This window comes from Platichthys flesus, chromosome 22 (assembly GCF_949316205.1).
Source record: "Platichthys flesus chromosome 22, fPlaFle2.1, whole genome shotgun sequence".
Lineage (NCBI taxonomy): Eukaryota > Metazoa > Chordata > Actinopteri > Pleuronectiformes > Pleuronectidae > Platichthys > Platichthys flesus.
This window is the reverse complement of record NC_084966.1, coordinates 3,985,817-4,268,225: the sequence shown is the minus strand read 5'-3', so window position 1 is coordinate 4,268,225 and position 282,409 is coordinate 3,985,817. Positions and strand designations below refer to the sequence as shown.

Genomic DNA, 282,409 nt, shown 5'->3' with positions numbered 1-282,409 from the left:
GGAATGTTCTTACTTCTCTGGTTGATTCTCTCTCACTGTCTCAACTTAGATCAAAATAACTTGATGGTGGCTTTCTTGTGACAGTGCCAAGTTTGGGGATTAACAACTTTATTGTGCAACCTTTTATCTTTAGAGAGGAAGTGGAGCGCCAGTTTCACCCTCATGCCCCTGATATGATAACGCTCTCTTTAACTGTAAAGTTGGTGCTAAAGGAGAGAGAGAGAGAGAGAGTGTCCATCTTGCAGTTGTAGTGACCCTCCCTCCACACCCTCACCCATCTCCCCTCTTTCCTCCTCCCTCCTCTCTGCTTGTGTACAGTATTAACTCGCCCGTGGCAGAGAAAGCCAGGCGTGCTATTGTCTGATTGGGGGGCGCCGCTGGGGCTCGGACAACAGACGACCAATGAGAGGACCCCCCTGCTGAGACCCGGTGGTCTGTGGGGCGTTCCTGCTCATTAGGAGGCTTTGTTGTTCACGTTGTGTGCGTGTGTGTGTGTGTGTGTGTGTGTGTGTGTGTGTGTGTGTGTGTGTGTGTGTGTGTGTGTGAGCTGTGTGATGAATTGACAGTGGCAGGTAGAATATGAGGGAGAAGATAAATATGCATGAGTGTGAGGACGTCTTTGTGGCTGGGGACAAGTCGTGGATTTGATCACAGCAGGTGCAGCGAGCACCGAGGCCCCTTTCACTGTCTGAACTGGGGCTGCCATGAGGCTCCACCTGGGGTCAGAGGTCGTCTGCTGCTTGTCATCACGTGGGCGTCAGACAGGAGCCTGTCTTTCCCTGATGAGACGCACACACCTACGAGGTCCTCTCTGTCGCTCTTGCCTCATTTCTCCTTCCTCGCCGTGTGCCAGCATGCTCCCATATTTGGACAAGAGTGAACAAAGTCTTGTTTTCTGTGCAGGAATTCTCTCCGTTTGGCCTCTTATCTCTGGCGGCCGCAGCTAATGACTGGTTTGGCTGAGGAGAGCATCTTCCAGGGAAGAGAAAGAATGTGAGGAATAAGTTGCTCCACATTTCAACCCTAGAATTAGGAAGTTGAAACCCTCATGACGATTTCAAGCTGGAAAAATCGTGGTTTTATTCATTTTGAATGCGTCAGCCCGCGTTGGGATTCACGTTCCCACTTTTGGGTTATTTAGAGCAGGGAAAACAGTTCTCAAGCATGAGGTCAGCTCGATGGAATGTGGGCCGTCCCTTCCTCTGTTACACTGAAAGCAGCCTGATAACCTGCACATTACAAGGACAATACGTTACCACATCCAGTGGAGCGGCTCTCTCTCCCCTCCATCGTTCGGCCCTGAGCTGCACAACCTCTGTTTTTGGTGGAGAGAGCAGCCATTGTGTCAGGAATGTGGGAGGGGCCGTGTTTATTATGGCGAGGACATTAACTCTGGCCTGAAAAGTCATTGAATTTTGTGGAAAACTGTCCTGAGTGCTGTTCTACACAGAAACACGTGAGCCTACGTGTCACTGCGCATTAACACGCTGCAGTTGTCTTGTTTTAATTGGTTCAATCATCTGGGAGTGAGCCGAGTGTCCTGAGGGACGAACACCAGAACCAAACACCTTCTAGTTACTGTGTAGCTGAGGCGTGTGGGTCTGTTATTCATTCAGGAGGTTACCAGAAAGGTGCAGCTTGGCACTTTCAAAGATGTTTCCACTGTCTTTAACATTGTGGTGTAGGGTTTGTTGTTTTTTAAATTTCTGCCAGTTTCCTGAGTGTGTGAAATTTGGTGCAGATCCATATGCAAATCAAGATCTAGAAGATTAGAATGTGATTTCTCAAGGGGACTCAACTGAGTGCCACTCTAGTGTATTTTATGTGTTGTGATGCGTTCCCCAAAACAACAACAAACAAAGACATCAAGTTGCATCATGTCACAAGTGACCTCATGTCAGGGATGAGAGCTGAAGGTCGGCTCATGCTAAAAAAAGAACTGATGTGTGGTCCGACCATGTATGACGACAGACATTAGATTAGAGAGAGGCCTGGGATGTGATAAAGAAAAACACATCAGCATTATATTCAGTTTTCTTTGTTTTCTTTCATTTTGCTGCTATTTCACTGCATCTCTAACAGCTCTACCTCCTCTGATGACAGATTTCTTTGTTCCACTGACGAAGCTCCAAATGCTCCAGCACATGTTTTCTATTACAGTTTGTGATGAAAATCAATTGAGACAGTGGATCGAACAAGAGAGTGTGTTGTTTTACTTTTTAATAAAAAAAGGCTCATGCAGGAATAGCCCTCAATTGGTGAACGCTGATGAAAGTGATGAGGAGGAGGAGGACGAAGAGGCTCAGAGAGAGAACTGAGAGCCGCCTCACTCCGGCCTGAACCACCTCCACTTCTGCATTCGCCCTTACGAGAAGGAAGTGGGAGCGTGTGGATGTTTCAGCCGAGCGACTTCTCTCTGCGCTCGATAACACTCGCTGAGAAATCTATCTCTGATAATGGACGGATGCATCATCCTTAATGAATTCATATCTGTGCACTGTCTCTGTGGGGATATTGATGTCGAGTCATTTAGTCTAACTTCCAGCCAATGGTCTTCAAGATCTCAGCTCAACCCATTCAACTCATATGAAGCCTCTAAAACTTTGCTTTAACATCACCCTTATATATATATATATATATATATTTATTATAGTTCCAGGCTTATCAAGTACAGGAAAAAGCACAGGAAGTGTGACCCAGGCCTGATAACGGCGGGGCGTCTATTTCTGAAAACGCAGCAGCAGACAATGAGGTGTCTGTTCTGTTTCCTGTCAGTTGTTTGGTCCCAACGTGTCTGAATGTGTCAAAATGAACAGTTTTGCTCGGAGGACTCGGTGACGGACAAAGAAACCTTTACACTCATGATTCCTGGATACTAAAGAGAACGCAGCTCAGTATCAAACAAGTCAGAGGCCAGAACCTTCAGGAGTCAAGAAGCTGACTGGATAAATCTCCAGCTATCGTCATTCACCTTTCATAGCCGAGGCTCTGAGTTTGACCGGCTGCTGCTCCACATCAGTCTTGGTTTGATGAAAACCTGATGAGGAATTTTGGCCTCTGAAAACTCACTTCCTTCCTTTTTGTTTTCATCCACATGAAGCCAAATAAGGCCAGTTTGCCACATCTGCTGAAACCCGAGGATTCTGGGTAGCTCCTGCTCAGCGTTTCACTCGGACTCAAACAGAAAAGAAGGTGTGATGCTTGTGTGTTGCTCCGACCTCATGTGCGTCTCTTACGGTGAAACATGTGACATCATCTGGTCTCTTTCACATCTCCTTCCCTGGGAACCTTTGCCCTTTCCACTCCTGACCACAGCTGCTGTGTTTCAACAACTGTGACTACCCACAATTAACTATCGTGCAAAGTCACACCTGCAAAAAGTCACACAGATCTTTCCTGTTCAGTTCATGATGTTGTCTCACTTCTTGCGTCATATTTTGTGCGAGTTGATTCATTTTCAGTAAAATAAGCTGTTGAGACTTGAGGTGAGACTCTGGCTCTGCTCGTCATCTTCCTGTTTAGTGCCACTTCCTCTTCAGCTGGAAACAAGTGTCTGAAAAGGCAGTGAGACACTTTGGTTAACCTCAGACCAGCAGAGCAGCAAAGGTTCAAAGCTGAGGGGACTGAAGAGAGTGTGACCTTCAGATGTCTCCACTTAGAGTTGCGTGTGTGTGCTGGTCTCATCTGTGCAAACCCCATTCAAACTAGCATTCGTTCCTTTAGTAGTTTCTTTCTGCAGACAAGATCCAGCAGCTTCTCCCTGTTCTGTTTCGCTCCACAGATTCCACACGATCAGCAGGTCAGAGGTCAAATATGTGACGAGTTGAGACAGCACGGGGTTGGACCAGAGATGGTTTTTGGGTGTTTGTTCCCACCGAGCATGTTTGGAGAGTTTTGCTTTTCCTGTGCAAATCAACCCTAAACTCCTCTATTTTACTTTAATTCCACTAAATTATCTTCAAATCAATTGTTCCCCTCAAAGTAAACACTACTGGTATGAAAACCACAAGAAAATGAAAGTTACTGAACCCGAGAAAAACTACTTCTCTGTCCTGGAAGCCGAGGCTACGTGACTTCTGCTGCCTGCCAGCAATCGTGGCCTGAAGTGGTATTTACAAGATCGTGGTTTATTGAATTTGCCGCAGTTTCCCCTCGAGAGTCCATCGAGTCAGCAGCTGTAAAGACGTCCTCATTGTCTGTGCCGTGTCGAAATGCAGTGGAGCGGCAGGACAAGTGGAGAAATTCAATCTGTGTTGGACAATTTAGGCTGTAGCTGTGTGTGTGTTTATGTACTTGGGAACGCAACTTTGTTATTTCCTCTTTCCAAAAGCATTATAAAGCAAATGGAAGTGAAAGTGGTTTTATTCTTGTTCAGTGCAGATAACTGAAGGTTCAAATGAAACTCTCTCTGTGTGTGTGTGTGTGTGTGTGTGGGTGTGTGTGTGTGTGTGTGTTCCTGTATTGGTTACTCAAAGCCATAAACAGTGAGGCAGAGACTCTTGTTCTCAGTTGGCTGTTGATGTCTTTGGTGCATGACCACACAGGAATTTGTGTGTGTGTGTGTGTGTGTGTATAGATTTTCATTTGGCTTGTGTCCAATCACAGTTCTCTAAACACACCTCATCCGACGGCTGCTTTCACACTGTCTTCTGTCTTCAGATCCACGTTTCACACACAGTCGGATTCTCCAACCTCCCGATTGTGCGTCCATCAGGCGGCTGAATTGGAGGACAGGCGCCGATGAGAGAAATGAAGGATGTGGGTGGGGAGGAATGTGTGAGCCGGGGGAGCAGTGACGAGGAGGAGGAAATTAAGGAGAAGGAGGCAAAGGGTAGAAAAGAGGAATGAAAGGTGAGAGGAGTAAAGACTATGAGGGTCCTGTCCGCAAACCCTGCAGGTCCATGACTCCAAACTGTGGGATCTGTGGAATTCAATCACTTAGTGGGAACTTCCAGGGAAGTGGATGAGAAGAGAAGAGGAGGAGGAGGAGGAGGAGGTCGCTGGCAAAAAATGTGAAAAGGACAGTACATGCTGTCTCTTTCCATTTTGGGGGGAAAAGAAAAACGTTGTACATATTGAAAGACGCGTTGCACAAGGAGGAGACATGTTCTTTGTGTTAACTCTCACAACAAAACAGAAAAAACTCAAATTAAAAGATGAATTCTCTCATGTGAGGAAACTTTCAGCAAAACCTTGATGTTATGTCACAGCTGTAAACTACACTCAGTTATCACCTGCAGCACATTCAGCTCTTATCTTTCATGAGCTGGATCACACCTGTTTAAACTGCGTCATGCAAGCAGATATTTAACTGTGCACACACACACACACACACAAAAGCACACACACACTCACACACACACACACACACAGGAGGAACAGGAACAAAGGAAGTTCTGTGTGACTGTACACGTCCTGTAACATAACTGTGGAGGCCATCATGGCTGTGATTGATCTGTGGTTGATAGAGATTAGTTAAAGGTTGCTGCAGAGGTTGACATTTTACATATTTGATTCATGTATTTAAAGTTGCTGTATGTAACTTTTTGTTTATTTACTCATTTAAACGTAAAAAACTTTTATAAACCTTTAATAAGACCCTGCCTTTATTTGCCAAGAGCTCCATGAAGCTATTGTGAGGACGGAAACGCTCATCTGGTGCCACGTTGAGTTGATCCCATACACAGCTGAACCAAACTGAACACCCCCCCAACCACACACACACACACACACCTGTGCACCAGTTTGCACTTTGAGCCTCACCGCCTCCATTGTGATCCCACTGGAAACGTTCAGCCCCAGTAGATGCTGCACAACTGGGACCAACACGGGAGGATGTGGTTTATTTGTGACCCACAGTCCAGCTGCTGGAGGGTTTCCCATGAGGCCATGCATGTGTGTGGGAGAGAGAGAGAGAGAGAGAGAGAGAGAGAGGAGGGGTTCATGGGAAAACAAATGGGCGAATCAATGTGGATAAATGTTAGTGCGCTCGGAGGAAACACATGGTCACAAGCACAGAGGAGAGAAGTCATGTGTGTGAGGGAGATTATTCAAATCAATACTTTGACTTTAATACTTCAGGTCACTGCCTCTGGTTTAATGGATTAACGGAGATTCTTTTAACAACATGAACTGTATCGTCTGATTCTGTCTCAACCTGATACACGTTTTACTTCTTTACAAAGATTTGTCAGGAAAGGACAATATTACGATCAGCCAGAGCGGACACACAAAAACAGTCGTGGTGGTAGTTTCTGTTGTTGCCTCATTTCCTGCACGAGGACGAAGCCACGACACTTCAGTGCAAAGTCCTCAGTCCAAAATAGAAACTTGAGAAACACAGAGAAGACATTCAGTCCATTCCAGTCATCTGGGATCACCCTCAAGGTCATGAGTGGGTTAGTGGGTGGGTGGGGGGGCAGCCGAGAACCCCCCCCTCACACACACACTGTCAAGAGCATTAGGCACAGACACAAAATAGAGTTGGGTTTTTCAGCTCCGTGAACTCCGGCGTGTTTTAAGGGGACGAAGCAAACAGACAATAAATCTGTCGTCGTCATCGTGGCTGAAAAACAATGGAATAGAAATCTGTTCAGGGACTGTATGAAAATGATTGGGTTGTAATGTGCAAGAAAATCGTCTTTTGTCACGAGTAAAAATCATGTTGTTCTTAATGTATTCTTCTAATAGTAAAAACAACTTGAAACTGTCACCATTTTAAAAAAAAGCTAAATTATAAAGTGATTATATAATAAAGCTTTTTTTAAACTTTGCTCCGATGCAGGATAAAGTTAAAAGTACAAATACTGGCCACTCGATCAAATCAGTAAACAAAGCCCCTTTGTTTGAGTAGGTCCTGCAGCAGAGGGCATCATGGGAGTTGTAGTCTTCAACACCATCGCTGATGAAAACATACCTGATGCAACTCAAGTGAAAATCATGTTCGACGGACTCACTAGCTAACACAATGTGTGTTTCCTTCATTTAAGGAAATGTGAATATGAGGTTTTGAACATTATTAACATTTTGGATAATGTGAATCCAGAAGTCATCAAAATGTAAAACATTGTTCTAGTCGTATTAAGACATTTAAAGAGGAATGTTTAAACGTTATATCTTTAAGGATGAAATGTGTAAGATTCAAAGAGATGAGAAAATCTAGTCCCTGAAACTAGAGACAGGATTTCTATGACCAGAATAGAACAAAGGCTGTTTAGACCTGTCATGCATTCTATAGAAAAAACCCTCAGAATACATCTGCACTCTCTTAATAGGTGGAATATTCACAGAACTCGCTAATGTGGGTATTTTCCTTCTTAATCCATGATAGAACTCATTATTAATACCTTTGTTCTGTTGTGTGTTGTGTCTCGGGCACACACACGTTCGTGCAGTGCGACACACACTTGTGCTAGATGTGTGTGGAGTGGGGGGGGGGACTTGCAGGGACTTACCATGTTGTCATGAATGTCTGCCCATGAAGAAACTGATCAGTTTAACAAGAAGGCCTCCCACCTCCTCAAGCTCAGGGCGGGGCTCTGTGTGTGTGGATGCGTGCTTTGTGTGCGTGTGTGTGTGCGCGTGTAAGTGCGTGCATGTGTGTGTGTGTGTAAACGGTTATGTGTACATGCCATCAAGTGTGGGGTGGTCTGCAAAGGAGGCGGAGACAAACAAAAGCAGGATGTGATACAGCAGGACTCCACTTCCTCACAGAGCTCCATTCAGCAGCAGCAGCAGTGCAGGGAGCGCCACCTATTGGCGAGAACCCACCACAGCTGCTGCGTGCTGGTAAAATTCCATTCCATTATTTGATAAGATCCGAGGAGCCTTGTGAGTGTTGTCGGGAATTCCAGTCATGTGAGGCTGGAGAAACAAAAGGCAGGGGGCCGGCGGTGTGCCGGCTGCTGGAAGAGGGTCTTTTCTTTTCTGTTGTGTCTGTTGTGTATGTTCCCTGAAGGCTGAGCTGGACCCCACCCATCTCAACACACACACACACACACACACACACACACACTGCAGAGGCAACACACAGCTCGAGGTGTGAGACCCTCTTGTGACTGAGAGGTCACAGGTTCAATCCACTTAACTTCAACCTGATTGGCAGAAAAACAAACATCTTCTTTTACACGTAGGCAGCAGGAGAACTCTGAGAAGACAAGTTGGACGCTGCTCAGACGTCTCCTATAGAAGCTCTAATTTCCATTTGGGGTTTTAAGAGCTGCTGCTTGAAGACTCGAGAGCCAGAAGCCATTACACTAGGAGACAGTGCATCAGTTTTCCCACAGGGCCTCCTCCCTTCACCGCTATCGGCCCTGGCTGCATGAATCCTGAAAGCAAATGTTTAATATATGTCTGAGAGGATGATGTCATAGCGTCGGTTACATAATGACACCCTGCTCGCATGCATCACAAGGAGCTGTCTGTCTGGATGATGATATATCATTTGTCAGGGCAGTACTTTCCTGGACTTAACTGGCTCTCTGGTTGGGTTTGTGTCTGGTTTCAGGAAACTAACTGGGCCAGGTTTTTTTCAGTGGAGTGTTTTACAAATGGACGTTTGTACAGATTACAAACCGGATGTCTCATTGTGTGTTTTCACGACTCTTGGCACAACCATCAATAACATCCTGACAGATGTGATTTCCCTCAAGGCGCTGTACTGAAATGATAGAGGTGGCAGGTTTTTTTTTCGCCCTAACTTCGCAGATGTATTTTAACAAATTCGACAGGTGAATGTTTTAAAGCCCGAAATCAATCATTACTATTGAATTAGTTGATTTTTGCTGCGGAAACAAATCAAATCTGTGTGAATAGTTTGACGCTGTAGACCTTCGACGAAGCTGGAATGTCTAAGATCCAGAAAGCTGTGGTAGATTATTCACTGTGTCACAACACTCACTGTTATTCAACTTCTGCTAGAGACTAGAAGACATGTGACTGGAGGTGATGGTGCAACGATGTGTTTTGAATAAGTTGTGTGACTTTATTGTCTATCTGCCAACACGTCTGTCCACTGTATTGGTCCTGACGCTCGATAACTTTTCTGAAGTTACACAACTGTACAACATCTGCAGGACAGGCTGAGGGGCTTGTCTCAGCCTGTTGTGAACTCTGATAAAAACAGAAATGTCCTTTAAAAGGAGGAGTGTTCTGAGTGTCAGCTTCAGGTACATTCAGTTCCAGAGCTAGAAACTCATCCAGACCCCATCGTGGTCACACTGGGCCTCTGGTTCTCTGAGGCTGCAGCACCATCTAGAGGCCAAGGTGGGCAACGTCACTGTTTGGACGGCTTAATACTATTCAACATGGCCGCTCCCATGCGGACGTGTTGTTGTTGGTTCCTGTTTGTGTGAAGAAGCAGAAAAACCATGAGGGAATTCAGGTAAACAAACACAGAGAAATGAATCCATTTCAATAAGTTCAAACTGCATAATGGAGCAAATTGCTTTTGCATCTGTGGTAAAGGCCTCCACATTAAATTTAAGCATCTTAATCTTTTGCATTCAGGATCTTAACTGTTTAATCTCCCCAGACGCCATGGAAGTCAAAGGAGTGGTTCACTGTGCGCTGCAGATCGAGAAACTGACCTCGGACAGAAGCTACGGGAACATCTGGATCCTCCTCGGTGACCTCGAGGAGTCGCAGGTCACCGCCGAGCAGCTGGAGGTCACAGACATCGTCAGGGTTCTCTACAGGCTGCTGAGGACCTGCTCGGACAACCGCGTGAGGAGGAAGGTCAAGAGCCTGTTGTCCAAGTGGAAGAGGCAATACAGCAAAGTGAAATGTGGAGGGGAGAGCGAGGAGGATGGAGGGGGGTCCAGGGAGGAGGAGGATGGAGGGGGGTCCAGGCAGGAGGAGGAACCCCCCTGTGGACCAGCACAGGCAGGTGACGGTGGAGGGAGTGTGAAGGCTGAGGAAGAGCAAGAAGAGTCAACCACAGTGGAACAACACAACCTCCAGACTCCCACTTCCTCTTCATCATCATCAGTGAGAGAGAAATGTGCTCAGCTGCTCCTCGCCGCCCTCCACCCCGAGCCTCCGGATCAGGACCAGGCCTCACGGCTGGCCGGAGACATCGAGCGTCACGTCCACGAGCTCCACAGACACAGCGAGGTCAAATACAAAACCTGCGTGAGGAGCAAGGTAGCCAACCTGAGGAATCCTAAGAACAGCCACCTACGCCGGGGCCTCCTGAGCGGCTCCCTGACGCCCGAGGCCTTCGCCCGCATGTCGGCGAAGGAGATGGCGAGCGAGGAGCTGCGGCAGCTCAGGGAGGAGTACTCGTCTCGGGGTGTGAGCGAGAGGCAGCTGCCTCAGGGGGTGGAGGGGACGCAGACGCAGAAGATCCGCTGCAAACGGTGCGGGGGGTCGGCCTGCAGTGTGACGCAGGTGTCCAGGGGCGCCCTGTTCCTGCCTGCGTGGGTGAGGCGTGGCGGCGCCGACGAGGATGCGATGACCTTTGTGACCTGCAGTGCGTGTGGGCAGCAGTGGTACCACAGCGGCTGGGTCTGTCTCTGAATCCAAGTCACGATGTTTGGATCCACGAAGGAGGCTGAGTTTCATCTCCTGATGTTTGTTAGGATGATTACACAAATACTACTGAACTGATAAATCATCATCTTGCTTAAAACAAGTATTTTCTTTTTCACTTTGAAACACAAGTTGTGAAGCATCCTTGCGTGATGCAGCATATAGAAAAAAATTTTTTTGTATTTCTTTGCACGGCAGAAACGGTGAAAACCTTCAACTGGAGGTGTAAGAGCCAAGTCGGTGTTTATTGGAGCCGCAGATTTGAAACCACAACTTTTCACAAGGCAGATCTCGTCCTCTTCTTCTTCTTCTTCTTCTTCTTCTACTTCTTCTTCTTTTTCTTCTTCTTCTTCTTCTTCTTCTTCTTCTCGCTGAATCATTTCCTGTTTCCTCCACTCGCTCTATTTGTCCGTCAGCGTGTCTCATTTACTTCTCCTGTCTTCCACATGTCACCTTTCTCCCTCGCTAATGCCAGCGTTCATTGATCTGTGGGAGAAAGAACAGGATCCTGTTGCACTGATGTGTAAGCCACTCTAGCTGTGCATGCTGGGTAAATTCTTCTGCCGACAATATCCTATTCATTTGGAGAAAACTGGATTGTGCGGATGAGCCATGTGACCGTAGAGAAGGAGCATGTGAGTCAGTAATCTGCCCCTCTGAGCCACGGCCTCGGGGGTTTGATACCCGTGGTCCTGCTGTGTGTGGAGGCAGTCGACGTGGCGCTGAGCCTCGCTGACACGTCAGTGTGACATCACAGCGATGGGCCCTGTGAGGCCGAGGCCCTGGAGTTTCAGAAAATGTCTCTTTTTGTTAACAGTAGTGAACCTTCCCCCCCCCCCTTCCCCCCCCCCCCCCCCCGCTCTCCTGATTAGTTGCATGTGTTCTGATATGGGTGATGCAGCCCCCTCGTCACTGAGATACAGTAGGAATGTGTGTGTCTGTGTGTGTGTGGTATCTGCAGCGTTGTGGCGTTTCTCTGTGTTGTGTCTCCTCTCAGATCCTCCCTATCTTTCTTCTGGTTGTTGTGTTGTGTGAAGGATTTCACCCCTTCAGTCACAGCGGTGTGTCAGTGCTGCTGCCTCCACCCTCCTCCACCTCACACTGACAGAGAGAGAGAGAGAGATAACGTAGGTGGAGGTAAGAAGATGGAGCTGCTAATGACTCAAGTAGATGTTCATGCAGTTTGACACATGGTAAGAGGTTTTAAATATAAACCATTTTGAGTTCTAAACCCTAAGATGTATCACAGTAGATTCCATAGACGTGAAATGTCACCCGCCCTCAACAATCGTTTTACAAATGAGTTTCTAAATGTAAAATGACTGGATTCATATATTTATTCTCTTATCTTCCGCTCAAAGTTCACATTGGCATCACTTTCATTATTCACTTATAAATGCTGCAGAGACATTTAGGTTTGTAGCGTCTTGCCCAAGGACACTGAGGTGTGGGAACCAGGGACATGGTGGATGTAGTACTTTGTTACTCTTATCAACCCAGTAAATAGTCTTTGTTGCTTTATTTAGAAATCATAGTATGCTGAGTAATTTCATTTCTTCACTGTGCAGTCGTCTGTTGACCCCTGAAATTCATTTAGAGCCTTTTAGTTCAACCCACTGATCCTCGTCCAGATTTAAACTCGATATAAAGGTTTGTTTCCTTGATGAGCAGCAGAATAAAGGACAAAGAGTCAACTCTCTTTTTTTCTAAACGGATGACAGAAGCACGATGCATCGCGGACACATGCAGGAGAGCGCATGATGAGAGGAGGCGGGACACTCCCGGGTCATATGAGCGTCACCGGCGGCTGCGCGGGGCCACAGAGCAGCGGGGGCCACCACCGCAGCTCCGCGTCCCCGGCTGACAGCTGCACCCGGCCGGCATGGAAGAGGAGGCTCCACCGTGCTCACAGGTTGGTTCCTCAAGTAGCTGAAACTTTCATCCTATATTGGAGGGGGGAATGCGTAGTGAGTGTGTAACTGTTAAGCGCGCCCTTTATCGGACAAGCAACTCGCCGCGTCGTGTCTTTACGCATTCCGTTACGCACAAACTTTGATACGCACAGGATCCACCGCAGGAGCATGTAAGTGACAACGCGTGCTACTTTTTTTCTGATAAACAATTAGATGATGTATTTCCGCCATCTTGCTCCCTGCTGCTCTTTCCTCAAACTAACTTAAATTGTGATCAGAACATGATCTGCGCACTGGTTTGGCTGCTCGTCCGGAAATGGATCTCGAAATAAGAAAAACATTTCTGTCACAAATACCAAAGCTACTCGGATCTGTGTCTTTATGTGGAAGTAAACTTCAGTTTGAGTTGTAGTTCCTTTGAGTTGTTGGAGTTATGAATAGACTCCATTGATGATAAATGAGCCTCACACTCAATCTGAGTCTCCTGAAATCATCATCTTCGTTTAGAAGATATAAAGTTATAGTATTTTTCAGTTTAGTGTAATCGTGTGTTGAGTTGTAAACTTTTTACAGTCTCCTCCTCCTCCTCTGTTGAATGAAGCATATGACTCGTGTGTGTGGTGTGTGTGTGTGTGTGTGTGTGTGTGGTGGGGGGGGTTCTCAGCTCATGCTTCAACTCTGCTTCTTAGATTTTCTCTTTTAAATGTTAAAGTGACCGCTCCACAGTCATTGTTTCCCAGGCCAAAGTGGACATTTATCCAGATCCTACATTTAAATAGATTCCCTTGAGTCCACAGCAGAGTTCAACTCCTCACTTAAACCTAACTTCATCTAACAAGCTGCAGATTTGCTCAGTTTAGGCCTAATTGGCTGCGGACTGCACCAAACCTCCTGTTGTGTAATGTACAGATGGATGAAGACAGGAAGTGATGGAACTGTGTGTGTAACGTTCTGTCCAACGTCTTTTTCATAATAGCTGTACAGTTCCCAGCTTGAAGTGAAATAATAAATTAACAATGTAAAGCTTAGATGGAGTTTGCAGAATTCATGTAACGTGACAGTGCTTCTGCAGGACTTGAGGTACTTTATAGAATTGGTTGGGTGCTGGAATTCAAAATACTTGTTTTACCTAGTACACCTCAAAAAACAAAAGATAATTATAGTTTACTTTTTCTCCGAGCCCAGTGTGACATCTTTAACTGGTGGTTTGGTCCAACCATTAGTTTAAAAGCTAGACCCAGCATATATTAATCTATGTTATAGTATTTGTGCTTAAAAAATTTCAGAAACCATTTATTAATCAATAATGCTTGTTAATTGTCACAACAACCGATAGACGCACTCAGCCAATCACAAGTGAGTGTCAGCTGTCAATCATGACGTTTAATTTGTATAGCATCAAATAACTAAACACAACCAAACTTGTCAGAAAAGTGAACAAACAATTGACTTGGTCCTTGTCCCATCCACTAACATGGAGATAGCATCTTAGACTCTTTTGCCTCACATTGTGTCTCTGGCTGGTCCCAGTGTATCTCAGACTGATACCAGTACAGCAAGTGATGGACGGGTGCTCCGTCATATTATCTCAACTGTGGCGGAGGCTCTGATCCTGTGTCCCCCCCCCCCCCCCTCCCCTCAAAGCTCCTCCTTCCCCTCATTTAAACCTGCTCCCTAAGATTCCCCACCGACCTCTCCGAGCTTTATTGTGGGGCGGAGGTGGAGTGATCGCAGCGAGTCTCCGTGTGTGTCACAGGATTATATTCACACTTTAAATCCTCATCAGTCACTTGCTGGGAGCTGAGCCTGTGAGTGGGAGCAAACTTTAATGCTCTCTCTGGTTGTCTCTCCACAGATTGTCTGACAGGATGAGCCACGTGCGGACATAACGGTGAGGAATCTTCCTTCTGGTGCTGATGACTCACTGGGTCCTGTGATCTGGCTCCATGTGATGTGCTGCTCTCCACAGATCGTTTCACGCACGACACGTTACGCAGCGTAGGAAGCTCATTTGTTGCGTAGTGTAATTAGGGGGCAGTGGCTGTTTAATAGGATTAGCTCAGTGCACTGACTTTGGTCTGATCTGCAGTTCTCATGTGAGGAAACATGTAAGCTCTCACAGGAAGTGGAATGTTGATCGAGTCTGCGTATTGAATAGTTCTTACGTGTATTTATATCATAAAATAATCCGTCTGGGTTTCTTCTGATTATTCCCTCTATTCTGTAAAAGGTCAGAAAACTCACAGCGCTTGTTTAATTCTATCAAATGTCCAAAACCCAAATATAGTCAGTTAATTATCATTGAATTCATTGTAGTTTAGTTAAATATCTTATGACAAAAGAAGTTCAAAATGATAATTTATGAGGAACCAGTTAGTTTTTTTTGAAAATGACAATTCTGTGGTACATCTGCTTTTTTCTGGTTATGTCCACCAGATGGCACTACAGAGAAGACTTTCATACCCTCCTTAGTGAAGCTTACATACTATAGAGTGTAAATAAAAGTGGAAGACATGATCCAAAAGTGAAGCCAAAGCGTCTGACTCGCCCCCTGGTGGCCTGCTGCAGTGTAGTTAATAGATCCCGCCTCCTCCATGTTAGTGGATAGGAGATGGAGCAGCTTGAATGTTCTAAATTGACCTTGCTGTTTTGCTCTTTGGTATTAAAACGTTTTCCTGCTCCTCAGGTGAAACCCCGTCCTCCACTGTTGGCTTCCTCAAACTTTCGTGGAGACTCAAACTGCTCTGACCACGACCATGACGTCCAAGTCAACTTTCCTGAAGGTGATCCTTCTGGGTGACGGCGGCGTGGGGAAGTCGTCCCTCATGAACCGCTACGTCACCAACAAGTTCGACTCGCACCTCTTCCACACCATCGGCGTGGAGTTCCTCAACAAGGAGCTGGAGGTGGACGGGCACAGCGTCACGCTGCAGATCTGGGACACGGCGGGTCAGGAGCGCTTCCGCAGCCTCCGCACGCCGTTCTACCGCGGCTCCGACTGCTGCCTGCTCACCTTCAGCATCGACGACCGACAGAGCTTCCGCAACCTGGCCAACTGGAAGAAGGAGTTCACGTATTACGCCGACGTCAAGGACCCGGACAACTTCCCCTTCGTGGTTCTGGGCAACAAAGTGGACGTGCTGGAGCGCCAGGTGTCGGGGGAGGACGCGAGACGGTGGTGCGGAGAGAATGGCGGACACCCGTACTTTGAGACATGCGCCAAGGATGCTACGAACGTGGCGCCGGCCTTCGAGGAGGCGATTCGCGGTATCCTGGCGTTGGATGACAGAGCGGACGACCTCATCCACTCCAACACGGTGGACTTACAGAGAAAGAGTCGCCCGAACCCCAGCTGCTGCTGAGCCGAGAGGAACGCCCCGGCTCACGAGACGCTTGGTGCAGTTTGTGGTTCGGCCAAAAGAGGAACTGGTGTTTGCCCGGCTGCGTCTGAACATTCTGCGGTGTTCTTCTCACTTCAGCCTTTTTAAGACGGATGATTACATTTCAAAGAACGGACGACATTCGGTGCCAACTTTCAACTTTTCCTTTTTTTACCATCAAGGGACCGGAAACTTCGTGGACCAGCTCGAAGTTCGGAGACGCGGTTATTACTCGATGAAAAGCAATAAAGAACGTCAAATGAAATAAAAGCTCTAATATATCTTTGCAGGTTTCATAGATTTATTTGTGGTTAGTAACAAACTTACTGAAGAATACTTGCTTGATATACCTCAGTAATAATCACTATTCATATGTTGTACTTGCCACATTACACCAACCAGCTAGAAGCCAAAGAAGCTTCAGGAAAGTCGGGGTGAAAAAGTGATTTATTATTTTGTCCTTGCTGCAAATTATGTTTTATAAGAGATAATATTTTCCTCCAGTATAACAGTTATTTAATTAAACTAGATTATAACCAGCTAATGCTGCCAAATAATTATAATGACTTCCAGCACAACACAATTAAATAGTAGGCCAAAAATGAAATAGAGGGAAAATACGTGATATCTTTATTTTGAAAACCCTCTTTGTCCCATTTATCAAAAGTCAGAGATATTCCCCCGTTTGTGGTTTCAGAGTAAACACACTGCTTCAGACGATTTCTCCAGTTCCAATTTGAATGTGTGTACTAAATGAAGATGATTTGGTTCATTACGTGAACTCACAAGTGTTGCATCTATTGAGTGAGCTCTGCGACGTGTGAGGGAAGACACCTGCAGGACTGCGGTTGTTCAGTAGTTTCACAAACGTAATGTTCTCGAACCCACATCCTGATTCCACATCAGAGCTGTGAAGAAACCAACTGACTCTGGTCTCTGGACGGTTTCCACTGAGGTCTGAGGAGTCAGACACCTCTAGTTTGAGGTGAGATGTGGTTTTGTTTTGTTGAGGCAGCGCTCGGTAGCTCAGATATTCAACAAGCAGAGGGGTTCAGGTTACTACAGGTGTAAATACACATCTATTATTTCTTTATTGTTGTGGTTAAATTATCTTTATGGGTTACATGAATTAATTGGCTCAGATTTTATGGTTCAAGCATAAAAATGTAAGAAGCTGCTGCTTTTCTATTTATAATTATAATAATGTAATACCTTGAGTTGTGGAATGTTGCTTGAATATAAAAATCCATTTTCAGAGGTCATCCTGGGTTTTATGGGTATTTTTACTCCCCAAAGGAGTTTTCATCTGTGTTTGTTTTCCTCTTAGTTTAAGCAGGATTACGCAAAAAACTACTTAACGGATTAGCATGAAACTTGGTGGGAGGAGGAAATATGGGTCAGGAGAGAATGGCTGGAATTATTTTTTCACTTTAACATTGCGAGAGTCTTTTTTTCCACATTCTTCTGGGAATTTTCTGAAGAATTAGGACAGAAATTTTTATTAAGAAACAAGAATATGTAGAGTGGAGGAGTTTTGAATCAAATAAAGTATTTTTGGGGGTTCTTTACCCAGTTACTGTATGGTAATACATATAAATATTCCTTTCAACTGCATTTGAAGTTGATTTTAGATTCTTAGATCACTTCAGAGACCCGAACTCAAGAAAGAGGCAGGAGACGACGGTGTCACGATAATAAAAAATATCGGTTTTACTAGAGAAGGTTACAAAAATCATCACTATATAGGAGTCATATAACTATTTCCAACTTAAAAAATAAAACCAATAATGAAAACACCTACAGGGGACTACGATGCCATCAAAGTACAATGGAGTTTTTCTTTAGAAAAGAGTGGGTGGAGAGGGGGGCGGGGGAGGAGGAGGAGGAGGAGGAGGAGGAGGAGGGGGTCAAACACCGCCTACCATAGTTGTCAGAACAATTGACTACACATCACCTGAAAAACTGCAAAGACACAGTCATGTCTCCTTCATGCAAACAACAAGGAAACAACAACACCCTGACACGCATCGTCTTATAGGAAATTGAAGTTTGCCTTTACATCAACCTGGCGGCAAAGCACGTATATTTATCAAACATAACACACATGGCAATATAGTCCTTTTTTATACAGAGTAGACAGCTGCACACATGGACGATACCGACATGCTTCATCCCATCAAAGTTCAAATATGTGTCTTCTTCAGTGTTTTTTTTTACGGGTGAACTAACCGGTGACATTCCGTTTGGAATATCGTTTGTGATTATCAAACCATATTTGATTATAAAATCAATGTATGAAAATTCCTGACTTGTTTTATGCAGAGTGTAAACATCCGAACCCGCCTCTGTGGCTCACGTGAGAAGCATGACATCGAAAAGCAAAAAGGAAACAATACAAAAAAAAGTGACGTGTTTTTCCAACTTTGAAATTAAAATCAATGTTACAGAATCACAAGCTGCCTAAAACTGATCAAACCATAAAAAAATCAATTCCCATTTTTTTTTCTAAAATCATTTTTAAATGTACACGTCACGAGCACCTCAATCCATCATCTCATGACTGCACGGTTTCCCTCTCACGACGTATCATTGAAGATGTTACGTTACAATTATTATATCAAATGCAGAACTAGTATTTGAGTGCTAAACACATATCTCAAAGGGTACATATACATATATTTGTGGGAAAATAATAATAATAATAATAGAAGAGCATGGCAAAATCACTGATTGTGTTCTCCTCCTTCTGGGAGACGTGTAAATCCGTATTTTTTTGTGAGATTAAGATATTTACAGGTGAACTTCAATCACAAAAGGAGAAGTTTTACAAAATGAGGGAATCATATCGAATGTATAATTCACACAGGACAGCGAATCAATCCATTAAGGATAAGGGTTTGGAAAAAAACGCAACGGGCTAAGATCTGATTTGGTTTGATACCTGAGGTGTGTGTGTGTGTGTGTGTGTGTGTGTGTGTGTGTGTGTGTGTGTTTGTACGGAAAAACAAGTCGGAAAAGAGTTGTTTCATTTTTGCTGCCGCTGGTGATAAGTGTAGCAAAAAAATTTAAAGAAGTTTTAAAAAAAATGGGGAAACAATGATTTCTTGCAAAGATTTAGATGAGAAGATTGATATTACATCAAAGATCATGATGAAAACATCAAAGAACATCAATTACTAATTTAATAATATTAGTAATAAAGTATATTTTGCTCTTTTTTAATTCAAGTGGTTGCATGTAAGTTTATAGCATAGCCTTTAGCTAGTTTGTTGCACGTGCCAAGATCTACCCTGGCCTCCGTAAACACTAGCTTGTTGTTTTTACACTTACGCTTTTGTGTAAAATAAACAAATAATATTTAATGTGTTCATTTGTAAGTTTAGAAATGGTTGGACCCTCGCACCTTCAGCTAGTTGTCTCGTGTTTGAATCTTAACGTCATACACACACGAGAGAGATGTCTCAATGTTCTTATCTAAAAACTTTCACAAAACTTATCCTTCTAAACTAAAAGTGAGCTACACCTCTGGTCTCCGGTTGATTGATGTAAATGTTCATGATCAGAGATTTTTAGGTATTTCTATGAGCCGGGGAAGGGGGGGGGGGGGGGGGGGGGCTGGGGGTGCTTTGTGTTTTAAGGGGATTTTTCACTCTCCTCATTTTTTTTGTCTCTTAAATAGTGCAACACGTATCAAGCATTAGAAATAGAAAGTTAAAGATGGAGAAGAAAAGTAAAGGAGAGAAAAACCTATGAGCGCCAAAACGTAAAAAGAAGAAAAGAAAGGTTGTTAGAGTACCTGGCATACTTTTCAGAGTATTAAAAAAAACAACATTCATACACATTCGCACAATATATTCATATTCATATATATATGCATATAAAACACCAAAATAAAATGGAGGAAGTTGGTCGCTGCCCGGCTTCTCTGTGGCCGAAGCAGACAGTGAACAATGTTTTTTTTTAGGCTGTGTGGAGAGGCTGTGCTGGCTCAGGGCGCGAGGCCGTCACAGCCGGGCCATGTTCACGAGCCGCCGCCGCCCTGCAGCACGGGGGGGGGGGGGGGGGACGCTTCTGAACCGATGTACTGTAGCTGAGCAAGGACCCCGGTGGGCGAGCGCCCCTGTTCGGGAACCTCTGCCTCCATCGGGGGGCCGGCCGCTTCTCCAGATCCTCCATCCTCTTCCCCTCCGGTGCATGTACGCTCCCACAGCGCTCAATAAACATGGTGGAGGAGGGGAGGAGGATGGAGCATCATCGGGCCGGGGGACTATCAAACACGACCGAGGTGGTTTGTTTCAACAGACGGGGGGGTGGGGGGGGTGGCGGGTGTGGTGGGGTGAGGGTTGGAGGTGTGGAGGGGAGGTGGGTGGCGGCGGGAGAGCGGCCTCTCATCCTTATGAGTAGGAGGAGGAGTTCTGGCCCTCCTTGGAGCGCGCCTCGGCCTCCAGGTCCGCGTCGTCCTTGGTCTTGATGTCCTGGTACTCGTGCGTGGACACGGCGCTCTTCAGGTAGGCCCAGTTGGCCGCCAAGATCATCAGGTAGTGGACCTGAGGAGAAACAAGAGGAACTTGGATGCTGCTGATGATGATGATGATGATGGCACCAGATCTTTTCAGTGATATATAGATGACGCCTTCACCAATACAGGACCAACCAGAGCAGTTCATTGTCCTCCTCTCGTGGATACTGATGCTCTGTGGATCAGACGCTTCTCTCTCTCTCTCCCTCTCTCTCTCTCTAATCTATCTCCATCCACCGCCCACTGTTAGTTGGCTGTAAAAACACTGTTCAGGACTTTGACCCAACACAACATCTGGAGAGGTGCTTCTCGCTTGTTTTTAGTATCTCCCATTTATCCGAGCGTGTAAAACAAAAAGTCCTCCTCCTCCACAGCCGAGTGAACCACTGACCCTGTGTGAGCGCTCACGGCTGCAGGGATGGATCTCAACCCGCCGGGCGACACACTGGCAAACGTGGGAGGCGGAGTTGCTATGGCTACAGATGAACGCGCCATGGCAACTTGCATATGCGGATCAAGGGGGGGGGGGGGGGGGGGGGCTGCTTACCAGTGCGATGACGGTGGCTCCGGCGCCGGCCAGAGCGACGATGTAGAGGTGGTAAGACAGGTAGAACTGTGGATAGAGAGAGAAACCAGTGAGGGACGGAACGGAGAGATGGATTAAAAAGAGGAGAGGAAGACGGTCAGTGTCCTCTCACCTCACTCGTGTTACAGATGTCTCCGAGCGTCGCTCCACAAGCTTTTCCCGGAGAGGCGTTCCAGGGAATAATACCTGCGGGATCAGGAAGATGAAACGTTAAAACACACACGGAGACAAGAGGCTTTTATTATTTTGTTCTCCCCCCCCGAGTCCGACTGTATGATTGAAGGCATTATGAATCAGGCATTATGAATCAGGCTTGGATAAAGATTAAAGGAAACTGTCCAAGCCGCTGAGCCCATCCCACAGGGGGGGGGGGGGGGGGCTGTGGGTCGTGAGTTTCAATCACTTCTTTACACAGGCAGGGATTTGTTTTATCAATTATTCTCATCAAAATCTACTTTTTTGCAGAATTCTTTCCCCAAAATTAGTGATTAAAAATGTCTCCAGCGATGAATCGGCTTGATGCAGAGGAGAATTTGTCGTCTGCCGGGTAATTGGGGTTAATATTTCATGCAGAGCAGCAGCTCGACTGCCAATGAAGCATATGTGACCCTCGTCCTGCTCTGCACGGGCCAGCTGTCTTTCAAATGTGGGTCACATGCTGTACATTAGGCCATCGAACACATGAGCAGATATGCAATCATAGGAGACTGTGCCATAATTCTGAGGGAAGGTGGATTTTCATAGAGGCCCAATGGCTGGAATTGATCGTGTTTCATTTACGTGGAGACAAAGCAGAGCACGTCCCTTTGGATCTTTTGTGAAACACTTGGTTTAATAGTCTTTGATCCTGCAGGTGAGTCTGGGCTGCACGTTTTCTCATGTGCAAATGTTTCTGAGCTCACTTTGCTTGATCAGAGGAATTTCTCCTAAACTTTACAGGCGAGTTGCACAGCGGGGGGGGGGGGGGGGGGGGTCCGAGCCCATCTACTCAGGCTGCCAATCAGAATGCAGCAGGGAGATGCAACGTGTTAAATGAATTTATTACTTTTCACAGAATGTTCCAGATTGTGTTTCTGGAACACAGTTAACCCATTAGTCCAATAATCATGTTAAAAACAGCTTAGTTAGCACCACAGCAGTCTGGTCAGTGTGCAATAGACTCGGTTTGTTCACCATATGTTTCTAGATTCTATCTGGAGGGTCCTGTTTTCTAGGGTTTGATAATGACATCTTAGAAACATATATATCCACCAGTATATCAGAGTCAGATCTTAGCAGTGGTTTCAGTTGTGGTAAAACCATGTTCCATTGCTAAGGGGTGAGATGGTTGTGTGTGGGCTACTGACCATACTGCCTGACGTCCACACAGATGGAGTCGGGCACGGTGATGTTGGCGTCAGGAGACCTCATGGCAGCGCAGGTGCTCCACATGTTGAAGAAGAGGAAGACCGGGATCGCCGTGAAGCCGAAGATGGCGAGGAAGGCCAGGAACAGGATGTAGGTCAGGAACAGGAACTGGAGGAAGGAGAATGTTTCAGCCGTGAGTTAATATTTATTCTTTCCACATTCACAGTCCATGTTGAATGGAATGTTACTGGACATCTGCAGCAGTTGGAGTTATCAGGCTGGAAACTGTGTCAGGGGTCCCCTCAAGGCTTCTTGAGTGTTTGCTTCTTACTTATGTGTTTGTGTGTGTTTGTGTGTGTGTGTGTGGGCATAAACATGTGGAGGTGTGCGGTTGTGCCTCCAACATGACCCTTGTCCCGGCTTGTTACGCACAATGACTCACTGTTTCCATTCTTCTGAGCCTGTAAACACTAATTTAAGAAAATAAATAAATAAACATTGAAGTAATTAAATGTCATTTGGAGGCTTTAATTTGCAGAGAGCGGGGTCAGTGTGTGTGTTGATGTGCAGCAGCTGCTCGTGTGTGTGTGTGTGTGTGTGTGGGACCTACGAAGGCGGTGATGCAGCGTCCGCAGGCGGAGGTCTTGAAGTCGCTCTGCAGCTCCTTCTTGATGGCGCTGGTGGTGTAGAAGCCCTCGGCCAGCAGCAGGATGGCGTAGACGAAGAAGAAGGAGGCGACGCCGTAGATGATGTACTGAAAGATTTGGATCCTGGATCCGAGGGAAAGAGACGAGAACTTTAACACCAGAAAGCCGTGAGACACATTTTTAGATGTTGGATGCTGGCTGGGGACTTACACCAGGGCGAGGGTGGCGTGGTCGGTGGTCACGGTGGAGAAGTGGTTCTCCAGCATGGTCAGGGTGCCGGTCAGCGCCACGTGGCCGCAGCCGCAGAACAGGGCCACGCCTGAGAAGCACAGGATGGTGGCCACGAGGGAGGCGTAGGGCACCCCGCCGAGACACTTGATGCAGCACTCGAAGCATCCTGCAGGGGGAGACAGAGAGGGGAGGATTACTTCACAAAGAGGAGACGTTCCTGTTGCGTTTCAAAAAAAGAGGTTTGGACCCTACAGCGAAAAAAGCTTTAAGGAGCATCCAAGAAGAAACAATCCAGGTCAGATGCGAAAGAGAACAAATGGCTGAAGGCCTGAGTCAAAGAGAATGTGAGTGCAGAGCAACGTGACTCCTCACAGCCTCGCTCTGCTGACGACACCGGGCGCAACACGGCACACTGTGGTCCGCTGCTGTTTGATTATCACTCGTGTGCAGCAGTCTGCAAGATTCATGATCAGCCTGTGGAGGCATGCTTGTCCCGCTCGTCTCCCCGAGTCCAAAGAGGAGGAACAACAGTCCTCCCTGTCGAGCGGCTCATCGCAGCTTCGTTCACAGTGGGTGCTCGTCGGCTTCGAGCTCAGCTGGGAGCTCTGAATATTACATGGGAGCTTGTGCAGCGTGCACGCTTAAAAACTGTTTGTCCTTTAAGAAAAAACTTCTAAAAGTTTTCTCTTCCTTACGACCAGGCTGCATAAATAAGTCACGATCTCGTCCTAAATAAATCATGTCAGAATAAATGACTGTAGCTATTTTCTAGGGGGGCAGGAGGGATGATGTGAAAGTGGCACTCGGAGTTGTTCCCCTAAAACATGACGCTTGTTTCCTGTTGGAATAAGATTCATTTACCTGTGTGTTTTAAAAAGTCTCATAATTCCCATCTCCCGAATGAAGACAAGCGATAGGTGATTCCTCGTGCTGGAGCGCTCCCTGCACAGCCATGATGATGAATTAGTAAATTTGTTTTCCATTAACGGAGGCCCCCCCCCCCCCCATGTGAGTAATGGGCCTCAGATATGCAGGTACAGAACACACTCATCACAGAGGAGCGAGGAGAGCTAACACATTGAATCCAGCACAAGATTCTCGTCTTATATAACGCCGATTAAAAATAGCTCCTCTGGCAAAGCAGGAAGTTCGTCCGGGAAAAAAAAAAAAAAAATGAAAGAATGAACTTCACGTCTTGTGTGTGCCACTTTGCTGTTTCCATGACAACCCGCTCCAATTGGCTTCATCATTATTTCATGTTCAGAACTTTGTTGAATCGAGAAGCTTCTATTTGTAAAAGCCCCGAAAACACGATTGACCACTTTGGAATCGCGCCGGGACATCGAGCGCACGCGCAGCAGCAGCAGCTCTACACGGATGACGTAACGTTGAACACACAACTCTGTGCCGGTGATTGTCGTGTGTGATGTGCACCGTATATGACAGGTGCTCCGGTGAGAACATGAGATTTAGTAACGCTCACACAGGCTGGAGTGAAGTCAGATGGTGTCAACGTCAAACGGGAGCTGAGGCCTTCCATGAAAAGCAGCTAAACCACACACACACACACACACAGACACACACATTCATTCAATTGTGTTGCAGGAGAACATCCTCACCAAAATACTGCAAAACTCATTTTATTTTTGAAATTGAAACCCTCTTCTCCTCTACGTTATTGAATCTACTTGTCAGGTAGTGTAACAACCCCTGTGGACACTTGTTATTGAACCCCCCCCCCCCCCCCCGCGCACTCCACGTCCGAGCGAAATCAAAGCCACAAATCTGCGAAGCGACCGCTCCCCCTCCAAAGTGTTTGGCCGCTGATGAGTTCTCTCCGGTTGCGTAACGCAGCGGAGCCTCGTTGCATAATAGATCCAAATCCTATTAATGTTAATGAAGGAAGCGGGCGGATGGAGAGAGGTGGAGCTGATGAGGCTGGACGGCTCTGGGAACAAATCCTGAGCTGAGGACCAGGCCTCTGGAGGAAAGGGGAAGGAAGGAATGGACTCACAGGTCGATACGATGATGACAAGGGAAGCTGTTTAAAAGCCGCTCGACACTGACACCCCCCTCTGCTGTTAAAGGTCAATCCCAGCAGGTGATTCAGGAGGTTTGTCTCCCTGTCGACTTTTATTTAAAGAGTTTGAACAAAACCTGCCGCTGAGAATCACAGCGTTTGACGGTGCCTCATGTCACGAAGCCTTGAGGCCGAGAGGCAGGTGGTACTCTAACTCCCCCCCCCCCCCCCCCCCCCCCCCCGGCCCTGTGCAGCTTCAGGGATGAATTCATAGATTCCTTTTAAAACAAAGAGCGGGGCCCTCGTCCGGTTCGCCTGGAGCTGTGATGGCTGTTTATCAGCCTCAGGTTTTTAAAGCGTGCTAATGGGAACCAGCCGGAGTGGTCAGCCTCTGCCGGCCCTAATGGAAATCAATGGGCTATTCATTGGAGTAGAATTTAGGTGACACACCGAGGCCGACCCATTGCTCTGGTGTTACACCTCGCTGCGTCTCGCTTCCTGCCTCCTCTTCTTCTCTGCTCTTAGTTTGAGATATGGCAGCGTGCCCCGCTGCAGTCACAGCGAGTCGGCTGGAGTTAATCACTGAGACAATACGTTAAGCCCCTGTTGGAATTCTCCGTCGTGTATCATCTCTACGATCGACTGAGTGAGGACGATGCATCAGGTTTTTTTTCTGGGGACGTTTCATGAAACTGTCTCTTAAAGAGGAAAGGCTGCTGCTGCCTGCGGGGATGGAACTCACAATTAGGATTTCAATTTGAGGCCGTGGGCGACAGTTGAGCAAGAAAAGAGGGATAATAGATTATTTCTCCAACTGCGAAGACAAAAGGACGGAGTGAGAGTGGGAGAAAAGGCAAAGAGCGAGGAGAGAGAGAGAGATGGAGAAAGAAAAGCAGGGCTGAACGGAGAGGAAGGCCGGGCGGAGGCGAGCATAGGAACAAAGGGAAGAGGAAAAAAGACGAGATGGAGGTGAAGAAAGAGGCACGGCGAGCGGGCGAGCGAGGAAGAAAGAGGAGAGAAAAAGAACGAGAGCGAGCGAGCGAGCGATGAGAGAAAGTGAGAGAGAAAATCAGCTCCTGGCCCCGGGGCCGGCAAATAGCAGTTGCCATAGCAACATGTTACCAACGACCCAGTTCAGCGGTAGCGTCGTCCTCACACACACACACACACACACACACACACACACACACACACACACACACACAGACACACACCGATGAAGCAGCCTCAATCAGAACCCAAGCAGATAAAACAAACAGAAACTCATCGTGGATGTAAAAGCAGATAAAGGGTGGAAGGAGAAAATGGAGGGATGGAGATGTAGAGCTCCTCCATCCACGTTGATGCTCTGGATTTCCAGGATGTGGGTCAAACTGGGATTGTGTTATTTTGAAGTCAACAGGAGACAGCTGCAGGAGAAGAGGAGGTTTTCTCTCATGGTATGAAGCATTGTTATCACACGTTCAGATCCTGAATTCACTTTTCTTTAAGCTTCAGGTTTGGTCTCCACCCTGAGGGGAAATAAACATGGCTGCCAAATGCTCCACTTTGCTTATAGTCAAGCTAATTCTAGACGTTTTGGGTTTACATCAAGTTGTCATTGTGCAGCATTTACACAAGATTACACAACTGCCCGGAAGGAGATAATCCCCACAATACAAAACCGTCATCTGTCATTTTTTTGTTGTTGTCTTTCATCGCATTCATGATTCGCGTCGTTTGATTGGCCGAGACAGTGGTTGGGGCTCTTTGATTGGACGAAGGAAGGCGTGGCACAGCGTAGACACAGGACCTGTCACCGGTGGCTGACATCTTTTTGTCCATCGCCGCTCTGCTTCCTGTCAATCACCCGACACCCACGGCTCTAATTGAGGGGCGTCGGCCGCGGAATAATAATCCCCCCCCCCGATGCCTGTCGCCTCACACTCGTCACATTGAACTCGTCGCATTTAAAACAATCACAGACCAGTGAGGTTAATCTCATCTGCAGCGTTCACCTGTCATCTCCACATTAACCTGAATCCATGCGTTTCTCCAGCAGAACTGATTTCTCTCTCTCTGCCCATAAAGCAGAGATTTAAATCTAAATCACGAGCCGAGCGCAGAGAGAGATTACATGGTGACTGTCCTGGTAGTTGATGATTTGCTATAAACTGTACAACTCAGTGGCCCGGCGTGATTATCACCAACTGTGAGGACGCGCGCTGCAGCTGCCAGGAATAACAGCATTAAAGCTTTGTGAATATTTCAGCGGCCGGTCTGGTGCCTGCCTGCGGCTGTACTCCAATTTGGAAGTGCTGTATTCATTATGGGGCATTTTCCCCCCTCACAGTGCATTATGGGTAGATTGCTCAAGAGCTGAGGAGTGCTTCAAAGAGAGAGAGGGAGAGTGGGGGGAGGAAAGGTGAGGTAGAGTAAAGGAGGAAGAGATGGGAGGATGGATCTCTCCTCTGGTAGAGATGAAAAAGAGAGTCCCATCTGTTTGATGGCAGCAGACGTCACACACACGCACACGCACACGCACACGCACACGCACACACACACACACACACGCACACACAAAACGACTCGTAGCCTCATAACTTCAGCTCGGGTGAGTTCCATCTTTTCACTCGAGCCGAAGGATGAACAAACTCCTCGGAGCTTTGATGAAAGCTTTTGATGAAACACTGAAGCTGCACCGTCAAAGAGAGAAAAGCAAGACGGAGCACCATTAAAGAATCATTCTGGTTTGTCAAAACCTTATTGTGTAATTTTGTCGACCACCAGGGGGCTGAATAAAAGATACAGAAAGGAACTCGAGCCCTTTAGTGATCAGAAAAATCAAGAAAGAAGTCTAGTCCTGTTATCTTAATGAATCTTGACTCAGAATTTGATCACTCGCTGCAAAGTTGTCAAAACAACTCATGATTTCTATGATGAGGTAATTTGCCGACTACTTCCTCAGCTAATCAATCAGTTGAAATGTTAGATGTCAGATAAAAGGGGAAAAAGAAGGAGGCGAGGGACTGAGCATCTTCCACCAGCTTTGACAAATCGTCTTCATCGCCCCCTGGTGGCCTGCAGCAGTATAGGTCATTACCAGGCCTCCTCCATGTCAGTGGATGGGACATGGATGAAACCAAAAAATCAAAGTAGTCCGATTTTTGGGGATTTATGTTAAAACAACCAGTCATGATTGACAGCTGCTCATGCATCGGAGGGACCCATGTAAAAAGCACAAGATGGCGGCTACCTAATCCAAAGTTGTTCTTCCCATTCAGAAAGCTCTTTAGAGCATCCAGTTAGTTCAATTTCCCGTTAGAGAAAATCACCTTAACCCCTGTGGCCCCGAGCTTAACCCTGAAGCACATTCATCCAACACGAGGCAAACGTGAGTCATCTGCTAGAACAAGAGGAGGCAATGTGCTCGGCGCCAGGTAAGAGGATGATGCCAGCGGCCGTCACCGTCCCCGACCAGAACCTTTGTTCCCCCCCCCCCTATTTTTCCCACGGTGCATAACTGACCCTAATCTTCTGTTAGTGAGAAGCCCCTGGCTGGGTGTGCAGCAGTACGACTGCCACAAGGTCAGCATCTGGCTCAGTGTAATTGAGCGTGATGGACCGCACGGCTGTTAAATCCCGTTATCAGCGCTCCGCCGGGCGATCAATACTTTTATCCCACTGATCTGACGGATGCTGGTTCACTCTATATTTGTTTGTGTGTCTGTGGTCAAACTGGGCCAAACTCTGGCAGCTGGGCGAGGGACAGCCAGCGCACCCAGCCATGTTGGTTGCACAAAAAACAAGTAAACAAACACAAACAAATACGCAGATTGGCCGAGGAGCACAGGCTGAAACCTCTGCACGCCAGGAAACAACAGCTCCCTTATGAAACACATTCAGATTCACCAGATCCAGGGTTCGGACATGCACCAAATAGCACAAGCTCATAAAAACAAGTCACCTGAACATGTGTCTACTTTCAATATCAAGATTATTCTCTGAGAAATTAACGAACATTTTACAAAACGCCCCCAAAACATAACTAACTCAATATATGTATGTATTTCCTCTTTGCTTCTACTTGTTTCCTTTAATTAAAAATCCTCTGCAGGTTCCAGTGAGAGTAAAAACTGACTCAGCGGTGTCCTCTTCTCTCAGGTCGTCTCAGAGGAAGAAGTGGGACCACCTGTCCTGAGATGCTCAGCCGAGCGTAGTGAGCGCTATTAGTTTGAGTCTGGTTCAACCAAAATGGAAAATGGCCCCGGTGGCCAGGCGTGCCGTGCCGTGCAGCTGTATGGCTCAGCTGTTACGCAACTCACTTGGCTAATGTCACTTTCCCTGAGATGTCAAAGAAGTCAGCCGCCCTCCCCTGGCCCCTTCGCCTCCGCTCCAACCCCCCTGCCCCTGATGTGATTATTAAGATTCACTTTCCAGCAACCTCAGGGGGTCGATTAACATTGTGTGTGTTTGTGTGTGTGTGCGCGTGTGTGTGTGTTGTTGGCACAAGGTTCCCAACTGAGCATGGGCTCTCAAAGATGAGATCCTGCAGAGAGTCTCTTTCTCTCGGGGCTGATTTCAGTTACCTCCAACGAGGAGGGAACATTTTCATCTACGTTTGTTTGTTAGTTCGCAGGAAGACTTTAAAACAATGTGATGCATTTTCTGTAAACTGTGGAGAAACTCACCACAAGTGTTTTAAAAAGTGGGGCTTGAAACAGACCCCACCCTAAACGGAGAGACACCGGACGGGGCGGAGGATGTTCGGGGGCGCCGCGGTCGTTTGTCAATGTCAGCCGTGTCCGTGATGAGCGCTAATCGGCATCAGGCTCTTCGTGGGCCGTGGATGAGAGGAGCAGATTGGGCATCAGTGGGCGATGGAACAAGGCCAGAGGAGGTTGGCATCAGTCAGGAACAAGACACGCTGCGCCAACCTGCCGCTGCTATTCATATACCCGCCGCAGAGCGGGGTTCAAACACAGAAGGAGGGCGATGAGATCAGGATTTCTGATTGGTTTCTAAACTGTTTAGAGCTGAAATAATCATTTTATTTATAGATAATCTCAATAAATAGTCTAATAAACTTCTACTCATTTTGTTTGTCCTTATCGCCACCATTTTGCATCATCGTTCTAAGTTACAGTCGCATAAAACCAGTTTTCTTATCGACAACATTGCTGTAAATTGTGTGTGCTTTTTCGTCAGCGTAGCAGAGACCGAGGCTCATGGGTATTGTAGTCTTTCAATCTGGACTCTCAGGTTACAACCACTCTATGGAGTAAATCAATACATTCAATCAATTATCAGAGTAGCAGAGGATTGAGTAATACTCAAGTATCGTTTGTCTTGAGATCATAGAAGCGGAAAGAAAGTGTATTTAAATGTGACCACATTGTGGTGACTGAGTGGGCTGAAGATGCAGCGGCAGACCACACACACAAGATAAAGCACTGACACACACATTCCCCTCAACCACCCCTGGTCACTGACACGTAAACAACACACACACAAACACACACACACATCCAGATGGACACATGCTCCCACAACCTCACACACCTCCGGGCCGAAGGGTGTGTGAGGGAGTGTGTCTGTGTGTGTGTGTGTGTGTGTGGGGGGGGGGGGGGTTTGGGAAAATCTATAAGTAGGGGAACCTAAAAAAAAAGGGAGAGGGATACATCCAAGAGGATTGTGGGAGTTTAATAAAAATAATTCAGGGCATTTGGACATGAGAAGATGTCGGAACACTCACGGACAGAATCATGAGCGTAATTGATTTTAATGAGGAGTCTCTCGTCTTAGGGGATTTTTTATTTTTATCTCTTGCATGAGAATGAAAGCAAAGAAAACCGCAGTTAAGGTTCAGTTCAGATCAATCATGTGACTGTAACAGGCAGAAAACAACCAGCAGCTTTTCTGTGGGCGCCTTTATTTCCCAATATTGTCAGTCAAGCTCTGATTAGAGTGTCATATTCTTCCGCGTTGTGTGGTTTTGGTCACCTGCCTGTGAAGATTAAAGCCAAACTCAACCAGGGGAGGAAAACATCACAGGCTGCAGTGCACACAAGCAGTTCTCAGAAAAATCCCCCGAAGCAGTTGACACAACAGAATCCTCAGTGACGCATCCCACCTGCTTCACACCCTCTTTCCTGGGTTGATGCCGTCAGGACGTGTCAGGTTCACAGCCCCTGTGCAGGAAAGAGCTGCTATGAAAACATCTCTTATCCCTGTTATGCGTAAAAGATTAACTTTCTGAATAGAGAGTTTGATTTTGATCAGCCATAATATTTTAACCATCCGAGGAAGATTATTGTATCTTGTCTGTTATATGTTTACCAAACACCAATGAATCATATTTTAAGCCTGTTCAGCTCTTTAAACATGCTAGAGAAAAACTTTGACTAACTTTGGGCGGCTTCAGATTCCTCAAAACCACTTTTTATAATGAGACAACACATCACATGAGTCAACAAGCACTTTATACTGACATTGTGTAAAGTGTGTGTCCTCTAAGTGATGAATTACCCACTTTCCGCCCTACATTTTTATTCTGGACCCAAACGAACCTTATAATCACTTTACTTTACTTTTGGAGTTTGGAGTAGACGCTTCTGAGGATTTGTGTCTGTGCGCTTTGCAGGTTATTATACTTGAGGTCAAATGAGGGATTCAGTGTCTCTCTCACCTTCTCTGCAGCAGCTATGATCCATGAAGAATAATAATGTTTTACACAATATGAAACATGTCATGGTTAATTTACTGTAAAGGGAGCAGAGGTATTTATAGGAAACAAAAAGCAAATGTCAGCACGAGCAGAGACACCTGCTCCTCCTCAGTCGCCGCGGGTTGACCTTTAGATTCAAACCGCTGGTTTCTGATTTACTCAAATGAACCCCCCACACCTGTGTACCTTTCATCCTTATGTAACTTTAGGGATGCAACAAATATTCACTTCTTACTTTCAATATCAGCTGATTATTTGCTCCACTTTTAATTCGGCTTCTGTATAAATGTCATATAAGCATTTTACTTCAAACAGCGATTCATCTAATTAATTATCAACTCATTCCCTAATGCAGTAGCTCCCACTCTTGGAAATAACAAATAAATCTACTTGCAACCTTTTGGCGAGAGGACGTCCCTTCGTGAGGACGCTTGCTCGGTGCAGTTTAAAAGTAAAATCTCATTTCCTTTTCAGTTGGTGTGGTTGGTGCAGATCTATTTATTCAACAATTACGTTGTTTTCCCAGAGAAATTCGAAATTCACTATATGAGAGTGTTTCTTTAAATGTTCGTTTCCGGCTCTGCCTCCTTTAATCTGCTCCTGAAAACCTCTCTCCTGCAAAATCCTTGGCTAGGGTCAAACGTCACCGATTTTAACTGGAGGGTGGTGGTGGTGGTGGTGGTGGTGGAGGGGGGCTTCACAGTTGAAACACTGATTAAGAGGAAACTCTCTTTGTGCTTCAGACGCTGCAGCAGCTCTGCCCTGCCATGCAGAGAACTCAACAAAACCTGCACCCCTCCAGACGGTGATGTAATCTCCTCCGGTTCTGAACTGAGCATCATCGCAGCTGAGGACGGAGGAGTGTTATGTAAGAGCTTCACACACACACACACACACACACACACACATAGAAGAGGAGGAAGGTGTGTGTGAGCATTTAAAACAAAGGGGACGACAGACAGACGCCGACGGTCCACTCCAAAGCCGATTCAGGGAGTTCAAATAGAAGCGTCTCCTGGGAGCCTCTCTTTCTCTAATCAAACCGTCTCGTCCTAATGGAATCAGATTTAATTGTCCCTGAGAGAGAGTCGTTGATGTCTCGTTATCCGCGTCCTGAGCACGGCGTTCCACCTCGACAGAGATGCAGATGAAAGATTATAGGAAGCAATCAAGCAAAAAAGATCAATCCATTCCATATACCCACCAACAGCAGCAGCAGCATCAGCAGCAGCCTCTCCCCCGGATTATAAACATGCCCGTGTTCTGTGTTGATTTTTTCCAGTTTGTAATTACTCTCGGCTCAGTGTCATGCAGAGACGTCGCAGAAAGACACGAGGGCGGTGCAATCAACAACACGGACTGTTTACCATAATTAAGGCGGCTAATGCAGCCAATCAGGGAGCTGTTCACCCCAAAGACTGTGGACGAGACAAATGGTCAAATAAAAGACTCACATGGTCTGAAGTCAGACGTGTGGAGCTAATTCTTATTCATTTAAAGACAAAATTCATTTTAAAATAGAAGCATCTTCTGATTAATGTTTTTTAAAGAAGCAAGATGCAACATGTTCACTATTCCTGTTTAGGGCTTTACGGATAATATTTAATGTTTAAGACGATGAAGAAACTGTTTTCATTGTTTGTATGAATTAGAATTTTCTCATTATATGATATTGGCTCCAAAGGATGAGCATAGATGATGGATGGATGGAATTATGATATATCCTGATGATTTCCTGTCGGATCATTTTACACAAAGAACAAATCATGTATCCTGAAATATTTGGTGGAACAGGTACTCGGTTATAGATGTAACCTGAGTATTAAAAGTAATGTGTCAGTGTTATATGATTAAACATTGGATTACTGTTACATCCTGTGTTTAATACTATCTATTAGACTGTAGAACGTAGTTGTCTGTGAGTGATGTTACACACTGTGCACTGGCATTGACTTGAACTGAATCCCATCAATAACTGATGGTGTATGAAAATGCAAACTCCACCGCTCTTAAATTAAGATGTACAGACGGTTCTTAAGTGAGTTCACAACTTCCTGAATCCGGAACATGTGGCGATGGGGCTGAAGAGGCAGCGCTGGCCTGAACACTCCGGCACAAGCTCCTTACACGACAGCCCTCGCCTCCTTGCCCCCATCACCGTAAATCTCCAGCGTCTTGATGGATGCTATAAGCTTATGGTCACAATCCAGATGTCAAATACACACACACACAAGCACACACACAAGTGATTACACTGACAAACAGGCCGTCCTCCAATCCAGTCTAAATCAGTCCAGTAAACGCTGGTGTGGGCGGAAACTGGTTGTGCAACATCACACCTGGAGCACAGGGAGGTTGAACTGGGTGAGTGGGATACATTTGTCCGCTGCCATGTAAAATGGCGATTAAGGAAATCAGAGGGTTGATTGTTAAGTATAAATATGGCCGCCCTGCTGCTCCACTGTCCAGGTCCACTCACTGGCAGCTAAAGTTGCATGTGGGCTCTCATTGGGCAGTGGCCTGTGCGTGTAGCAGCACGCCTCAACAGAGGATGATGTAATGTCTTTTCTCTTTTCAGCGTTGAGGGACTATTGTGATTCCGCACCTCAGTGACCCACAACTTCGGCTGCACGGACGACAAGTGGCGACGTGACGCACAAATGTTGAGAAAGTCACAAAGACCTGACTGGAGAATAAAACGTGTAGAAGTTTCAAACACAGCCGCCTTTCATCCACCGGCTGCAAAGATATGAGTGGAACTGAAATCTGCTGCCAGAGTCGCACTGAAGGTGGAAATCAGATTGTTTGTCTCCAGATGTTTTACATTTGAAGATGTCCGACCCAACCCACTTCATTTTAACACACTGGCACTCATGAAACGGAAGGGTGGTGGTGCAACTGCGTGGTGAGGTGTGTGTGTATGTGTGTGTGTGTGTTTGTGTAAATCCCCCCGGGTCCATGCACTCTTACTCGGTGTCATGCGCTCCAACAGCCAAGAGGCCAAAGAGGCATCATGCCAGATCAGCTGCAACCCTCCTCCTCACGGACATAGTTCTAAATAAGAGATAAGACCTCTTGAATTATCATTATGCTTAGTTTTTTCCCCCATTTTTCATTATTTCCATCACACCCATGCAACATCTGCTCCATTGAATGTGAACTGTGCGACTATATCTAATTTGTTTAATAAACAACATGGAGGTGCCATCCAGGAGCTCCTCTTGAGGGATGCACTGACCACAACCCACAGTCCCTTCCACTCTGTATGGAGGCAGGGTCCTCCAACGCACAAAGACACGCCCACACGCGCACACACACACACACACACACACACACACACACACACACTGAGGATGAGCAACAGCAACAGTTTGGTGCAGATTTGGACTAAATCCGCAAATTTGAGGTTGATCCGTGGTGCGCACCTAAAAAAAACATTGCTTATTTCGCGTGCACATTTCAAAAGACACCAGCATCTGTGCGTGTTTTCGTGCATTCGATCACCTCGGTGAGCATAAAGAGATGATAACGCTGGAGTGCGTGCACACAGGCTCGGAGCGTGTGTGTGAGTGATGGACACATCCATCCCTCTGCGTCAGGAACGCGCCTCATCGTCTCGTTTGCAGCCTCCTTCGTGTCTAATGAACCTCGTGCCCGCGGTTACACACATACACACACTCGGCTTCGTGCGTTGCAGCCTTCGATCCATCGCGCTCCTGACGGATCTGACGCCCAAGACGTCTGCGGCCGATAGCGATCGAAGCGCGGCGGCGGCTCCACACCTGACGGACAACAATGGCACCGCGCACGGAGCGAGGCGCAGCGCGCACACGCTTTATTTACCAGCCGTGGTAATACAATCCCGATCGTGCAGCGATGCGATGAAAGCAAATTGTGCGTTATTACGCTTCATAAACCCAGCACCGTGCACCATGCACCCCCCACCACCCGCCCACCCTCTCCTTCTCAAAACGACAAATTGCGCTCGGATTTGCGCAGAGAAAACACGCGCGTCGGTGCGTTCCACACGTCGGTACAAGGACGAGATGACACGCTACCGCTATTGTGTCGCGCACGAGCGGGGAGCCATCGCAAGTAGGTTAAACCGCTCAGGCTGGCGCACACGCAAATGTCTCCAAATGGGGGAGCAACACAAAGCTGCGCGTACCTTTGCTCTCCTGTCCCTCCTCCGGAGTCTCGTCCGCGTTGGACTCCATGGCCGGCTTTGTCCCATCCATGATTTTAGAGGAATATAGTCTCCTTGTGTCTCTCGTACGTTCAGTGTGATGATGGTGGAGCTTCTACTGGTGACTTGATGCTCTCCCTCCCTCTCTCTCTCTCTCTCTCTATCTCTCTCTCTCTCTCTCTCTCTCTCTCCCTCCCTCCCTCTCTCTCTCTCTCATGCACACCCTCCCTCTCCCTCCCCCCTTCTCTCTCTCTCCCTGCTGAAGCTTAGCACTGCCTCTCTCTGTATATTAACAATCCAGTTTCAAGATGCACTGGTCCTGTCAGATTGGATTTATTGCCCACATGCGGATTAGCCGCCCCCCAAATGATGCCTGATAACACTTCCCAGTCCCTGAAACCACTCTGAACTGGGCAGGGGGAACAAGGTGCTCATGGTGAAACACACTGTGATTGTCTCCACAGACCATCCTTCCATTACTCGCTTCAAATCCCACTCTTTCCTGTGTGTGCGCTGCTTTTTTCTGTGCTGTGCCTCGGTGAAGCAGAGGAGGATATAAGGACTGAATGTGCAAGGGATGTAAATATGCAAACTCATGGGTAACCATGTATGCATGAACACACACATACAACCGCCCCCTCTCCATCTGGTGAGCTGAGAGAGAAACAGAAAGAGGAGGGAGAGCAAGAGAGGGGAAAGAAGAAGAAGAAGAAGTTGTGGTGTGTGTGGTATCAGAGAGTGGAAGTGTGTAGTGGGAAAGTGACGCCAGGAACTGACTGAGGTTTCATTTCAATCTGATGAGGACAAACAAGTCAAAGGTCTGGTCTAGTTGATTTAACACTTAAAGTGTGGTAGTGGTGATGTTTGACGATGAGGTGGTCCCACTGGGAAAATGATCACGTCCCTATTTGTTGGTTGTGTGGTTTCCTTGGTTGTGGTTCTTTTGATCATTGAGTGAGAGGTGTTGGACCAACCAGAGCATCTCAAAACCCAAACAGCCACGTGCCAGGCTTTATCTCAGAGGCCACCCTTTGTTTGCCTCCGAGGATGCTGATTGGCCCCAGCCCAGGATCCTGTAATCCAATGACAAGTCAACTGAGGTCACAGCCTGAGGCCCTGAAAGAAGGTTCAAAGGGTGTGGTGTGTTTATCCATTGACGGGTGGTGAGTGTGTGTATGTGTGTGGTGGCGGTGGCCTGTGTGTGGTGGTGGTGGTGGTGGGGGGGTTCCATAATTCACCCCGTTTTCTAATAATAAACACATCCTCAAACAATGGGACACCATCTGCCCTGAATCCTCTTAAATAAGGTTTTAAATCAGGCCCACGTGGCCTTGATTCAGACAAAGCTCCACCGCAGAAGGACAGGGACCCCCCCCACCCCCCCGCCCAAACCACACAGATACACACACTAAAGACAAAGGGGACCCCCCCCCCCCCGCAACCCCTGATGTTTCATCCGACAACAACAACACATCAGACACCAGAGCAGCCAACCTGACATATATGACATTTAGTGGATTCATTCTCTCCCCCCCCCCCCGAGGGCTGAAATTAACACCCGCTCCACACCATATGCTGCTGAAGTAACGAGAGGTCGTCCATCACTCTGACTCGAGTGCCTCATTTATTCGGAGACCCGTGAAGAAACCTGAGCATTAATTAATGACCCAAGTTTTGAACCCAGCGCAAAACCTAATTCCTGCGTAGAAACATGATCTCACAGCTTTATAGTGTAGAGTTAAAACAGCATTTGAAGGAAACTGGGCTGTGGAGTAAGTGTTTCTATTTGTCACATGATTGTTGGATGCTTCCATTAGCTTCTACTTGGAGGGTCACGGGGGGGCAAGGGTGTCTAACAGTAAAAAAAACAAAGATTTGGTTGAATCCGTTATTTATTAATGCACACACACATTCTGGAATTGATAAAGCCAATGGACACACAAAATATCCAACAAGAAACAAGAACATATTGCATCTACTGTGTAGTGTTTGTGTTACTATAATATAAACTATGTTTTGCTCCTGTGTATAAAGAAAGTCCCATTACCTATTTCAGAACTTAAAATCCATGTGTAGTAACAACGAAGTGCACTCACACACAACCTGTTTAGATTGTCAGTTATCAAGCTTTGGGGGTGAGTTTCAACCATTTTTCTCCCAGAAGGCCCATAATCCTCTGCTGGGTCACACAGATTAAGGACGCTTCCAGAAGATGAGATACACTGCTCCCTGGCACTCCTCACCCTCACCCCTGGCACAAAGACTCTCACACACACACACACCATCACATACTGCTGGGTCTCTGGCCCAAACTAATGCTGCATCTCAGGGGGCGTCGGAAAGTCCCTTCAGAGATCAACGCAACAAAATGTGTGTGTGTGTTTGTACAATTATGAGCATGTGTTTGAATATGCTCATAATTCCAGCAGTGCAAAGACATCATACTGAAAGGTTTTGGATGGAGTTCAGGAGAAACGTCACACCATACAGTTTGGCTAATGGGGGCTGTGAGGTGAAGAAAGGGGAAGTGCAGCAGGTGAGTGGTCAGAGCAGGTCAGCACTTATTCAAATCCATAGTTCTGATAAATTGACAGAGGAACAGCGATCAGCTCATCCTAGAATTCTTGAGATAAAGGACGATACAAACAGTACAATGGAAGCTCCATTGACTGTGTTAGAAGTGAGGAGGGCAACAGAAAGATCTGGGCTAACAACTCCAGGGAAGGAATCAGTTATGCAATGCTAAAGCAGTTAGGTATGGCAGCATCACTGAAGCTGATAGGTTTGTATAATAATCTTTGGGGAAGTGGGGAAGTTCTCAGTTGGTTGGAAAGAGGCAGTGATTGTTTTTCCGATCAGGAAACCAGGGAAGGATCCATCAAGTCCAATGAACTACTTAACATGATAGCGAGAGCACGTAGGACATATACTTGGATCAGAGACTTTATGTTTGATAGGTTAATTCAAGTTACAGTTGGGACAGCTCTATCAGGAAGCTTTATGGTGGAAAATGGTGCACCTCAGGGCAGTGTCATTAGTCCAATATTGTTTTCTGTTACGATTTAATGGCTTAACTTATATAAATTCACATATCCAAGGGGTGTTTATCTCTTCCAAAAATCCATCTAATATATGGTCCCCAGGTGGGGGATACAAAAATATAACTATATCAATTCAAAAAGCAGGGTTGAATGCATGGGGTGAGAGGAAATCAAAGTAATAACGATGGAAGTTCTATAGATCATATACAAACTTACCGTAGACTTATCACAAAATACTTTATATACAGTCTCTGGTAATAACAGTGACTTCAAATGGTTTGAAATACAAATGGAATGTATAGGAGCTCCTTTGATCTAAGGAAAATAAAACCAAGGTCCCATAAACAGGTCCCAAACTATCCTCCTTAGATGTCCACGTATACGCCTATAAACTTCACTATGAAGTTGTTGAGTAGGCGTTAACACATTGGGAGCCACAGCTGTGAATTGGAAAACACAAGTAGAAGTGAATATCTTCATATTATGGTGAGTGTTTCTGTTGAACACAAGCTGATGTGTGATCTGTGTCAGTGAGTTCACCAAGCCCCCCCCCCCCCCCCCCCCCCCAATTTAAAACTAAGTTGTCTAACATGGATTAAACTGTTGACTGACCTATGATCCCTTTTCCTATCTCTAAAGCGGGAATGTATCTCTATTCATGTCGGCCAGGCCGGATGCCAAATTGGAAATTCATGTTGGGAGCTCTACTGCTTGGAGCACGGCATCCAGCCGGACGGGCAGATGCCCGCAAGCGGACTCGGTGGAGGGAGAGACAACTCCTTCAACACCTTCTTCAATGAAACCGGATGTGGAAAACATGTTCCCAGAACTATTTTTGTTGACCTGGAGCCAACAGTCATCGGTAAACAACTTTAATAAAGAAAGGGGGACTTCTTAAATTTAAGCGTGACAAAGACGAGCATTAAACCAGATGCTTTTTCAAACATTGTTGAAATCATGAAAAATGCTGTTAATCAACTAATTAAAATGTTTAATCTGAATTTCTCTAAGAGATGACTGTTTACTTAAGTCTGAAGTAGCTTTTCTCGTTGCTCATCAGATGAAGTGCGAACTGGAATCTACCGGCAGCTCTACCACCCTGACCAGCTGATCACAGGTAAGGAGGATGCAGCCAACAACTATGCTCGTGGTCGCTACACAACTGGACAGGATATCATAGAACTGGTTATCGATAGGACTCGTAAACTGGTAAGCTCATCTTCTCATGTGTTGGATGTGCAGATTTTCCAGTGTGATCCCAGCGACATCACAACGTGTTAACATCCCTGTTTCCCTGCAGGCTGACCAGTGCACGGGGCTCCAGGGTTTCTTCGTCTTCCGTTCCTTTGGAGGAGGAACTGGCTCAGGCTTCACCTCTCTGCTGATGGAGCGTCTCTCTGAAGAGTACGGCAGAAAGTCCAAGCTGGAGTTTGCCGTCTATCCATCTCCCCACTTGTCCACAGCTGTTGTGGAGCCCTACAACGCCATCCTGACCACTCACTCCACCCTGGAGCACTCCAGTTGCACCTTTCTGGTGGACAACGAGGCCATCTATGACATCTGCTGCAAGAACCTGGATGTCGAGCGGCCCTACTACTCAACCCTCAACAGACTGATAGGACAGGTTGCCTCCTCCATCACCGCCTCCCTGCGCTTCGACGGTGCCCTGAACGTAGACCTGATCGAGTTCCAGACCAACCTGGTGCCCTACCCTCGGATCCACTTCCCTCTGGCCACCTATGCTCCAGTTATCTCTGCAGAGAAGGCTTTTCACGAGCAGCTCTCTGTGGCTGACATCACAAACGCCTGCTTCGAGCCAGGCAATCAGATGGTGAAATGCGACCCCCGTCACGGCAAGTACATGTCCTGCTGCCTCTTGTACCGTGGAGACGTGATGCCTAAAGATGTCAACGCCGCCATCAACGCCATCAAGACAAAGCGCAATGTCAGGTTTGTGGACTGGTGTCCCACTGGCTTCAAGGTGGGCATCAACTACCAGCCCCCCACTGTGGTTCCTGGTGGAGACCTGGCCAACGTGCAGAGGGCCGTGTGCATGCTGAGCAACACCACCGCCATCGCTGAGGCCTGGGCTCGGCTGGACAAGAAGTTCGACCTCATGTACGCCAAGAGAGCCTTCGTCCACTGGTACGTGGGAGAGGGAATGGAGGAGGGAGAGTTCTCTGAGGCCAGGGAGGACATGGCCGCCCTGGAGAAGGATTACGAAGAGGTCGGAGCCGACACCGTTGATGACGAAAATGATGAAGAGGAGTAGTAGATGACTTCCTGTTACTTGTTCTGTTTTTATGCCTACTCCAAGATTAACTGATTGATTAGAGTTCAGAGGTCAGAGGTCACTTGTCATTATTCGTCTTGTGGACCTGGAGTTCAGAGATCAGCAGGTGAATGGATCAGAGGGTTTTCATTCATCAGCACCGATGTTGCATTGAGGCTGTTTAAGATTTGTTATGTTCTCTTATTGGGGAAAATTGAGTTTTATTGATGTAAAAGTAAATTGTTAGACTGTGAACTCTGTGGGCCTGCAGCCACAATCATTGTCTCTCACTTCTCCTGACAAAAAATACAATAAAGAATATTGTCAGTTGTTGATAACTCACATTGATACTTATATTTAAATATCCCACTGACTCATAATGCTAGTTGACACAATGATGTGTGTGGACCTTTGATGGAGTGATAAGTTGCAGTCTCTCCTCTAAATGTCAATACATCCTCCATTTGGTTGCTTTTAAAGTTAAAGTTTAATGTCCAATTAGTCTAAACAGCTGTTTTTAACCCTGCTCGCAGCAAGCCTCAGGAAAGTGTTCATGGTCCCAAGAGGATGACATGCCCATTAGCCTCAGCTGATTGCTGTATGTATTGACTATTAGCAAATATTGAACATGGGAAACACACTTAGTAAACCATTAGCACTCTTAGTCTAATTAACCTCGTAGTTTCCTTTGAATCAAAGCTTAAAATGCATTCTTTAATCTGTTTTTATTCATTTTTATGAATTTTATTATTATTATTATTAGTAGTAGTATTAAGATTGTATAGATAGTGATTATTGTTTCCTTGCCCTGCCCCTGGTGTCTCTTGTGATGCTCAGCAGAACCACAGGGATTGTCGTGACCTTATAACTGCCGCCCTGACTCGCTGATCGAGTCCCATGATGAAACTCTCTTGTCAGACGCTGACACCGACACTGAGGCGCTGAGCTCTGATCCCAGAGGTTGACCTCAGCGTGACCTCCAGTGGGTCCCACGCCTGAGGAGGTCCCTCAGAGCTCTGAGCTATCTGTGGTGTCTCCGTCTTGTAAAGGACTCTGGGTCCTGGAGAATGAAATGACCGCCTCACAATCATGGGCGTCCAGTCAGATCAGTCCAGTGAGAATTTGAGGATTTTTTTTGGGGTCACCATTTTCCCGGCTTAGCATGTGTGCTGTTTGCTGTTTGGTTGAAACATGACAAATTTGTTGTTTAATCCTGGGATGCCCTGACTCCAAGGCACGGGGGGGAGGGGGGGGGGGCGACGTATTTATAGGAGGCGATAAATGGGACAGCCTAGTCGCGCCACTGTGATGCAACCGTCTTCAAATTCAGCCTCCGGAGGACACACGTCTTGCGTACTATTTCAATATAAGGAGAAATCCAATGTTTTTAAACTACACACTCAAGTGAGGCTGCACTAGACACCGTGCACCTCATACACAGAAGTCAGTCGCGTCTGATCCATCATCCGCAGTGTGTGTTCAGGTTGAAGAGGAAAAACCTCCTCTAAGGCTCTTTCAGGTGCGCAAACTAAAAGCATGAAGAACATGCAGCCTTGAAAGTGAAAAGCAGGAAATCCTTTCACAATGTGACAAGTAACGACTCAAACCTTCTCTCCAGTTTGAGCAGTTGTCTGATCAGATGCTCTCCTGTGTCTCACCCTGTGTGTTGCTGCCTGTTTGGGTGTTGATGTATTGGCCTCCATTAGTCAAATAGGAGCGTTTTATCATAAACGCTGGAAAGAATCCATCACTTTGTTTCACATAAACACACAAAGACGTCAGCGTACACACTCACGCACACACGGAAACAAGCGGCGTGTCTCCGCGGCGGCTTTACGAGCCTCCCGCTGTCGCTTAGTCTAATCCTGACCTTTTTAATGGGCTTCTGGCTTCCTCTAAAAGGGAAACCTTTGGCAGAGGGCAACATGGAAGCACCGGCCTCTGCATTGCCTTCACCTGAGAGGTTCCTCTGATTCCTCTGCAGAGGCAGCATGTGTTTGTTGTGTGCTTGCTTGTCTACGTTTGTGCGTTTGTGTGTGTCCAGATCCGGGCCCTTAATCTGTGGTGGTGATGATGACCCAGTTTCGCCACCACCCCCTCCCCCCCCCCCGCCACCCCGCCAAAGGAGACGCTTCCCTCTCATCCCCGTGCAGAACCATCAGATTCCGACAAAGGTTAATCCATCTCCAACACACAAACACAAACACACACACACACACACACACACAAACACACACACACACACACACAAACACACACAAACAAACACTTCCACTGAATAGGTCTTGCAGAACAGGAGTTTCTATCTCTCCCTATTTCTCTGAGTGACGATTGAAACAGGGAGCAGGCACATGGGCACAGCTTTGATGGAAATTCATGCAAACGAATTCCTCTTGCACTTCTGTGTGCACAGGCACAGACACACAAACACACACACACACACACACACACACACACAAACACACACCTGACTGAATGCCCACCCTCTACGACCAAGATCAAATCACAGCGAGAGAATCATTGATATATCTCGTTTCTTTTTCAATATCTGACTGCGCTCAGTACGGATGGCTTAACCTTCAAACACACACTCCTACACCCCCCCCCCCCCCCCCGCCCCCTTCAGTCCAGCAATCTATCCGACGAGCTGCTAATCCCGTTGGCCCAGATTTGGCCCACAGTCCGCTCCACATGATGTTACGTTGTCCTCGTCATCCCAACAACTGCACACACACCCCAACGCCAAACCCACACACACGCACACACACATTAATACACTGCATCGCCCCCCTCCAAAGCTGCATCACGTGACTTCTGCGAGAGTCATGTGACTCAGGAGCGGCAGCACCTGTGACCTACTGTACTGGAACACAGCACACGCCAGCAGCGAGGTGGGATAAGCGAGGCTTTTGGTGTGCGAGCAAACCATGAGTCATTGTGTGTGTGTGGGGGGGGGGCTCATCATCTCCATTATCATCGTCCTCACTGCAGGGGTGGTCGAGCGGCAGGAAGACGAACTCCCGTCTCCCTGTGGGTCATGTGTGTATATTTATCTAAAGTCTATTTCTTGTCTGTGTAGGCTTGTGTGACCAGACTGTTATCATGTGCCCAGATTCGATATGACGCCGCCCCTCCCCCCCCCCCCCCGCCCCCCCCCCCACAGCTCTGTGCATCGCCTCTTCACCATGGCAACAGGTCCTCTCAACGATGACTGGCTGCGACACATCAGAGTCGCCGTCGGGCCGAAGCTTTAAACGCTGAGACGAGCGGATCGCAGCCGAAATACGAGGTGGGTGTATAGAATAGCATGAATGCAGACTGGAGATAATGCAGGAGATGAATTTTTCTGTCTCTTTCACAAGTTCTAGTTGGAGCAAAGTCAACAGCACAACAGTTCAACTCATGTATGTGCAACCAACACGAAAACAAACCATCACTTCACCTTTCATTTCCAAAGCTACTGCAGTTTACACCAAGCTTCACAGCCCATGTTCTCCAGAGGAGCTTCTCTGAGCCACTTCCTGGTTGGACCAGACTTTCAAACCTCTGGGGTTTTCTCGCCGTTTGCTCGCTTGTTTCCCTTCGGTCACTTCTCTCACTGCAGCTAAAGGGAAAAACCAATAGTTCTGCCAGTGTTTCTGAAGGGCCGCAACCTCCAGAGTCAATTAAACACATTTAACACGTTTAGTGTGAGTGAGCGAGCAAACAACTCTCGTACCAACACACTCCTGGTAATTAACACTGAAAACTCTGCACTTGTTAATGCTGGAACCTGTAGGAGCCACTTATTTGTGAGATTTTTCAGTATATCATTTGCTTGTGCCTCATCTTGTGTGTATGTAACACACCTAACAAACACTAATTTAAGCATTGAAGGCGAATAATTGAGCTTTTCTTCCTGTTTGCACCAAATTTTTACTCCTGTCCTGAAATACAAGCTTTCTAAAAACGTATAAATATATTAAAAAGGTATTCATGTTTTGTAATCAGCGATCCTCAGACTATTAATATGACCGTATGGCCCCAGCTCAACAGTTGGTCGACTGTAAATGTAATCAGGTCAGTGGATCGCTCCACTTTCTCCGTCTTCTCCCAGCTGAGAGAGAGAGAGAGAGAGAGAGAGAGAGAGAGAGTGATCATTTATTGTGTCAGAACGAAACAATCCTTGAAAAAGAAAAGGCTCTTGAAGTCTGCGCGCTCGACGGCCTCCACACATTCGACTTCCACTCGGCTGATCGGAGCGAGGCAAACCCACGGGAGAGGACGAGAGAGGATGTGAAATTTCCACATTCAGCCGAGCCAAGAGATGAACTGCAGCAAAAAAAGAGAGAAAAATAGCACAAAGAGCGAATTCATGAAGGAGGACGCGTGGGGGGGGGGGGAGCAGAAGGAAAATGGAAAGAATAATGATGGAGACAATGAGTGAGGGGGAGGGGGGGGTGATGAGAGAAGCAGATGCAGATGAAAGAGGGGATGATGATGAGACCAAAGTAGCAGTTATTTCGGGGGAAAGGAGGTGAAGAGCGGCGCTGAAGTAAGAGAGTTTTTTTTTTTACGACGGCTCCCTGCAAAAAAAAAAATGGCTCCGGTTCCCCCATCGCTCTAAATCATGTCACTTGGCTACATCCTGTCTGTTCTCCACTTCTCACTGGGCCTGAAGGCGATAAACAGGCCGGCTGCCTCATTGGAAACAGATGTTGTGAATTGGGAAAGAGACGGCAGCCCACGAAAGAAAGAAAGAGAGGTGTTCAGAGGCTAATGAGATCTTAATGAATGGAGCTAAAGCTGTAATCTTCATCAATAGCAACATGAAAAAGTCCAATATATGGATGTATTAGTTGTGTGTTGTGTAAACACAGTGAGGAGGAATAACAAGTGATGATTTGTGTTTGTTAACCAACAGTCAATCAGGGGCAAACATCCGCTTAAACATGAATAATGTGATATTTATCATGATGATTATTACGGTTTTATCACATCCACCTGGTTTCAAGTCAATCTGGGCTGAAGCCTGACCCCAGATCAGCCTCTGGGGGCAGCAGCCATTACCTCTGACAGGTGTGATATGGTGTTTACAATAAAATAGAGTCAAGTCACCTTCAAGAGTTTTACTACAAGATGTTGACTTTTCATGCACGATCAACTGGTGTGATTTATATCAACATCTACCTCTGTGCACCCCCATGATTGAATATGTGTACTACAGACAGACTGCCTGAGCATAACCTTGGGTCTTCACTGTGGCCTCGGCCATGTTTCTAAATGTTATCCAGTCCTGACCAGGGTCAAGCAGTGTTCATCTTATTCCTCCCTTTTAAATCTTGGTGACACTACCTGTTAGAATAGAGCTTAGAATTATTTATTTTTCCCTTCACTTCCTGCCACATGCATCCTCCTCCTCCTCCTCCTCCTCCTCAACAACAGCAGCGATTGTCTCCCGCGTTTCAAGCTCGTCCAGTCGATTTAGAGCGGATCACTCCCCCTTAAGCCAATCAACTTCAACTCTCACATGAGGAGCTGTCCTGGCGAGTGCTTATGTAGGACGACAGTGAAGGCGGGCTCACACGTTCAAATCCCCAAATGTTCGAAATAGTGTATAAATAGATAAATATGTATAACACTTAAGTGGTATGTTGGAATTGTCAGCTCCTCATCGCTTGTCTCTTGTCTTTAATCAAACCGTAAAACATTTCTTCACCTCAGATTTCAGTGATTTACATTTTGGGGTCTTGCTCTTTGTCCCCATAAGGAAGACAAGTCCTTACAAAGTGACTGTTTAATCAGATGTCCCCACAAAAATAGTTTTACTTGGACCACACACACACACACACAGACACACTAAGCAGCTGCACTGCACAGACCTACATGCATTTTCTTTTCCTTGCACACAGACATGGAATTTACTAATGATTTAAACAAATGTTTCTGCTCCCTCTCAGTTTTCCTTCTCGTGATGATGGTCATTGGCAAAATGATGAGAGAACTCCAGGGTGACACTCAGGACTGAGTCTGAGGCTTGAGACTGATCAGCAGCAGACATGTAAGTTGGGACTCGAACCCCGACACAGTAACCCAAACCAGAGCAGATACAGATAACCGGAGAGTCCCTGTCCAGCTGCTGAAACAAGAAGTGAGACGGAGAGGGAGGAAAAGGTCAGAGGAAACGTTCACCTGCCCATTGTTCAGCTGCTGTGGTGGAAACTGAACCCGGGAGAAGAAGTGGTAAGAAGTACCAGATGATATCCACCGGTTGCTGGAGGGGGTGGGCCCTGTTCTCCAAAGGGGGGTGGGAGCATTAGTCCCAACAGCCCTCAAATACACAGAGTATCTATTACACTGTAATAACACGCTTTATTCACTTATTTCTTCATTCATTCTATTAATTAACTGAGCCTTAATACCAAATATACTTTGTGCCAGTAGGAAACTTACTGAGGTTGTTACCAAACGGATCAGTCAAACTGAAACTGCCCTGGCATGATGTGAATGTGAACAGAGATAAAAGAGAGATGATAACAAATCCACTACAACACCCTGCGGCTCCGTCGGGCGGTTTCTATCAAGGATGCAGATTGTGAAAGCTTCTGTTTTGTCTTTGCATAAAAGATAAAGCCCGTGGATCTGTGAGCACATCTTTCAGCTCGGCCCATTTTCACATTCACACGCAGCGAAGAGGTCAGAAGGGCGGTGACCTCGGAGGAAAACGTGCGTCACAGGCGCCTCGTCCTGTTCGCCACAGTGTGTCCTCTGTGTGCGCTCGGACAGACGCACACTAGCAAGACACGGCGGCAAAGAAAAGCTTAAACATGTAGGACGCCTGCGAGAAATAATACTTCTGCAAAGGATAAAGCTGGATGAGGTGTTTATGGCAGTGATGTAATCAGGAGTCCACAGAGGTAACGGAGAAATCAGGACAGACAAAGCTGCTTTTATCCGGACAAATACCACTTTATTATAAACAGAATTCATTCTACAAAAATGTGTGCAGGGCGGAGGCTGGTGATAAACCACACAACACCGCTTTTAACCCGATGAAATGTCAGAGTCTGAGCCGCCCAGTTTAGAGGAAACAAACAAAATCAGAGGCAGCGATGCAGGAGCGCTGCTGGATGTGAGGGGGGGGGGGGGGGGGGGGGGGGGGGGGGGGGCAGGAGGTACTGCAGCGTGAAGCATCACCGAGCTGGAGGGGGAACAGAAACAGATTAGAAAGAAACTGGAATGTATTCAAGTAACCTGCGGGGGGAGGGAGGGGCAGCTACACTGTACGTCTGACACTCAGCCAATGACAAGGCGGCTTCTGCCCTTTAAAAAAAACCAACACAAGGTCCCGCGTCAGGCGTGCGATCACAGCCGTGTGCTTCCATCGGGGGGCAGCAGCTGACAGGTCAGTGACGCTCGTGTCCCGTGAAGCAGAAGCTTCACTAATTCATGCAACTTTCAAGTGCTTAAAATAACTTCCATCCCTCAGCTGCCCCAAACAGCTGCTTCCTCTTCATCCGTGGCTTCGTCAGCCAACAATCCGTTTTTCACCAGAAAGCTGCAGCGTCACTGACACAACAACCCGCCGGATCTCCTCGGCTGCCCCGCGGGCCGTCACAGCTTCAGCGGGATGACGGGCCAGTACTTGGGCTGCTTGAGGTCACAGCTCCGGTCGAACGAGAGCTGCATCGCTGCCTCCATGGCCAGGATCTTGGCCGCGTCCTCGCCGTACAGCTTCTTCATCTCGGCGCCGCGTCTCTCGCCGGGTCGCTCACAGGGGGGGGCCGCCGTGCTTCTCCAGGAGGGGGCGCGCAGGTCCCGGTCGGCCGGCACGTAGCTGTCCTGCTCCTCGGCCTCCATCTGCTGCTGCTTCTCTGGAAGAGCACGAGTGTTTTTATGTCACACGTCTCAGACTTATATTTAGGATTACAAATGTGCGTCCACAAGCAAAGTCTGTCAACACCCCCCCCCCCTGCCCCCCCCATGTCCTCTTACTCAGCTCCTCCCGGTGTCTCTCCGTCTGGGCGAAGTACTCCCGCAGCTCCTCGCTGATCTCCATGTTGCTGACGTCACACTCGATCTCGCTGTCCGAGCTGCTCTCCTCCTCCCTGGTGCTCTCCTTGCCGCGCCAGTCCACGTAGCGCTGGTGGCGCTGGTGGTGGCGCCGGCGGCTGCTGGGAGCCGGCTCCTGGACGTAGCCGGGGCCGTAGCCGGCCTCCAAGGCCCGGCTGTAGGCTCGCCTGTGCTTCTGGTGCCAGGCCATGGCCTGCTGGTAGTGCTGCCAGTAGCGGCTGTAGACGGGGCTGGAGAACCAGGACCTCACGGTGCTTATGTCCTCCTGGAAAAGACAAAGATCAGAGGGTATGATTCAGTTTCTCATGTAGTACCTTATTGATCTGTGTACCTCTATACACTTATATGGCTCTTATGCTATTTCTTATTTACTTATTGGATTTATTTAATCTTTTAAAGCACATTGAGCTGCCTTTAAATAAATGCTATTCCTTAGAGGGAGGCTACATAACTATTAAACTATAAAACTATATAAACACGCCCTGTGCAGCTTTATTGTATGATTCGTTATCACCAAGCTGAAGACTCCATTTCCCAGAATTCAACTCACCATGTCTGGAGCCTCTCCTGCTAACGCGCTGCTAACGATTAGCCACCGGTAGCCTGCAATGAAAGGACAGAAGAGCTAGCACGAACAAGCACGAACTAGGAGGCGCTAGCTAGCATAGAGCTAACTCCGCGCTTCAGCTACGTGAAGGCGACACAACGCTGCGTGAAAAACAGTGAGTATAAATACTTAACGCGTGTTATTTACACACGTTTACCTCAGTGACGTCTCCTTTGCTCGCGCTGCTTCCGCACACACTGCCTCCCAGCATCCTTTGAGCCCCAGCGACAGCAATACTGGCTGTGTGGCGCCCCCTGGTGAGCACAGAGCGAACATGCAGTTTTTTCATGTTCAATGTTCCATTTCAAGCTTCGGGATTTATGTGAAAGGATTAAAATGTGGAAATTAAATATCAAGTAATCCGAGTGATGTTTGTTTTACCCTAAAATGGGCCGTTTATATTTATATACTTTTTGTTTATATCCGGAACAGCGCCTCTCTGCAACCTCACCACTAGATGTCGCTAGATTCTACACACAATTATCAAACGACAGAATGTGTCATGAAAAGAATGATCATCTTCTCAAAAGATTTTACATTTACAATATATACTTGTATACTATTTTTTCAAATGTAATAAATTCACAGCTGCAAACAATGTATTTGTTAGAATAAAAGCATTGGCATTAGCAATAAACTGATATTAATGACACAAGACAAACAACAACATAAAGGGAAAAAGAACGTCCTTTTATCATAAACAAGTAAGTGCTCTACAAATAGGGCTTATTTTTATTATTATTGTGGAAAATAAAGTGAATAAAGCAGCAGAAATGATCTGAAAACTAAAGTTGATGTTTATCGACGTCTTCTCTCATTTTCTGAGACAGAAATTATGTATTTATATGTTAGGGCCAGACCTTTGCCTGTATATGTAGATGTTTGCACCAGTCGACACACACACTGAAACCTAATATGAGCAAGTGAGCAGATATCAGCCCCCTGCATCACACTGACTCTGCTGACCCCCTCACCCCCCACCCACCCGCGCACATAATTTATAACTCTATATTACTGGCACTATCACCAATCTCTGCACCTTAAAACGGAACGTAACTCTTTTACCGTATATATTGTTGTTTTTTATATTGTTCTATATTGTCGTTTTTATATTGTTGTTTGTAAAGTGCACCAACCACACCAAGGCAATTTCCTGTATGTGCAAATATACATGGCAATACAAATAATTCTGATTCTGATTCTGATATTTTGGGAAGCAGGTGTGAAGCGGAACAATGGGCCAGAGAGCGTTTGAGTGCGCTGACACATGTTCGACTCCATATCTGGGTCACGCTTCAGCTCCAGGCTTCAGAGCTTTCAGAGGAAAAGACAGATGTGCCTTTTCAAAGTGTGGTTGTTTGGACGTAGATTTTACTGGATATATTCTTTCTAAATTTGTTCTGCTTTATTATATATATATATATATATATATATATATATATATATATATATATATATATATATATATATTATATCAAGCCTCCAACACCTTATATTCATATTTGGTCATGAATGATTAAGTTAATCAATAAAATCAATTGTAAGGATCCTGCTCTGCTCTCATCATCAAACACCTGAAACACTTTCTAAAGCCTTGTTCTCACACAACCTTGTGAACGCAACATCTCAGGAACACCTCCAGGGGATTTCTGAAAATTTGGTGCAAATGTTTTCTTGGACATTAAGATGAACTGATTAGATTTAGGTGATCAAAGGTCAAAGTTCATGAAGGCTTCATACAACCAGTTTTTTACCTCCTGAGCACGAGATCTCACTTCGGTGTTTTGGCATTCAACCACAAGGCAGTAATTCTTCTTCTAATGCTGTCCTTCACATGAAGGTATAAATGAAGACGGTATGTATATTTATATATATATATATATATTGTTTTCATCACTTTCTCATGCGGTCTGTGTTCATTCTTTATATACAGTCTTTATATACAGTCTATGATGGTAACACAAGCCCACTTCCTGTTTGGATGCCCTAACTCACTCCTCTGTGTGGGAGGTTGAGGTCTGGTGCTGCAGAGCCATGCACGAGGCGGCACTCTGCTGCATAAGTGTCTTGACCAGTAAGATGCATGGACCGAAGCTGTGGTTTGCTCTGCTTCTGTCACTGATCTTCTGTGTTGAGAGCAAAGGTATCGTACAGAAACTACTTCTTACAGCGTATAACTTACAGGAGACTGTTCCGTACGTCCCTCCAGTGTGCACAAGTACAACTGAGGTTATCATTATATTTGTCATATCATTATAACGTGCACCATCATAACAGAGAGAAACAGGGGATCAGAATGTGAACTGGTGTATCAACATGGAGAGGACTTTGAGACCAGTTGTGACTCCAGGTTCAGATCAATGATGGACAATCAGACTTTGTTCCTTCATCTGAGCAGCTTGACCCCAGAGGACGAGGTGAACGTCACCTGTGAGTGTACAGATCTGGATGGAATATTTCACCTGCGTCTCAATGTCACTGTGGAAGGTGAGTGAATGCTTAATGTGTGCCGACCTGTTTACATCCGTAAAGTTAAAAACCACAAAACACAATCCAGAAATCTTGATGTTGTCATGTTTTAATTACAGATTATTAGCACCTTAAGAACATAACAAGGTTTAAAAGATCTGTCTCAATGGGAATTAAATAATAATAATAATATATTTATATACATACATATGATGCTTATCTGACGATGTTTGTTCTATGCAGAGGAGGCAATCGCCAGCAGCTCGTCTGAAGAGCTTATTCCTTATGTTGTAATCGTTGTGATTCTCTTCATGGTTACATCTGGAGCGATCCTGGGACTTATCTGCAGAAATACTTGCAACAGGTAAGAGACTAATATGGTGCTGATGGAGAATAAAGTGTAATTTTTTTTAATAATCACATGATTTTATTATAATATTATCAGAACCTAATGAGATGTTTGTCGTTCACTACACAGAGGACAACAGGAAGCCACCACCGGTCATCCAGATGTGGTACTGAGCACCAGTACGTTTGTTTCTTATCAATTAATCCAATAACAAAAATGAAAACCTGTTTCTAAACGTGTGTTGCTCCACAAGCACCAGGAGACATTGAGCCATACAGCACCTTCATGCAGAGAGAGAGTGGACTTTATTCTGTTTTTAATATTCCCAGATTGAATTCATATTACATAACATTTCCTTTAGCTGACACTTTTATCCACAGCAACTTACAATAGGTGCATTCAACCATGAGGGTACAAACCAGAGCAACAAGAATCAAGAAAGTACAATTTCCTTAAAGAAAGAATTCTCGAGTGTCTCCATGTGATGCTTGTTTTCATGTTGATGTAACAAACTTAACTTTGAGTTTTAATCATTCTAATCAAACTTGATTGTTTCGCTTATGTTTTATTCACCTTGAGTTTCATGTTTTTGTTTTTAAAATAGTAAAACTGTGAATAAATGAGTGATCTAATAAACTCTTGTTCTCTGGTTGTCTTGTTCTCGCTCTCCCTCTCTCTTTCTCTCTCTCTCTCTCTCTCTCTCTCTCTCTCTCTCTCTCTCTCTCTCTCTCTATATATATATATATACATCATTTAGGAGCCTGCATAGATTCAAGAGACTGACACACAGGACAGTTGAGTCAATTACACAATTAGAATCTTTAGCTCATTACGATTTTCCTCGACTGGAAGAATCTTGATGAATCCACCGTTTCTATTAATAACTCATTAATTGACTTTAATCATGTGACTGTTTGGGTTGAATCGTGGAACCTGACCTCAGAAAGAGAAACAGTGTTGTTGATGGATTTTGCAACAAATCCTTATCATGCTTGTATCTCATGACTCTGATGCTCCAACATCCTTTATTTACATGAACGTGTTTTGCAGTTAGTGTGGAAGGTGAGTTTGTCTGTGCATGTTTCACTTCCTTTGAATCAGAAGAGATATAAATAACACACTAGCCCACCACAGCACTGAGCTGTTAAAGTGCTTACATCCCCTTCAGTGTCAGTAGAACAGAAGAAATGGTTTCATGCAGCCCGTAGCTCCAGGATCCTGCTCTGCTCTGATCATCAAACACCTGAAACACTTTCTAAAGCCTTGTTCTCACCAGTGTTAATTTTGGCAGCTATTTTTGATTTAGTCTTAGTCTTTTGACGAAAATGTATATTAGTTTTAGTCACATTTAGTCATTTTTATCCTTCTTAGTTTTAGTCTAGTTTTCGTCGACGAAAACTCAGAACATTTTAGTCTAGTTTTAGTCACATTTAATAGCCACATTAAACTCCTTTTCTATAAAAACACATAGCTGCAGCCTAATAGCTTAAAAATATATATTTAATTTTAAATGTAAAAACAAAAAGTGAGAGCAGGTCAGACTGGAGGCGAACACAGATACTGCAGCTCGGTAGAAACCAATTTGATATTCTAACATTTAACAATACAGTACAAAATGGTTTTATGTATGTGGGTCTAGATACAGCATTAAAGTCATAAAGTTATTTTGAGAAGTGATGGCCTATTTATATGTCAAGATAAAAAAAAAGAATCAACAGAAGAATGCGGAAGCATATTGCATTCACTTTATTTTTTTATTTTTTGGGGCATTTGTCCCGGAATTTCTGAGATAATTATCACAGAAAAACAGAAAAAAAAAAATTGTGAAGTGAATGTAATACGCGACTGTAGAAGAAAGCTTATTTAAAGTTCTAAACATATTTAGGTTGTTTTTTTCTCACTTTCTGTATGTCATATAGTGACCATTACATTATGCAAATTAGGCGATGACGTCATTTAGCGACATCTAGCGACTTTTAGGACAGCCAATATTTACATTCCTTACTGAGGAGTTGGCAACACTGGTTCTCACACAACCTTGTGAACGCAACATCTCAGGAACACCTCCAGGGGATTTCTGCCACTTTGGTACAAACGTTCACTTGGACATTTAGATGAACTGCTTAGATTTAGGTAGTCAAAGGTCAAAAGGTCATGACGACTTCATACAACATGTGTTTTACCTCCTGAGAACGAGATCTCACTTCTGTGTTTCAGCTTTCAACCACAAGGCAGTAATTCTACTTCTAATGCTGTCCTTCACATGAAGGTATAAATGAAGACGGTATGTATATATATATATATATATATATATATATATATATATATATTTTCATTACTTTCTCATGCGGTCTGTGTTCATTCTTTATATACAGTCTTTATATACAGTCTATGATGGTAACACAAGCCCACTTCCTGTTTGGATGCCCTAACTCACTCCTCTGTGTGGGAGGTTGAGGTCTGGTGCTGCAGAGCCATGTACGAGGCGGCGCTCTGCTGCATAAGTGTCTTGACCAGAAAGATGCATGGACTGAAACTGTGGTTTGCTCTGCTTCTATCGCTGATCTTCTGTGTTGAGAGCAAAGGTATCGTACAGAAACTACTTCTTACAGCGTATAACTTACAGGAGACTGTTCTCTGTTTATCCCTCTTTCCTTGATAAGTGGAATATGTGGAATGTGTTTATTTAATTCATTTATGCATCTTTTAATCTTTCAGTTTCTAGCTCACTGGCTTGGCAACATGTGAAAACCACCTGGAAAGAACCGTACGTCGCTCCAGTGTGCACAAGTACAACTGAGGTTATCATTATATTTGTAACGTGCACCATCATAACAGAGAGAAACAGGGGATCAGAATGTGAACTGGTGTATCATCATGGAGAGGACTTTGAGACCAGTTGTGACTCCAGGTTCAGATCAATGATGGACAATCAGACTTTGTTCCTTCATCTGAGCAGCTTGACCCCAGAGGACGAGGTGATCGTCACCTGTGAGTGTACGAGTCTGGATGGAATATTTCACCTGCGTCTCATTGTCACTGTGGAAGGTTAGTGAATACTTAATGTGTGATGACCTGTTTACATCCGTAAAGTTAAAAACCACAAAACACAATCCAGAAATCTTGATGTTGTCATGTTTTAATTACAGTTTATTTGCACCTTAAGAACATAACAAGGTTTAAAAGATCTGTCTGGGATTTGAATTAATAATAATAATAATATATATTTATATGATGTTTATCTGACGATGTTTGTTCTATGCAGAGGAGGCAATCGCCAGCAGCTCGTCTGAAGAGCTTATTCCTTATGTTGTAATCGGTGTGATTCTCTTCATAGTTACATCTGGAGCGATCCTGGGACTTATCTGCAGAAACACTTGCAACAGGTAAGAGACTAATATGATGCTGATGGAGAATAATAGTCATAATAGCTTCAAGTGCAAAGGCTGGTTTGAATTGATTTTATTATAATATGATCAGAACCTAATGAGATGTTTGTCGTTCACTCCACAGACGACAACAGGAAGCCACCACCGGTCATCCAGACGTGGTACTGAGCACCAAAACCTTTGTTTCTTATCAATTAATCCAATAACAAAATGAAAACCTCTTTCTAACTGTGTTGCTCCACAGGAACAAGGAGACATTGAGCCATACAGCACCTTCATGCAGAGAGAGAGTGGACTTTATTCTGTTGTTAACATATCCAGATTGAATTCATGTGTTTCTGAAGGAGATGAAACGAATTCAGGGACAATTTTGTAGCATCTGCCTCCACGTGATGCTGGTTTTTATGTTGATGTAACAAACTTAACGCTGAGTTTGAACCGTTTTACTCATACTTGATTGTTTTTGTTTTTAAAATAGTAAAACTGTGAATAAATTAGTGATCTAATAAACTCTTGATCTACATTCAGGCAGAATCAAACCTGAGACGTTGTTTTGTTGTCTCCTCTCAGATGCAGTTTATGTTTCCTATTCTTTCCCCAATATGGGATTAATAAAGGATTATGTTATCTTTTCTGTTATTATCTTCTATCATCTTTCTCTTTTTCTTTCACCCTCTATACTTTCTCTCTCTCTTTCACTCTCTCTCTCCCTCATCACTTTCTTTTTTACGAATCACTTGGCAATAATTCAGATTCGCATTGTCCACAAGGTGGCGCTGTTAAGCTATCTTAACTGTTTTTTGATCAGGGCAATAATCCTTATATTTGTCAGTTTTTTCTGGGCACATTAGCAAATTATAATATCTGACAGAAACATAATGGTGATCATGACCAGCCTTTTACTTTAAATCACTAAATATACTTGATATGTAAATAAAATAAATAATACCTTTTATTAAAATACCTGTTTTAGTTTAGCCTGACGCCCTTCGACATCTGTTATTTATAACAAAGTCTTGATGCATAAGATTCATGTCAAATTCATCCCCGTATGTTTAAGCGTGAGAATAATTTTCTTTCATTCTCATTTCCCCTTTAAACCTTCCCCTTTATTTCCAGAGGAACTCTGAGGTCACGAGTTGTGGCTGATGAAACTAAGTTTAGTCAGAAGTGAGGCAGCAGAACAGGAAAAACCAGCTGGGAAATCCAGATATACATAATTTCCATGCATAAATATTCAGTGCTAGAAATTCAATGTCTTTTTTGTTTCAAATCCCGATGACACAGATTTACTTCCATATATTTGTATGATCAAAAAGTAGAAAGAAAGGTACACTTGAGTAAGAAATAAAATAGTACTACATTCAATTTTACATTTTCTACTGGGGGGGGGAGGGGGTAAGTTGCTTTAAATATACTTAAAGTAACATTGTAAGTACTTGTTAAAAGTCAAAGTAACTTAGTTTTATAGTGAAGCTGCAGATGATGATTCTAAAAAAACGAATTGTAATTGTTTGAATGTTTCTTCATCTGGCTGCTGCTGCTCCTGCAGGAGGCTGGGCCTGCTCTGATTGGATCACTGAACTAAAAAAATGCAGTTGAGAAGCAAGTACAGATATATTTGCTGATAACTGTGGACGGGGAAATCTGAAAAGTACCTGAAAATAAATCTACTTATAATTGTGCCTGTAAACTAAATCCACCTAAAACTAATAATTACTGCTCATGTATTGTATAATGCAGTTAATCTGTACCACACCTTATTTATTCACTGGATATGATCTCATGAGTTCATGTAATATGGAAAATGAAACCTTATTTGTTATATATACACTCACATCCTGCTCTCTGCTTCACCCTGCATTGATGAGATGTTTCCTGTACAGTCGCTGTACAAACTCCACTCCTGACAATGTGTCAAACTTGAATGCTTATATTTTTTGTCGTCTTTTGTATTCTGTATTTAGCCTTTTCTTTGCTCTTTGTGAAATTGCCCATGTCATGCTTTTGTAATACATTCATTTTTCCTTAATTGGCATCAATAAAGTACAATCAATCTCTTTGGTAACCTGGTAACCCCCCCTCACAGTTTACTTTCTCTTTCTTTTACGCCTGTTAAAGCACCCAGGCAGAAGTGAAAGCACACAGTCCACTCTACAGCACTGAGAGAAGATGTTGCACATTCTCATCCTTGGATGTTTGCAGTTTTCAGGTAAGTTACACTATTTACATCCTGTGTAGTATTACAGGACAGATGTGCTCTTTGTTTTATGTCCTCATTTTTACTTTTCCTAATGTGACCATTCACTGGAAATGAAAGCTTGTCATGTATTACTGAACTGTATGATGAACTAAGAGCCTATTTACATATACGTGTGTTTCTGTGTGTGTGTGAATATAAATGTTTATATATGTATATATATTTATGTATACATATATCAAGTCTGTTCTTATAGACTCATTTATTTTCCAGCCTCAGCCTCCCTAATTAATGGATATGGTAATACAATAGCTGAGTATGGTGGGGAGGCACATTACAGCTGCTCAGTGGCCAACCCAACAGGTGAGGATCATCTTTTAAATGCTATTGTTTTATTGTGGTAACATCTCAGGCTGGTTTCAGTGATCTCTCTGAACAGCTGCTGTCCTTCACTCATCAGACCTGCCGTGTGTTCACTGTAAATATTGATATAGAGATTTGTGTTTCGTTTCCCAGCGGGTGTGCTGCAGATCACATGGCAGAGGCTTTTCAAAGATGGGCCGATAGAGAACCTGGCAACCTTCAGCAAGCGGTTTGGTCAGCAAGTCAACGAGCCTTACCTTGGAAAAGTCACATTAACAGAAGCGTCCCTGAACTCGACCTCCATCAGTCTGAGCAACGTCTCGTGGCAGGACGAGAGCTGCTACATCTGCTCATTCAACGCGTATCCCGATGGCTCCAAACAACAGCAGACTTGTCTCAGCGTGCAAGGTAACGTACATAGAGACAGATGGACATAAAATGGACAGAATAGATTTTTGGGGGTGGAAACTTAAAGGAGAACAATCCCAGCAGCTGTTAGTCTTGTTTCTGTTGTCCTCAATTAGTTGAAGCCAAAAATATTTATTTTTTTTATTGACTTTTACTTTAAAACCTTGAATCTGTGAGGTGCAATCATAAATAAATATGGACGACCCGTCTTCCTCCCACTATCCAGAAATGAAGCCCAAATATCCCGGATACAAACGCCGCCATCTTGCGGATTTGGAGCCTGCATCTTTAGTTTGGTCATCCACTAACATGGAGGAGGCGGGGTATGTGATACTGCAGTCAGCCACCAGATGGCAATTGAGATGCTTTGGCTTCACTTTTGGGGGAATGTCATGTCGTCCATCTTTATCTGTCATACTCTAGGTGTAGCCAATGAATTTAAGTGGTTAAATTGTAAAGTTTAACATTCAGTGATTGTGTAATCTTTGTCGCTAAACCTCTAAATTCTCACAATGAAAAGTTTGACTTCTTCTCACAGGAATATCCTCGGTGGAGACAGCGTATGATCCCAGAGCTGCACGTGGGGGAGACGGCATGGAGGTGGAGTTTAGCTGCTCAGCCACAGGGAAACCAGTACCGACCATTGACTGGGACGTTTCACCAGGTGCTGCCCGTCTTTACCAATCACAGACTACGACAGAAACTAACGGTGACCACACGTTCACCAGCAGCAACAACATCACGCTGCAAGTACCTGCAGGCTGGAGTGGACACGTGGACTGTCTGCTGAACAGGGGAGCGAGAGGACAGAGGAGGGAGAGGATCCCCTTCTCTGTAGGTCTTCAGCATCCGAAGAAGGAGGATGGTAATAATAATAATAACAATACATCATTTCTTTATATATACCACGTTTCCTTTTGAGGGTCAGGGGGGAGCTGAAGCTATAATGTATGTATGTAAAGAAAAACCTATTCAGCTAAGAGGTTTATTATGGGTACATGAATTGTGGTGAACCAGACTATTGCTAGTTCCCTTTTAAGCCCCAAAAAATCAAACCTATAGACTAAAAATGTTAACGTCTTTCACTATAGATTTCACATACATGATTATAATGAGCAGACTAGTCGTTGATTATTAATGTCTCATTGTTCAGTGAACAGGGAAGTAAAGGAAATCCCTGAAACCCATCTTCATGTGCTGTGACCTTAAGAACAATGAGCCTTGTTGTTATTTGCAACCAACAGTCTGACTCAGAGTCATGGGAATTGAAACCTCACCTAGCTCTTAATTGGGGTCATTCCCTCCCTGTGACGTGTAGCGAACCCCCTGTGGATGCTTTAGTCTAATAGACTTCAAATGAATATGCAGGATTGATGGAAACAGAAGCTGATCCATCCACTGACAGGCAGGTCCCCCAACGTATCGAGCTTATGGCCCCCAGAGTTTTACAGAGTCAGCTGTGCAGTGGCTCATTTAATCAGGGAAGTCTCATTTTCACATCTGACTTTAGCTTTCATTATTGAGAAATAAAAACCCATGGTACAATAACCTCTGTTGACACATATGAGTCCTCAGGGATTTTAAGCTTTAAAAAGAAAGCTGACTGGGAGAAATTCCCTACGACCTCATTTGAGGAAACATATCTTCTCCCTGAAGAACCTGAGTAACCTCCTGTTTGTTCTTCTCTCTCTAGAGAAGAGAAAGCCTCACCTGTTGCTCTCAGTTATAATCCCCTCTCTTTGTATTATTACCTTCATCGCGGCTGCTGTTGTTGTCCTCACTAAGAGAAAAAGGTGAGATACAAAACTGTGTGTTGTTTCCTTTATGGCAAAAATGTGATTTGTGTAATCTTGTCGAGCATCAACCTAGTGCCATAATATCCTGTATCTTATGCGTGAGTAATGTTCTGCACACAGTATGATAAAGTCTGTTCTCTGCTTTGCAGTTTGATGCAAAGAATAAACCATCATTCAAAGAGAAAGAAGCCTGACACAGATGTAGACTTTGGGACATTCTTGCATTTAACCCATGGAGACGTCAACGCAGCAAACAAAGAGAAGACTTCCTGTTGAATTTCCATTTGTTTTTCACTTCAGATCTCAGCACTTTATTCACATTATTCACTTTATTCGTGGCGCATGAGGCAGAAAGCGTGTTGAGGATGTGTAGGATGTAAAAATATAAGAAAAAGGACTGATGTTAGGAGAAGGAGCCTGAGGATGAGAATCCTGAGACAAAAGCTAGATTCCTCTTCAACTTTACTCTCATTGATGTGTGTGCACAATTATCACTTTGCTTATGATTTTGATCCATCGGAAGTTTGGAATGTTGGTTCAGGATCATCTACTTTTTTGGGCGTTTGCCTGTTGCACCCAAAGTCCATCGTAACGCTCCTGAGCAGAATTAAAACCTCAATTAAAAATACTGTTTATTTAACTTAAGTGCAATATAAATTTACTTCATGCTAATCTAACCTCAGCGACCTACTGATAGAAGTCAAATGAGAACTCACAAATGTCCTGAATCATCTTTATGAATATATTGAAGGTTTGAATCAGACATAATATTTAATACCATATTCAGACATAATATATAATATTTAATACCACATTAACCATATTTTTGTTCTGCATATTTATTTTGATTGTTAACTGTATTTTTCTTGTGATATTGCATATATCTCAATTATTTTTTACTCACATATCTAGAAGGCACATTTACTGTGTGGGTGTGGCTGTGTGTGTGTGTGTGTCCGCGTCTATGTTCTTACATAATCTCAATCATTGTATCATACTGCCCATCATTGTCAATTAAAATATTCTGCTTTAATGTCTGAACGTGATTTCATTACTCTTCAAAATAAATGAGGATCCTCACATGATGGCATTTATGGACAAATATATATTTTCCAAACAACAAATACGCATAAGGAAAAGAACTGGAGATATGGTAGTACATTATAGCAAGGCTGAGATCCAAAGTTTAATCATCAGGACTGATAAGAGAGATGGCAGGAAGAAAAGGACAGAGAAAAAGAAAGTAGGTGAAATGAGACGAAGCTCCAGAGAAACAGAGGAAGAGGTGATAGTATCAAGAATGAGTCACATGAAGAGGATGAACAGGCAGATGTGACATTGCCAGGAAAAGGTGGAGCATTTATTTATAGTCTGTCCACAATAAACGAGACAGAATCTTAAAAACTCACACTCCAGACCAGCAGGTGGCGGTAATGCACCGATCAGTTTAGGTGGGCGGGGGCAACGGCTTGATTCCTCTGAGCGCGCATATTTGATTTTAGTTTTTTCATGGACACTAAGCGACAGAGATGACTCCTGCACATCCACTCGTCCTCTTTGTGTTAGGACTCTTCCAGACAGGTAAGAAAAATATAATATTATTAATTTAATGTGTAAATAAATACTTAATGAAACTGGCTGAACAGATCGATTTATTGACTGAAACGCGAGTCCACCTGTCCCCTGTCTCACCCCTTCAAACTAATGGTTTATTCCTTGCCGCGGTGAGAAGTGATATGTGAGGAAATACCAAAAAGTAAAGTCTGTGGGTAAGAAAAGAGAAAGAGAGAGAAAGCAAACACCTGTTGACAGTTAGTTTCCACAGAAAGGTGAATCCATGAATCACAGTTTATCACACCGGGTCACACTGCTGCTGTTTGTGTGTCGCAGGTTCTCAGTTGTCTGGTGATCATGTAGCCGAGGGTTAAATTCACCTTCACTGAGAAGTCACAGGGAAATAAGACCTTGAACTAGGAGACATGTTGTTTCTTTCCCCGCGCAAAAAACGATCACTTTCGTTTAGTGACCTTTCAAAATAAAGGTCCCACATAGACACACTGCTTATGAAGACAGAAAACTGATTAAATGACCAAGCTTTCACAATAAGGTGTCTCGACACAATGTTCAGGGTTTATTTTGAAAATGGTCATAATTGTGTGTGAGAGAGAGATAGCAAGAATCAGGTTGTATTGCCGAGCAGGCTTACACATACTAGGGATTTGCTGTGTTGTATTTGTGCAAGTTTAAATATAGAAATTAGGAAATAAAAATTAAGAAAGAAATACTCAAGCTAAAATAAATGTAAAGCTCAGTCTTCTGCATTCAGACTCACATCCTTTGTTCCTGCACACACTGGCTCTGTTGAAACCAAACATCTGGATGTACAACTGTCCTCTCCTGTAGGTCTAACATCTGTTATCCAGTCTGTGGAGACTGTGGAGGAGGCAGTGGGAGAAGATGCTCTCCTCAGCTGTCAGATCCTAAAGTCTGAAAAGGTGGTGCAGGTCACATGGCAGAAACAGACGATGGATGACGTGACCAATCTCGCCACCTCCAACACTATCTTTGGCTCCAGGGTGATGTCAGACTTCAGAGACAGAGTGGAGGTGAAAGATGATGGACTGCACAGCCGCTCCATAGTGATCAAGAATGTGACGGAGGAGGATGAAGGCTGCTACCTTTGCCACTTCATCACCAAGCCTGCTGGAGCACTCCCTGGCAGAACCTGCCTCAGGGTCTATGGTGAGAACCTGACTGAATAAACCTGTTGAACTCAACCTTTACTTTGTACTTTCTAGTATGAAATGGTTATAAGACTGTGACTTTACATTACATGGGTTGAATCAAGTAAAGAACACTAAAGTCATTTTACAGTTTGACACATTTCTTTTCTCTCCAGAGCTGCATGAACCCGTTCTACACGTGAGAGAATCAGATTCAACTGATGAGTTCCTGGTTTCCTGCTCCGCCACAGGACGACCTGCTCCAACCGTAACTCTCAACGTCACACAGCAAGACTTCTACCTCTCACAGAACCAAACTGTGTTGATCAACACAAACGGTACATTCACTGTCACTGCCACAGCCGTGTTGGCAGGTTTCCATGATGCTGGCAGACTGGTTGGATGTGCTGTGCAGGTGCTCTCCTGTCGTAAAGAGGCGTTTGAGGAGATTCCTGAAGTGAAACTGATGCCTACTAGTGGTGAGAAACACTTCTAAAGCCACACATTCATAGAATGATCATTACTGAAGGATTCTGACGTTTTTTCTTTGACCCAGGTTTGGATGAGGGATCTGGATCTGCTGCATTCAGTAAGTTAATGTTCACAAGTCTCTAATTTGACCCGTTGACCGGTCGTTGAGTGTAAGATATGAACAATTCTTCCATTTTGTCTCACAGTTGTGATGTGGATTGGGTTAGTGACCTGCCTTTGCACTGCTTCAGCTTTAGCTGTCCTGATAACACGAAAACTAAGGAGCAGGTACGTCTTTCAACCAGAATCTTTTATAACCATAGACTGTAAATAAAGATGGATGACGGTCTCCACTTCCTCCCACTATCCAGATATTAAGAAAAAATATCTGGGATACGAACGCTGCCATGCTGCGTGTGGAGTCTGATATGTGCTTTCACTATGTTTGGTCCATGTCCCATCCACTAACATGGAGGAGGTGGGGTTTATAACTTATACTGTAGCCACCAGATGGCACATGAGACAGTCTGGCTCACTTTTGGATTGCCCTCAAGTCGTCCATCTTTATATATGTCTATTTCCTCTATGTTAGAGTCTATGAGCGTTAATATTCAGATTTAACTGTTCTTAGATCCTTCAGTCTGTCACCCAGAGACCAGGAGAAGACTGAGGTTCCTCAAGCTGCAGACGCTGATACGTGAGTCACTCTTCATATACTGGTCTTCAAACTTTATTTAAAACTTCCTGACCTTCACCAGTGTTGATGATTTGTTTGTGCAATAGAAGCTGAGTAATCAAATATTTTGTTTTTATTTTTAGGGTCAAAGTACCTTTGTTCTCACCAGAGAAGAGTTCGGTCAGAGAACGGACACCTCATTCGAAATCGCAGCAGAGAAAAGAGACAGACCCTGAGTCGTCTTCAACAGCCAGAAGTACTCAATCTGACCAGTAGGTGGACCTCGGACATTATATATTATAAACTATATTTTTGTTGTGCATATTTATTTTGATTGTTAACTGGGTTTTTCTTGTTAAGTTGAACATATCAGCGGTGTTTATTACTCGCGTCGAGGAAGGCAAATTGACTGTATGGGTGTGTGTGTGTGTCTGTTTAAGTGCGCAAATATATTCTGACATAATATCAATCATTGTATTATTTAAACCTGCCTCACCCTCACCAGTGTGGATGATTTGTTTGTGTATTGGAGGGTGAAATATATTGTTTTTATTTTTAGGTACCAAGTAAATTTGTTCACACCAGAGAAGAGTTCGGTCACAAAACGGACACATGATTCGAAATTGATGAAAAATAAAGAGACAGACCGCCAGTCCTCTTTAACAGCCAGAAGACTTCCCTTTGACCAGTAGTTGAACCTCAGGTCTCTACTGAAAGTCCAATGTACGGGTGTATCCAGCACTTCTACATCAGTCTTCAGACATGTCCTGTGGTGAATCTCTAGAGAATTGGATCCAGACTTTTTGTCCACAGTTTTCCTTTCACACATGCACGATGCAGTGGAGGGTTTTCTATATCGACGGGTTCACAACAACAACAGATCCACCGGTTTGGAATCCAGAGACATGGACCCAGATCTATTATTACGTTTTCATGGAGCATTTCTGATTTAACCTGCGCATCTTTTTCCGTCTTTACGGTAGTAAATCCTTGCAGCACATGGTAAAGTTTACTTCTCTCACTGAACAAGAGAAAGTTGGAACAGAGAGAAAAGTTAAAGCTGTTTAGTTGTTAATGTTTGTTGAGATTGTTCATCTGGGAAATGTAGTGAAGAGAAGTGAAGAAAAGGAGAAACTCAAACTACATATTTGTCTATCTTCTAAAATGTATATCTGTATGAATCTGTAAAATGTCAATCAGACATTATATATAAAAACCTTTTTTCATACATATTTGTTTGGATTGACTGTATTTCATATTGCACATATTAGCATTTGTTTATTGTTCACCTAACTAGAATGCACATTTAGTGTTTGTGCTTGTATGTTTACTCAATCATTGTAACATCCACCTACGTTGTGCTTTGTGCTAATTCTAGTTTTTGATTATTTCATTTATTTTCCATTTATCCCCATAATGTGAAAAGTCAATTTAAATATTCTGCTGTAATATGAGAACGTGACTTCATTGATCTTTATAATAAATAAGGATCCTCACATGATGCAACTGACCAGCAGAAATCTCACTACAACAAAATCACACTTATGATCAAAACTGGCGTTTGGACAAATATATATTTTCCAAATGAGAAAGAAAACACAGTGAGCTAGTCATTCACGAATACAGTCACAAATCATGACAAGAACACTGGGATTTAAATGACACAGGAAGACATTTGTATAGAATTCATGATTAAATGAATCACTTCATAAACTGGACTCTAGGAACACGTTAAACAACCAGATACTGTCACTCACGTATTGATAGAATGAAACAAATATAATGAGCAAAGAACAGAATTACTATTGGGATTAAAAGATGAAAAGCAAAATTTCACATAAAAACACCTGAAAGGAAGAAAGACATCAAAGAATAAACATCATCTTCTCATGAACTATTTAAAAGAAACAGGACTTAAGGAAATTATTACATTTTAGTTTATAGTGTTTGCTGCCAATCTACTGCTCCACTCTCCGGTCCGTAAAGTGTCCGTCATGCACCGATAAGTTGTTTTGCCAACCACCATTTAACACCAGAAGAAGAAGAAGGTGGGCGGAGTCAAACGCTTGTTTCCTCTGAGGGTGCAATTTTGGACTTTGATCTTTCATGGACACTAAGTGACAGAAATGATTCGTGCACTTACACTCGTCCTCTTTGCGTTAGGACTCTTCCAGGAAGGTAAGAAAAGTTTGATATTAATTTTATGTTTAAATACTTAATGAAACTGGCTTAATAGATCGATTGATTGACTGCAGCATGAATCCACCTGTCACCTGTCTAAGAAAAGAGAAAGAGAGAGAAAGCAAACACCTGTTGACAGTTAGTTTCCACAGAAAGGTGAATCCATGAATCACAGTTTATTACACAGGGTCACACTGCTGCTGTTTGTGTGTCGCAGGTTCTCAGTTGTGTGGTGTTCATGTAGCCGAGTGTTTAATTCACCTTCACTGAGAAGTCACAGGGAAATAAGATCTGGAACCAGGAGACATGTTGTTTCTTTTCCCCCACAAAAAAAAATTCACATTCGTTTTGTGACCTTTCACAATAAAGGTCCCACGTAGACACACTGTTTATGATGACAGGAAACTGATTCACTGCTCAACCTTTCAGAATAAGGCAACTAAATATAATAGCTGACATTCACACTGGGTGATATTCAGGGTTTATTTTGAAAATGGTCATAATTGTGTGTGAGAGAGAGAGATAGCAAGAATCAGGTTTTACTGCCAAGCAGGTTTACACATACTAGGAATTTGCTGTTGTTTTTTTGCAAGTTTAAATATAGAAAATATAAAAAGGAAACAATTGAGAAAGAAATACATCAAGCTGAAATAAATGTAGAGCTCAGACTTCAGACTTCAAAAACTCACATCCTGGCAAACCCTTTTGTTCCTGCTCTGTTGAAACCAAACATCTGGATGTGCAACTGTCCTCTCCTATAAGTCTAACATCTGTAATCCAGTCTGTGGAGACTGTGGAGGAGGCAGTGGGAGAAGATGCTCTCCTCAGCTGTCAGATCCTAAAGTCTGAAAAGGTGGTGCAGGTCACATGGCAGAAACAGACGCTGGATGGGGTGACCAATCTCGCCATCTCCAACACTATCTCTGGCTCCAGGGTGATGTCAGACTTCAGAGGTAAAGTGGAGGTGAAAGATGGTGGACTGCACAACAGCTCCATAGTGATCAAGAATGTGACGGAGGAGGATGAAGGCTGCTACCTCTGCCTCTTCACCACCAACCCTGCTGGAGCACTCCCTGGCAGAACCTGCCTCAGGGTCTATGGTAAGAACCTGACTGAATAAACCTGTTGAATTCAACCTTGACTTTGTACTTTCTAGTATTAAATGGTAATAAGACTGTGACTTTATATTACATGGGTTGAATCGAGTAACGAACACTAAAGTCATTTTACAGTGTGACACATTTATTTTCTCCCCAGAGCTGCATGAACCCGTTCTACACGTGAGAGAATCAAATTCAACTGATGAGTTCCTGGTTTCCTGCTCTGCCACAGGACGACCTGCTCCAACCGTAACTCTCAACGTCACACAGCAAGACTTCTACCTCTCACAGAACCAAACTGTGTTGATCAACACAAACGGTACATTCACTGTCACTGCCACAGCCGTGTTGCCAGGTTTCCATGATGCTGGCAGACTGGTTGGATGTGCCGTGCAGGTGCTCTCCTGTCGTAAAGAGGCGTTTGTGGAGATTCCTGACGTGAAACTGACGCCTCCTAGTGGTGAGAAACACTTCTACAGCCACACATTCATAGAATGATCATTATTGAATGATTCTGATGTTTTTTCTTCACAAGTCTCTCATTTGACCTTTTGACCAGTTGTTGAGTGTAAGATATGAACAATTCTTCCATTTTGTCTCACAGTCGTGATGTGGATTGGGGTAGTGATCTGCCTTTGCACTGCTTCAGCTTTAGCTGTCCTGATAACACGAAAACTAAGGAGCAGGTACGTCTTTCAACCAGAATCTTTTATAACCGTAGACTGTAAATAAAGATGGATGACTGTCTCCACTGTCTCCCACTATCCAGACATCAAGCAAAAATATCTGGGATACGAACGCTGCCATGCTGTGCACGTGGAGTCTTTTATATGCTTTCACTATGTTTGGTCCATGTCCCATCCACTAACATGGAGGAGGAGGGATTATAACTTATACTATAGCCAGCCACCAGAGGGCGATTGAGACACTTGGCTTCACTTTTGGATTGCCCTCATGTCGTCCATCTTTATATATGTCTATATCCTCTATGTTAGAGTCTATGAGCGTTAATATTCAGCTTAAACTGTTCTTAGATCCTTCAGTCTGTCACACAGAGACCAGGAGATGACTGAGGTTCCTCAAACTGCAGACGCTGATACGTGAGTCACTCTTCATATACTGGTCTTCAAACTTTATTTAAACCTGCCTGACCTTCACCATTGTAGATGATTTGTTTGTGCAATTAGAAGCTGAGTAATTAAATTTTTTTTTTTTTAGGGTCAAAGTACCTTTGTTCACACCAAAGAAGACTCCGGTCAGAGAACGGACACCTCATTTGAAATCACAGCAGAGAAAAGAGACAGACCCTGAGTCGTCTTCAACAGCCAGAAGACTTCAATCTGACCAGTAGGTGGACCTCGGACATTATATATTATAAACTATATTTTTGATGTGCATATTTATTTTGATTGTTAACTGGGTTTTTCTTGTTTAGTTGAACATATCAGTGGTATTTTTTACTCGCATCGAGAAGGCACATTGACTGTATGTGTGTGTCTGTTTAAGTGCGCAAATATGTTTTGACATAATATCAATCATTGTATTATTTAAACCTGCCTCACCCTCACCAGTGTGGATGATTTATTTGTTTATTGGAAGGTGATTAATTCAATATTTTGTTTTTATTTTTAGGGTCAGAGTAGCTTTGTTCACACCAGAGAAGAGTTCGGTCACAAAACCGACACCTCATCGTAAATTGATGAAAAATAAAGAGATAGACCGCCAGTCGTCTTCAACAGCCAGAAGACTTCACTTTGACCAGTAGGTGGACCTCAGGTCTCTACTGAAAGTCCAATGTATGGGGTATCCAGCACTTCTACATCAGTCTTCAGACATGTCCTGTGGTGAATCTCTAGAGAATTGGATCCAGACTTTTTCTCCACAGTTTTCCTTTCACACATGCACGATGCAGTGGAGGGTTTTCTATACCGACGGGTTCACAACAACAACAAATCCTCCGGTTTGGAATCCAGAGACATGGACCCACAACTATTATTACGTTTTCATCGAGCATTTCTGTTTTGACCTGTGCAGCTTTTTCCGTCTTTACGGTAGTAAATCCTGAAGAGATGTAGTGAAGAGAAGTGAAGAAAAGGAGAAACTCAAAGTACATCTTTTTATTTTATTCTAAAATTAAGCACGTTATTTCAAGATGCCTTTTTCTGAAGCTCCTCACGCAGTCAAGTGAGAACTTAAATGTCATGAATCAATGTTTATCTGTATGAATCTGTAAAGTTTAAATTTGACATTATATTTTAAAAACTATATTTTCTTCATATATTTTTTCGATCAATTGTATTTTTCTTGTGATACTTCACATATCAGCTGCTCAAGAATCACAAGCCTAAATAACTTTCTATGAGACTGGAAGTGGGAGGAGAGAATTAACTGTCACAGGGGAGGAGACTAGAGAAGGGGGGGCTGTGGGTGTGTCCTCTTCAAGCCCTTTGTTTGAGACCATGCTGACGCACCAGTAAGTTTGTCTGTTGTCTTCTATGATTAGAGGATGTTTAAACACAGTGCAGCCTAATTTAGCATATTTCTGACTCAACAGACCAAGCTGTATTGTTACCAAGCAGACAGCACCACAAAGGAGAACCAGCAAAGTGGTTTATTGTTCTGTATTTAATTATATTTTTCATGAACGGGACCAAAGGAAGGCCTGAAGCATTACTTCTTAACGTCGCATTAAGTTGTACGCAGCAGTTAGCACTTTTGTTGTTGTATTTATTGTTTTGGTATGGAAAGATGTTGTGTTGTGTTTTGTTCATTGAACAGAAATCATCCCTTCCTCTATCCTTCATCAACCTTAGCACTATAAATGGTTAAATGGCTCTTGGATCCTTGTGTGTGAATGTGCAAACCAGCTAGAGGTTCTATGGTCCAGAAATACAGCAAAACTGAATAAAATATAATTTATAGTCTTTTTTTTTCATCAGCATTTGTGTTAATTATTGCTCACAAAGACACAGTGCACATTTTGTGTGTGCGTGTGTAGTGTTTCTATTGCTCTCTAAAAGAAACAAGGATCCTCACATGACACAACTAAACAGCAGACATCTCACTACAACAAACAACAGATCACTGGAGAAACAAAACAGCTGCTCTCTATGAACAAACTAAAACAAGTGTAACCCACTGACCACAGAAAGTCTTCAAAGTTTTAAAGTTGTCAAATAAACTTTATTCATTCATAAATTAGCCAATCAACACAAAGCACAGAAAGACTTACATCGCAAAGAAATAAACACCAGGGGTTAGAAATAAAATTTCACATACAAACTGATTCAGATAAAGTAAACAGAGAATATGTAACTTTATAATGATATAAGGAGTATGAACCGATGGTGTATAATACAGATCATATAAATAGAGGTAATATAAACGGACAATGTATAATATAGACAAAATAAACAGTGTATAATATCAACCCGGTGATCTGAGGCTGCTCCTTGATTGGTTGTTACAGATTTTCCTCGACAGACACTTTCACTTACAGCCAATAGGTATTTATTTACCTTTTTGTAAATCTAATGTGATTGGTCGAGGCCCGACACCGTGTTAGGTACTTCGGACTTCACAGATTCTCTTTCAACATCCGAAGGATTCAGATGGAACTGAGGTCAAATCTGGTGATTTATTTAAGAGATACTTTAATGGTGTTTCCTGAAGCGTCCTCAGATCCCTGTTTCAACACATTGTTCGTGAAAATACAAATACTTGTATTATTATTATAATTCGCCAGAGATGTCCAAGTTACACAGAGTACTTCATTTATTGCCGTGACAGTCACGTGGTCCTCTGACAGAGGAGAAGAGGGTAAATCCCAACTGGTTAATCCAGGTGAAAACCCGCTTCACTTGTTTTGGCGGCTCTGTGGCTTAATGGGATGAATAAATGTTTGTTTTTTTTCACTCGTATGATTCATATCATCGTCTCACTGCACTTAACACACAGGCGCTTTGTGAAAATAACCTGCGACCGTGTCTGCAACTAACAAGTAAGACATGGATCCAGCTGTTCCAGTTATGGCAGTTGGTGATAAGCCACTATGAACTGAGCACCTGGACATAGTGTGAGACAGAGATGATTCAACCTGCACTCACACGTTTCCTCTTTGTGTTCGGACTCTTCCAGAAAGGTGACAACACTGCTTATTACTTTAATTCAGCTGAATGTAATCTATTTGTCTTAATCTAAAAAGACTTGTGATCGCTCGCTGTGTCTTTTATTTCATTGTGAAGATAATCTGGCACCGATGTGTGTTTCAACCATAGACTGTAAATAAAACGGTTTCAACCCAAAGTTCATATTACATCGAATTCATAATTATCAAGCTCAGACTTCCTGCCTCAGACTAACAGCTTTTGTTCCAAACACACATGTGGAGGGTTAATAAAACATGAGCAGTACTCAAGTAAAAGTACTATTACTTTATGATTATAATGACTCAATTTGAAGTAAAAGTATTCATCAAAGAAAGTACTTGTATAAGAATAAAGATAAAGGTTTAAAAAAACGAATCATGTATTGAGTTACTTTATATGAATTGTGTTCAAACAGGATATTAAGAGGTAACATTGTAAAGTGCATATTAATTTATTTAATAACGTAAGATATTAAAAACCAGGCCAGAATACACACTGCTGAGCACAGTTTGCTTTCAAACTCCAAGAAACAACCTTCACTGAATCCTGAAGAGTTGGAAGCAGTCTGAGTGCACTCAGTTTCCAAATTAAACTGAATTCTAACCTCAAAATGTTAACCTGATTAACACAAGATAGGAAGATGCAGACATTCAAAAATACAAATAATATTAAAATGAATTAAACAAAATAATTCTTTGCCATATGATCTACATCTTTAGAACTAGGTGGTAAGATAAGCAAGTGAAGAGCACACGTACATGCACATGGTGAGGTTTGAGTACCTCATACAGAACAAGACAAAAGACCATTTACATAGAATAAAAACTATCAATCCCTGCAGCAGTGGCTGAGATGCAGTCATTCAAAAACATAATCTACTAAATAGAGTAAATCTTTACAATTAAAAATACGTAACAACTGAGTAGGAGTAAATAGTATTACGCAAAATAACTACTCTCAGAAGTACAATTTATTGAGAAAACTACTCTACTACATGTAATGTGTTACTACCCACGTGCTCTGTTGAAACCAACGTCTGCTCCCCGAGTGCCGTACATGGTCGCTCACTGCTCTGTGTGTCCTGCACCAGATGGGTTAAATGCAGAGGTTGAATTTGCCTGCCATTGCATGGGTGTGTTTTGCATGTCTGTGCATGTGTTTGGTATGAATAAACATATCTTGATCTTAAAGATAAGAGAAAAAAACGACTCATGTATTGAGTGACTTCATTAGAAGGACTTGTGCTCAGACAGGATATTACGAGCTAACATTGTAAAGTACACATTGATTGAATTACTAAAGTGAGATATTAAAAACCAGGCCAGAATACACGCTGCTGAGCACGGTTTGCTTCCATCTCCAAGAAACAACCTTCTAATCTTAAAATGTTCACCTGATTAACACAAGATAGGAAGATGCAGACATTCAAAAACACAAATTTTTCAATAAATTAAACAAAACAATTATATTCCATATGATAGATTAAATCTTTCCAATTTTAAGTATGTAACAACTGAGTAGAAGTAAAAAGTATTGTACAAGATAACTACTCTGAAAAGTACAATTTATTGAGATAGCTACTCAAGTACAAGTAACGTGTTACTACCCACGTGCTCTGTTGAAACCAAACATCTGGATGTGCAACTGTCCTCTCCTGTAGGTCTAACATCTGTAATCCAGTCTGTGGAGACTGTGGAGGAAGCAGTGGGAGAAGATGCTCTCCTCAGCTGTCAGATCCTAAAGTCTGAAAATGTGGTGCAGGTCACATGGCAGAAACAGACGATGGATGACGTGACCAATCTCGCCACCTCCAACACTATCTTTGGCTCCAGGGTGATGTCAGACTTCAGAGACAGAGTGGAGGTGAAAGATGGTGGACTGCACAGCCGCTCCATAGTGATCAAGAACGTGACGGAGGAGGATGAAGGCTGCTACCTCTGCCACTTCATCACCAAGCCTGCTGGAGCGTTCACTGGCAGAACCTGCCTCAGGGTCTATGGTAAGAACCTGACTGAATAAACCTGTTGGACTCAACCTTGACTTTGTACTTTCTAGTATGAAATGGTTATAAGACTGTGACTTTACATTACATGGGTTGAATCAAGTAAAGAACCCTAAAGTCATTTTACAGTGTGACACATTTCTTTTCTCTCCAGAGCTGCATGAACCCGTTCTACACGTGAGAGAATCAGATTCAACTGATGAGTTCCTGGTTTCCTGCTCCGCCACAGGACGACCTGCTCCAACCGTAACTCTCAACGTCACACAGCAAGACTTCTACCTCTCACAGAACCAAACTCTGTTGATCAACACAAACGGTACATTCACTGTCACTGCCACAGCCGTGTTGGCAGGTTTCAATGATGCTGGCAGACTGGTTGGATGTGCCGTGCAGGTGCTCTCCTGTCGTAAAGAGGCGTTTGTGGAGATTCCTGATGTGAAACTGACGCCTCCCAGTGGTGAGAAACACTTCTACAGTCACACATTCATAGACTGTAGGGGACCGGTACATGTGTGAAGACGCTCACTCATCATTTCAGTCTATTGTGTGGAAAAACTTCAGTTTCACAGAAACGAGGTTAGTGTAAGCACAGCATCAAACCCTCTGCAAACAAGTTTTACAGTTTGTACAGTTAATTTTCTACATGCTGCAATTTAATCGATATTTATTTTACTATTTTTATAGTGTTTATTTTTGTTATTTTCCTTTTGTAAAAATTACTGATGTAGGAAGACACAGCCATAGTTAACCAGGGTTGAAATAAAAATAAATAAAAGATCAGTTAAATGCCCATTTGACCACAGTTGATATGGCTCCTTGGGGTTTTAATGAAATGTCTGTTACATATTTTGGTCAAAATACCACAAGGATCATTTAAAACAGCACCTTTTTACCCTGTCTGAAACAGCTCTCCTCAGATTGACCTGTTGACCTTAGCTCACGAGCTAACGCTAGCAGGGGAGCCGGAGGAGCGCGTTAGCTCGCGCTACCTCGCAAGCTAATGGGAGAAGGACCGTCTCTCCCCGGAGCCGGTGAGATGATGGTGGGGGGTGGTCCAAGGCCATGTAGCGAGACTCCCTACATGGGTATGGTGTGTCTATTACGTATTTTTCGCTCGTAATCCCATTCAACGCACTCTAGCGTATTGCTTCTGACATAGAGGAACCACAACAAATTGCGGGAGTTGGTTTTTTCAAGAGTGTTTGGGACGGCAGCACATGCCAGATGCCCAAATTAACCTGTAGAAGCACTACAAAAGTGGGATTTTCGAAACCGAGGTACGTACAGAAACCGTTGTGGAGCGTCACTCCCTTCATTGACTGATAATTACTGAAGGATTCTGATGTTTTTCTTTGTCCCAGGTGTGGATGAGGGATCTGGATCTGCTGGCAGAAGCTTCAGTAAGTTAACGTTCAAAAGTCTCTCATTTGACCTGTTGACCAGTCGTTGACTTTAAGATATGAACAATTCCTCCATTTTGTCTCACAGTCAGGACGTGGATTGTGGTAGTGACCTGCCTTTGTGCTGCTTCAGTCTTAGCTGTCCTGATAATACGAAAACTAAGCAGCAGGTACGTCTTTCAACATGAATCTGTTATAACTGAAGAGACGATAGAGACGCTTTGGCTTTGGCTTCACTTTTGGATTGTCGTCATGTCGTCATATCGTCCATCTTTATATTCGTCTCTATCCTTTCTGTTAGAGTCTATGAGCGTTAATATTCAGCTTTAACTGTTCTTAGATCCTTCAGTCCGTCACCCAGAGGCCAGGAGATGATTGAGGTTCCTCAAACTGCAGACGCTGATACGTGAGTCACTCTTCATATACTGGTCTTCACACTTTATTTAAACCTGCCTGACCTTCACCAGTGTGGATGATTTGTTAGTGCAATAGAAGCTGAGTAATGAAATATTTTGTTTTATTTTTAGGGCCCAAGAAGCTTTGTCCCCACCAGTGGAGAGTTCGGTCAGAAAACGGACACCTCCTTCAGAAGATAGACAGAACATAGCAAGAACCTGAGTCGCCTTCAAATGTCAGAATTCTTCAATCTGACCAGTAGGTGAAGCTCAGGTCTCCACTGAAAGTTCAATGTTGTCTACTGTAGACGGAGTTTCTTCATCCAGAGATATTTCAATTTCCTTTTTTATTTTCATGTTCCATCTGTTGCGTGTTAGTGTGTTCGACCCTCTACTCTAAAGTCCGTTTTGACTCCAGACTTTCTGCAGAAGTTAGGGGGCAAAAAAATGTGTCTGCTTTCAGACGTGCACTGAACTTCAAAGATCCTCCAGACGATTCAACAACTACAATGAGTCATATGATGAGGTTGACTAGATGTGTGTCACTTTGTGTGTTTCTGTTGTGAAGAGCAGTAGTGTAGTGATTAGGTTCTCAGCATTTTGATTGTGTTGTTTTGGTGGTGTAAGGGTTTACGTGTGTTTTTTTATTGACTGATATCTAGATAGTTTCTGTTCCTTTTTTACATTTGTCATTGTGCATTTATTTTTTAATATTCAAGGTTCTTAGTAGAGCTATAGTGCTATACAAGAAGAGAGAGTGGAGTCAGCCGAGGTCTTACTTGATACTTGATACGTGTCAATTTCATATTGTTCTTGGAAGTTTGTGGATGCTCATTTTATATTGTTAAAACGAGTCATTCTTTTTTTTTAAAGACATAATGTTGAACTGCGCCTTGTTCACTTACAGTAGTTCTAAATACAGAGGGGAGAGGGATATTTATATATTGTGGCTGATGTTTTTCTGGTTATTTTGTTTAAGTTGATGTTTCCCCACTTTTGTTTGCACTATTGTGTTTTTTCTACATTTGATACAAAATAAATATCAACATTATAAGAACTTGTGTTGTTTCAATTGATATAAGACCCAGATAATGGAATAATGGTTTCTTCCTTATTTATTAATGTGTGTGTTCCAAACAAGGCCAGTAGAGATCACTGTCTCCTCAGGCTTCATGTCTGAGGGGAGTTGAGGCGGTGTCAGAGACTCTACAGTAAAATCCTTCAGCCGGACCACGATGTCGCTCAGTCGTTTAAAAGTAGGAAACATGGATTGTTCTGCACCACTTTGACAGAACCTGCAGAAGAGGCAGCTTCTCCAGTCTCTCAGCCAGTCCTCTGTCAGCGGGTTACAAATGTCTCAGGAGTGGTTTCTTACATATGTAAGATGACAATAGGTGGAAAAAGAGAGATAAAATAACTTATTTTTAACTAGAACAGAATAATTTCCCTAGTTGGGATCAATAAAGTGCATCTCTCTCTCTCTCTCTCTCTCTCTCTCTCTCTCTCTCTCTCTCTCTCTCTCTCTCTCTCTCTCTCTCTCTCTCTCTCTGGTAACATCCCCTCTCACAGTTTACTTTCTCTTTCAAACTCGCAGGCAGAAGTAGAGCACACAGTCCAGTCTACAGCACTGATAGAAGATGTTGCACATTCTCATCTTTGGATGTGTGCAGTTTACAGGTAAGTGACACCATCTACCAGAGGTGTGGACTCGAGTCACATGACTTGGACTCGAGTCAGATTCGAGTCATGAATTTGATGACTTTAAACTCGACTTGACAAAATGTAAAGAGACTTGCAACTCGACTTGGACTTCAACATCAATGACTCGTGCCTTCACTTGGACTTGAGCCGTTTGACTTGATAAGACTTGCTCTTTTCCCCAAAACACAAAGATTCAAAAGTATGTTATTAAGGAGCGTTCTGTATCTTTCATCGTGTTTGTGTGCGTCTGTGTGTATGTGCAGCGCCGCCGCTCCCAAAACGCGCACTACGCGCTGTGCGTCGGGCACCAAGTCCTGAGGGGGCACCAAAAAAAAAGCAACTGAAAAATCATCATAGTTATAATAATTATGTAGCCGAGCGTTTGGTTGTATCATAGGTCCGGCTTCAGCCGACAAAGGACATGAGAGCAGGTCATGTGCTCGTGACAGCACACCCGTTTATTCTCCGTTCATTTTACAACTTCACTCATCACAGCACCCACTTCCTTTAAAACCCCCTTTCAAAATAAGAGTCACTACCAACAACCCACTTAAAACCGGAAATACAAATCAACCCTCAACAATAACGTCATTAAATAAATTAGCTTACAATTATAATGCCGATATTATTTCAGTATAGAAATATTAGGTACCTTTTAGACATGTATATCACAAAAAAGGCAGAACAAGAGATATATTTAAATTGCTCAAAAAAAGTTAAAGAAGATTGACTATTCTTGTTTGTACTTATTGATGATTATTTAATGTAATCATAGAGGAGTTATGCTTAGGGCACCAAAATGGCTCGCAGCGGCAATTGGTGGAATGATACTACGTCCCCATCGTGCACAAATGACTGACAGACTTTTGGCCAATGTGGTCTTTTGCAAATGCAATGCAGCATAGGGCCCTGACATATAAAAAGCACAACCCTGTTCATTGTTATGTTCAAGTATTTGTTATGTTTCTCACATGTACACACACACACAGACAATATGACGTGAGATAAACACAGGACAGGACAATGTTGTTAGCACTTTTGTACAAATAATTACAGTTGCACTTGTTTTTTCAAATGTGTTCATTCTGTAGGAGTGGTTAAAATGAAGAATATTCTTGCAAAATATGAGTTAAATGTTAAAAATGACTGGTTAATAGTGCAATAGGGAAGTGCAATGTTGGCACAATTTTTTTTCTGTAATTTCAATTGCACTTGTTTTAATAAATAAATACAGATTTTAAAAGCATACATGATCTGTGTAAATATATTATTACTCAGTGATCAAAAGGACTCGAAAAGACTCTAAACTCAAACTGCAGGACTTGGACTTGACTTGAGACTTGTCAGTCTTGACTTTGGACTTGACTCTGGACTTGCCTGTCTTGACTTGGGACTTGACTCGGGACTTGAGGGCAAAGACTTGAGACTTACTTGGGACTTGCAAAAAAATTACTTGGTCCCACCTCTGCCATCTACATCCTCTGTAGTATTACAGGACAGATGTGCTCTTTGTTTAACGTCATTTTTTTTTCTTCTAATGTGACTACTGCACTGGAAATCAAAGCTAATGTATTACTGAACTGTATGATGAATGAAAAGCCTATTTACATATACACAACTTTTATTTGGTAGAAGAGAGGGCAAAATGGCTCTTTTGACAGTAAAGGTTTCCGACCCCTGGGCTCGTGGTAAGAAACGCCGATCCGACTGCCTTCACCATAGGTCGTAATTTTACTGAAACTAGCTAGAGCTTTTACTTCCTGGAAAGCTAACGCCCCTGGAGCCTGCAGTCACCACACCTCCTGCCACCGGAGCTAAATAACAAACATTATAATTAAAGTTATCGTGAAGGAACAAATATTTGATAGCAGTTGCAGAGGGGATCATTGTTAGAGACGCACTGTACTCTGCAGGTAGAGCCATAAGAGCACCTACCAGCTGAAAGAGAGAAGCTTTGAAGTTGAGCTGCTCCCTTTGAGTTAATGCGGCCAATGTGAGAATGCTTGTGTTGTGGACGAATCATTTTGTGTTTTTGTATCTACTTTATTTAGTTCTCACGGCATACTTAACAGCAAATAAACCCCAGTAAAGGAACAGAACGCCTAGTGTTCATCTGTAAACTTGAGGGAGTCACAAGTGTACCCCCCCCCTTTTTTTTATAAACTTTATTCATTCATAAATTAGCCAAACAACACAAAGCACAGATGGACATACATCACAAAGAAATCTAAATAAACAGATTTACAATGTGTGTGTGTGTGTGTGTGTGTGTCGGCGTGTATAGTGTCGAGTGTTTTCAGTTACCCTAACACCTTTTTATTTACTCGTATGATTTATATTGTCGATCACTGCACTTCACACACAGGCACTTTGTGGAAATAACCAGTCTGCAACCGAGTTTGCAACCGACCAGTAACACATGGATCCAGCTGTTTCAGTTGTGGCAGGTGGGGAATTAGCCATGATGAACTGTAAAATCCAGACCTAGTGTGAAACAGAGATGATTCAACCTGAAGTCACACGTGTCCTCTTTGTGTTTGGACTCTTCCAGAAAGGTGAGAACACTGATTATAACTTTAATTTACCTGAATGTAATTTATTTTTCTTAATCTGAAAAGACATAGGTGCGCCAGAATACCTTTGCCCTAGTTTTTAATATGTACAAACCTTCACTGAATCCTGAAGACTTGGAAGCAGTCTGTGAGCACGTGCACTCAGTTTCCAAATCAAGTTGAAATCTAACCTCAAAATGTTCACCTGATTAACACAAGACAGGAAGATGCAGACAATAAAAAATTCAAATAATATTCCAATATATTAAACAAAACAATTCTATGCCATATGATCTACATCATTAGAACCAGGTGGTAGGATAAGCAGGTGAAGAGCACACATACATGCACATGGTGTTGTTTCAGTGCCTCATACAGAACAAGACAAAAGACCATTTACATAGAATAAAAACTATCAATCCATGCAGCAGTGGCTGAGATGCAGTCATTCAAAAACAACGTATTCTACTAAATAGAGTAAATCTTTACAATTTAAAATATGTAACCACTGAGTAGAAGTTAAAAGTATTATGCAAAATAACTACTCTGAGAAGTACCATTTATTGAGAAAACTGCTTGAGTACATGTAACGTGTTTCTACCCACATGCTCTGTTGAAACTAAACATCTGGATGTGCAACTGTCCTCTCCTGTAGGTCTAACATCTGTAATCCATTCTGTGGAGACTGTGGAGGAGGCAGTGGGAGAAGATGCTCTCCTCAGCTGTCAGATCCTACAGTCTGAAAATGTGGAACATGTCACATGGCAGAAACAGACGCTAGATGGGGTGACCAATCTCGCCAGCTTCAACAATTTCTTTGGCTCCAGGGTGATGTCAGACTTCAGAGGTAAAGTGGAGGTGAAAGATGGTGGACTGCACAGCCGCTCCATAGTGATCAAGAATGTGACGGAGGAGGATGAAGGCTGCTACCTCTGCCTCTTCATCACCAAGCCTGCTGGAGCGCTCACTGGCAGAACCTGCCTCAGGGTCTTTGGTGAGAACCTGACTGAATAAACCTGTTGGACTCAACATTGACTTTGTACTTTCTAGTATGAAATGGTAATAAGACTGTGACTTTATATTACATGGGTTGAATCAAGTTTATAACACTAAAGTCATTTTACAGTGTGACACATTTCTTTTCTCCCCAGAGCTGCATGAACCCGTTCTACACGTGAGAGAATCAGATTCAACTGATGAGTTCCTGGTTTCCTGCTCCGCCACAGGACGACCTGCTCCAACCGTAACTCTCAACGTCACACAGCAAGACTTCTACCTCTCACAGAACCAAACTGTGTTGATCAACACAAACGGTACATTCACTGTCACTGCCACAGCCGTGTTGGCAGGTTTCCATGATGCTGGTAGACTGGTTGGATGTGCCGTGCAGGTGCTCTCCTGTCGTAAAGAAGCGTTTGTGGAGATTCCTGACGTGAAACTGACGCCTCCCAGTGGTGAGAAACACTTCTACAGTCACACATTCATAGACTGTAGGTGAACAGTACATGTGTGAAGACGCTCACTCATCATTTCAGTCTCTTGTTTGGAAACACTTCAGTTTCACAGAAACGAGTTTAGTGCAAGCACAGAATCAAACCCTCTGCAAACAAGTTTTACAGTTTGTACAGTTAATTTTCTACATGCTGCAATAATTTTTACACTGTTTATTTTTGTTATTTTCCTTTTGTAAAAATGACTTATGTAGGAAGAAACAGCCATAGTTAACCAGGGTTGAAATAAAAATAAATAAAAGATCAGTTAAATGCCCATTTTACCACATTTGATATGGTTCCTTGGAGTTTTAATGAAATGTCTGTAACATATTTTGGTCAAAATACCTAAAGGATCATTTGAAACAGCACCTTTTTACCCTGTCTGAAACAGCTCTCCTCATATTGACCTGTTGACCTTAGCTCACGAGCTAACGCTAGCCGGGGAGCCGGAGGAGCGCGTTAGCTCGCGTTACCTCGCAAGCTAATGGGAGAAGGACCGCCTCTCCCCGGAGCCGGTGAGATGATGATTGGGGTTGGTCCAAGGCCATGTAGCGAGACTCCCTACCTGGGCATGGTGTGTCTATTATGTATTTTTCGCTCGTAATCCCATTCCACGCACTCTAGCGTATTGCTTCTGACATAGAGGAAAGGTTTTTTCAAGAGTTTTTGGGACGGCAGCACATGCCAGATACCCAAATTAACGTGTAGAAGCACTACAAAAGTGGGATTTTCGAAACCGAGGTACGTACAGAAACCGTTGTGGAGCGTCACTCCCTTCATTGACTGATAATTACTGAAGGATTCTGATGTTTTTCTTTGTCCCAGGTGTGGATGAGGGATCTGGATCTGCTGGCAGAAGCTTCAGTAAGTTAACGTTCACAAGTCTCTCATTTGACCTGTTGACCAGTCGTTGAGTGTAAGATATGAACGATTCCTCCATTTTGTCTCACAGTCAGGATGTGGATTGTGGTAGTGACCTGCCTTTGCACTGCTTCATTCTTCGCTGTCTTGATAATACGAAAACTAAGCAGCAGGTACGTCTTTCAACATGAATCTGTTATAACTGAAGAGACGATAGAGACGCTTTGGCTTTGGCTTCACTTTTGGATTGTCGTCATGTCGTCCATCTTTATATTCGTCTCTATCCTTTCTGTTAGAGTCTATGAGCGTTAATTTTCAGCTTTAACTGTTCTTAGATCCTTCAGTCTGTCACACAGAGACCAGGAGATGATTGAGGTTCCTCAAACTGCAGACGCTGATACGTGAGTCACTCTTCATATACTGGTCTTCACACTTTATTTAAACCTGCCTGACCTTCACCAGTGTGAATGATTTGTTAGTGCAATAGAAGCTGAGTAATGAAATATTTTGTTTTATTTTTAGGGCCCAAGAAGCTTTGTCCCCACCAGTGGAGAGTTCGGTTAGAAAACGGACACCTCCTTCAGAAGATAGACAGAACGTAGATAGGACCTGAGTCGCCTTCAAAAGTCAGAAGTCTTCAATCTGACCAGTAGGTGAAACTCAGGTCTCCACTGAAAGTTCAATGTTGTCAACTGTAGACGGAGTTTCTTCATCCACAGAAATTTCAATTTCCTGTTATATTTTCATGTTCCATCTGTTGCCTGTTAGAAGTGTGTTCGACCCTCTACCCGTTCGTTTTGATGCCAGAATTTCTTCAGACTTTAGGGGGCAAAAAAATGTGTCTGCTTTCAGACGTGCACTGAACTTCAAAGATCCTCCAGACGGATTCAACAACTACAATTAGTCACATGATAAGGTCGACTAGATGTGTGTCACTTTGTGTGTTTCTGTTGTGAAGAGCAGTAGTGTAGTGATTAGATTCTCAGCATTTTTATTGTGTTGTTTTGGTGGTGTAAGGGTTTACGTGTGTTTTTTTATTGACTAAAATCTAGATAGTTTCTGTTCCTTTTTTACATTTGTCATTGTGCATTTATTTTTTAATATTCAAGGTTCTTAGTAGAGCTATAGTGCTATACAAGAAGAGAGAGTGGAGTCAGCCGAGGTCTTACTTGATACTTGATACGTGTCAATTTCATATTGTTCTTGGAAGTTTGTGGATGCTCATTTTATATTGTTAAAACGAGTCATTCTTTTTTTTTAAAGACATAATGTTGAACTGCGCCTTGTTCACTTACAGTAGTTCTAAATACAGAGGGGAGAGGGATATTTATATATTGTGGCTGATGTTTTTCTGGTTATTTTGTTTAAGTTGATGTTTCCCCACTTTTGTTTGCACTATTGTGTTTTTTCTACATTTGATACAAAATAAATATCAACATTATACGAACTTGTGTTGTTTCAATTGATATAAGACCCAGATAATGGAATAATGGTTTCTTCCTTATTTATTAATGAGTGTGTTCCAAACAAGGCCAGTAGAGGTCACTGTCTCCTCAGGCTTCATGTCTGAGGGGAGTTGAGGCGGTGTCAGAGACTCTACAGTAAAATCCTTCAGCCGGACCACGATGTCGCTCAGTCGTTTAAAAGTAGGAAACATGGATTGTTCTGCACCACTTTGACAGAACCTGCAGAAGAGGCAGCTTCTCCAGTCTCTCAGCCAGTCCTCTGTCAGCGGGTTACAAATGTCTCAGGAGTGGTTTCTTACATATGTAAGATGACAATAGGTGGAAAAAGAGAGATAAAAATAACTTATTTTTAACTAGAACAGAATAATTTCCCTAGTTGGGATCAATAAAGTGCATCTCTCTCTCTCTCTCTCTCTCTCTCTCTCTCTCTCTCTCTCTCTCTCTCTCTCTCTCTCTCTCTCTCTCTCTCTCTCTCTGGTAACATCCCCTCTCACAGTTTACTTTCTCTTTCAAACTCGCAGGCAGAAGTAGAGCACACAGTCCAGTCTACAGCACTGATAGAAGATGTTGCACATTCTCATCTTTGGATGTGTGCAGTTTACAGGTAAGTGACACCATCTACCAGAGGTGTGGACTCGAGTCACATGACTTGGACTCGAGTCAGATTCGAGTCATGAATTTGATGACTTTAAACTCGACTTGACAAAATGTAAAGAGACTTGCAACTCGACTTGGACTTCAACATCAATGACTCGTGCCTTCACTTGGACTTGAGCCGTTTGACTTGATAAGACTTGCTCTTTTCCCCAAAACACAAAGATTCAAAAGTATGTTATTAAGGAGCGTTCTGTATCTTTCATCGTGTTTGTGTGCGTCTGTGTGTATGTGCAGCGCCGCCGCTCCCAAAACGCGCACTACGCGCTGTGCGTCGGGCACCAAGTCCTGAGGGGGCACCAAAAAAAAAGCAACTGAAAAATCATCATAGTTATAATAATTATGTAGCCGAGCGTTTGGTTGTATCATAGGTCCGGCTTCAGCCGACAAAGGACATGAGAGCAGGTCATGTGCTCGTGACAGCACACCCGTTTATTCTCCGTTCATTTTACAACTTCACTCATCACAGCACCCACTTCCTTTAAAACCCCCTTTCAAAATAAGAGTCACTACCAACAACCCACTTAAAACCGGAAATACAAATCAACCCTCAACAATAACGTCATTAAATAAATTAGCTTACAATTATAATGCCGATATTATTTCAGTATAGAAATATTAGGTACCTTTTAGACATGTATATCACAAAAAAGGCAGAACAAGAGATATATTTAAATTGCTCAAAAAAAGTTAAAGAAGATTGACTATTCTTGTTTGTACTTATTGATGATTATTTAACGTAATCATAGAGGAGTTATGCTTAGGGCACCAAAATGGCTCGCAGCGGCAATTGGTGGAATGATACTACGTCCCCATCGTGCACAAATGACTGACAGACTTTTGGCCAATGTGGTCTTTTGCAAATGCAATGCAGCATAGGGCCCTGACATATAAAAAGCACAACCCTGTTCATTGTTATGTTCAAGTATTTGTTATGTTTCTCACATGTACACACACACACAGACAATATGACGTGAGATAAACACAGGACAGGACAATGTTGTTAGCACTTTTGTACAAATAATTACAGTTGCACTTGTTTTTCAAATGTGTTCATTCTGTAGGAGTGGTTAAAATGAAGAATATTCTTGCAAAATATGAGTTAAATGTTAAAAATGACTGGTTAATAGTGCAATAGGGAAGTGCAATGTTGGCACAATTTTTTTTCTGTAATTTCAATTGCACTTGTTTTAATAAATAAATACAGATTTTAAAAGCATACATGATCTGTGTAAATATATTATTACTCAGTGATCAAAAGGACTCGAAAAGACTCTAAACTCAAACTGCAGGACTTGGACTTGACTTGAGACTTGTCAGTCTTGACTTTGGACTTGACTCTGGACTTGCCTGTCTTGACTTGGGACTTGACTCGGGACTTGAGGGCAAAGACTTGAGACTTACTTGGGACTTGCAAAAAAATTACTTGGTCCCACCTCTGCCATCTACATCCTCTGTAGTATTACAGGACAGATGTGCTCTTTGTTTAACGTCATTTTTTTTTCTTCTAATGTGACTACTGCACTGGAAATCAAAGCTAATGTATTACTGAACTGTATGATGAATGAAAAGCCTATTTACATATACACAACTTTTATTTGGTAGAAGAGAGGGCAAAATGGCTCTTTTGACAGTAAAGGTTTCCGACCCCTGGGCTCGTGGTAAGAAACGCCGATCCGACTGCCTTCACCATAGGTCGTAATTTTACTGAAACTAGCTAGAGCTTTTACTTCCTGGAAAGCTAACGCCCCTGGAGCCTGCAGTCACCACACCTCCTGCCACCGGAGCTAAATAACAAACATTATAATTAAAGTTATCGTGAAGGAACAAATATTTGATAGCAGTTGCAGAGGGGATCATTGTTAGAGACGCACTGTACTCTGCAGGTAGAGCCATAAGAGCACCTACCAGCTGAAAGAGAGAAGCTTTGAAGTTGAGCTGCTCCCTTTGAGTTAATGCGGCCAATGTGAGAATGCTTGTGTTGTGGACGAATCATTTTGTGTTTTTGTATCTACTTTATTTAGTTCTCACGGCATACTTAACAGCAAATAAACCCCAGTAAAGGAACAGAACGCCTAGTGTTCATCTGTAAACTTGAGGGAGTCACAAGTGTACCCCCCCCCTTTTTTTTATAAACTTTATTCATTCATAAATTAGCCAAACAACACAAAGCACAGATGGACATACATCACAAAGAAATCTAAATAAACAGATTTACAATGTGTGTGTGTGTGTGTGTGTGTGTCGGCGTGTATAGTGTCGAGTGTTTTCAGTTACCCTAACACCTTTTTATTTACTCGTATGATTTATATTGTCGATCACTGCACTTCACACACAGGCACTTTGTGGAAATAACCAGTCTGCAACCGAGTTTGCAACCGACCAGTAACACATGGATCCAGCTGTTTCAGTTGTGGCAGGTGGGGAATTAGCCATGATGAACTGTAAAATCCAGACCTAGTGTGAAACAGAGATGATTCAACCTGAAGTCACACGTGTCCTCTTTGTGTTTGGACTCTTCCAGAAAGGTGAGAACACTGATTATAACTTTAATTTACCTGAATGTAATTTATTTTTCTTAATCTGAAAAGACATAGGTGCGCCAGAATACCTTTGCCCTAGTTTTTAATATGTACAAACCTTCACTGAATCCTGAAGACTTGGAAGCAGTCTGTGAGCACGTGCACTCAGTTTCCAAATCAAGTTGAAATCTAACCTCAAAATGTTCACCTGATTAACACAAGACAGGAAGATGCAGACAATAAAAAATTCAAATAATATTCCAATATATTAAACAAAACAATTCTATGCCATATGATCTACATCATTAGAACCAGGTGGTATGATAAGCAGGTGAAGAGCACACATACATGCACATGGTGTTGTTTCAGTGCCTCATACAGAACAAGACAAAAGACCATTTACATAGAATAAAAACTATCAATCCATGCAGCAGTGGCTGAGATGCAGTCATTCAAAAACAACGTATTCTACTAAATAGAGTAAATCTTTACAATTTAAAATATGTAACCACTGAGTAGAAGTTAAAAGTATTATGCAAAATAACTACTCTGAGAAGTACCATTAATTGAGAAAACTGCTTGAGTACATGTAACGTGTTTCTACCCACATGCTCTGTTGAAACCAAACATCTGGATGTGCAACTGTCCTCTCCTGTAGGTCTAACATCTGTAATCCATTCTGTGGAGACTGTGGAGGAGGCAGTGGGAGAAGATGCTCTCCTCAGCTGTCAGATCCTACAGTCTGAAAATGTGGAACATGTCACATGGCAGAAACAGACGCTAGATGGGGTGACCAATCTCGCCAGCTTCAACAATTTCTTTGGCTCCAGGGTGATGTCAGACTTCAGAGGTAAAGTGGAGGTGAAAGATGGTGGACTGCACAGCCGCTCCATAGTGATCAAGAACGTGACGGAGGAGGATGAAGGCTGCTACCTCTGCCTCTTCATCACCAAGCCTGCTGGAGCGCTCCCTGGCAGAACCTGCCTCAGGGTCTATGGTAAGAACCTGACTGAATAAACCTGTTGAACTCAACTTTGACTTTGTACTTTCTAGTATGAAATGGTAATAAGACTGTGACTTTACATTACATGGGTTGAATCAAGTAAAGAACACTAAAGTCATTTTACAGTCTGACACATTTCTTTTCTCTCCAGAGCTGCATGAACCCGTTCTACACGTCAGAGAATCAGATTCAACTGATGAGTTCCTGGTTTCCTGCTCCGCCACAGGACGACCTGCTCCAACCGTAACTCTCAGCGTCACACAGCAAGACTTCTACCTCTCACAGAACCAAACTGTGTTGATCAACACAAACGGTACATTCACTGTCACTGCCACAGCCGTGTTGGCAGGTTTCCATGACGCTGGCAGACTGGTTGGATGTGCCGTGCAGGTGCTCTCCTGTCGTAAAGAGGCGTTTGTGGAGATTCCTGACGTGAAAGTGACGCCTCCCAGTGGTGAGAAACACTTCTACAGTCACACATTCATAGACTGTAGGTGAACAGTACATGTGTGAAGACGCTCACTCATCATTTCAGTCTGTTGTGTAGAAACACTTCAGTTTCACAGAAACGAGTTTAATGCAAGCACAGCATCAAACCCTCTGCAAACAAGTTTTACAGTTTGTACAGTTAATTTTCTACATGCTGCAATAATTTTATAGTGTTTATTTTGTTTTTTTCCTTTTGTAAAAATTACTTATGTAGGAAGACACAGCCATAGTTAACCAGGGTTGGAATAAAAATAAATAAAAGATCAGTTAAATGCCCATTTGACCACAGTTGATATGGTTCCTTGGGGTTTTAATGAAATGTCTGTTACATATTTTGGTCAAAATACCACAAGGATCATTTAAAACAGCACCTTTTTACCCTGTCTGAAACAGCTCTCCTCAGATTGACCTGTTGACCTTAGCTCACGAGCTAACGCTAGCCGGGGAGCCGGAGGAGCGCGTTAGCTCGCGTTACCTCGCAAGCTAATGGGAGCTAGGCTGTCTCTCCCCGGAGCCGGTGAGATGATGGTTGGGGTTGGTCCAAGGCCATGTAGCGAGACTCCCTACATGGGCATGGTGTGACTATTATGTATTTTTCGCTCGTAATCCCATTCGACGCACTCTAGTGTATTGTTTTGGACATAGAGGAACCACAACAAATCGCGGGAGTTGGTTTTGAGTGTTTGGGACGGTAGACATGCCAGATACCCAAATTAACCTGTAGAAGCACTACAAAAGTGGGATTTTCATAATATGTCCCCTTTAACGGTTTTCTGCGCCTTCTTCGAACCGTGACCTCGAAACCGAGGTACGTACAGAAACCGTTGTGGAGCGTCACTCCCTTCATTGACTGATAATTACTGAAGGATTCTGATGTTTTTCTTTGTCCCAGGTTTGGATGAGGGATCTGGATCTGCTGGCAGAAGCTTCAGTAAGTTAACGTTCACAAGTCTCTCATTTGACCTGTTGACCAGTCGTTGAGTGTAAGATATGAACAATTCTTCCATTTTGTCTCACAGTCAGGACGTGGATTGTGGTAGTGACCTGCCTTTGTGCTGCTTCAGTCTTAGCTGTCCTGATAATACGAAAACTAAGCAGCAGGTACGTCTTTCAACATGAATCTGTTATAACTGAAGAGACGATAGAGACGCTTTGGCTTTGGCTTCACTTTTGGATTGTCGTCATGTCGTCATATCGTCCATCTTTATATTCGTCTCTATCCTTTCTGTTAGAGTCTATGAGCGTTAATATTCAGCTTTAACTGTTCTTACATCCTTCAGTCCGTCACACAGAGGCCAGGAGATGATTGAGGTTCCTTAAACTGCAGACGCTGATACGTGAGTCACTCTTCATATACTGGTCTTCACACTTTATTTAAACCTGCCTGACCTTCACCAGTGTGGATGATTTGTTAATGCAATAGAAGCTGAGTAATGAAATATTTTGTTTTATTTTTAGGGCCCAAGAAGCTTTGTCCCCACCAGTGGAGAGTTCGGTCAGAAAACGGACACCTCCTTCAGAAGATAGACAGAACGTAGATAGGACCTGAGTCGCCTTCAAAAGTCAGAAGTCTTCAATCTGACCAGTAGGTGAAACTCAGGTCTCCACTGAAAGTTCAATGTTGTCAACTGTAGACGGAGTTTCTTCATCCAGAGATATTTCAATTTCCTTTTATATTTTCATGTTCCATCTATTGCCTGTTAGAAGTTTGTTCGACCCTCTACTCTAAAGTCTGTTTTGACTCCAGACTTTCTTCAGACTTTAGGGGGCAAAAAAATGTGTCTGTTTCAGAGGCGCACTGAACTTCAAAGATCCTCCAAACGTGTTCAACAACTACAATGAGTCACATGACGAGGTTGACTAAACGTGTTTGACTTTGTGTGTTACTGTTGTAAAGAGCAGTAGTGTAGTGATTAGGTTCTCATCATTTTTAGTGTGTTGTTCTGGTGGTGTAAGGGTTTAGATATGTTTTTTATTTACTGATATCTAGATTGACGTGATTTTATTTTGCAATATTCTTGGTTTTTCGTATGGATAGGGTGCGATACAAGAAAAGAGAGTGGAGTGAGCCGAGGAAGTTTTTGGCTGTTTATTTTAAATTGTTAAAACGAGTCATTCTTATTTGAGAGTGACAAATAAGAATGACTAAGAACATGCCTTGTTTATTTACAGTAGTTTTAAATACAGAGGGGAGAGGGATATTTATATATTGTGGCTGGTGTTTTTCTGGTTATTTTGTTTAAGTTGATGTTTCCCCACTTTTGTTTGCACTATTGTGTTGTTTTCTGAAAGAGTGTCTGTATTTTTTCTACATTTGATAAAAAATAAATATCAACATTATAAGAACTTGTGTTGTTTCAATTGATATAAGACCCAGATAATGGAATAATGGTTTCTTCCTTATTTATTAATGAGTGTGTTCCAAACAAGGCCAGTAGGGGTCACTGTCTCCTCAGGCTTCATGTGTGAGGGGAGTTGAGGCGGTGTCAGAGACTCTTCAGTACAATCCTTCAGCCGGACCACGATGTCGCTCAGTTGTTTAAAAGTAGGAAACATGGATTGTTCTGCTCCACTTTGACAGAAGCTGCAGCACAGGCAGCTTCTCCAGTCTCTCAGCCAGTCCTCTGTCAGCGGGTGAGTTTCATTTCACGACAGGAAAGTTTACTTTCTCTCAATGTTTTGAGTTTTCAGCCTCTAATGTATGAATTTATACTTGATCCATGAGTGTCAACGCTTTTATGGTGACTACAATCTATGAGAGGAGGTTGTTTAAATATATATATATGGCTTCTGAGCTGGAAATATCATTTAACTGTTTCATAATATGTTTTGTTTCCTCTAAAATGAATTAAACTTCCTTTAAATTACCAAATATTTCACTGAACTGAACTGAACTTATATAACATAAATAAAATTGCCACAACCTATTTTTCTTGTGGCAGCTGTTTGGTAAATTAATGTTTCATATTGATTTTGTATTTATTTTGTGCCTAATTATGATTATTTTCTATGTTAGATCTGACAAGACGATTTACAATGCATGAAATTGTTCTTGAAAATATGTAAAAATAAGTTTTGGCCCTTCTGTTAAATAAGGGAAAGCTTTTCATCTCCATCTACATCTTGGCTTTTTGCTGTGGTGTAAACGTGGTGGTGCACATGTGTATTTCGAGCAGATGTTTAGCAGTGAAGCTGTCAGGTGATTGATGAATGGATCAGATTTCTTGAAGCCAGTGTAGCAGCCCTCTGTCTGACATCTGTGGTATTATAGTGGAAAAGCCTTTTAAGTGCTGCCCAACAGAAGAAGGCTTCCACGATTGAAGCCAGATGCTTGGTGCTGTAAAAAGAGCAGAGTAACACCCAGAAACCCTGGACCTGGTCTGGACCTGGTCTTGATCTGGTCCTGTTGTGGTCTCGGTGGGTCCAGTCCCCTTCACGGTCTGGTTTTAGCGCGAAACCTGCAGTTTCCATGTTGTCCTGGTCAGAGCTGATCGGATCCCAGTGTTTTTTTGCAGTAGCATCTTTCTTGATGTTTATAGCCACAGGCTTCAGCTTGTGTTTGCTCTCATTACACCCACACACACTCACTCAAGCTGTGATCCACCTTAATGACTAACATCCCGTCTCCTGGCCGTTCTACTGGGTCTCAGGTACCTGTGAGGAAATCACTGGTTGTTTTGGAATCTAGACTTCCCAGCAGCAGCTTGTTTTGCTGCCGGATGATTATGGGTTTATTACACAGGCTGTGGATCAAACTCTTAAAATCTCCCGTGATGCCCCAGGTAATGTTTCCTGAATCAGCAGCTGCCGTTGCTCATGCGCTTACACGTTGTATTTCCAAGGACACACAACATTTAAAAAGGAAGATAAAAAATATGAAGTTTTCTTGCATTGAATCATATTTGAGCGACTTTTCAAAATCCTTTTCCAGAGGATTCCTCAGTGTCATCAGATATTGATGTCAAAGTCTATGTAGATTATCAGGTAGCAGTCTTTTTCTGGCTGTTCAGATACTTTAGAATAACAGACAGATATCAGTATCAGAAATAAACCTTTTACTTATTCACATGTTTGTGTTTTAAAGAGTGGGATGTTGTGGTGCTGGTGTGATTCTCTGGCTTCTTGTTTCCGCTTGCAGCAGATCCAACGAGATGCAGCGACAACTGTGGTGACCAGCAAACGCTCAACAGGTCCCAGCACTCGACAGTTGACCCATCTCGGCCTCCTGTGTCACAGCTCCGCCGGTTCACCGTCCAAACGTGGCCTCGGGCTGTTTCATGTTGAGGTTTCACACCGAGGTTTGAAGCTGTGGAAGCTCCCGGACGGGGTTTCAGCCTGGATGTGAGATCCGGCCTCGGTGTGCGATGAGAGGACCGGCGCTCCCTGTGTGTCTGCTGCTCTGCCTCGTAGGAACAGCTGTTCTCGGGACTCGTGGTGCGTCCCTTTGACGATTTGTCTCCAAAGAGTTGAAGATGGATGGGTGGGAAAGAAAGGAATGGAAGGATAAGATGGATGGAGAGATAGCTGATGGTTGGATAGATAAGCTGGCTGGATAGAAGGATAGGATAAGATTGATGGTTGGATGGATGGATAGATTGTTATACACTATTGTTCACAAACTTTGGTTCCTCATGTTCCTCAGGTGATGTCACAGCCCCCTCCACCCTGACTGCAGGGGCCGGCCTCCCCCTCCTGCTCAGCTGCAACATCACCACGGCGGCCGGCAACACCGTCAAGCAGGTCCGATGGCTCAACGAGCACGGCAAGAGCCTCCTGGCCTACCAGCCACTTGTGCCAGTGGTCATCAGCCACCGGGATCCCAGGGTGCAGCTCACCGGGCACCCCGACCACGGCAGCTCCATCACCATCACGAGGGTGAGGTCCGATGACGACGGATGCTACCGCTGCATCTTTGACGTTTACCCCAAAGGTTCGGAAGAGGCCCGGACATGCGTCACCGTCACTGGTGAGTTTCGGAGGCCTTTGAGTGATTACTCTCTTGAACTGGCCACAGAATGGGATTCAGGCTTTGGCTCAGATTCATATTTGAAGATGATAAATTGGTTTCTACGCCGGGATTTTTAGTAAATGATCTTATCTTCGAGGCCGCAGCTCCCAAATGACCCCTGAACTTTTGTTCTTCTCATCCATGAAGACACATCCTTTTGGAAATCTGTTTATTTGTAGAAGTCACATGACCTTTGTGCAGCTCACAGAAGTTCACATGGAGGACGCCCCACCCCCAATCTGCTGACCTCCCTGTTGTTACCATTAATTACATTTTATTGCTCCCTGGCTCTTTCTTGTTAAAACCCTGTCAGGATTTCATACTCCTGGATTCCCTCTGCCCCAGGTAAAGTGCAGCTGGAGGGCAACAAGACGGCCACGAGCGGAACCGCCGTCACCCTCTCCTGCCGGTACAGCCTCTCCGAGAGGGTGCACCAGGTGCTGTGGAGGAAGACGGCCGAGCAGGGCGACACCACCTCCGTGGCCGCCTATAGCAAGCAGGGCCACCACAGCGTGGAGGAGCAGTTCAAGGGTCGGGTCAGCCTGAGCCGAACTCTGAATGGCACCCGGCTGACCATCCAGCCGGTCAGGACGGAGGACGAGGCCTGCTACACCTGCGAGTTCCACACGTTCCCCGACAGCAGCAGAAGCGCCACGGCCTGCCTCTCTGTTTATGGTGAGTGTGGTGACGGGGGAGTGTAACTGTTGTGAGTTGCAATAATTATTTTGGCATGAAAGGCTTAAACATAGAAATTATGAAAAAACATGTTATTGTGCACAAATGTAAAGGTTTGGTGTAGATGTGGGGTCACACCTTGGTTTATTCCGGGTACAATGGTGGAATCAAAAAACATGATGTTTTGATTATATCCTTTAAAAACCACAAACAGTAGCTCAAGAAAACCAGAGCTATAATTAAGTCTCGTAATCATTGGGAATCATTTCTATGTGCACGTTCTGGAACATCACACCATGACTGAATCACACGTTTTAGTTTCCGGCACCAGGATCGGCCCTCATCATTAAAAGCTCATTAAAGAGCTGACATCTTTAATTATGTTGAATGGCTCTGACCTTTCACCCTGAGATGCTTGACAGATCAATAGGCCATTGATTTTGAATAAGCTATTGCTGAATTCCCGATGTTTAAGGCACTGGGTTCTCAGTTGGGTTTGTTACAAATCAGTATCCTGTTGGCTGAGAGGAAATCTGTGTGTTTGTGGATGTGTGTTTGTGTGTGTGTGTGTGTGTGTGTGTGTTTGTGTGTGTGTGTGTGTGTGCACGCGCTCACATGCATCCAAGATATAGCTCAGGAAAGGGAAGTGTGTGTATAAACAAACCAAAAGCCGCCCTGAGGTGAGAGTTGCTGCAGCCGGCCTTTAAACTACTGTGCTGACCTGCTATGGCGACGGCGCCCCACCCCCCCCCCCCCCGCGTCCTCTCTTGCCTGTCACCGTGCCAGAGAGACCAGAGGTGTGACTTTAGGAGCTAACATTCCAGAAGTGTGTGTAGTTGTTGAACTTTCTCTATATGTGTGATAGTGTCGACAGAGGGAGGGGTGTCACTGAGGGGAATGGGGTGATTTAATTTGGGTGTAAGCCCAGGGGATGAGTGGTTCACTGTTTCGCTAGACACAATGCCTCAGTGTGTGTTTGTCTGTGTGTGTGTGGATGTGTGTGTGTGTCCTTTCTCTGCTGGACCAGCTTTTCATTTGTCTAAACTGAGGCAGCCAAAGATCCGGGCACACAGACACACAGTCGGTTAAAGCTGCTCCGCTGCTCTTCTGTCTGGGTTTTGTTTCTAGGACGACTTGTGCCATTGTGTCCTCGGGGAGGGAGAGAGTGACAGACTGTGTCTCTCCATCACCATCACGACAGCAGAGGGACAAATCTCTCTCTGTCGTCTGAGTCTGTCAATCAAAGCCCCTCGTTTCACTTATCATATAAACATAGTCAAGTATCAATTCTCTTCCTCTCCAGTTTTACCCAAACCAGAGGTGACCAAGGTGACCTCGTCATCAGGGGTCACAGAGGCCAACTGCACCGCCCAGTCCCGCCCACCAGCAGATATTAAGTGGGACATCGGAGGGGACAACCGGACACTTGGACCGCCCGTTCTGTCCGTCTTCGACCAGGGCGACGGCACGACGATAGTGACGAGCACGCTTCTCTTCCAGTCAGGGCTGATCAGTGAGCGCTCGGTCCAGTGCACCGTGCACCACCCGGGTCTGAAGACGCCCCTGACGGTGCCTCTCACCACAAAGGGTGAGGAAGTCATCATGAATCATGGGAGTATCTTAGATATCCATTAGCCACACTGATAAAGGGTTTGGGGGGGTTTTCCTTGAGAAGGAGGGCACACACCAAATGCCCATGAATCCAATCTGCTCCAAACGTTAATGGGTTCTTCCTCCCACTAGGTTTCGAGGTAAAAAACACAATTCCCAGGGTTTTGGTTTAAAATCTAAATATGTATCACCGACATGTGTAGTCTAAACATTTTGTAATGTTTAGTTATTGCACAAGAAAAAGACCAGCTGCAAAAAATACATCGTTACCAAAATACTTTTACTACGGCTCGGCGTAAACACAGCCTTTGTTTTCTCCATGTGCATAATTGCAGCTATTTTCGTTGTGGGGTAATTATGGCGGCTTTGATGGGCTCCTCACTCCTGTAATGTTGTCGTGTACGGGAAGGATTATTCTCTTAGAGAAGTGTTCTTTTTCGACCATGTTTGTCCCAGATGTGACACGTGTTCTCTGGAGCCTGATGGTGTGTGTTTGTGCGTTGTAGTGAGTCCGGTCGTGGTGATCCTCCTCTCGGTGTGCGGCGTGGCGGCCGTCCTCCTCCTCTGCCTGTGTGTGTGTCTCTGCAAGTGCTTGATCTGCACAGACGGTGAGTACGAACACATCGACTCCACCACCATTCACAACATGGATCTTCTGTTCCTGGCCACATATGTTAACATGTAACAACAATAGAAAACCCAGGTCATGCCTCTCTGGTGGTTTTCCAGAGGTGTTTGGTCAGGGAGATAACTCCTGTTATGATGTAAGTGAAGGCGGATTTCCCACTATTGGAATGGAGCAAAAACATGGAGTATATTTTTAAGATTAAACTCTTTTCTTCACTACAGGGACACAAAGCATTCCCCTGTTATTCAGTGGTTTCTTTCTTGCAGCCTGTTGTGGAGGCCAAGTTTTAAGTGGCTCTTGTCATCGCAGTGATTATGATGAAGTGTTTTCTCATGGCTTCATGAACAGAAAGCATCCTGGGACTTTTAAACATGTTTCCTGCTCAAAGCTGCCGCTATTATTCATATTTTTAGATTAACAATGGTTCACGTGACAGAGGAAATAGCTCACGCAGAATTATCCGTCGACGCTGCAGCTCCCTTCGTCTCTACAGAGATTTTCAGCTCATTGTTTTACGGCCTTCAACTTTACTGTGTTCTGGTCGGTCTTGGTCTCAATGGGAAAGAAAAATCGTGTTTAAAAAACCTTCGGACAGCTGCAAAGTTTGGTGTGGAAGAGTTCAAAGTTAGCGACTAGGTGGTGAACAAAGTTGAGCATTAAGGAGCCAGATACTTTCCACTAGGAGGTGTAAGAATGTTCCTGTGGCTTTAATGAAAAAATCAATAAGATAAGAATTTTCTGAAAGAATAATAATCGTATGAGAAAACAAATAATGTGAAGATGCTCAAAGTGAGAGCGGACAAATCCCAGGATGTGAAATGCCTCCAGTTGTAACACACTGATAAGGTCAAGTCGCAGCCGCTCTCCACACAGAGGTGGATGCTCACTCATGTGACATCAAAGCTCCCAGACGCCTTTCCTCACAATCTTCTCAAGGTGTCACGGAAATAGCGATGGCGGCCAGTGGAATAACGTGGCGCGTGGACCTCTGCCCACTTCCCCCTTATCATAAATTTTCCAGTCCACCGACGAGAAGCAGGGAAAAGCCAGAGTTATCGGGGCGGTGACGGAAAGTTTGGCCGAGCGCTCTGCCAACGCTGGGCCGTAAAGGAAGAAAAACAAAGGTGGGCGCTGATGTGTCAAGGTTAGGACGGTCCCACGGCTGCTCTGGATTCGACAACGTAGAGTCAAGCCTTCATTTGTAGGAACTGTTGTCCCAGCGATAACGTCTATATTTTATATTTCATCCCTCTAGGACCTTTTTCCTTTATAGACTCAAATGCCTCAAATCCTGATTAACGAGTTTCCTTTTTCCCTTCGGCTCCTCCGCGCCCTTGTTTTCTTGAGCGATAAGAAAGCCAACGGTCACAGACTCACATTTTTCCCGATGACATCCCTCGTCCCTGTTTTCCTGATCGCGTCAAAGCTCCAAAAACAGCTTTCTCCCACATGGGCTGCACACAACAAAGGCCTCAATCATGCTTGTGTCCCCCCCCCCCTCCCCCCGCACATCTCTTACTCATGAGACTGTCGCGGGCAGTCTTGACCAGTTTTGCACGTGATTGATGGTGTTGTGTGGGACCAGAGCTTGCTCAAGTATCTGTGGTCAGAGGAGACAGACGCATCGCTGCGAAAATAGATTTTTCTCTCAGGAAATAAGGCTCCGGTTTTCTTGAGACTTTCCTCGTCGTCTGAAAGTCTTTGCTCAAGTTCTTTCTGTTTCCATCTCGCCGAGTCCTGAGCTGAATAACAAGTGGTTGTGCCGATTGTCTGGAGTTAGCAGCCGGAAGAAAAGACCTTCTCTCTCGGGCTAATCCTCCGCATTACGGGATCTGGGAGATGGGAGCAGTGACGAGGAGGAGCCGGGGTTCAAAGTTGAATGCAACACCCCCCCCCCCCCCACACACACACACAAACTCACACTTTACTGTAAAGACACACACATACTTCCCATATTTCCACAAAGGCTTCTACTGTGATGTGATTCAGATTGAGGGGAAAGAGAGACGCAGCTGTGATGCCTCCTTTGGGTTATTTGACCTCATTCATTCTGTAGTTTCTTTTAAAGGAATAAAGTGCAATAACTTTTTATTATAATGTCCATACTGGCATTATCCTAAACGCTTCCAACAATGATCCAACACAGAGAAATCCCCAATTTTATTCAAAATGACAGGACGTTTAATTTTTCCCTTTTATTTGCTTCACCCGTGGCGTTTTACTCATATATCCTGAAATCGATTTAATATTAATAAAACAATATGTGTGTGTGGGGGTGTGTGTGATCAGATACTATAAGATGTATCTGGTGTGTTTCTGTTAAACACTCTTGCTCAGACTAAGATTGTGAAAATCTGAAATCCTCAAACTGAGAGTAAGAAAGTAAAACCAAAGCATGTCTGAGACGCTCAGCTCCAGAGAAGCCCACAGCCAGTGGCCCGACCAGTTGTGATGTCTGCGGCCAGAAGTCAAACCAGTAGCCGCCCACAAAATAGCTTTGGTGGTTTTCCTCTGAGCAGGTGGGGGCGTAATTCAGCCTCCGCCTGCCTCACTCCCAGTTTGGGAAGCAGCGCCCAAAGGCCTGAGGTTCTTCCAGTAAAATACCACTGGAGTATTTGTGTCTATGATCTTTGGCGTGGCCGGATGGAGATGTCCAGACTGCAAGGTGCTGCGTTGGCACAGCTATAGGGGCTGAGGGTGGGGTGGGTGGGGGGAGCTGACATCAGATGAAAACCTTTTAATCATGAAAGCAAATGTTTTGCATGGCACCTTTCAACCCGTCGCTCCACAGGAAGTGCTGAGGGAGGCCAAGCATCCGGTCCGGCACACACACACACACGGTGGATAACACTGACTGCTCCGTGGAGATTAGAGGGAGGAGAACCGAGGAGAAGGTGACACCTGCTGGTCACTGATCTCCAGGCTCTGCTCACAGGTCTCTCCTGCTCTAATTGGCTTGTAGGCTGCATGTGTCCACTCAGCAATAACTCGTCAGACCACCTCTGAATAACTCCCACTGCTCCCACATGTGCATGGAGGTGTGACAGACTCTTAATCCCAGCCGCAGAATTCCTTCTTTACGATGGTGTACATGTGGTGTATTCAGATCTGAGCAGGGCGTTGTGGGTTCCTGTGTCTTTAAACTATTCTAAAAACCTTAGTTACTCTTGAATAAAAGTTTGATTGATGATCGTATCGTAAAAGACACACATGTATCAGCTCAAGAGAAGAATTGATTTGCTACACGTACCCAAACAGGATCAGAGGCTTTCATCACCTAATGAGCGATTTACACAAAGTGCTTGTTCTTTTACTGATGAAATCTCAGCTGTGAAAGCATTCCAGACCGAACAGTTCCCGGTGGAACTGTTCGGTCTGGTTCGGCCCGGTTTGTCCCCTGGGACAAACCGGGCCTGGCTGACCAACTATCTCCCCACCCCCCCCTCTTTCTGTCCAGACTGATTTGGACCGCTCCTTTGATGAGGGTCCAGCCGAGCTCGGAGTCTGATCTATCTGCTCAGCACCGTGCCACAGGACGGGAGCAGAGCGTTCCACGGAGCCGGGGCCGACGCTGCTGACTCACTGGTAGACTCAAAGTAAACAGAACTAAAACCACCTTATTTAACAATATAGATTTTACACTTACAGCCTTAACTATCGATGTAATCACTGTGATCAGAGAAGAGTTTGTGGATGTGTCTTCTGCCATCACATTGGGGTCAGATCAATTCTCCTGTGTTGAATAGAGTGATATGTTATATATTTTTTTACATATAGATTGTGTATAAATAGCTTTTTGATTTGCTTCTGCTCTGCTGTTTGAAGTATTCTGACTGAAATAGGGATATATTCTAAATACTCTCCTACAACAGCTGCCTCATGTCTCCTTCAATATAAAAGTTTATTAAACTGCAAAAGACTTCAGCACAGTAAAAAAATAAGCAAGTAACTGATTTTAATATTTTTCAGGACAGGTTAAGCTGTTTAAATAGTCAAGTTTATTTATATAGCAAGTTTAAAAACAACAATTCAAAATAAAACAATAATGTAAAAACAGAATATATAGAAACTGCATTAAAACATAACACATCTTGTGAGTTACAGGAAGTACAAAACAAACCAGTATAGCTGCAGTTAAAGTGTGTGTGTGTGTGAGACTGACTCACTACTGTGCGGACTAGCTGTGAATCACTGTTTGCACGTGTGTGAGAAAGTAACACATGGCGAGTGTTTGTGTGTGTTTTAAAAGTTTGTGTGTGTGTTTCTTTGCATCATTGTACAGTTCTTCCTGACTGAGTCGAACCATACACTGAAAAAATACTTCTCCAGATACGTTTTTCCAAAATTAAAGTCAGAAATTGTGTTGATGTAACTTTGTCGCACAAACTTGAAGAATTGGTTTGTTACCAATGGATGTCGTTTTTTAAGTTGGTCAACAACAGTTTTTTTCTGTGTAACAAGAACAAGTTTTGGTTTTGCAGGAAATGTTAATGTACCGGAACTTTGTGGACACTCGTATTCTTCTAATAATCAAACAGCTCTTGGATGTTTACACATAATCTACTTTCACACTGAAGTCAATGATCTGTAAAGTTCATTAAGGGTTAAATCTGATAAATAGGGTTGTTACAAAAAGAATAAAGCTGCTGTAAATATGATTTTTTCCCACGTTTCCTTTGGTTTATATTTCTGTCTTCGTTGTCGTTATAGTTTTTTGGCAGTATTCACTTTCTCTGTACCTGTAAGAATCGATTAAAGAGCAGATTAGAACGATTTGGAACAAATAAAATAAAAAAACTGAGACTTCATCCGCTTCTGTTTCTGCTGGTTATTGTTTTTCATCATCTGTGTTCATGAGATTAGATCAGAATTATGAGTTAGTTAGTTTCTCATCATTATGACTTAGAGAACTTCTTAAAACCAAGTGGCAGATCCGAGCCATAATAATAATATCAGATGTTTCTTGTAGACCTCACGACTAGGTGAAGGTGTGTATTGAGGGTGTTGGTTGTGAAGAATAACCTCAACACAAAATAACACAACAGGAAACTCATTTCCTCCGCAGCCCACGCAAGTGACTTTACTCTCAAACCCTCGAGGGGCTTCACAGTTTCCTCGTGTCGTTTTGTGATCATCTCCCTTGAAATAAACCTTAAATTAACCAATTTCAGCTGTTGCTTCAAAAAGATGGTTAAAGTGTTTTTAATGATCCGGGCTATAATTTAAAAATCACAATTTGACGCCACTATTTGAACTCGACTCAGAGGTTAAAAACTCAATAAGTTGTCCAAAGTAATCACAGTATTTTGATACTGATTTTGATTTGATATTTTCAACATCTCTTTCCAAGTGTTAAGGATGAGATCTGTCACCTCATTCTTTTTGTCTTTTCTTCTTCTTTCCCCTCAAATGTGTTTAATCGTGTTTTGGAAAAGAACTCCTCAGTCTGACGTGGACGGTTCTGAAGTTCCTCCAAACGCCTCTCGTGTTCATTCTTGCTCACTTTGTTTGCACAGACCTCACAAAGGCAGGAAAAGGGCTCGTCGTTGCTTTGCTTTGGCGTCTGACTGACTTATATCGATTGTCATCTTCTTAAAGCAAATAATTTCACCATTAATAATAAAACAGAGGCTTATCTGGAGGCAACTCGGTGCCAACATTGACTTAACGAACAATAAAATCAGTCATGTTTATCGAGTCACCCCTCAAGGAATTTATTTATTCACCCTTTTAAGATTGTTAAAGGTTTTGCTCTTAAAACGGTTGAATCACCAAGATACGGAATCACCTGACCTGTCTAAAGTTCAGCATGCTGGCCTGTTTTTTCAACACTAGATGGCAGCCTTGTGTGAGTTTTTCCACTTGTCCAATTCGGCCTCAGTTCCAATATTTGTTCAATACTTGTTTACCTCCATTGCCTGAAATACAACAAAAATACAAATGTGTTAATAACTGTCGCCCCCCTGATGGAAAATAAAAGTTCTTGAGCTTCCTTGATAACAGCTCTGAAGGGGCGATGTGTCTCTACCTGCATGTGTCACATTGTGGTTGGTGGGCGATGCATGCATGGTTTGTGTTTTAAACGTGTGTGTGTGTGTGTGTGTGTGTGTGTGGCTGTGTTTGCCAGATTGTGCAAGCATTGCAGCTTTAGCACTGTTACAACCACAGAGGTATCACATCCCACAGGCCACACTCAGCCACTTACACATGCTGCAGCTCGCTTGTAGTCGTTTACACAGTCCGCAATCAAAGATATATAAATACATAACCAAGGTCACTGTGGTTGTTCTGCAGCAGAATCACACTCTGAAAGTAAAGGGGTCAACTATCATCATCATCATCATCATCATCATCATCATCATCCTCTTCATTGAGGAGGTTCCTGGTTTTCAAGGTGCTGAGGTTTTTCTGTCTCAACTAGAAAGTGTCGTTTCCTGGATTCAAGGTGGAAGGGGGATGATCATGTGACGCCTTCCCTTCCACCTGTGTCTCTGCTCTAAACTCCTGCAGGTAAAAGGTGAGGTCATTTTTACCACCTCATCAATGTTTTTGTAATGTTAAGCATGTGTGTGTTTTGTATATTTTTTGATAGCCCTCAATTTGCCCTGCCAAGATTTAAGTTGATATTTTAAATCAATATATGCTACAATGATACATTTTATTGTTGCCATTTGCTTATAAAATTATGTAGAGTTGAGAAAAAAAATTGAGACACACAATATCTTTAACAGCCGGAGGATGTCAGAGGTCGAGTCTGATTCTTTTTTCTAATTATACATCTTCAACTGTAACGTAACCTCCATCCCTTCCCTTCACAGGTTTGTGCATGTGGTTACGTGACTTGTGGTTTTATTTCTGCTTCCTGTTCGTCAGACGACCGGCTGTCTGCTCCCGAAAGCACCAAACACCGTGTCCAGAGAAGAAGAGCGGTAAAAACACACACGCACACACACACACACACACACACACACACACAAACACACACACGCACACAAACACACACACAAGCAATCATCTTTATAAGAGGAATTGGTACCTGATGTGTGAACATAAATTACATTCCTGAACAGGAAAGAAAACTATGAACCAGTAAATGTGTTGCATGCAAACACACAAACACGCACACACACACACACATCAAACAATAGCACTTTCTCATGTGATCAATTGCACACTTTGATTTACAGGAAGCCAAGTGTCAGATTCACCATCATTCATGACAGTGACCAGGCCTTTATGAAGAAGCTTAAATGAACACAGGACAAAGTACAATCCTTCAGGAGGCTATTGACTTATTTGACATATCAGAAAGAATGTGACATATCAGTGTTATGTTCCAGTCTTTGATAAATTCATAGTGTGTGTTGCAGTTCACTTTGTCAGGATCCTCACCTGCAAACGGAAAATGATCAAATATGATAACAGATCACAGAAGAAGTTGCATAGGGTTTTAACACTGTGGTCATCAAACTGAAGATGCTCTGTGCTGTAAAAACAAAAAAAGGAGCAGTTGTATTCTAGCTGGACTTTTAAAAAGGGAGGAAGGAAAAGCTGTTTTACTGTTTATGCACAGACACTGCACAGGCACACACAAACAGACACACACACACACACACTCACGCACACATCTTTTTCAACCTTGATAGATGTGAAACTTTTCGGTGAATTTTGAGTTCTGCTTCCTGTGAACAGTTTCAAAGAAAACTTCACATAAAAACAGCCGTGGACACACATTATATTATATGATTGCACAAAAACTTCAAATTATTATTACATTCTCTTATTTTGAAGTTACAGACAATCAACAAGTTTTTCCTGAAGGATTACAAAAGCTCATGTTTACATTCATACAGTCGACTTGACCCAGGATGAAAACTCATGGAAGCAAAACTGTTATCTCAGGTTGTGAAAGTGAAGTTTAAACAAACATCGCAAAGCAGGATCGCACACAAAACCACACCAGTTGTAGACAGTTTGCAACAGTGTGTAACAATCCGTTTAGGACTTCTCATCGTGTCTGTGACATTCAGCTCTCGGCCTCCGGCTCCGACTGAAGATTTTTAGGAAATGTTCTTTTTTATGGAATGTAAATATCTCAGAAAAGTGGCCTCTGTAGGTTCTGGGCAAAAGTAAGATGTTTCATCTGGAGGTTTAAGTCACAGGTTCAGTTCCTACTCGACCAGTTGCTGTTTCTCTTCTCCATTCTCTATTCTGTCAATAAAGGTAAAAATGCAACAAAGGGGAATAATAATAATTGCCACTCTAAAATGTATTATTTCTTTCCTCCACACTCGTTTAGTGAATCACAGAATCACTAATCATCAAACTTACATCAGTAAAATGCTCACAGGGAAATTCCACAACCTCTATTCTCAAGTTCCTCTGACTTTGAGTGATACTGAGATGTGAGATGTGGTCGGCAGGAAGAGAAACAACCAAATGCACTCGCTGACAGTTCCCTCAGTTCTGCTCTTGTGTTGTTCGCATTAGTTCATGATGAACAGACAACGATCCCAGAATAACAAACCTCATCTTGAGCAGAGAGAAGACCTGTGTATGTGCAGAGGAGGATACACAACATCCTGGACATGGAACAACATCCTTGTGTCCTTGCTGTCGTTGAAGCTCCAGTTTGAAACGTTCTGCTATCTTCTGCCAAATTCACTCTAGCACACATCAGGACTGACATCACGTCACCGGTGGTTGATGCGTGTTGACGCCACTCGAATAGCTGCGTATTCCGAACACTCCTCCGACCTCCGGGGCCGAGCGGCGGCCCCTGGTGGCAGCTGATGGTTGAGTGCTGCGTACACGACGCCACTCCCGTCCTCCGCCGCTCCCCTCGTTCTCTTGTTGTCTCCCTTCACCTGGCTGTAAACGAGAGGTCCTGGTGACGTCAACTCGTTGGGCGCAGATAAACGCGATGGGGGGGCAGAGGGGCTCGCTCTCGGCCCGGGCGGGGGGCCGCCACATGAGAGGGGCCTCTCGGCCATGTGGATCGTCGCGTACTGCACACACCCAAGAGAGAATATCACATTGCATAGTTTGAAGAACTTAAAATGGGATGAGGTGGATTTAAGTTTAAAATGAACTCCTCTTACCTGACATTCACCTTGTGTCCCTTTCTTTGATTTCCCTGCAGGGTTTTGACGAATGGTTATTTTTTTCCGACTCATTGATTTGTATAACATGGTGCCATTATTAAGCTTACCTTTGCAACATTGCATTGATCCGACAGTTATAACTATCACTACGGTGACGAATCCCACGATCCCAGCAGCACAGGACATGTACATCCACAAAGGTTCTAAGGCCTCTGGGTCAGAAGTTTTGGGAACTTTAAGTAACAGGAAGGAATTCATATCAACTACAGTGTTTCAGTGTTTGAACTGTTTCATGATTCAGAGAAAGTTCAGCCTTACTTGTGTTATTCTTCGTTGTATTTTGATCACCACCTACAAAACAACACAGCGCTATTGTGTTTATTATTATATGAATTTCATCAAAAAATTACATATTTTACATTCTGGGTCCAAACCTAGTAGTGCTCATGTTCTTTTATTATACAATAGCGGTTATTAGAAAAATAAGCTTCACGATATGTATAACTGAACATGTTTATAAATGTATTTATTTAATCTCCATTTACAAAATGCACAAATCACAATACTCAAATACCTTTCTCTCCAAATATATAACAGTAAAAAGTCTATATTATGAACCTTGATTTCATTTTATGTGGTGTGATCAAGAGAATTTCCCTTGCGTGGGATCAATAAAGTTCATCTTATCTTATCGTATCGTATTCTTATCTTTTTGTGTGGAGTTGTGTCCTAACTTATCTTTCCTTGTTTTTATCTTATCTTAAATTAAACACAGGTTTCTTAAGTCACACTCACCGTGGACAGAGACTCTGATGCCGTGACTCACATCATATTTCATTTGACACTGATACAGACCTGAGTCGTTGCTGAGTATTTTTTGGAAAATCAAAAGCGATGCCCACTCATGGTTCACCTCTTTCCACTCTGTTCTAATGTGACTGCTACTTCCGATACTGATTGGTTTATAAGTTCCATTCAGCTGCTTGAACCAGATCACTGTTGGTACTGACTTATTGCAGAGCTCTACTGGGCAGTTAATGATAAGTTCTCGTCCATGTGAGGTCTCGTAGGTTGTGTGCCGGCGTACTTTGAGATAAGGGATACACTCTGAGTCTTCACCTGCAGAAGAAAATAACAATACGAGCAGATTACAAATAAATAAATTATAGATTCTTACAGAACACATTTTATAACCAAGGGTCAATGACAGCTGCTATGTTTGTTATGTCCCTTGACAATGACATTTGAATTTCTGAAGAAAATTTGCTTTGGTTGAAGGAACTGAAAGTGAACATTATGTTTCATGAGGAACTTTATACCCACATAGATCAGTTTCACCCATAGACTGAGCAATTTGTATTTTATTTTATGCTGATATATTTTGTCAATTTCCGATATGAATAAACATATGAGAAGAAGAAATAATCACTTGCCCACAGTGGGTCACCATCAAATAATACACATCCTGCCCACAGACCACGATAAGAATCTTTATGCCCATCGACTGTGTATAAATACATGAATAAAACTCAATTAATTCACAAAGTCATCACTGGTTTTAAAAGAGGAAAATCATGCAGGTAGTACACGTTGCAAGAGGATAAAACTCTAAAAGTATTACTTCCCTTGTAATCAACACTTTGAACATGATGAGTTCCATTTGAAAATAACCTTATGGGCCTTGGTTTTGGAAATTTCTTTTCCTTTCTTAAAGTTGGAGAGAAAATCTCTAATTGTTTCCATCAAGCGCCCACACATGTAAAAACAACCTCCTGTTGAGACTGAAATGGAGGTTTTTTTGCCCCTGAAACTGTTTTTTGGGGATTTTTACATTTCTCAGTTCAACATACGATCGTTATAGAATTCCCCTATTTAAAAACAAAAGTTGTGCCTTTGATGCTTGAGGCAGAATCATGCTCCAAATTGTATCATAAACAAATCTACTCTGATTACTGATATCAGTTTGGACATTAACTCCAAAGATGGAGTTTGGCAAATAGATCAAACTTTGTTTTTCTAAGTTCACGACATTAAGAGAAATCTGGTCTCCGACCCTTTTGGAAAGGATTTGGATTACAAAGCTCTCCAGAGAGAATAAAACAAGCGGACTGTTTATAATCGAGAAGGAAGGAAAAGCAGCGCCAAAGAAATCCTGAGACAGCACGAGAAACACAAAAAATCACTTACTGTCAGTGGTTAAGGTGAGAACCAGCGCTGCCCAGAGGGACACGTGCAGGACGGTGCACCAGGGGTGAGGCCTCATGCTGGGAACTCTGGTGAAGCCGGCTGTCAGCTTCCAAATAAGCATCATTATAGAGAACTACATGCTATAACTCAAAATGCTGCTTCCTCTTTCTCTCTTGTGTCTTGTCCCTTGAAATGAGGGGCGGTGAACTACTGGAGGTGAGTCAAGGTCAGTGGGGGGGGTCTTGGTTCTGCATTTGACGCAGGTCCAACACGGTTCCCACGGATTCAGGCGCACTCTCCCCTTCTCATTTCTGACTATTGTTTCAGTCCTCGCAACTTTACGTCTTCGTCATTGTGGGAAGCGTTTTCAAGCTGACTCCCCCCCCTCTCCCTTCCTCTTACCTCCGTCGTGTGCATCTGCAAATGTGCCCGGCCCTGTGCACGGCTGTGTGGTTGCAGCAGAGGATGTACAGTGCACGGAGGAGGAGAGGGGGGATGCTGTGGCTTGATAGCTTTGATAGCTACTCTGTTGATGTTTGTGTGAATGGGTGTATTTGTGTGTGTATTTGTGTGTGTGGTTAATATCAGGCAACACCATCAGCCTGTGGACTACTTATCAACCAATGAATCTTTCAGGTTTCAAAAGACCGCTTCTGAAAAAAGGTTTGTGAATCTAAAATTGAATTCTAATGATGTCAGGGTTGAAGAGATGAAAACATATGTGACAAAAAGTCAGGACATCTGAACCTCTGCTGCTTTCACTACTCTGTTGAACTAAATAAATAAATACAGACAAGTTGAAGCACTGAACTCTGGGTAAACACTTGAATAACAGCACTGCATTCAAAATTGTTGAAAAATAAAAGCACATCAGCATCCGTCCATTTCAGTGTCCAACCTAAAACATTCATCCACATTCATCCCAATTCCTTATGTGCAATATGTATTGTTTTTACTACGTGTGCAATATCTATTTATTCTATTAGCGTTAGAATAATACTCCCTTCATATGCAATAATAATTTATTCTGTGTATTAATTGGCATCTGCAGGCTTGCTTCAACAAAATTATCTTGAACCTTGACAGGGGGTGACAATAATTTAAACTAACCCTAACATTTTATACACTTTTATTTCTATAATATTAATCATTTATCATAAATCATAAATCATTATACATATTGATGTGGAAAGCTAAATATTAAACGTATATCATTTGATACCACTTTGTATACGGTCTATATAGGAAAGATTTTTATATATTTTTCCTGAACAACAGCGCACTCATGTGGCCCTCAAGGGAAGTGCAATCCGAGTGTGCCATGCGGCGTCCTGTTTACGTCATGACGTACATCAGTATGTCAGCGACGAGAAAGACACAGAGAAAGACAAGTAAGTTTCATTGAGCGTTTAACGCACCAGTCTCCTTCGCAGTGAGTTTACCGTGACGTGAGTTAGCAGCGGCTTCTTCCGGTTCACTCATGGGCTCCGGTTGTTACCGCAGCGCCTCACACGAGCTAACATTAGCAGCAGGAGGCTAATGCCGAGCTAACGCTTTGACTGAAGCTCATGAACAAACCTCAGCTCACGTGCGGCCACTAGGTGGTGCTGGTTTTCCAGACAGATGTTTAACAACACCTCTGTTTACCCACTTGTCCAGTTCAAAATGACTCCCATGGAAAATGTGTATTACAATAAGCACCAGCTCCTCCTTCCTCCTCCGCTGTGTAGATGCCGTGTGTCAGACTCTAACCTCAGGAGCAGCAACCACAGATTATGGAATTATGCTTCTCCAGTGTCTGCTGTGAACATCGAGTCCAGTGTAGTAGAGCTGAAGCAGAACTCGTTGTAGACGTACTGTAGGTGTGTAATGGAGTGAGAGGGTTTCCTGTTTAATGTAGGGATCGCCTGGATTCTGCTCCTGATAAAAGTGTTTTATTTGACTCAGTGATGTAATAATGAATTAACTGCCATCTGTTTTCAACTGAAAGGAAAGTTCCATCTTAAAATCTTTTGTTATTATAATTTTACCCCTTCACGATTTTCATTGTTAATATAAGTCTTCAAATAGAGCGTTCACTTCTATTCAGCTTTAAATTACTCTTCAACCAGCTTTGATCATTCACCACTAAGTCTGAACGAAATTGTTATATCGTACATGATTTAAAAAACTTCTGTAACTATCTGAGTCTGACCAGAACTTGACAGGCATCGTTTTTTGTCTGTCCTTATCCAGAAGCAGTTAATGTAAGCTGCACTGAGTTTATGTCACATGTTCCTGACACGCGTGGTTACTGCTTGTTTCCCCCGATTACAGACATGAGTAGTGTAAAAAAAAAAAAGAGATCTGCCCAGACAACTGATCTGAATCATCATCTGTTAGATATTTTTTTGTTTTTCATCTACTTAATAAAACCTTTGGTCAACTGTTGCTGTTGAAAACACTCAAACAAGCATGTTTGGCCAGTAGGTGCTGATAAAGTCAATATCAACAATCTCTCAAATCCCAGAGGAGAACATTGCGAGGATGCTCAGTGGACTTATTATCCTGTTGAACAGTGTGTAGCCGCTATTGATGTTTCTGGTGCTTAGTCATAACATAAAGCAACAGTAGGCATAAGATTAGATAATCCTCTGTCATCCCCTCAACGGGGAAAGATGCTTCATGCAAAGTAACTTGTGGCACCTTTGTTTCCCAAAAGCTGTGTTTACATGTAAACAATGACCTGTGTGCGGGAAAATCTTAGTTCTATCCACTTAAAATACAGTTTTCATGTGGACAAGATCCTCAATTTAACGAAATATCCGCTTGAGTGTGGACATGGGTTGAGAGGGGTCAGTTGTAGGTTTGCTTTGGTGAAGTAGCTCAAGTTAACACAAGAGAGAGAGAGAGACATGCATCCAGTAATATGCAGAATTACCTCTTGATAAATGTGACCTGGAAACATGGCTCAGAGTGTAACTACAGTAGCACGAACGTTCATGCTATGTTGTTACAGTTTTTTTTAATACTTTATTTACAATTTTCAGATACATAACAAAGTGTTGACAAGACATAAAACAAATTCACAAACAAAAACAAAACATAGGGTAAAAACAAACACCAAAAACAAACAACAAAATAAAAACAAGCTGCCAGACAGATTACTCAATTACATATATGGTCTTTCGGGAATGTTCTCACAATAGCCCTATCTAAAAGATAGGACCAGGTAAAACGAATAAGTGAACAGAGCAATATACTATATCGTAGCCAGGTAGGTCAGAGTTGTTGTGGAGTTAAAGATATATTGCACTTGGCCAAAGCAGGTCCCCATGTTCTCTCAAACCTTTTCTGTGTGCTGCCTTTGTGGTGTCGCAGTTTTCCCATTTGAATAACAGAGAACATCTCGTTAAGCCAGTGTGTGAAGCAGGGTGGAGAAGTAGACTTCCAAGTCAGAAGAATAAGTTTCTTAGCGACCACCATCCCGAGATGAAGAGCAGTTTGTGTGTCACAAGGAAGCGATCTGGCCAAGGATGGCCAGATCGCAGCTTGGCTGATGACTCTTGAATATGCTGTTGAGAGCCACTGGAAAATTTTACTCCAAAAATTATACAGGTTAGGGCAAAACCAAAAAAGGTGCGCCAGTGAACCTTCTGTTGTTACAGTTTTGTCGTTTTCTGGATTCAAGGTGGAAGGGGGATGATCTTGGACGACTTCCTTTCCACCTGTGTCTCTGCTCCAAAGTCATTTTTACCACCTCATCAATGTTTTTGTCATATTAAGCGTGTTTGAGATGTGTAAATCCAGGATGAGCATGTTTTTCAATATTAAAATGCTAAATCTAGCGTCATATTCAATAAAAAAATAAATTGCTAAACTAGCTTCTTAGTACCAGAGCTTATTTTATCATTGCTGCTTGTTTGTTGATACCGCTCAATTTGCACTGTAAACATTAAAGGTGATATTTTAAATCAATAATTGCTACATTAATAGATTTTGTTGTTTCCATTTGCTTATTAAATTATGTAGAGTTGAGACAATTTTTTGTAAAACACAATTTCTTAAACAGCTGGGTGATGTCTGAGCTTGAGCTTGATTATATTTTCTATTTTAACATCATCAACTGGAAAATAACCTCCATCCCCATGTACATCCCCTCATCGGTTTGTAAATGTGGTTACCTGTCGTGTGGTTTTATTTCTGCTTCCTGTTCATCAGTCGACCGGCTGTTCAAACACCGTGTCCAGAGAAGAAGAGCTTCAGCTCATTGTTTTGGAAATTTATCATGAGATTTGAAATAATGAGTTTCTTAGACCGGAGTTTTCTTTGCATTTTAATTATTAGCCCTGCAGAGGATTACACAGCCAGCAACATGGCTCAGAGTGCAACCACGAGTAGTTAAAAAGGAAGGTTTTTTATACAACGTGATGAACAGGAAAGAAGACAGAAGGCAGACAGGAAATTCTACTTTGAGGTTGCTTCTGGTAAGTTCACAGAAACCACTGTGGTCATCAAACTGAAGATGCTTTGTGCTGTTAGATCAAAAAAAGGTGCAGTTGTATTTAAGCTGGACTTTTAAAAAGGGAGGAAGAAAAAGCTGTTTTACTGTTTATGCACAGACACACTCACTCACACCTTTTTTCAACGTTGATAGATGTGAAACTTTCCGGTGAATTTTGAGTTCTGCTTCCTTTGAACAGTTTCAAAGAAAACTTCACATAAAAATAGTCGTGGACACTCATTATGTTATCTGATTGCACAAAAACATCAAATTATTATTACATTCTCTTATTTTGAAGTTACAGACAAATTAGTTTTTCCTGAAGGATTACAAAAGCTCATGTTTACATTCATACAGTCGACTTGACACAGGATGAAAACTCATGGAAGCAAAACTCTTATCAGGTGTGATGGTTCAGTGCCGCGTACACAACGCCGCTCCCCTCCTCCGCCGCGCTCCTCTTTCTATTGCTCCACTTTGGTGACGTCAACTCGTCGGGTCGCAGGTCTTTAGGCGCAGTTAAAAGCGATGGGGGGGCAGAGGGGCTCGCCCTCGGCCCGGGGTGGGGGGGGCTCAATGTGTGAAGGGTCCCTCGACCATTTCGATTGTCGCATCCTGCACACACCAAAGAGAGAATATCACATTCCATAGTTTGAAGAACTTAAAATGGGATGAGGTGGATTTAAGTTTAAAATGAACTTGTCTTACCTGACATTCACCTTGTGTCCCTTTCTTGGATTTCCCTGCAAGGTTTTGACGAATTGGTTATTTTTCCAACTCATTGATTTGTAAAACATGGTGCTGTTATTATTAATTTTTTTTAAACAGCTTACCTTTGCACCATCGGATTGATCCGACAGTTATTACTATCGATACGGTGACGAATCCCAAAGTCCTAGCAGCAGAGGACATGTACATCCACAAAGGTTCTAAGGCCTCTGGGTCAGAAGTTTTGGGAACTTTAAAGAATAGGAAGGAATTCATATCAACTACAGTGTTTCAGTGTTTGAACTGTTTCATGATTCAGAGAAAGTTCAGCCTTACTTGTGTTATTCTCCGTTTTATGTTGATCACCACCTACAAAACAACACAGCGCTATTGTGTTTATTATTATATGAAATTAATCTCATACATATTTTACATTCTGGCTCAAACACAGTGCTGCTCTTGTCCTTTTATTATACAATAGCGGTTATTTGAAAAATAAGCTTCACAATATGTATAACTGTCTCTGCATGTGTATATATTTATTTATTTCAATATCTCCATTTACAAAAAGCACAAAAACACGATGCTCAAATACCTTTCTCTCTAAATAACATGTCCATCTGCAGTGAAATGTCTATATTATGAACATTGATTTCATTTTGTGTGGCGTGATCAAGAGAATTTCCCCGGGGTGGAATCAATAAAGTTATTTTTGTGTCCAAACTTATCTTTCTTTGTTTTTATCTTATCTTATCTTAATGTGAACACAGGTTTCTTAAGTCACACTCACCGTGGACAGAGACTCTGATGTTGTGACTCACATCATGTTCCATTTGACACCGATACAGACCTGAGTCGTTGCTGAGTATTTTTGGGAAAATCAAAAGCGATGCCCACTCATGGTTCAGCCCTTTCCACTCTGTTCTAATGTGACTGCTACTTCCGACACTGATTGGTTTAGAAGTTCCATTCAGCTTCTTGAACCAGGTCACTGTTGGTACTGACTTATTGCAGAACTCTACTGGGCAGTTAATGACAAGTTCTCGTCCAGGTGAGGTCTCGTAGGTTGTGTGGCGGCGTACTTTGAGATAAGGGGTACACTCTGAGTCTTCACCTGCAGAAGAAAATAACAATACGGGCAGATTACAAATAAATTAATTATTGATTCTTACAGAACACATTTTATAACGAAGGGTCAATGACAGTTGCTATGTTTGTTATGTCCCTTGACAATGTCATTTGAATTTGTGGAGAAAATTTGCCTTGGTTGAAGGAACTGAAAAGTAAACTTATTTTATGCCCATAGACTGTTTATGAATACATGAATAAAACTAAATTAATTCACAAAGTCATCACTGTTTTTAAAAGAGGAAAATCATGCAGGTAGTACACGTTGCAAGAGGATGAGTTAAGAATCAAAAAGTATGACCTCCCTTGTAATGAAAACTTTGAACATGATGAGTTCCATTTGAAAATAACCTTATGGGCCTTGCTTTTGGAAATTTATTTTCTTAAAGTTTGATAGAAAATCTCTAATTGTTTCCATCAAGCGCCCACACAGGTAAAAACAACCTCCTGTTGAGACAGAAGTGGAGGTTATTTTTGTCCCTGAAACAGTTTTTTTTGGATTTTTACATTTCTCAGTTCAACATACGATCATTATAGAATTCCCCTATTTAAAAACAAAAGTTGTGTCTTTGACGCTTGAGGCAGAATTATGCTCTAAATCAGGGGTCTCAAACTCGCGGCCCGTGGGCCAATTGCGGCCCTCGGGACGATATTTTGTGGCCCCCACCTTAATATGAAAGTTTAATGTTAGTGCGGCCCTCGAGTTTAATATTGTAGCAACCCCGCTGATAGCTTCTGTGTGGGACAATGTTATGATGTTCTGGTTTCCTACTGTGTGCCTGTCCAGTGAATGCAGCATGCATGTGAGTGACATTGGGGGCGGGGTCGTGTGTGTGTGTGTGTGAGAGTGAATGCCGAATTAAGCCTGAAACATGCTTCTGCGACTGCGTCTGCGTCTTTTCACGCCGCTGTGGCGCAAGACTCGTTTTCATTCATGCTTCCCCAACCGTTGCGCGTCTTACAAAGCAATTCCGCACCAGAACACTAGGCGGAGTAATGCTTTTTGTCGAGACGACCTTAGAGACGCCTTCTTTCTTCTTCGTCGATTGTTTATTTACATAGCCACTGCGGCTCCTCGCAGCCTTTTTCTGGCGGACAAATCCGCCAGTCAGTGACAGGTTATACAAGTGATCATACTATCGGATATCTTCTGCCAAGTGCTCTTCTATTTGGTCCATATTCGTTCTTCTAAATCTTCCGTGATTTCTGCCGGTATTATGGGACATGAAACCGGAAATGCAGCTCCAGAAGGGATGTAGAGCAGACCAATCACAGCCTTGCGGGCCGAATGAGCTTGCGGAGCTTTGCCGTAAATTTTAGAAAAGGGGGTCGACACCCGTCAGCACGTAAGGAGGGATACATAAGCACGTAAGGGACCCGGAAGGGCTCTTGCGCTTACGGGCCCGTGAAAACGCAGAAGCATGTTTCAGGCTTTATAGTCGGGTTGCACGCATGCACGCAAAACACGCAACACGCCCCTTTCGTACCCTCTGCGGGCTTGCGTGTGTCCGCCAATTTTTCTAACTACACGACAAAGCGACGCGAGCCTCACGCAGTCCGCAAGGCTTGTGATTAGTCTGCTTACTACATCCCGTCCGGAGCCTAGTTTCCGGTTTCATGCCCCACAATACGCGGAAATCACGGAAGATTTAGAAGAACGAATATGGACCAAATAGAAGAGCGCTTGGCAGAAGAGATCCGAAAGTATGACCACTTGTATAACCCATCACTGACTGGCCGATTTGTCCGCCAGAAATAGGCTATGAGGAGCCGGAGTGGCGATGTAAATAAACAGTCGACGAAGAAGAAAGAAGGCGTCTCGACAAAAAGCATTACTCCGCCTAGTGTTCTGGCGCGGGATTGCTTTGTAAGACGCGCAACGGTTGGGGAAGCATGAATGAAAACGAGTCTTGCGCCACAGCGGCGTGAAAAGACGCAGACGCAGTCGCAGAAGCATGTTTCAGGCTTCATTTAGGCTCTACTGCAGTGATGTATCAGTCTTTGTGTCAGTGATTAATAAAGTGGCATCTTGAGCAAAGGCAACTTCTGTGTCCGGGGGAGAAAACGAACGGAACACACACACACACACACACACACAATTTGTTAAATTGAAGGCAAATTCAAGAAACACCACGGCTCCTTTACGCACACGCTGCGCTGTGAGGTTTTTTGGAGCTCCTTTACGCAGTCGGATTATTCTAAACTGCAGAAGTTTATAACACGTCATTGAGCTAATATCTACATTTTACAGTCTGGGCTGTTTTACATTATTATTTACACCTGATATGTGTGGATACATTTTAAATATTTTAATTCCCTCATCCTCTGGTGGTGACATTTACGCACCGAGCCACAGATTGTACAAGACTGTGCATAATTATTTTGGTTCATCTTAGAAGTCTGCCTTTGTTATTATTTTATGAAATTGTGATGCTGTTGTTAAGAAAGCTTTATATATAACTTATTAGATTCTCTTGTTATTGCGTGGCCACAAATTAGTAATTTATCCAACGATGTCAACAGGGGCTCCGTAATTTGCTAGTGATTACATAATAATGTTATATTTTATTTTTTAATTATTTCTTTAAAAAGCTTTTTTAATATTCATATTAATATAATTAATTTTTTTTCGATACGAGAGGTACCGGATCTGGCAGCAAGAAGTAGGCAAGAGAAAGCATGTTCAGAAGAACCCATTGAAGTTAAATAACTGTTAATAAGGACATTTGAGAAGTTTGGATTTCTACGTGATGCGGCCCAGCCTCACCCAGATACTGCCTCCAGTGGACCCCAGGTAATTTGAGTTTGAGACCCCCGATCTACATGTTATGAACAAATCTACTCTGATTACTGATATCAGCTGGACTTTAACTCCAAAGATGGAGTTTGGCAAATATATCAAACTTTGTTTTTCTAAGTTAATGACCTTAAGAGTAATCTGGTCTCCGAACCTTTTGGAAAGGATTTGGATTACAAAGCTCTCCAGACAGAATAAAACAAGCAGACTGTTTATAATTGAGAAGGAAGGAAAAGCAGCGCCACAGATATCCTGAGACAGCGAGAGAAACACAAAAAATCACTTACTGTCAGTGTTTAGGGTTACAACCAGCGCTGCCCAGAGGGACACGTGCAGGACGGTGCACCAGGGGTGAGGCCTCATGCTGGGAACTCTGGTGAAGCCTCCAGTCAGCTTCCAAATAAGTATCATTATATAGAACTACATGCTATAACTGCAAATGCTGCTTCCTCTTTCTCTCTTGTGTCTTGCCCCTTGAAATGAGGGGCGGTGAAGTACTGGAGGTGAGTCAAGGTCAGTGGGGGGGGTCTTGGTTCTGCATTTGACGCAGGTCCAACAAGGTTCCCACGGATTAAGGCGCACTCTCCCCTTCTCATTTCTGACTATTGTTTCAGTCCTCGCAACTTTACGTCTTCGTCATTGTAGAAGCGTTTTTTGTTTGCGAGTGAGTGTATTGTGTGTGTATTTGTGTGTGTGGTTAATATCAGGCAACACCATCAACCTGTGGACTACTCATCAACCAATGAAATCTTTCTTATTTCAAAATACCGCTTCTGAAAAAGGTTTGTGAATCTAATAATGAATTCTAATGATGTCAGGGTTAAAGAGCTGTAAACAAGTCAGTGCATCTGAACCTCTGCTGCTTTCACTATTTTGTTTTACTAAAGAAACAAATGCAGACAAGGTGAAGCACTGAACTCTGGGTAAACACTTGAATAACAGCACTGCATTCAAAATTGTTGAAAAATAAAAGCACATCAGCTTCCGTCCACTTCAGTGTCCAACCTAAAACATTCATCCACATTCATCCCTACTCCTTATGAGCAAAATGTATTGTTTTTACTACGTGTTCAATATCTATTTATTCTATTAGCGTTAGAATAATACTCCCTTCATATGCAATATTATTTTATTCTGTGAATTAATTGGCATCTGCAGGCTTGCTTCAACAAAGATATCTTGAATCTTGAATCTTTAGTACATAACAGGGGGATGAAAATAAGTAAAACTAACACTAAAATGTTATATTCTATTATTTATGTTATCTTAATCATTTATCATTATACATTTTGATGTGGAAAGCTAAATAATAAACGTATATCATTTGATAGAACTTTGCTTTAAACGGTCTATATAGGAAACATTTTTGCCCTGTTTACGTCATGACGTACATCACTACGTCAAGAAAGACACAGAGAAAGACAAGTAAGTTTTATTGACCGTTTAACGCACCAGTCTCCTTCGCGGTGAGTTTAATGTGAAGTGAGTCAGCAGCGGCTTCTTCCGGTTCACTCACGGGCTCCGGTTGTTACCGCAGCAGCTCACACGAGCTAACATTAGACGCCAAGTTAACCCATTGGCTGAAAAGCTGACGTCATTTTTACCCCCTCATCAATGTTTTTGTCATATAAAGCGTGTTTGTTGACACCCCTCAATTTGCACTGTAAACATTAAAGGTGATATTTTAAATCAATAATTGCTACATTAATAGATTTTGTTATTTCCATTGACTTATTAAATTATGTAGAGTTGAGACTATTTTTTTAAAACACAATTTCTTAAACAGCTGGGCGACATCTGAGCTTGAGCTTGATTATATTTTCTAATTTTACATCTTCTACTGGAAAATAACCTCCATCCCTCCCCCTCATCGGTTTGTAAATGTGGTTACCTGTCGTGTGGTTTTATTTCTGCTTCCTGTTCATCAGTCGACCGGCTGTCCAAACACCGTGTCCAGAGAAGAAGAGCTTCAGCTCATTGTTTTGGAAATTTATCATGAGATTTTAAATAATGAGTTTCTTAGACTTGAGTTTTCTTTGCATTTTAATTATTAGCTCTGCAGAGGATTACACAGCCAGCATCATGGCTCAGAGTGCAACCAAGAGTAGTTAAAAAGGAAGGTTTTTTATACAATGTGATGAACAGGAAAGAAGACAGAAGGCAGACAGGAAATGTTCTTTGAGGTTGCTTCTGGTAAGTTCACAGAAACCACTGTGGTCATCAAACTGAAGATGCTTTGTGCTGTTAGATCAAAAAAAGGTGCAGTTGTATTTAAGCTGGACTTTTGAAAAGGGAGGAAGGGAGGAAGTTACAGACAAACAACAAGTTTTTCCTGAAGGATTACAAAAGCTCATGTTTACATTCATACAGTCGACATGATACAGGATGAAAACTCATGGAAGCAAGACTGTTATCAGGTGTGGTGTCACGCCCAAGAGTCATCTCAAGTCGTGAAAGTGAAGTCACACTTTTTAAACAAACATCGCAAACTAGGATCGCACACAAAACCACACTAGTTGTAGACAGTTTGCAAACAGTGTGTAACAATCCATTTAGTTTGGCAGAACACGCTTTAGCTCTTCAGACTCTGAGGACTTCTCATCGTGTCTGTGACATTCAGCTCTCGGCCTCCAGCTCCGATTGAAGATGTTAAAAATTCACTCAATCACTCATCAGGACTGACATAACCCTGCACCAACTGCGGTTGTTGCGTGTTTACGCCACTCGAAAAGCTCCTCCAACCTCCGGGGCCAACCGGCAACCACCGGTGGCTGCTGATGGTTGTGTGGCACTTTGGTGACGTCAACACGTCGGGTCGCGGTTCTTTGGGCGCAGATAGACGCGGGGCAGAGGGGGTCGCTCTAGTCCCGGGCTGGGGGGCCGCCACGTTTGAAGGGTCCCTCGACCATTTCGATTGTCGCGTCCTGCACACATCCAAGAGAGAATATCACATTGCACTGTTTGAAGAACTTAAAATGGGATGAGGTGGATTTAAGTTTGAAATGTACACGTCTTACCTGACATTCACCTTGTGTCCCTTTCTTTGATTTCCCTGCAAGGTTTTGACGAATTGGTTATTTTTCTGACTCATTGATTTGTATTGCATGGTGGCGTTATTATAATTTTTTTTTAAACAGCTTACCTTTGCACCATCGGATTGATACGACAGTTATTACTATCGATACGATGACGAATCCCAAGGTCCTAGCAGCAGAGGACATGTACATCCACAAAGGTTTTAGGGCCTCTGGGCTACACGTTTTGGGAACTTTAAAGAATAGGAAGGAATTCATATTAACTACAGTGTTTCAGTGTTTGAACTGTTTCATGATTCAGAGAAAGTTCAGCCTTACTTGTGTTATTCTTCATTGTATGTTCACCACCACCTACAAAACAACACAGCCCTAACGTGTTCATTATTATATGGATTTAATATCATATATATTTTACATTCTGGGTCCAAACACCGTGCTATTATTGGAAAAATAAGCTTAAAAACATTGTTGGGACAGCGTTTCTGTGAAACCAAATCACAGGCCTCCTTTTCAGTCTACATGTTAGTCAAAGCCTGAAAACAGCAGGTTTCTTGTTCTTGAGAAAGCCAAGGAACTCAGTCTCCCAGGGTGCAACAGGTTCCATTTTTCTGGAAAAAGCCAGAGCACAGGGAACTCACTCTCTACACTCTCTCACTCTCTACACCTCCAATAGGAGTTGACCCTTGTGGAAAACCAAGGGTCAACTCCTATTGGTCACTCTGGCCCTATGACCTGTGTGGTTACCGGGCCAATATTAGTCAAGGTCTGCCCCAATTCTTTCTCTTTCCAACAACCTTCCAAGGAGGCAGGCGGCCAGCTCTCTTCATCTGCATCGCCGAGGGGGAGCCTGGCTTACAGCACATCTTCTCTTTCCATCTACGATTGGGGCGCAAAGGTGCTGCTCCCAGCTCATCTTCTCAAGTTAACCGCCTCTCAAACCAAACTACCGGACTCCTAGCAGCGACTCGATGTCCTGCAGGTAAGATTCAACAAGCAACTGAGCCCCACAGCTCGACAGAACCGCGAATGCAGAACCTTATGACCAACGAGAAAGCTTCACAGAACTGCAAACTGAACTACAACCTCCGTTTCCCTTTTCCTCGGGTCGGTAACATAATCTGGGCTTAATAATGATACTAGGCTGAGCATGACTGTTATTCGATTCTGTGTGATGTCTATGAGTCTGATACGTGTGTGACATTTTGGGTTATAAGTTATTTCGAAAGTAAGGTTAGTCTATAATGCTCTTCATGGCCTTTCTTTGCATTTCATTCTACCCTTTCTTAATTCACACTCACCGTGGACAGAGACGTTGATGAAGTGACCCATAACGTTTGCCATTTCACACCAATACAGACCTGAGTCGTTGCTGAGTATTTTTGGGAAAATCAAAAACGATATCCACTCATGGTCCAGCCCTTTCCACTCTAATGTGACTGCTGCTGCTAACACTGATTGGTTTAGAAGTGTCATTCAGCAGCTTGAACCAGGTCACTGTTGGTACGGATTTATTGCAGAACTCTACTGGGCAGTTAATGACCAGTTCTGATCCAGGTGAGGTCTCATAGGTTGTGTGGCGGCGTACTTTGATATACAGGGTACATTCTGAGTCTTCACCTGCAGAAGAAAAATGACAACACGAGCAGATTACAAATATATAAAATGATGGGTTCTTACAGAACATATTTTATAACGAAGGGTCAATGACAGCTGCTATGTTTTGTTATGTCACTTGACAATCACATTTGAATTTGTGGAGAAAATTTGCCGTGGTTGAAGGAACTGAAAGTGAACTCCATGTTTCATGAAGAACTTTATACCCACATAGATCAGTTTCACCCATAGACTGAGCAATTTTTATTTTATTTTATGATGGTATATTTTGTCAATTTCCGATATGAATAAATTTATGAGAAGAAGAAATAATCACTTGCCCACAGTGAGTCATCATAAAAAAAAAACATCCTGCCCACTTCTCATAATAATAATCTTTATGCCCATTGACTGTGTATAAATACATAAAACTAAATTAATTCACATAGTCATCACTGTATTTAAAAGATGAAAATAATGCATGTAGTTCTCATTGCAAGAGGATGATTTAAAACTCGAAAAAGTATTACCTCCCTTGTAATCAACACTTTGAAAATGATGAGTTCCATCTGAATATAACATTAGGTGCCTTACTTTGTTTTTCCAATATCTGAATACAGTGTGGACTTCGCGGTACCTCTAAGTTCACGACCTTAAGAGAAATCTGGCCTCCGAGCCTTTTGGAAAGGCTTCGGTTTACAAAGCTCCAAACCCAGACAGAATAACACAAGCGGAATGTTAGTATTCGAGAAGGAAGGAAAAGCAGCGTCACCGAAATCCTGAGACAGCACGAGAAACACAAAAAATCACTTACTGTCAGGGTCTAAGGTGAGAACCAGCACTGCCCCGTGGGACACATGCAGGACGGTGCACCAGGGATGAGGCCTCATGCTGGGAACTCTGTCGAGGCCTGCTGTCAGCTTCCAAATAAGCTCCTCCAAGTGCAACATTATATTAACATTATATAGAACTACATGCTATAACTGCAAAGGCTGCTTGCTCTTTGTCTCTTTTGCTTGCCCCTTGCAATGAGGGGCGGTGAAAGCACTGAAAGTGAGTCAAGGTGAGTGGGTGGTCTTGGCTTTGCATTTGCCGCAGGTCCAACATGGTTCCCACGAACTCAAGCGCACTCTCCCCTTCACGCTTTCTCATTTCTTACTATTGTTTCAGTCCTCGCACCTTTACATCTCAGTCATTGTTGGAAGCGTTTTCAAGCTGACTGCCCCCCCCCCCCCCCCCCCCTTCCACTTACCTCTGTCGTGTGCATCTGCAAATATGCCCGGCCCTGTGCATGGCTGTGTGAGTGTAGTTGTGTGTGTGGTTACTATCAGGCAACACCATCAGTCTGTGGACTACTTATCAACCAATGAATCTTTCATTATACATTTATACATTTTGAGGTGGATAGATAAATAAATAAATGTATAAATCTGTTTCTATCATTTGAAGTAGACTTACGGTCTATGTTGGAAACATTTTTACATATTTTTCCTGAACAACAGCGCACACATGTGGCGCTCAGGGGAAGTGCAAGCCGAAAACGAATGCGACGCCCTGTTTACGTCATGACGTACATCACTACGTCCACGACGAGCCGAAAATGGCGGAGTACCTGGCGTCCATTTTCGGCACAGAGAAAGACAAGTAAGTTTTACTGCGCGTTTAACGCACCAGTCTCCTTCGCGGTGAGTTAACCGTGAAGTGAGATAGCAGCTGCTCCTTCCGGTTCACTCACGGGCTCCGGTTGTTACCGCTGCGCCTCACACGAGCTAACATTAGCAGCAGGAAGCTAACGCCGAGCTAACGCATTGAATGAAACTCATGAACAAACCTCAGCTCACGTGCGGCCACTGACTGCTGCTGGTTTCCAGACAGATGTGTAACAACACAAACTCCTCCCCGTTTTGTTGGCGATCACGTGAATACGAGGTTTTTAGAAACGCACAGGGAGCGAGAGGCTTTTTAATAAATGATGTTGTTAGCATAGCATAGCTGCTGCTTCTCTCAGGCTGCTGGGAGCTTCCTACTCGTTTCAGAGGGTGAAACTTTCCCCAAGTTACGAACCCATCCTGGGGTGTGTGGTCCTTGTGCTTCGATAACAACAGTGCGGTGGATAGTTTGAAGAGTGTGTGTGTTTGTGGTGGGCTCACATGCTGCCCCTGAACCCTCAGTTTTAACGGCTCAGTGTATCATCAAATAACACTAGTGATGTTTTCACTGGTGGGTTTCATCTAAATTTTAAGAGTTGTTGTTTTATTTACCCTGGCATGAGCCCTATATGTTTAAATACTTTATATTAACATCAGGAGAGGGTCCTCTCTACGGAGGCCGCCATGTTTTGTTTTGTACAGTAGCCCAGACTGGACAAACTGTGCCCCCTTTGAGTTTTTATGACAGCTGAAGGCTACAGTTTCTCCATATTTGGAGAACATGAAACTTCACCAAGTTCTTCACATTGAGCCTTTAAAAGTTAATAACCATTCTCTCTCTTTCCAGGGTCAACTGTTCCTTCTATTTTAAGATCGGGGCTTGCAGACATGGAGACCGCTGCTCGAGGCTGCACAACAAGCCGACCTTCAGCCAGGTGAGGATCCCATCGAGGTTTCCCCCCTAGAACAAAAGGCTTCACTCTGCAAGATTGACATCTCACTGCTAATTACAACCGCACCCCTAGCTTATACATCCGCCAAGTCCCACATTTCACACACCCATAGATATCAGTCCCCTTCATGTGCCTGATTCATTTGATCTACATCCATGAGTTTGTCCCTGAGAAATCGGTGTGAAAGGCACCTTATCTCACAATCCTCAACAAAGGGGAAAAAAAGCTACTGCTGGACCCCCACCGACATGTCACTGGTGCTTCCCTGACCCACACCTCATCCTCCCACTAGGTTTTGAGTAAAAGTCATCCATTCTTGGCAATGAAGGCTCTTGTGCCTGCATGCCTGTCAGAATGTAAACAAGCTAAGCTAGAAGTTGGTGTAAACAGAAATGGCACAAAACCATCAATCAATCTGGTTTGACCACTGTTTCCTTTTTTTTCTCTGCAGACCATCTTGATTCAGAACATCTACCGAAATCCCCAGAACAGCGCCCAGACGGCAGATTCCTCCCGCTGTAAGTTGAAAACAAATTGCCGGTTTCTTTAAGTAGAGTTCACGTCACCCAGTTGGGACGTCACAATCTCTCCACAGTTCAAATCATTCATCTGTTATCACGTTCTGCTGATAGACCCTTTTCACAGCAGCCAGTTTGACATGATATAGTAGGTAAACACGGGTGTTACTTCCATTAAGGGTTTGTATACAAACACAACAGAACCTTTCATAACCTTTCATAATGTGATTAGTTACACCTCTGTTTACCTACTATTCCAGGTCAAAATGGCTGCCATGAAAAATATCTGTTATAATAAGCACCAAATCCTCCTGCTTCCTCCGCTGTGTAGATGTGTGTCAGAGTCACAAGCGCTAATCAAACCTCAGGAGCAGAACCCACAGATTATGGAATTATAGTGTAGTAGAGCTGAAGTAGAACTACTTGTTTTACTTATATTCTTTAGTTTTTTTCATTTTATCTTTCACGTAAAGTTTTCTGTATCTATCTGAGTCAGACCCGAACTTGACTGGCATTGTTTTTGACCGTCCTCCTCCAGAAGCAGCTGAGTTTATGTTACATTAAAAACCAAAATCAGCCCAGACAACTGATCTAAATCTTCACGTGTAAGATATTTCTTGTTTTTCATTTCCATGATAAAACCTTTGGTCAACTGCTGCTGTGGAAATTCTCAGGTATCCTGTGAACGCAGCTTTGTCAATCACATAAGTAGCTGGAGCGCGGCGCCGTTTCCTGACAGCAAAAATATCTAATCACATATTCTTTCCTCCCCAGCTCTATGTTTGGTTGGATTCCATATCACAGAAGTTTACGTTTTGTATTTCAGACCATTTCCCTCTTGAACATTTACCTTCATAACCTTCAAAACTCAAGTCTGCTGCTGGTTTGCACTGTAAGTTCTCCCTTCATTTGCAGGACCCTCCAGCTCTGACCACTTGATGCACTGTGTCACAGAAACCTGGTTCAGTGTAGGAATATGTCCTCTGGAGACGTCTAATGCGTCACATGACTTCCCGCAGATAGAATAGCGGGCCTCATGCTGTTTTGCATGTTTTCCTGTCAAATGCACCCGAGGCTCTGCGGTTCACAGGACAGTTTCTGTTTCAGAGCCGATGGTACAGATGTGATAGACTGTCAGCTATTATTAACTCAATGTTCCTGTGATGCTTCCTTTGCACTCAGCAGTTTCATATTGACTACATCTGTGTGATGGAACAGTTGGGTGGTATTACATCATGGCCCCTCTGTACATGGTTTCACATTTAATACATTGGCAGATGTCATTTAAAAGTAAAACTCCCAATCCAGGAGGAAACTAAGGCCTTGCTACACTCCTGCCGTAATTGTTTTTGAACAAATATTTTCCCATTGACTTTACAAAAAATCTCTGTCCTTACAATAACACAAAAACGCTCTGACAAGTATGTTTGGCCAATAGGTGGCGATAAAGTCTATATGAACGATCTCTCAAATAACAGAGGAGAACCTTGTAAGGATGCTCAGTGGACTTATTATCCTGTTGAACAGTGTGTAGCCGCTATTGATGTTTCTGGTGCTTAGTCATAACCCAAAGCAACAGTTGGCATAAGATTAGATAATCCTGTGTCAGTCCCTCAACAGGGAAATATGCTACATGCAAAGTAAGGTGTGATGCCATTGTTTCCCAAACGCTGTGTTTTTCATGTAAACAATGACCAGTGTGTAGGAAAATTGTAGTTTTATTGACTTAAAATGCAGTTTTTGTGTGGACAAGAGGCTCAATTTAACAAAATATCCGCTTCAGTGTGGACAGGGGCTGAGAGGGGTTCACTGTAGGTTTGTTTCTGTGAAGTTGGTCAAGTAACCATAAAAGAGGAAGAGAGAGAGAGAGACATGCATCCAGTAATATGCGAAATTACCTCTTTGATGTTTGTGACCTGGAAACATGGCTCAGAGTGTAACGACAGTAGCACGGAGCATAATGCTGTGTTGTTACAGTCAGTTTTGCCCGTTAACATATCCTGAAGTACATTTAAACATTTTCTCCACACACTTGTAGCTTTGCCTTGACCGTGACTTGTTGACGTCCGCAGGTGCCGTCAGTGACGTGGAAATGCAGGAGCACTATGACGAGTTCTTTGAGGTGAGTGACCTTTTGTGCTTGTTGCTTGTCTCCATTCCACACGTTGCAGGACACAACCTGGCCACGGTGTTATCTGCCTCTTGTGACACTTTGCCGCTGATAGGTGCAACATGACTTGCCAAAATGTGGCCAGTTTTGTGCTGATGCAGGATTCCTTTATTTGGTCTGAAGCAAATATTTACACAGCCGGGCTGGAAGTACTTTACCTCATGGAAAATTACTGACACAAAAAGAATGGATAAATTGATTTTGATTGTGGTAATATTTTAAAATAAATGATTTAAATTTGAATCCACAGGGTTTACCCACCAGTAGATTGGTTTTAGTGGTCGACTGGCTTCACTGATTTTCTTGTTGGTGTTGATTATTTATCTCTTTTTTTTTTCCGAAACAGGAGGTGTTCGCAGAGATGGAGGAGAAGTACGGAGAGGTGGAGGAGATGAACGTGTGCGATAACTTGGGCGACCACCTCGTCGGGAACGTCTACGTTAAGGTCGGTGATGGATCTAAATTTACTTACGAGAGGAGGAACTAGTATGTCGATGTTTTTAAAACACTTCCAACTTAGAACTGTTTGATTTGTGCTCCAGATACAATACCATAAAGTCAGTTAACTGTCCCCAGTTATTGCCTAAGTCCACCATCCTCTGCTTGTAGTTTCGTCGTGAGGAGGATGCAGAGAAAGCCGTCATGGACCTGAACAACCGCTGGTTCAACGCTCAACCCATCCACGCAGAGCTCTCCCCAGTCACGGACTTCAGGGAAGCCTGCTGCCGCCAGTATGAAATGGGGTGAGTGACGTATATTTCTATATAAGGTTTATCCGAGAAGCAAATTTATATTAGAGAGCTTGTGTGTTGCTGCAGGGTAAAGTCAGAAAAACCAAGATAAAGCTCCACTGTTTATCCTGTAACTAATGCTGGATTACAAACCAGTTGAATCAGGGAGTTGGCCTGAGGCTCCAGAATATCATGAATTCTGAAAGCTCCAGGTTTATTCTGCTTAATTGCAGAGGGCTCATGACATATGGATAAACACGGCCTGAAGCATAGTATCCACGGACATGAAAGGGGCAGGAAGCATTCAGCTTGTTTGTGTTCCTGTTTCACGGTGTCACTGGATTGAAGGCTAACAGGTTTTTTACTCGTGACTTCCTGCCTTCCTACAGAGAGTGCACCCGAGGCGGTTTCTGCAACTTCATGCACCTTAAACCTATATCCCGGGAACTTCGCAGGGACTTGTACGGCCGCCGGAAGAAAGGGTATGGGAATCCAGAAGGTGAAGGGTTTTCTATTTGAGGAAAGGTTTTAATTTGGAAGTTAATCCTTTCTTTTCTCCCTGCAGGAACCGCTCCGGCTCGCCCTCCCGGGAACGCCGCTCTCGCTCCAGGGATCGCCGGCGGGATCGTGAAAGGCGAAGGTCGAGGGATCGGGAGCGTTCCGGAAGGTTCTAAAGGAATCCGAGACCGTCCCAATGTTCCCACAGCACATCCCACCCTCTCCACCCCAGCCGTGATGACAAAGTTATTTTCTTTTTGTGAATCGTATGAAGGTTTTTCTTGTTTCTTTTATTCCCTTTTTTAAAGACGAGCTTGTGTCGCTTTCTCAATAAAACATATTTGTAACTCAGAAGAACATGACATTATTTATTGTGTAGGGATTTTCTGGGATGCGACGGCAATACATGCTTTCCTTTATCAATTAATTTGCCATGAAGACACATGTTAAAACCAATGGTGACAGATTAATTACATCAGGTAACAGTTAATTTGATAATTACAAACGATAATTGGATTAAACGATCTCCACCAACAGCCAATGATAAAGTTTCCTGGTTGGGCATAAGTAGTTCTCTTATACCGGCTAACAAACAAACAAACAAACAAACAAACAAACAGACGAAAACAACTAAAATGTTAATGGAACATTTCTATTCAGGGTCCAAACAAGGCCAGCGAATCAAACTGATCTATGACAGGGAACGTTATCAATTATTCTAATAGGTGTTCCAAAATGCATAGATCCTCATCAGGGAGCGTGGCAGCTGCATTAACACAGGAAATGACTTCTCACTAAACTTGTAGGAAAAAGGCAACAAAAGAAATTAATATTTAAAATGAACTCAAGCTAATTTGTGATCATTATGCTGCTTTTTAATTGTGTGAACCACAGACACGTAAACAAGTGATAACGTGGGTTCTCATGCGGCGCGTGTTCGCTCGGTCAATAAACAAAAAAGTAAACATGTGTCGCGCGCCCACTTTTTCCCACATGCCCTTTTGCTATGGGGAACCCTGCGCTCTGATTGGCGGGGCTCACCAAACAGACGCCCTTATGGCAACCAATCAGAGGACGCCGTGAAACTTAACCCACGTCCTCCCACTTGTGTCGTCACGAAAGATTCCGGAGCCCTCACGCGGATGTCGCTCACTCCGCCGGCACCGCTTCACCGGGACTGACGCGTTTTACCCCCCCACTATAAATTTACTCTTTGAATCAAAGGCTTTTTGGACACGTCATCTGGTGAGTGGGGTTTAAAATCAACGGGAGAATTCCACGTGGGGGGGAGTTTATGTCACGTTCGGTGCGTGAACGCGGTTCCGCTAATGCGTTTTTTCTGATGCAACACTGCAGCCGATGCGGTGTGTTGCGTTCTCTCTCTCTCCGCCAATCACGAGAATCAATACGTTCGAATCCCGCGTGGTTGTGTTCGGTGAATTCTACCAGTCGCGTGTGTGTGCGTGTCTCTCTGGTTCTCCTCCATCAAACCAGAGCCGGCTCGTGTGTGTCCTTCGTTGTCATCCTTTTCGGTCTCTCACGTGTTGTGTGTCTTTGTTTGATGCGGCAGATAATCGATCATTGGCTGCAGGGATACTAATATCTGTCTATTAACCTCATTGCATACCCGGCTCCATTTCCCAGAAGCCCCTATGGGGACTTGGTTTTCTGAGCATAGGTTCAAATCCTAACAATATTTACTTTTGTGGTTAAAACTCACAATTTCGGAGCTGATCATAACAGAAGTTGTCTTTTTAAATATCCTTAAAACACAAACATGCAATAATCACGATCACTAGTGCTTTGATCCTCTAATAAATCACTCTGTAATAACCGTTATCTCTAATATCCATCCAGTGACGGTCACTCTTTGGCATCGGGGAGTTCAGAGGTCATCGTGAAGTTAGGGGTTCGGTGCCGGGGGTCTCCAGGGCCGTGCATTCCTGCTGCTCACATTTGGCCCCACCATTTGTTATGGCTGAGTGGATCTCTATAGCCACGCTGTTCTTGTGCTGCTGTGCCGCCCGTGTTGTGGCGAGCAGCTGGTCGAGCGGTTCGAACCACCCCTGTGCCACTTATTGGAGAAACCAGTCCAGAAAGGTCTGAGTAAAGTTGGGAGCGGTGGAACATACCACAGGAGATTAGAAACGCCAGAGTTTAAGCAGATAACCAGGTCTGATATGGTAAGACTGTTACAAGGGGGTTTTCATTAGTTTGGGTTTAATCTAGCCAGGCTGGGATCAGGTGATGGGATTTCTCTTTTAGCTCTTTGGCCTGGGAGGTATCTGAGGATCCTTGGCTCAAGTGAGGAGATTTAGAGAAATTTAAGTTTCTCCCCGCCCCCCTCCTCACCCCAGGGTCTTTTTTACTGCCTGGGCTCGGTGCTCCATTTGCATTCACATAGGATCAAGTTGCTCTGTTGAACCTGTGGGGTCCTCGCATGTCACCAGCACTCTCTCCCACTGCGAACCAGTATAACCTGAATATGCAGCCCGACTGGCCTGGCCCCCGGGAATCTGAGTTGGACAGTAAAGTAGGGTTACGTATAGAGAATAAACGCCACTGGACTTCTTTTGTTACACAGATAAATAAATCTATTGGCAAACAAAACAAAGAACCTGATGAGGTTGTTGGTCAGGTTCTTGCGTTGTCGAGTTTGTCGTTTAGTGCGGTTTCCTAATTCTTTCCCTTTGCTATGACCTTGATTTCTTAGTCATAGTGAACACGATGTCGTTTCATACTTGCTGGAACTCTTTGTCATCAATGGAGAAGAAGGGATTTCTGGGAAAAGAAATTTAGCAGGGGTGACACATACCTTCAGGATGTGGTATTTCATCAGTGCATACATTTGCAAACTTTCTGAAACCGGTCATTTCTGATACGGGTATCGAACGTCTGTTTGTGGGGACGCTTTCCGAGGAAGAGTCCTTGTTTCAGAAGTAGCAGCAAAGCACTGGTGTTCTGTTTGTTTTACTGGACGTGTCTGAACATGTGGTGCTGGTCCACAGGAGTCAGCAGCAGATGACTGTTGTTGACTGATCTTTGAGAACCTGCCATTAAATGGGGGCCCCTGGTTTACAGCGGGCCCCTGGTTCAACAGCTGGCCCCTGTGTACGCTGTGTGTTAATGACGCTTCGTGGGCCGATGGAAAAACCTAATGCGCGTGTTAACAAGTTAAACAGAGATTTAGATGCATGAAAGGTTTTGTTCTTATCTGTGAAATAGATCAGATCTGGAAGCCCTCTGCCGATTGCTTCCCCATTAATGATAATAATCAATCATAAAACTATAAAATCAACTACATTTGCCACTCCATTTCCTATCAGTTGACAAACTTCTAATTACTTATCCATTTTCCGGGCCCCTGACTGGACGCCTGACTGCTGGTTATCACCCGGCAGCGCCACTGACCTCCACTTTAAGATAATGTTTAACATGTAACTCCATACGGGCAAGTTTTACAACCTTTTACTGCTGGAAAAAAAACAATGATTGAGTCAATTTCAGCTTTACATTCACAAACAGAGATTCTGTGAAATGTACGTGCACGGCTGCACTGTCCTTTTGTTTCTCACATGACTGATAATCTCCCCAACACTGAAGGTCTGAAACTTGGTCTGGCAACAAAGTTTCAGACCGACACAGTGTTAGCGAAGTTTTGTGCCAAATCTCCTGGTGAAGATTGCTCCTTTGTGCTGACATGACTCAGCTTTAAAAGAAAGGAGGGTGGTGAAGTGTTTGTTTTCCACTGGCTTCTGCTGTTATGTAATAATATATCCATGTGGTAAGAAATCAATGGTACGCTTGTCTCAAATTAATATGTTGGTTTAAGTTGAATATATACATTTTCTCTCCGTGCACAGAAGGGCTGGAGGATTGAGTTCATCATAAGATGTAAATCTTCATTAACCTCGTACAGACTTCTATATTGAAAACTATAGAAATCACACCTCCTCCAAGGTCCAGCAGTCCCTTTTAAATTTAATCAAGCTGCAGCAACTTACACAAACGTTTAGATGCTCTTCCCTGAAATTAGGAAGTTGCTTTTCCTCATAATCCATGGAACTATGCAAAAACGCCATCACTCTTATAATAATCCCATATTTCCCCGTCTCCCCAGGGTAAGCCATGCCGTCAGTTCCCTCCATCAAAGAGGCGCCCGCCAACGGCCCTGTGTGCCCTCACGCTGCCAAGCTGCACAACCACAGCAATGGAGACGGCAAACTGCGGGAGGGCTCGTTACCGCTGAACGGGGTCGACAAGAAACCCACGGCGGTGGACGCCGAGGAGTCGCACCAAACCATTCAGATCGGCACAAAGAACGCGTCTCCAGAGAGGAAATGGATCCGGCCCGACCTTCCCAGCCGCTGCACATGGACCCTGGGAGCCTCGGGAGCCGACTCTCCTCACATGCAGGTTCCAAGGTCAGTGTTGTGTCGACTTTCACAAGAAAATTCCAATCAAACCCACGCTTCTGTGGGACTGAACTTTGGTTGTTAAAGCCAGTGAAAACCAATTCAAAGCATCAACTGAAACGTAAACACTGGTTTTCAACAAGTTGTAGAAGTGTCACGTCCACACCTTCGTGTTTGATCTGCACACAAACACAACCTCTGTCTGACCTGTTTTTCTCTTTCCACGAAGCATTAATTCTTCTTCCTCCTCCCAGGAACGTGGCCCCGACCATTCTCCCAAACATCCTGCACAGGATCGGTGACACTCCCTTGGTCCGCATCAACAAGATCCCCAAGGCGTTTGGACTCAAATGTGAAATACGTGAGTCAGCCAGCCCTCGAGCCGAGAGACATTCTCAGATCAAACCAACATGTGGTTGATAAGTTGAGCTCATTGAGACCATGCAAACAGGTTCGGCTCAGGATTTGTTCCATCCTGCACCAGTGCAACATAAAGCTGCAACAAATCTCTCTGCTCTGTTTTGTGTTTTTTTTCTCCAGTGGCCAAGTGTGAGTACTTCAATGCCGGCGGCAGCGTCAAGGACCGGATCAGCCTCCGGATGGTGGAGGACGCTGAGAGAGCCGGGCTCCTCAAGCCTGGAGACACCCTTATAGAGCCCACCTCTGGCAACACTGGTACGTAGAAAGATTCCCAGTGGAGCGTGCACCTCCACCAGTCCCCGTCAATCAAACCTTGTGGCTAAACAAGAGAATCAACGCAGATCATGATTTCCATAGTGGAAGAATGATAAGTTGATCCTGGATCAGCTCCTGTCGCTGGATCCTCAAAACATAAATGTAATGGCTTCTTTCTCAGGCCGTAACTCATCCTTCCACAGAGAGTCGTGGAAATCTGTTGTAAACAAACTGAGCAGGAAACGGTAATGAAGCACATGTGTTACTCTGCTCATGAATGAGTAGAAGGAAGGTCATTTACAGGTTTGTGTCGACCAGCAGTCTTGTCAAACGTGTGTGTTTGTGTGTGTAGGTATTGGATTGGCCCTGGCTGCAGCAGTGAAAGGTTACCGCTGCATTATTGTCATGCCGGAGAAAATGAGCATGGAGAAGGTTAGTGTGTGTTTCATCATAAACAATGTCCCACTTGATTGATTACTGTCAATTATCAACTATTACTATCATGAAATCTGATGGTGTGTTCATGTCCTCTAAGGAAATGACAGGGAAAAGCAGCTTTCAAGTTCACGTGTTTCCTTTTAACACGTGACCTCTTTTTTTTTTATCCCAGCCTGTTTCAGGCGTTGCTCCATTAAAAGAGGAGACTGTCTTAATTATAACCCTCTCTGCACAGATATTATGCACAACTCTAAACTATTAATAGAATCACTTTGCAGAGTCATTCAGGTCCAAAGACTTTTTAAAGCTAATGGGATTTTTAGCCTGTGGTAATCGTTATGTCATGGTTTATAACCCTTAAGTTACACATCTTGCACATTGACTTTTATATGCATCTTACATACATACATACTGGCACAGAGGACATGTGTAATATATGAGACACATATAATCATCCAGTTTTAATTGATCACTTCACTCCCCCCTTTTTGTCCTGATTTTATCTCCATGGTCTCTGTCCAGGTGGACGTGTTGAGAGCTCTTGGAGCTGAGATCGTGCGCACGCCCACCAGCGCTCGCTTCGACTCGCCGGAGTCTCACGTGGGCGTCGCCTGGCGCCTCAAGAACGAAATCCCCGACTCCCACATCCTGGACCAGTACCGCAACCCGAGCAACCCGCTGGCTCACTACGACACCACCGCCGAGGAGATCCTGGAGCAGTGTGGCGGTACGAAGGCCCTTTTACCCACAGCACCTAAACTGAAACTATTTAAAGTTCAACTTGATTTCCCTTCTTGTCGTATCTTCAAATCTCGACTCGTCCCCTCCCAACAGGCAAACTGGACATGCTGGTGGCCGGAGCAGGCACAGGGGGGACGATCACAGGTATCGCCCGCAAGCTGAAGGAGAGATGCCCCAACATCAAGGTGAGTCGTCTCTGTCATAACTATCTTCCTTCTCTTTCCAGCCGCGGCTGAAAGAAAGTGGAATAAGACTCTGCTGAGCCTCTCATTATTTATAAATGGTGTGTGCAGATTGTTGGTGTCGACCCAGAAGGCTCCATCCTGGCTGAGCCTGAGGAGATTAACAAGACGGATAAGACCCAGTACGAGGTGGAGGGCATCGGGTACGACTTCATCCCCACCGTGCTCGACAGATCAGTGAGTTCCACTCAACTTCTTTTCCTCTCCTTCCTCTTTTTTCTTTTCTTAAGTTTATCTGACTCACAACTGCATATTTTAATCTTTTACTGTTCCCCCCCACCAGGTGGTTGATTCCTGGTACAAGAGCAATGACGAGGACTCCTTCAACATGTCCCGTATGCTGATCCGAGATGAGGGTCTGCTGTGCGGTGAGTCCAGCGTGAAGTTGAAAAGTCCGAATCTCTCACTGTTTGAATCCCTCTCACGTGTGTTCGCTCTTCCCTCTGACAGGAGGCAGCTCTGGAACGGCCATGGCAGCTGCGGTGAACGCCGCCAAGGAGCTGAAGGAGGGCCAGCGCTGCGTGGTCATCCTGCCAGACTCCATCCGCAACTACATGTGAGGGTCCCACGTGTGCCATGACTAGAAACCAACCACTCAGTGGTGTTGTTGAAATGGGGTTTTGTTCCTTGTGTTCATTCTAACACAACTCTTTATTTCCCACCCTCCAGGTCCAAATTCCTGAGTGACAAATGGATGGTAGACAAGGGCTTCCTGCGGGAGGAGGACCTCATGGTGAAGAAGCCATGGTGAGTGTAATTAAAGGGAGTGTTTTCCTCCTCTTGTTGTGTGGTTTTCTGAAACCTGAACCCTGGTGTGTCTCTCCTGTGCGTCAGGTGGTGGAACTTGAAGCTGCAGGGTTTGAACCTGTCTGCCCCCCTCACCGTGCTGCCCACCGTCAGCTGCCAGAAGACGATCAAAATCCTCAAGGAGAAGGGATTCGACCAGGCTCCCGTAGTGGATGAGGCTGGGTGAGGGCTGACATACTGCTGATCTGGAGCCTGTGTATCCCACGGTCCATCGGCTCCTTGTGTGCACTGTGGAGGTTAAACTGTAACATTTGTGTGACTTTGTGCAGGTTAATTCTGGGCATGGTGACTTTGGGGAACCTGTTGGCGTTGATCCTGGCAGGGAAAATCAAGGTGTCAGACCCGGTCAGCAAAGTGCTCTACAAGCAGTTCAAACAGGTCCGACAACACTTCAAACATCTCTGGTTCAACAGGTTTCATTTGTTCATTCTTAATCCCGGTTGGATTCCTACAAATCGTGTGAACTCTGCTTTAGTAGACTGTTTAAGAATCCCTCATTAGTGAGTCCACCTGATGCTAAATGGCAAATATTTCTCAGCTCTTAAAGGTCTGAGAAAACACCACAGTTAGATTTCTGCTAAAAAGCTTTTTGCCTCCACAGATCCGTCTGAACGATAACTTGGGAAAGCTGTCCAGGATCCTGGAGACCGATCACTTCGCCCTGGTTGTACACGAACAGATCCAATGTGAGTAAATTACATTTTCACACACATAAGAAGAAGCTTAAGTTAATGTTAAAATAATTTAGTTTGATGGAATTAAACCTAGAAATAATGTATTTTTATTTATTCATATACATTTATTCCTATTTATCTCAAATCAGCTGATGCGTGTTGTTATCTTCAGCAGTTTAGACTGAGTGAGGGGTCAATGTCGGTCTCAAGGACTCATTATTGACCGCTCTTGAACGCAGCACGCCATCACCACCACGTTCAGAAGCAACACTGTTTGACTCAGAGTGACACTGATCGTTTCTCTGATACATGAGGACCGAAGTCCGGCCCGATGGCCAGAATCCCAGAGATAAACTGATTTCGGTCAACTCACGGTTGACACACCTCAGCTTTTTGTTTGTGTGTGTGGTTGTGTTAACGCAGAGAAAAATTCCAAGTATATTTGATAAATTTTGAAGCGAGGGCTGGCGTCTGGTTAGGGACAGATCAATTATTATGTGGAAATCGCGTGTTGTTGTTAACGGGTCACGTCGGCCTCTATCACCAAAAGCTAAACTGTATTTCCCTCAGGTGATAATAAAAACCAACATGGAACTAAAATTGAGTAAATATTATCACAAAATCTGAAACTTGAGTTCTAATAGATTCTAATGTTGCTTCATAGTTAATCGATATGAAAACAGGCAAAAGTTCCTCTTATCAACAAGAGGTGAACATATGCCTAGTGTTGTTTACAGTGTGTTCTGCTGCACCCAAGTGGCCAAATAGTAGAACTACACTGCTTTTTATTTTTTACATGCAGCAGGCTCACATACAGTCAAACACTTTTCACGTGAATTATAGTATTTTACGCACAGACAGATGTTTTGTCCATAATAAATCCTCAACACCGTTCTCCTGTTCCTTCCACCAGACTTGACGGACGGCTCTCCCAGCCTGAAGCAGATGGTGTTCGGGGTGGTGACGGCTGTGGACCTGCTCAACTTTGTCACAGGGTGGGAAAGGAGGGAGCGATCCATGTCGGAGTCGACTGACGAGATGTGATTGAATGACTGAAATACGCGCTCCTGTTCTTCATACAATGACAAAACAAACAAAGCGCCAAGTTTAGTAGCCTTTAGTGTCTGAGGGATGGTGTAGTAATTTTAAGTTATGTTATGATTGAGCTTAGCTTCTTTTTTTCCTCTTTTTCTTTTGGAAGAAAATGATTTGTTGTTTTTTTAATGTTTGAACCTGAGTCTAAAATATAATAAACAAATTATACTGTGCCACTCGGTCATTTTGTGATACTTCCGATTTGGGGCACGTGATTATTACTTCTTATAACTGCTGCTGTAGTGTTCTAAGCAATATTTTGTAAGTTCAGAACCTTATTTGTCTATTTGTCTAAGTATGTGATGGTTTCATTGCGGCTTTCTGTACCGATCAAACATTACCAATAATAGAAGACCTTCATCTCATTTATCAAGATAAGACAAGTAGACAGCTGCTGTGTATATACAAAAATATGCTCTTCGGTGTTGCTCACTATGTGCTGCTTTTTCATTTGAGTATGTGTACACTGGAAGAAATACATACAGGGTGTAATCACATTTCTTTAAACGATCATGCAGTGGTGTTCCCCACTCCCATTTCAACTCAGTGCCTGCGATGATACTATAAAGTGACTGTTGAATCTTAGCTGTGTCTTGGAGAATCATTATATATTGCATCATGAATGTGTATGATACAATAAAATTGAAAGAGTCTCTAAACGGTCGTCAGAGTAATTGGATAAAGAATATTGCAATAACCATAATAACGTCATTCCTGATTTCCTCAGTAATGAAGGGCAAGAAAATCAGCAAGAGGGCTGAATATATCTACAAGTATATGGAAATGTTAAGGGATATATTTTGCGACAAATGTTGTGGTTGCATTTAAAAAGATCAGAAGGGCAAGTAATACACATACAGTATCTATTTCTGATTGTTTTGTAACTGGAAGTAAAATATGATATGCTATTTGTTTGAAGTGCAAATCAGATTTGATTTGTGTAGACAATAAGCCTCATAGTGCTGAAGAATCTGTAAAAGGTGCAACCTCTTCTGTCTGTAACACTTAGATGAGGGAAAACTTTACAAAAAACAGGTCACATAAAAGAAACAACACAAATAAAAAAACAACAGCAACAAGAAAGCATAACAGCAAATTAGATCTTATTGTTGAGCTTTGTGATTTATCTTTGTGACGTGCACACTGAATTACAGAGTGTACCTAAACACAACCATTGAAAAAATCCAATTACATCACCATACAATAACGTGGAAAACAGTAATATACTGAATAATGCGTTTGGGTTAGCTACATTATATTTGTGATAATAAAATCCTAATTGTGTTGTTTCTTCGGAGACAAAACGACTAATTGGTTTCATTAATCACTTTTCCAATTTGCACAAAGGTACGTGAACGCAGATATTGACAGTCATTGTGTTTGTGTCTGCCATGTGGGTGGTGGCGCATGTTTTAATGCTCGGGCAGCACCGTGTGGGCGGGGAGCCGTTTCATCAACCGTCCCCTGCACAGCCCCGCCCCCTGTCGGTGTAACCCGGTGCACTGAAGGAGCGCGGTCCCCCGCGTTGCTCTCCTCCAATCAGCGCTGCCGTTGGGGATGTATGTGTTGTGTGTCCGCGGCGACGAGCGGGGCCACACGGGCAGTATGGCGGAGGAGGGCGGTGTGAAAGAGTCGGAGGAGCTGGAGACGCGGCTGCTCGCTCTGTCCGGCCGCTACGCGAGCGAGGAGCTGCGGGCCGACAGCCGGGCGTTCTGCGCCGACTTCTGCGAGGTAAGGAGCCATGGCCGGAGCGGGTGTCCGGGCCCCGGTGTCGAAGAGACGAAGCGGGTGCGCTGACCGACTCCCCTCCCCCAGAAGGGCTCGCTCCGAGGCTAGCGCTAGCTCGCAGCCTCGAACCCGCGGAGCTAACGACCCGCAGTCGACCCAAACACCCACAAATCTCCTTAACGCCTTTTGAATAACACGTCTAATGGCGCGGGCCCGTCCTCTTGGGAAGTTAGCGGCGCCGCGGAGTCTGAGATCCAGTTATATTGTGCTAATTATTGTTCTCTGCACAGGAGGCAAAGCTAACTCGGCTACTCGCCAGCTGGCCAGCTAGCCCGGGTTTAGTTAGCCCGAGCCGCGGGCTGGACAACTTTCTGCGGCCCACACAGTCGGTGTGATCCCCGGCTGTGGGGCATGTAGCATGTTAGCTTCTCGTCTCTGGACCACGGGTCGTCCGGCGAGTGTTAGCTTCCGTTATCGAGCAGAGATCAACTCTTCCGACGCGTTTCGTAACGACCCCCCCCCCAAAACAGCAACAAGACGTGGACCTGTAGGTACAGCCACAGACGGGGTTAGAACCCTCCTACTGACGGGGGGACACGGTCAACTCAACTACAGACACTGCCTAGATGTCCATCTTTATGTATTCACTGGGCCACTGGCGTTTAACTCAATGGTTTCCTAAAGATGTTGGCACAAATCAGGGAGAATCCACGAAGAATGTTTTGACTCGACCATCGTCCACGAAGCCCAACTTGTTAAAGTCTTATCTGACTCTCCTAACAGCAACAACACACTGACTTGTACTTGCATGCTTGCAGAAATGGATAACAACATATTTCTAAGTTTTTATGATACAACAACTTTGGAAGATTCGAATTAGTCACTTTTGACCCTTTCATGAAGCACAAATGTGTTTTAAACAGAGATTAGCTGAACAATTAAAGTGGAAGTGCCTGTAAAGCCCAACAAAGAAAGGCTTCTTAATGCCATACATGGATGTGTACATGCAAGCTTGCAGAGATGGATAACACAACTACTGGTGTCACACGTCCCCATACACTGAAATTGCATGATACAATAATGTTAAGAGGGTTCAAACAGGTCAGTTTATTGACTCATTCAAATGTCTGTTCAAATATCAGCTGGTAAATGTCTCACTGTCCCAGAAGAGTCACATATAAGGTTGTAGACCAGTTGCAGATGGTGGGAAACGGTTAAACCAAGATATTAGTTCTTATTTCTTTAGAGGTTCCACAGTCATTAGAGTCAATGCTTTACTCAACATAGTAGCATAGTTTGAAGCCAATTTTCCAGATGATTTAAACATGGATTAAATCATCTGGTTTAATCGGTGTTTCAAATGAAAGTTGTGATGCTTCCTAACTTCTTGTTTAAATGAATAGGAAGCTGTGTGTAATAGTCCTGAGGAAAACACAGATGGTTCACAATCCCAGTGGTGCACAAGAGCAGTGTCTGGGGTCTCCATCATTACAGGGCTCTACAAGCTAATTGAATTGTATTGCAGACAGACCCCTGACGTACATAGGTTTACATTGTGCACTGTAATTACATGAAGTCATGAAGAAGGCTGCAGACATAACCATTAACAGCAATGTGATAATATAATTAATAATATGACCCAACAACCCTGATGCCTGCCATGGTAATCAGTGACTTACACAGCTGTCTGTTTCCTCTTGGTTTTTAATGTTTTAAAATCAAGGTATTGGATGTAGGGCTGTAACAAACAGTTAATCTAATGATTGTTTGTTATTTCGTTCAATCCAATGTATTAGTCTGACCAACAGTCCAAGCCCCAACGATACGACAATCAAAATAATAAATGATCAACGCAATTGTTGTCAATAGCATCTCTTTGATTCTTTATTGGCAACACTGCTCACATTTCAAACACCAAAGTACCTTTAACTAGAGTCCAAACATCCCAATCACCTCTCGACAGTAACAAACTGTTAAATGTCCGTGTGATTTTGTTTCTGACTTTGCCTTTTCTCCCTGCAGCTGGTGGAAGAGTTTGCCTCTCGCTGGCAGGAGCCACTGCCTCAGCTCAGGATCCTTGAGACGGCTCTCCGCTACTTTTCCCGAGCCTCGACCTTCTTCTCGTCAAACTGTGATCACGTGCTCCACACACTCAGCAGCCTGGCATTGTGAGTACACTTCCTGAAAGAGGAGGCTTCCTTGGTGTAGAACAGAGTCAAACCAATGTGTAGCACTCCTGCACGATTTACTACGAATTTATGGTGGTGACTTATCACTGAAACTAATAAAAGTTTACAAATACATGAGTCATAACCACTTGCCTCTTGTCTGAATAACTGCGTGAGAGCATTGTCAACACTTCCTGTCTGCCAGTGGTGACAAGTAGTGAAAATAGCTTTCAAACCAAATACATGCAGAAACAATGTGATTATTCACGCATGCTAAATAAAACCATAGTTTCTATGTATTTGTTCACCAACTCTGAAGTGGTCATTCTCTATGCAGCTGGCTGCAGCGTTTATGAAACTGAAGGTTGATTCTATTCTCTGGCTCCCGCTAGCACGTTTGTGAGCCAGGAAAGCCCCTGGAGTTCTGCCAGCTGGAGACCCAACTACATCCATTAACTCTCCCAGGGTCTCCCCTCGGTCTCCCAATTAACTTTTTACCACAATAAATGTGTTTAGATCCATATAAAAAACTGAACACGTCACACTTGAAGTAAGCTGTTTAAAATTTGACATTGTTGGTAGAAGCTAATGCTTATCATCCCCTTACAGGAGTGTTTTTGAGCTGCTGCTGTTCTTTGACCAGAAGGACTTCCACCAAGAGCCACTGAAACACTTCACTGTCACATTCCAGGTAAGAAGGAACAAACAAATCAAAGATAAGAAGCGTTAGGAGCTTATTTGATAGTTTCTCAGTGAGCCTCACTTCTCAGAGAATGCAGCTGTCGTGAAACACTTATCTTTAAAACTCACTGCTTTTTGTCCCTCTTCCCTCCAGGAATGTCATTTGGTCCTTGCAAGGCATCAGAATGTTCACTTACTTCAGGTGGAGCGTTTGGTTCAGGGCGACGGGCCTTGGGCCGACTCAGTCTTACAGGCGATCCTCAGTGAGTCCAGTTTACCTCAGAATGAAGGTAGGCAACATCTCTGCTTTACATGAATCTTCCTCTTGTCTCCTCTCTGGATTCCTCTCATACTCCACTAAAAAGACTGACTTTGTAACGTAGTCTAATTGGACACGGCCCGTTTACCAGAATTTATTTAAACTTTACTCTCTGGTTGTTTATTGTAAATCACAGCGAATGTTTGCCTCATTAATTTGTCTCTCTCCTGGCTTGACCTCTCCTCAGTGGATGGGTGCATCAGCGCTGAGCTGCCGGTGTTCTTTGAGCTCCGGGTGCGCTACCTTTTGTCCTGTGAGCGGGTCAGCGAGGCCACGGCCCTGGCTAGGTGCTGTGCTCGACATCCCATGGCAGGACGGCACTTGTTCTTCCTCCAGGTCTACCTCACGCGGCTTTACAAAACGTCACAGCATGACCGCCTGCATAAAGAGGTGGGCTGAATCACTGTTGTTTACTGTCTGGATTTTGCTTGGGTACAACACTGAACTGTCGTTACACTGATACTTTCCATTGCCCTCTGATTGCAGATTGATGGTGTTAATAGCGAAGATGCTGTTCACATCATCTGTAGTTTGGAGTGTGAGGAAGAGGATGACTTGTTACTGGGCCTCAGCAGAGCCTTCCTCTCACAGCAGCTCCGCAGGGGAGACGTGTACTATTTGTGGTAAGTGGACGCAAATGTAAAGTGAAGCTAAAAAACAGCTTTAAGGGCGATAACAAAAATCTAAACTCTTTTGTCTGCAGTGATCTTGTCTTCATATGGAGTAAACTTCACAGTCGATTGGACACATCCGAGCAAGCTCTACTCGAGGAGAGTCATCAGCTGTTGCTTTCAGCCACCAATGTGAACTCGATCTTTCCATTCATCAGAGCCATTCTGCAGGAGGTGAAACGGATATTTGAAATGCAGTGATTGAGTAGTATTCATAATCGAGGTGATTTATTAACATGTCAAATCCTGTGTTTGTAATTTTTCCAGCTGGGTGAAGATGGTAAGCAGTTCTGCGTGGAGCTTTGTACTAATGCCCTGGAGTCTTGCCTTCCCTGTGATGTCGTCACCAAGTCCCTAATCTACAAAACCATTGCTGGCCTGCTTCCCAAGGACCTGGAGGTTTGCCGGGCGTGCGCTCTCCTCGTCTTCTTCCAGGAACGCACAGTCGAGGCCTACAAGAGGGTGTACCTTCTTTACATGCATCCCGATCAGGAGTACCACGTGGAGTACAGCCCCATCGGGAATCATGTTCGCTTTGAAATGCTCCAGGTAGAGGTTCTTTTGTGGTAAATCATGACGTAGATAAAGTTAGAGATTCTCAGACCCAGTCAGGCCTGGTGCTTACATTTGTATATCTGATGTAAAGAACTGGTTTGTCGATTAAGACTAGCTGTACCCTGTTTGTCATTTTTCCATATTGTTGTACCAAAACAAATCTTCTCTCTCTCCTCAGGTCTTGAAGAAAGACCTCTACTTTGACCCGGAGTTTTGGAACCTCATTGCTTTGCGGACCAATTGTTTGAAGTTGATGAGCGAAAAAGTGGTTAGTGCTGCCCTTGAAGAAATCATGGAGGACAAATGGATCTCTAACTATTCCACCAAAAAGCCTGCTTCAAGGTCGAGTACATGTCGGAGAGGAAAGAAAAGGGCTCTTCAGGCAGCAGCAAAGAAGCGGCACCAGAGAAATGATTCTGACACTGCATCCAAAAGACTAAAGGTGGGCCCGGGCAAAACACAACTAACTGAAGATCATGCTGTAACGACAAAAGGCGCCCAGGGGTTGCGACCTCTGAAGGACAAATCATCTGAACCTTTGAGACGTTCATTTTGGCGGCTAGACAGAATACAAGACAACGTCACCATTAGGTATGGAGAACACAGACGCATCACGCGGCTCTCCGAGAAGAACCCACCAAAACGAAGGATTAGAAAACCCAGGTGGCTTCTGGAAGACTCAGCTGCTCTTAAAAAGAACAATGTTTCTCACGATATCAAAAAGCACGAGCTGAGACATCAGCAGCACCATCGATCTTCTGAAACCGGTCAGATCAGGAACAATGCAAAACACAAAGAACCAGTAAACTCTCATTTAGGCGGAAGGGAAATCAACAAGCACCAGAGAGGGTTTTCTTTGGATTATGTTGAACCAGTGCAGCCTCCACAAATCATTCTTGAGCTCTCCTTACCAGACAATGAGCTGATGGGTTCGTTTACAGATGAATCTGGCAACAGACAGAGAGGATTTCCTCAAGTTCTTCTTTACAAGTCCACAGTGAAGCTTCCTGCCACATCACAACCCGTGAAGACTGTCCATCGCAAGGAGGTGGTTCTAAGGGCACGGGATGCCGCCATGTTTGTAAAACAGCTGCACTGTTACGCTCGCCGCCAGAAAGGAAAGGGACATGGATTGACTGTTCACGGCTCAGTATCAACTATCACACGTTCCTCTGTGCAGGGAAGTCCTCCTAAAGATGCACAAAGACGGCGCTGTGAAAAGCCTGAGAGGAAAGGTGCCTCTCGGACACTATCTGAGGTTTTAGAAAAAGTCCATCCAGTTTCACGAAAGACCTCTGCAGCAAGAGAGTCTGACGCTCCACAGACACCAGCAGTCGCCAAAGGGACAAAATCTCCAGTCTCGGACAAGGCCACTCAACCTGCAAGCAAAGGAAAAGTGTTGCGCAACGTTTCTTCAGCAAGAGATAAGTCTGCTGTTGAAAGGAAAGCTACCACTGCGCCACAGACATCAGAAGAAGCTGACAGAACAGAAACCCCGGTGTTAGATAAGATCATTCAAGCTCAAAAAGCATCTGCAAGAGAGCTCTGCGAAGAACCTGCTGTTGAAATGAAAGTCACCATTGCCTCACAAACCTCTGCAGCAGCCAAAGTGCCACAGTCCCCAGGTTTAGGTAAATGTAAAGCACAAAGTGAAGAGGACCTCCCCAGAATCACTGCTTCAGCCAAGATGACCACTGCAGACAACAATCAGAGAACAGTTAATGATGAATCCCCACCTGTCACCGATGAAGCCAATAATTCAAACCCTGCCGATTCAGATCCTTCGCCCTCTCAGACCCAAGTTGTTGTTCTCAGAGATGGCGAAAAGGAACTGATGTCACTCTCCTCACTGGCTGAAAAGATTCCTGTTGCCAATGCAAAAGCAGACACTCCAGAGGTGCTAAACACAGTCGGCAACAACATCGCTGAGGCAGACTTGCCTCCACCTTGTGAGAGGGACACAATCCCCAGAGGAAACATGGTTCCTCTCAGTAAAGCATCAGAGCCTCAGGCTGCTTATTCGCCTCCAGACCAGGACGCTATGAATGACATATCTGCTCTGACATTAGTAACAGAGATGGTTACCGAACTTGCACCTGAGGCTCTTGCTCGAGATCTGGAGAACGACAAACTGCAAGCTCCAGAGAATAGTGCCTCAAAGGCTTCAACAGTTAAAAGTAAAACTAAAGTACCTCACAACATCCGGTCTACCTCCAGCTGCTCTGTATCGGCACAGGAAGCCTCCACAGTCAGTGATGTGCAACTGAACAAAGGGACAACGGCAACTCAGGATATTGATTCAGATGGATCTGATAGCAGTGAGCCAGAAACGGAGGAATCCAAGTTGGAGTTCAATTGTACTTTCTGTGACAAGTTCTTTAAGGGAAGTCGTGTCGTGTCACATGCAATGTTCCATTATCGAAGAGATGAGTGCATGTTCTGCAGGACGATGTTCAAAGATGACCTCTTAGCCATGATGCACCTGTCAGCTCACATAGAGAAGCTAAAGAAGAGCAAGGACCAAGAAAACCGGGTCACTGAGACCAAAGGTGTTTCCACACCGAAAAGCTCCGCCAAAGATAACACCACAAACATGTCGTCCGCTCGCCGTGGGAGGGGGAGGCCGAGGAAATCTGATGATGTTCCTGAATCAGCAAGTCCTCAAGATCCAAAGAATCCTGAATCAAGAAAGTTGAGATCGAAAGACAAGCCAGCAGATGAAAAACCTCCTCAAGTAAGGACACAAAACACTTCAAACCACCTTAATAGTGAAACTCCTGTTCATAAGGTCAATGGTCATATTGGAAAAAAGAAAGAACTTGGACACGTTGTCATAAAGGAAGAGATGGTCCCAGCGAGAAGGGATTTGGAGGCGGAGCAGCCACTTCCACAGCAGAAGAAATCCAAGGAAAGAGCCAGTAATGAATCTGAGAGTCATGAGACGTCAGAAAACGAAGATAAAAAGATGAAAACTGACTCTCTACCGTTCCTGAAGGCAACCACAAAAGAGAGAAACGTGGAGCACCAGGAGAAAGTGAGTTGTCCCGTAGATGGATGTGTTTGGTTTAAAGACTTGTCGAAAAACCGTGTTGCCCTCCTGTACCACGCTCTGGATGATCACCACGGGGAGCTCAAACCTTTAGAGCTGGCGTTCCGTGTGGGAAAAAGTAGATGTTCCATTTGCATGAGGGTTTTGTTTAGTTTCAAACACTTTCAGCATCACGTCGAAAGGCACAGAGTCTCTCCTCGGCACCCGTGCCTTCATGAGGGCTGTCCGGCCCGCTTCAAATCAGGAATGGAAATGAGACGCCACGCCAGGAGGCACAATCCGCTGCAGGCAGTGTGCTGCCTCCCTGGCTGTTCTCAACTATTTATTTGTCTCTGGGCACTAAACCTTCATGAACGAGAGCACTACACCTCCAAACCGACAACACCACACAAGATGACGAGTGAGGAGAAAGGCAACAAACATAATAACACAGCAGTCGGGAAGAAACAGCAGGATAATGAGCCAAAAGACGCTACTGCTCTGAATAAGAGTTTGAAAGATGTTTGTAGATTAAGAAGACGAGGTGCACATAAATCATCATCGCGAAAACACATGAAAGCTCCTCTCTCCCGTGACAGGGACGTGAATGAGAGAAATGAAACCGAGGATTCAAATGTCTTAAAGAATCTGTCCAACAAAGACACCTCTGCACAGCCGACAGTTCCAAATCTGAGGTTAAGACAAACGTTAAGGAAAGTATCAAGTACGACCATGGCAGCTCGTAAGGTCATCTCATCGTCGGTGTTAAAACGCAAAAACAAAGCGAGGCACAAGTTAAAGAAGAAGCAGGTGAAAGTAAACACAGACGTTCCGAAGAGAAGAGGACGTCCTCCGAAATTAAAGAAACCTTTGCATGATGAAAACACGTCTACTGGTCAAAACAGTGAAACCCTCATAGAAAAAACGCCTTTGCAAAATGATCCGAAGAATCCAGATCAGCTTTCAAGTCCGAGTCCCAAAGCAGCAGTGGCCTCAGATGTTAGAGACGGTACAAAAGAACAAGAAGTTAACAAAACTACAAAAACAGCAGTGATTGAATCAAAGTTTAAGAAACCAGTGAACAAGCAGATTAAGAAGAGTCACGTCAGTTCAAATCCATCAATCAGCAGGACCTCAGCAGACAAGACACGGAAGTCGACCACTGACAAAGTGAAGAAAGTCAACAAGGCGAAAAAGCGCTCCTCTCTGGAAAGTGGCTTCCAAAGTGCTGCTTCAAATTCCAGCGAGTCAAAGAAGCGCAAGGTTACAAAAAGCAAAGTGGACACAAAGACAGAGTCGGATTTGAAAGAGACCACCGAGGTGATATCTGCTGCCCAACAGGTTGAAGCCACAGCAGTCGTCGTGGATGAGGATGGAAAAGCAACAACAGAAAACAAAGACTCAACACATAACTGCACTGGTGAGGCTGTGCCCGCTGCTGCATCGAATGATTTGGCAAATACACCTTCAACCACATCAGAAGAGACAAACGAGGAGAAATCAACGAAACCGCACCTCATGAAAAAAGAGAACAAAACTAAAACGGCTTCCTCAGGCTCGGACAAGGTCAAAAAGAATCAGAAGGATGTTAATAAAAAGACGGAAAAGAATACTGTCAAGGAAAAACGGCCGCGCAAGGACCCGAGCAAAACACCTGCAGTGAAAAAGAAATCAAAATCTGTAGTTCAACCAGAGGATGGGGCTAAAGCATCAGCAGCAGCAACATTGGAGGAGAGTGATCAGAATGAGGAGGGCAAAGTCAAGGAAGATCCAACTCTTTCCAGCTCTGGTTCCTCAGCCCCTGCAGATACCAGCAGCTCGAATGAGAAGACGTCTGCAACTGAAGGGAACTCGCATAAAGTAACCACACAGAAAAAGTTAAAGAAGAACTCTGACCCAAACAAAGAAAGTAAGAAGCGTACGAGGGTTCCCAAAGAAGGTCACACAAAGAGTGTCAAAAAATCTAAAGGTGACCGTGTCCCATCAGCAAAAACATCTAAAACTGAAGTCAAACCATTCACTGAGGTCAAAGCCGCGGCCGAGGAGACCTCTGTAGACCAGGAGGGAACGGCTGCAGCGGAAACACCACTGTGTCCAATCAGCAGCTCTGGTTACTCTGTCATTAACAGAAAAGCACCGGATCAAGTTGTGAAATCATCGGTGTGCAAGGAAACGCTCGCCTTGTACGGTAAGAAACCGTACATGCGTCTGCCCCCCACAGCGTACCTGGACGAGAAGTACATCACCATGCCAAAGCGGAGGAAGGACATGTCGCCGTTCGAGACGTCTCAGAAGAGCCCGCCTCTGGGACTCGCCTCTGTCGCGGCGGCGCAGCCCAGACAACGATGTGCCAAGTGTTTCGCTACGTTCACCAGTGCTGAGGACCTGCAGGGTCATCTCCAACTGCAGAGGTGCTCCAACCTGTTTGGGTTCGACTCGGATGATGAAGGTAAGAAGCTTTTGTTATGGATTAGTCAAATCAAAAGTGCCAACACAGATCCACTTCTATTTTACTTGAACTATTTTCCAATGAAAGTGACCTAAAGTAGATTTTTATGCTCAAAGTCTATATTTACCTTCACCAAGGAGGTTATGTTTCCATTTTCTTGGGTTGTTTGTATAGTTATACGCAAGATTACACAAAAACAACAAAGGAATATCTATGAAACTTGGTTGAAGGATGTGGTGTGGCTCAGGGAAGAACCCATAACAATACAAGCATAAAGAATAAAGGTTCAATTTGTTAAACAATCCTTTTTTCTGTTTCAGGCAACAGTTGAACAGATGTGATCCAGTCTCAGCGGATCATCGTCTCGAATGCAGAGCGGACCGACCTGTGGACCTGCACGAAGCCCCGGACGGGTCATACCTCAACAGACTCTTCTCTGATTGACTTCTTTTTTGTCATTTGGACTAAGACTCCTGCATCAGGCGTTGACGCGGGAAGCCGAGAACTGAAATTTGTGCGACCTGACGTTTGCTGCAGCATGTGCCTGTTAACGCGAGAGAGCAGCAGGAACACATCACACAGCCAATCAGTGAAAAGGGACTACTGACCTGGACCCCAGTCAGACTGTCAGCAGACAGCTGGTACTGAAGTGCCTGCTCTGGAAGCGCCCCGGCTGCCTCGAGCGGCTTCGACTGGTTTGGAGGTGAAGCGTTCAAAAGACGGGGCTCTTGTAATCTGTGAAAAAAAGACCTGATGCTCGATGGACAGGCTGCTCCTGCTCCCACTAGGATTCATATTGTTCACATCAGTAAGCCATATCATGACACTTTTGCTTTTTGCACTCTTCCCATGAAATATCTACACCTTTGTTCTGCTTAATTTCTAATCATGTTATTTTAACATCCTGAGGTTACTAATTTAACGTAGAGTCTTGACTTTGAAAGATGTAAGATTTCTATATCAATTTCTAACTTGAAAGGTTTTTATGTGTAATCATTGTTTAAATAATTTGTTATCGCCTGCGGGGTTGATTAGGTCTGTTCTGCTTGTTGTCATCATCATCAGGAACCAGTAGAGGTCAGCGTACACCAATCTTCCTTTCCACATTATTTAACGTTTCTTTTTCCCTTTTACGAAACAATATGATAATGATGTAATCTTTTGCAAACAGTCAAATTTATACATCAACATTAGCTCCATTGCATTTGTTTCAAGAAATGCTTCGTCTTCCAGTCACCTCCATTGACTTATTTCTTTTTAGCCGAAAAGACTTCAAAATGTGCCAGTATCCCACTAACACTCTGCCGGATCTGTCACTAATCTGATCTGCTATCGTTCACCATCAGTGTAGCGGCTGATGTTTTGGCTTCTGTGATATTTTCTCACTTTAATCTAGATGTTACATTTTTTTGTCCCCATCTTTGCTGAAGTGTACAAGACCATAGAACCATTGTGATTTCTCTTTTAGGCTGAATGTTGTCTTTCAGGATTCCTCCAGAGAGGAAGAGAGACGTGGCAGTCAAACTACCGCAGTTTTAAGTGTAATTAAGGAGGAGGCAGCCTGAGTCTTTAATGAGCAGCAGCAGGTTATATTTATTTATGTTATTTTCTATCTTTTGTAAATATTTGAAGAGTTTCAATGGCTTATTATAAAAAAAGGGGATGTTGGAGTTGGGTTTATATTTTGTCCTTTGATGAAAAAATAAAACTTATTTCAATTCTGTTTGGCCTTAAAGTGTTTTCCAATTCAGCAAAAGTGTAAAGTTTGATCAGAGGAATGGGCAGTTTGTCCCATGAGTAGGGAAAGAAACAGATAAGACAGCAGTGGGCTGCAGAGGAAGAGGTCAAACTAACTGATGTCTCTGCTCTTCAGAAAAGTTTTCAAGCCAACACGTGGAGCTAGTTGATAAATCAAATATGGGGAACCTCGGTGTGCATAACCCGGCAATATAACACTTGAGCTGTCAGTGTTTGCAACCCTTCACAAGTCACACTTAATGTTACCCACAGTTTATATATCTGCTTTGCTTTTTTACTTTTATAACTTGGTGGTTTTGAGACTTGGAAATACAGCTGTTGAAATGAAAACAATATCCATCAAAGCAGTTCCAGCTTTATGAAACATACTTGTTTTCATAAGATGAGATTGATTATGATTATTCTCAAACTCATATGTTTATACTTGAATGACCTTTTTTCCTGATTTGAGAAGGAACTGAACTCCACCTGCACACAAAGGACCTGGATTTCCACCCTCAGGCTCAGATTCTCTACCATGAAAAAGGAGAATTATTCTGGACCATGAGCTGAGAATGCAGATAATGACAAGAAGCATTAACTCAGAATTAAAGCTTATTTCTTCCGCATTGTGTAAGTCAGAGTAGAGCTGAATCTCAGCGGTATCATCTCTACACAGCTCTCTGGCTTGGATGCGAGTCAATACTAGTCAGACTTAGTCACTGTAAAGCCTAATGAGGCAGACAGACGCATGTTTTGGCTGTGTGATAAGACAGACGGTCACAGGGGCGAGACTGAAAGGCGATCCCTCCATTTTCCATCTGTGTCTGGGTCTGAAGAGGAAATGGGAGAAAGCAGGGAGAGTCAGGTTCCCGCTCACAGGTAAGTGCATGTGTGTCTGTTTACTGGCAGGTGGAGGTTCTTCTTCCACTGGATTGGAATTCGAAACCTGAGCCAGGTAACGTGTGTTTATCATCACACAAAGGAGCAGTGACATGTTTTTAGTATTGGATTGTGATGTGTTAGGATACTACACACTACATTGATGAAGTAGTATAATAATAAACATACTTGTTACTTGACCTGGAGGATTTAAACTTACTCAAAGGTAAACTAACACACTGATGATCTTCTGAATTAAAGTCATTACAATTCAGTGAGTTATATTTAGGGATTTACAGACAGAATAATCAATACTGAGTAAGTTGGTGAATGTTTTAACTCTTATCCACTTGTGCTATTGTAACAATAGCTAAACTTATACAGCAGTTCTCTACACAGTGGTTTAGCATTCAACATCATCTCATAAGTGTCACCCTTATCGTCAATTGGCAGGAAAAGTAACAGTGTTGCTTGAAATTAGATTTTTTTTTTTGTTGGTTTGAAAATTCCACAGTTTGGTTGGTGGAGAATCAACAATGCTCTTTGTGGGCTAAGTTGTTCTGGGAAAATGCAATAAAATTATTCAACGTGAACAAAACCGGGACAGAATCATGAGTCTGACAATACTTTTAATCATCACGTCAGAACTAATTTAAATATTTAATCATAGCAACAATATAATGGTTCTCTGCATCCATGAAGCAAAAACACTAAAATCGTTTCTACACTGCACTAAATCTTCATCTTAACATTTCGGGTATTTTTGAGCCAGAAGATCATTTTGAAGCTGAGGCTTTTTATATGACTTAACATCAATCTTTTGCAGTGCAGGAAAAGATGACAGTTAAATGACCATTTCTCCATCATTATTAAAACTAGCAGAGTACAAAGACATCTAATGGAAACAATATTTAGTTATGATGGTGACTTAAATACAGTATTATACAACAGTGCAAGTCCATCCTTAAAATGTCACTGTTTTAAATATGAAAACAAAAAAAAGATTTCAATATTTACAAAATATTTTACATAGAATGTGTAAAGTTAAATTAGAAGAACTAAAACTACCCAAGTGTTGCCATCCATTGTGAATGTATTCAGCCATGTATGAAGGGAATCTTCAAAGAGCAGCACTGCAGTAGAGGCAAGTAGAAACTGGAATAAAAGAACTGTGGGGATCTGTGTTTAAATCAGCTTTTAATGAAACTGCTTTTCTCTTATTTAAAAAAATCAAGGACGCCGCACCAGCAAGGCATCTAGATGTAAAAATGCTCTTTTTTATCATGTGCCAGAAGAAAACCCCTCAGCTGCAGTGAGGGATTCACTTTATCCCTCTTAAAACAGACACACTCATATTAAAATCTGTCGTTGGAAATAGTCTCTGGGGCTTTGAATGGAACAATAAAATATATATTATCAACTCTGCTAAAAGAGTTCTGCAAAAGTAAATCCTTCAACCTCTCAAATATGTCACGACTCTGCTGCCTGCTACCAACAGCTTAATCTGGGGTGGTGGGGGGGGGGGGGGTTGTGATCGCAAGCTGCTATGTTATTATCCTGTTCCACTTTCCATTTCACACGGTCGTGGTTGACATTCTTGCTCAAACACGCTGCAGCCGGGACGAATGCTGACTAAGGTTCTGGTTGGTCCATCCCGCCCACTCTCTGCAGTATAGTTTGTAGGAATTGTGACGGGTTGTTTGGACAGACCGGGTCCAAGAGAGTCATATCTCCTCATCTCCTTGTCATTTACCGGTTTCACTGCATATTGTTGGACTTATTGTTTCATTGGAAAAAACATTATCCTGCAGCTTACTGGAAGAGTATCAGAGCGCAGGCCGCCTCATTTAAACTCCTCCAAGTACTCCTTGTAGTCTGCTGTAATCCAATACAAGTTAATGTAATTCCTGTCCTCCATTCAAAGAGTTATGTCAGCTTCCTTTGTTTTCTGGCCAAAGAGTTTGAAGCCTCGGGTTAAAGGGCAATCACTCCTGCTCCACTGTCGGGCCTGTGATTGGTTAATTCCACTTAGGCCTCATGTGGTTGGGGATGCACTGGCAGACTGGGTGGCTGTAGTAAAACCCGGGCGAGCATATGCGTCTGGGATTTCTGCACGGCAACCTGTAACAACTGGACGAGAGGGAGGACAGTGTGAGTGAGGGTCGGGAAAGGCAATATCAAGAGGGGGATGAGAAGGAGGGGAAGTAGAAAAAAAGAAAAGAGTGATTAGAAAGGAAGAGGCGTTGGGGGTTATTCCTGAAAGGAAAGAGGAAGAGAGAGGAGCAGGGGGGAGAAATAAAAGAGACGGCACAGGGGAGATCATATTCTCTTGGCTGACATACTATTGATGATTCAGATCTTCACATCCCCCTCTGAATACCAACTAATCCAAGTTTTGTTTGTGCATGCATCAAAAGATTCTGTGTGTGTGTGTTTTTGTGTGTGTGTGTCTGTGAGAGAGAGAGTGCAGGAATTAAGGCCACATTCTGGGAACTCTCCTTCAAAATCACAGTAGGTGTATGGTCTCCTGTGCACCGCCTCCTGTGACCAGATGTTGAGTCAAACCAAAATATAGACAAAACAATGAATAGAGTGAGGGAGAGGAATAATACAAATATCCCACACTGACCTCATATATCACTAGAGATGGGCTGGGCGGTACCAGCTATTTGTAGGTTCATGTACACAAAAGTACATCCTCAGATAATACTGCTTTTTCTAACCCAAATAAAGACACCCAATCACTCTTATGGCATTTTTAAATTAATAATCAACTCAAGCACTAATCTTAAAACAAATAGGGATCCTACAATTAACGTGCTTTTCTTGTTATTATTATGCTTGTGTGCGTCTTAATTTGCTCCTATTGTTGAATCTCATAGTTGGTATTTTTCAGGCTACGTCAATCCAATGGCTATTAACAAATAATGGACAACGCGTCTTCACGCAGTTGTAAAGCTTAAATAACCTGGATACAGCCGCCGCCATGTTTTGCCCCGGTGACGTTCGTAAACAGAGTCTGCGCAACGGACAGCACGCACTTCCCGCCGATGCACCCTCGCAGCCAATCGCAGCGCAGCCTTCACCTGCCACTCACGAGGTCCCGCCCCCTCTTCACCTGTCTTCTTAATCAGATCCATTTGTCGACGCTCTGGACTTTTAATGTCGTGTATTTTAACTTTTGACGGCGGGAAGCGAAGCTTAACGCGTTTTACACCATCAGGGAAGTAAAAGTGGATTTAACAAAGACGTTTTCAGAAAGTTACGGGACTTAACGCCGGATAATTGCTGTGACCAGCCTGAGGTGAGTTCGAATACCCCGATGGTCCAATAATAAACTAATCCGACATTTTGGGTTTTCAGCTTTAGCTTTAATTCGGTTGACATTTGTTCTTCTCAGCAGCTCCACCCCTGTCTTATAATTATAATATATCTTAGTACAATGTTTTAATTGTTGAGGCAAAGTTTCTTCATCTGTATTGAATTGTATTTTATCAGCTAACCTGCAACATTCTAAAAGCTGCCTCTTGCTAACTTTTGCTGTTTCACTTCACTGATGCTAGTTCTGTTCGGCAAATGCTGGTGATTAGCAGGTGTTAATATTGGTTTAGCTGTGGTAACAAGTAGCTTTTTTTATTAATTCGTAATCTCTTCACATCCAACTAAAATGTTTGTCATTGAGAGAATGTGTTTATCATTATTAAATATTATTTTATCAGCTAACATGAGACATTTTATAAGCTGCCTCTTGCTAACTTTTCCTTTGTCACTTCATTGATGGTAGTTCTGAGTGGCTATTGCTTTTGATTAGTAGGTGCTAATATCTGTCTAAATGCTGTTAGAAGTAACATTTTACTCATTAATAATCTCTTCACACCCAACTAAAATGTTTGTCATTGAGAGAATGTGTTTATCACTACTAAATATTATTTTATCAGCTAACATGAGACATTTTATAAGCTGCCTCTTGCTAACTTTTCCTTTGTCACTTCATTGATGCTAGTTCTGAGTGGCTATTGCTTTTGATTAGTAGGTGCTAATATCTGTCTAAATGCTGTTAGAAGTAACATTTTACTCATTAATAATCTCTTCACACCCAACTAAAATGTTTGTCATTGAGAGAATGTGTTTATCACTACTAAATATTATTTTATCAGCTAACATGAGACATTTTATAAGCTGCCTCCTGCTTACTTTCGCTGTGTCACTTCACTGCTAGTTCTGTTCCGCTAATGCTGGTGCTAATATTTGTCTAGCTGTAATTATGACTCCTTTTTATTAAGAACTAGCTTTGTTAATGTGACTTGTTTTATTCATAAACGCCACATCTACTTTTATAATCAGGGAATGCAACTATTTAATGCAACTATTTACTACTTACACTTTTCTATTAATTATCACTTCACTTATGTTAAGTTCTTTGGTTTTTTGGTACAATGGTCAAAAACCTCTGTAATCCTTTGCACAATAGAGTTAATTCTGAATTTTGGGTGTGTTTTTCTCCATTTAAGTGTTATCTCTCACTCATACATTTTTTAAATGTATTATCACTTCAGTTAAGTTAAGTCTTCTTTGCTTTTAAAATAATTGGACAACCTCTACAGACATACTTTACCTGTAATCCTATGCACAATATGTTTAGTTCTGGAATAAGTCTTACTACCTACTTAAATATATATTTTTTAAATTAATTATGCTTTCTTGAAAGAGCTCCATAGAAACTGGGCACTAATATTACAATGAAAGGAAATGTACTCATTCATTATCAGCTCAACAGGCCTGATATGAATCAACTTGGTCACAAATTGAGTTAGCTTTAGAAAGTTCCATCAAGGGTCACGTGTGTATTTCTGTGAACTTTCCTATATGTTTTAAAGCCACCACTATAAATCACTCCTTTTTAAAGTCTCATGTCTGCTCATGTTTTCCTTTCTGCCTGTCACTCCATCTGTCTCTTAGCCTGGCCGCCTGTCTGATGGCTGCTCTGTGCACTGTCATCAAGTTCACTCAGTCTCTGTCTCTCTGCAGGCCTCTGGGTTCAGAGGAAGGTTGATCCCTAGCGTGCTTGCTGTGGGAACCGCAACATGCGTGCTGAAATGAACACGCAGTTGAGACCATGGTCAAATGTTTAGGGCGCCCTGTGTCCATAAAAGGTTGTGTGGAAACTTGTGTGGAAAGAGTTTTTGTTTCTTTAGTTTGGAATGCTTGACATGTCCATTGAGATTTTGCCCGTTTTCTCCCCCTCTGACATTCTCTGGAAGCTCAGTTGTTGAACTCGCTCCCATGGTGAATACGCAAGGACCGACCAGCCAAACTATTCCCAAAAGCACAGAACAAAGGGACAGTTTTCCCACTGGTTGACAAAAAATTGTCCTTTTTAATCTGAAGATTTTTCACATGTGCATCACAAATCTCTGGTCAAATGGAGAGGTGGATCTATTCAGATAATACCTTACCTGTATTGTACTTATATAAGCAAACTAATTTAAAGAAACTAACTTATTCAACTGTATTTTTACCAATTTAATTCAAATGAAATCTTATCCTGTAGTTACTACTCTTCCAAACAGATCCTCTATTGTCTTTTTTTTTTTTTTCACAATAATTTATTGTTTTTCCATTCTGTTGGCCAGGTATTAAATATTTCAATTTCAATTAATATCTAAATTTACATTTTAAGATGGAAAAATAATTGCACAAATTTATTACAATGTCGATATTCATTATAATTATAAACAATTTATCATTGGTTTAAATGAACAATTTATCTGGTTGCTCCTCCTGACATTTATCATATGTGTCAAATAAAATATAAGCTGAATGATTTAATTTGAAATGATGCACAATGATGCAGATTTGTTTGATTATATTTCTATCTTATTTTATTTTATAGATTGTAGTTACTTGAGCATTGATAAAAGATAGCCTGAGACTCAAGCATTTCACAGCCAGCGACTGCTTAATGTTATTGTTGTGCATTTGACAATAAAAATCTTGAATCTGAGTGTGTATGTGTTAATCCACTTTTTACTCGGTGTGGAGGGGGTTATGGTCCTTAAAGTTTGGAAGAGACCCAGAGTGTGGATCATTCCCGTTACTTGTCGCTCTCCACAGGAGTTTAGAAGTCAGAGCTGGGAAATTGGGTGTCTTTGCTCAAAGATGTTAATCCAGTTGCACATTTGCTGAAAATAATCCTTGAAACCTTCTCTGTTGGCCTACCTGCAGGTGTTGGGGTTGAACTTCTTGCCCTGCCGCAGACATGAGTGTGGACTCTCTCTGCACTGACACAGGCAAGTGTCGGGGTTGAGGGGCTGATTTCCAGGACAATCTGCCGCACATACGCAGCCACACAGGTCTTCCTCCCACCGCTGGCCAGCAGGGCACCACTTCCCGTCACCTTGACCTTCACACTGGCATTCACCTGAGAGATTAACATGAAGACAAAAACAAACATGAAGGTAATTCAATGCATTTTTAGCAAAATCTCCTGATTGTGGTACCAATAAAGGATTCTCATCTCATCCTGCAATTTGTGAAGGTCGTGTGTGTACTTGTTTCATATTTGCATAAACTTCAAAACACCTTCCCTTTTTGATCTTACTCCATTGCTTTCAAACGAGGGCTTCAAGATGTGGTAAAAGTGTTGCATTCTCTGTGGTATAAAGCGTATTCATGTTGCAAGTCTATTTTCCACCCTGTCTAACTTCTGAGTTCTGCTTAAGTGTTTGGTCCAGTTTTAACCTGCTTTAGTCTCTGAATGTTGCCATGGGGGGAAATAAACTCATGACAAGTGAAAACAAGTTCTTCGATGTCTCAAGTTTTTACTGCATAAATAGACTAGAGAGAAAATCATCCACCTGAGGAAATACTAAATCTCTCACAGATGATGTGCTTAGAAAGGCTGAAGAATGACAAATGTGAATTTGTACAGAATCTGCTCATAACTGAAGACTTGTCTATAGAGCTGAGAACTGTGGCATCTGTGGTTGGTACTAAGGAAAATTGTAATGAGAGAGAAACAAAGCAATTCTAGACTCTACTCACATTTTGTATTGAATCTGAGTTTGTTGTGATTTTGTAAATGCACAGGTAGATATTGGCACTGCAATTGGATTGCAATGCATTTAATCTGAACTGTTCTTTGCGAAATCGTCTGTCTTTGACTGCAGCACCTGAAATAGATGTGCCACTCCTGACCTGCAGCCAGACAACAGCTATTCAAATCACCATGTCACCCTCCACCCCTTGAAGTCAGCCTGAGTGTTTGCCTCAGATTTCTATGCTGCCTTGCGACCTGAGCCCAGTTGTCCTCTCTCCAGTGTCCTCATTAAAGCCCACCCAGATAAGTAGGCCATCCTGGCCATGTCCTGTCAACTCCTTGTTTCTAGTAGGTGTCAGGATCTGCCCATCTGAGGGACTCTGAATGTAGTTACTTTAAGAGGTTCTCTGCCTGTGACACCAGCCTCCAGCTCAGTCTCCTGAGAAGTCTTAACTTTTGCCCCCTACTAGTCCATCTTTGTGGATCCCTAGGGCATGCACCAAGCTCCCTAGAGGACCCGTCCATGCTGTTGCCCTAGATTTCCTCCAGACATGCTTTGCCTGCAACGTTGGGCTCCTGCTCTCTGCCAAACGTTGCTGACACGTCTGCTAATCAAAGTCAACATGCAGCTGTATTTTCGGGTGCCAGATCGCCCTTTTGAAGAGAATTCTCTAACCCATCACCCTGCATTTCATATAAACATTGTCTTCCTGTGATGCCACCCTCCAGCTTTGTCTCCTGAGAAGTCTCACTGGCATCCCCACCAGATTCTCTTGTCTCCCTCCACCAGTGACAGCTGTTCCCACCCGGCCTGGCCATCAGCTATTGTTTTGACAATGCGTGAAATCCAGTGTGCCTATATTTCTGACCACTCCAACCTGCTGTTGAATACTTTGATGCCTCCATTTTTCAGTCCATCAAAGAGAACTTGCTGATGTAATCACCCACAATGTATTCCTTCAAAGGGTCTCTTCCTGTGACTAAAGTCTGCTGATCCGTTGCTGTCCTCCTGCTTGACCTCATTAAGTTATGGCCCCAGTGGCACAGTTCACCCAGAGGGTTCTGCCTGAGATGCTTTTGCTGTTTTTTCAACTGTTTCCTCTGACATACCCACAAGAGAGCCTCTGCCTGTCACCCTATGCATGTCTCCTGAGAAGCCTCACTAGGTTCTCAGGAAACAGCTGTTCCAAACCCTTTCTCGATTCCGCTGATACACAGCCTGCAATCCAGTGTTCCGCCTGTATTGAAGCCTGGACTGACCTGCTGTTGAGTACTCTGATGCCTGCCCTTTGACACACCACTAGGATCCAGAGACAACTCACCCATGTCGTCGCCCGCCATTTAATCCTCCAGAGGTACCCTGACTGACCTCAGCTTCCTACAGTCTCTGAAAGGACTGAGCTTCTGTTTGACTCCTACTTTGATCTGTAGTTACATCTTCTGTGGCCAGCCTGCTCTCCAGACCATGTCAGCAGCCTCCAGAGAAAACTAGCAAGTCTACATTTCTTCCGCACGATATTCCCAATCTGCAACGCTGTCGTCTCCTGCTTGGTCTCCTGATGTGGTACCACCTAGGCCCCCAATTTGCCAGAAAACTCGCCCCTGCCATCACCTTACAGTTCATCCTCCAGAGAGGAGTTACAGTTCATCCTCCAGAGAGGATGAACTGTATGAGGATGAACATCCACTGCTGCGACCGTCCTTCGATCCAGTCATCTGCTTCCACTGCTACATGTATTGCTCTGTACCTGTTCTTTGTTTTAATAAACCTACTATCCCCATCTTGTCTTGTGTCAACATTGTATGTCCTGAAAACTTAACCCTCTTAATTTCTGCTTTAAACAATGTATTAACCCAAAAATGTAGCTTTTCTTACAGGTGTCGTGGTCCAGTTTCCAGCCTGGGTCGCAGCTGTCCTCGGTCAGTCCGTTTCGACAGATGCAATCACAGGTGGATTCCTGCAGAACCCTGTTGGGCCCACAGAGAGCCAGAAGACTGGTGTCCACAATATCTGAGTCGCATGGAAAGAAGGTATTTGATTAAGTTCTACCTTTCAGATTTTAGGATCAGTTTTATAGGTATAAAATAAGTATGGCGCCTCTTTATAGCCCTAAGGAAAGATACTTAAAAACAAAATGTATATTATATTAAAGTTGCTTGTTGAAATGCATGTTTTAAGCACAATTCCTTATCGTATTTCTATTATAGACTTCGCCATTCAGTCTTCTTTTAAACAATGTGATGTGACTAATTCAGGTTATGAAATTTAGATGGTAGCCTTTTTGGTTCACTACATGACTGTACAAGTCACTGTTTTTACAAAGAACCTGGCTTCTCATTTTACAGTTGAATAAACATTCCCTCAAGGGAAACGTGTTTATTATCATTTCATTTGCCGCCCAGGCATGGCCATATTGTGGTTATGGCGGTGAAGGGTTTTGAAAGATAGCTCAACTGAAATCTTGCTCACAACATAAAAACATGTCCTTTTGTTGCTATATTTAAGATGACACTTGTGCAACTTAACTTAAAGCAAAACTGTTGTGAAATCATGTTGTTTCATTTTCTTGTCTTATGCCAGATTTCCAATCCTGAAACCGCTGCATTGACGTCAAACCGTCAAGAAAGCTGGCCGGACGGCAGTTATCTACCCGTGAGGTAAATCCTGGCTTTATTTTGCAATGTCTCTTGTGCCCAAGCTTTTAGGATTGCAATATTGCAGTTGGTGTAGTTCTTCATGATTAATTGATTATATGTGTATTTTGAATCCGCTGTCTTTGTACTCTGAGAAGCACCTTTGGTTGCTACCGGTATGAAATGTGCTGTACAAATAGATTTGCAATACCTTAATCATGACTGAAACTCAAAATATTTACCAGTCTCTCTCTCAGAGAAGTTTATGACATGTGAAGAGACGCACATACAATTCATTGGATCCCACAATGACCCTGAGGCACAGGGAACATCAGGAGGGGAACACCTACAAACAGAAACACACTCTATGAATGCATGAATACTACAACACTGACTCACAAATGTTTTGAAATGCACACACGTCACTCGTCGCTCTCACTCACAGGTGATGTGTTGCGGCTCGTCTTATGATGGAGTGGAGCGGCCGCTTGGGTAGGCATTCGCACGAAGTGTGGTTGACAAAGGTTACCATGACGACTGAGTGTTCCATCCTGGGAGGGGTCAATTCCATCAACTGCCAGAGAGCGAGATGAAGATTAGAGTTGTGTATAAATTATACGCTGTAAGAAAATGAAATAATCGTTCCATTATTTCCTGAGTTTTTTCCTATGTGCCAAGGAGGTTGTTTGCAATCCTGCCCGATTTCTTATTTGATTGGTTTGTTTGTCGGCAAGATGACAAACTACAGGCGGATTCAAACTAAACTGTTATGGGTCAGATGCAGAAATCAGTTTGTTTTTACCTTTTCACTGATTCCTCTGAATTGTTCATGTCTTTTAAGTGTATTGCTTAGTGTGAAATTGAACGCCGCTTGATTGAATTTAAGGGGACCATTGGCCGAGGTTTGTGCTCTACTGAGCTTTATTGTAGTTTTCTATGATGCTGTAATTACAATACATCTTGAGTCTTTTAGCTATTGATGTAAATGTTGCAAGATTGTGCAACTAATCTTGACATGAGTTCTATTGGGTTTATGTCCATTGTTGGGCTGTCCCATTGCAGCTGGGTTGGATGTGATACAGGCAAGCTTGTTACATAACTGACTGACTTGGTTTCTTTCCTCTTGCTTGAGGCAATTTGAGGTGTAAGAGCAGAAAACACCAAAACACTCATGTAATGGAATAAAGTTTGACATAAACACAAAAAGACGGGAGATAATCCAGCACTTACGGTCTTGTTTACAAGTGAGTGACTTGTATTGGCGCAGTAATGGCCCTCGGGGCAGCATCCACCGCACCGATGCAGCGCCACACATCGAGGGATGTAGAACTGACTGGTGGATTCTGGGTATTCTTTTGAGACCTCAACACACACTTCTCTGGGTTGGCACGAAGTCCGTTTCAGCTCCTCTAGGATGACTGAAAACATGTATAATTGTGAAACTGAATTAGAGTTGTTCACACTTTGTGCACAAGACAGCTTTGGGTCGGTGAAGGCTTTGAGCCAGCGGCAGGAAATGATTGTCGTGAGTAGTTAACATTTTTCCAGTCTATTAAAAGACATAATTTCTCTGACTATCACGAGTGCTCTGAGTTAGAAACATGTTCGCACTTTTCTCCAGCTTTTTAACAAACTGTAGAGAGGAGAATGAAAAATAAAGAAATGTGAAGGTTTAAAAAGATTATAACTTTGCAATTTGCTTGATTCTCATGAGCGTTGCTCCATAAAGTTGGATTCAAATGTGCTCTCTCAGATATACTGGTCTGCTTTTCATTTCAAATTTAACAGTTCTCAATGTTTACCTCCAATAGTCCCATCAACTTTGTAAAGAGCCTCCTCCCTTGGCTGACCCCAGAGATCTTCATCGTTGGAGTAATCCATAGGGCTCGTTTTGATGGCTGAAAAAGAGGGGGGAGAGGAGGCGTGCCAAGACTTCTTCCTCAGGCAGTGCTGAAGTAAATTGTATTCCGGGTACAGAAGCTGTAATAGCTGCTCCATATTTGTTACTGTGTCTAAGTTGGGCTGGTCATCTAACAACTCAGGAGCCTGAAACACAGGAAACACATTGATTTAAACACCAAATCCCCCCAATTGTAGTTCTTTGCATGTTGCTACCAAGCTTTTTAGTTCAGGAGGAGCAGAAGAGAGATTTAAAATCAAGTGATGCTAAAAGATAAACAGATTTGGGCGATAAGATCAAATTCAAAGTAAACAACGTAAAATGTATAGCCCTGCTTTTCGGAGAGAAACTATTAGATTCTACAGAATTTACAGCATCGGCTTCGCTGCTTTGAGCTGGATAAACAGTAAATACCTCAGCTACCAATGTGTTGTAACATGTTGTTGGCTACTGTTAGTTATTATGGTTGTGTGTCATCTCTCCTTCACAGTCATTGTTGCCTCATTATACAAGAGGAGCCCGCGAAGTCTGTTTCCTCAACGCCTCATGCTAGATACTTTTGTGATTTATTTATAGCATTCAAACTCTGCGCTTAAAAAACGTAACCTCAGGCAAAGTGATAAAATTTGAAAGAACCTTCCCTGCTTCTGAAGTCCCTTTTGAGATGCTGTAATCTGACCCAGTTTACCCATGGGCTTAAATTTTTGCAGCAACATTTCCTACATCTTTCGTTTGAATGAGAATCTCACGCCACCCATCTCGAATTTGCGCTCCATTAAAAGTTAAACCTTGATCTTGTCCCTTAGAGCTTCTGAGGAGAACTGGTTCTACTGAAATGCACCAAACAGATTATCTAATTCAGCCAACAACAACATTAGGGTTATCGTACAACGAGGCCTTTATGTGGTAGATCTATTCCATGCAAGAAATGCTCCAGATGTCGCTCTATAAACCCTTGCTGCTCTGCGTCACGACCGTAATGATTTTCCTGCCATCATGATGTATGAATGTTCTCCTCCATAGAGATACAGTGGATGAATGGCAAAACGTTAATTGTGTGACAAACGAGCTAATGGCCGCCGCTGTATCGTCTGCAAGGGACTAAATTTCAGCTGGGAGTTTGACTGTCACATATTAATTCCGCCTCCAGGGAGTGTGGGTGGTTGTTTAGCTTCCCAGACTGAAGGAGGAAACTGGCACATTTTGTATTACCTAAACAGAAACCAGATCTCCGCGTCCTTATCAGTTTTACCATTTATCTCTTTCTTCCCCAACTCTCTCCCTGCCTCCCCCTCCCCCCTGTTTCGTTCCATCCATCTCCTCCATCTCAATGTGCGTGTTCTGTCCTCCCTTTTCCATCAGTCAGACAGTTCTTAACTTGTGTTCTATCTAATGCTCAGCTGAGACATTAAACGTGAAATTCCTCTTTCAGGGTGACTTTTACAAATAATCTAAAGAAGAATTGTGTATTAATGAGATCAAATAGAAGATGAGACTTATTGTAAGGCTGCTTTGTCTGTACCAGTTAATCCTGCTACAGGAAAGGTCAGAGGTTACTTCAGGCAAACTTGAAATTTAATGACAATTCTTACAACTGGACCGAAATGCTCAAACAACTGACAAACCCGCATTGCCATCCTTGGAACAATTTGCTCACGTATTTATAAAATACTGGCACATTAATTGATTTGGATTTGTGGTGACATAAAGTGGGTTACAAACAACCAAATGCATTCGTAAACATACTGTTAATTTGTCTCAGCGAAACCGCTAGCTGAGGTCTGTGTGGTCTCTTGGCAGAAAATGAAAATGTTATCAGTCATGATTCAAGGCTTAGTCTGTTTGAAACACAATATGGAATTTTAGTATGTACTTCTTAGATAAGTATTCTCTCTTAATGAATCATATACCTTGATAATTGGTAATGAGCTTTTCAATGGATCCATATTAAAATGCTCTATTGGATGATCTGTGATATTGATGATTCTCTCCATGTCTCCCTCTTTTCTCTTGCAGTTCTGCTCTCCTTCGTGTTTGGTGATCACGTGACATGAGGTCATAGGTCTGGGACTATGAGGTCATGATGGATCAGTCATTCGTATAATGCACTGGGGTGTGTCTACCATTAGGTACTGCTGGCACACAGACACGCACATGCACACGCCCATGCATTTGTTACTCAAATCTGTTTTCCTGTGTAAAACTCATTTCTGGAGAAATTTTCAAATTCAAGCACGCTATTTCCTTAAAATGTTTCCCTTTACCTTCAAGATATGATTTGTAATGAACTGAATTCCGATGGGCTTGTAACTTGAGATGGTTTCTGCTGTATTTTGAAATGGTGGTTAACAAAATCCTGGCAGTGCAGTAATGCTGCTATGTAAACAAAACATGACAGCGAGTCCCACGTCTCACTTGTGGTTGGACAAACACCATGAAAGCAGTATTTGTCAGAAGCCAACAGAGCGTTAAATCTCCGTTTTCTGTCTGATTTGTAAATGTTAGATTATCAAATGTGATGTCTTCTTTCAAAACTGAGTTTTGGGTCCAGTCCTGATTTAAATGACGTCATGCAGTCGGTCAGATGTTCTGAATTATGTAAAGAAATTGATTAAATGACATTTTCCAAGCAGGGCCTTGAAAGAAACTTGATTTTGGCTCCTAATGGCTTGGTGGTGACTGACCAGTGCTGTTGAATTAATAATTTACTTTATTGAAATGTTTACATTACATGAAGATAACTGTCCTCATCTACTTATTTTCTCCTTTCTGCTGCAGCATTTAAGCGTTGAACCTGCTCATAGTACAATAATTGTTGAAGATGATATCAACTCCTTTGACACCAAGCAACATTGTGCTGCAGCATTTGTAGTTCTGTCTTCAGACTTTTGAAACGGTTTATAATATTTTTCACCTGGTTGAAATGTTGACTTTCTCGTTTGAGCTGTTGCAGATTATTTCAAATTACCCCCAAATATTCTATAAAGATTCCCACAAGAAAAGATTTAGTAAAACACGATGTATGCACTTGACAAGAAAGGAGCGATTTGATGTAGTTCTACTATATATGTATATATAGTACAACTTTGTCAATACTTGCTCATACTGGTTCATCTCTTAGATCTAAAGCTGTACTAATGGAGATAATTCTCATAGATATTGGATGGTTGGATTGATATATTATGACATCAATGTTTTAAACTCACTAATTTGGCCTTGTCCTTTCATTTAATTCATATTTAATCAAATCCAGAATTAACTTGACATGTTGTAGAAATGAATGAAACTCTTTGCATGCCAATGATAAATGTTCCAGAGTTCAGACTAAGCAAACATTTACAGATGATAGAGAAATGAAATGTCTCACCACGGTGCCCATGTCTCCAGTTTGGTAATAGTCCATGTAGTCTTGTCCTGAGCACAAATTGCTAATGTTAAGCACCCATAGGAGCAAAGCTGGTATCCACATAGTGAGCAGATGGAGAAGTGAGGAGAGGAGATACCAGGACAGGAGGAGGAGGATGTTAGTTGAATTGAAGGAGGAGAGGAAAGCGGTTGAGTCTGAGGTGAAGAGGAGGAGGAGGAGGAGGAGGAGCAGCAACAGCAGGGTATCACAAACTCGGCAGGTATCACTTTGGTCCTCTCTTCATTCTACCCCGGAACCAAGTTGCTCTTCTTGTGCAAGTTCCTAGAATTGTGTTTTGAATAAATCATGATGAGGAAATCGTCTTGATTCGGATTCAAACACTGCTCTTCCTCCTTAGAAGAAGACTTTGCTCTTCTGCTGCATGTCCATTCTTGCTGTGAACTTGATGTTCTGAAAATCCTCGTCCTCTTTATGTCATGAACTTAATTATTCCTCAATCGCTGCCTTTTATTTGCAGGTTCTCATTTATCTCCCCGTTCCTCTCCAGCTGTGGTTGTCCTCTTCAGTCTCTTTGCTCCTCGCCCTTCACACTGGTGCACCTCCTTTCTTTATCTATATTTTCCCTTCTCACAACAGCTGTGCTCTTCCCTCCCTCTCTCTCTCTCTCGCTCGTTCCCACCCTCTCTCACAAATGATTGCTGGCTCTTTCTGTCTGCTGTTTTTCCCTCAAACCTTCAGGGCAAAGCACTCTCTCCCCTCTACCTTTCTTGCTGCTTTCTAAATCTGTCACAACTTCTGTCGGGCTCTCTGATCAAAGAGAGAGGGGAAAAAAAGAGGAAGAAAGTCCGGTTTTGCAATGAAGGTTTTTGAAAAAAGGATTTGTGGCAAGTTTAAAAAAAGCTTTCGGTATTAAGTTCTTGTCCAAACAGGGAGAATGTGCATCCTGCTCAAAGATGTCCTACTGGAGTGAATGAGAAAAAAAGACAAGAATGGAAGGATTGTCTCTGGTGGGTGGAGTGAAGGATGTGACAGATGAGTCTTGTGTTGTAGCTGATTATACAGGGGCGCTCCCCTCCCAGAATTGCAGGCTATAGTGTCTGCAGAAGCAGACTGTCATCATACGATCCACCCACGTTCCTCATCCTAATTACTCTTCCTTTTCTCACACATTCCTTATTCTCGCCATCTTTGTAATTCCATGGAATGGGAGCAGCTGCCATTGACGCGTTTGAAATGCGCGTTCAGTAGCAGCCAGTAGGGATGCATGTGTGAGTTGCCTTTATATGAGCTGATAATACCTTTCCTGTCTTTCCCTGGGGTTTCTTGTTTATGTCAGCTGCCCCAGATCCTGTTGGATTTTGCTTCACCTCAGAAAGCTCTGATTTCAATGTTAAGGCGTGTGCGTGCGTGTGGGTGTGTGTCGGTGTGTGTGTGTGATTGAACTAGAGCCAGAAAACTGTTCTCACACCTGCAGCTCCACACATTTTCTACCTTTCCCTCCCCCTCTCGGTCTCTCTCGCTGTCATTGTCGGTTCAAGGTCCCAAAAAAAAGACCAACTTTACATACCTCCTTTACTCTAGTGCCCCAAGGCGTTGTGTCTCACAGGGGGAGGGTAAGGAGAGGTGAAGGGCTTTGTCTTAGTTATGATATACTTCTTTACCCCCTCTCCTAGGGAAAAGCTGTTACTGACAACTGTAAAGTAAATTACGGAGAAGACGGACAGAGAGGCGAGAAAGGAGACGGGAGGCCACAACAAGGAGGGAGAAGGAGGTGTGTCTGGCTCGAATGAGAAAACATCCGATTTTTGGACCAGTCACTGCCAGTCTTTTTGAGGGATTAAAGACGCACTAACACGCATGCACCCGGTGGCAAGTGTCTGCTTGCACCGCGCTTTATGTGTTGAAATCCATGAAACCAAATTCCACATTCCAGTCATTGCTTTCTCCATTTCATCATGTGAGTCCGGAGCATAGATTTTGGTGATGATAGAGAGGCTTATCACTCATGTAATGCCAGGCTTCACGCTGTGCAGTAGAAATCCAACCAAAAGGCTTCCCGGTGCTTCTCTTTTCACAAGAGTAAAAAACAATCCGAATCCCCTGCTGCTTGAGAACAAACTCTGAATATGTATGAGGTGGCATTTACTTTCAGGAAAGGATTAACTTCCCTTGTTTGAGGTAAAAGGAACAATTTGAACCTCTGATAAAATATTTATTGACCACAATCTTTGCCAAGAACAAAAAGAAATTCAGCTCAAACCTTTTGTGAGGTCTGGTCAAATAAGTTGTAATAAGTTGAAGAAATTTAATTATACTTGCTATGTGTCATAATTTTGGGCGGTTTTCATTAGCCTGGAGCGTTGTTTTCTTTCACAACAGCCTAATAACCAAACAAAACCTCAAATACAGTATGAAACTGTGACAAGTGTTGTTTTTTATAGCAGATTTTATTGGACCATAACTACTTAATGGTTTATTTTTCTAAAGAAATTATGAAATGCATTTTCCCCTAGTTCTGCCGCTGAAACAGCCAATGCAGTTCAAATCAGACTTCAAGATCTCTAACTGAAAGTGGGAGGTCTAATCCAGATAAAAAGTTTGAGCTGAATCATTAATGTTCATGAGTATGTCAACAGTTAGTCACCGTCTGAAACAGAGAAACCTTAAAAATGTACAAGAAGGTTTTATCTCCTGGAGGCAATTTGTCCCTAGAGACACGACACCAACATGTTCAAGGGCTATTGACTTTGGCTATTGATTTTTGCCAAAAGCCAATTATATGGAAAACGCAAATAGAAATCAAAGCATTTAAATTGTTGATAAATGATGCAACACAGAAAATAGTCCTGTTAAAGCTCATGTGAGTCCGAGTCAGTAAACACCAGTTCATAGGAGTTGAGGCTATTGAGTAGCTAACAATTTATTTGTTTGGTTTACGCACCTTTCCCAATGCCTCAATATTCTGTGAGAATACATGTCGTTATCTTGGTGCTATTAAAACACCTGACCCTCACAGTAAGAGTTTATGGCTCAGTTCCTCTAAACCCAGCCGTCCTTGCTCGGTGTCGTGTCTTTGACAAGCGCAGTGGACATCATGTGCCCTGCAGGAGATAAAGAGTCCTTTGCGCCAGACAGTTGCTAAAACTCATACAGCGGATACGTTGTCCTCCATAACTGTGAAAAAGTGTGTTGGTCCTTTCTTCTTAAATCTGGAATACATGAGTTTTGAGCTTATGCATTTTCAGAGTCGGTCTGGCAGCAAGAAGAAGAGCGCAAACCCATGTGACCGTTCGGCCTTCATCACCAGTGTTTGTGGACGGGGGCGGAGTGGAGTCTTCTGCGATGCTGGACAAAGCAGTGACGTGCTCTTTGGTTACACTCAGAAACTAGAACATCTCCGATCCGTCAGTAACGCAAAGCAAATTTCGTTTGCTGTGGATACTGAGAACATTCCCTGACGGCACAAGAGCTTCAGATCATGTTTCATCCTTTAATGATAAATGAGCCATAAAACGACTTGTTGAGGCAGCGTTTCTGACAACAGATGATCGGCCTTGGATTTGGCTTCTGCTTTGACTAACACTTCTTGGGCCTTACCTCGAAATAATATGTAAATTAACAGGAGATTTGTTTTGGCTTTGCTTTATATAGGAAACCTTTTTTGAAACCTTCCTCTCAAATCTCTCCTCAGTATTCTTGAGAGTTGTAGCAGTCACCGTGTTTGATTTGTTTAAATCCGAGTCAGGAGATTCTCGTTTAATGTTGTTACTAAATCTGCAGGCATGTAATTAACTGCTTTGTGGATTTAGGGGAATGAGGGGCCTAAGTCCTCAGATACCAATACCTTCAATTACATACTTTGGAAAAGTGGTCTCAGATCTTTGGACCTTGCTCTACATGCTCACCTGCTTTTTATACATGAGAATCTCCAACTTGTAGTTGTTTGTTTAGCTCAAAGTGAAATACATCAAATAGATTGTGTTTTTCATGATTTATGCATTTTTGAATCAAATCATGTAAATTGCTTTTTAAATATTTAGGGATGTTGCGTTTAGTACCCAGACATATCAGGACAAGATGAAACTTATTTATCTTTGATTTCATAATGCAGGCAATGGACTCCTCACTCGTCTGAAGCCTGGTTGATGGAGAGGATGACGTTGGACTCAAGAGACTTCCCTTAAAGTTCAGAGAGAGTCCCAAGTCCGGTTTGAGGTACTTCTCACCCTCTCGTAGTTAAATACAGGCCATGTAGTACAAGTGTTTCCTACCTTGAACACTGAAATCCAATGCCTTACCAGATTTCTCTGATCACAAGTTTCCTACAGTGAAGGTGTTTTTAGTCTTGCAGTTTAAACCAATATCTTTGTGTCAAATATAGTTGTAATTTTGGGAAGCAGGATGGATTACTAGGAGTCAGTCTTAACTCCCAGTCATAACTGAGGGAAAGTTAAAGATGTATTGCTCACATCTTGGATTTCAAAGTAAACCAGCATGAAGGTTAGATGATGTGCTAGTATTTCACTTCTCTTACCAGTGAACATCCGAAAGGATCAAGAATTGTGAAATGGAAAACTGTAGTTAAACGAATACATAAATATATAATGACTGTTTTTTCTTTCGCTTATAATTTCTCTATCCCTTTGTCTATATGGGAAATTAAATGCCTGTGCTGTAAAGCTACTACAATGTACTTGTTCTTGCTGTTACTCGTGCTTATCTGCATTTCAGAGTGTACTAACATAAAAAAGTCCTTTTACCTCATAATATTACTTCATACCTTTTTATTCAAATTACAATCTCCACGTTTACCAGCTGCAAGAAAGTGATATACCAAAATGTGTTGATAATTGAAATAGCATCCGTTAAAAGGACTTAATACTGTATAAGAACTAACATTTGTAACTTGAGACAAGTAAGTTATCAACCAGCCTAGTTGTGGTGGTTGGTGCCTGATGCAGACTCATTACCTTTAAAACGGTGCCACCAGTTCAACACAATGTCTGCAACACATTTTAATAGATAGTATTCATGTAACTGAACAGATTTTCATTCATCAGATTGAACTTTATGGTTGTACTCTAAGTTTTGCTTATTCAACAGGGTTGGCCATCAAATGTAGTTATGCAACACTGCCACCTTGTGCGCATTATATGACATTGCCAATGAAATGTTTTTGGTCCATTGGCAACGTAAACATATAATCTCTTTGAACATTGTCCTATCATATATTATATAAACCTTTCAAGGCCTAAAGAACAACACACATTTATATGTTCAAAAAACATATTTAAAGAAAGAAATTATTAGACTTTTTATTGGATGCAAACTGACTAATCTCTCTAATCACAATACAGAATGTGGTAGATATATAGAGTATTATTTACTTCTCAGTGTTTTTAACGAGTAGTATTGCATCATGCTCTTATACACCACTAACGATATTGAAATATTAATCATCACATGAATATCACGTCATGTGTTAATATCTAGGGTTTCTGGGCGATAATGTAAAGACAAAAGCAGCATATTTTTACATTGCAAAGTACAGAGATTCATTGCAGTAATATAAGATTTCAATTTGCACATACAGAAAGTGTCTAAACCAAAACATTTCCTGTCCCCCTCCTTCTACACAGTGACAACACAAGAAAGCCGTCTGCAGCTCAAACTGCTGCAGAGTCTCTCCTGCTCCTTCTATTCTGAAAGCACAGTAAGTCTGGCTGTAAATGCAGCACACATCCGTATTTATCACAGCGTTCACGAGTCAATCGAACGCAAAGTGTCAGCTATGTCGATAGGATGTTGACTTCCTTTGAGCGAGGCTGCAGTATCTTAAGTGTTATGATAAGTTTGATAGATTTTCTAAACCAGGGGTAGAACACTGCGTAAATCAAAGGGTTCATGCAGGAGTTCATTAACATGACCCAAGACAGAACGGCAAAGTATGACAAGCTATTGGAGGTGTCCTGACCTGCGAAAGAGGGATAGTAATACGGGCAGAAGCACATTAGAAACACAGCAATCACAATCCCAAGAGTCCTGGCTGCTTTCCTCTCTGATGTTCTAGCAGTTAAACCTGATCTTGCATTAGTAGCGGCAGCGTGTGACTGAATTAAACGCACTTGAGAAATAGCAACCACAAACACCCGTATGTACAGAACCACCATGAGGGTACAGGGCCCGACAAATGTGATGAATAGGTCAACAATTCCTGAGATGAAGCTAATGACCACCACACACTCTCCATGGCAGGAGTTGTATCTGTCCGGCCACGCTAAGTGCTCCATCAGAATCAGCCCATTATAGAGCAGGCCCAGCACAGACAGATTAACACTTTAACCCTGTTTAGTGTGACCTTGGAGGAATAGAGCAGTGGGTCACAGATGGCCAGGTAGCGGTCTATAGAGATTAGCACCATGTTGCCCAAAGAGGCAGAGAGCAAACAGTAGGACAGATAAGGAGACAGAGCGCACATCAGCCTCCCCAGCAGCCAACAGGTCTCCATGTGACGCAGGCCCTCGATGGGCATCGCCAGCAGCCCCACCACCAGGTCGGACACGGCCAGAGACAGGAGCAGTGAGTTGGTCGGGGTGTGGAGCTGCCTGAAGTGAGAGATGGAGATGATGACAAGCAGGTTGAGGATCACAGTGAGCAGAGAGACAGAGGCAAGCAGCGTGAAGAGGAGAGCGGTCTCTGAGCGGGGCCGCAGCAGCCGCCTGCAGGAGGAGTTCAGGCTGGGGAAGCAGAGCAGGGGGGCCCCAGCGTCTTCCATCAGGGAGGAGGGGAAGAGCTGCAACTTCCGATTATGCAGTTTATTTATCCTCCCCAAACCCAGCCCCCCTTCCAAATGAATGATGCAACCTCAGACCCTCATCATCCTCTTCATCATTTATGCCATATTGATTCATCAACATTTGTACTCTGTATATGGCAACAAATAATAAATCCTGTTTAGTTTATATCTTGAACAGTTGTAAGTTGATCCACTCGAATTGATAAATGTTAATTGAAAACAGCAGAAGGATCAAATCATGTTTTAAAAGAAGATGCAAGTAGTTAATAAGAAAAAAGCAAATGAAATCATAAATTAATCTGTCCTTAATTGGACATTATTATATTTAACATTTAGTTTTTCTTCAAAGTGCCTTGAGGTGATTTATGTTATGATTTGGCGATATACAAATCAAATTTAATAGAAATCTTGGTTTGTGTCTATTTTTTATTCTTGGTTGAAGCAAATGTAATGAAACCTAATTTCCTACTGGATCAAAAAAGGATTCTGATAGAAAGTGGAAGTGTGTGCTTCCATCGGTATACAGTTAATGAGACTGTGATAAGAATTGAATGGTACGGCTTAAATAAAAAATAATGTGAAAGTTTTAAAAGGTGCTTGGTTGTTTGTGTGTGTAGAGACATACTGTACTGCATTTGAGTCAAATTACTCCCCCAAGTGGTGAAAGCCAGAAAGAGCAAGCCTTTTGTCTTTGCTTTTATAATATGGAGGTTTTGTGTTTGAGTTGTATTAATAGCATTAAACAAGTTCATTGTGAAGTTCTTATATTTTAATGAGTTAAAACTATTGCATCTCATGATAAACATTTGTCTACATTTAGATTTTAACAGAAATAATTCAGGATTAAAGGAAGAACTTATTTTCTAGCTCTTATTTAGATTTTCTATTCCAAAGGCTTCCTCCTTTACTGTACTTACAATTTGAATCCTGAAATCTTCTGGACATTTGTTTAAATTCTTATTTACGGATTTAATTTACAGAAACCTAGCTGTTGCCGCCCAGTGTGAAAAGTCTACAGAGACAAAGCAGTGACTCAGAATAAAGATACGACTACATTGTGTAACAGTTATGGACGTTAACATATTTTTATTTTGTGTTTCCTTAAGGAAACCAGGCTCCTGTGAAGTGACGACTGGAAACAACAATGGAGCGAGGAGGAAGATAAATGAACATGAACAGACCTACACATAATGACAAAGTAGGTATAATGATGTGTGTGATAATATGATAAGTCTGAGATGTGAATTGTGCGGGAGGACGTGACAAGTCATATGTTGCCGTTCTCAACAGGGTGGTGGACAAATGTGATTAAACTGTCATGAAAAATATATTAGATTCATACAATATTCAACCAGAAGTAATCATTCTTATAATTATTATATACATAGCAATGAGGAGGGAGGGCAGTTAAAATATGAACATTTTAGAAATCATTGGACAACTCAGTAAACTTCAATTTATAATATGTGACAAACTGATTTCAACTCTAAATCTTTAAATCTGCTTTTGTCATAATAGCTGTTTCAGTGGACACAAATTTCATGCATTCAGTGTTTCGCCCAAGATCAGTAAACAACTGTGAAAACTTCACAGCACCTTGAGCTCCTGCGACTGAGCCTGCAGTATACTGAGGGTGAAAATGAGTTTGATAGCTTTTCTGAACCAAGGGTAGAACAGGGCGTAGATTAAAGGATTCACACAGGAGTTGATCAGCATGATCCACGACAACACGGCGTAGTAGGACAAGCTGGTGGAGGTGTCCTCGCCTGCCAGGGCGGGATAGTAATACGGGCAGAAGCACATTAGAAACACAGCTATCACAATGCCCAGAGTGGTGGCTGCCTTCCTCTCTGACTTTTTAGCAGTTGGAGTCACAGTGACTGTCTGCAGCCGAATGACACGCACCTGAGACACGGCAACCACAAACACCCGCATGTACAGGACCACCATGACGGTACAGGGCCCGATGAACGAGATGAAGAGATCTAACGTGCCCGAGATGTGGTTAATGACCACCACGCACTCCCCGTGGCAGGAGTTATATCTGTCGGGCCACGCCAAGTGTCCCATCAAAACCAAACCATTATAGAGAAGAGAGCAGGCCCAGCACAGACAGATTAACACTTTAACCCTGTTCAGTGTGACCTTGGAGGAATAGAGCAGTGGGTCACAGATGGCCAGGTAGCGGTCTATAGAGATTAGCACCATGTTGCCCAAAGAGGCAGAGAGCAGACAGTAGGACAGATAAGGAGACAGAGCGCACATCAGCCTCCCCAGCAGCCAACAGGTCTCCATGTGACGCAGGCCCTCGATGGGCATCGCCAGCAGCCCCACCACCAGGTCGGACACGGCCAGAGACAGAAGCAGGGAGTTGGTCGGGGTGTGGAGCTGCCTGAAGTGAGAGATGGAGATGATGACCAGCAGGTTGAGTGTCACAGTGAGCAGAGAGACGGAGGCCAGCAGCGTGTAGAGGAGAGCGGTCTCTGAGCGGGGCCGCAGCAGCCGCCTGCAGGAGGAGTTCAGGCTGGGGAAGCAGAGCGGGGGGGCCCCAGCATCTTCCATCAGGGAGGAGGGGAAGCAGGGATGAGATGACGGTCGGCTGGAAGAGATGATTTAAGTCTCTACCACGCGGTTTATTTATCGTCCTCTCACTCCTCCCTGAACATTAAGAGATGATATCACCTGTCCATCATCATCGTACTCTTCATCAGCCGCTGTCCAATTATTTTTTCTCCCTCCCTCATCATGGTTCACTTGTTCGAACTTCAACTTTTGCCAAGAGTCTTTATTGCGTGTAGCTTTTCTTTCATAGTAGCAAAAGTAGTTGAGTAATAAAAGACAGGACAGTTAAAAGATAAATATAAACTTTTATTTGGAATGTTAAATTGTGAAAGGTTGATTTGGCTGTATATTATTGCAAATTCTCCAACAGATGGCTAGCTTAAGAATAACATTGAATTGAATGTATATAATAACTAAACAATGCTCAGACACTTTACATTAGTAAAAATAAATAATGTAAATAACTAAAATTATAAGTTTAACACAGAACCGGGAGAATTGTCTTTATTCTTTCAAATGTATCGAACTCTCGCCTAAACCACTGGAAATAATTTGTACATAATTAATATCTGTAACTCAAATCCCAGCAAGAATGAAAAGAAGCAACTTTCCCAAACTATTGAACTAATGTAAAGCCAAATAGTTTGTTCCTGAAACTTTTCCTTAGTCATTTGACATGTTTACCAGTTTGTTGGCTTACTGTTGCATCATTAGTGTATTTTTTAACACCTCAGAGTGGCCCGGTGCCTCAGTGGCGTCGAGGTGAGACTTTATCAAAACAAGTGAACGTGCGCCTTGAGCTAATGAGACGCAGCAACCAGACACCGACTGTAGCTCAGTTGTTTCTGTCGGGTGAGAAGTTCTAATTTGATCTCAGAGGTATTTCAGGTGTTTGTGAGCGTGATGGAGATTTCATCATGTTTGACTTGTTTGTCATCATCAAACTATCCCTTTAAGGAAAAGATGCCTATTTATTTTACCAGATTTCTTCTTCTAATTACTTTATTCAATGTTTTATGAATTTCTATTAATTATTTAAAACATAAAGTATTAAAATATTTCCCTCAAAAATATACATGAATGAATTTGCTCTATTGTTGCTGCTAGTACTCATGTGCTGCTGCTGATGATTTATTGTTCATCGAGCTCACTGTCTTTCCATTTCTATATTTGATATGTTATTATAAGAAGTTTTCTTTCTATATCGTGACTTTGAATCTGTGGATTTTCTCTTAAGGTGTAAATGTTAACTGTTGTAATCAATGTGAAACACAATAACCATTGAACTTGATTTACATCTCACAGAGTAGTTCACTCTTTGTCTGTCTGCTTATTATTAAAGGCAGCAGCAGTTATGAGGCTTGTCAGTTGCCAGACACCCGCCATCTCTCTGATCCTTGACCTCAAACTTATTGACTTAACCAACAAACAAACAAGAATCAACAACCAATTATATATTATAGACTGTTATTTCTTACTTGTGGAACAACACTCTTCATTAAAGTTTATTTATACATCTCCACTTCCTCCCACAATACAGAACCGAAGCCAAATCATCCCAGGTACGAAGGCGGCCATCTTGCCCCGACGTCGTCATTTGCAGCCAGTATCTGTGCCGATCGGGGGATGAAGCCGCAGTCTGGAGCTCCTGATCCAGATACAAACCAATCCTGAGATTGTTTTTAATAAAATAATCTCGTATTGCATTGTGATAAGAACGCCTTAAAATGACAGACGCTATTATTTGACGCGAGCTTAGACTCTTTGTTTGGTCCCCATTCACTAACACGGAGAATGTGTGATTAAGAGTCAATGAACCTAAGCTGCGATGGATTTCATGGCCTTTGCTCCTTGGTGTGAGCAGACTGGGGCGAGGGGGGGGGACGACGACGACGTCACTGACCTATTTCCAGGGAATGCGCAGAGAAAGTTGCTTGTGTACGTTTTGCTGACTGAGGCCGACCCTAAACACAGGGAACAGTGACTACAGGAGGTTAAACTGATAAAAAGGACTTTTCTTGAATTGAATATTAATCCCATTCACCAAGAAGAGGATTACTGTAGTACACGTATCAGTTCAGCAGCTCGTACTCAGAGGGAAAGGGAAGGAGAAGGCGAGAAAATGTGGAGAAGTAGTTGCGATTGATTGCATCAGTGAGTGGTTTCATTATGGAATTATCGTATCTTTCCAGTGTCTTGTCGAAGTCGGTGTTTGAATAGAGGAGACGCGGACCAAGAACTTGCAGCAGAACAGAATATTTTACACAGAGGTTTCACAGGTCAGACCATGGTTTGCCCGGAGAAATCACACAGGCCGAATAGTGAAAATCTGACTTGACTCTGCAAGGCAAGGCGTTTTATAGGGATGTTGTTTACTACAAACATAGAGATAAAATGACGTCACACAACATGGCCTACTGCCTTAATTTGGGAATGTGTTGTACCTTAAGATTTAAGGACCGGCTGAAAACCATCTCTCCTCATTATTCCATAGGCAGTTCAAGGATAGTTCAGACAAGGAGAAACACACTGAAAACATCTGTAGATAATACTTAAAGGTCTGAACATAAGATTCAAGGCGCCTTAAGATATTAACATGTCATTATGATCTATACCTATGATAGAGAAAATTATTAGCTGGATATTTACATATCATTTTTGGTTTGTAACTGTGCTATGGATATCCATTTGCTACGGGAATATACTACAGAATGATGTCAAGCAGCCATGTAAGACTTACTGTCCGCACCTCTCTGCAGCAGAGTAACGATGACTTGAAGTCATTTGGCCAGCTGCTGTTACAGCCCTGCTTCTAATAGCACTTTAGAGCATCAATCACCAACACACACACGCACACACACAAGCTCAGACTCACGCACACCACACAATCAGGATGTTGTTCCTTGGCAACGTGGTTTCAAGGTAAATAGCTGCTATAAAAAGGTGTTGTATAAAGAAACAGCGGGTGTCTGTGTCAGATGCTGCAGCTTTGCAGCGAGGCAGAATCCTTCTTATGCCATGAAAGCTTTGCTGTTTGACTGGAGGTGAGGGTTTTGTTAGTGGCTGATGGAATCTGTGCATTACAGCGGGAGACATCTGTTAGTTCTGAATGGGAACAAGACGCAATTTTATTGCCTAGCTGCGGCGCATTTTGAGCAAATTAGCATTTTATGAGGGGAAATGTATCAGAGGAAGGATACAAAGAAGAATTTTTTTATTCACAAAAGGCTACCCATACATTCTGACCCATAAAAATATAGATCCGAATTCAATTTGTATAGAATAAATAGAGAAATTGGGAAATATTTTATGTGAGTGACTGTATTGGATACTGATTGGGGTGGGTTTGAAAAGAGATCTGATAAGTGGTTAAGGGTTGGGTACGTTTTGTTCCCATCCTATCTGGTAGTTAAATAAATGACCATGATTTTATCACCTCAAATGCTTTTATTTTTAGAATCATCTGATAAAATACATGTATTGGTTGATATTGTCTCAGTGGTGCAGCGAAGACCATAACACATACTGCGCCAAAGATTGTAAAGAAATAAACACTCATCAAATCAAATAATTTATAAGCCTACAACAGGGCTTTGATAACCCCCAAAGATACGAGGACCTTGAATACATTAATGATGGATGTATGCACTTGTTTTTCATTCTAATAAAAAGCAAATGTTCCAAAAACCTATTACAAATTAAAAAAGCACTGCAACGTTTGAGTTCAGTTTCACTCTGTAAATAAGGAATACAGCCGTAATTGAAAAATTACATAAGCAGAGCCTCTGCGGCCCCTGTGCAGCGAGCACCACAAACACGGTGTAATCAAAGGTGTAATTATGGCGTTCGTGGCTCGATCGACGCGGGCTGAATAAAATGTCTGTTGTACAAACGTCGGTATGAGTTACAAGCTGCTGCTAATTAGCGAGAAGTGTGAGAACGGAGAGCATTAATAAGTGGAACATGCCTCCCTGTCTGCAGATGAGTGTGTGGGGGTGTGATTGTATGTGGGGGGGCAGTATTGAGGGATACTGTAGTCATGCCTGTGTACTGTATGTGCTGACAGTGTCCAGCAGAGGGCAGAAAAACAAGGTTATATGTAAAATCTCACAGCCGTTGCCACATTTCCTTTAAATAATGCTAATTTTAAGTTGTGTCTGATGTGACCAGATTGTAAATTTTCAATTTGTTTGCCGCGTCTATTTGTTTTCCATTTTGTGAGAGAGCACATGCTGACGCTCACGTTGTGCAACGACCTTGGACACATTTGATTTGGTGCTTCTGTCCTGGGCTGCGCGACTGCAACAAATCTAGATTGACGTGTTAACCTTTTTGGAGATATATGGCGGCACTTAAAACAAAGATACCTTTGTGTCTGCAGCACGCTCCCTCTGCCTCGCAGCCAGCGCTCACTTTGTTCTGTCCATACTGAGCCTGACAAATAGGAGGAGGACCACCAGCCTGATCATGTCTGAACACAAGAACCCTTCAATAATAAAACGTCCATGTAACAAGTGATTGTATTCCGTGTGTAGTGGAATAACGTCGTCCATAATGAAATGTGTTACTTTATTTTGAAGAGCAGTCTGGCATAAAATATTGATGAATCTCGAGATAGTGCAGTCAGGAAGATGGATATTATTCCTCCAGAGCTAAAAATCTGACATTTGTGGTAGTGTGAGAAGTTCATATTATGACTGAGTGTAAGTGGATGAAACTTAAAAAACTGTGCTGCTCTAATTACGTTCAGTGCTGAAGAACTTCAGTTAGACTCAAATATTTACATGAAAAGATGTTTTTATCCCAGACAGAAAATAAAATTCCCATCATTAAAAAAATTAATATTCAGATGAGTTTGTTTCGGACCCTGCTATTCCTCACCTCCCCACTAGTCGTCCTACAGTTTTTTCTACCATCACCTGAACAATCACATGTAACCCCCACCCCCCCAGCGACAGAGCTAACCACAGACTCTATTTAAAGATGGACGACATGTCTCCACGTCCTCCGAATATCCAGCGATGAAGGCAATCTATACCGTGTCCAATCCACTAACATGGATCAAGGCACTTTAGGGGAGCTGTCATGTCTGTCTGACATGAACCCAGTGACATAAAATGTGTTCTATCTAATCTTTACGTGTATCATTACTGAAAAGACTGTTGTCGTAACGTTACTCTGCTGTGTTCTCCGACGGGCCGGGGACAGCTGAACATTACGAATGCTGAGAGGAAGTACTGCTCAATTAAACATGTTTCAGACACTAATGTGAAGTTGGACTGTATTAAACCCGCCTCTTTAGTTTGACAAAACAAAGCAGTGGTCAGTATTCTCTTTTATGTGTCTTCAAAAGGCAGATTTTTCGTAATTATAATACAGCGAGCAGATGTGAGTCACGACATGAGCGTTGTTTCTGGGTCACACATAATAGGACATGTTATTCTCTGTAGTATTGAACACTTGGGGAATAGCCCTCTAAATGTTTAATGATTTAGGGATCTTTGTTGCGTCTTCAAGAAAAGTTTATTATCTGGGCTCGTCTCTTCTCTGTGAGCCGTCAGAATGATAGTCTTGTATAACCTGTTTCAGAAAAGGCCTGCCAGGTGAGTCCAGGAGGGATGCTTTTCAAAATAAGAGACAGGTTTTAACGATAGACGGCACGTGAGGGAAGGAAAGAGCGACAGCGTGTAATAAGGGAAAGAGAGCAAGCGAGACCGAGGGCAAGAACAGTAAAAGGGAGAAGTAGGCTAATACACTGCTGCTGCTGTTGCATGTGATTGAGTTCATAAAACAGAAAGGCATCATCAAAAAGTGCATGGAAGAGTCAGTATATTCCCTCTAGTCTCCGAGACTGCCTTTTGATGCTGGAGCTGACTTTCTTTCTCTCTCCATCCATCCCTTCTCCCTCCTACTCTCTCCCACACTCCCAACATCGCTCGGCGTGCTGCTTATGAATTAAAAGAAAGTATGTCAGTTGGCAGGCAGCGAGGGGAGAAGAGAAAGAAGGGAGACATCAGAAAGAATTCATTCAGTGAGTTTGTGGAGAAGAGAGACGCCGCTCGCTGAATCCTCATCCCCCTGGTGAGGCTGCCGGGGGGGGGGGGGGGGCTCGGAGGTGGTTCCGTGGGTCAACCCCCGAAAGGATCCACCTTGATGTGTCCACTCAGGAATTTCAGGTTCAGCTGAACAAAGAAATAAACCAATCTAATGATAAGCTGCGGCATTTTCCCGTCACAGCCACGAGGCTCCTGCACTCAACACCAAAGTGTGGAAGTTGCTGTTGCTATGCGACCGCTGAAGGCTTGTTGGGAGTCTTTCACTTCGATGCTTTGCTCAAACTTAAAATGTTGTTATCTTGCAATCAAGTCTGGCAGCGCCGCATGATGTCAGTGAGCATTGAGGGAAAGAGATGGATGATGTTAGTAGGTAGATGTTCCCAGACGTGCATGCAGTGTTTCTCCTCGGATCTGGTCAGTGAGTCTGGAGCTGTTGCTCCACTTTATCAGAATATTAAGTTTAAAGTTAAAGACCAGTAAACGGATTGTAATATCTACCCATGTTGGCTGCCCTGGAGATTTGTCATTTAAAATCAGAAGGCAATCCAAATGCAATAGGAACCAGCTTTGGAAAAAAGCCTTATTCAACAATGGTCTACAATGATGTTTTCACATTTTGACAATTTCCACATTCCTGTCACTATCTTGGGCTAAAGGATCACAGCTTGTCAGTGATTGAGTGGAGGGTTGAAGTTAGATCAGAGCTAAACGCCACAGACTATGGCCCAAAAGTAGCAAAACCTATTTTGTGAGACTATGTTGAATTTATTTGCAAATTTAAGATGGAAGACATGACTACTCCCTGAAAATGAAGCCAAAGCGTCTCATATGCCACCTGGTGGCCGGCTGCAGCATAGGCTATAAATGCCTTCTCCATATTAGCAGATGGGACATGGACCAAACTAAAAAGTTGTTTATATTTATTATATGACTGCTTTATGATTAGTTATTTGTTGTTGAGTTCCAGACCAAGTCGGACGAAAGTTTTTTAAATCACCTTTAACTTTGAATATTCATGTTGACTATTTGAGCCACTAAATGTAGCGCCGCCACCAGGTGGATATTCAGACTGAAATGACTTGTATCATAAAACGTATTTCTCTCCTATATATTCTTTTTGTTCAACAGATGCACAAGCAGGACTGACATTTAGGGGGTGCCACAATCCAGGCCCCCCTTCCTGAAGGGCAGCAGGCGACCCGGTGGTTTGAAAGTGAGCTGCCCTGAGACTGAGCTCCATCATATTTCTTTGAGCAATCACAGATCCAGATCCTTGGCATCGCCAGTTAGAGACGTGAAGCCCAAAGGGTTCATCCTTATCTGTCCAGACATCCCTTGACAGTTTTAGTAACTGTTCCACAGTGAAAAATGTTCTGTAATATTGAAAACATCAAAATGAGTGATAGCGGATGCTGAGTTGTTTTTTTTGGCTACGATAACCTTTGCTTGACTTTTGGTTTATGGCCCCTTTGAGAGCTGTTTATTAGGAACCTGACATCTTGTTTTCCTGAGGTCATCTATCACAATCCGTCTTCCAGCCTCTCGACAACCACCTCGCACCTGACAAACACTCGGCAGAGACTGCAAGCGCTGATGGGAACTGAAATCCCTCATCTGCCGAGTTCCGGCCTCGCAAAACAACTGAGATGAGTCGGGGACCGAACATGCAACAAACAAGGTCTACACATCCAAGGAATTTGCTGTGGTGTATTCGTGTAGGTATAAATCAGAGAGATGGTGATATATAATTAATATTGGCTGGATAGGGTGCATTAAATCTTAACCAAAGCTTTTCACCCCCGGCTGTAACATATCTAGAGTCTTGGTGGAGTAACTCTCCGAGTCATTGGCCTTTCAACCCTCATTATTGACCAGTCCTCTTTTTTCTTTATTAAATTCAAACTTCCAAAGAGTCTGAGCCCGTCCACCTTATTATGGAAAACAGCTCCACTCATTCGTCTCCCTCCAGCTGCTGAACAGTGATATTCTTTAATGATTAGTTTAGTGATAAACTCTGAAATGCACCTTGGGGTTAGAACCCTCATATACACTATAAAGGCGACAAAGGAAAGAGATTACCACACACCCCAAGGGGCTCGTATACTTTGGAGAGGCAGGGGGAATAGAAATGCACAGCTCAGCACTTTCTGAATTCATTATGCATCAACAGCGTGTGACAGAGCCAATAAATATTTTCTCCACCTGCGACGTACTCGTTTAAATGCTGGAGGAGTATTTGCTGTATATATATATATATATATTTTATACATACGCTTTCTTCACCCTCGACTGAATATTGTTTGATGAATGTGATGATTTTAGAAATGTCTTCTTCAGTGTAACGTGTTTGGTGAAGAACGAGGACGAGAAGTGTCTGAACATCACATTTTCTCATACATGTCCTTCGGTATAATGTTTTTATGACTTGTGTCATATACTATGAATTTTGCAATGTGTGTACCCATCAACAGATGTCACTACACACAAAGTGCCTGTGCGTCGCGGAACTGAAGTCGAGTGTCTGCAGCTTGTACCAGTTAATAAAAGTGTTCATTAAAATACCAGATTAAAAAAGTGTCATGTGTTGCTATAATATATTCTGTGCAATTCCTCACTGTCACTTTGATAAAATAAACTGACATTTTCATATTGATGAGGGAAACCATAACATACTGTCAAGGTTTTGTTATTTTGGTCATAAAACTGTAATGTGATTAGTGTCGTTTTGGACTATGACCTTTTTATGATAGTCAATAATGCATATCTGAGATTTAGTACTACATCATTGCTTAGTTTAATTCTTTAACTACTATAAGGATATGATGCTTTATTATTGTAATATCTATCTATTCCCTATATTCACAAGTTTTTTAGATGTCTGTTACTAAATATGAATTTAATGGAACAAAATAATTGGAGAGTTGTTTGAAAAGCAGAAAAGGGACAAATGTATATTTGGCCTTGGCCACTGACTGACGTGCGGAGGGGGAGCGTGCTGCGTCACTTCCGGTCCGAAATGTTTGTATGCGGTCTCCCGCGGCTCCTCGTGTCTACGCCACAGACGCAACCGAACCGTCCTGCTAATCGTCCGAGGCGGGTGTCGACCCATTGTCACTGTTTGACTTTGTTCACACGCGGTGTCTGGTGCTGGTTTAACTGGTTTAGCTTCTGTCACGCCTCCTTCACTGAACACGGTGTTGGTGGTGAATTAGATTCTCTGACTGAAGAACCAGGCTGAAGGTTTGACGTCATTTGTTGTGAATCTGTCAGGTTTCAGACAAAGGGAAACTGCTACTTTTGATTGTAGTGTTGATAACTTGCTCCTGCACAGTTGTGAAGTTAAATATGTTTGTCACTGCTTTTATTTTAATATTTAATATGAGCAAGTTCTCGATGCTTTAAAGTAAAAGTACCTTACTAACTTTAATTTTCTCTAACTTTCTACAGTAAAACTACTTGAAACCTGACGGCCAGGTAGTGGTCATCCTGACCAAGAGTTAAGTGAAAGTACTTTGTCACCTGTAAAGTATTTGTTAAAATACTAGTCAATATGAGTTGGTAATCAGTGCCGTAAGGAGGAAGAAGAAGCTGTCTTCATTTGTTCATTTCATTGTGGTTAATGTCTCGAGTGTCAAACAAATCAAAGTTAAAGCGTTTGCCTTTTTCATCCGAACTTCACTCCCACACTAGTTGATAAGTTTGTTCATTGAACAGCAGCCTCATTGTGAACAATTGACTGAAGAAAATAAACATGTTATTGTCAATAGACGGGGTGACTAATAATAACAAAGCAGTTGAAAAGCCAGAGGCTGCAGTTAATTATCACGAATTGGAAGAAAATGAAAAGGAGCCCAGGTTCCTGTTCAGCTCGCCTGATCCACCTGTTCCTGTAACTCTGAGGAGCAGTGATTGACGCAGGTGGCGCCCACATGGAGTCTGGTTCTGGAGGTTTCTTCCACTTAATGAAGTTTCTTTTTCTCTCCACAGTCCCCGGAGTGTTGCTCATTGGGTAAAAAAGAGGAATCTATGTTTTAAAGTGGAGTTGTGATCTAAAATCGTAGGCGGTGATGTCGTCCCAACTGTTGGCTTTGTCTGTTATTTTCAATGTGTGGACCTTCTATGTAAAGAGCCTTGAGGGGAAGTTATTGTAAGTTGATTTGGATAAAAGGTAATCAGGTAAATGAAATGTAATAAAGTGTCTTATCATTTGGAGGTATATAAATACAATTTAATAGAATTGTAAATTAAACCTGTGATGTATATTAAGTGAAACGCTGCAACGACTGTTTCTGATTAGTATTTTGGGTGAAATGGAACATCAGTGCTTCAAAATAATTGATCAATATCCTTGATGCATATGTAAAAAAACATTGAAATATATGTAAGGGCTTTTTATTCACCATATCAAATAAATGTGTTGTGATCTGCAGATGCAGAAGAGTGTCAGCGGAGGTGAAGGACGACGATGAAGACTGCAGAGAACACGTCCTGAAGACGGAGCTGCTGATTGAACAACAATAATTTACAACTGGAAGTTAATACACACAAATAGTAATCGTGCTGTGCCTGTTTGAAACCTGTTTGAAGATGAGTCCTTGTCATCAGTGAGTCTTGATTCATGTGCAGAGATTTGTATGCACCAGCCTGTGAAGATAGACAAGTTTTTGTTCCTCCAATCAGGTGTTTTTTCAAAGTTGAAATGAGACAGAATTTGTCTGTTAGTGATTATAGTTTAACTGTATAGTTTGACAGATTTACTGAAGTGCTGTAAATTTTTGTATACATTCCAATGTAGAGTAATTCAGACCCAAGTTTCAAAATAAAAGCTGTTGACTTCTGCTCAGCACGACAGCAACAGCATGAATGTGCTGGTACTTTGAAGAGAACTTGCCAAACAGGAAGTGATTCTGAGTTTTTGTCATATTTAACTAACCATGTGTCCAAATGGCACCAAAGTAAACTATGAACCTTCTGTGACAGGTGTGAAAATGAAGATTTGAAAAGTAGAGATATGTGAGTATTGGCAGGTATGGTCAGAGAAGTAACAGAGCACATTTACTCAACTACTACTGCAGTAGTTATTGAAATTGTTGTTTAATGTGTTTTGTGTGTAATTATCTTACAGTGAGAGACACGAGGCTCAGCGCCGGGCGAGAGAAAAACAGGACGTCCGTATGACTTCAAGGTACTTACAACCCACACTACATTTCTACTGCACCAAGTGTAGTAAGTACATCAAGATAATATACAGTTGAAATAAAGACAACTGATAAAGTAACAAAAAAAGAATACAAGCGTAACAATAGAAGCACCAAGACATTCCACTCGGTTTCATTTTTTGATTATCACGTGTAGTTGTATAAATTTGTTAGAGTGGAGGTTCTTCTCTCCAATCTACCTCTGACAATTTTTCCACCTGAATGTAAAAAGAAAATGAAAAAAACAGACAATTTCAAAAGATTGAGATGACTTCAGGTCATTTGGGACAGTAAACTTCAGTATGTTTATTTCCTTTTCCAACAAAACTTGAAATATAGTTCGTGTGGACATGTGAGTGAAATGACAATCATATTTCGACGAAATACCCCTCATGCGTTTTAGATTGGTTAACTCAGTAAATGTCAATCTGTTGATATGTACTCTCCAAAGTAGCTAAAGAGAAAACTGTTGGACTAATATCAGCTTAATGAACTAATTTAAATTAGCTGGGCTCCCCCTCAATAACCCCTGGGGTTTCCAGGCCAGCTCTACATTTCCAATATATCCATCACCTCTGCTGCTCATTCCATTCTACACCCTGGATGTAAATCAACTCCCTCAATCTAAATAGTGACAAATTGGACACGATTGTCATCACCAGTCCCAACTTCCGCTTCACCATAGACAACCACAGTCTTTCTCCCTCCCCACACATCCCCAACCTGTGGAGTCATGTTGGAACACCATGTGAACCAAATCACCTAGAACTGCATATTTTCACCTAAAAACAAAGCCAGTCTCTGCCCATCACTCTCCTCCACTGCTGCTTTGAAACTTAGATCCACGCTTTCATCACCTCCAAAATCGACTATTGAAACAGTATTCTCTATGGCAGATCGTCCAAAGTACTAAATCAGCGACATGACATGTAGAACTCTGCTGCTCTCCCCCTTGATCACATCAGCCCTTTTTTCCAGAATCTCCATAACCAGGCCCCCTCCTACCTCACTGACCTGACCCATCCACTCAGCACCAACACTGACAGTCTTCTCCGAAGCGGCCCACCCTCCCTCTGGAACCCCCTCCCCAAATACATCTGAGACTCCACCAAATGTGCCAATCCCAAATCAGAACTGCTTGTGTGATGTATGTTGTGTCTAGGGATGTCACGAGAACCAATACTTACGATACCTTTTGATACTAAAATAACAAAACACAGACGATGCCCATTTTTTTGAAGCACCGTAAGAACCGTGAGCGCCGATGCCAGCTGTTAGCATCGGTGCTGCGCCTCTTCTGGAGCTGCGGCGCTGATCTCTGAGCAGCTGAGACCAGAGAAACTCTGTGTTTTCACTGTTTCCACTGATAAGAAGCAACCGGTCAGTCAGTGGCGGTGCGCGCACACGCACACGCACACCGCCCGCTCCTGGTATTTCATGACAAACTGATATGATGATGATTTAAAAAATGAACGTGAACGTGACTTTCACTCACGTTCAACATATGAAAAGTGATTTGTCAAGTTCGCTGTTCGCGAAAAATATGCACAACACTGCACAGGGAGCCACTGCAGAGGGGCTGAAGAGCAGCTTACAGCTCCGGAGCCGCAGGTTGCCGATCCCAGCTCTGGAGGATGACGTGAAGTGTTGTTTTTTTTTACCGTGGTATCGAAGTTGGCATCGAGAATCATGCTATTTTACTGGTATTGGCACCGACTACTGCATTTTTGGTATCGTGACACCCCTATTTGTGTCATTATTATTTTTATTAATGTTCCGGGAGAGGTGAGTGGAAAGAAAAGAGGGGGAACGGGGTGTATCGGCTTGGTGACCTCATGGGGCCCACAGTGACCTATAGTGTTAGAAAGTTGTCTAGGGGCAGATTAAAAACCTTGGGGTGAAGTAGAAGCACCCTGGGAGACTGAGTCCTTGACTGAGGGTGGCCAAGGTGATCTCTGGAGGAAAACAAGCATCATTGACCAACTTCTTCCAGTCGCAGGTTACCGAAGGTGGTTGTGCACCAGGAGTGTGGGGCTGACTGTGGTTGCTTTTTCCCCATCACGGATGAAGGTTGCGTTCAGCAGGTGGATTGCAAATTGGTGCTAGTTGTTTTGTTTTCCATGGTGGAGGCAAGGCTCTTGAGGACTTGGTTGTGAGGCCAGGTGAAATGTCCTTGGGTGAGGCTGACATTGCACCCTGTCAGAACGTGTTTGAGGGAGGTGGGCCTGGAACAGAGGGCACTTCCTTGGTCTTCACCCAACCACTGAAGGTTGCTTGGTGTTTGAAGGATGTCATATGTAGCTCAATGCCCCAAAAGTCCTTCCAGCTGATTGTCCTCCTCTCCATCCCCCTGACCCACCTTGCTGCCTCCTCCTGTTGGTGTATTTCCTCCAGCACCATCTTCCCCCGTCCTGGTGCTGTGGCTGCAGCTTAGTTGTTAGACCGAGGCCTCCTCTTCCTAGCTGAACATGTTCCACGATGTCCGTATGTGTGAGAGCCATTCTTGCTTCCTCCACTGCATTGGCTGGTCTCCATTTGCGGCCCGTTACCAAAGTAGGTGCGTTGATACTCACTACCATGTGTCGAGATTCATTCGGTGTCTGTGCAGCATCTCCCTGAACTGCATTGGCCAGCTAAGCTGGCATCCTGGGAAAGACAGCCTACTACTTGCGCCTCCTTCCCCAATACTCCCCAGTCACTGGCCTGCTGTGAGAGCTCCTGTAAAAGGATGGTACTTGGATGTGGAGTTGTATCTGCTGTTGTTTGTGAACTGAAGGCACAGCTCACCTTGGCACCTGTGCTTGCACACTTGGAGAGCCCCACGATCGTGACCTGTGATGCCTTAAATACTCTGTTCTGTCCCAACTCCAGCGAGGCACTGAACACAGGAATAAAGGCAACTTTGTGAATTGAAGTGGTGGTCTGTGAGTCTTTAGACATAACGGTATCATTGATGACCAATTCAGAGTAAATTCACTCATGTATTATTGAACACAGCTGCTGTCTTGTATGTCGCTTCCAAGTAATTTGGAATGCTTGATTCAGATTTGACCTGAACACAGTGTTAGTGTTGCCAGCAGGTGTAGAAAGAAAGAGGTGTCATGCACAAGTCAGCTACAACAGTGGCCTTAACATCAGAAGCCAAGCAGTTGATCTTTTGAAGAAAGGAAGCACTGATGTAATGTGTTAAGTGAATCTTCAATAACATCAGAGTTTGATGTGCTGATATGTAGGAATTTACTCTTCTCTCAAGTCACAAATGGTTGCTACCATCAAGTTTGAGTCTCATTCAGATTATAGTGCTATTAGGGTTGGACATATACAACTCATAACACTTTACCAGCGGATCAACTGGAATTGTAAAGTGTTGTGTGTGTGTGTTTATATATCAAGCAACAGATGGAGTGGGGAAATAATTCCTGTAGTCAAAGTGAGATCGTGCAGAATTTTAATGTACACGGTACATGACATTTGGCAGAACATCAAGAGTCAAGTAAGTCCAAGTGGATTCCAAAGATCCTATCAAGGAGTTTGGTCTTGTGAAGGTTCCACGTCGAGAGTCGGTCTGACAGGCAGAGACAGCTGCTGGAACCTGTATTTGAGGGGAAAAGAGAGGATTAGTTGGATGTCCTTTGTGTAGCTGTGGAAGAACAGAGACAGGACTTGAGGAAAGTGTTGACTTTTGGCTCTTTAAGTGAGTTAGTTAAAAAAGCCAGTTGACAGGGAAGTGTTAATGAGGAGGTTGGGAGCAGGTGAACAGGCTCAGAAGGTAATTGGGAAGCCAATTTGACAATGAGAAGTGGTTGTTGGAAGGGTGCAAAAGACGGACAAGTTTTATTTGATCCAAAGAGGTTTTTGCTTTGGAAAAAGGGGAAGAGTAGGTCCCCGCCTTTATGAAACTGGATCAGCTCGTTTGGCAGGCCAACACCGAGTCAGACAAGCACATGTGCGGAGGAGTAAGACAATAGGGTTTGGTTGAAGGTGTTCAAGACGCAGTAGGGCCAAGAAATGACTATTTTCTCTACTTACCCGGCAGAGCAGAACAATGGTTAGGCCACATGTCTGAGAATTTAGTATTGTTAGACAGAACAAGGGCCTCCAAAGAGCATCTCCTGTGTGTGCCCTACTGTGCCTTCCCCAGCGGACTGCCATGGCCGACTGCCAAGTCTTCATTCTCCGGGTCTTCATCGGACGGGCCGAACCCAGACCTGAGGCTGACGCTTCAAATCCTACCTGGCCTTTATGGCAACTGAGGTTGCTCCTGCCAATCCCACAACTGCAGGTGATGAGGCAGCTAGGCTTGCGATTGGTTCAATCCTCTCTTCGCCACCTGCAGTCTATAGTCACACAATTACACACTGATTAACTCACGTGACCAATGATGTCACCATGCTTTTATGAGCTTGGTTTCATTTCCACTCACCTCTCCAGGAAGACAGAGGTAACACCAGAGCTCAATCATCACAGAAGCACAACAAAAAGGATCCCTCTTCATTAACTGGCTACACAACTGGGCTTGATAGTTCTACGTAGCTACACAAATGACTGATCAATTCTTATTCATGTGAAATTTAGACCTTTAGTGGATTTACTGGGACATTCGCTAACAACCGATTTGAACGCTCCTGTTAGTTAAGTTACGCACTTCATACTCGAGCTTCGCCCTCAACCACATGGTGGGACCATTCAAAGTGCTCTTTTGTCTTCATACTGGCCAGCCACCATTTGGAAAACACACACACACACACACATAGTTGGTAAGTACCCTTAGATTGTTTTTGTGTTTGTACTGTTACTATATTCATAATAAAGACTTTTATCAAACACAAATGTTGTCTTCATTCATGTTGCAGAAGTGTCCATTTCTCTCACTTCTACACTGTCAACAACTCCATATCCTTAGCTGCAATCTGACAAATTTATTTGCATTCATTTACTTTATTTATTTAATACTCACACTTCCAAATTTGTAGTAACTACTTTAAGGACACTTACAAAACCTATCTGCTCCCTTCTTTTGAAGGGTGCTGCACTTTTCTTACAGCCACATTTATTTAATGCACAAAACCACAACATTTGATTTCATCCCACCTAAGGTATAATAATCACAACAGTGGCATCTGAAAAGTGATTCAAATAATTTAGGCACATGTTACTTTATTGTTAAAAATATGATAAGCACAAGACTAAGGTTAACACTTCTTCTTTTTTACACTAAACTACATTGACATTTGTCTGAAATGCTGCAGTCACTGTTCCAGCACACTATATTATCTAAACTCTTTATTGACTGACACTCTTTACACCAGCTGATCATCAACATGACAAACTCAGTCACACGTTCCTTCACAAGAGACTCGACTCCACCACCTACTGGTGCAAACTCTGCTGTTCTCTAACAGGAACATCCAGTGACACAAGCACAGGCACACGTGCTCTTCTTTCCTCCACCAACTGTATTACACCAACACTTCTCTCAGCCAATCACACACTTGCAAATAAAAGCATCAACTTTAAACATCAGTGGGGCTGACGACACAAAGACTACAGAGGCCCTAATGAACAACTGATGAAAGTACATCAATACAAAACGTTAGTAATGTAAAAGGACTCACCTCAGGAATTGACATCCTGATCACACAGTGCTAGTGGTGACAGGGTTACCTGGGAAACATCAGTCTCAATGAAACCACTTTTCACACAAGGCTCACAATTCAACAATACTTCACTTGTTCACATTGATTTTAACGTTATCCAACAGGAACTCTCATACATCATCTAAAATATTGAAGTATTTATTCAATGTTGAAACCAAAACCAAAAAATGGCTAATCTTCATATTTAAGTGCCTGTCAACAGCAACTACTTGCTAATGGCCTTTCTTCATGATGATTGTGCTTTCACTAAATGCATTGTTGACTCATCTTCCAAACATGAACACTGGACCCTCTAAAACCAAGACATCACTCAATAAAGTCTCACTGACGGCTGCATTCAAATACGTGTGTTTGTAAATGAAAGCGACAGCCCATATAATAAATCCTTCATACTTCATCTCACACACATCAGTATACTGAGTATGTCGTCTACAATATGTCTTTCTTTTACTTCATCTTGTCTTGATTTTTACTATATATTATCTTCAGGTACTAACGCCAGCTGCAAGACGAGTGCGGTGCAGTACAAATGTAGTGTTGGGAGTCGCATGTACCTCTGTCGTACTGAAGTCTGGTTTCTCCCACATCCAGTCCGGCTCTGGGCCTCATGTCTCTCACTATAAAAACATTAATAAAAGATATTCAATAAACATCCATTTCAATGACAAGTACTGCACTACTTACTTCCCCCTTGATATTAACAACTTTCCTTCTAACCACTGTTCATATCTTCAGCTTCACACTTGTCATGTGCTTTATTACAGCTCACAGAGAGTTCATTGTTCACTTTGGACACGTGCTCCAATTAAATTCAACGTGACAACACTCACAATCACTTCCTTTTTCGAAAGTTCTCTTCAAAGTAACCACAAGGATTTTAATGTTATCGTGCTGAGTCAGTCAAACTTGTCTATAAACACAGACAACTTCTGTTTCATTTCATGAACAACTTTGACTAAACACATTGGATAAACACATTTATCAATGACAAGGACTGGGTTACAAACAGCTCCAGGCAAACACATTTGTAATAGGCCCAGCACTAGTATTGTACATTGAAGTTTAGATCATTGTTGTCGTCGTTTTCTGGAAATGTTCTCACCCGCATTGACGACAATAGTTGTGCCTTCATCGTCCTCCTACAGCGACGTCAACTCTGAATCTGCAGCACACAACACATTAATTTAGACATAGTGAATGAAAAGCTATTTTATATATATATTCACATAGTGTTTTACATGGGAATATACTAGTAACCCCCATCATTATATATGCCATAAGGGATGATAAATAAATTCTTTCTAACACTCACAACAGTTGGGAGGACATCACCTGCTAGGATTTCATATCAGAACTCCACGTTCAACACATTGACTCCTCCATTTTCATTAGGTGGAACAAACCTCCAGAACCAGACTCCATGGGGGCGACATCCCTGTCAATCCCTGCTCCTCAGAGTTGAAGGAACAGATGGATCAGTCAAGCTGAGACTCTCTGTGTCAGCCTGGCTACAGGGCTCAACAGGAACCTGGGATCCTTCTCATTTTCTCATATTAATGATGAACTGGAGCTTCTGGCATTTCAGCTGCTTTATCATTTATCTGTTGATAACTCCACCGAGCTAATCTCTTCAGTCAATTGTTCACAATGACACTGCTGTTCTATGAACAAACTTATCAACTAGTGTGGGAGTTAACTTTGAATCAAAAACGCAAATGCTGACAGTTTGATGTCACTTATTCTTAAATTTGATTTGCTTTATAATCAAGACATTAACAAGTACAATAAACTAAAGTATTTTATGTTTGTTTTCTTTACAATATTAAGGGGAAAGTCAGCTATCTTTTTCATAACACTGAATACTGACTTATGTATTAGGAACATTTCTAAAAAATCCTTTAAAGTTGATGAAGAACTTTCACTCTTGTTCGGGATGTCCTCCACTGTCTTTACCTCAACTTTAAAGTACTCAGTAGACAAACTCAGGTGCTTTTCTCTAAAGCATCTACAACTTGGTGCTATTAAATATTTCAATAAAAAACGCTGACAAGACAAGTTTCGTTTCACAACTGTTTCCACTCAAGGATCTTCTGAAACAATACTTATTATAAAGAAACTTGACAGATTCACAACAAATGACGTCAAACCTTCAGCCTGGTTCTTCGTTCTTCAGTCACAGAATCTAATTTAATTAACCACCAGAGTAAAGGAGGCGTGACAGAAGCTCCAGCTGCTAAACCAGCACCAGACTACGCGTGTCAACAAAGTGACAATGGTTCGAAACCCGCCTCAGACGATGAGCAGGATGGTTCAGTTCCATCTGTGGAGGACACACGAGGAGCCGCGGGAGATCGTATACAAACATTTCAAACCCGGAAGTGACGCAGCACGCTGCCCCTCCGCACGTCAGCACGTCCATCACTGGCCAAGGTGAAATATACATTTGTCCTTTTTATGCTTTCTATACAAACATTCACCGTTTTCGTAGTTCTGGAACAATTATATTATATAGAAATGTCTAACAACATTTACTAACAACAATATCTTAGAAACACTTATCAAACACTGTCAATAGAATATATATCATTAATAAAGCATAACACTAGTAATAAAGCCAGATGTGATTTTTATCACTAGTGTCATAATAAATCCAATATATGGCATTGGAAATATCATTCAACATTCATGGTGTGTTATGCCCCCCCCCCCACATTCAGATAAAAATGTCACAGTTTAGTGCGTGTCATAAAACTGACAGTGTGGAATGAGACTAAATATGAAATAGTAGGACATGACACTTTAATCTTGTATTTTCATTAACTTGCATTAAAAATGACTATTGCATCAGGAGTAACTATGTGTCATTGTATTAGCAGGATTATCAACAGTGTTATCAGTTCAATGGAAGCGTCTGAACTGTCATGAAGTCACGTTAGAAGACCAGTTTCTGAAATTATTACAATGGAGAATTTTGGAGCTCTAACTTTTTACACCAAACATCCACAGTTACAATAGTACGCCTTCCTTGTTTCTGTCTCTGTGTTACTGTGTGTGTGTGTGTGTGTGTGTCCCTCGGTTCTGACCTCATTCAAATGACCTGGTTCTGATCACTGGCTGTCACGTTTTGTTTTTTTGGTATATTCACATTACAGTCTGATGGGTACAGCTTCCTCTCACCTCAGATCCACTTGTTTCTCTAGTGATTGGTGCAAACATCTTCCATGAAGGACATTGGACGTCTTCCTTCTCAGCTTCCATTCGACAGCTCGATGGCACTGGGAGCTCAGCCTCTTCATCTGGAGCACCGCTGCTGGGAATGGAATCTAAACCTCGGGGAGCGTTTCCAATGGACTATATGTCAAAACAGTGTAAGAGAGGTGCAAGGCCGTCTTAACTGGAAACAACCTGCACACTTTGTTGTTACTTTGTTCCTCAGCAGCCACAGAGGGAAACTTTGTGGACTGAACTTCACAGCTAACGATGACCACTTCATCCTTCTCTCTGGATCCGGGGAAGTACTGCACTCACACAACTTTCTCAGACTGTATTAAACTGATGTATATTTTACGGCACTTCATCTTGCTATCTACATGCATATGTTTGTGGCGTGTCGTGCATGCACACAACATCAAATACACTGTGTACAATGTATATCCTTTATTGATGGTTTAACATGATAATCTATTGAAAAAGGAAGAGAAACATACAGAGATATACAGTATAAATCTAAGCCTAAGTACATTTTGTGGCAGCACAGAACATTTCACATTCCATTATGGGACCAAGGCCATACAACACCTGAAGTCTTTTTTTTGTGTTTTTCTTTTTAACGTAGGCTCGCATGGCATCATGTCGTCTCTACAACGAGCAGTCGGCAGCTCTCGTACAAGTACGCTTGCAAAATGTCTTCTTTTTTTTTTGGGGACAAATCGTAGTTGCATGCATGATAAACAAGTATCCAGAGTTTGGATCGGTGGCTTCCTCTTTGACCATTCACCTGCACCATGTAGTTTGGTCATAAATAAAAAGAGATCAACTGCAGATACTTGCTTTCAGTCTCCATACAGGAGTCAAAGCAAACCAGTAAACCAAGGACAGTGGGTGACTTGCGCTATGACGCGGCCATTTTCTAGCTCCAGTTTTCCATCAATCTGTCTTTTTATATTTTATGTACACGACACTGAAGCTTTTTCTGCTGTTTGGACATTTTGTAGGTCCGAACGTTCACCTCCCAACTACTCAGAGCAGCTTCCGTCCTCTTGGACAAACTGGGTGCGAGACTTGAATTCGTGGGGTCACGAATTTCTTTGCACATAAAACTAAAGTGGAGTCATTCTTGTCTCGGGTGAACATCTTTTCAGAGATGCTAAAAGCCCCTCAAAGGTCAGCAGAGGGCAAATATACCGGGGCCACTGTTTTGCAATCCGTACCGATGGGTTTTGTTTTCTTACAAAACAGGAGAAGGGATTGTGATTTTGTTAACAGAGTATAGATTTACATGTGCTTAAACGATGGCCTTCCTAGTTTTTGTTTGTTATATAAAGGTGTTTATTTATTTAGAACTTTCTTTTTTTGTCGAAGCCAGGTGGATTTTGCACTTTGCCCGAATCTACACGGTAGAAAACGGGACAAGGAGCCAGCGACGCACTCGGGGTCACTTGACCGTGGAATCAACTGGAGCCCTATATTAATCAGGGTTGAGGTCAATCCTGTTTCCACAAAGGACATTGCATTTGCGATGCAGCAACAATCCAAGTACAATACATTCAGCTCTTAGTCATATATCAGACTTTACACAAAACACTTCACAACTTTTCTTTTCAAAGTTAAATTGGTCCAAACTCTGACAGTCAGTGACTCTTGTGTGAACCAACAACCAGCCTTTTGTCTTCCTGTATTCTTGGACAAATTACAGTGTGTCGTGGATCTGTGACAGATTTACATCATCGTCCGTGAACTGGTTGCTTGCTCTGCAGCCTCGGGTGGAATGGCACAGGTTGACGTAAGAGGAGAGCTACTTCAATCCACTAAACTGTTATACGCCAACGTTGGTCCATAGTCCAGCAAGCGGCCTCGAAACAAACAGTCTGCCCACGCCCTGTCCGTTCCCCTTCGCTCTCAAACATACATGCACATGCACACACTCGTGTATATGGAGCACCGGCCATACACCTCGATTCCTACATCGCTCTCAACGCAAGAATGGGCGTGTTACATTCTGATGGAGAAATGATGACCATGGCTCATTATCCTCTCCCTGAAGAATGGAACTGATACATTCAATGCTAGTGTGTGTGTGCGCCTGGAAGTCAGCGTCTGGTCCGGCTGCTGAATCAGTGAAATCCCTTCGCGTGACTTGCTGCCGAGCGGACAATACAGATGCGGAATTGAACGTACGCACAGTTTCCAGAGTGGAACTTCAACGTTTGAGGAGAAACTCAGTGCCCGGCTGATCCTCAAAAACAAAACCGACCCCTGGTTTAGTCCTCACCTCTTTTTCTGTATCTGCACTACATAGTCTGACAGTTCATCGTCAACATAAACTCTTCATATTTGATCCTTTTCATTTTGGGTAATACACACACAGTATATGTATATACACACCTATGTACTTATTTACAAAAACAATGGGGTTTTCATTCCTCCGCCCCGTCGTCGCAGCAGAGTTAGTATCGAGCAACAGAAAACAAGAAGTCAAATGAATACCTGAAGACGCAGAGTACAAAAATACTATCATATTTCATGGGTTGAGTAACCGTGTCGCCCAAAAGGCCCTTGGCAGTTGTTTGAAAAGTAAGTTTGAGGAAGTTGAGAAATTTGAGTGCAATTCTGTTGTTGCGAGAAGTTAGAAGTGAAAAATGGCAGTTTTAACTCGTATTTGTGCTTCTTCTCTTTCTTTAAATCTACGTATCAAATTACGAAAAGCAAATAAAAATAGGATATTTCAGTGACAAGAGGCCAAAATAGCCAAAATCGCCCAACCTGAGTCCCGGTCGTCCTGAACAGAGGGCGGCGACGTCCTCCCCTTTAAATGAGCGCGTTTGTGTAAAGGTTTCCCAGATCAACGATAAAGTCAATAGCAAGTATATTATATATTATCAGCGCTATAAACAAATACACATCGACAGAGTCAAAGTTGTGCCATTACTGTTCCACTGTGGTGCATGCATTAAGAGTGCATAGGGTACCGGTCAAACGTCCGTACGTTAGTTTGGCTAATGAAGTTTTACAAATTGTTCGCACTCATCCGACCTGCTGTGTTGTATAAAGTTTTTTTTTTGTGATTAGAAAACTCCTTGCATCGACTGTGTTCCTCCTTCGTTTGGCTTTTCTTTTTGCAAACACTGTGTCGTTCACTCACTTGCTGGCTTTGTATCTGTCTATTTACACGTTACTGAGCGGGAGAGTGTTGGGAAATGGTCACAAGTCCCAGTTACAGTACATACTTCAGAAAATAAAAACACCTCCATACTAAGGATTCAATGACTTCAAATATAAAAACAACTTCGACGAGAACTTGGTCCAAAACTCGGGCGTCTCTCCCGGTCTCTGTTTTGTTTTGCCTTGTGCTGCTTCAGTCTTTTAACTCTACAAATTCCACACATATTCCATCGTGTATAAAAGCAACAGAAAAAGGAAGAAACTCAAACAAAATGAAAATAAAAATCAAACGACACCAAACACCTCAACGAAAACGGTCCAATCACACATAGTAGAGCCAGTACACGAGGTTGAACAGTGAGAAGACGGAGGGGAAGATGATTCGTGACCAGCGGTCGATGGCGTTTACATCCGTCAGGTCGGGGATTTTGATTTTCAGCTGCGAGGACCGTCTGCGCAGGCGGCTGCGCTTCATCGCCGCAGCCCGGTCCAGAGAGGGGCGGCTGCCGGAGCGTGGCCCGTTGCCGCCGCCGCTCGGCTTCCGGTACTGGATGTGCGTGGAGGCCGTGCTGTCCAGCTGCACCATGGACTGAGAGTTCCTAATGTCCGCCAGGCTGGTGGTGATCTCGCCGGACCCCACCTCGTTGTGGATCTCCAGGGTGGTGAGCAGGACATTCCCGTGGCCGTGTGGCTCCGCCTGAATGGACGGTGGAAATTAAAATCATTTAGTGCAAAGAAAAGGAAAGAGCTAAAGAGGAATCTAGGGTAATTTTTAAGGCACTTGGGGTAATGAGATGTGGACGTCATCCTGGTAGAATAACTGGAGGGGCGTGCTGGGAACAGGCTCAGGGCTATGAGGGGTCCGAGCCCTCTTTTCATCTGGCTGTCTACTAGTCATTAAAATGCCGGACGCACAGTCTGCCTTTACAGGTCTATGACCAGAGGCCTGGTGCCTCTTTTTCCATCCAGTGTTTTAAATTTCATTCTTTCATCTAACGCTCCAAAGATGGAATGCTTGGCTTTTGCTCCGGATTCGATTATATGACATGAAAATTGCAGTTACGACTACTTGTCGATTCTTTACCTCGTCACTAGGAAACCTGTTTTCTTCTGGATTGAAAAGCTCATGTGGACCAGTGGAGCAGCTTCAGGCCCAACTTGTGTTTGATATGACACACTGGTCCACTGACAATCAGTCCTAGTGCTAATCAAGTAGACCATTTAAGAATATAGTGGTATAATTAGTACAGGTCACCGGAGGTAAAGTAAAGTTCCAGTTTTTCCCTTGACTGCAGCAATATAAGCATTAAGCCCCCCCCACTTCAACACTTGAATGGAACCCACACAGTGTCACACTCCATGCCAGTGATGTGTGCACCACAAAGCAAATCAACAGCAATGGTCGATGGCGTTCGTTCATGCAAATGGAGAACTTTGCATCTAGAGGACGTTCTCTAGATGAGACACTAAATCTATTTCAGACTTAATCCCGGGGGACGTCTGCACCCGCTCCGACTGGTTCACAGCGTCCTGACATGAGATGTGGCTGGTGGAGATGATTTCAATGAGGATCCACAGACAGCATGCATTCAGCCCTGAGAGGAGCAGCAGGCTCGGATCTGCAACGTTCACCACGGAGGAATCGAGCATGAGGTCGTTTCAATGCGGTGGAAGAAAAGTCCAGATGGAAACTCGGCGTCATGGAGATGTCTGTTGTCGCCTGACTCATTGCATGGATGGAGAAGAGTTTTGCATTAAGGCAAAAAGAAAATCGAAAATCAAATAAAAAAGGAAAACATCCATGTCGGCGAATGGCAATGGCAGAGTTGACTCGAGGAGGTCGGAGAGTCCCACTGAACAGACAACTCACCGAGCGTGAGTGGCGAAGACCTTTAACCTGATTGGAGCGTTTAAGGGACGCGGTCCTACAACCTGCCTCCTGAGGAGATAGAGATATTCAGCCACAAGTGGGGGGAGAACCAACCTGAGAACCGACAGATGTTTGGCTCCGGGGCGGAAACAAGTGCCTAAAAATAACCTTCAATCAAGTTTCATTAAGTCGAACATTTTCCTGTTGTGACTTCTGCTGATGGAAAAGGGTTAAGATGAAGAAATGTTCTGAAACATTCAAACCAGAGTCATCCTTCATTCAACATGTCTCCTACAGGCAAAGAACATTTCGACAGGAATCAATAACAACAAGCTCCACATTCTGAACTTGACCCTGTTGTTTATCTATTGATTATCTTCACTCCATCCACCCACGGACACTTCTCATCAGCTTCACGTTCAAACAGATTGTCCCGACTCACCCTTGCGGCATCGTACTTGGCCGCCCGCTCGTTGTTGGCCTTCTCTGCCTTCTCCGCCAGCTTCTTCTGCATCTGAGGGCCCCGCCCGAAGAAGATGTAGTTGACGAAGGCGTACTCCAGCAGGGCGAGGAAGACCATGACGAAGCAGCCCATCAGGTACATGTCGATGGCCTTGACGTACGGGATCTTGGGCAGCGTCTCCCTCAAGTGGGTGTTGATGGTGGTCATGGTGAGCACCGTGGTGATGCCTGTGAGGAGGAGCAGACCACGGGTTAGAATCCATGTCCTCGTTTCTCAAACAGAAGAACACTTCTACCTGGTTTATTCCATTCAGCTTCATTTATAGGATAAACTCAAGTTTTTGATTTTCCTACATGTTCATCCTGGACGGTAAACCTGGGGACTACTTAGTGAGAAACCTGTCAGAGCGTGAAGCACTCTAAACTGGTTTCTCCAGCGTCTGAGCAGATGCTTCATCTCCTCAGGAACCTGAAGGTCACGTCGGAGGAGAAACTCCAACAGATGTCTGAGGTGTTACTATAGAAACAGGGATTTTTATTCTTTCTATAGAAAACGTGTTTGTTCTGTGGCTCCTCCGCCGGTTAACAGGAAGATTGACCCAGTGAGGAGAAAAAATGAATGATGTTGCTGTGGGATTAAAAGAGTCAGAGAGAGAAAGAGAGTGTGTGTGTGTGTGGGGGGGGGGGGGGGGGGGGGGCGTTATAAAACAATGTTCTGATCTCTTTCATGTTTGCTCTTATTCCACCAGGTGAGCACGTCATCTCGGCTTCAGAGGTCTGCGTTGGAACCAGCGACTGCCCCATGGTCATCGAGCAGGAGTAACTCATTAGAACACTGCTGCATGCGTCTCCCCCCCCCAGCTCTTAGTAACCTGGCCAATGAGGTACTGGAGAGGCTGGGTGTCGGCCATCAGCCACCTTCATACCTCCAGCGTGACAGAAAGAGATGCTAAGTGAGACTCGCAAAGAAATTACACACAGATGAGAGGGAAATTGAATTTGCTGCAGGTTTGTGCCCGTGGCCTTGAGCAAGCGGCGCACTGCGACTGAGGAGAACGCACAACACGTGAGTGACTGACAACACAACCTCCGCACCAGACTGACAGGATGTGAGGGAAATGTGTCAGGACGAGCAAACGCAGAGACACACCACAGAGTACAGACAACACAAGGAAATACACAAACACAAGACGAAAACAGAAAGACAACAAATACACAAAGACAGGAAACATGCATGTACCCTATAAGTCATGTGTCCTGTATCGAGTGTGTTAGGTGCCGTGTATTTTTCAGGGCCACTGTGCAAATCACATGTGGCAGCCAATGCTCATACGTGTCACCACGGTCATGCAAACCCATGACCTGCAACACATCAACTCCACGTTTGGTCTCATTACACGTATGTGGCAGATATATCTCCACTGAAATGTATCTGTCTGCGTTGGAAATAAATGGAGCCTATCAGTAGCTGGGTAATGTGTGTGTGTGTGTATGAGTGTGTGTGTGTGTGTGTGTGTGCGTGTGTGTGTGCGTGTGTGTGTGTGTGTGTGTGTGTGTGTGTGTGTGTGTGTGTGTACAGTATAGAGACAGGGGCTGGGGCTAAGGTCACCGCAGCCCTTGCTGTGATTTACTGGCACATTACAAGGCTAACCGCGCTCATGTGTGTGAATGTATGTGTGTTGTCAGAGGGTGTGAATGTGAATTAGCTCGACCGCACAGGTTGTGCGTCGCTGCCCCGTCCTCTCCCTCTGCTTAACGACAGCCTTGTTCTTTATAGGTGTTCTCTCCGCTGTGCCATTACTCTCTGTCCTTTGCTCCCTCCCTCCCTCCCTCCCTCCATCCATTCCTCATCCCCTCCCTCGCTCCCTTTTCGGACAATTTAATCAAGACGCCGCGCGCTCGTCACGGGCCTCCCTCCAGTCATTTCACTCTCTGGGGAGAAATATAGTTTACAGGGTTTCTCTCACTCTCTGTCTTTTTCCGTCTCTCTTGCCCTCTCTCTCTCTGTCTCATCCTACTGTTATCATCCTCTCCCCACATTCCTCTACCTCTGCCCCTCTTCTTTCCATCCCCTCCCCCCTTGAGTCTTTTCCACCTCAACAGCAGCAACAAAGGCGCACAGCAATCAAATCTCCTCTAATCACAAGCCAATAGGCCATTAGCAACACGGCCCAACATCATAAAGAGGACGAGGTATCATGCAGGATGCAATAAAGGGTGGCCAGCGATGGGGTAGCTGCATTGGCCTCGGCCCGGGAGGTAACTCAGAGCCGTGGTGATTGGACGCCTCCATTCATCACCTGCAGGCGCCACAAATTTGTCAGCTAACTCGTTAGCATGCGAAGCGTTTCTCACATTTATCATTTTGGGAGTCACTGATTGAGAAAAACGAGTTTCCATAGGCCTGGAATAACGCCCAGTGAGCCCCACTCCCAACTCCTGAGTCCACCATTAGGCAGACTGGGCTCCCACACCGATTACAGCTAATGCCCACACCCCGCTCTTCATATAAGATGGTTATGAACAGAGGGCGTGACTGCGGAACTTAACAATCCTTCTCAACTGCTCAGGAAAATGAGATTTTCCTTCAAACAACTCAATTGTTTTCCTGCTGCCTCCTCCAATTGATTTCTCCCTGATCATTACACTGCTCTTACCCCCCCCCCCATACACACAGACACACAGACACATTCCCATGCACTATAAAGGTGAAGTGTTCCTAACGATCCATCAGGAGGAGTGAATGAACCCTTCGTTGCCTCCAAGCTGAGGAGGCACACGCCAGATATTGCACACGTGTGCATCCACTAGTAAATACACACACACAAACACACTACTGTAATTGCCACATATTGCATGCATGCCTGAACAAATGAAACCAAACCAGTTCATGGCAAATTAAGGGGGATGTAAAACAAATTAAAGTCAGTGCACGTGGATCCATTCCAGGCTCTAATAAGCTTTGTGCTCCTGTGGATAACAGGGTGGCAGACAGGTGATGGATCACGGCGTGTTTTACAAAAAGTATTTTGACGTATTGAGGTCGTTACTGTTCCATTACCTGTCCACGTGAAGATGATCAAAGCAGCAGTTAATTGGCACGGACGGACACCAGCCTGAGACGCTCCCCCGGGGCCATGATTCACTGCCGGGGCCCCTGAGACTCCACCACAAACCACCTGACACGCACTGGACCGTGTGTATTTATATTCATAGGTGAATGAATGATTGTATCTGAGCCAGTTTGGAGACAATCTTCTGTTTTAGTCCCCGAAGGGAATCTGATAATGTGAGCTCCGTCTAACCTCTATGATTGAAGCAAAGGGCACTTCAGGGGCAGAGGTCTCTAAATGTTAGTTGGTTATGTTATTAGTATAATTTATTATTTCACTCATTAATTAACCAACAAAAACTGTAGGTTACCTGTCAAACCTTCTGTTCCCTCCTTGGCACGTATGATAGAAAACTTTGTTTGGAGGCTTTTAGCACTTTTTAAAACCCAATTACAATATAAGCAAGACAATCAATCAACAGAAGAACAATCCAATGACTCGGAGGCCGAGGAATTAAAGCTTCAACCTTCTGGTTTTAGGGGGTCGTTATCAAGTCAGCCTCACATTATGATTATTGCTCCTGCCTGATAAGTCGTCTGGAACCAGTCAACACTTCGCAGGAGACGAACTGGAGCTGCAGTGGGATCTGAGCACCGAGCAGCGTCCGTCTCTGCCTTGTTTACTGCTCACAGGAGCCCTGCAGTGAGTGGGCCCTGGCTCCCACACAGGCCCGCCGCAATAAGGACTGGAAATGACGCTCATTAGGGATGTGGTGTATTTATAGCTCCTGCAGGCTTCTCCGTGACCACAGCAGCTACAGGCGTGAGGTATGACCCAGTTAGGGCCCAGTCAAGGTCGCGCAGACATAATGGAAATGTGCTTCAAACCCATTTACATTCGGCCCCACCAATTTCCAGCTAATCCCACAATCAGAAGAAGGAGCCCAGTCTCTCTGCGTCGCTTCTGGGGATCCATCAGTGAGGGGGGGGGGGGGGGGGGGGGAGAAGAGCTCCCGGCTCCCTCTGGTCCCCGACCTCATCAGATAAAAACAAATACCTGCATCTGAACGGCCGCCTCTTACCTAGAGCCACTCGGGCCGCCGACGCGTCATAGTTGATCCAGAAGGAGACCCAGGAGAGGATGGTGATCAGGATGGACGGCATGTAGGTCTGCAGGATGAAGTAGCCGATGTTCCTCTTCAGCTTGAAGCTCAGAGACAGTCGAGGGTAGGCACCTGGGGGGAGAGAGGGGCGGCAGGATGTCAGAGTTCTATAGGACCAGCATCGAACGTGCGGTTCTCCGAGGAGCACCCAGGGACACCTCGTGTTTTTGTTTCAGTTTCCATGACAACTCGGACAGCATGGGTTGGATTTTATTGCCATGGCAACAGGCATCCCTATCACTAGCTTAAAAACATACAGACTCTATCCCCCCCCCCCCCCCTCCCTCCCTCCCTCTCTCGCTCACACACACACAGGCCTGTAGCCCCGTTTCACATCGATGGGACACAATATTCACGCTGGTGCTAAAGATATCAGCACATTTTGATTCATCACTTCTCCACGTCTCAGAATTCACGGCATGATTCGCTGGGATTCGACCCCACAGTGGGAATGAAAGCTTAATAGATGTGCCTCCCATGCTTCACCACTCAGGAACACAGAACAATATTCCTAAACGTGATTTGCTGTGAGGAAGCATTTCTCCCCATCGCTATCCCATGACTCGGAATGTGATAACTGTTCACGTGCGTGTGCGTGACACGCCGCTGTAATGGCCGCGGTTGGATTTCTCGTCAGGCTCTGCAGCCGACGTCTCCTCGTGGATTGAATCTACGGTTCGTTACTCCCAATATTCTTGGCTGTTTTTTCCATTTTCGGTTCAGATCGGAGGAGAGAAGCGGGGGGGGGGGGGGGGGGGCATTAGGCTGCAATTTACGAGCTGTGGGTTTCAGCCAAAGCTACTTGTGGCGAGCGTGGGTCCGATTGACTGCGCCGCGTGTGGAGCTCGATCGAGAGTCACTCTGAAATAACACGGTGCCATTTAACATTCAGAGCTCATAAAATCACAGCATGTTCTGGTGAAACACGGCCGTTCGTCAAACGCTGTTATCTGGTGTAACTGCTATTGACTGACTGAGACACGGATTTACATTTAAAGGGGGACGTGTAGATTCACTGTGACGTCTCGCGTTGGATCAGTGGGAAACGAGCCTATGACTGAGGGAAACATTACAGATATTACAACAAATCTCTAACGTGTCTCTTTCAGGTGAAACAAGGGGTAAGAACAAAAGCTCCACGCTGTATTACTGTATTGTCCTGACCTGAAAACTAGATATTTATAACTGAACCGTCTCTCCACCTGTTTTACAGTTTGTGTCGAGCATCACTGTGACCTGCTGTGGAAGATATAAATATAACAGCATCACACGAGATGTCAGGATTCTGCCTCCGTCTCTTACTTTTGAAGATTCTGTTATGAGCTGTTGTGGGAATACTGTTCACATCCCTTCAGTTTGGCCCCAAGAGTCAGAACCAAACAGGGAGAAGCAGCGTTCACTTTTCATCCTCCACTGCAGCGACTCGCTTCTCTGCCTTTTATGACATCAAATAATTACTGATGTCTTAATAATTCCGCACTTATGAGTAATTTCTCTTTTTTCTAACGTTTTATGTTTAATTTGTCATGATGCCTTTTTAATTTTTAGGTTAAGCACTTTTAATTATTGTTGAAATGTGACACACAAATTGACTTTGTGTCTTTTTATGTCCTCATTTTTTTATTTAATAGAATTTTGACTATTCTTTGTATTTGCACCTTGACTTCATAACTTCCTGTTGTATCACCTGCCCCTCCTTGTGTCTTGATAACTTTGTGTAGTTAGTTAAAAGTTATATTTAGTTAACTCAAGTTAGGATAGATGGATTTTTTTACACTTTTATTCATTTCTCAGAGAATAATTCATGGATTTTGTTGAAAGAAATGTTTAAACTTACCGATGTTGAGTGACATTCTAGTTCGTGAATGAATGTTTTGTGTAAATGACATCAGATTTGTGATAAACCAATCTATCGTGAAGCTAGGAAGGTTTACACACTCATGTTTTATTTAGCACATTTGATGATCCTCCTATATTTGGCTCATAGTTCTGGCAGCCGTGAAGAAACTTGCCACACGCTGAACATACGCTTCATTGCAGCAAATATTGGAACAGATTGTCGCCGGTCTTAAAATATCCCATTAACCTCTACGCGATGGCTCCTTATCGGCGACTCCCGATCAGCCTCAACACCGAGGCCGTCTCCCTTTCTGCGATCGTGGTTTGAGAAAAACGAGGAGGCCGAGGTTTCGCTCGAGCGTGGGCGTCGAACTGTACCGGCTGTAACTGCTACACCAAACAACATCTGTGAGTGGGAGGAACACCATGTGCGAGGCCGAGGAGGAGAGGGGACAGGAGGGGGGGGGGGGGGATTGGAAAGTTGATTCGATGGCGACGGTGGCACGATGGGAGTTCGAGGAGAAAGAGAGGAGGTCGGCTGTCTCCTCTGTCCTTCTCATGGCAGGAGGGTCACAGTCGAGATGGCCTCACCTGATGTAGACCGGGGGTGTGAGCCAGAAGAAGCCTCGCACTTCTATGGGATAAAAATGGCGAGTTTTTTCTGTGCAATCACAAAGATGACATAAGTCTGTCACTGGTTTGTACTTTGCAGGTACTTAGGGATCGCCTCCCCATTAAAAAACAGTTCCCCTTGACACTTCCTTGCAGCAGCACCAAAAACATTTGAGCAAAATATCTATATATACATCATATACATGTAGAGAGAAGAAGAAGAAGAAGAAGAAGAAGAAGAAGAGCTTTGAGGCAGAATAACGAGTTTCAGAGCTGCACTAGTTAAAGACTGTTTTTTACTTTCAGGGCTATTTTCAAAAGCTGTTAATGAAATATTACATGTTTTCAGGATCCGAACAAATGGGGGGGGGGACAATCTCAAGGCCCGGTCTGTCAAATATACATGAAATATGGATTCTATTGAATATTTACGACCTTAATCATCGCATTCGACCACTAACACACACTTAAACATCGATAAACTTAATGTAGCCGTGAGGACTAGTCATACATTCTCACTGTATGTACATGCTCAGGCAGTGTTTGGATGTGTGCTTGGAGAAGAATAATTAATGTTGTGGGCCTCATAGCGCATGAATATCTAATGCCACAGATCCTGGGCTGTTTTTCTGTCAGAGAGCAGGATAATTGGCATCCAACCACACCTCTTACAAGACTTACTGGTGCTGGGGCATGTGTACTGGGGGGAGGAGAGGCGGTGGAGGGGAACGAAGCGAAAGTAAAGCCGACGGGTGGCGGAGGAAACTGGTCATTATCCGGCATGGGGGGGGGAGGGGGGAGCCTTTGACACTCCTCACACATGCTGCCAAGAGCACCGGAGCTGGACACTGAAGTTTAACTGTCACCACCCACTGGGGACGTGCACCGCTTCCAGCAAGCGAGTGAACTGGGAGATTCGCAGATGAACGTGGAGACATGTGCAGTGTTTACAGGGAAAGATGGAGGAAGCAGTGCAGCAACGTTCTGAGATGAAGACACAGAATGAGGTGGAAGACAATGAGATGTCTGGTGCTGTGACTCAGACACTAGTGGGATGGAGATGTGTCCTGGTTGGACTGGGCGTGGCTGGACTTGTGTGAGGAATTACGCCATCGCTAAATGTCACAGAGCTTTTTATTTCCCTGCCCCGGCTGCGGAGAAGCTTCCTCTCTGAATGCGTCTCCGCTGACCAGATTAAATGGCACTTGGTTAGGGAGCGTCTCTAAAGTTCTCTATCTGGGATGTGCACATAAAAATCCCCATTAATTATAGAGCCTGCACATAAACACCAAAGTTCATGGAATATATTAAACACCCTCGCGTCGACACATCGTCAAAACAGCAACGGGAAATACGACAGAGCACATATATTTTTTTTATTTTCTTGTACAGTAACACAACAAATCGCCGGAAGGTGTTGCCCTGTCTTCTAGTTAATTGCCATGAGAGATGGAATCACTGGGAAGAAGAAGCTTAGTTGTGAGCCTATAAATGAAACTGATTGATGTGTTTCTCAACGACAGTTAATGACGACGCCGACGTCTGAACATTTACTCGCAGCCTGAACCTTTTTCTCTTGTTGGTTTGTTTGCTTCGTTGTTTCATCGATGAATATTCACGAGGGGGTTTGGAGGATCATCTGCTGCAGGGCATCGAAACCACTGTGGGCTTTGTTTTCAAGTCGTTTCAAGGAGTTAGATTTATGTATTTTATCATGTAACTGACACATCAAATGCTTTTATTTTGAAGGTGTAAACTTATTTGAATTGCATTAATAACCGACTTATTGAGACGACAAATTAATTTTCCATTTAAAAAGGCAAACTATTGTGAATATGTGTGAAGATGCAACTTTATTCCAAAGTTAAAACAGTTAACGTGATCTCACAGGAGATCATTTTTTTAGTTGTTGCCTTTTTACCCCCCCGGGACGTCTCTTTCCCATGTCCTTTGGGGAAAGAGACAGATCCAGGAACTGTTTTTCATATTTCTATATCAGTGGTCAGTTTTTACATTTCCACAAGAAATCTGGCATTTTATATCTCTTATATCTATAGATTCAGATATCTATATTTATGTGGCTTGACTGGAGATTTAGAAAGGGGACTGTTTAAATTAAATAATGTAATGATAGTCGTTTTTTGTTTTTTTTCAAATCTAATCCAACCACACTCGAAACTAGCTGTTAACTAACTGTCAAATACAAGCAGATGAAAACATAATCTCTATTACGTATGACGGTGATTGCAAAGAGGTTAAAGACTATTTCATGTGAGAAACTAAACTTGATGTGCAAAAACATTGTGTCCATTAAAGATCAACCTGCTCCTCTGACACTGCTTGTATTGACTGACTGAATCGATCGGAGCCCCTTTACACGTCAGCATGAAATCACCAGAAAGAACAACCATTAGTTCCCAGATCCCCTCTCGAAAGGTCAAGAGCTGCCGTGACACGGACGAGATTTACCGTGTATATCACAGCGTTTACGGCGTGTAGCGGAGACACTTGGGGAGAAACTTCAAAGACCGTGTGTTTCCCTCAAATCAACCCAATTAGAAGCTCCGACAAACACAACCATGACTCTGAGGAGTAAAGATCAACAGCTTTGGCACCAAAAAGGTTTGCAGCAGAAATGGATTAAATAATAAGCTTGAAAACAGGCCAGCGCTTGATGTGATGTGAGCAACATCATCTGAAATGTAACACGCACTCGTCGTCCTGTTGTGCATTGTCCATAAAGGGAGTGTCGAGTGTGAAGGCTGGAGAAAGACACACAACACAACACAACCCGTGGCGGTGCAGTGTTTACCTGTGGAAAAGACCACGTTTCTGGACACCAGCTTGTAGTCGACGATGGAGAACTGAGGCAGCTCGATTCGCGTCACCCCCGTCACAGCCGTCTCACCTCCTTTCCAGTAGAACTCAATGTCGTCCGTGGTGTAGCCATCTGCACGCACACAAACACACACAGAGACACACACACACACCAAGGTGTAACCATCTGTCTGAGCAACACTGGAGACCGAGATATTCAGTGTTGCTGAGCATCCATGCACTGACATTTGGGAAGACATAAAAAAATCGTTTGAAGTCGTTTCCAAGAAGCAGACGTTGCTTTGAAAGTCAACTCGTTAACGGGTTCATTTCAGTTCACACAATAGTTTGGGAAAAAATCTCAGAAATCTTTCGTCTGTCGTTGCCAGCTCTCGCTTCACTTTTATTATTCCATTAGATTCCAATTCTTTTAATTAAAACAAATCTTAAAAAGATCTTAGATTGCCAGCGGCAGCCAGGGCCCTGATAAAAAAGGTGAGCAGATAACAAGCAGGTCTGTGACTCGTCATATACAGGAAACACCCCCCCCCCCCCCCCCCCACACATGTTTAAAACAAACGCCACAACACTTGAAACAAAATAATGAATCCAGGGTCACTCAAACTGGAACCCTGTCAGTTTCCTGAGGCCTCTCTACTCACAGCTCTCGATCTCCAGGGTGCAGTTCTGCTCGTCCAGGGGATACCTCCTGAGATCCATCATGCACGCCGCCGTGGTCGTTATCCTGCAGAGAGATGACAGGAACGGGGTAAGAGAGGGGGAGCCGGAGAGAATCTATTTCAGACTCGGGACTTGATTTACAAAGTGTATCGGAGAGAAGATGGTGGACGGGGGGGGGGGGGGGGGGCGAGGAGGAATCACTTTCTCTGGAGCGTTTAAATGAAGTTGGATTAAAGCGTTGAGGTGACGGCACTCGGTCGTGAGGAGGAATCCCTCCGTCGATCGGACGTCTGAGCTCAATCGGCTGCAGACAGTTTAAAATAAGCAGCAAAGTGAAATGCATATTCTGAATGATTTAGTCAAAGTCTGGCCTGATTAGGAGCCGGCTGCTTGGCAGGAGGCCACAGGATGTTCAGCCTCAGACTCTGATGAGGCTGCGGAGCCGGGAGTTCTTATACAGCTGAGGTTACACAAACTCTATGAAACCGTACAGTGACACAACGCAGTTTACATGTTACATTATATGAAACAACTTGTTATATTATCAGGTTATTGAGATGGAGGCCGGCTTCACTTATTCATTCTGAGCTGCATTGAAACACACGTCAAGGTGTTAGTACCATATTTCAGATTTCAAATCGTAAAAAGATATTTTCTTAACTTTCTCTCCTATTCTTTCATACATTGCATATCGGCTATTTAAAAATAAAAGCATTATAAAGCATTACAGCGACAAAGTGCCGAACGGGAAGTGATTCTTTTCTATTCAATTTGTATTCGTATCAGAGATCTGCATCCACAGACAGACACAGACGATTGAGGAATCAGGAGGAAGATCTATAGCTTCTGCCCTTTCAGTCACTATATTAAGTAAATGTTTACATTTTGTTTAGTTAAACTAATCATTAGTTAAACACACATACGTTTGTATTACACATGATAGGAATGTGTATCCAGCCTCACCTGACACATTTACATAAGGCTTCATATCACAAACACCACGTCACACATCTCGCTCTGATCTGCTGAAAGCATCAAGAGGTCTATAAGTAGCCCGCGAGGCTAAGTGCTGTGAACTCCGGTTGCATAAGCAAGCACGGCTGCATGACTGTTAAGTATCAACACAACACATGCATGCAAGCACACATGTAGGGACGCACACGGGCCGCGCAAACTTCTCTCTCTCTCTCTCTCTCTCTCTTTATCTCTGCAGTCTAATAATTCAAAGCAAGCTTCCATATTCATGATCACACTGAATCTTCTGAACCAGCAAAGATCAATGGGAACTGAAAAATAACAGCTCTACCACACAAATACACAAACAGCAGCTCCACATTAACGCACCTTCCAAACTGTTCAGGATTGAACCTTCCCTGTTTTTAAGCAAACCCACTGCCGAGGTGCCCTTGAGCATCGCACATAATCCTCTGGCTGCAGCGGAAGAGAAATTGCCAAATTCTCCGCCCGGGCCGCCGCAGTGCTGCCGTGTGTAATGGAGCTTTAAACACACAGAGTTATCTCCACACTGGGAAACATCTGAGAACACTTTGACCCTGAGACTCACTTTGTTGCCTGCTGTGGCGACTGTGGCTCATTTGCACGGCCCAGAAATTGAGGATTAGCTCCTCGAACAAACAACTGGATTGTGACGCAGCATCGAGCATCATGTCCAATAATTACTCCTGGAGTGAGTTTTCAGACGTGAATCAAAGGATGAGGCTGAAGTTATTTAGGGCTGGGCCATTGACTATTTATATCATCAACGCAGTCGCTTTTTCCTCAAAAGCAATATCAAAGAAGTCCAATATATCAAAATTCTGCTCTGCACAAGTACGAGTATGGCTCAGATTTTGTCAAATGTTTTGCTGTTTATCAAGTGCCTCTGCTCATAAAACTTAAAACCTTCATTCAGGAGTTTCTTTGTCTTTCAACCTCTTGCAATTTGGTTTTAAATGCATCACAAATATATAGTTTCATGTTTAAAAAATGGTAATGTCAATAAAACACCTGTGTTCTGTCGTTTTCAGCAAATATCACAGAAACAGTGAGAAACACCACATTCGTCAGGGACTATTTTCAGTAGCGGATTAACATACATTTGGTTTTAAAGCGAGCAGGACGTTGTTTGTGGATTTCAAAATAAACTGCAGCGCCCGAGTTGGTTATAATGAAGGAACATATCAACTACTGCAACTGTGCAGCTTGATGGAGCCCTGTAAGGGAAATATAGATCAGGCTATAACTATACAATAATAACACGATGCTCTGAGGTTGATCCATAATAAATATATAGTATCATCCTTCCTACACTGTAAATAATGAGGTTGCAGCTCAGAGAAGTGGTTACCTGAGGCCGTAGAGAACGGTCCCGTCGGGATGCAGACGGATCATTCGGTTCTTCACCGTGACTCCGTGGACAAACGACTTCTTGTCGTTGAGGAAGTACGTGTCGGGGACCCAGAGCTGGTCGGCCACTCGGTTGTCCAGGGTCAAGTTGAGAGGGATTCCCACGTAGGCGAGACGCTTGTCCCTCCAGTACTGCTGGAAGTACATGGTCAACGTGTAGTCCTGCGGGTACAGAGACAGCAAGGGCGAAAGTGTGAATAGGTTGAACTGGATTCTAATCCCCCCCCCCCCCCCCCCACTGATAAGGGTCCCATGACATGACACAGCATCCCACTCTCACAAGGGCCTTGGAAACACAGTAACCCGTACACAACCCAGTCCACAACACAACGTGTGGGCAGGCTGACTCACACAGCTGCAGCTCTAGTGGAACATTTCACACACAATCACAACCAACACACGAACAAAGTCGTAACGTGTTCCCGGCAAAGACAAAGTTACTCAGAAAGAGCCCAGAGTTAAAATGCTTCTCATACACGTGTTCTCTTTTTCGTTTTGTTCTAATAAGCTGTTTGTACTTTTGTAAGCAGTTTAGATGAAAGTCAAGCTCCTGGTTTTGGGACTCTGCTGTTATTCTCTCTGCGTATGGGATCTGAAATCTGTGAGTCAAATAGGGATGCGTCCTGTTTTTCACAAACACACAAAATCAAAAGGACTAAATCTCAAAGGGTGGACTGTTTTAATTTGACTGCTGGTCCTGGATCATTTCCCAGTATTGACTAATCGATACACCAGCGACCTGTCGGGTGATCCCCGACTCGCGCCCAATGTCAGCTGAGATTGGTTCCAGCCCCCCCCCTCCCGACACACACACACACAATGACCCTCGAAGCATAAGCTGTATACATAATAGATGGATGGATGGATGAGTAATCGGCCCGTGATTATTGCCCCCCCCACACCACATTGATCTGAGGCATCTGATGTTTTTTTTTAAATAATCATCTTTGAGTGCTCGGTCGGAAACTGCTTGGAAAAAAATCCTTGGCAGATGATTGGTTGAATTATCGAGGGAGAAGAGAGAAGACGTCTTTCCCATCAAGAGAAAAGCAGTCAGTGCATTTCTGTGTTTTGGTTTTGTCTCTGTCTATTTTGTCAAAGGAGCAGAAGCTGAGAAAGCAAGAACCTACATGTTATCTGATCTCAAAACAGTGAGGTGAACCCACTTTGAGCGTCTAATGGTTTCATTTTCTGTTAAACCAGTGAAATGCTTGTGAGTACGAAGGTGTTGCTGTAGAATTCTGATGTCGCTCATGTTTTTCTGAGTCACCAGCCCATCGCCATCTGGCACTAAAGCCAAATTGGCAAGAAGTCTCCACCAGGAGGACGCTGTTCTTTCACTGCTGCCGTTAGGTTGTGTGTGTAGACACTAGTGTTTTGGTTTTGGACCAGAGTAACAGCCGAGGACAGAGGACAGAGGACAGAGGACAGAGCCTCTCCCTCCTTCCCCCACATCCCATAATCCACTCACCCAGGCTAACTGTCCCCCTTCCTCTAGTTCTGTTTCTCTCTGAGTGTATCTGCAACCCCCCCCCCCCCCCCCCTCTCTCTCTCTCTCTCTCTCTGGGCATTGCCATGATCTCCCCTCTCGCCCGCTGTGGCCCTGAAATGAAACCTGCCCGCACCGAGCTGGCACTGGCAGACGCCCACATGTCCGTTGGCGCTGCGGTCTCCAGGTGCACGCTGACCGGCAAGAGACAAATAAATAACCAAAAAGAGGAGATAAAACCGCCACTGCCATATAAGCACGGCTCTCCAAACAAAAACAAAAAGCAGATTTGTGTGCGTTATGTAACTGAAATAGTTTTTTGTCTCTCAGCCCGTTCGAGCTCCGTCTCGACTCTGATTCGTCCAAACACTGAAGGTTTTTGCAATTTCATGGGATCACTGAAGAATAGAATGACACTGTGTTAAATGAATGTTCATCTTTCAGTTATTTGACCACCAGGTTTGGTTTTTTGCACAGAGACGTGACCAGGGACGATCTGAGTCAGCACAGGATACAGATTGGTCTCACAGCACGAGAGGGAGAGCTGATTGGCTCGGGGCCACGAACGGGGAGTGGTGAAGCCGTGGGTTGGTTGGTCGGTTGGTTCCTGTGGCCCCCCCAACATTCGGCGGATCTGTGGCTCTGAATTTTCACCGATAATTTGGATAGGAAAAATAAATACATTCAAAATATCGGGTAGTATGAGAAGCGTCATGATTCTACGATGACCTTCTAGGGGGAGCTGGTGAAGTTATTCAACACCACTGCTCTGGTTGAAGCACGATGGATGAAGCTGCAGCTCATTCTCTCAATTATTTAATTCATTAAATGACAGAAAGTTATTGAAACCAATTCAAGTAAAAACCTTTCTATGTCAAAATACTACAGGATGAATGTTCTGTTCATTGATAAACTGCAGCAGTTATAGATTGTAAAAGGTCAAAATTGGTGCAGTTCTCTCTTCCTGGTGCCGCCATTACCCACAATGCACCTCTTCTTAATTCCCTTGATTGATAGGAGGAGCAGTAACATAACGTCTTTCCAGCATCACACCTCTCACAGAGTCACAGAGTCTTCCCCCTCTCCCCGACACCTGGAAACAGACTTTGACAAACAGCTCTGGCGGATGAATATTTTGTTGCTTCACTGAAACTGAATGCATCTGTATTGATTTCTCTTTTTTTCTGCTTCTCATCCACTTAGAGTCACTTGCACCGAGGCGCTGAGGCCGATCATCAACTCGCCCGGTGCACGGAGTTCATCATTCCTCCGCTCCAGTTAGCGACGGCAAAATGAATCCACGTCACTTTCCAGGATTTTGACTCAAAGGGAAATAAGTGTGATCGGTCCTAGTCCCATTAGAGCGCTCGGTGTGGATTGATCACAGCGCGCGGTGGAAATAGAATTTGCAGCACGAGAGCGTTGATAGGAGACTTCCCCTCTCCTCCATTACCGCTGTAACTCGACCCTCCATCACTCCCTATTCCAATGACTGATGTCTCTCCCACTCTGCCTTGTTTTGACCCTGATCACTCCCCCCCCCCTCCTCCAGCGGTTACTCTAGGTATGCATTTCCATCTCCCGCCAGCGAACCAGCAGGTGGGCAGCGCACGCCTCGCACGACATAAATGATTCAACTCGTAGCCTGTACAAACACGCGGCCGAGGAATCCTCATCAATGTTGCATGGAGACAATCAAAATGAATTTCAGATGAGGACGAGTGTAAGCGGCACCTGCCCTGGATCTGCTTTGTTTCTTTATAGAGTGAGAGAGGTGGGCTCAGATTTATCTAGGACTATGGATTATGAATTATTGACACGTCTCCCATTTCCCACATGAACAGATGAAATCCCAACACACACACACGGCTGCGTTGGTTATTAGCTTTTGTTTTCAGCGGTGAGCGACAGAGGGGAATTTAGGCGAGACTCAATTATTAGATTAATGCGACCGGGTGCCCACTTTAATTCAGGGTGTGTGAGAACTCATATAAGCAGAGTTTGGGATGTGAACTGACCCATATTCAAGTTAATCTCCCTCTCTCTCTCTCTCACACACACACACAGACACACACACACTGGCTACTGTGTCGTACTACTGCCAGAATCAAGGAAATATCCTGCTAACATTGTTTGTCACATGGCATATGTTCCCCTTTGCCCGGCATATGCTGCAGCTCCTCGCTCGCTACCGTCACAAGCCGCAGAGCCACAGTACACAAAGTGTCAATGGTTGGAAACGTAAAGAATGGGCATCGAACGAGAGCCACGTGAAAACAGAAATGGCGATAACTTTGGCGACGTGATGTGTAATCGGTGTGTACTCCAAATGAACCCCTTCCTGTTCTGTAATTTGAATCACTTCAATGTAATTCCCGCTTGTCCCCCGGGGACGGCCCAAAGGAGTATATCATTGCAGTGGGGGGGGGGGGGGGGGGATCCCTCATCGAGTCTCCCCCACCCACCCCCCGCTGCGGCTATAGAAGGTTAAAAATAGCCCTGTCCCTTACAGAGCGCCAACACGGAGCGGTGATTGAATTGGGACTTCTCCTCTAAATGACAGTGTTGGCCCTCGATATTGGATAATCTCCTCAGTTTGTAATATTTGATGATGTATGGGCTCATAACGGGAACAACCTTCGCTCAATGTACAAACACATCGTTTTTCTCTTATATGAGCTGAGCCACTCCGACACTGCAGTGCACCGTCCACACACTCATTTCCTCAGATTTCATTTTCCTCCCCTTCCTGGTGTGTTTGCATTTCCTTCCTTCAGCGAGGTAAACTGATTCTGTCTCTCATGGCGCGGATCTGCTCGGTTTAACAGTTCCTAAATTGGCTGTCGGCTTCGGGTTCTGTCGGCTACAGTGTGAATGTAGGTTGTTACTTATTAAATTAGGCCCCAGAGTGTGTCATACAGTTAGATAACAGATCAGAGGAGGCAGAATACTCAGCAGCAGAGTGTCAGGCAGCACCCGAACCGAACAGGAGGCGAATATCTGCAGGTTCCATCGATGGGAACCAAAAACTGAAAAGGGGCTTCATTGTAATAACTTATACCAACTTATTTACTATTCTCCACTGGGTCCAATATACTATTACGTTCTTTGTTATGTTAGGAGGCTTTATATGTTCAATCAACTGAAATAAATCCATAATACAACATAACAATAAAATCTTAATTTCTGGTTGTTGCTAATTTATAAATGAAGTTTTACGACAGTTTTAGGAAAGTTGTCTTTGAAGCAAACCGTGTCAGTGAGATTCAGGATCAGAATCTGCAAATGAATATTGAATATATCTGATGAATATTCAGACTTTTGAAAAGGTGACATTACCCAGAAATACACAGAGAAAGCAGAGATGAGACAAAAGCCTCATTCTGCTGTGGGAAATCTTTTCCTGCTCAGTTAATAAGCTTGAAATGGCTGTAATTTATCTTCAGGTCCCCGTGTTGTGCTTCACTGCAGCTGATCCAGTTCAGAATCCACTTTATATGCAGAGCAAGCTCCAGAATCCTGATTATGAGTGATTATTTCATTTATCATTATTTGTGCAGGGATGCAGATCAAGTCGTTCCCGCTCTCTACTTCACTCCAGGTCATCTCTGTACTGATAACTGTGATAACATGTATATACCATGTCAATGCCACGGTTATCAACCCAGAGGCTTGATTTACCCTGACCTTTTCATTTCCTATCATTTTCAAAAACAGCGTTCTGTTGACATGTTCGATTTCTGCTGGTTTCCTTCCTCTCCTTTCTCAAAACCTCATATCTGCCGTGTCCATCACAATAAGCCGATCGGCGGCGGCTGCTGACTGACGACCTTTGCGATGACTCTCATCATAAATCCAGCTCATACTTTTTTGATTTGCCAAAGCGTGAAAGGGACAGAGAAACGAGGGCGATGCCTGTCAATTTGAAAACTCCCCATTGTCCCAGCTGGGGGCCACGTCTTAAAGGTGCACGCCACTCAGAGAAGTGCCCCCCCCCCCCCCCCAAAAAAAAATGATGCGTCCTCTTAGAGGGCTGGCGCTCGGAACCAGGAAGTGTCGGCTTTGCTTATTCTACTGTAAATCGCAGTGATCATCCTGCAGCGCATTCTCTCCTGAGGCCAATTACATTCCATCAGGCAGGAAGCCGGATGCCGGATAAAAAACATGGGGGTATATTAAGCCACACTCAGAGCACATGAGGCAAAAAAATAAAAAGATATGCTCTTTCTGCATTGCTGCAAGACCTATATAAGTTAATTAGTGTGACATAGTTAGCGCATTGGCAATTCCTGATTCCAAGGTTTATCTAATGCGGGGGGGGGGGGGGGGTCGCTGTCGATGGATTTTCCTGGTGATTGTGATTCGATCGGGTTCAGACCGGGAGACGTTATTAACCCAGACGCCTCGTGCAATCAGCCGCGGTGTCAGTCAGCCGCAACCGACACGCATGCATTACCTGAGACGTGAAGAGCAGGAGAGGGAGACATCACAGAACATTCGGTTTACAGGCAGCAGGAACATTTGAATCTGTTCACCTCTTCACTGACGCCTACGTGAAGTCGTGGGAGTTGGAGCTCGTTCAGCCGGTGACTGCAGCTCCACTGAGGCCCCGGCTCTGACCGCTTCCCCGTGTGAGTGGCTCTGCCTCCACGGTGCAGTGATTGCGTTTAGCAGAGTGATGATGACTTTCACGAGGGGCAGATAATTGACTAAAGGCCTTGATGGGTCTGTAGCTGCAGCACAGACGTCACTTTGTACAAGGGAAGGTTGTGATACTGAAAACACACCTACACACACATTCAAACCTTCTTGACGAGTGCATTTTGAAACATTTTAAATGCACTGCGCTGATTTCCACCAACATTGACCCATTTTTTCCAAAAATAAAACAAGCTCCTGTGTGTGATTAGCATTTCAAAAGTGTCACACTCTCAGGTGATGCGTTCTGAAGTCTGGCTTCCTAGTGAGCAAGTCATCTATTTCGTGTTGTTCTGATCTCGTCCTGGTGCGTCTCTCGTCACTGCAGGCCCCCCCCCGGCACGCCATACACCAGCCTTACAGGTAATTAGCGCCGTTCTCTGACGTTACGGCAGCTGCCGGTGCAGGAGGTCTCGGCTCTGCGACGGCCTCGGAGTGTCAGAAAGTGACTGAGTCAACCTGCCCTGCCAGGTGGGTTGTCGGGGGGGCCAGATGCTGCGCTCGCTCTGCTCCCCCCCTCCCCCTCTGCCTCTCTCCCTCTTCAATCCCTCACTTTCTCCTCTCGTCTCTGTTTCACGTATTCAATAAATCTTTCCATCTGTCAGTTCTCCTCTAGCCTTTATTCTCTGGATCTACCCGAGCGTTGTGTCCAGTAAAATTTCACAGAGCACCCCCCCCCCCTCCCTGGACGCCACAATGCTCTGGCGTGGGTTGATGACATGAGCTCCCACTGCACATAAAACCAGAGTGGAGGTATATAAAGGAGTTTTCATCAGTTGTTTTTTAGGGTCCATGAATAAATTACTGGGGGAGGCAGTCTGCAGAATCTTATTATTCTCTTTTTATAAATTACACCCTTTGGTTGACCCTCGCTTCAATAACTCAAACATATGAGAAGAGAAAACGTTGCATAAAAGCCTTTTGCATGTGAGTAAACTGTGATGAATTACAGTTTCAAGTTTGGAAAGTCTGTATTTGTAAAGCAGTGAGTGAACCCGACCTGCTCTCTGCTAGAGGGAAGAAAGGAAAACAGAATAAAAAGGAATAAACAGGACAGTTTCTTTGGTTCTGCTGCTCTGAATATGACCTGTCCTCTCTCTGTGAGTCCATCAGTGATGTGGGTGTGAAATGAGCTCGCTCTTTCAATGGAAACCTCATTTTCCCAACTTCCACCAGTGAGCACATAAGAAGTTAAATTAGTCATTTTCCAAATCAGCCCACATGATTAAATAATGAACGTTTCATCCACTCTATGTCTTTTAACAAGTCAGTACAAAAGAAAGGTTGAATTTTAACATTGAAAAAATTCAAAGGACACATTGACCTCGGTGCTTTGATGCAGAATAAAGTGAGGGAAGGTGAGTTAGTGTTTCAGGACAAATGTTCATAAAGATTCCAGGCAACTAGAATCTAGTTAATCTGTCTTCTGAACTTTGAAATGAGCCACAACTGGCAACTCTTGGTTTTCACTCCACAATCCCTGAAATACAAATTTGTGAGTTGTGATATAGTAAACCTTCTCTTCACCCCCAATACAACATCAGAAAAATACATAGGCCTCAAGGTTTTCCTCCCCTGATAACTTCATCTCACTCAGTCTCTTACATTCTCTCTATTTGCACATTCATATCCTGCAGCCACTCAACTGTTAGCCTTTAATACCTGTGAGGACGTCCGATCCACTCGTGTGTTGCTCGTTCACTTCGAACTTAACCCCCGACAGTCAATGTCCGACCTTCTCCTCCTGCGCTCATTTACCTGCAACTTGCTCAACCAATTAAACGTCAGTCTGACCTTTTACCCTTAATGAGGCCATTAGGTGCTGATCTGGGATCTGACAGTGAAGCGGCAGGAAGACGACCTTTACTCGTCGATTGCACTTAGCGTACATGCAAACTTAAAAAATCTGATTTGGCAGAATTGTTTTATTTCTTCATCTCCAGCTAAAGGACCCAGGCCTCTTTCAGCTGAACCAGCAGTTCTTGTCTCAATAAAACCAACTCAACTTTAAAGGCGACTCCCCCCATCGTGCCTGCAGGTTGCTCCACCAGGCTGCTGGATTTAGTCGCTGCAAATGTTATTGAAATTAATGCAGAACGGTGCCTCGCAAGAGAGAAACTGCCTTCTCCGCAAAACAGACAAAGAGGGCAGTGCTTATCAGGGCTGTGCTGGTTAGTGGCGCTGAATGGACGAGGCACGGCCCTGTCATTGTCGGGACAATAGCTCTCGTTATCCATTTCCCCTCCAGAGCGACACCCAGGCTAACAAACCCAGATGGTCCCAGCGCCGGGTGAAAAGAATCCAAATGTCAACCGCTGGGGCAGAACCCAGGCTGGACACCATCCAGGAGACGCACACGTGTGCTTCCTCTGTGCGTCGGTGGCCACGAGAAATAGATGTAATTAATTACGAGTCTGAGCGTGATCTCCGCTGTGCGACTCCCTGCTCGATCAGATTCATCTGCTCGGTGTTGATAGGTGTGAGCTAATGTTCAGGACTCAATGTGGAGTTTGCAAAACCAGGTTTCGACAGTTTATTTATCATAAACTACATCTGTTTATTTGAGCAGTTCAGCATTTTATCTATATGCTTATTTCTAAACACAATATTAGTTCAGGTTTTTCCTTTTTGATCAATCATCATCATCACAACTATTCATTTACCGTCACATGAGTCCACAAAGAGCAAATTCTCACATCTGAGAAGCTGCAACCAAGAAATATTTGGTATTTCAGCGGAAAAAAACAAACATTATTCAACGTTGCTACCAAACATAACCTCAAAACATGCGGGTCCTGTTTTCAAAGGCAGGAGTCACCTGGTGAAGTAATGATTGAGTCACTACTATGGATCAGCACCCGCCCACACACACCACCCACATACAAAACAATCATATTCTGATGTGATGCAGTAAAAACTCTCCGGTGGTTTTCCTCTCAGCTCATGAAAGCCCAGACGTTCTATGTGTGAAATGATGTCCTGTGCACATCCAGAGGTCAAGCTGTCAACAGCTGCCTCCCAGACTGACCTGAGTTTGACTCCTCGCTGCTGTAATGTCGTAAAAGCACATGGGCTCAGCGGCGTCTCTAATAAAAGTCAGAATGGGTTTGCCCACACAAGCAATGGCCCGTGAGACATGACAGAGAAGAAGGTGTTGTTCTGGGGATGGCGATTTTAGCCTTGGACAATCAGGAGCTTGGATTCAAAACCAATTACAAGCAATGACCACCACTCAACACCATTGACGCCTCGATATCCTGCTTTTCTGCAAAGGGATTTGAACCGTGCCCGACGAGGTGAGACAGTGTCGCTCGTTTCCGATCATCGTGTGCTGATATTTTAAGACCCAATAGCCTGAAGTTGCTCTCCTGCGTGTGGGTACATGCGTCAACACGGGGCAAACTGCATCCTGCTCACATTAGCAAATCCAATCAGAGCTCCCTGATAGCTGTCTGCTCGCAGGGCCTCCTGGGTGGACACTCCTGGAACACTGTTAATTGTGGCTCCAGAGGTTAACGAGCAGAGCAGAGCGAGAAGCGAGGTTCCCTCTGGCTGTTGGTTTGAAGAGTCCAACGTGACCAGTGCACGTTTTCCCGATATAAAGTCTCCACAGGGCGACGTGCATGAGAACGCAAATGAACGAGCCACTTGCTCTTAACACCTTACAGAACTTTTCCTTCCATTTCCCTTCGTAAAATATACGGTAATGTCTGAGTGAGCCCTTGTGAGAATACAGCGGGAAAACACAAAACTGGAAAAGTAACACAAAGAACGCAAATATCTCAGGAATGAAAACGAAGAGCCAAACATGAAGATGATGCCAAATATCAACGTGGAAAGAAAACAAGACTTTGACAATAAGGACCGACGCTGGAGTCGATGTGCTGTAAACAGTAACACATGATTCCTATAGCAGACTTTACACATCATGTCCGACACTACCCAGACGCCAGCCCCTCGCCCGGATGTTCCGGACATTTCCCTGTTGTCGTGAACTGTGTCTGACTCGAACAATCTCATACTTGTTCACATGAGTGAAAGACAAACTCTGGAAAATGTCAGGACCCAGTTTTCCACACCTTTTCCAGAGTTCATGTCTGAAAACAGCTTTTATCATCATCAGTCTTCTAATTGATTAAAGAAACTCAAAAGTGAACTTTCTCCTCCTTCCCTTTCTTTTCCTTTGGTCTGTCCTCAGTGTGACGCAACTCCAAAAACCTGCTGAACAAACAGGTCAAATCCAAACAGGGGGAGAGAAACCAAAATGAAAACATTGTTCTGTGTTCATGTTGCTCTCGCTGCAGAGCACATTGGTAAATTCCCAATTTCCCAGACGGTGTGTGTGTAGTGCATGTTTGCATTCCACTGTATTGAAGCTGAAACCTTCCCTCCTCCCTGTGAGTCAGTGCTGCTGTCTGACGAGCAGCATTGTTGGAGAAGGGATCAGGAGGCTGCATTATGCTTATTCCCTCCACCCGGGCTGAGCAGCGTGTGTACGCTAACAACTGTGCTGTGCGAGATAAAGATGTTTTATTGCTTACAGGAAAAGCCGGCCCATCCATCCCGGGCGTCACGTAATGGCTTCACAGGGAGAAACTGGATTTACATCAGCACTTCCCCAATTGCAGAAATCATGTTGCATGAGTGCCAGTGCACCGGCGCTCAGAGGCAGGGCCTGCGGTGCATGATGCGGTCGAGTAAACACAGAGACACAAGCATTTAGTGGCGTGTAAATCCACTCACCATGTTGACTTCTGACACCATGTCTATGCTGGCCACGTCTATGCTCATCCCAACTGCAACAGGGGCCCCTGGAAGAGGTTAAACAGCAGATTATATGTGTGTGTCTGTGTGTGTTTGAGTGTGTGCACAGGCCCCACACCTGCATGGCGCCAAACAGAAAGCTTATTGAATTTGAGGGAAGGGGGAAGTGGGTGCAGATCAACAACAACACACACATACCTCCAAAGTCCGGCCTGAGTCGGATGTCGTAGCCCTTTAGGAGTTTGTCCACCGTCTCCTTCACGAAGGACATGTTGCCCGGCTCGTTGACGCTGCGGACCAGAGGACAACATCTGCATCAATCAGCCAATCAGGGCAATAACCTTGACCCGTCAGAAAGACACACACACACACACACACACACAGCGGGCGCTCACCTTCTCGCGCAGCACACAATCGAACCGACAACCAGTGCGGAAAACACGCGGAATTGGCGCAGCCGGTGCAAAGCAAACATCCCCCTGTCTCCTTTAGTTAGTTACGATCAAATCTCTCTTCTTCCCTGTTCCCTTGTCACCCCCGAGTGTGTGTCTCTGTGTTTGTGTGTGTGTGTGCGTGCGTGCGTGTGTGCAGCAGCAGCAGCAGCAGCAGCAGAGAGCCCCCTCCCCTGAGATCGACGCACGGTCCAGGACGCGCTCCGGATCAGATCAGAGGAAATCCATGGATCGCATCCCCCCCCAGAAAACGGGGGTAAAGTGGAGCGCAGCGGGAGAAGTCAGCGGCTGATGGAGTCAGGTGTGAAGGAGGTGACATCGCCTCCACGCTGCGAACACTGGCTCCGCTCGGTCTCTGTGCACGAGGATCTCACGTTGAGCAGCTGAAGCGCATATTGATGAGCGGGGCGTGCAGGGACGTGGCTGCTGGTGCTGCTGCTGGAGGAGGAGGTGGTGCTGGTGGTGCTGGTGGTGGTGGCATTCAGCTCGTTCAAATGCGAGGAGCACACATGCACACTGAAAAAAACATGCCCACCGGTAGCTGCAGTGCAAGTCGAAATCAGGGCCGGATATAGACTGAACAGATTGGGGGGCGGGCAATTAGGAATTTGGGGTGGGCACCTTTTCAAACAGTGGGCTAAGTGTCAACAGTTTCTCCAAGTTTTAAGCAACTCAACAAAGCCGTAATAATAATGATTAATTATTATTGAATTATTTTGTTGCTGCTCGGAAGCTCACTTGAAGCTGATTGGTTCCCGAGAGGAAGCTGTGAAAAGACGACGCTGTAATTAAACTCAACACGAGAGAGACTGTTTTTGATGATTCATCTGCAATTCATCAAGTTCAAGACAGCATCGGAAAAGTATCCCCCCCCCCCCCCCCCCCCCCTGGGAACCTGAGTGTGATGGATCCATCCTTTTTATTGAGTTTTAAACTCTGTGTCCCACAAGCAATTAAGAAATCAGGAAATGCTTACGGAATGAAATCAACGTGATTGGCCGATTCAAATGGGCCACGATCTTTGTGCGTAGTGATTGGTTTGAAATGTTCCGGAAAAATCTTGAACTGTTTTAATTGAGCTGCTTATAAGTTTTGCACATTGGTAAAAAAAATTGGGAAAAGTTTATTTGTACAACACATTTCAACAACATGAAAATACAAAGGGGCATCATGACAGATTGTAAAAGAAATGTGAATTACAAAGAGTTATAAAAAAACAATAGAATAAGTAAATCGAGTGAGAAATAAAAGAGTCAAAACAACAAAGCACGCTCATTGTAAGAAATAAGTTATTATTGGATTTAATAAAAGGTTATGGCAAAGGGGAAAGTGATTTGAAAGAACTCAGATTTGCGGCCGACCCGGGAGCTTGTTGCACAAATGTCGAGCTCAGAAAGTGAACTCTGCTTCTCCGGGTTTAGTTTAGACTCTGGGGACAGAAAAGAGACCGGATCCGGAGTCTGACTCTACGGGTCAAGCTACGAAATAACACTTGATTATACTAACTTCGCATCTCAAGTTTATATCGTTAATTCAATTGATCCGATTCGATTTATATAGCCGATATTCACAAATAACAACCAAATACTCACAACTCAACCAAATACACAACCAAAGGCAAAGTGCTGTGAGTGTTTGCGAAATTGATGAAGCAGATCTCTCCATGTTTGTTTTGTCGATTTGCACGTGTTTTGTTTATTTGCGCGTGTTTTCTCACATTGCGGTGCTTTGACCACTCAGGGCCACCGTAGGCTTCCCTCAGGGACACAGTGTTTCCAGACAGTTTTCTTCAACTGATTTGAACAAAGTCTTTACCTTGATAAGATTTGACCAACTTGTCATAATGGACATTTTTTTACAGTGTCCCTCACAGCAAACCCCTTCCCCTGTGTTTCCTATAAAAATGTCAGGACATGAATAATGTAGAGAAAAGGAGCCGACTTCATTAATCAGACATTAATCAATGCTGGTGATTGATTAGCCGTTATTAGTGTTTGATGAACTCTTCTCCTTGGCCGAAGCAGAGGGCTGCATGTTAGAGATTCCCTGTGTGTGTGTGTGTGGTCTGTCTGTGTGTATGTGTGTGTGTGTCTCTCTCTCTTTGTGTGTCTGTGTGTGTTGTGACATTTCCTACCTCGTGTCATAAATGGCGAACAACTTCTTGTTTCCGTCAACAGCGTTCCTGGAAGAGAAGGGGGGATGACATCATTAATAACACGGCAGCATTTAGCCAATGAAAAGAGCAGAGGGGTGATTAATCACCAAACACAACCAATAACACAAAATCAAATCTGACATGTGTATACAACTATTTCTAAAAATCATTTTCTCCACTGGTTTCTGTTAGTGTAACTGTACATTTAGTACGTTTCAGTCATAAACACTTTCACACTGTTCAAACATCCTGGATTTCTAATTCGAGTTAATTGATCTGTGAGTGAAGCTGCTGTTTCCTTTACAACGCCTGCAGCGAAGCAGGAATCAAAACAGTGGGATGTGCCTGAGGGCAAATATTGGAAGGCTCCATTTCCTCTGGGAGAGGACCCCCTCCTCCTCAGCCCCTCCTCCTCAGCCCAGCCTCCCCCTTCTCCTTCATCATCCTCATCATCCCTCATCCTCCTTCTTTTCCTTTTCCTCACACTCCTCTTCCTTCTCTTCAATGTCATCCTCCTTCTCCAACATCCTTCTCCTTACCCCAGCCTCCCTCTTCTCCTTCATCCTCCTCCTTTTCCTTCTCCCACTCCCCTCTTCCTTCTCCTTCATCCTTCACCTAACCCCAGCCTCCCTCTTCTCCTTCATCCTCCTCCTTTTCCTTCTCCCACTCCCCTCTTCCTTCTCCCTCATCGTTCTCCACCATCCTCCTCCTTCTCCTCACACTCTTCTTTCTCCTCGATCGCATCCTCCACCCTTCTCCTCACCCACATCTTCCTCCTCCTCATCTTCCTCACCCCCCTGAATGAATATGCCCCGGCCGTCAGTCTGCAGGAGCTGCCCCCCCCCCCCCCCCCCACACACACACACACACACACACACACACACACACACACACACACACACACACACACACACACACACACACACACACACACACACACACACACACACACACACACACACACACACACACACACACACACACACACAGTGGAGGGAGGTGAACTATCAGCCACTCATCACTGTGTTAAACGTGGAGCTTGGTTTCCCTCTTATGGCAACAGCCAGGAAGGAAACGACTTGAAACCCACAGTATTTAGACCAAGATTCAGAACCTGCGTGGCCTGATGTTCCCTCATTCACTCCCCCCTCGGTCTCCCATAATAAATAGCCTGTCGATTTCTGCCATTACACGGGTGGCGGACCCCCGACCCCCCCCTCCACTGTGGAATGTGCAGCGTCTAAACAAAAAGCAGCAGTAGTGCTGGTATCTCATGTCTGGCGTCCGAGTGCTGTTGAGTGAAGTTTCAGGTTTTTAACCAACATTTAATAAACAACAAAACATTATATAAATACAAGGTAGATCTATTATGTTCCATCTCCAAGCGTAAAGAGGATCCATGTATATATATATATTCGGTTTTGTCATGTTGCTATGAATATTTCAGATTGTGACAATCATTGATATTGTTTTATCGCCTTGCCTTCATATTTGTGCTCGTAACAATTCTGTAAAATTAACAAAGAGAAAGTGAAATGTGTAAAAGTCATGACTAAAAGGTTAAAAGCAGCTAAATGCCACAGATAAACACTTTCTATGCTCTCTTCCTCCTCCCTGCCTGGCCCACCGGTCGAGGCAGACAGCGGCCCACACCGGCTCTGCTTCGGGATTTTAATCTGGATAAAGAGCCTTGAGATGAAATGCGTCTCAATTTGGAGCTAAATTAATAAACTGGCTTTGCAGAGACTCATGAAGCGATGAACTGATTCCTCCTGCGCAGTTAGAAGATGACGGCTGTGAAGACACTTGAGGCTGATAAAAAAAAGAAGCTTGCAACCACTGGTATGTGTGCGTTTTCTTTCTTCTTCTATTAATGAATCACAAAACCAGCACTTGATTTCTTTTGTCGCCATCTGACCCCCTCCACACGCACCCCCACCAGTGCGTATCCTCCTCCTTCCAACCCACCAATGGGGAGCACCTATTGTCAAATTATCAGCCTTCCATTGCAGCATGCAGGAGAGAAAAAGGGGGGGGGGGGGGGGGGGGTAAAATAAAACATGCACATAGTGGATTGACCGAGGTGGAAAAGCCTGTGTGATGTTGCTGCTCCTGCTGCGGAGGAGGAGGAGGGGGGGGATGCAGGAGACGCGGTGCAGCTGAAGGCGCCAGACGGTGGAGAGGAGGAGAGGAGCAGACGTAGACCACTACAACACAGAGAGAGAGAGAGGGAGAGAGGGAGAGAGGTGGAGGAAGAGAAGAAGGAGGGCAGGCAACCGACGAGCCGCGGGGATTAGGTGACTGAACGCCGGCGACGGAGAGACCCCCCCCATCAGGCTCCACACGATCAACCAAATCCTTGTGATGGATCTGCATTCAGGTAGCCCCCCCCCCCTTCTTCATCTTTTTGTTTAATCACTACCCAGCATGGCTGATGTTGGATGAGGGGATGGAGAGAGTGGGGGGAAAAAGGTGATGGTGGAGGATAGAGGAGGATGGAGGAGGAGGAGGAAGAGGAGGAGGAGGAGGAGGAGGAAGGTGGCCCATGTGAATTGCAAAACGCAGCTGAAGCTTCCACACAATGGGAATCACACTGCAGAGAAGAGTCTCCATGTTGGTACGTCTCGTCTTCAGCCTCATCGAGCACGAGACTGTCCCACTGCTTGATTTAGTGATTCCACTAATAGTCTGCCTGCGTGTGTGTGTGTGTGTGTGTTTTGGTGTGTGTGTGTGTGCGTGAGAGTGTGCGTGCGCAGCAGGGTAAAGAGTTCCAGTGTGTGAGTTGTTGTAAGATGCCTTTGATATTTCCTCTTGTGTCTGCGTGTGTGTTTGTGTTGCAGCTCCAAACAAGAAAGTGAGCAGGATTCCAGTCATGGCCAGACTCCTGCTCCTCCTGCTGCTGTGTGGCTGCCAGAACAGGTAAAGTGACCCAGCTCATCATGGCCACTCACATCTGCACATCCTGTTTTCCATAAAGTTGCAGGAGCAGCTTGGGGACAGATTGCAATTGAAGCAAATGGGACTATTGTGTGTTTGTGTGTTTTGTTTTTGTCTGAGGACTCCTGCCCTCGTGCTGTGACTGATCGCTGCTTTGCTACAGCTCGACTTCAGATGCTTCTCCTGCACTTGAGAAAAGCAGAAATATAAATGAATCTTTGCCGTTGGTAAATCCCTGGAACCGTGCGCTCTCCTCAGACCAGGTCAATTGGCTTTGAGATCACATCCTCCAACGTTGTGACCTTTGTGCGTCTTTGTGAGAGAAGACAAAAGTGTGATTTTCCTCATTTTCTCACCACAATGCTTCTCCTCGTCCTCCCGACACGTTCAGAGGGGCAACTCGTTTGTTTATATTTGGATCTCATGTCAAAGCCTCAATTATAGCCACTGGTAGTTGGAAGCAGTTCTTATGTTCAACAATTAATCACAATATGCTTGTCCTTAACGCTGACGGGCTAATTAATCACAATAACCGTGTCCTGCTGACGTCCTGCAGTTAAACTAATGCTCTGCTGTTGTTCCTCCTCATTTCTCCTCCTCCTCCTCTTCTTCTTCTCCTCCTGTTTCCCGTAGCCTGTGCTCAACCTCCTTGGAGGCTCAGAAGGAGGCGAGCTCCAACGACAACAGCACGGTGTTCACCAGGATCCTGGACGGGCTCCTGGACGGTTACGACAACCGGCTCCGGCCCGGGCTCGGAGGTTTGCCGGGGGACATTATTTCTCATTTCGGGGCCAGAAGCAACATTTTTCATTCTCACACATTAGAGCCACAGTCGAGCCTCCCAGCGAGAGCTAACCTAACCCACTAACCCCGACTCCTGCCATCTACAATCTCCTGCTGCAACGTCCCGCCCTTATTCACAGGAATAAAAATGGAGGCAGACACCAGGTTAGGAATTGTACGAACAGTGGTCCAGCTTCCCTCCTGGACCAGGACGGGAGACGAGGGACGGGTGGTGTGTGTGTGGGGGGGGGGGGGGTGAATCAATCAAACCATCTCCAGCACATCCGCCATTGAGCGAGCAGTAGGGTTCCATTCACGCTCCTCACCCTGGCAACAAGAGATAACCTTGAGAGGCGACTAACTGCCGGTGGAGGATGGAGATCTTTCTTTTAATAAGGGCGCCATTGAAATGAAAGCCTTTCATTGTCCCCCGCTCTTTCTCTGATGGGCGCTCGCTGCGTTTATCCCAGCGATTTCCCACCCCCATCCTGTCACTGGTCCCCATGTGTGAGAGGTAGAAACGAGGGTTTTCATGGTGAATGTCTGGCGATGTGTCATAGCCTGCTTTCACATCCTGGTAACGGTTGCCAGCCTTGACAAGAGGGCTTATAAATAAAAAACACTCAGGCTGCTCTCCACAGCTCCACCAATCCCGGCTCGCCAGGGACACAGTCATATACATGGGGTGGGGGGGGGGGATTTTGGATTTTTTTTATTTATTTCCCGTATATCATCTTCAGAAGGATACTGATCACTGGTCTAATCGATCAAAAATACTCAATATTTGCAAATTTGATCAAGTAACAGTTAGTCATTGTCTGATATTTGTATAGACTTTCTTCTATGTCCTTATGTCCCTGTGTGTCAAAGACAAGTGTGTATATTAGTATTGTTAAGATCTACTGGGATTATAATGTCTTTTCATCGTTGTCTCTCTTTGTCCTCGTCCACCTCTCGTGGGTCTTCAACAGAGAACGTCACCGAGATCAAGACCAATATTTTCGTCACCAGCTTCGGTCCGGTGTCCGACACGGAGATGGTGAGTTCATCCGCCGCGACAAACACAGACTGAGACCGCCTGAGCTTAGCAAAGACACACACACACACACACACACACACACACACACACACACACACACACACACACACACACACACACACACACACACACACACACACACACACACACACACACACACACACACACACACACACACACACACACACACACAGAGAGTATATTTACATTTCTTGAAACTTCCCCAACTGTAACCAGGACGTTCACTCCACTCCACGACGTCCTTTGATCTTTCTTTGAAAATTCCCCCTTTTCCTTCAACTTTTAAATGGAACCTAACACTGTGACTTCAGCTTCTCATCCAGGATCTAATCCAAAGTGGCTAGACAATTCCCTCTTGTTCCGAATGACTCATTCTCTTATGAACTATAAGGTTCCACTTGGATGGAAAAGAGCATTAACGCTCCTCTTTCATTAATTCTTCTATCACACCGCGGCCGTTTCCCTCGCGCTGATCAAACCTGCTACTTTCCAATAATTGACGGGAGAGAAGGTATCGACAAGACGAGCGGGGTCGATTAATGAAACGTGGCAAGAGACTGGAGCAGCTCTGAGGTCCATACAGTGTGTATGTCACACTGCTAACGGCGTCATTACTCTGCAGGACGGAGCGTTGTGTTTATTTCTCTTTCTCAGTGGACTCACAGAGGCACACGGGAGAATCTACTGTAACAGTGAGCACACTGCCGACTGTAAGGAAGTTAAATTAGCTCCTCGATGCACTGTAACCCCCAATAAGCCTTTAAAGCTGCATTCAGACAATTTTATGAGGCAATCGTTTGAATCTGAGACAGAAAAACAAGTCGAGCCCTGTAGGACTTCACATGCTTATTTGGGGTAAATAAACACCAGAGGGCGTGATGATCTGTAGCTCAGCACTTTAAATTGACAGCCATCTCTTGAAAAACACTTCCCTGCCAGTAGAACGATCCCAGGACAGTGAGACTGGTAAAGATGAGAGAGGTGTAAAGTTTACAGGCGTCACATAAGTTCCTGCTCCTGGGGTTCAACGTGCAGAAGCTTCTCTGACGACTCGATCTGTGCTCGCGACAGGAATACACCATCGACGTGTTCTTCCGTCAGAGCTGGAAGGACGAGCGCCTCTGCTTCAAGGGGCCGATGGAGAGACTGCCACTCAACAACCTGCTCGCCAGCAACATCTGGACCCCGGACACCTTCTTCCTGAACGGCAAGAAGTCCATCGCCCACAACATGACCACCCCCAACAAGCTGCTGAGGCTGAGGGACGACGGCACCTTGCTCTACACCATGAGGTCAGATCATCCAGTGGTTTGCTTCTCATTACACAAGCCTCGTTTATCCAAGGCTGCTCGTAGGCAGAGAACTCAAAGTAAAGTGAGGACAGCTTCTATAAGTGTGGCCTACTACTTTTAATAGAAGGTAGAGACGGGCCGGGGGGGTCGGATTGTGTAAAATTTCAGAAAACAGGCGGAAAGTCTGATTAAACAACAGAGCCTGGAAAGAGCCAACAACAGCCTGAGAGTTAAATCACAGAGAAATGGTGACATCTGGTGGCGATTTGATTTCATCCAATCTTTACAGTAAAAAGAATGTAAACACTGCAATTATTTATCTGCAAATTCTTTTTATCTTTTATTTCTTCTTCTAATATTTAATGACTGTGTTCTAACACATGCTGAGACACGTGTTAATGCATGTTTTTAAGAAATACTACGTAAAAAAAGCAGCCTCATTGTGAACCATAGTTTTTTGGGGAGTAAATTAAAAAGGAAATAGATGAAGAAACAACTACAGGTGCAGATAACTGGTTATTTAAAGAAAAATGCTTGTTTATATGAAAGACAAACAAGAAACAAGCATTTTACAGAAAAGTACAAATTTGTATTTCAATTAAATGTATTTTATTTTGGTTTATTATTGCGAGTGCAAGCGCCAGGACTCGGTTTGACCTTTGGAGCAGAGAATTAGAATAATTCTCTGCTTATCCTCAGGAGTTACTGTAGCCTGCAGGACTTAGGAGTGACTGTATCACGGATGAGAGCACTCCATCTGATAGCAGGCCCACCCACAGGCAGAATAATGCACGGTGCAGGGCAGATTATCCAGCCTGACATATATACATATCCAAAGACGCGTGTATTTATAGTCACCTCTTTTGTCGCACGCACCAACACACACACACACACACACACACACACACACACACACACACACACACACTACGGGTGTCAAGCATGTTAATCAGTTGTAGTGACGCCGACCTCTGACCTCGAGGCTTAACGAGGGAGGGGATTGCGTGGAAGTGTGTGCGTTCATTTACATATGTGGAGTTTTATGGGAATCTTTGCATTTGTGTGTTTGTACCTGAAAGGGAAGACGCACATGTGTGATTGTGTGTGTGTGTGTGTGTTAGTGTGTTAGTGTGCGTGTGTGCGTGTGAGAGCGTGACAAAGCGGGAGAGGGAAGTTAAAAATGGCTGCCACATTAGAAAGGAAGCAGCAGTAGGTTGCCTTTAATCGTCTGATTGTTACAGTCCCGTGTCTGTCATTACCAGCAGAGCTTATCCACAGGCAGCATAAACACATACACACAAACAGACACACACAAGTGCACACACAAGCACAAGCACGCACACACACAGGCCATCTGGGTACTTGCAGGTTACAGCACTGGTTTCTCTTTAGGCCCATTTCCACTTTAAATCACAATATCATCAGAGTAGAGACGTCACTGTGCAAGAATGAAATTTAAGGCTACGTGAAAGATACTATTTTAAAAATCAAGTTTTTCTTTATTCTCATAACTTTTATTCTCCTTGAATTACAAAACACACTACAACACTAATGCTCTAATCAAACAATAGGTTAACACACAAACACACACTCACACACACACACACACTCTCGCACACACACACGCAGTTAAAGCAGCATATGTTCACAGGCCCATGGGATCAACCCTGACATTTCAGAGGTTTACAGTCTCAGACACACTCAACACATTCTGAAAATGCATGTACAAACCATGTCGGTGTTGATTGACTCGCATACACAGATACACACAGACACACACTCCCTCACACGGCTGTCAGTGAAGGTCCCTCCCTCGCCTCTCTCTCCTGACTGAGTGTGATTGTGTCGCCGGCCCGTTTGAGGAGCGCTCGGTTTCACGGAGCAAATTTCCAGGCATTTGTCTCCATGGATAATTCATCAGGACACCATGCATTCTTAATGCACACAGGGTTGATGCCGGGCCATTACAGCCACGTACCTGATAGGCTGCCACACATACACAGCTTTATCAGCTGCTGTGAGCGTCTGTGTTACCGCAGAGCGAGCGCGTTACAACGCCATGATCATTAGGCACAGTTGGGTTGTTCACGTTCCTGTTCCCAGTCGAGCCTCCACACTGGTGAGCTTCAGACGTGGAACATGGAACTATGAGATATTAAGGCCAGAGCTGCAGGGCTTAACAAAACCATCAAATACTATACAACTTGTATCACAACGTATAGAGGAGGTGATGTTGTCGTCTGCGTTTGTGTGTTAGTGAGCAGGACTATGCAAAAACTACTCATCTGATGTTCATGATATTCTGTGGAGGGGTGGGTCACGAGTCAAGGAAGAGCCCATTTAAAATGTGGTGCAGATCCGGATCAGGAGGCGGCTCCAGGATTGTTACTCCACTTACTTAACATCTAAAAAATCGGGCACATTTTAGGGACTGATATTTATGATTGTGTGCAATTTGTATAAACTATAGGATCCTGACACCTCCATGCAAGTTGGGGAAGTTAACACAACAGCACAAAGCTCCCAGACTAAGACTCAGCCCTTTCGGTTCCATCATGTCGTCCGATTCCTCGACTTTCCTGAAAGGTCATGTAAATCAGAAACTTTTAGATTTCCCATTGGAGCGGACTCACCCTGGTGGTGTGAAGGATTCCCACTCAAACCATACATGGCTGTGGTCCCACAGAATCATGGGAGCTATTTTAATCTGCTGCTTCGCCCAAATATTTATTTCACCAACAATAGAACACAAATACAGAAGCTATTTGTCGTGTTGGGGAAAGGCCACGTGAATAATTACAAGACGCTCCAATGGCCACGTTCTCCTTCCAGACCTTTCATTTATTTCCTCCGTGCACAATCTTTCCGCTGTTGTCCACACAATAACACAAATTAATACTCCTGCACCGATGTGGAAAGCAAGCCGAGCCCCCGAAACAGCCGTGTCCATAGGCTCCCTCCTCGCTCTGCTGGGTTCACCGGCCTGATGTAATTGTGAGAAACCTCGTACTGTTACTGTACGTGCAGGAGGTCTGGGAGCAGAACAAGGAAGAACTTGTCCCCAGAGGATTTCTGCTACACAGATGTCGTGAAGATTATAATTTACTTTTTTACTCCTGGAACTAATGTGGGTGGCTGAAGCAGAAAAACAAGCCAATGCACAAATCTGTTTTGATGCACTGGTTTCCATTTAATTCCCAATTAAGCTCAGTGAATCCACATCTGACCTGAGAGGAGACGTGATGGCGGCAAGAAATGATTCAATGACACGAAAAGATGCTGAGTGGGCATGAACAGAATTAAAAAGGTCTTGTGAGGTTCATTGAGGAAAACACTGAGGTTTCCAGCTCTTCCATGTAGAGACGCAGTAATAATGTGGCCACCAGGTGGTAGTGTTGTCACTGGAATGGAATAAAGAGGCACTGCCAGACTTTATTCATGAAACTGAACCATTCCACTATTTTGGGGGGAAAATATGAATGAATGTCACGTATAAATATTTAGATCTGAACTGAACAAACTGGGATTTGTTTATAATCACAGGTTAACTTTTGTACAAAACTGTACCAATGTCATACTAATATTTATTACTGTGATTAACACACGCACAACTGTAAACGCCAATATTTGCAACTTAATTATTACTGATGGAATAAGTAAAGAATGTTATGAAATAAGTCGATTTAAATAATCTATTGGAGAAGCATCCTAGATTATCAAGCAATGCTGGAGAAGGATTTTCAAACACCTGGAAACTCAAACATCTTATTAAACAAAATATTATAACTGATCTGGAATTCAGCTTTTGTAAAACATTCGTTTTCCATTAATAAAGTCTTTAATTACAGAAAGTTGTTATTCATAGTTCTACTTGCTGCCATTGATCGAAAGGCAGATCAATTAGAAAATAATAATCTGGACTTTATCCTCCGATCCCACCTCTCTCTTCTCAGTTGTGTTGTTTTTTCCCACAGGGTTGTTTAATTGTTATTATTGTAAATACAGTCAAGTCACAACCTTCCTTCTAATTGCGTTTGCTCCTCCATAATTTGAGCGCCTCTGCAATTACAGCCGTTCCTGTGATTGTACCGAGCCCTGAATCAGAGGTCTCACTGATAAATGAATGTTTAAATGCTGAACAGACAACGAGGGATTATTCTGCTTTAGATAACTAATGGGTGTGTTGTGTTGTTTTGTCTTAGACTGACCATATCAGCAGAGTGCCCCATGCAGCTGGAGGATTTCCCCATGGACGCACACGCCTGCCCTCTCAAGTTTGGCAGCTGTAAGTAAAATCTATTTTTAAATGTACTTTGTCCTTTAAAATATACTAATCCCAGCTATTATCCTGCACCGTGCAACGCAGTAAAATCCAGATTTAGAGAACAAAAAAAAGCAAAGATTGTGTAATTAATGCATTGCTTCTTTTGCAGAGTGTGGATTATTGTGTGGATCGCTGTGTTTGCATCTCATTCACGATTGCAACTTTTAAGACTGTGCGAGTTCTACTGAAACAACTGTTTTCTGTTTCGGAAGAGGGGATTATGTGTTATTTATTTATTTTAATAACCAAATTCAAGCACATTCAGTATTAAATAAAGTCCACAAACCTAAAGTATGAGTTCAAGAAGACACATGAGAACGATGACAGTTCCTGGCCAAAATGAAGATGTTACATAATGGTTAACTTCATGGGCTTCCCTTGGAACAACCATTAAAAACTTAGCAAGCAGGAGAGAGAGAGAGGAGAAGATTACTGCGTGTCCCTCAACACTTAATTAGGCCAGTGATTGGAAGGGTTTTCCCCACTGCCTTCTTAACAGGATGGCTTGACTGTGTGTCCTACCAGCGAGGACCTGGATAGAAACCCGAGTGCCCCTGGGGGTATTTAAAGACAGATCTGGCTGAATGCCACACCTCGGAGCCTCTGGGGCTAAAAGGATGAGGCTCTTATCCCCAGATTTCAGCGAGACGCACTCTGACCACACTTACTATGCAGCAGAAGCACATTTGACTACAATCCAATTATGTGGTAAGGAGCTGCTGGGCCTTCCCATGGCAAACGCTGATCTAATCACCTCGCTGCAACGCCCCGCAGGTGAGAGGTGTAAGTGTATAATGGGAATAATGTGTTGATGGCAACACTGAATCTGAACAAGGTCCTGATTCCCAGTGTGGGGGGGGATCTGTGTTTTCATTTGCTTCAGTTTTGTCCTGAAGCGCTGACACTCGCTGACCTTTCGCTCTGACCTGACCGGCTCCTGATTGGACCGTTATCCTCAGGGAGCCTCACGCTAGGCTGCAGCTTTACATATGGAGCCTCTAGGTCTCAGGGCTGGACCTTCACTGCACTGGAAAGGAAATGAAACGTGTCTCCCAGTCAAGAAATTCAAATCTGTCTCTTTTCCAGTTTCCAGATCTGATCGTTGAATTCCAGATCAAGCAGAAATGGTGACATTAAGAAGAATAGGCAGAAGGTTTTCAAGCTAAAGCAAAAATATCCAGTTTCCTTATCTAATTGAACGATTATTACAACTTGGATTTACAGCCCATAGTGTAGGATTCTATAAATCTCTTGTTTGTCAAGGTTTCTGTCTTTCTACCAATTATCTATAACTGAAATGATATAAAATGAACTCATACATTTGGGTCCATTGAAGCTAATATCATTCAGCTTCAGCAGTAACTGACAATTCAGTTTATATTCTTGTACTTGAAACAGACAAAAAGTACTTGAACCACAAGGTGAGGTGACTAAGTGTTGATGCACCAAATAATTGCCGGTGCGTCAGAGAAAAATAACATGAAACACAATGTGCCTCATCAGAAGGCCACAGGTCAGAGAGACGACTCACACAGCTGCAGAAGAAAATGTCTGTCTCCCCGATAAACACTGCACGATAACAGTTATTGACAGATCCATCTCGGTGAGGCGGCGTGACCAATGTGTCAAGATGCAGATGATGGTGCACGATGAACAAAACCAGTCCCCTGACCAGTAGCTGTCCTTCAACCCCACAAAGATCCCACTGAACATGTGCAGGGAATCACCTCGTGTTCACTATGTTCTCGGAGCCTTTTCATATTCAAAGATATTAATGTCTGAGTCACCAGATGATTATCAGTCAACCTTCATTTATATTTTAACGACAGCCTAACATCTGCTGGATTTCCCCAAATTCCACTTTTTTAATATCCACAACCAGCCCAACAGACGCCGGGTCAGCCAGCTGCCTCCGCCTACTCTTTGGCTTTTTACGGGATTTGATTGGCCGAGGTCACTCAGCAACGGAGGCACCAGCCAATCAAATCATGTTTAATTAAATGGACGCAGTTGCCCAGCACTGGTGGGAGACCAGAGAAAGCAGATAAATGTCATTCAGCTCTTGGGAAGACACTGGAAGTGGAACATCAATTAGTTTATTTAATAGAATAGTTTTTCACTTTATTGACCTGACCAGGAGCCAACCTGAGAAAGTGAACTGATGCACTGCAGATTATCATTCAGCTCCATTCAGAGAGCGACGCACAACCGGAGAGTAAGTGACGACTTTGGCCGACTTGCAGCCTCATACTGGAGGCGGGAGCTGCAGAGCATTAGTGGGAACTGTGGAAAAGTTGGCACAGGTGCAGCCTCTCGCCTGCCAAAGTCAAAGCTCCTGTGCATAATGAAATTCACCAATAATCCCTTATCCCAAACTACCCTCCAATTAAGGCCCCGGCCTTTGGCCTGACAGCGGCCCAATTTAAACACTGAGTATATTGCACAGCAGTATCACAGCCAAGTGAGCAGCCAGAGTGGAAACACTCGAGTCAGGATGTGATCTGCTGACCGGAAACACTGCAGGAGCTGCTCTGGGATCAGTCAGCAGAAGAAGGAGCAAATATTAAAATATCTTTAATGCAAGTTTGGTTTCTCCTGTGTTTTATACCTTCATGTTTAAGTACATTAATGGCCATAGAAAATGTATCATCCATATATTTTTTAAATAGGCCTGTCAGTAAAGTGTGATCAGTCCTGGAACACACATACAAACACACTTTTCATAATAATATATGTATAAATAAAGTTAAATGTATTTATATAGAGTTAATTCATAAATCTGATATGTCACCTGAACCAATAAAAGGCAGATGAAGAGACTGGAAAGACAAAAACATGCCAGTCCAGATTTAAAACCAGTAACTATGAACCATCTCTCCAACCACAGTTTTCCATATCTCCATATTTCCTCCCTAAGATGAGAGATTGATTTGTTAGTGCAGGATTCTACATGAATATATGAGCGAGCAGCACAGGCCCCAGAGTGTGTGCACAGATTTTCATCACAAGTGTGATGCAACACATTCCAGTTAATCTGACTGGGTCTGGTTCCTGCTGCTGACAGTGGACATCACCTCTGACCCACAAGTGTGGTCTCGACAAAAATACACTCAGACATCGGCCGCTCATACACAGACATGCGAGCAAAAATCTGTTGTTGGCTTGAAGCCTGAGGTGTAATCAAAAACCACGAGATAAACGAGTGCATCACAACAACCTCATGAACACACAACACAACACACAGCCGCACATCGACAGCTGCACATGAGATGATGGACGACCGGTTGAAACGGCCTCTGATGGGTTTCTAATCTTCTCTGGGGGGAAAGAAAATAGTTGTTGCAATGCTTCATGTGCATTTTGAATGGATAATGAACATGTAAAAGTCTTAATGCACAATTTAATATCAACTACTCCCCCCCCCCTCCCCCCCGTGCCTCTCAGATGCCTATCCGGTGTCAGAGGTGGTCTACACGTGGACTGAGGGAGCGGCGAAGTCTGTGGTGGTGGCAGAGGACGGCTCCAGACTCAACCAGTACCATCTGATCGGGCAGACCGCCGGCACAGAGGACATACACACGAGCAGAGGTGTGTACAATGTCTGCTCTATAACTGATGATCCTACAGTAATACGGGTAGTGTGAGATACAAGTAGTATCACAGTATTGAAGAAGAAAATGTCATAATACTACAAGAAGCACGTGTACTACAAAATTATGTGAAACACTTTGACTGTCATGATTCTTCTGGATAATGTGGAGCTGGAAAGAGGAATCAGATCATCAACTTTATATTGCAATTATACTTAGTACTGCGTGGTAGTATTTAAAGAGTACTAACAGTAATGAAGTCATGGTTGTAGTGGTGCTGCAATAAGAGCAGGAATTAAAGTAAAAATAATAGCACAATAGTTCCTGTTAATCCCAAAGGAAGGAGCTATTTGATCGTCTTAAAAATGTGAAGCTGGTGAACTGAAACAGAAAACTTCTGTATAACATAAATATATATATAAATATATATATAACATAAACTGTAGCAGAGAAAATGAGTTTCTAAGGAATGCACTATGATACTCTACTGTATGTTCTCATGTCTAAGTAACTTCTGAAGCTGCTGATTCATCTTTACCAGAAACACATTGAAGTAGAAAGTCCTGACTGACGACTAAGCAGTGTTGTTAGTTTTTAACCTTTTATGGGTTTTGTTGTCATCAGAAAGTTTTTTAAAAATGATTTACACAAATATCAAGTAAGAGTCACGACAGTAAGAGGATGGTGTTTCCTATAGCACACAGATTCAGTGCTCTGGTCCCAGAGTCTTCTCCCTGACGAGGTCTTCAGATTGCATCCCTCCAGGAAGTAACGGCTTCGCAGGTTAAAGAGTCACAACAGAACTCAGCTGCAGCACAACGTGGGTTTTACCACTTTATCACTTTTTAGTTAACCAAAGAAACCTCGAGCAGAACGATCCAGAGCCACCCGCTCTTTCCCCAAACCTCCTCCTATTCTTCACGTTTCATACACACGACACATTTCATACTTTACTCCCGGGGCTCGATAAGTGTAATACCAAATAACGTGATGTAACTAATTCTAGATTAGAAAAGATCAACTCGCTGTGTGGAGAGAGATGGGCGTGCGAGGCCGGGAGTAAATGTGGGAAACATTATCAGGAGATCAGAGTCAATGAGTGGAGGCGAGTGGAGCAGAGTAGCCTATCCCTCACACAACCAGCTGTCTACAGGCCCGGACAGCCCTGTCAAACAACACTTATCCCTGCATGAGCCCACGTGCACGCGCCCCCCCCCACACACACACACACACAGACACACACACTGAGCCAGCGAGAGACCTGAGACCTCGGGTTAATCCTCCATCCAACCACCCATCAGCCTTTGCATAAGAAGATGACATCACAGATCAGCGAGGGATTGGTTGGTCGGCCGTCCCCCTTGTGTGTCTCTGTGTTTGTGGATGTGTGCTCGAGTCCATTTATCTTCACGAGGACAACTGTCGTCACGATGGCGGTTGAAAACCTCCACAGACCGTTGGGGGGGGGGGGGGGGGGAGTTAGGGCTAAGGGCAAGTTCTAGTAGTGAAATAAAAGGAATTGAAGAATACAAATTCAAACTTAAAATGAAATGGAGGGTCTTTATGGAAGAAGAAATGTGTGTGTGTGTGTGTGTGTGTTGGAATTGGACAGCGCTGCTTTGACACGTGGGGTGGGGCAGTGGGTGGGGGGGGCAGTGGGGGTGGGGGCGTTGAAAGGCATCTGCTTAATACTCTTATGTAAAACGGAACTGTATTACACTTCGCTCCAGTTTCGAGCAGAATCATTATTAAAAGTGTGGATTTCCCCCCCCCCCCAGCCCAACGTTTATTTTTTTATCTATTTTTTTTCTTTTTATTATTCATGCACCAAAACAGAAAATAAAAATCTGCGCTGGCTGACACGGGGCTGGGGGACGAGGGTGACTGGGTTCGCTGGGTTGACGTTGGGCTGCTGAGCTGGTTTGTTCACTGGTTTGCAGTCAGGTGATAAAACATGAATTATCGTTTAATGTTTGATTTCCTGCAGCTTCTCTTGCTATAAACTTTTATTACAGGTCATTTATATTTTAGTTCTTTTAAGTGAAATTCGTTTAAACTATACTTGGATGAAAACTTCCCTGTGGGAGTTTTTTTATTTTAAACATAGACATGGAAATATCTAGGATGCAGCGCTGCCTCACAGCAAAGAGGTTGTTGGTTTGAATCCCGGTGTCTGTGTGGCTTTTCTCTGGGTTCTCCGGCCTTTAGAGAACGGATGGTTCTATGGATGATGCCTCAAAATGAACCAAATAATTTTATCATCTCAGTTCTTATTTATCATTGTTTTAATGTTTTACTTTACAGAAGTGCATCGTTCACTTTGTTTCCAGGTTTAATCCCAGTCCGAGGTGATGTTGTCCGTATTCATTTCGTTGACTTGACATCGACCTCGTTTGCACCGACTCCTCAAACTTCCATCTGCTGCTCGGACTGATCCCAGAACTGCTGAACGTTCTCTGAGCGTTCCATTAAACTGATTCACTAAAGGCAGCGAATCATCGCTCATGCAGCTCAAAGCTTCTGTCTGGAAAACGTCCAAATCAGTGGTGGAGATTTCTGATGAGTTTCAGCTCAGGGGGGGGGGGGGGGGGGGGGGGTCACACCGGGTCCAGTAGGTTAATTTACTTCCTGTACGTCTTTGCTTATCACGGTCGCACACAACAGTTTTTAAGCCACAACAACACAATGAGGTTTGAAGTTATAATTACAACTTAATATTAAGTTTCAAGATGACCTGAGAGGTAAAAGCTATAGAACCCAGGGGTGTCAATCACTGCAGGGCCTCCCAGAGATGACACATGTTTTCTATCAGGGGACAACAGACACGAGCCGAGGTAGGAGACGCGTGGCTGTGAAGGCCGGGACGTTTGTCTTCGCTCTGATAAAAGACAGAGACACAAGTGAGCTGTCACCTGCAGGTATCTGTCGTTCCCCTGCTTGATTAAGAGAAGTCAGACGGTCGCCTGCTGCTTCATCGGGTCTAGACAAAGAAATGAAGCTGCTGCAAATCTGAAATTCAAAACCGCTGCCAATTAATGATCGGGGGGAGGGGGGGGGGGGGGGGGCGTCAGCAACTGGCTCAGGAAAACAGGGCCTCAACAAAAACACGGGCCAGCTTCGCCTCTTCCGTGGATTAATCTTGTTTTGATGCCGGATGATAATGGACATAAATCTTGAAACCTGGTGTCGGGAGGTAGAAAGCCCCAGATATCAGATGGTTGTGGCGTTAGCACATGTAATCTTTGACCTCGCTCCCATCCGAGGTCACGAAGCAGGAGATTAGTCCACAGGTCTCTAAAGACATGACTTGCTCTGGCTCAGACAGTGTTTCCTAAAATAACCCTCGACTCTTAAAGTGGACGAGGGTCGAGTACAGCAAGGGGCTTGTGGGACTTGGAAAGAATGGTGAGCTTTGGATTATTTTTCAGCAACTCATCAGAGACACCTTTCCAGGGGACAATCATTCATTTAGACGTGTAAGTCAGCGTTTTCCCTACTCACCAGTTCACCAGCATGGCGGCATTGTTCCCCGCTATAAACGGAAGTTCCCCTCGGACGTTGTGTAATACAAATCCTTGGGAGAAAAGCAGTAAGATCCACCAGGGGAACATGGTCCTCCTCATTCCTTGGCCCCCAGTCCTGTCGGGATCCATTCATCAAAGGCAAAGTTGACCCTGGGGTGTCCCAGGTTGGCAGCGCCTGGAAGTGTCCGGGGTGTGGCTGTGAGCCAGGCGGCCTGGAGTCATGAGGGCGTCAGAGGGCCCAGGTGATGGGGTCCCAGTAAGAGCTACTGGTGCGTGGGATCTCCTGACCCGGGCATGGCAGTGGCAGCAGCTGCTTGTGTGTATTGTCCGTCCTCGGCTCGGAGAGAGAGAGAGACGCCTGCAAAACAAACCGGTTCCCTCAGTCTCAGGCGGCCGCCAGTCGATGGCCACAGAGCACTTTCTTCTTCCCTTCGCACGCCAGCCAATCCCAACAAGAATCTTTGATCATAACTCCACCAGCAGCTGCCAGATCACAGGAAACCAACATGAAAAGGGAAATGTCCACACGGTCGACCCCCCCCTCCATCCCACCGGTGATCAGCAGCAGTGTCCCTCTCCTCCGCGGCTCCCAGTGCGTGTTGAGGTGTCGTGGCTGTCAGCAGTTAGGAATCAGTCTTCATGTGTGTGTGTGTGTTTGTGTGTGTGTGTGTGTGTGTGTTGTGCGTGTCTCCATGCCTGGATTGGCAGGGCCGAGTAGGCGGGGCTTAGGATCCCAGGACAGGAAGGCTCACCCCCCCTCACCCTCCCTCCCTCCCTCCCTCATCCCATCCCCTTTACTCCCTCTCTCTCCCTCACTGATGGCAGGATGCAGATTGTAACCGGGGATTAGGGAGGTTCAAAAATCGGATTTTGCCCAGGGAGAAAGCCTTGTGTATTACTGTGCGTGTGTGTGTGTGTGTGTGTTGTGTGTGTGTGTGTGTGAGAAAGGGAGGGAGGGAGGGAGAGCTTGTGTACATGTGCTCTGGTGTGTGGAGCACGGTCATTGGATTTTTCATAGTTTACCAGCGCTCACAGTCGCAAACTGCTGCTGGCCAGAGGATTTTTTAAAGCCTCAAATGCAATCTTCACTTGTTTAACTGAATATTGTGTCCCCTGTCTTTCACTCCATCTCTCCTCCCGCTCTCTCTCTCTCTCTCTCTCTCTCTCTGGGTTTAGCTCCTAATGCCGTCGCTCCATTGTTGAATCACAGACATTAACAGCATCATAACAATAATCTATTGTCAAGTTCTCGCAATAATTGAAACCACTTCGGGCTTGTTTTTCAGTTTAGTAATGGATTTGAAGATGAAATGTTCTCTTCATCCCAGCTCCGGTTTTTGAACGTTCCACCTCTGATTATTTCATTACTGAAATTGCAGAAGGGGGGGGGGGGGGGGGGATGCTTGTACAAGATGAACACTTTGTTCTTGATTGTGGTTTAGCTCAAAGCACATATCTCCTTCATTAGCAGACATCTTCCCTCTTGCATTGTCCCTCGTCCCCGTCTGACTTCATGTCTCTCCTATGTGCTCGCCCCCCCTCAGGTCAGTACACCGTGATGATGGCCCACTTCTACCTGAAGAGGAAGATTGGATATTTTGTCATCCAGACGTACATGCCCTGTTTCATGACCGTGATCCTGTCCCAGGTCTCATTTTGGCTGAACCGTGAATCGGTTCCTGCGAGGACCGTCTTTGGTGAGCGAGGAATGCGTATTTACTCATTCTGTTAAAACGAAAACGTTTTATTTATTTGTGTAATATTGCTGCAGTGCACATTCACACCTTGGAGAATAATAACTGAGCAGCAGCACCACAAGCCGGCAGTTAAGAGTTATTAAAGCGTCGGCTTGTATAAACTCAGTTTCATTTGGCCTTGTGTCTGCACCCAGGAGTGACCACGGTCCTGACCATGACCACCCTCAGCATCAGCGCCAGGAACTCGCTCCCCAAGGTGGCCTACGCCACGGCCATGGACTGGTTCATCGCCGTGTGCTACGCCTTCGTCTTCTCCGCCCTCATCGAGTTCGCCACGGTGAACTACTTCACAAAGAGGAGCTGGGCCTGGGACGGCAAAAAGGCTCTGGAGGCTCAGCACCCCAAGGTACAGCTGGTGGGAGAGAAGTTAACTATTTCAAAGGCCCCGGAATATATTAGAATTCAAACCATGTACGCTTGAGTCTACTTTAGAGGTTTCATCACAGTCAACCACTTTCCTAAGGACACTGAAGGGTTCACACGGATTCTCTACCTTTCAAACTACCTGGTGGAAGTTTGTTTTGACTGCGTATGACTTTATCGACTTTACTTTTCACGCTAAGAGAATAATCTGTGCCATTTTGTGAGGTTGCTGTAGAAGCCTTGTTTTCAGTAGTATCACACACTCATCCCCAGAATGTACGCAAATGACAAACATGTTAACAAATAGGAAAAATACGACCAGATTTACAGATATTTGCACCACATCACAACATTGATTGTAATAGAAGCCTCTTACTTGAATATGAGCTCCTCAGACACATGAACATTCATCCTCTAGCAGCAGCACTAAACTTAGACCTGCATATTGAAAACATCATGAATAAGAATCAGACCACCAGTGGGAATCCTGCTGCTCCCTCAGTCAAATTCAATCACACCCAAATGTCTCTGTAAAATCTCTAATGATTCCAGACAGAAGGAAACACATTGACAGTCTCAGGGTCTCAGGTCAGAAACACAGGGGACAAACAACATGGCTTCAGGCCTGATTCAGAACTAACTCTCTTCTCCCTGTACTCTGCCCCGCTGCAGAAACGAGATCCCATGGTGCTTTCCAAAAAGCCCAACAACGTCTGCTCGGCCGGCGTCAACTACACCCCCAACCTCACCAAGGACGTGTCCATCTCCACCATCTCCAACACGACGTCGGTGCAGCTCCGGACCTCCGAGACCAAGATGGTGGACCCCAAGAAGACCTACAACAGCGTCAGCAAGATCGACAAGATGTCGCGGATAGTGTTCCCCGTCCTGTTCGGAACCTTCAACCTGGTCTACTGGGCCACGTACCTCAACAGGGAACCAGTGGTGAAAGGAGTGGTCTCCTCCACGTAATCGTTTTCCTTCTCGGAGACGGAGAAGTTTGTGCAGGGGAGGAAGTGAGAGTGGGGGGACTAACAGGAAAGGAGTTGCTTTAAGGTCTTTGCCCTAGACAAAAAAATAATCTGCTCTTGAAGAACAAACTAATCAACTATCCATGTCAGGCTCTTTGAACTGGATGCAAGGCTGCGACAGAATCCTTGTCCTGTTATTCGCGGCCTAAAAAAACAACCTGCTCGGTCACAAAGAAACTGCTTTCAGACCAGCTAGCAGGCGCTTTGCTTTAATTCTCATCTGTCCTGCTGCAGTTTGCATGACGCTCTCCTGGAAAACAAGGAGAAACCAAGGACTCATCTATTTCTTGAATGCCGATGTACATGTCAAATCATTGCTTCGGGGATTTGGAGAAACTTTGCCTACATTGAAACGCATCATATTCTCACCACGGAGGCTCGAGATGCATCGAGCTCCTGCTGTGAAAAAGCTGCGAGAGCATTATGCATCTGAATTTGAAAACTGGACTCAGTTCCACTCCTGTGTGGAAGACACATCTCTTGAGATTAATGCTGCAAGTGCATTAATAATTTAATTTTATGTCGTCTTTCTAAAGAAGAAACTTTGCTTTCTTTTTTTTTTTGCTTCTATTGCAGCGAGTGCTCGTGTGCCTCTTTGTACATCGTTACTTGAAGATTCAAAAGCTGACTGCTGCTCGCCTGGTTTCCCACAAGCATTGAAGTCTGTATGAGAAGAGAAGGTGGGAAAAGTAATATGTATATGGAAGATTATCATTCCTAATGAAGAAGCTCCTCTTCATTCATAGAGAATTAAGAGCCAGCATTTAGGTCAGAGGGACTTCTTGGCCCAGTTGCACTGGGTGACTGGGCGGCTGTGGATGCTGGGATCAGACACATTTAGCACCGGATACGTTCTGTAACCGAATTTCAAGTCTGGGTCACTCAGCGAGGAAACTAATATTCACAGCTGAGAAGCCACTGCTCCGCGTTCATCACATACAAATCAGCACAGCGGGTTCGGAGCTCAGAGAGGGAGCCAGGGTTCAAGCTGCTGTTTCATCCAGGCGGCTGACGTGGGCCAGCTTCACTTAGATAGACTTTGACCCATTTAAGTATGAGGGCCTCGTAAAGAACATTAGAGATTTGTAAAGTGAAGTCTGAACATGAGGAGAATAAGGCTGTAAGGACTTCTTCAGATCACAGGCATAGTCAAACACCAGGTGAACATTTAAAGCAAGAAAGTTTCAGAGTGCAATTCTCAATAAATATTTTGGATGGTCCGTCACATGCGAACCAATATCAACATTCTGCCATTTGAAATGTAAGCGTGAAAAGGTTTTGGGTAACTAGGCCGAGCATCACAGGGGGAATCATGAAAATAGACTTTTTATTTTTCACCTTTTGCATTTTAAGTCCTTAGAGAAGAAGAAAAAAAGCCTGAGTCAAATACTGACTTTGAATTTATTCTGTGTTTTGTCTCTTAATGCTTTTCCGTGAACACGTGTGAGACTCTTTTTCTCGTTGCTTCTGGAGCATTCGACCGAACTTGGCTTTTAACATTTTCAATTGAATCAGATTTTCACGTGTTTAATTCTACGTTGACTGGATTAACCTGGAAGCGACGAGCGCACACACGCACACGCACACATACACACACACACACACAGGGGCACCGCGTGGGCTGCACACATCGGACTGTGGTGAGACACACTCAGGAACTAAAGGACTTTCAGCAGAAGAGTTGCCTCAGAGTCCCTGCGTCTTTAATCACATGGATTTAGAGCAGTGACCCCGACACCTGCTGCTACAGGAGCTGCCCCCCCCCCCCCACACACACACACACATCTGACACTGGGTGAAGAACCATGTAAATAAAGATGATTCAGCTGCTATTGTACCTGCTTTGCTTTGAGTAACTATATTTAACGTATCAGTTTAAGAACTCTTTCCAAAGCGTTTTTTTTTTTTGTTTAACTCCTGTGCCATAATATCCTGTTGTGTTTCTGTGCTGGTTTGGTTTCGACATTCCTATAAATCTGAAAATGTTGCCGTGTTTTCAAATGCTCCGTGGATCCCTGGTGAATCTTTGGATGATTTGTCGTGTCGGGGGGGCCAAGCTGCTCCAGTGCTGCTTCACTCAGCCTTATTCTGAGTCAGGATACCAAAGGAAATTAAACTTCTACAAGCGATTTTGGTCCCTGATAAGTTAAATGCTTAACTTTCCCCCCCACCAAGGCTGCTAAAATGGGAAAAAGGAGCAAAAGGACATTTTCAAAAATGAAATATTCCCGTTTAATCGTTTCACTGCAGGTCAGATCTTCATGGGGAAATGAATGCCCCTATCCTTGCATCCTTCCATCCATCCATCCGTCCGTTTAACCAACCCTCCCTCCTCATTTGCCAGCCAAGAAGCGCCTGCCCCTCCCTCCATCCCCTCCGCCACTGCGACAGACTCATCTGCCGTACATCTGTTAGAAAAAGGGATTTAGTGGCGCTTAAGTTGCTTTCACCCGTTCAGGGGGGCCCCCTTACAGCAAACTCCAATTTAAGCCCCGACCGGCCCGGCCGATGACAAACACTTGTTTTTCTCCACGCAGCGTCTGGACAGATGTGGCTGGTGCACGTTGGGGACAAGTTTAGGATTCATTATGTGTGCTTTATCCCGAGCGGGCGCATGGGCAGTGAGGCAGACTGAAGTTTAGAACCTAGGTCTCTGGACTAGGGATTGTATTACACATGCGGCCGTCAGCTTCAGGAGATCTTCATTGTTTTGAGCCTCAGTAAAACACTCTTGTTTTGGAGGAGACCTTTGCCTTGATAGGTGGGCCTTAAAAAAAAAAGTCTTACTTACATTTATTCTTTGTTTTTATGTATTGTATTTGTTTTATGTAATATACTTAAATTGATCAAATAAAAAAAGGATGAACAAAACTGGTATCAAGGGATTATTCTTTTATTTTTAAACACGGAGCCGAGCTGACGCTGTATTCTGCAGAACTGTAAACTATGATGATAAATGTTAATATAAGGAGGAGGAACGCCAGCATTTCTGGTATCAATGTAATTCCCGAGTGATATTTAAGTGCTTTATAAAAATAGCTGGATGTATAAATAAAGTCCGTAGGCTCCCATTCCAGTGATCACACAACTGGGTAGAGTCTTTTTTTGTCTATTTTAGGGTTCTCATGAAGACAGTTACTTTCTGCAGAAGTTAAACAAAACAGCTTCACATGCCGGCTGTCTCTCTTTGTGTCACACGACATTCAGAACAGAGGAATTTCTAATTTTATATTTAAGGTGCAAGACTGAAATGAGAGATTCCCTTATCGAGCAGAACGTGAGACATCTTGTCCTTCGTGAGACGGAGTTAATGCCAACTCATTTTCAAGGGTCATTAGTTTTGACAGCAACAGTGGTGGAATGTAACTAATTTCATTGACTCAAGTGTACTGCACTTATGGGCACAATAGAGGTACTTGTACTTTGTTTGGGGAGTTCCTACTTCCTACTTCTGCTTCAATATTGTACTCATTGCTTCGCTATACATTTATAATGTGCGATGCATTTTTAAATGTGAAACCAGGGCCCAAGACAGAACATGTTGTTAATTCATTAAAAATTTAGATACCTGTAATCTAATGACCCCAAACGACTTGAGAACATGATGCGCTCTTTAGCCAATGAGACGGCTTCCTCGTGATTGTAATGTGCAGCACATGTGATATTCTGCTATGAACTTGATTTATAAATCATTCAAAGACCTTGATACTTGTTTGTCTATTTTGGTCTTCCTTATTTCTTTACTTGCTTGCTGCATCTCAAACATGATAGTAAAGAGACACTCCCATTTAAACTTACATTGAAATACAGATTTGCATTCAGTATATATATGAAAATATACAGCCAAAAGAATTATACTACTATCTCTTATATTACATTGTTATTTTCTTCTTACAAAATACAGTGTGTTTTAGGTACGTGCAACAAAATATTAGTATGACAGTATATGTCAAGTACTTCCAATTTTCATGATACTACTCCTGCACTGGGTTCCTTGTCTAACACATCACAGTTCCATACGTTTTATTTTGGTTTGTTTTAATTTGTTAAGCTCAGGTCAAGAGGTTAAAATCCTCTGGTCGAGAACACTGCAGTGAAAATCTAACTTTATGCTGCTGCACCTTCCAGCAGCCACCAGGGGGCACTGAAGCCTCTCCACTCGCACAGTGCTGCTGCTGCATGTGGCTCCGGCAGTGTGACAGGTCTGAGCCGAGCTGCCCCCTCACTGAGTTGAGCGCCCTATTCAGAAATGACTTATTTTGAGCTCTCGGTGCGTAAAAAGCGCAAAGTGGCTGCGCATCATCACACGAGACACCAGCACGAGCACGAAGTCAGGTGCGTGTTCACAGAAACTGGCCCTGACGCGTTAGTTGCGTGGATCTTGTTTATCTGCAGCAGCCACACACTGCAACATCTAAAAATGTGGATACAGAATTCAGAAAACACATGTTTTTCCAGATGTGCTTGGATGGTTGTTTCCATCCAGATGTTTAAATATGCAGCAGCTCTAATGAAATAAAAAACGTTGCTCATGACGTAGCTTGAATTTTTTTTTCTTTTGCTCCTGTTTTTCATCCAGATAATGAAAAAGAGATTGTGATCCAGGTATTGCACGGAGCCCGTGCACGTGTATGAGTCACGCAAGATGCTCATCTCCGGAGGTTCGAATCCAGCAGCAGCAGCAGCGTCACTCAACCAGTGTGTTGCCCACACAGAGAGAGAGAGAGAGAGAGAGAGAGAGAGAGCGATACAGAAAGAGACAGAGACAGAGAGAGAGAGGGAGAGAGAGAGAGAGAGAGAGAGAGAGAGAGAGAGATACAGAAAGAGACAGAGACAGAGAGAGAGAGGGAGAGAGTGTTTGAGAGAGAGCTGGATTCTTCGCTGATCACTGTCATTGATCGTCGGGTGCATCCCAGGAGGATCTCCCCAACCCACACCCAACCACCTCCATTCCAGGGTGCGGAGGACCGAGGGGGAGAGGGGAGAGAGAGGAGAGAAATAGAGAGAGAGAGAAATAGACAGAGAGAGAGAGAAATATAGAGAGAGAGAGAGAGAGAGAGAGAGAGAGAGAGAGAGAGAGAGAGAGAGAGAGAGAGAGAGAGAGAGAGAGAGAGACCGCTGTGGCCGCAGATGACACGCAGGAAAAAGTGTGTGGGCGGATGAGGAAGTTCACAGCTCGGATTGATGGTTCCACACCTACTGTACTGGGCACTTTTACGCAGCAGCGGCGGCAGCAGCACGCGCCGGGGTCTCGAACCACCGATTCATTGTGATCAGAGGGGATCCGCGCGAGGGAAAATGACAATCAAGTTTGTGGCCACCCTCTGCACACTTCTGCTCGTCCGGGGCGCGCGGTGAGTCCGATCCTTCACGCACATGTCGCTTCGTATTGTTCTTCTTCTGCAGCTTCAAAAGTTGAGGCTTTAATGGCAACACCAGCGCTTTGTTATGTGAATGGCTGATAAGGGCTTTCCCCGCACGCACACACTCACACGCACACACACAGATACACACACAGACACACGCAGCAACCATTTACTGCTTTGCCTCAATTCTGAGTCTGGGATCTGACGATCATTTGTAAAGGGGGGGGGGGGGGGGGGGTCAATTCAGATATTACATCATTGCATGCACCCATAAAGTTTCCACGACCAGGGTGAATGACAACCCCCCCCCCCCTCCGCCCACCTCCCCAGGTCTGATCTACTGGAATATGGCGACGACGACGAGGACCAACACGATACCAGCGTCAATCAGCTGCTGGTGCCCAGGTCGCACCAGGAGGACGCCACGCTCATCCTGAACAACCTGCTGAAGGAATACGACAAGACGCTGCGGCCGGACATCGGAGGTAAGGCTGCTGGAAGAGAGAGAGAGACCAGTAAAGAAGTTTAGAGCTGATGGTGCTGTCCATCTGTCACTGGTGTGGAAAGATCCTGGAACTGGGACCAAAGGATCTGTCCACGGCCCTGAATCATCTTGGTTTTAAATTTCCGTGGTGCTGAGACATACTGGTTACCTGCTGTTGGAATATACTGGTCTGGATTACAGCTGTCCATGGTCTGAAGGACCCTGGTTAGAAGAGGAGCTGTCCACGGTGATACTGGTTTGGAGAGTAGCTGTCTGTGGTGCTGAATGTTGCTGCTGTGTATTGGATCTGTCAGTGGTGCTGAAACATACTGGTTTGGAGTGTAGCTGTCTGTGGTGGTGAAACATATTGGTGTGGGGTTAAGAGTTCCATGGTCTTGAAAGGAGGTGTCCATGGTGTGGCTATGAAACATACTGGTTTTAGTGTAGCAGTCCGTTATCCTCTTAAGATACTGGTCTGTAGTGGATCTGAAATTCCCTCGTGTGGATCTGGGCAGTCCATTATCCTGGTAGTGGTTTAGAGTATCCATGCTTTTGAAATGCACTGGTTTGGGTTTGGTGTTGATTATAAAGGCCTGCTGGTTTGGGCTTTACTTGACTGGATTTGAGACGTCCATGGTCCTGAAAGACACTGGTCGGTAGTGGATCAGAAATCTACTGGTCTGGGCTGAAAGCAGAAGCTAGGATCACGCCCCCCCCCATTAGAAGCTTCAAGGCAGTTCAAACCACCTCCATTTTTTTTATGATTGCAGCTTTCCATTAACCAAAGTGTTTTCACATGTCATCAGTCACCAGTGATGAAGGTCTTCCACATGAATCTCCAGTGGATTATGAAAACATATTTTTATTGAGTTTCCAAACAGATCCAGAAAATCTGCAAAAAGGAGAAAAGAGCCAGAGCCTTTATTGGCAGTGGTTCTGCCGACTGGTGCCATCAAAGACGAGAGCACAACAGGATGATGTAATAAGAAGAGCGGCAGTCGAACCTCAAAGGAGCAGAACGAGCATTGATCCGACAATTCTTCCACCTCAGTCACGAATGACAACTTTTGTTCTCGGATATTTTTACTTTCTTTTGTTAATTTCTGTCATTTCAAGTTTTTTTTTAAGGACACGACAGAAACGTATAAAGGTCTCACTTTGTCGACATGCACAGATCCTGAGGTATTTATATCGGATGTATATTGGATATAGCGTCCGGCCTCCTCTTGCACACAGGACCACACACGTGAGGTTGTGTGTGTGAGGTTGTGTGTGAGGTTGTGTGTGTGTGAGGTTGAGGGCCACAGCTTGAGTCCAGAAGCCTGCTCTGATTGCCGCCACATCATTTCCCACGGCGCTTACAGAATCAGAACTCACGGAGCTCCTCGGAGTTGGAGGGCACAAAGCTTCCTCGCAGATGCAGGGCGGCCGGCTGCTAATCAAACGGTTGTTGGTTTGATCCCCGGAGTGTTCCCAGCGGTGGGCGGCCGACTACAAAAGTTTCCCGAGCCGTCGACGTCAGTCTCATTTATTGTTACCGCCCCATTTCAAGAGCGATTTGGAGAAATCAAGGCGGTGGCGAAGGGTTCAGACTGGTGATGTGGAAATCACTCGGGTTTAGTATAATTTTGGAGAGATGTGTTTATCAGGGTTCTGTTTCTGATTTACTTCCCTGTGCTCTGGAGCAAAGCTCGGGTGTCACCCAGCATTGACCTCGGCCTTCTCTCGTTCAATATATGAACAAGACGGTTCATTTGCATCTCGCTGAGAAAATACACAGAGACAAGTACTAACTGGCTTAATCCTCAATGCAACTGCAGACTAAACATTCATGCAGGCAAATATGAGCACGCAAACATAAAAAATACATATTTTCACATTCAGTGGGATCTCATTTGCCAATTATATGATTATATCTAATGTCCAATGGGCATACATGTCCATAAATCTGCATAGAAATTGTAAAAGACGAGTTCAAATCTAACCGTGTCAGCAGGTTTTTATTTTTGTAGATAATCCTCAGGAACAAGTGAACAGACGCTGCTAACAGCTGATTGGGCATGACTTTAAATAGAGCCAGCTTGTGAACTGGAGCAGCCTGGGAATCGAACCACTGACATTCAGGTTTGAATGTCACCCTCAAATTAGGGAACTGTTATTGCATTAATACCCCTCAAATCCAAGAAAACTTTTTAATGTTGTACTATCGATACAGGAGTATTCACAGTATCAAACTCTAAAACACCGGAGGATCTGTTTGTGTTTTTATTTTTCCTATATTCCAATTTACTTCTGCTTTGTCAGAGTTTCCTCTTTCAGGCATTTCTGTTTTTTTTCTCCGCGGAGGCAAATTTCTTGTATTTACAAATCAGCAGTGCGCCAACGAATCAGACCACTGGTTGATGGACTGGTTTCTGCTCTACTCTAAATTCTGGAATAAATGCATTTTTTTTGTTGTGGTTGCTTCCTAGTTATTTATTTCACCCTTCGGAGGCTGCTCTTTTTCCTGCAGCTCACTGCGACACTTTCTCCCCCCCTACTCCTCACCTACATCCTGACACACATGCCCATCAACACATGGCTGAGGAGGAGTTCCACAACTCAACACAATTTACAGGTTTGTGCGACAGGAAGGGGAAATAGATCAGAAACTACAAGTTGGATCATGAAAACAATTTGAGGGTGTGAACGTGGAAAAAGAGGTCAACCTACCGGAGCTCTTCATCTCCACCTGAGACCTGTGGCTCCGGGCTACTGTAGCTGCCACTAGCATAACCACCATTGCATTGTGGGTAATGCTTTTTTGAAGGTTTTGATGTTTTAATATTTAGGAAATTGAAATCTATGATTGTGTGCAATGACGCAGCTTGTTAGAAAGTCAGGGGAGCGTTGGAGCTTGTACTGGAGAAGAAAGTACAACATCTTTCTTAGTACTTCTCAGGTAGTATTCGGCTGCTTTTCCACCGACGGAGAAAGACATCACACGTCTCCTGACGATTGGCAGCGGGGTCTGTTTGCCTCTAATCTCCGTCACTCAGCTTCAGGACTCATGAGCTTGTTTATTAAGTCTCACTCTGACGTGACACTGAGCACCTTGACGCTGCTGCTGCAGAGTCAGAGAGTCGCTTGTGAGGGTTTCAGTTTTCCACCGACTTTGGTGCGAGCACTTATCTCCAGATCATTAAGAGATGTGTTCTTAGGTTTTTTAAAATGACCGAGCTCCAGCCTTTCACTGGCAATAAGCCGGTGGGGGTGGATTCTGTATTTCCCTCCCAGCTCGGGTTCAGAGAGGCAGTCCTCCTCGTGCAGCGGGAATCTCCCTCCAGCTCTGCCTCAGTAATTAAGAATGAAATTTTGATGAGATCCAGTTGACAAACCTCAGAATCGTCCATGAAATGTTAATGTTGGAGCAGGATAGTGCGAGGCAGTGGAAACACGCATATGTGTGTGTGTGTGTCTGTGTGTGTGTGTGTGTGAAAAAAGACATATGGACACAGACACGCACACGGAGGAGCACCCTCAAAAAGGTACACACTTCGGAGATGACGCTGAGTCAAAGACAGATCTGAGACATTTAAGTAATTGTGGAGAAAAAAAGTGGGTTCAGTTAAGAGCTGCTGCAATGACTCTCTGAGAAACACACACACACACAAACACACACACAATAACAAGACAGTTAGCGACTAAAGTCAGAACAGTGAGATATATTTGGATTTTGTCTAAATCAAAATTATTCTGTTTTCACACACACGCGCAAACACACGCACACGCCTGTGTTTTCTTAAATTGCGCACTCCTCTCTCGTTTGTGCTTGTGTATCTGCTGCTGGCTGTGGAACCAGAATAAATACAGTTGTTTTTAAAGCCTTTCAGAGATTTCTCTGTGTTAATTGGTCCGTGCATTTAGAACTGAGCCGTGTGTTTGTCTCTCACAGCGAATTAGCTCCTTCGGCGGTTTATGCTACAGTCGAGCAGAGGAGGGAGGAGATGGTTCTGTTCTCCTCTGTTGTGCTGTGAAATCCCACTGTGCAAGATTAGACACACATTTTTCTAATTTCATTAGTAATTTTAGGGCTGTGGGCTGGAGCTGTGAAGATTAAATATCACAAACACTAAAGATCAACAACAAATATTTGCAGAAAGTCAGTGAGCCCGTGTGAGAAGACAATCCTGACACGTGATGGACGGGAAACAGAAGAAAACAAATGTTTAAGTTTGCAAAAGGTAAGAATGAGATTCGGGAGCTATTGAGGACGAAGAGGGCGGGGTTTATATGTCACTTCCTGCCTCCTACAGGCTCCACCCCTCGCCTGACCTTTGATTATTATCACACAGGAGTCGTTAAAACGGGCAAACCTTTCAACTCAGGTCCACGACACTGATGCAAAATGTGGAAGTTAAAAAAAAGCCAACTGTATAAATCCCAGATACAGAAGAACAGGGTTATTATCTTACTTCCTGTGTTTGTTTTCCTCCCCGTCTCTTCCAGGCTGGCGAGGCGAGCCCTCAGCCTAATCTTCATATAAAGTGGGTGACTGGTCCACTTGCGAAAGAGCGACCCAGATTTCCCCCGAGCAGAACAAGTGTTGAGTCTCACCTTAAACGATAAGAAGCAGTTCGCCTCAGACGAAGATGAGATGCTTCTGTGTCCCTATTGTGTCACTTTCCTTTTGGATTCAGAGTGTGATCGGCGTGCACGGTGTTGTGTGATCCTCGCGGGCGTGCACGTGGCTTTGTGTGCGCTCGCCAGGGAATCGGGGACGAAGCCGGCTGGAGTGCGAGGCTCCGTGGTGACGTGGGCTCCACAGCCACTCACATCCAGAGTTTGGAAGTCTGGAAGATGGAGTTCAGTTTAGGTTGGAGCCAATTTAAAAAAAAAATACACAAGTCTGCCAACAAATTAAAGAAAGCACATTTAAGACAGATTAAAGTCTGTGCCCATGAGTCAACACACGTACAGACAGAGGCTTTAAAACCTGCAACTGGGACACACACAGTTTATCTGAGGTCAGCGCCTCTTGCACCAGTAGTGGTCGGGTGGACTCAGTGGTTTGGGACCAAACTAAAAAGTCAAAGAACATGGTTTCTTTCATTTTAGACAGGCACATATGTTTTTTTCTTATTATTTGCAGGAGAAAGTGGAGATGCCTCGTGCATCTGTATCAACAGACTCGGACACTGACAGGAGCACTGACACGTGACTGACTGATTCAACATTCAACCACTTTAGTCAGTTGTGCTTGTCCTCGCTGCTGCTGCAGCTGCAGATCGTGTTAATCCTCGTTTACAGACACCACGGTGGGTCTTTCCAGGAAAAAGCCTCTGCTACACAAGAAGTTGTCCATGTCAATGTTTCACAGGCAAATAGACAGAAGCAGATTCTGCTGAAAAGACAAAGAACGAGTTCCACTGACAGAAAAGATCCAAACCTCACGATAAATTACTTTTATCAGCTTCAGCTTTTTCCACTTTTAAATTAATTTAGTCAGAAACCACAGAATTCTCAAATATCTCAAACGTATCGGCTTTAAACTCGGGTCCATTTCATCCTTCATGCAAAACCCGACGAGCCCGACAGCTCCTCAATACGACCGGGCTGCTAATCCAGTTGCTGCTTGTTCTGCGATCACAGCCGGTGAATGAAGCCTGTAATTGTCCACAGCTAACAAGCTATTGATCTGCGCCAACTGACCAGGTTGCTGCAATCATATCGCCCATTATTGCCTCGCTGAATATGTCTGGCGCTCACAGTTGTGTCTTGTGGGTGGAGCGAAAAGGGAAAAGGACTGCGTGTGCATCTCGATAGGAGAAGTGTCGTTTCTGTGGCACCAACAAGCAGCTGATACCTGACTATCACTACACACACACACAGACACACTACAGTGCTAGAGTCACATGTGTGTGCGTCCACGTGTTCACCAGCGAGAAGGTCTTTGATTCAGATAAAAGCCAGGTGTGTGTCAGGAATAGAAACCAAAGCAGCGCAGAGATCATTGGTTTGCAGCTGTTTCCTCTAAAGTCTCCATCTGTTTCTCTCTCTCACTCTATTGTCTCTTCCCTCTACCCCCCCCCCCACCCTCTCCCATGTCCTCCACAATCCTGCCTTTACTTCCCCTTTCCAACCTGCTCCCTCCTCACCATCAGCAACTGGAAAGTGAGATGAAGAGTATTTGAGATCCATGTGAAGGCGGATGATTGGACATCACCGGTGCAACATTGGATTTCACTAACTTCTGCTTATTTTCCTCACCAGTTTGCGTCAGGAGCTGCGTCTCCCGCTGGTTTCATAAAAGATTCAGAAGCAGTCCTTTATTTGACTAAAGCAAAATCTGCTTTGAGAGATTATAACTCTACATCGTAGCATTTCAATCGTCAAATACAACCACATAAATATCTGTTTATATATATATATATAACCTGTTAGATATAGATATATATGTTATATATATATATAACACAAAGGGGCACGTGGAGAGTAAAGGTTTTCTTTTTTGAAGAGAGGACAAGATGGAGAATATCCCTTGAATGTTTGAAGATCTCCCGCACTAATTATGATTCCAACCACCAGTTGATGTTAGTGGATGATAGGGAACTGAACTGCGAACAGACAGACAAACAGTAGTGAACAAATAACCTCATTGACGCGGGTATCGAACCAACCACAGAAAACTCAGACTCAGCCTTACTGTGTGTTAGCAGCTTTAAACTACACAGCAGATTAACGTATGGTGAAGTTTACAGATGGGTTTAAACAGTCACATGTGCAAGTCAGTATATGTGGTGAACTTATTTTATAGTGGCAGTGGGGTGCCCTTTAATGGCTCCATCCACTTGTTGCCTCATGTGAACTAATTACGGTTTGTACATGATGATAGAGAATTTGTTTCTTGTTTGAATTAAGTTCAGAATTTCCCCTGCAAGTCAGTCAGTGTGAGATATTTTCCACATCGAGCGCAGAAATAATTAAACCCTGTGATAGGAAGCATATTTCGGGGACTTCTCGGCTTCTGTTAATGGTGTTTCTCCGAGCTGTGGGTCGGTACGACATCCCATTAGTCTCGACAAACTCCAAAATGTGTGTTTTTGTGACTGGAAAGCAGGAGCTGCTATTTTGTGCCAAAGACATAAATTGTATTTCTCCTGTATCCCTGAGTAGCTTCCATCACCCGACACGGCTTTGATGCTCTTTGATCTGGGAATCGGAAGATGAATCTTTGCCTGAAAAGGGGGTAACTCACAAACAGGGGTGTGTTTTAGGGTTGAGTCCCTCCCCCCCCCCTCACTAATGAACACGAGTGCGTGCGGCTTTTTCACGAGATAACAGTGTGTGAGCTCCCTCTCCGTTTCACACTCTCCAGACTTTGAATTTTTGTAACGTTCACACAATCAACAATTCAGAAATGACAAATTGAAAAAACAGCGAAGCCTCATTTGAATTTAAAAACATGCATCCAGGCTCATTCTGAAAAACGGCTTGGTCCTTTTTTTTAATTGTCAATTTTCTGATTGAAAGCATCACGTGGGAGAGTTAATGAATTGGCGTAATATTTTCTTAACAGGGCATCGCTCTCATCATGTAACCACTCAGCCGGATCGAAATCAGCCCCGAGAATATGAGGAGGTAATTAAAATGAATTATCCGTTGTCATTTGAATTAAATAAAACTGATGTTTGTGTGACTGGAGACGAGCACCAGTTTAAAAATCCCACTGATGAGCTATCACCCTAAACAACATCGTTCAATTACTCACGTTAACTTTTAGATTAAAAGTAGAATACTATAGATTTAGGGTTGTAGATTAATGATGCCGACGTATGAATGATGTAGAGTCAAAGCTACTGTGGCTCTTTTAATAAAGAAAAACACAAACTGCAGCACTTTACAATTTTTCCAGACATTCATGCTCCCCAGAGGATGACTCCGTAGGGATTACCCTCTGGCGCCACCAGCAGGTCAAATGTTTGGCTTTAGGTGAACCCTCTCACCGCTGGTTCCCAGTTGATTCATCTTTACTTTCCCTGGAGTCTTTACAGTGCAACTAAATAAAAAAATAATGACGATTTGATCTGCTAAACATCAGTGTGTTACCATCGTAGGTTGTCATGGTGACACAGTCGTCTGAGTGCAGCAGACACACAACACAACCCGCCGCCCCCACAAGCTGCAGCTGCACCGTGTGTGTGATGGCCACAGTCACACAAGCAAACCACTGCTGCACTGGTTTTGCCGTCAAACTAAGTTCATTCATTTTTCCCGCCTGCTTCCTTTCACCTCACAGGTCAATGACATTTCCTGTGGATGAAATGAATCAGGACAGTTTGTCTCTTTGATGTCCACATTTGTTTTCACCTCTTGTGTTAAAATGTTTGTTTGTCTTACCTGTGATCATGGGGGGGGGGGGGTCTCTCTTCCTGGTTTGGCAAGAGGTGTGGTTAAGGCAGCTGATTGGGTTAAACCATGTGCTGCCATACCATAGGGGGGTTTGGATTGTACTCATGGCATTTCCACAACTTTGATCCCCCTGTTTCTTTTACATAAAACTTTTTCATGTTGTTCAGCAAACGACAACAAACAATGCCTCCTCTTCGTCTGGATGTTATTGTTGTTGTTTTGTAAAGTGCACGTGGGGAATGCGTGCACGTTCACTCTGAAACTTCATCAAGCTGCAGTGGCAGGAAGATGGAAGTTTTATACCAAGGTCAAGGTCTAATTGTTTTGGAGAGTTTGGTTTTTGCTGCTCTATAAAACAAGCTGAAACGTCTTGATTGACAGCTGACTCTCCGACTTACGATTGGCTGAGGGATCCTGACTGGATGCTCTGTGATCCCAGCTCCCTGAGATCTAATCTGATGTAACATTCAGCTCAGTGCTGCTTAAAGGAAACACCACCCAAGAACCACAGAGTTCCCGCTGTAGTAGAATAGTTACCCTTTCCACCCCCACCTCTGATCTGTGCCGGTTGTGGGGCTGACTCGGCCCTTGGCAGGCCTCCTCTCCTTGATCCTCACAGACCTGACACTTGGCAGGGCGCTGACACCTCAACAGGTTGAGTGCACAATTCCCAGATGAACCGCACAGAGATTTCAAGACCGGCGATGTTTCATTAGCTGAAGAAGAGTTTAGAGTTCTGGCAAACGCTCCTGCTCCCGTCTTAAAGAAGCCGGGGGAAGCCGAGCTGACATTCACCTGCGGGGAGGAGAAGCAGGAACACCTGACACACACACACACACACACACACACACACACACACACACACACGGAGCACATGCATGGATACACTTGCACACAGACAAGCTGGCGGATGGAGTAACCTTTGATGAACTGTATGAAACACATTCCTTTGTTTTTCTGTATTCATGAGGTTATTAGTATTTTTCCTGAGTGTTTTTACTCAAATCTTCAGGAATTGTAATAATTTGTAAAAGTATTTTCTTTAAAAAATTCATGGGTGACATCTTGTCTCTAATATAAATTATATAAATTATATTCCCCTTTCATCAAATGTCATGTGACTTCCTCGGCTGACGACCTCACTTCCTGTCAAGCTGCATATTAAATTCTGGATGCATATTTTTTTTATGATGATGTCATGTCTTCTATGGTTCATGGCACGTGGGACATCACGTTGCCATGTTGACATCTGCCTGTGTGTCGACAGGCATTATGGTTTATTATAACATGAACTTGTTTTTTATTTTAAAGCCAATCAATAAGAACGTCTCCACCTCGTTAAGGGTAAACATGTGGAACTTCCTGCCCAGTGCACACTAGGCTGTCACATTTTCTCTGTTATTTTTGTAACAAACACACAAAATGTTTATTGAGGTAAACAGAAGGTCTGAAGATGAATTCTGGCTTCTCTTGAAAACGGTTAATTCCTCTCCGATGGGGGGTTATGGAGCTCGTCTCTTCATCTCTTCAGCGTCGCTGTGTTAATGGGAAACCCCAAAAGGATGATCCCATACTGCGATGGGAAAGTGAAGTGCATTAGGTGGTAATAAGACCAACCTGGCTCCGGATCATGGCTGACACGTCCCCCCCATCCCTGTGAGCTCTGAGCATTTAATCGATTTCCATCTGTGGCTCCCGTGTCCCCCCTCCAGACAAGAGACGGTGTTTAGCTGTGGATCGGGGGGGGGGGGGCTGTATGGGCGGACTTTGAAACTGTAGAAAAAGACAGAAGGGTAAGGGGGGGGGGGTTGTTGGCAGTTTGCACCTGTGCGTTTAAGCCAAGTGAGGAACAAACTAGAGAGAGGGAAGCCATTTTGTTAAGTTTGTGAAGCTTCTCTCGTGTTTCTCTCTGTCCGAAAAAAATGTCATCATCACCACCATCATAAGATACAGAAGATATACCCCATAAAACTAAATGCCGATGGGAATGCCTTAAGACCAATAAAACCAGGAATACAGTGAATTACTCTCAACATAATGGACTAAACCATGGACATGTGTTTTTCTGACCTAAATATATTCGTCCCTTGTTGTTGTTCTGTTCTTTTTCCTGAATGGTTTGTACGTATTGTTATGTGTTCATGTTCGTCCTCGTTTGGAGCTGCTTGACCATGTTTACATCCCTTGTTGTTGTTCTGCTCTTTTTCCTGAATGGTTTGTACGTATTAGTTATGTGTTCATGTTCGTCCTTGTTTGGAGCTGCTTGACCATGTTTACATCCCTGGACATAGTTATTGGTTGAATACTGAGCAACTGTAAACCCCCTTCAAACTATCTGTATGCACAAACATAAAGATTAGTATATCAACTGAGGAGATTATGTTTACTTCCACGTTTGTCAGTTGATATCTAACATAGTTTGAGGAGGGCCTTGAGTCCAAAGAAGAATCCATTAATAATTTTGTTCTCATGTGAGAAAGAGCATTGGTGGAGGGTTTAACTGGATGTGTTTGTAGTTGGAGCCACAACAACAACAAGCATAACAACAACTGGAAAGAAGAATAAAAATAGTACAAATATTTCATAATTCTTGTCAGGTGCTGCTTCACCACCAATGGAATCTACACATTGGCTATTATCCAGGTTTCCAGCAGAGGGCAGCATTCTTAATACTAAGTATTAGTAGTTAAAATAATTATCTGTAGGGAAGCAATTTTCTTTTCTGACTTGGAGATGCATTGATTGAGCCAAATTCAGGAATATGTCCAATCATAGCTTGCGGGTGGAATCATGGGCAGAACCAATCATTGCAGACACAGAGGGACAGTGGTGTCCACGCAGCTGGTTGTCCCACTGGAAACTGTTTTAATGTGGAACGCCATCTGGTCTCGGCCGTGATTGGACGCTACCACAGAAATGTCCCCCGCACCTCCTCACGATCTTTGTAATTCTTCTATTTCAACTTTTGTTAAATCCTCAGGCCTCTTTTTCCAGAAAGTAACTTCTACAAACTCCACATTAGCTTGTTCGGGCTGTAGACAACTTCAATGGCTGTGATTGCACCTGGGGACTGGGACCTGCTGCATTATTCATTGTTTACCTGATGGACACAGAATCAAATCAGATCCCGAGGACGTCTCCAGTCCTGATGGGACACGGCCATTTTTGTTTCCCTCGTGTTAAACCCACAAAGTTGCTTGTTCACTGAGGACGTCCCTCCTCCGCCAGGCTCCTGACAGTTTAACGATGTGTTTGGGGAGTGTGTAACTAAAAGCAGCTAATATTCCTTCTCTCCCCCTTTTCAAAGAGATTATGGCATTAACCTCTGTCGTGGCAGTCTCCCAGGCACTATTAGCCTATTATCTTATAAATAGATGCTGTTGGGATTCTTCACACAGTTTCCTGGGATTAGCCCGAGTCGAGCCCAAAAGCTTCTGTTTGCACCGGAATCTTTCAACAGAGCTTCAGCGGTGTCACATTCACGTTCCATTCAGTCCAACTCGCAAACTAATTAATACAATAAACGGATGATATGCTTGTAATTTACCGACGTTAGCAGGTACAAGCAAAGCTGGTGGTTGTGATTATTTCATTATTCTCGACGCATTAATGGGAACTGAATTGAGAGATGATTTCAACGACGCCCTCCTCTCTGCGTGCACAAATTTGTGTGCTTGTGTTTGACAAGGACCCCCCCCCCCTCCCTCCCCATTGCATGCTGGTGATTCACAAGCACTGAGACCTTTGCCTTTGCCTGCTTCTCATTAAACCCTCTGCAGAATTGAAATACCGTCCTTCCCCTGATCTGTTATATTAGATTTAGGGACCTGATTGCAGTCTATGCTCAGCCCCCCCCACACACACACCTACACAGTCCAACCACAGACACACAAGCACGGCTCATGCCCACGCAGCAGGTCAATATCTGTCTGATGGGCGAGTCTTTTCCTTAAGACTTACATAACTTTTTTTTCTTCACGCATTCATGAAAGGAAATATGAGTTTTTATCCTCCGAACACCTGAGGTCGTGTTTTATCTCCAGACGAATGTTTCTGTAACGTGGGCTCTCGCTCGGGGTAATAAAGCAGCCGCACTCCTCCATTTAAATAGTGTTTGTTTATACAGGGAGGATCTGCTGAGCAAACGCATGGCAGCAATATCCTGCTTCGTATTAAGTAGATATACAGTTTGCACAGGGCCGAGCAGTGGAGAGGACCTCTCAGGCACTGGATCAACATTAATGAGGATGTGCAGCAGTTCTCTACTTGAAGCAAATTCAATCAATAAGAGTTTCTAATGATAATAACAATCGGAATCCAGAGCTGAGAGCTTTACAGGAGGTTTCAGCTCAATGACAGTCGTCTCACAGTGTTTGTTTCCTGTGTGAATAAACTCCAAACACCCACCGTACAGTTCATGCCCAGCACTCAACAGGACACTGATGCACTCTGCAACATTCACGAGAATGAAATGAAGCTGTTAGCAGATGAAGAGCTGAGCATTTCCCTCAGGAGGAGACCAAAACAGAGCTAAAAGAGAGGGAATGTTAAGAATACTGTCGGGGATGTTGGCTCTTTTTCTGGATTACTAGGTTTATGTGTGAAATTAACACTAGAATTCCACCATAACGGGATAAGCTTGGTCTCAGAATCAATCTCAGATCTCCCACCAATGGTTCTGGGAGTCTCTGCTGCTCAGGCCAGCAACTGCTCAGAGCCAAGAAATCCTCTGATCAGGGAGCTTTGGAGCTTTGGGCAGATTCTGCTGCCGTCAGACTGGGCCAGGATCACGTTCCGCCCTGACTCCAGTGTTTACACAAAGCCAAGCTAACACAGCTGTGTAGATCATTTATTAAAAAAATTGGGAAATTGCTGAGAGGCTTTGTTTCACTGCTTTCAGAAAGAATCAAATTCGTCAAATTATTCAAAACACTATTTTAGAAACTTCCTGTGATTCCACTGTACCTGTGGTATCTGCCAGAGGGGGTGGAGTTCAGCGGTGGACCTCATCTGCGTCTGACGGACGACAGTTCCCCCCCGTCGTCGGGCGGCTGCAGCTGATGTCCCTGTCGGCGCTGCAGATGGCTCACCGCCGCTCGTCATGGGAGCGCGGCGCCGCTGAAATGTACAGATGTGGGTCAAAAAGAATTGGCAAATAAATATCCGGCCCCATCGCTCTCAGGGGGAAGCAGATGGCGGCTGCTCGCCACACACAGGAGGCCGTTTGACTTATTTAAACATTCCTCCGAGGAAGAGACAGTGGAAGTGTGTGAAGGACTTCTATTTCTCATTTAACTTCAATTCCACACACGAGTTTTAATGTGACTGAACTGAACTAACTGAACTATCTATCATCTATTATGACCGTACTATCTTTTAGTGAACAAGATCGTCTGAGTTGTATCAGGCTGATAAAGTATAAGTACATCTTAGAGAGATGCACGGACATAGTTTTTTTAAACCAGTACCAGAAGAACCTTTGTGGGAAGTCCTTGAGCATCATCTTTTTTTTCTTGTGCTCCTCAACAGTTTTGACAATTTTTCTGCCCTCAAAAGTTTATGTGGGTGTTGTTGTTGTGTGTGTGTGTGTGTGTGTGTGTGTGTGCCCAGGGAATCTGTTGTTTTGCCAGTGTGTGGTGGAGCGCCATGCCGGCTGGGAGGGGCTGTTTCCTCCCAAGTGGAGCTGGTGCAGTCACACACATAGTGATGAAGTGCCACTGTGCTACTAGACCTGTGACACTCACTGTCTGTTTGTTGCCATATTCACATTCAGAAACACACACTCTTTGGAAGCTGACACATCAAATCTCAGAGTTTCAGGAGCTGGCAAACAAGATCCGCGTGGCCTACTTGTGATTACCACTAGGGGGCTCACACCAGAGGGCTGACACAAATAATCCTGTTGTCTCACTTCTTGCTTACATGAGTTCTTTGGTGCTGAATGAGGCTTTGATCACAACACCAGCGTTGAGCATAGATGAGCCTTTACTGGATTCCATCACCATGGCCCGACTTCTGACCAATCAGATCACAGGGAACGGACTGAAGTGTTTGCAATAAAGCAGGAAGTGATAAAGAGTAATAGATCTTTTTATTGATCAGTGGAAATACTCTGGTTTTAAAGCAAACAGAGGGATTTTATCACTCTGAGTAACTACATGATAACTGTTATTGCTTCAGTTTAATTGAAGTTTCTTCTGGTTCCCGACAGGATTTCTGACAGTGTTGATTTTCCTCAACTTGTATTCTTTTCACTGCAGCGAGGAGAGAAGAAAAAGCAAAGTCTCTGATGTCTTTAATTAGAAAAATTATAAATTTTTCCCATGATTATACATACAAATATTTCAGTGAGATTAACCTCATCAGACAATAACTGCTTCTCTCCTCTCTTCTGCTTCTACTTTCATCTGTATCACATTTTCATAATCGTTTATTCATCATCAGACGAAAGAGCAAAGATCTTCAGCACATGTTTTATACATCCTGATCCTGATTTGATTCCTTTTCTATTCTAGTTATGAGATCATGTATTATCATGACAACAATAATACATGAGAACTCAGTACTCAGGCCCATCTTTGAACTCTAATCTCAGCTACACACTTGTAACACGTCAGGAATGTGAAGCTGTGACATGTTGATGGAATCTGTCCACAGACACATGAATACCTGTTTAAGTACCCAGGACGGCCTCTGTCATAGTTCCAGCTATAGCAGATGTCTCCAGCACACAAACACACACACACACACAGACACACACACAAACACAAGGTGAACACTCGCTGCCAAGGCTGGTAACAAGGGAACAGGGCGGTCATGCATGAGTCGATGTGCGATTCCACTGGAGGACACCGGAGTTCGGAGCGATGGATTACAGAGGCTTCATCCTCGTGCGTTTGCATCTGAGTTGAACTGTGAAAGCAGGAGCTGTGACTTGAAGGGAATAAATGAACAGAGCCCTGCAGACTGTAGTGCTCACTCTGGAATAATCCAAGTGCAGAAATATTCATCCCGAGCAAACACAGTCGATCATGTGGCATATTGAAGGAGCAGCACTCTCCCATCGGAGGGTTACACAAACATTTGAAGTGGCTTCATCAAGTGTTTCACAGGATTAACAGGCTTATCGTGCAGAAAATGCAGAAGCAGTGAAGCTAATGAAACTTTTCAGGCTGGCCGGCAAACTTGGCAACGAATCCAAAGGTCACAGTGGCTTCGCTTATTTTAGGAGTTCGGGGTGATTACAAAATATCTTCAGCGTTGCCAGATAACGCCTGAATAAGAAGGAGATACTGTTCTGTTTCTGGACAATCTGTAGTGAAGGTGAGGCTACCTCCAGCTATCTCTAACTGGCTATAGCTGTGTTGCTTTAGCTGTCTCGTTAGTGCATTGTGACGACATCTCCAACATTAGTACATTATTGATTCTGTTCAAGATCTTGTCCAAATATCACGTATTGTTGCCTTTTGGATGGAGTTACTTCAGGCAAGTGGCCTGGAAACCTAGAGTACAGTAAATAACTGTTAATGAAGATGTGAAGAACAAGGTCACGGCACATTTACTTTGAAAGTGACTCTAAAGATGAAGGCGACCCCTTGAGACGGCAGCTGAGGGCAGCACTGCTCCCTGGACAGTTCGTCTTGGACACTCAACATATGGAGGTTAAAAGGTCGGCAGGGATGTGTGCATGGGTGTGTGTGTGTGTGTGTGTGTGTGTGTGTGTGTCAGTGTTCACCAGGGCTCACAATCTGGGCTGCATTTGTCATGCCAGCCAGGCCAAGCAGGAATAAAAGCCATCTCTGCTTAATCGAGGCCCACAGGGTAATTCTGTAATGCAGATGGGGCCTGTCATGCTTTACTGAAAAGAAGACGAGGAGGTGGAGGAGGAGGAAGATGAATTCATCAGATAATAGATAGATAGATAGATAGATAGATAGATAGATAGATAGATAGATAGATAGACAGACAGACAGACAGACAGACAGACAGACAGACAGATAGATAGATAGATAGATATATAGACAGATAGATAGATAGATAGATAGATAGATAGATAGATAGATAGATAGATAGATAGATAGATAGATAGATAGATAGATAGATAGATAGACGGACGGACGGATATATAGATAGATAGATAGATATATAGACAGATAGATAGATAGAAAGATAGATAGATAGACGGATAGATAGATAGATAGACGGATAGATTGGTAGATAGACAGACAGATAGACGGATGGATAGATGGATAGATGGATAGATGATAGATAGATAGTCTGTGTAAATGTTTCTTACAGAGACACAGAGTGGGATGTTCTCTTGTGATTATCCACTGTGGAGTAAATTCCCTTCAGGTTGTCCCAGTTTCCAGACACAGCAGACCTGCTCGGCTGAAACAGGAGGGATGGATGGCTCTCACAGGAGGGACGTCCTTCTCGCCGTCCCCTCGGTGTCCACCCGGTGTTTCCTGCCACATAATCCCAATATATTCAGATGAGCTGGACTGGTCTGCATTATTGTTTCTCCTCTTCTGGTGTCCTGGGGTTTCCCAGTGAATGCTGGAGAACACACCGGCCCCTACTCGTCCTCTGTGTACAATGAATGCATCTTATTTATTTCTCGATAATTTGTATATTGTGAGTTTGTATTGTCCCGTTCGCATTCAATGCCAGATTCACAAAAATTGGAAAATAAAGATTGTACTTGGAGGCTGAACATGGGCCTGATGCCCGGTCCCAGTGCCAGACAGTCTTCACCGAGAGGGCTGTGAAGCCAACACAGGTTCCTGCAGTGACTTAAGAAGGATTTGAAAGCGGCCATCAACACATTTCCTGGCACAAGGGCAGCGCAGAGGCAGAATATCTCCAAAGAGACACAAGCTGTCTCCAGACATGAATTCTGGAAAATGTCCGGTAATTGGCTCTGGTCACGTCTCATATTAAGAACGCATCAGACGTTCAGAGCAGCAGGAGAATGGGCAGAACACTGAGGTGGAGGCAAGGAGGAAGGACAGAAGGTGTAAATCACCAACAAGCTCTCGAATTTCATCGTCTTCTCAAATTAACAAAAATGTCTGGACTTCAGTTCCTGTCTGAAAAGCAACCATTGATTCAGATGTGTGGAAAATAAGGGTGGAAAATTATTTTTCTGATCAAATATGCAGATTTACGTTTGAATTATTCAGTACTGATCCTTCCAGCCCAGAGATAAATCTTTACATTTGTGCATTTGTGGGTTTTTAATGGCGACTCGGTGTCAAGTTACTACAGGCTATGAACTGTGGTTAGTCGAGTGTGGCTACTTTGAAGTGAAGTTCCCATCAATGACGTTTTAATGTGTGTAGAGGGGAAGGCATCACAGATTTGAAGCTGTGCAGGTTGAGGGAGCAGCATGTGGATTCTGCTTCAGTCGGTCCGGCCTCTGCCAAGAAGCTAACACCAGCTAGCAGCTGTCTGCAGATATCAGGCTGACATCTTGGCAACACAAACAGTGCAGATGAGTTAGTGAGCAGACTTTGGGTTCCTGGCCCGAAATGATAAATAATGTGGAAATCGACTCAGTTGAAGCATCAGCTGCCGACAGTCGTGTGGAGCTGTGGGGGCTCGCATTGATTTTATACGATCTCCGTATCGACACCCTGGGAAATGTGTTTACAATTAACATGATGATATTCACTTCTAGTTTAAGACGAAGTTAAGCTGAGGATAAATTCTGAGAGGAACTGTACAACCAGGAACGAGGAACCGATCATTGTTGCCAAGATACTTCTGAAAATAAACGATAAGAGGCGTCGGAGGAGGGGGGGGGGGGGGGGGGTTCGAAATCAGCAGGGTTCATCCTCCGAGAAGCTCGAATAGATGTTAACTGAACGTCTGCCATCGTATGCTGAGATATCCAGAGGATGAGAGGACAACCTCCCGGTGACACTAGAAGAAGAGTCAGGGGGCCGTAAAAGATTCATCTCCTCGGGCACTTCTACAGAATCTCATGCAGATCCATCCCACAGCTTCATCGGGGGTGAATGCTGATGTCTCGAGTTCCCAGTGAAGATGGTACAGAACATATCTGTAGGCACAGTACGAGCTGAATAACAGGCACACAAAAAACACACGCACACACACAACCTCATTGTTGTGCCTCATTGTCCAGTTGGTGGAGCAGAACATGCTGCTGGAACTGAGTCAATGCCTCCCAGCCCGGCCTCCACCAACCAGCGCTGTGTGCATCAGTGGGCCAAGCACAGCAGGTCCCTGGGACACACTCCGCTCGGCGCCGCACACACACCAACACACCCACATGCCCTTCAGTGTGTGTTTTCATTTACATCACACAGCACGTGGCTGCACGGAGGCTAGCAACCGGAGAATATCGATTCGATTTAGTCTTCATGTAACGTTGGGTCACGGATTCATTAACATGTGACAACAACATTGTTAGATTACATGCAAACCTGCCTTCGGTGTAATGGTGTTAATTGGCAGTGCTGGTGCCCGTGCACACCCCAATCAGCCACAGCTTCATATTAAAGTCCATTTCTTTTTTTTTTCTACTTCAACCTCTACAGTACTTCAAAGATTTGTGCGTGAATATCTTTTCCTTTCTCGGCAGCAGCCTGCGTTGGTCACTCTGACATCGACATCCTCACCTGGAAGCCGATAGCGAACTGATCGAGGGATCTGAGTGATCGATGTGAGGAGTCGAGCACAGAGGAGAGAAAGAAAGAAGATTTGGATGTTTTGTAACGTTTGCAATGTTTAGTGATCGGATACAAGAGGAGACGGAGGCTTTGTGTTGCGAGCTGTGAAATATATTTTCTGCAAACACTGAGGCGCCACCCCCTGTTTTTTGGTTAAGACTCCGGTTCCCACAGAGATCTATTAAAATGCACCACTTGGCAGAACTCTTAACCTTTGGCACACAAAACGACAGTAAATGGCGACGTGCCCTCCTCACTTCAACCAACTGTTTATCTTATTTCCCGGCCAGGCGGCAGATTCCAAAACATGTGGCCGGTCGCACAAAAGCTGCAAACGAAGTCGAAACCAACGCTAACACTGTCTCCCCTGGGACGGACGCACAAGAGCTCTCACACACGCTCCGTGCTTGACCTCACAACGTTGGCTGCAATCAAAACAGCTCAGCCTACATTTACACTACTGTCTGAAAGAGGCTCTGCAGTTGGGTCCATTGCACTAAATATTGAGTTTGTGTACATGCGAGTGTGTGGGTGTGTGTGGGTGTGTGTGCTTGACAGGAGCAAATGGTGCACGTGAAACATTTTCAAAGCTCATTTCAGTTGATTGAATGATTTCATTAAACAGATTATCCTTCCTTTGCTGTTCACTGTGTTGTGCTGCACGTGTTTCCCTGCGTGTGAAGCTTACTTTACATTGTGATGATGTCAAGCAAATCAAAATGAATGTGTCATTTCAAAGCTGTGGAGAAGAGGTGGAATGGAATAGGAAAGAATGGAGGATGATGCCTTTTTACTGCAGTACCACAGCTCACCACTAGGACCTAATTGGCAGCAAACGCTGGGATACTGGGATTCGGTTTGAATTACGTATTTGATGAAATGATCCACTGCTGAGACTGAGGAGGGTGCAACCAGGAGTTTAGCTGTAGGAAGTGCTTTGCCGACGGATGCTGAACATATCGAGCTTTAACTTATCAAACCTCCTCTGCTTCTTCATATTTAGAGTTAAAAACCCACCTGACCTGGAGCCTTGTGTTCTGGTAACAGTCCACGTGTCTGATGTTCCAATTTAAGCTTCTGAGAATCCATTCAAATGTTGTTGCCAAGCAAAATTAGCCAAGATCCTACAAGCTGACTGGAAATGCTATTAATCCCCATGGTAACCCAGCGACTGCTCCAGGAAGGAGCTTGTTTCTGATTTATAGAGCGATCTGGTTTCACTCTGGATTGATGGATGGACGGCTCTGCCTTCACCGTGCAGAAACTAGATTCCCTCTATTCGTCAAGGTGACATTGTGATCACCATTGTTTCTAAAGCACTGATTCAGTTCTGGGCCAGTTCAGGTTCAGTCAGACGTGACCGGGGGGGATGAGAACCCCTGACAGAAGACAGAATGAGACAGATGTTTGAATCTCACACGTGTCCCCCGTCTGCTCTATGTGCCTCCATCACTCACTCCTGTTCCTTCTGCCTCTTGCAGTGAAACCAACGGTCGTGGATGTGGGCATATATGTCAACAGCATCGGGCCTGTGTCCTCCATCGACATGGTGAGTACAGCCGCCCCCCCCCCCCCCCCAGCTTCTCCTCCCCCACTCACACACATATGTCCGCTGTCTGACATGAGCATCATCAGTCGGAGGTCATGTGGGACGCCACAGCTGTTTCCCTGGCACAGGAAGCCGGGGGAGTACAGGTGAGGAGGCTTTGTGTTCGCGTCCCCTGGATCAGCTCGGATTAAGCAAATGAGTGAGTTTTTGGGGGGGAACCTCAGAAGAGCCACAGAGATTCTCCAATGACAGAAGCGTGTGTCTCTGCGGAAAGGAGAGAAACCTCGCAAGGAATAATTCTGCTCCAGCTTGTTTGGTCTTTATTTAGGATCTGAATCTCTTTGCATGGAAATTCAAAGAAACAAAGTTTGAATAGGAGGCGAATACGGTTTGGGAATGTGACCAGGAGAATAAAGAAACGTATATTTAAAAACATGTGAGAGACTGAAAGTGAAGGAGTGGCTCTGAAGCTTCTCCTGAGACGAGTGAAACAAGAAGAACAGCTCAAAGCGTTTATCAAGATGCTCAGGTGTGATATTATTTATTGTCAAAAACATCATAAATACATATTTCTTTGCAAATATGAACTGAGCCAGACGTGGTAATGAAAAGCACTTTATCTCCGAACCCACCTGATCACCAGATGCTGTTGCCGGGCAACGTTAACTATTTCCTGATATAAAAGCAATTTAGCCTTTTTTTTTTATACTTTCAGCATCGAGGCTGCAACTCACACCAGCGAAGATTAGATCTGCACGTTTAGAATTAAACGACAAAAACAAAACTTCATTATTGCATCAGGCAGTCGAATGCACTGATTGTCATGTCTGTGCATCACGTGTTACAACTGTTTGTTTGGAATTGAAATTAAAATATCACGTTAATATCTCCTGGCAATCGAGAAAAAGCTATTATAACGCTATTCAGATGAAGGTCGGGACATTTGAAATGAATGTACGTTGATTGAACCTGAACACAAACGAGCGAGCAGTCGTTTAGCAGAGGACGTTCAGGCTCCTCCTGAAGGGGAGGGAGGTAAATTTAATTTGGGATGACGAATGGTGCTGTTGAACTCAGTGTTTTTTGTACCCTGGACTTTGAGGAGCCAAGTAGAATTAGAGCCAGTCACACACACACACACACACACACACAGACACACACAGAGTGTCTACACTGTTGACTCTATTATTAATTCATACACAGGAGGTTGACAAAGACAGAGAGAGAGAGGGGGACTCAACTAAGTATGTTTACTCAGAGGCAAGTACAAATTTGAGGTACTTGTACGTGAGTAATTCCACTTTCTGCTAATTTCTACTCCAACAATTCACAAGACAGTAATGTAGGTAAATCCTTTTTCAACAAAAGATACTGAAGGCAGTGCTTTAATAAGTATTTAAAGAGTATTTCTACTATAGACCGTACATAAAGATAGTCACACACAATGTGGTTGAATCTGAACTGGGGCCCATCCCAGTTTATATTGATTAGAGCTGGGGGGGGACACTGGACTGACAACCAGTGGATTTCAGGGCCAACACACAAAGGTTTGAAAAAAGCAGCTTGCACACAGTGAATGGTTCAGTAATTTTAAATAGGATATCGACAAACACACAATCGCTCTCAGGGCTTCAGTGTTCTATTGTATCCACCTGCTGTGTGTTGTGATGTTTTACAGTGTAAGAGTAAAGTACAACAAACTGAAGACAGGGGGATTCATCAATTTCAAAGGAAGCTCTTGATAACACTGAAGGGGATTATATTACCCCCGTCCTTCCTTCCTGTGGAGAACTTATTACACGTGTGCTTACAAAAGACAACAGATGACAGAGAAGATAAAATCGATAAAAATTCTTCTACAGCAAAGTGGGGCCTCAGAGAAGCTGGGATTGAAAAGCACAGATAAACGCAATCATCAAAACGTCCACGCCTGATTATGAGAGCGACGTCTGAACCTTTGAGTGAAGTGCAAACTCAACAAAGCTGTGTAATAATTACACAAAGTGCCAGAGCAGCGCTGAGGGTGCAGCACGGGAACAAGGACGGCTCGGTTCCACCAGAAGAGCGATAACCTCAGACACAGATCCATCTCAAGCTGGATATTGCTTTTACCCCGAGGCAGCGTCTTTTTCAGGTCGTGGACGTTGTCTCGATTGTGCGGTCACGTGCTGGGACGTCACGATCGAGAGCTCTTCCCGTGTTGGAACCCAAAAGGAAGCCAAAGGTCGGAGTCCTAGCACTGAGCCTTGTGGAACCCCTTAGCTGACAAAGGCAAAGTAATTCCTAGATTTACACAAACAAAACTTCAGCAGTTTAAAGATCTGGAAGTTTTATAAGTTCATCTTCTGAAAAGTTGCATCTCATCCCCCTTAATTTCAAAGAAGAACCAATTTCTGAATTCAAACCCTTTGAAACTGTCCTTGTTTCCATTTATATCTGAAACCAGAAATGCAAATTGTGTTTATCCGAGACTTTTTTAAATTAGTGAATTCTTAAAAACCCGCATTGTACTTTAGCACTGAAAATATCCAACACGGACGTCCCTTGCAACTCATGTAGTCTTTGATTGTGTTCAATTATTTATTATTTAAAGTTTGTATGATAGTTTAACTTCTACAAAATAGGGCAACACACACACACACGCACACACAATGAGGAGCAACATAGTTGGTACTTTGAATTAAAAACTCTAGGAGCCTGTAGTGGGTCAGGGGTTCGTGCCTGGGCTGTGTTCGCTACCCAAACTTAGTTTCACTGGACAATGGGATCCCGCTGTGACATCCCAGTGGCTCTCCCCAGTGTGCGCGCTGATTGGCTTCACCCTGTCAGGGACGATGGACGCTGGTCAGTGGAGTCTGAAGCCCTGACCGCCCCCGGGGGGGGTGACTGTACTGGAACTAGAGTCACAACTCTTTCCTCCCTGTCGCCTTGAAGTTTCCTCCCATTTTCAAAAAAACAACGTGAGGAAGAAGAGGACGGGTTTCTTCGGCGTGGCCTGGCATGGCTCGGTGTGGCCTTGTTTCAAAGGTCCACGTTCACACTACACTGAACTCGTCCTCTCAGTTGAGTTTAATCCATCATGTGTCCTGAGACCCTGCATTTAGCGTCTCTGACTGTGAGTCCCAGTGTGTGTGCGTGTGTGTGTGTGTGTGTGTGTGTCTGCATGTGTGTGTTACAACCAGGTCAAATCCCCAGGGCTGCTTCAGATTCATGATTCTCATTGATCACACACAGTGACCCTCTCCGGCGCCGCGACATAGTTGCAGCCACAAACTCCAGGAGGCTCCTCATCTGCCTCTGAACAAAACACATTATCTTCCCTCATTTGGCCCGATGATAATGGACACTGGCCGGCGTGATGCGACGCCAAATGAAGCTGATAGTAATTCAGGACGTACTGGGATGAATGGTTGAGTGATTAAACGGCATTAGAGGCATTAAAGTCGAGCAAAAAGTGCCGGGCTATTGCAGCCGGTGCTGGGTGAGTCAGATAAGACGGCCGGTAAATTAACTGACAGAGACAGACGCACTTTGACATCGGCACTATGTTCCTGTCGTCTGTGCTCGAGCCAGTGAGGGGGCGGAACTTTGAATCGGCTGCTCTACCGGTGAGGGAAGCCAGTGTGTCTCAATCCAGACTGGAAATGATAAGAACCCACATACACTGATTTTGATACAACTGTGCAAGTCAATGGAAGAAACAGGTGAAGGTGGATCAAGTTGAAATTGTGGATTTTTGTATTTCTCAGCAGAATGAAGGTGAATTCTGTAATACAAACAAAATGGCCCAATAATTTAAAGAGAAATACATCAGACTCAATTTTACCTAGAACACCTGCCCTTTATAATTCCCCCCTAGACTCATTTGAGGTCACCGTGACCTGGAAGAATATTGTTTACTGTAGTTTCCTGTATGTCCCTCCCTCCAGCCGCTGGTTATCAATGTTGCCATCAGCCCCAGAGGAAGTTCTTCCTGTAAACACCAGTGGAAGCTCCTCGCTGCTCACATCTGCCTGAAGTGTCACAGCAGATCATTTTCACCTCCAGCACGTGGCGGGCGTCGACCTGCTATTCATGGAGGCGTGACAGTCGTGTCTCGGCTCAGCCTTTTCTCACTTTCACGGGGAGGAAGCACTGCATCTTCATTTATATATAGATCCCCTGGAATGGCTCAAGGCCCTGATTGGTCACTAGATCCCATGTGGACGCTTTGTTGTGTGATCCTCTCCAGAAGACAGTGAGGAGGGTAATGGTCTAATGATCCTCATCCCAGAGGTGAGATGGGCAGCTATTGAAGGCCATGGTACAGAAAAGTTAAATGCAAAGACACCAAACTGAGCAGATTGTGATAAACTCAACAGGTGGAGCAGGGCGATGGAGGTCCCTGTGAATCACCGGGGGAGGGGGGGGGGGGGGGGGGGCAGCGGAGTAAAGCACAAGCAGCCGCAGCGTCACACCAGCGTGAGATGATGGAGACCGACTCCCTCTCCAGATTAAATGTGACAGGTGACTGGTTTGGACGGGGTTTCCAGTCAGCCCAGATATCGATTAGCTGACACGGCGATAACCGCTTCATCAGTGACCCTCTCTCTCTAATCTCTCGCTGCTGGTGATCGCCCCTCATCACTCCCTTTCGCCCTCATTACATCCCATTAGCCGCTGCCACCCCCCCTCCCAGAGGTGAGATGGGCAGCTATTGAAGGCCATGGTACAGAAAAGTTAAATGCAAAGACACCAAACTGAGCAGATTGTGATAAATACAACAAGAGGTGACGTCTCTACAAGATGTCACACAAACAGGATTAAATGGCGCTTCAGCTGGGGACTATTTCCAGCGGTGGATTAATACTAATTCAGTATAAAACCCATGTTCTGCTTAATGAAGGAACATGTGTGGCTCACACTGATGTATTTTAATAGTTTTGTTTTCCACTCCCGGGGAACAGAGGGATGAGACACACGAGGAACACGTGACTCTCTCTCTCTCCTCGTTCACCCAATATGTCAGTTGCAATCTGTCAGTTAGCGAGAAGGAAACTGATTGATACACAAAGTACAGAGAGACACAGTGGTCCAGATAAATGTGTTTACATGGATAATCTTTGAAAGAGACGTCATCCCAAAAGGCTCCGGTTTGACAGATGCAATAATTCATAAAGTGTTTGTGTGCGTGTGCAATTTAAATTTAAATAGTTTGTGTTTTCGGTCCCGAGATAAAGGAGCAGTCTGTACATACGCACCCGGCTCGTCATTGTGCCGTGTGTAGTTTGGTCTGATAGGCTCACTGGGGTCCAGGTTCTCTCTGAGTGATTCCACTCTTCCCCCCACTTTTCTTTATTTATTTCCCTTTGTCTCGCGGCGGGGTCTCGAGCTGATGACGCTTTTTGATCTATTGTTTCCCAGCAATCCTTACTCATCCAGGTTTGAGATCAAGGTCGTCCTCTGCGAAGAGACAAGCCCGCCAAATTAGCCGTTAATCGGGTCCGCGACATATCGACAACGAACACATTCATCATTCCATAATGAAAAGAAAAAGAAGGACAAAGACGAGGGACAGTGAGTCAGCGATGGAGGGGACAGATTATTATTCTCATTGGCACGCCATCAATCTCGCACAGGCCTCCGTCTCCTTGCGCCCACAACCCGGCGTCCATTAGTCAGCGCGCACATCTCCAGGACGTTACTGCTGACCCACAACACAGAGCACGTCACAGTCGCACAACGCAGACATGCTTCTTAATTTGTCGTGATCGAGCGCGGCGCCTCTTTGGATTTTGTTTTTGTTTTCCCAAACCGTGAGCGGGTAATCAACAGTGTAATTATCATGACAGACGCCTCTGTGGCTGCGCTGCGGGTCGGGACGAGAACAAGACGTTTTTTAAGTCACTTCATTTGTTATTATATGAATATTCAAATAAACTCTGGCTGGTGCACAGAGGATGGATTGAGTCCTCTTTGGTGATCCTCTGTCTCTTCCCATCATCAGATGCGGCCTTGACCTCCTGGATTTATGCACAAATTTCAATATGTGCATAAAAACTATTAACTGAAGGTTTGTGGATCGAAGGTTAAAATGGAATGGAAGCAAAGGTTTCAATGTAAAAAGCGAAAGAAAACATGAATGAAACATGTTTCGTTTGCTGATTTTCTGGAAAAGCAATTAAAATGTGCATTATGAAGACTATGAGTCAAATCTTATGATTCTGAAAGACCCACAAGCAGAGTTAACAGCAAGGCAGGAATGATGAGTGGAATTAAATAAAGCAGGGGGGCAAACAAGCAAAAAGGAGAGAGGAGAGAGGAGAGAGGAGAGAAGAGAGAGGAGAGGAGAGAGGAGAGAGGAGAGAGGAGAGAGGAGAGAGGAGAGAGGAGAGATGAGACAGGAGACAGGAGACAGGAGACAGGAGACAGGAGAGAGGAGAGAGGAGAGAGGAGATAGGAGAGAGGAGAGAAGAGAGAAGAGAGAAGAGAAGAGAGAAGGGAGAGGGGAGAGGGAGATGAGAGAGGAGAGAGGAGGCAGGAGAGGAGAGAGGAGAGAGGAGAGAAGAGAGAAGAGAGAAGAGAGAAGAGAAGAGAGAAGAGAGAAGGGAGAGGGGAGAGGGGAGATGAGAGAGGAGGCAGGAGGCAGGAGGCAGGAGGCAGGAGGCAGGAGAGAGGAGAGAGGAGAGAGGAGAGAGGAGAGAGGGGAGATGAGACAGGAGACAGGAGACAGGAGAGGAGAGAGGAGAGAGGAGAGAGGAGAGAGGAGAGAGGAGAGAGGAGAGAAGAGAGAAGAGAAGAGAGAAGAGAGAAGGGAGAGGGGAGAGGGGAGATGAGAGAGGAGGCAGGAGGCAGGAGGCAGGAGGCAGGAGGCAGGAGAGAGGAGAGAGGAGAGAGGAGAGAGGAGAGAGGGGAGATGAGACAGGAGACAGGAGACAGGAGAGGAGAGAGGAGAGAGGAGAGAGGAGAGAGGAGAGAGGAGAGAAGAGAGAAGAGAAGAGAGAAGAGAGAAGGGAGAGGGGAGAGGGGAGATGAGAGAGGAGGCAGGAGGCAGGAGGCAGGATTAGTGAACTGCTATGAAAGCAGGCGCATCCGTTGTTATGGAGTGATGTGTTGTAAAGTTTCTTTCTTGGCCTGAGAACTTAAATCCAGATGTTTGTCGGTTCACATCCCGTCGATCCATTTAAATAGTTGGAGGTGATAAAAACTGGTGTGTTTTTGCATAAAATCTCTCCTAATTCCACTTTGAAACTCATTTCCTGTCGGCGCGTGGGCCCGTCGGTGCATTCTAATGGTGAATCAGTGGAGACACCGACCTGTACGTGCACTTGATCCTCGTCAGGGTGGAGAAACGGGTGCAGCCGCAGCGCAGCACGACAGGAGACCGACTCACTTAATAATTGAGTCCATAGAGATTGAAGGACATCCTGACCCTCCACTCTGAAAAGACAGATGAAGCTATTTGTGTTGCACACAAACACACACACACACACACACACTCTCGATGAGATGGGTAAACACACGGAGGCCACACACATCAAAGCCTCCGTCCCTCTCCAGAGGAAAATCTTCCACTTGAAAAGGATCATTGTGTTTCCCGCCC

The 282,409-nt window shown here is 43.9% G+C and overlaps 20 protein-coding genes, 4 long non-coding RNA genes and 2 pseudogenes across 39 annotated transcripts; 18 read left to right on the top strand and 8 right to left on the bottom strand.

Moving 5' to 3' along the window:
• The first annotated feature begins 8,681 nt into the window (after positions 1–8,681).
• LOC133933679 (transcription elongation factor A N-terminal and central domain-containing protein) lies at positions 8,682–11,355 on the top strand. The gene is made up of 2 exons (XM_062380855.1): positions 8,682–9,382; positions 9,533–11,355. Exon 2 carries the CDS (start codon positions 9,538–9,540, stop codon positions 10,516–10,518), a length of 981 nt encoding a protein of 326 aa, XP_062236839.1. The 5' UTR covers positions 8,682–9,382; positions 9,533–9,537; the 3' UTR covers positions 10,519–11,355.
• A 39-nt stretch (positions 11,356–11,394) lies between these two features.
• Positions 11,395–16,108, top strand: LOC133933680 (ras-related protein Rab-9A-like). The gene is made up of 4 exons (XM_062380856.1): positions 11,395–11,723; positions 12,252–12,442; positions 14,299–14,334; positions 15,130–16,108. Exon 4 carries the CDS (start codon positions 15,200–15,202, stop codon positions 15,803–15,805), a length of 606 nt encoding a protein of 201 aa, XP_062236840.1. The 5' UTR covers positions 11,395–11,723; positions 12,252–12,442; positions 14,299–14,334; positions 15,130–15,199; the 3' UTR covers positions 15,806–16,108.
• A 3,320-nt stretch (positions 16,109–19,428) lies between these two features.
• On the bottom strand, positions 19,429–36,201 carry LOC133933678 (neuronal membrane glycoprotein M6-b-like). Its single transcript, XM_062380854.1, has 7 exons — positions 36,048–36,201; positions 23,133–23,319; positions 22,886–23,045; positions 22,275–22,443; positions 21,041–21,114; positions 20,890–20,955; positions 19,429–20,370 (listed from the first exon to the last, which is right to left on the bottom strand). The coding sequence occupies exons 1-7, from the start codon at positions 36,115–36,117 to the stop codon at positions 20,218–20,220; spliced, it is 879 nt and encodes a 292-aa protein (XP_062236838.1). The 5' UTR covers positions 36,118–36,201; the 3' UTR covers positions 19,429–20,217.
• A 3,567-nt stretch (positions 36,202–39,768) lies between these two features.
• LOC133933768 (tubulin alpha chain-like) lies at positions 39,769–41,634 on the top strand. Its single transcript, XM_062380982.1, has 3 exons — positions 39,769–39,968; positions 40,167–40,315; positions 40,407–41,634. Exons 1-3 carry the CDS (start codon positions 39,848–39,850, stop codon positions 41,376–41,378), a joined length of 1,242 nt encoding a protein of 413 aa, XP_062236966.1. The 5' UTR covers positions 39,769–39,847; the 3' UTR covers positions 41,379–41,634.
• Positions 41,635–48,519: 6,885 nt separating this feature from the next.
• gemin8 (gem (nuclear organelle) associated protein 8) lies at positions 48,520–50,282 on the bottom strand. 2 transcript variants are annotated; one of them, XM_062380144.1, is made up of 4 exons: positions 50,189–50,282; positions 49,981–50,033; positions 49,353–49,695; positions 48,520–49,231 (listed from the first exon to the last, which is right to left on the bottom strand). In XM_062380144.1, exons 2-4 carry the CDS (start codon positions 49,981–49,983, stop codon positions 48,972–48,974), a joined length of 606 nt encoding a protein of 201 aa, XP_062236128.1. In that variant the 5' UTR covers positions 49,984–50,033; positions 50,189–50,282; the 3' UTR covers positions 48,520–48,971. The 2 variants fall into 2 exon arrangements, with proteins under 2 accessions (XP_062236128.1, XP_062236129.1); XM_062380145.1 differs by having other exon boundaries at positions 50,195–50,240.
• Positions 50,283–51,586: 1,304 nt separating this feature from the next.
• Positions 51,587–53,453, top strand: LOC133933735 (uncharacterized). Its single transcript, XR_009912097.1, has 3 exons — positions 51,587–52,524; positions 52,750–52,870; positions 52,985–53,453. It is a non-coding gene; the product is annotated as an uncharacterized LOC133933735 (long non-coding RNA).
• Positions 53,454–55,168: 1,715 nt separating this feature from the next.
• On the top strand, positions 55,169–56,758 carry LOC133933722 (uncharacterized). The gene is made up of 5 exons (XM_062380908.1): positions 55,169–55,440; positions 55,574–55,903; positions 56,121–56,241; positions 56,369–56,405; positions 56,489–56,758. Exons 1-5 carry the CDS (start codon positions 55,332–55,334, stop codon positions 56,618–56,620), a joined length of 729 nt encoding a protein of 242 aa, XP_062236892.1. The 5' UTR covers positions 55,169–55,331; the 3' UTR covers positions 56,621–56,758.
• Positions 56,759–58,333: 1,575 nt separating this feature from the next.
• Positions 58,334–62,035, top strand: LOC133933260 (nectin-3-like). The gene is made up of 6 exons (XM_062380232.1): positions 58,334–58,456; positions 58,718–58,807; positions 58,961–59,215; positions 59,754–60,080; positions 60,909–61,008; positions 61,161–62,035. Exons 1-6 carry the CDS (start codon positions 58,417–58,419, stop codon positions 61,285–61,287), a joined length of 939 nt encoding a protein of 312 aa, XP_062236216.1. The 5' UTR covers positions 58,334–58,416; the 3' UTR covers positions 61,288–62,035.
• Positions 62,036–62,521: 486 nt separating this feature from the next.
• LOC133933258 (OX-2 membrane glycoprotein-like) lies at positions 62,522–71,088 on the top strand. Of its 3 annotated transcripts, none has more exons than XM_062380228.1 (8): positions 62,522–62,592; positions 63,415–63,753; positions 63,911–64,213; positions 64,291–64,323; positions 68,767–68,848; positions 69,197–69,262; positions 69,381–69,509; positions 69,795–71,088. In XM_062380228.1, the coding sequence occupies exons 1-8, from the start codon at positions 62,541–62,543 to the stop codon at positions 69,925–69,927; spliced, it is 1,137 nt and encodes a 378-aa protein (XP_062236212.1). In that variant the 5' UTR covers positions 62,522–62,540; the 3' UTR covers positions 69,928–71,088. The 3 variants fall into 3 exon arrangements, with proteins under 3 accessions (XP_062236212.1, XP_062236213.1, XP_062236211.1); XM_062380229.1 differs by lacking the exons at positions 68,767–68,848; positions 69,197–69,262; positions 69,381–69,509; positions 69,795–71,088 and adding exons at positions 64,412–64,493; positions 64,846–64,902; positions 65,025–65,153; positions 65,441–66,344; XM_062380227.1 differs by lacking the exons at positions 68,767–68,848; positions 69,197–69,262; positions 69,381–69,509; positions 69,795–71,088 and adding exons at positions 64,412–64,493; positions 64,837–64,902; positions 65,025–65,153; positions 65,441–66,343.
• Positions 67,007–77,132, top strand: LOC133933259 (OX-2 membrane glycoprotein-like). 2 transcript variants are annotated; one of them, XM_062380231.1, is made up of 7 exons: positions 67,007–67,059; positions 73,971–74,309; positions 74,467–74,769; positions 75,674–75,712; positions 75,801–75,882; positions 76,053–76,118; positions 76,240–77,132. In XM_062380231.1, exons 1-7 carry the CDS (start codon positions 67,008–67,010, stop codon positions 76,328–76,330), a joined length of 972 nt encoding a protein of 323 aa, XP_062236215.1. In that variant the 5' UTR covers position 67,007; the 3' UTR covers positions 76,331–77,132. The 2 variants fall into 2 exon arrangements, with proteins under 2 accessions (XP_062236215.1, XP_062236214.1); XM_062380230.1 differs by lacking the exon at positions 67,007–67,059 and adding an exon at positions 72,173–72,303.
• A 556-nt stretch (positions 77,133–77,688) lies between these two features.
• On the top strand, positions 77,689–83,547 carry LOC133933257 (OX-2 membrane glycoprotein-like). Its single transcript, XM_062380225.1, has 8 exons — positions 77,689–77,784; positions 80,174–80,363; positions 81,016–81,354; positions 81,512–81,814; positions 82,679–82,717; positions 82,806–82,887; positions 83,050–83,115; positions 83,237–83,547. The coding sequence occupies exons 2-8, from the start codon at positions 80,309–80,311 to the stop codon at positions 83,325–83,327; spliced, it is 975 nt and encodes a 324-aa protein (XP_062236209.1). The 5' UTR covers positions 77,689–77,784; positions 80,174–80,308; the 3' UTR covers positions 83,328–83,547.
• Positions 83,548–84,356: 809 nt separating this feature from the next.
• Positions 84,357–101,578, top strand: LOC133933256 (poliovirus receptor homolog). Of its 3 annotated transcripts, none has more exons than XM_062380223.1 (7): positions 84,357–84,449; positions 92,987–93,282; positions 93,491–93,814; positions 94,202–94,531; positions 95,835–96,119; positions 96,649–96,750; positions 100,228–101,578. In XM_062380223.1, the coding sequence occupies exons 2-7, from the start codon at positions 93,213–93,215 to the stop codon at positions 100,230–100,232; spliced, it is 1,116 nt and encodes a 371-aa protein (XP_062236207.1). In that variant the 5' UTR covers positions 84,357–84,449; positions 92,987–93,212; the 3' UTR covers positions 100,233–101,578. The 3 variants fall into 3 exon arrangements, with proteins under 3 accessions (XP_062236207.1, XP_062236206.1, XP_062236208.1); XM_062380222.1 differs by lacking the exon at positions 84,357–84,449 and adding an exon at positions 91,349–91,482; XM_062380224.1 differs by lacking the exon at positions 84,357–84,449 and adding an exon at positions 91,362–91,482 and having other exon boundaries at positions 92,990–93,282.
• Positions 84,662–90,168, top strand: LOC133933880 (OX-2 membrane glycoprotein-like). The gene is made up of 7 exons (XM_062381119.1): positions 84,662–84,784; positions 87,173–87,362; positions 88,015–88,353; positions 88,511–88,813; positions 89,741–89,779; positions 89,868–90,036; positions 90,129–90,168. Exons 2-7 carry the CDS (start codon positions 87,308–87,310, stop codon positions 90,166–90,168), a joined length of 945 nt encoding a protein of 314 aa, XP_062237103.1. The 5' UTR covers positions 84,662–84,784; positions 87,173–87,307.
• A 2,382-nt stretch (positions 101,579–103,960) lies between the features above and the next one.
• Positions 103,961–122,997, bottom strand: LOC133933648 (B- and T-lymphocyte attenuator-like). 4 transcript variants are annotated; one of them, XM_062380802.1, is made up of 6 exons: positions 122,620–122,997; positions 114,043–114,366; positions 106,193–106,225; positions 105,982–106,107; positions 105,872–105,906; positions 103,961–105,778 (listed from the first exon to the last, which is right to left on the bottom strand). In XM_062380802.1, the coding sequence occupies exons 1-6, from the start codon at positions 122,753–122,755 to the stop codon at positions 105,464–105,466; spliced, it is 969 nt and encodes a 322-aa protein (XP_062236786.1). In that variant the 5' UTR covers positions 122,756–122,997; the 3' UTR covers positions 103,961–105,463. The 4 variants fall into 4 exon arrangements, with proteins under 4 accessions (XP_062236786.1, XP_062236790.1, XP_062236791.1 ...); XM_062380806.1 differs by having other exon boundaries at positions 105,982–106,086; XM_062380807.1 differs by lacking the exons at positions 114,043–114,366; positions 122,620–122,997 and adding exons at positions 106,670–106,993; positions 108,062–108,668 and having other exon boundaries at positions 105,982–106,086.
• Positions 122,998–123,358: 361 nt separating this feature from the next.
• Positions 123,359–128,681, top strand: LOC133933647 (splicing factor U2AF 35 kDa subunit-like). 2 transcript variants are annotated; one of them, XM_062380800.1, is made up of 8 exons: positions 123,359–123,449; positions 124,302–124,389; positions 124,859–124,925; positions 126,998–127,047; positions 127,442–127,540; positions 127,705–127,838; positions 128,216–128,308; positions 128,392–128,681. In XM_062380800.1, exons 1-8 carry the CDS (start codon positions 123,406–123,408, stop codon positions 128,498–128,500), a joined length of 684 nt encoding a protein of 227 aa, XP_062236784.1. In that variant the 5' UTR covers positions 123,359–123,405; the 3' UTR covers positions 128,501–128,681. The 2 variants fall into 2 exon arrangements, with proteins under 2 accessions (XP_062236784.1, XP_062236785.1); XM_062380801.1 differs by lacking the exon at positions 123,359–123,449 and adding an exon at positions 125,752–125,817 and having other exon boundaries at positions 124,337–124,389.
• Positions 128,682–129,430: 749 nt separating this feature from the next.
• On the top strand, positions 129,431–137,996 carry cbsa (cystathionine beta-synthase a). Its single transcript, XM_062380779.1, has 15 exons — positions 129,431–129,569; positions 132,445–132,748; positions 132,994–133,100; positions 133,280–133,414; positions 133,767–133,846; positions 134,375–134,579; positions 134,687–134,778; positions 134,887–135,012; positions 135,119–135,203; positions 135,286–135,391; positions 135,505–135,582; positions 135,670–135,804; positions 135,912–136,020; positions 136,244–136,328; positions 137,230–137,996. Exons 2-15 carry the CDS (start codon positions 132,453–132,455, stop codon positions 137,358–137,360), a joined length of 1,770 nt encoding a protein of 589 aa, XP_062236763.1. The 5' UTR covers positions 129,431–129,569; positions 132,445–132,452; the 3' UTR covers positions 137,361–137,996.
• Positions 137,997–138,853: 857 nt separating this feature from the next.
• Positions 138,854–150,733, top strand: LOC133933631 (uncharacterized). Its single transcript, XM_062380778.1, has 10 exons — positions 138,854–139,142; positions 141,162–141,307; positions 141,917–141,998; positions 142,143–142,278; positions 142,495–142,697; positions 142,794–142,930; positions 143,011–143,152; positions 143,246–143,527; positions 143,712–149,010; positions 149,331–150,733. Exons 1-10 carry the CDS (start codon positions 138,969–138,971, stop codon positions 149,339–149,341), a joined length of 6,612 nt encoding a protein of 2,203 aa, XP_062236762.1. The 5' UTR covers positions 138,854–138,968; the 3' UTR covers positions 149,342–150,733.
• Positions 150,734–152,244: 1,511 nt separating this feature from the next.
• On the bottom strand, positions 152,245–167,192 carry LOC133933633 (vascular endothelial growth factor C-like). The gene is made up of 8 exons (XM_062380781.1): positions 166,570–167,192; positions 163,105–163,348; positions 162,533–162,720; positions 161,746–161,876; positions 161,545–161,648; positions 160,545–160,679; positions 157,849–158,050; positions 152,245–153,759 (listed from the first exon to the last, which is right to left on the bottom strand). Exons 1-8 carry the CDS (start codon positions 166,669–166,671, stop codon positions 153,648–153,650), a joined length of 1,218 nt encoding a protein of 405 aa, XP_062236765.1. The 5' UTR covers positions 166,672–167,192; the 3' UTR covers positions 152,245–153,647.
• On the top strand, positions 154,743–160,407 carry LOC133933634 (uncharacterized). Its single transcript, XR_009912084.1, has 3 exons — positions 154,743–154,933; positions 157,855–158,087; positions 158,799–160,407. It is a non-coding gene; the product is annotated as an uncharacterized LOC133933634 (long non-coding RNA).
• Positions 161,248–165,619, top strand: LOC133933635 (uncharacterized). Its single transcript, XR_009912085.1, has 3 exons — positions 161,248–161,326; positions 163,114–163,257; positions 165,219–165,619. It is a non-coding gene; the product is annotated as an uncharacterized LOC133933635 (long non-coding RNA).
• Positions 167,193–172,358: 5,166 nt separating the features above from the next.
• On the bottom strand, positions 172,359–173,703 carry LOC133933879 (trace amine-associated receptor 13c-like; annotated as a pseudogene).
• Positions 173,704–174,952: 1,249 nt separating this feature from the next.
• LOC133933754 (trace amine-associated receptor 13c-like) lies at positions 174,953–175,927 on the bottom strand. The gene has a single exon (XM_062380965.1). It carries the CDS (start codon positions 175,925–175,927, stop codon positions 174,953–174,955), a length of 975 nt encoding a protein of 324 aa, XP_062236949.1.
• Positions 175,928–190,612: 14,685 nt separating this feature from the next.
• On the bottom strand, positions 190,613–195,196 carry LOC133933853 (uncharacterized). 3 transcript variants are annotated; one of them, XR_009912107.1, is made up of 6 exons: positions 194,986–195,196; positions 193,941–194,000; positions 193,393–193,455; positions 192,797–192,845; positions 191,211–191,518; positions 190,613–190,773 (listed from the first exon to the last, which is right to left on the bottom strand). It is a non-coding gene; the product is annotated as an uncharacterized LOC133933853 (long non-coding RNA). The 3 variants fall into 3 exon arrangements; XR_009912108.1 differs by lacking the exon at positions 194,986–195,196 and adding an exon at positions 194,242–194,975; XR_009912109.1 differs by lacking the exon at positions 192,797–192,845.
• Positions 195,197–196,495: 1,299 nt separating this feature from the next.
• On the bottom strand, positions 196,496–245,593 carry LOC133933674 (gamma-aminobutyric acid receptor subunit beta-3-like). 4 transcript variants are annotated; one of them, XM_062380848.1, is made up of 11 exons: positions 245,167–245,593; positions 227,659–227,706; positions 225,271–225,362; positions 225,052–225,119; positions 214,063–214,283; positions 211,697–211,779; positions 211,030–211,167; positions 205,686–205,838; positions 201,532–201,779; positions 201,090–201,158; positions 196,496–199,916 (listed from the first exon to the last, which is right to left on the bottom strand). In XM_062380848.1, the coding sequence occupies exons 1-11, from the start codon at positions 245,316–245,318 to the stop codon at positions 199,542–199,544; spliced, it is 1,647 nt and encodes a 548-aa protein (XP_062236832.1). In that variant the 5' UTR covers positions 245,319–245,593; the 3' UTR covers positions 196,496–199,541. The 4 variants fall into 4 exon arrangements, with proteins under 4 accessions (XP_062236832.1, XP_062236833.1, XP_062236834.1 ...); XM_062380849.1 differs by lacking the exon at positions 201,090–201,158 and having other exon boundaries at positions 245,167–245,589; XM_062380850.1 differs by lacking the exons at positions 227,659–227,706; positions 245,167–245,593 and adding an exon at positions 225,468–226,066.
• LOC133933677 (gamma-aminobutyric acid receptor subunit alpha-5-like) lies at positions 229,764–252,031 on the top strand. Its single transcript, XM_062380852.1, has 10 exons — positions 229,764–230,059; positions 230,520–230,598; positions 231,250–231,374; positions 232,371–232,438; positions 233,531–233,751; positions 237,954–238,036; positions 241,520–241,663; positions 246,734–246,886; positions 247,081–247,292; positions 247,982–252,031. Exons 1-10 carry the CDS (start codon positions 230,044–230,046, stop codon positions 248,279–248,281), a joined length of 1,401 nt encoding a protein of 466 aa, XP_062236836.1. The 5' UTR covers positions 229,764–230,043; the 3' UTR covers positions 248,282–252,031.
• Positions 252,032–253,409: 1,378 nt separating this feature from the next.
• The window catches only part of LOC133933676 (gamma-aminobutyric acid receptor subunit gamma-3-like), a 57,746-nt pseudogene continuing 28,746 nt past the window's right edge, over positions 253,410–282,409 (top strand).

Coding starts and splice junctions, on each gene's coding strand:
- LOC133933679 (XM_062380855.1), top strand. CDS start 9,538: ATGGAAGTCAAAGGAGTGGTTCACTGTGCGCTGCAGATCGAGAAACTG.
- LOC133933680 (XM_062380856.1), top strand. CDS start 15,200: ATGACGTCCAAGTCAACTTTCCTGAAGGTGATCCTTCTGGGTGACGGC.
- LOC133933678 (XM_062380854.1), bottom strand. CDS start 36,117: ATGGATGGGACAAAGCCGGCCATGGAGTCCAACGCGGACGAGACTCCG. Junction 23,046..23,132: donor CACGCCACCCTCGCCCTGGT/GTAAGTCCCCAG, acceptor CCTCGGATCCAG/GATCCAAATCTTTCAGTACA. Junction 20,371..20,889: donor GAGCCACCGTCATCGCACTG/GTAAGCAGCCCC, acceptor GTTTCTCCTCAG/GTCCACTACCTGATGATCTT.
- LOC133933768 (XM_062380982.1), top strand. CDS start 39,848: ATGCCCGCAAGCGGACTCGGTGGAGGGAGAGACAACTCCTTCAACACC. Junction 39,969..40,166: donor CCTGGAGCCAACAGTCATCG/GTAAACAACTTT, acceptor GTTGCTCATCAG/ATGAAGTGCGAACTGGAATC. Junction 40,316..40,406: donor TCGATAGGACTCGTAAACTG/GTAAGCTCATCT, acceptor GTTTCCCTGCAG/GCTGACCAGTGCACGGGGCT.
- gemin8 (XM_062380144.1), bottom strand. Junction 49,232..49,352: donor GAGACACCGGGAGGAGCTGA/GTAAGAGGACAT, acceptor GTGCTCTTCCAG/AGAAGCAGCAGCAGATGGAG.
- LOC133933722 (XM_062380908.1), top strand. CDS start 55,332: ATGTACGAGGCGGCGCTCTGCTGCATAAGTGTCTTGACCAGAAAGATG. Junction 56,242..56,368: donor TGCAGAAACACTTGCAACAG/GTAAGAGACTAA, acceptor TTCACTCCACAG/ACGACAACAGGAAGCCACCA. Junction 56,406..56,488: donor CCACCGGTCATCCAGACGTG/GTACTGAGCACC, acceptor GTTGCTCCACAG/GAACAAGGAGACATTGAGCC.
- LOC133933260 (XM_062380232.1), top strand. CDS start 58,417: ATGTTGCACATTCTCATCCTTGGATGTTTGCAGTTTTCAG. Junction 59,216..59,753: donor GACTTGTCTCAGCGTGCAAG/GTAACGTACATA, acceptor TTCTTCTCACAG/GAATATCCTCGGTGGAGACA. Junction 60,081..60,908: donor GCATCCGAAGAAGGAGGATG/GTAATAATAATA, acceptor TTCTCTCTCTAG/AGAAGAGAAAGCCTCACCTG.
- LOC133933258 (XM_062380228.1), top strand. CDS start 62,541: ATGACTCCTGCACATCCACTCGTCCTCTTTGTGTTAGGACTCTTCCAG. Junction 62,593..63,414: donor GTTAGGACTCTTCCAGACAG/GTAAGAAAAATA, acceptor CCTCTCCTGTAG/GTCTAACATCTGTTATCCAG. Junction 69,510..69,794: donor AGAAGACTTCAATCTGACCA/GTAGGTGGACCT, acceptor TTTTATTTTTAG/GGTCAGAGTAGCTTTGTTCA.
- LOC133933259 (XM_062380230.1), top strand. CDS start 72,249: ATGATTCAACCTGCACTCACACGTTTCCTCTTTGTGTTCGGACTCTTC. Junction 72,304..73,970: donor GTTCGGACTCTTCCAGAAAG/GTGACAACACTG, acceptor CCTCTCCTGTAG/GTCTAACATCTGTAATCCAG. Junction 74,770..75,673: donor GAAACTGACGCCTCCCAGTG/GTGAGAAACACT, acceptor TCTTTGTCCCAG/GTGTGGATGAGGGATCTGGA.
- LOC133933257 (XM_062380225.1), top strand. CDS start 80,309: ATGATTCAACCTGAAGTCACACGTGTCCTCTTTGTGTTTGGACTCTTC. Junction 81,355..81,511: donor AACCTGCCTCAGGGTCTTTG/GTGAGAACCTGA, acceptor TTTTCTCCCCAG/AGCTGCATGAACCCGTTCTA. Junction 83,116..83,236: donor CAAACTGCAGACGCTGATAC/GTGAGTCACTCT, acceptor TTTTATTTTTAG/GGCCCAAGAAGCTTTGTCCC.
- LOC133933880 (XM_062381119.1), top strand. CDS start 87,308: ATGATTCAACCTGAAGTCACACGTGTCCTCTTTGTGTTTGGACTCTTC. Junction 87,363..88,014: donor GTTTGGACTCTTCCAGAAAG/GTGAGAACACTG, acceptor CCTCTCCTGTAG/GTCTAACATCTGTAATCCAT. Junction 88,354..88,510: donor AACCTGCCTCAGGGTCTATG/GTAAGAACCTGA, acceptor TTTTCTCTCCAG/AGCTGCATGAACCCGTTCTA.
- LOC133933256 (XM_062380223.1), top strand. CDS start 93,213: ATGAGAGGACCGGCGCTCCCTGTGTGTCTGCTGCTCTGCCTCGTAGGA. Junction 93,815..94,201: donor GACATGCGTCACCGTCACTG/GTGAGTTTCGGA, acceptor CCTCTGCCCCAG/GTAAAGTGCAGCTGGAGGGC. Junction 94,532..95,834: donor GGCCTGCCTCTCTGTTTATG/GTGAGTGTGGTG, acceptor CTTCCTCTCCAG/TTTTACCCAAACCAGAGGTG.
- LOC133933648 (XM_062380802.1), bottom strand. CDS start 122,755: ATGTTGCACTTGGAGGAGCTTATTTGGAAGCTGACAGCAGGCCTCGAC. Junction 114,367..122,619: donor TCTCACCTTAGACCCTGACA/GTAAGTGATTTT, acceptor TTTCTTCTGCAG/GTGAAGACTCAGAGTGTACC. Junction 105,907..105,981: donor ATCAATGCAATGTTGCAAAG/GTAAGCTTAATA, acceptor AAAACCCTGCAG/GGAAATCAAAGAAAGGGACA.
- LOC133933647 (XM_062380800.1), top strand. CDS start 123,406: ATGGCGGAGTACCTGGCGTCCATTTTCGGCACAGAGAAAGACAA. Junction 124,390..124,858: donor ACAAGCCGACCTTCAGCCAG/GTGAGGATCCCA, acceptor TTTTCTCTGCAG/ACCATCTTGATTCAGAACAT. Junction 127,541..127,704: donor TCGGGAACGTCTACGTTAAG/GTCGGTGATGGA, acceptor CTCTGCTTGTAG/TTTCGTCGTGAGGAGGATGC.
- cbsa (XM_062380779.1), top strand. CDS start 132,453: ATGCCGTCAGTTCCCTCCATCAAAGAGGCGCCCGCCAACGGCCCTGTG. Junction 133,101..133,279: donor TGGACTCAAATGTGAAATAC/GTGAGTCAGCCA, acceptor TTTTTTCTCCAG/TGGCCAAGTGTGAGTACTTC. Junction 134,779..134,886: donor AGAGATGCCCCAACATCAAG/GTGAGTCGTCTC, acceptor TGGTGTGTGCAG/ATTGTTGGTGTCGACCCAGA.
- LOC133933631 (XM_062380778.1), top strand. CDS start 138,969: ATGTATGTGTTGTGTGTCCGCGGCGACGAGCGGGGCCACACGGGCAGT. Junction 139,143..141,161: donor TCTGCGCCGACTTCTGCGAG/GTAAGGAGCCAT, acceptor TTCTCCCTGCAG/CTGGTGGAAGAGTTTGCCTC. Junction 141,308..141,916: donor ACACTCAGCAGCCTGGCATT/GTGAGTACACTT, acceptor ATCCCCTTACAG/GAGTGTTTTTGAGCTGCTGC.
- LOC133933633 (XM_062380781.1), bottom strand. CDS start 166,671: ATGTGGATACCAGCTTTGCTCCTATGGGTGCTTAACATTAGCAATTTG. Junction 160,680..161,544: donor CTTCTCTGAGAGAGAGACTG/GTAAATATTTTG, acceptor CATGCGACTCAG/ATATTGTGGACACCAGTCTT. Junction 153,760..157,848: donor TTCAACCCCAACACCTGCAG/GTAGGCCAACAG, acceptor CCTCTCGTCCAG/TTGTTACAGGTTGCCGTGCA.
- LOC133933754 (XM_062380965.1), bottom strand. CDS start 175,927: ATGGAAGATGCTGGGGCCCCCCCGCTCTGCTTCCCCAGCCTGAACTCC.
- LOC133933677 (XM_062380852.1), top strand. Junction 231,375..232,370: donor GCTCCGGCCCGGGCTCGGAG/GTTTGCCGGGGG, acceptor GGTCTTCAACAG/AGAACGTCACCGAGATCAAG. Junction 247,293..247,981: donor TGGAGGCTCAGCACCCCAAG/GTACAGCTGGTG, acceptor GCCCCGCTGCAG/AAACGAGATCCCATGGTGCT.
- LOC133933674 (XM_062380848.1), bottom strand. CDS start 245,318: ATGGATCCCGACAGGACTGGGGGCCAAGGAATGAGGAGGACCATGTTC. Junction 214,284..225,051: donor TGGTGTCAGAAGTCAACATG/GTGAGTGGATTT, acceptor CTGTACCCGCAG/GACTACACGTTGACCATGTA. Junction 205,839..211,029: donor AAACGTGGTCTTTTCCACAG/GTAAACACTGCA, acceptor CTCTCCCCCCAG/GTGCCTACCCTCGACTGTCT.